The sequence below is a fragment of the Colius striatus genome, chromosome 17 (assembly GCF_028858725.1).
Source record: "Colius striatus isolate bColStr4 chromosome 17, bColStr4.1.hap1, whole genome shotgun sequence".
Lineage (NCBI taxonomy): Eukaryota > Metazoa > Chordata > Aves > Coliiformes > Coliidae > Colius > Colius striatus.
In genome coordinates this window covers 10,441,206-10,726,098 of record NC_084775.1, presented here as the reverse complement: position 1 = coordinate 10,726,098, position 284,893 = coordinate 10,441,206, and the positions used below count along the sequence as shown (strand labels likewise).

The following is a 284,893-nucleotide window of genomic DNA, read 5'->3' as shown; positions in this document are numbered from 1 at the left end:
ATGTATGTTTATGCAACAGCAAGAAGAAAGAGAAAAAAAAAAGGAAAGACCTTGATCTTTTGAGGCTAAGCTTTAGAAGCCTACTCATTATAATAATACAAGAGCAGGCAGAAGTACAGAACTGGCTTGGGTGGAATTTTTCTGCTTATCCTGATTTCTGTTTTGCTGTTTAGTCTGTTTATCCTCTCCTTGTTATCCTGAATGAGTTTGTCTTCTTGTAAATGCCAACCTACAACCCTTAAAAAGGAATCATCAGGAAGAAAACTCGCTGACTGAGGGGTTTTTTTGCTTGTGGCAGTTGAATAAGACCATCAGCTTATATAATATTAATATGTGTAAAAGCAAACTTACAGAGCTCATAAATCTTCCATAAAAGAGGGACAGTATCTACATCTATTTCAAAATGAAGCAGGTAAGTAGGTTCTAGGACAAAAGAGTGTTGATACAAAGGAAGTGGATAGATGAAAGAAATGAAATTGCCATTTTAATCTGAAAATTGGCTCTACAAAAGTGGTATCAGAGGCTTCACTGCTGCTGGAGCCAGTGTTTTGCTCTCAGTCATCACTTGGCTGTGGAAAGCCCCAGTCCCTGACTGCTGCCACAGCAGCATTGCTCCCTGATTCTCCATTCAAGTGGGTTAAGGAGTAAAAGGGGGAGAAAAGGATTTAATTAGCTTTTTTTCCTAACTTTGTGTCTTTTCCAGAAGCAACAAAAAATTAAGTGCAAAAAAAAAAACAGTTGTAGTTTTCCATTCAGTTTACCACTTTTTAAGGCAAGAAGCAGACTTTTCTCCATTACTCTGTGCCACAGCAATATGGCAACCCAGAGGAGAAAAACTAATAGAAAAAGGAATATTTTTAGCTGACTGAGTGAGCAATCAGGCTCTGAACACGAAGCAGCTCCATGGAGGAACTTAACACAGTCCCTTTTCAAAGGAAAACTGTTCTTTGAAGCAGTTGCTCTAGGACATCTCTGTCGGATACCACCCGTGTTGGGATGGGAGGGGTAGAATCGAACTGTTTAAAGACTGTAGGGGTACAAGGGAGGGAAAAGGTTCTCTCTTTTTTTCAGTTTCTCTTCATTTCTTGAGTTGTGTTGTCTGTGGATGGCTAGTCCCTTGAGACTACAGGGGATGGTCTATGGGCAGCATCCAGGGAGCCTCCATTCTTGGTGCCTTGGTCCTGAGAGGTGAACAGGCTGCAATGGGCTTTTCCCTGCTGCTGGGGACATGGGGTGAGTCCCTCCATCCCACGTGGGGCTGGGTGGGCTCTCCAGCCCCACACAGGTACATTGTTCTGGTAATAACCATCCTGGCTGTGGTTTGTGCTTCTGCTCAGTGCTGAGCAGCAAGAGGGTTCTTGCTGGCAGCTGTGTTTATCCAGTGCAGCAGAGGGGAGGTGCAGATGGGTGAATGTCTTTGGGAATTTGTACCAGGCATGCAGTTCTTCCTTTTTTATTTTCTTTCTTTCTATCCTTGCCCTGTGCACAATGAGAAGCCTTCAATTTGTATTGCTCAATGGTGGAGTTCATTGTGGACTTGGCTTGGTCCATTCAGCTTTCCTCAGCCTCATCTTTGCTAATTCCAGGTACTGGAGACAAAGTCCATCATGTGGGTCCACTGTTGACCATGGTGAGCTGGGTCTGGCCCAGCAGCCCCCCATGGCTGGGGTAAACAGTTCCCAGTGTGAGCAGACAGAACCAGTAGATGGGAGACCAGGAAATACCAATACAGGTGTTTTATAGATGAGGAACTAGGGAACAGAGATGTAAGTAATTGGTTGCCACAAAATCCAAGCAGGGATCTCGTGAGCCTCAGACCAAGATACATATCCCAAGTCATAGCCTGAGCTATGTAGTGCAGCCACACTTGTTCCCAGCTTACCTCAGAGCTGGAAGATGGTCAGACATTGCCTCAATCTGATCTTTTTTGTGAAGCAGGTCTTTTTTTCTTTTTGAAATAGAGAGTTGCTGAAGCTGAATCTTCTCCTGGGATTAGGTCAATTCATTTATAAGGAAAAGTTTTTATCGTGCCAACTCAGGCAAGAAATATGTTCCAAGACTTTTAGCATTCAGCTCAAATTGCTATTTCATTTAAACATTTTAAGCTAATAAGAGTTGGCAAAAAAAAAAGATTCTTTTTTTATTAGAAAAGAAAAAAAGTGGAAACAAGAAGGGAACTTGTTGAAGTTGTCTCAGTGGAAATCATTTTCATTCTCTTCATTTATGGAAGTTTATAAGTTTAGCTTTTGTCCTGATTAAGGACAAGAAAATCTCTCTAAAGCTTTTGCAGGGCACACAAATAACTAGCCAGGGAATTCCTGCTGGTCTTTCTCATCTCCAAGTCCAGCTGCTGTTTCCCTAATGAAATTTTCTGCCACTGCAAAAGTGGAATGTGAAAGTTCAGTATTATGGATCGGTTTTACTCACAAGGAGAGGGGCAACAGGCCAGAAGTCATACCATTCTCATGCATCTCCTTTCCAGTGTATCAGAGAGGTCTGGAAAATTGACAATCTGAGTAAGGTGTGATAAAAGCAGTGGTCTACATGAAAAACCACATGCAGGAAAATGAGTGCTTGCAAGGTGGATCAGGTGAAGGGCTTGTCATATCTGCCTGTTCCTTCCACCTTCTAGGGAGCTCCTCACTTGCTCTTGGATGTCCTTTTTTTGTACTTTCTCTGTCTCTTTGGGTTAAGAAAGAGAGAGCAGCTGGACTTACTGTGCCTTTGCTTTCCCCAGCCTTTTGCTGCCACCTTCACCTCCATGAGGGCCTGAGCAGAGCTGAGTTGCATACATCTCCAGCATAGCATTGGCTCTGCTGTCATTAGATAATAAATGACATAGCCTCCATGGCTGGGGAAGAAACTAAATTAAAATGCACCACTCTCAGCAACTGATGGGCTGGCTGCTGAGCTCTGTGTCACAGCCGATTTCTCATGAACCATCAACTGCGAATTTTCTCTCTAATTTCTGTCACAAATGTTTTTGCTGTGCAGAGGGACAAATAGGAGCAGGGAGAAGAGGAGACAGTGCTTGGCCTGGCCTTCAGCCTGGTACAAAGAAAGGCTGCAGCAATACTAACATGCTCAGAGCAAGGTGGTGGCTAATGGAGTTGCATTAAGCAACAAAAATGACCAGAGAAGCTGCTTTCTCTGGCTATAATAACACACCATCCCACTGGCTGAGATCCAAAGGATAGGATCCACCCAAGGGTACTGAGGGAGCTGACAGAAGTGCCCATCAAACCACATTCTATCATTTACCAGAGGTTCTGGCTGACAGGGGAAGATCCCAGTGGACTGAAGTTAGGGGATGTGACACCCATCTACAAGAAGGGCTGGAAGGAGGATCCTGGGAACTGCAGGCCTGTCAGTCTGACCTCAGTGCAGGGGAAGGATATGGAGCAGATCATCCTGAGCACCATCCCGAGGCACATACAGGACAAGCAAGGGTTCAGGCTCAGCTAACATGGCTTCATGGTCTGGCTTGACTAACCTGATCTCTTACAACAAGGTGACCCGCTTAGTGGATGAGGGAAAGGCTGTGGATGTGGTCTTCCTGGACTTTAGTAAGGCCTTTGACACTGTTTCCCACAGCATCCTCCTGGAGAAACTGGCTACCCACAGCTTGTGGATGGACCTACTCTGAGACTGGTTTAAAACTGTCTGGATGGCTGGGCCCAGAGAGTGGTGGGGAATGGAGTTAAATGCAGTTGTTGGCTGGTCACTGTTGCTGTTCCCCAGGGCTCAGTGCTGGAGCCTGTTGTGGTTAATTAACATCTTTATCAAGGATCTGGCTAAGGGGTTAGCATGCACTCTCAGTAAGTTTGCAGCTCATACAAATGGAGATTCACACCGAGGATGAGATCTGATGTAAAGTTCTGTGAGTTTGAAATCGTTTACTTGGTGTTCCTAGAGCAGGGCTGAGGATGCTGTGGCATTTGGGGTGGACACTGCAAGTGACACCAAGCTATGAGACATCAGTTGCAGTGATAAGCAGGTGCTGACTTTTGGCACTAATCAGGCAGCAATGAATTGGTGCTGTATTGACTGCAGTGGAAGTCCAGATCAATATCAGTCTTCAAGAGGCTCAATAGATCGATGCTTCTTTGATACAGATAAAGCAAATGGAGGGTAGGTATTTATGGCATTCCCTGCATGCAGCATTAATAATCTTTGCTGATCTTTCTGCTGAGGTAGGGGAGCCAAAAGGAAGTTAAGAAAGGATTTAGAAAGCTAGTTCACCAGACATTTAAAAGCAGTTGTAAGGAGATTTATGCCATTTTTTTTATTTCATCGGTTTTAGGCTGAAAAGAGAAAGATCTTCATAAAAACTTATTGTCCTTTGAGAGACAAATTCCTAGCAAATAGTGGTCTTACTTTTAATGAGATGCCCGTGGCAGCGGGATCGCTGGCACTTGGCTGTGCCTGATGAGGGTTTGGCACAGGGGATGTGCAGATGTTTCGCAGGTCACTGCTGCTTTCTGGTGGTAGAGATACCCACCCCTGGCTCTAAACGCTTCAAAGGCACTGGCGAGGAAATGTTAGATGAGGGCAATTGGAAATGATGGAGAAGGGGGCACAGTGGAAAAAAAGCCATTTATTTCTCTTCTTAAATACATCAGTTGGCCCTGTCAGGGCCTGTGGGCAATGTCTGAGAGGAGAATCAGAGGCACCTGTGTAGCCCTCAGGCTGGGGCTCTGCTCCTGTCAAAGATGCTGTGCAGCTGGGTGGGGAAATTAGATGTCACTCGTGGAATGCATGAAGGTGCTGTTACCGAAGTGATGTGTACAGATACATCCTGACACATCCATTTGTTAGCAGGGACCACACAGCTCGATGGGGAAGTCAGGTATAAACACAGAAACGGGAAGAGGATTTCCAGGTGGTACGGACGGGACCGTCAGAGCATGTTTCCCTGGGTATACATTTCCTTCCTTTCCTTTTCTCATCTCCCTCCTTCTTGTTTCACAGGACTGGCTGACAAAATTTGGGTATCTGCCTCCTCCGGATCCCATCACAGGACAGCTGCAGACACAGGAGGAGCTCACCAAGGCCATCACTGCCATGCAGCGGTTCGGGGGGCTGGAGGCGACGGGGGTCTTGGGTCAGTGGCTCATAATCCCTCTGGGGCAGAGGGATGCAGGGATGGCTCCTGGCAGGTCCAGGGAGGAGAAGTGATGACACTGACTTCTGGAGTAGCATCATCTCCAGGAAAAGCTCACGTGGGTGTAACATACGGCCCAGTTTGCAGCTGTAAGAGTAATTACATGGCTCAGGTGCTTTGTTGCCTTGTGCTTTGAAGAACCTGAGGCAAGCAATTATTTCACCAGACCCATACACCCTTGGGGTCCCTGTCATGCTTAAAATGTGGTGTGTTAAAAAAAATAAAAAGACAAGGAAAACAAAAAAAAAGACAGAGAAACTAAGGCTGATGGGTTGTCCTGATCAAAGCCTTAACTGCAACATCTCATTGATTGGAACAAAAATCCTGATTAAGCCTTCTAATTTGTCTGTGTAGATATTCCAGCTTCTGCAGAGCACAGGGGAGGGAGGAAGGTGGTGTGGTAGTGTGGCATCACACCAGTGCTGCTCACTCCTGCCCGTGGCATGCAGAGCCATGAGGTGCCTGTGGAGCTACTGGGGGTCTCCTTGGTTATCACTGAGCCACAGCAGCTCTGGCCACCCCACACTTGCCCCTGGCCAGCTGAGAGCCTGTCACCCTCGCCAATGGGACAGGGCAGTGGTGGCTTCTGCCTGATGTGGTGGCTACGTCTGGCTGTGAGAGAGCAGTCCAAGGCTGGGTTGAAGCAAAACAAGCTTCCCCAGCATGGCAAGGGTCATTCCTCTCAATGTCCTCATTGAGAAAAGGAGAAAGGCAGCATTATCCTGGCCCTGGGAAGGGTGTCTGTCTGCCCCCTTCCCTCTCTGACTCATGGCCACGACCTCCTGCTGCATGCCCATCTTCCTTCCGCTGCTCAGGGCAGGATTAATGAGAAGCTGTTAATAATTAGCAGGCTGGGCCCCATCCATCCCAGTGCCCCTGGCAGCCACTGGCCATGTCCCATCACTGGGACTTTCTCTTTCTTTTTTTCCCCTCTGCAGTTGGATCTCTTCCACCTCATCACAAGCCGTGGGAGGCCAGGAGCAAGGGTGGCCTTTCAAAGGCGTTTGCACTTTCATCTTTGGAGGAGGTGTTTGAAACAGGCCTGAGGGCTGCCCTGGGCAGATGATGGACATGGTGTCTGAGAGCAAGTGTTTTAAGTGAAGAGGTGAAGCTAGCATGGAAAACGAGAGAATGAACAGCTTGCCTGCCTTTCAGCAGATGAGAATGGGAGCTTTAAGCTTTCATTTAGTTTTAAAAATAAATAAGAAGGAATATGAATATTTTCCACACGAGCCCCTAGCTGAACAGATACAGCTTATTTACATGTGAATGTCTCTCTGCTTTGCCAGGAGAATCATGAGAAATTCAGGAAGAGAGACTAAACCAGAATCATTAAAGATTTATGGTTTAAAATATAATCAAAGCTGTCCACAGGTGATTTTCCACACTATAAAGTGTGACACAAGAGGTAACTTGCTGCCTTTTCCCCTGAAGTCAGAACTCTTCATTGACTCTGACCCCAGAGTGGGATGTCATCCCTGACTTTCTGGTAGCCCCAGCTGGGGGTGCTTTGAAGAAATGGGCTTTTGTCAGGAATTGCTGCCATTGATAGGTGGCACTGCAGCAGGGGAGGGCTTGATGCTCCATGGGTGATGCTGGACCATGGCCCAGTGGCACCCAGGCACTGCCTTTCAGTCTGCTGCTGCATGCTCAGCACTTCCCCTCCCTTCTCCTTGTCTCCCTGGGATGTCTTAACCCATCATTCCCACAATTCCTATTACTTTTCTCCAACCCCAGACGAAGCCACTCTGGAGCTGATGAAGACCCCTCGCTGCTCTCTGCCTGACCTGGCCACCACAGAGGCCAGGAGAAAGCGATTCGTGCAGGCTGTCACCAAATGGAGCAAAAGGAACTTGTCTTGGAGGTAGGAATTAATCTTCCTCTTCTGAAATGTTGCAACAAATGGCTGATCCTACACAGACCTAAGCTAAACATGGCTTTGTGATGAGTTTCAGGGTGACACGTTAAAATGTGTGCCTCTGCTCCCAGAAACCCACAGAGTATTTATTTAAACTCTTCTCTTGTCAACCCCAGCCTGGACTTCTTGGACCTGCTTGGCTAATGTCTGGGAATGGTGGGGAGTTGTTTGGTGGATTAGCTGGGAGCTCTTGGCTATTATGCAGTGGCTGGAGTATCATTTCTGTTGAGTTCATTGGGACTTGGCTCTTTCTCAAGGAGCTGCCACAGACTTGGCTCAGCACAGATGGGACTGCTTCTCTTGCCCCATCTGAGCCCCAAGCGCTGGGAGCATTTTCTGGGTAATAGAGTCACTTTTTTCTCCCAGTCCTTGTCGCAGGGGAGTATTTTCCCCTTGACATCAGGGACTGATGGGTGTGTGTCACTCTGAACCTGTGACATGCAGAAGTTCAGGTCCAACTTCCAGAGACACACTGCAGGTCAGGGGTGGCAAGCAACCAAAATCCTGTCCCACCAAGACCTGTGCTTTCTGGGACTCATTTTTTCTCCCTCAAAAAGGTCATGTGCTGCAATGATTGTTCCTCTAAGAAAGATGAACACTGCTCATACTGTCCTGAAAATACACCTGGATGCTATGTAGAGATCTCCTTATCAATAACAAGCTTCTCTTTGATCCTGATATATTCCCTAGAGTGAGTATAACTCTGCTGCAGTAACAAATCTTAACTTGGCTGTCACTGCTGATGTGTTGAAACCATGGCCTTACCAGGGATTTGAGCTGTGTTCATGCACATCCTTCCAAGACTTTATTTGCAGAAAAGAAAACCATAATTCAGCTTCAGTAGGAACCAATAGTGGCTTTTGGATGGCTGCTTCTAGTGAAGTGACCTACACTATAAAAGCTCAACCTGTAGCCATGTTGAAAAGCTTCATCTTGATGGGTAAGAGCAATAAATGTCATATTTCAGAGAGGACAAAAAGTCCCTTTGGGTGAAACAATAAAACCTGCCCTGATGTCCCATGAGTTTCCAGAGCCAGCACAGTGGGGATGGCTTGTGCATGGCCTGAGCCTCAGCAGCTCCTCTGATCAACGCTGGGCTCAACAAACCCGAGCTGCATCCCAGGTGGCACAGCCAGGAGCCCAGTGCTATGCCAGCAGTGCCCACACTCCCAGCCAGACTGTTTTGGTGGACACAGCCCTGGAATGCCTCCACCTCCCACTGCCTTGGAACCTGCAGTGCTGCAGCAAAGATTGCTATAAAAAGGAGTTTAGCTCCGAGACGATTTTATATGTACAACATTAAAAAAATCCATCTCCTGACAAACTCATTTCTGCTTTTTATTCTTTGATCCTTTCCGAGATCTTGGCTTTTGTTCAAGAAAGGGCTGTATTTTATAGCTGGAGGTTGTATAAGCCAACAGAAGGCTATAGTGTTATAGAAACTACTACATAGTGTTTACATCCAGCACTTGAGATTAAAATAGCTTTTTGGAAACAGCCATGAAAATCTGCCAATAGAGGCATAAAGTTTTACATGCTTACCTTTTATACATTGATTCAAGAGTTTAAAAGAAGAAAACAAAACCAAATTGTGTTATGACATGCATTTAAAAATCGAAGAAAAACCTGAACAATTGCCAGGCTGGAATAAACAGGCAAAGAAACCTGCATGAAGGGATGGTCTCAGGATAGGCACCTGCCCTGATGGAGAAGGCAGTGCCTGGCAAACAAGATTTTAAATACATGCTCAGATTTCTTCCTTTTATTCTTGAGTGTAGCCAGCCTGTGGGACTAGAGGGCTCAGGGGGCAAAAAAGTACAGACTGCATCCTGCAGAGCCCATAGTACAGCCTCAGAGCCTCCCAGTACAACATTAGATACAGAGTCCTTCTGTGCCTGATCTCCCAGGGAAGTTTCCTGACTATTACGAAGCATAAATCTTTTCAGAGGATTGTTTCTGCACTGTGATTTTGGTCCCATCACTACAAGAAAGATATTGAGGTGCTGGAGTGTATCCAGAGACAGGCCCCAGAGCGGGGGAAGGGGCTGGAGCACAAGTGTGATGAGTGACTGAGGGAGGTGGCGGTGTTCAGCCTGGCAGAAGAGAGATTGAGGGGAGACATGAGCACTCTGCCACTACCTGACAGGAGGTAGTAGTGAGGTGGGGACTGGTCTCTTGTCTGAAGTAATGAATGATAGGAGACGAGGAAATGGCTTCAAGCTGTACCAGGGGAGGTTTAGATTGGAGCTGAGGCAGAACTGTTTCCTTAAGAGGGTTGTCAGCCCCTGTGCCAGGCTGCCCAGGGAGGCGGGGGAATCTCCATCCCTGGAGCTAGTGCAAAGCCGTGCAGCTGAGGTGCTGAGGGCCGTGGGTTAGTGATGGGCTTGGCAGGGTGCGGGGTTGCTCTTGCTGGTGTTACAGGTCTCTCCGCACCGCAAGGACTGGCTGGCGGGCGTTCGGCAGCGGTGTGCTGCGAATGCCCTCTGCTGGCGCCGGCGCCGGGAGCTGCCCGCAGACGCTCCCCCCTCACATTTGCAGCCTGGTTTTAATTTTGCCAATTTGACTTTATTGCTTCTTTCCACAGAAGGGCAGTCCACAGCATCTCTGTCTCTTCGCAGGGGCCCGTGGTCTCCTGGCAGTCGTGGGAAGTGCAGCGCCGGGGCTGTGCCCCTCTCCGTGTGCTCTGACCCCCTGGGGCAGGGGGAAGCTGCTGAAGCCCAGCTTTTGTAATTTCTCAGTGGTTTTTAACTGCTGAAATGTCAGCCTGGTGCTGAACTGAGCTGCCTTTCATCCATCTCTAGTTAAAGATGAGCCCCTGGTGCCACTTCATCAAAGCTGTAGTCTTTGAAACACAGTGCTCAAGGGCATTTGATGCTGGAGCCGGAGTGAAAGCAGGCAGCAGGGGAGCAGTGATGCCTGTCAGTCACTTGCCCCCATTTCTGTGAGCATCCTGAGCCTATCCACAGTGGAGATGTGCCATGGCCTGAGCTGGGATGGGGAAGTACCAAAACATGGAAAGGTACCATGGGCTAAAGTGTGCAACCAGGGTAACCCCCAATACCACACTCCAACTCCCTTGATGGGACCTCATACTCCCTCTTTCTTTCTCTAACCAGTGGCATCCCATGGTGGGGACCTCCCAGCTCAAGCCCAGCTGCTCACCTGCAGCCATGTCTCCCATTGCCTGGGGGTGACAGATGCCTGAGCGAGGCAGGATCATGTCCCTCCGGTGCAGAGCTGATTTGGTGCTGCCATAACACGCCCATTGCAGACATGTGGGACCCTCACAGGAAAAGCCCTGAGCACTGGAGCACGGTGCAGGCAGCTGCCACGTTGGCATCTGCCACCAGCCCAGGGCACAGTGGCTGAGGCAGGCAGCAAAGGGCAGCAGCCCCACTCCAATGGCCCTGCTCTGGCAGCCCTCCCCACAGCAGCTGCTCCCTTCACAGGCCAAGAAATCAGCTGTGAAATTTGTTTTCACCCACCTCTCCTCCCCAGGATGGATTATTCTCATGCCAGTGCCTGTTGCTGGGCTGCAAGGAGCTGCCTGGAGATATGAGTGTATTAAAGGGCAGGAGAAAGCTTGTTACCCCAAAATGTTCAATAATTTTTGCAGTGTTAGGAGAGGTGCAGTGCAGGGTGAAAACAGCCCTACTGCTTTCCTATTATAGTACCAGGGTGTTGTGGCAGTGTCAGAGTAGCGCCAGACTGGGGCTGCTGTGCCATGGCATGTGCCATGGGTGGCTCTGGGTGCCTCGGAAGAGCCTTTGCCATGGCTGCAAGCATCCACCCTTTTAACTGTCCTCTCTTCCCCCCACCAGAAAAATCAATTTGGGTTTATCAGGCAATCCTTCCTCTGCTGTGCTTGGTAGTTATCAGCATTTATTTTATTTCTTTGTGGTTGCAGGGCTGCAGAAGGTGAAGGAGTGCTTTCATTAACTAGCAATTGATTTCTCATACATCACTAATGGTTCTGCACTTTTGGCTTTTGGAGGACAAAAGCAAACAAAAAAAAAGAACCCAGAAGTCCAAAAGACCATTGGTGCAGGTGCCCCTCAGCAGTGAACAGAGAGAACAGCCCTCTCTGGCCTCTGCTTATTAACCAGCTTGGACCCAAAAGCTGTTTTGGCTGTGGACAAGCAAAGGAGGGGGCTCAGACATGTGAAGGACTGGCAGCAGCTGAGTGGAAGTCTTTCATTTGTCTGCATGGTGAGTACCGCCACCCAGGTGGGTCCCAAAAGCAAAGCAGAGACATTCTCAGCATCCAGTTGTGCCACTTAGAAACATGGACTTCTCAAGCCACCTCTGCTTCAAGCAGCTGATGCTGCCTCATGCAGCCATCACAGAACAAGGGGTTGGAAGGGACCTCTGGAGATCATCCAATCCAACTCCCTGCTAAAGCAAGTCCCCCACAATCAGGAGGCACAGGAACGTGTCCAGGTAGGTTTGAAGACCTCCAGAGAAGGACACTCCACACCATCCCTGGGCAGCCTGTGCCAGGGCTCCCTCACCTGCACAGTGAAGAAGTTTCTCCTCATGTTCAAGTAGAACTTCCTATGTTTCAGCCTGTGCCCATTACCCTTTTTCCTCCGAGCAGCCAAGGTGCCAGGGCTCCTTGTGTAGATATTCCTCAAGGTGTCTCAGCATGCAGCTTTACAGAGGAATGTGACCAGCCCCACAGCTCAGGGCAGTGCTGGGTGGGGGGGTGGCAAATGGGGATTGAGTAGCCTCTGGTCCTCATCACCTCCTCAATGGCTTGTCAGAGACCATCTGGAGGAGAAAGCTTTCTTTCCAATTCCATCAGGCTTTGCCCTGAGATCCGATCTCTGTGTGGGGAGTCTCGGGAGGGATTAACATCCAAGAAGAAAGGAGCTCTGCTCTCCGATGGGTATCTAAGCACCATTGACTACAAATAACAATAATCAAGGTAGGAGGAAGCGTGTTGAGGCCTGTTGGCATGTGCATGACGTTCGCACTGTGCCTCCCTTTCAGTGGGGCTGGCTAAGGCAATGCCGACCGACATCCTGCCGGCACAATAGGCTTCTCCTAATCGCATTGGAAACAATTAGCAGAGCTCTGGCAATCAAATCAGATGCTCAATTGAAAAACCCTGATGGGATTCTCTTGAAAAAGAATGGTGGTAATGAATAAAGGATGGGGGACTTCTACTTGACACCTGCAGCATGCTAATAAAATGTGGGTCAGCTCAGAGGTGCAGAACCTTTTGTAAGAGGCAAAATAAGTATTGATACTGTTTCTGCCTTAATCTAATGCTTCTGGAGTCAGAGGTTAGGATGAACATTAATAACGTTTGTCTCTTTAGACAGGGCTTTTCATCCACCATCCTTTTACAAGGGAGATCAGATTTATTATCCTCATTCTGCAGCTGGAATGAAAGGAAAAGGAAAGCAGCTCATGCAGTCAAGCAGAGTTCGAGAAGGGAAGAGCACATAACAACCCTGAATCTGAGTCTGTGCCCTGGGCAACATGATCTTGGAGACAGGTCATAATTCATGCACTAAACATGGTGTGGTTTACGTGTTCAGTAGAGAGTAAAGTACCAAAGGGTTGGGCCAATTCCAGAGAAGTGCTGTGGAGGATGGAAACACCCAGCTAAAGAATATGTAGGTACTGTAGAGGCTTGAATCCAGCCACAGTCTCTTCTATACCTTAAAACTTGCATGAAAGTTGTCTTTTCTAATCTCTTCCTCACTATTTTTACTTCCATGCTGGTATCTTTACAGATGTGTTTTGTTTGAAGTGCTACGATTATCTGATGCAATGTGCATGCTAACCCATTCAGTCTAGTAAGGTCTTTCTTTACCTAGAATAGTTTAGAGATAGCAAAGGTGTAGATATGAGTAATTTTTGCTCATCTGGCTGTGTTTTGTCTGGTTCACTCATTACATTCCCTCCATCTCCAGGATGCGGTTCCCAAGCTCTTCAGAGAAACTGTTAGTGAGATTTCTGCTTGTTGTCCTGAGTCTCTTTTTATTCCATCTTGGATTTAAGCCTCCCTAGTTTTGCCCAGGCCAGGAGGTGTTACACCACCTTAGTGTGTCTCTGAGGGCATGGGAACAAATGTAGATATTTGAGAAAGCAAGAGCATCCAACCTCAGTCAGCAAGTTGCTTCTACTCCACTGATCCATGTCTCTCAGTACCCAAAGCACTAGTTGTAAGGAGAGCTTGAGTGATGTGACATCCCTTTCTGTCACCTGCAATTATCTCCAGAGGTTTTATTGGGTCATTACCTCACATTGGTGGTGTGGAGTGGTGTAATACTGAGCGATGCTCTCCCAGCTACATTATGCAGGAGAGCAAATGAGGTGATCACAATTGTTGCTTCAGCCTTTAAAAATCTGTCAAGCCATGAATATTTCATGAAGACTTTGGTTGGTGTGCTGGTACATAAGAAATAAAGTATCCATTATTACTGGGGTAGAGCTGGCCAGAAATTTTCCAGCAGAATTGCTTTTTGTCAATAATTACTCAGTCAACAGTACATTTTCCTGGAGTGTGTTTATTTTTCTCAAGACTGTCAATGAAAGATTATCTAAACATACTCTTTTAGAGGCCAAGGTGCCTTGTTGCATCTTTGTCTTTTCACCTCTATTAAATCAACAATCTTAGGCATTCTTTTCCAAGGTCTGGTTCTACAGGAAGCATCGGCTTTTTTTCCTTCCAGCTCAGACCAAAAGGGAAGTTTGAGTTGTGCAGCTGCAGGGCAAGCATTGGCAGGTGGCTCATCCCACCTGGGCAAGGCAGAACTGGGGACTGAGGAATACAGACACTGTCACAGCCCTGGGACGTGTGGAATAGCATCGTAAGCCCCTGCTCATCAATGCTTTCTTTACCAAGAAAAGGCAAGAACTTCTCAACTCCAGAGCTCCATCAGATAGCCTGTCTCCTACATGCGGTAGGCTGGAGGCATTTTGAATTTGATTTACATGGAATGCATTCTTTTCTCCTTCTCCTTGGTGTGGATTGCAGCCTCACAGATTGCTGGCAGTGTACTGGTATGAGAGTCAATTTTCTACCTCCCACAGACACGCTGGGAAATACATGGAGGCAGCAAATCTGTACTGGATTTCTCTGTGCATGTAATGAGAATGAGTAATGACCTGCTGCTTGTTGCAGGAAAAGCACTGGGCCTGTGTGTGGTGCAAAGGCTTCAGACATCAATTTTGTGTATTTGGGTTGCACTTGGAATGAATAGGTGGTGAGAAAACAATCATAAATAGGTCTGAAAGGGAGCTTGAAAAAATGCAAGCTCTGCAAAGTGGCCCATGGTGTGGACATTCCCAAGGCTGGGCAAGGGTAGTAGTCCTGGGCACTGAGAGAGTTTGTGCGTGAAGTGTGGCTCTGAGGCTGACTGCCCACCTGGTCCTGCAGGATCAGGAGGTGTCAGTATTGGTTGTTTCACATGTGTAAGGTGTTTCATGCTCTGCTGTGCAAGACTGGCTCAGTGTTTCCAGAGGACCCAAACTCAGACTCTGAAATGCTCAGAGCTCTGGAACTGCTGTGATTCAGAGACCTAAACACACAACTATAAATGATATTGTGGCACTCTGGAGGCCTCACTGAGGCTCTGTGATACACCAGGCACCTGCAGAACCTTTCCTCGTGATTCTCAGAGAAGATCTTTCATGCTACTGACCTGCCCTCTTTATTTCAGAGTTCGTACCTTCCCCAAAGAGTCCCACCTGGGCCACGACACCGTCCGAGCCCTGATGTACTACGCCCTGAAGGTCTGGAGCGACATCACCCCGCTGAATTTCCATGAAGTGGCAGGTAACAACGCTGACATCCAGATAGACTTCTCCAAGGCAGATCACAACGATGGCTATCCCTTTGATGGGCCTGGTGGGACAGTGGCACACGCTTTCTTCCCCGGAGACCATCACACAGCAGGAGACACTCATTTTGATGACGACGAGTATTGGACCTTCCGATCATCAGGTAGGTCAGAGTGGGAGAGGCTTTGCCTTCATTCCAGGCTTGGGCATCCAAGTATCTTCTTCTGAGTCCCCCCTCAGCCTTGTAAGTGAGATGATAAGAGCCAGCATTGAGGACCTTCTGTGTTCCTGGAAGCCTTGGTGGCATCTCTGTGTTTCTTCCCATTGTATTGGCAGTTTTTCTTCCCCATCGCCCACCCCAACTCCACATCTCTTCTGGGACCTGGAAGGCCACAGGTTGGGGGTGTAGCTGTTGTAACTCTTGAATAGGGTCTGTATTCTCTGACTTTGGCATCTTTTGGATGGTTTCACTGCTACATGTCTCAAATCCTATTTTTAAAGCATATTTATAAGCTGAGCTGGCTGGAAAGGACTCTGTGGTCTGCAGGGAAAAAGCTCGCATGCACACTTGTTTTTTTCCTACTATCTGATAGGATTCATTACCTGACAACAGAATGGTTAAAAGTTGTAGTTTTATTCTTTTTCTTTACTTGTATTTCATCTAGTCTGGCTGGAGCAGAGTTTTAATAAGCAGAGAGACTTTCAGAAGCAAGTGTTCCTCAGCTGCAAGAGTCATCTGTGGGGATGAGGTCCCCGACCTTTGGGTTTTGACAAAGTGCCTCCTGTGCAGTCACCAGCTGCGGATTTACTTGCCACACCAGCTCCTTCACCAGCCTCTCAATGGGCTTCTGCTACCTCAGCTTAATTATTTTGTTTAGATATAATTGTCTTCTCTGAAACCAGCTGACTCTTTCTCCCCAACCCCTCTCCTCCCTGCCCACCAGCTGACCTCCATCCATCCCCACTCAGTGTTCATAGGCAGAACAGTTCACTGGTGATTGGGAACACTTGTTGTGAAACAGGCTCACGTGGAAGAGCAAGCTCAGGACCAGCAGCCTCACAGGGAGGATTCCTCCCAGCACTACCAAGGGATGAGGGGATGAGCGGATGAGCCCAACACTGAGAAGCTGCCCTCTGTTTTGAAGGTCTTGGAACTATCTGAGCTTCATCTTTTATTTATTTTGTTCTCCCTAGTGATTCAAAAATAACAACTTGGTAGGTGATATAAAAATATCCCCAAGGTTGTCAGTTTGGCATTAAAATGTCAGAAAGCATATGTCTTGTTCCCTCCTAGTGCTGGGGAAAACAGCACAGGTTGTAAAAATCTTGTCTGCTTACAGACACTGTAAATAACAGTCGTCAAGGAAAAAGCAAAATTCAGCAAAAATATTCTCCCCAACACCCCAGGGCTGGTGGGGAGTGTAGGATCAGCCATGGCTGCTTCTGCACAACTCCTTCAGCTTCAACTATGGTTCAGGGAACATAGGGCTCCCCTGAGCTCCACAGGGACATGGAGCTCTGCAGGGCATGGCTTTGCAGCAACTGCAGGGGTGCTTGGTCCAGCTGGGCTTAGGAATGCACCAAGCAGAATCAGTCTCATGTGGCTCCAGGGAGCAGTTCCTTCTCTGCTTTGGCAGCGGTGCTGTAGGTTTGGATGCACACGTTAACCCCTATAGGGATCTACCCTGAGGCTCTGGAGAGTGTAGGATGGATCTGTGTGTGGGTGTGGTGTGAGGCACTAGAGGCTGGATTGCAAAAAAGGAAATTTGGGGCAAGAAAATAGAGATAGCCTAGATAGAGGAAAAAAAGTCATCAAAGAAGCTATCAATGTTCTATGGTCTCCCTGGTGCCCAGTGTGGTGTGTGAGGATTAAAGTGTTTGCCTAGGGGAGCAGACATTGAAGCTGTAGCTCCACCAGCATGAGGTGTGGCAGAGGAGAAGATGGGCAAGTCCTCTGGAAACAAGCTGGCTGTGGTCACTTGCCCCTTCTGCCATGTCCTGTCGGGACAGTAGTTGGGTGAGCAGGGCTGGTGGCTGCTGGGCAGGTGAGCAGCTCTGTATGTGTGCAGGAAGGTGTTTGCAGTGAGTTTGGCCAGGGCAGATGTGTGTGAGGCCAGCATTGTGCAGGCAAGGGAAGCCCAGCAGAGCACTGTGGGCAGGTGGACACTGCCAGGTGCTCACCAGTTCCTTGGCTCGTGGCTTTGCTCATTATCACAGGCTTTGACAAGCTTCTGGCCAGCAGCTGTAGAAATTTCATCATCTGGGCATCACAGACTGTGTTGGCAGCTGCTGCAGGGCAGGAGAGGGATACAGGAGATGAATGCTCTGGCCCAACTCTGCAGCACTGCTTAGCAGGGATGAGGGATGGTTATGCCAAGGTCACTGTCTCAGCCATTCATTCAGCTCTTTCTCAGGTGCCATTGGTGGCCTTGGGGTGATCCCCAGGCTTGTGTGGGGCTGAGGACTTGCACTATGGGCTGGTGTCTGGCTTGCTTTCCATTTTCATATTATACAATTCAATCTCCTTTTTCTTACTGGAGAAAAAAAGATGGGTTTTTTTTCAATCTTCAGTCTATTGCAAAGCTTTTCTTTCCATTTTATCCCACCTATACCCAAACTTTCCACCCAAAATACAGTCAGCATGGACTGACCTTTATTTCAATGTTGTCTTTATTTCCAGATGCCCATGGGATGGACCTATTTGCTGTAGCTGTCCATGAGTTTGGCCATGCCATTGGCCTGACCCACATCTCTGCCATAGAGTCTATCATGAGACCTTACTACCAAGGTCCAGTAGGGGATCCTCTGAAGTATGACCTCCCTTATGAGGACAAAGTCCGAATCTGGCAACTCTACGGTAAGTGTGCATCCCTCCCCTGCCTGCAGCCATGGGGCACTCTGGATAGCTGCTTGCTGGGCTGAGTGGAGCTGGTGGGGAGGATGGTGTACCCCTCTACTACTTCTTTGTCTTTATGCACAGGGGTCAGGGAATCTGTGTCCCCCACAGCCAAGCCTGAAGGAAGCAAAACTGATGACCATCCCATCCTGCCAGAGCTGCCAGAGAACCGCTCCACTGTCCCGTAAGTTGAGTTTTGTTTCCTTTCAGCTGTCGCAGATGTTCCTGCAAAGGACGTGTAGCAGTGAAACTCCACACAAGCATCAGTATCTTGCCTGATCACTCAGGCTTTGGTATTTCTCTCTGGACCTCTTATCTTCTGGAAAATACACACACAGAGAAAGTGCCCCCTTCTTCCTCCTGTCTCCTGATCATGCCCTGCAGACGCTTTGCTTTTTCAAGCACTATGTGTGGGGACTGGCAAGCCAGCCCACAAATGAACTGGTTAAGAGCAGGAGCATGTGGTAGGTGCTATCTACCCCTTAGCTAATTTTAATCATTCAAAGCACACCCAGAAGTTCTGTATCATCTTGGAATGCCTTGCATTTCCTTTACACTCAATTTTTTCATGTGTGTTAATGGAAATTCATTCCCATCACCCTTAGATTAACTCATCCTTGCTGAAATTTTAATCAGACTTCCTCTGCAACATCCTGATTTGTACAAGCATAACTTACCTAAATCTTTCCACAGTAAGCAGCTCCCTAATGTACCTGTGGGGGTGAATATTGGAACAAGTGGACCGATAGCCTGACTCCAACGCAGGTTTGAATCGGCAGTGGGCTGCTGACATCGAGTGTCAGCAAGCAGCCAGCATGCCCTCATTAAGGGAAGTTCTGGATCTAGCTCACTAGTAAACACTGGAGTTACCAAGTGATTTTACTACTAGGGCAGTAGGACAGTTGAAAGAGGAAGGGACACTGAAGAAAAAGGCAGGAGTTCATGGTCACACATATTTTTGCCAGCTGGCAAGTGAGAGCAGCGGAGATGGAGCAGGTCACCTTCCCCTCCTGGTCTGAGTTTGTGTGGGGTTTGACCTTGAGAAAGTTCCTTCATCCATCTGTGCCTCAATGCCCCATCTGCAAAGAGGAGATAACAGCACTGAAGCATAAACAACTGGATTATTCCTACAGACCAAGAAGACTATAATCTTGAACAAACCACCCCTGTGCTCTGGTTATTTTCCCACCCCAGCACCTTCCTTACACCACTTGGCCCTACTTGGTGTGATGCCCACAGTACAGAGGTGCTCAGCACCTGCCCTTGGTGGAGATGTCTCAGCTGACAGAGGCTGCAGAAGGGCTATGAGTGTCCTAAGGGGTCCTTTTCCCTCAGGAAATATGCTGAATGCCATGGCATTCTGATGGGGACTCACAGAATCATAGAGTCAATACGATTAGAAAAGATTTTTAAGATCATTGAGTCCAATCACTAACCTCACACTACCAAGCCCATCACTACACTAAACCACATCCCTCAGCACCTCATCTATGTGTCTTTTGAATATCTCTAGGGATGGTGACTCCCTCACCTCCCTGGGCAGGGGAGATGCAGGCAGAGGGACACTGGGGAGGACACAGGCCCTCGCTGCCCACTGGGGCTGTGCTCACCTGGGCATCTCTCCACAGGCTCAGGCGGGATGTGCCCAACAGATGCAACACTCACTTTGATGCAGTGGCTCAGATCAGGGGAGAGGCTTTCTTCTTCAAAGGTGAGTGCCCATGCCAACACTCTTGGCCTGCATTACCCTGCATGACGTGGGTCTGAGCGGGCAGTGCTGCAGCAGCAGTGTTGGACAGGCCAGGGTGGGTGATGAGGATGAGCTGCCTGGGATTTGTGATGCAAATCATTCCTCAAGTGCAGAAGGAAACCCCCTGGCTCATGCCTGGTCTGCCAGCTGCCAGCACAGTGGAAGAGGTGCCAGAGTGGCCAATGGCCAGGGGCCATGCAGTGGTGCTGCTGGGGGATGGGCAGAGACCTCAGCCAAATGGGGTTATGAAGGAGGAGAAGGGGGGTGTGCTGGAGAGATCTGCAGTAAATTGACCCAAAAAAAAAAAGAGAAAGGCAGCAAAAGTGAAATACATTTTATTTTAAAATGACCAAAATGAGTATTTCTAAAGCCAGCACATAACTGGGCTGTGAGACCTATAGTCAGGAGCAGGTGGACGGCACGGGCCAGGCTGGAGGGTGGCTGGGAAGGGGAGACAAGAGGGGCAGGCAGTAGTGGCAGCAGACCCTCCAGCCAGGCTGTCCCAGGCTCTGACACTTCCCTTGGAAGCAGCCAGGCTGCTGACAATCCACCACAGCACTTGGTACCCCACTCTGGCCCATCGCACCACACAGCCCAAGTGAAGAACCGAAAGCTGATATTCACACTATCAAAGCAGAAATCCGTGTCGAACTAAGGATGAGCAGAGCAACAACAGCTCTCCACTGCTTTATTCCTGGATGTCTCCAACTTTCCTTTCCTCCTCTGCTCCACCTTCCCTCATGCTGCTTGCTGTGCATTGCTCAAAGACAACGTGAGCACAACTGCAGGGCCAGCTGGTTCCATGTCAGCAAGCACTTGCTGGCAGGGTGTCCCCAGAGTGCCTGGCTGCCAGCAAGGAACCCATCGTTGCCTTCTCAGCTGTACCAAGCCTGTCTAGGCTGGACTCCATGGGCTTTCTTTTCTTCCAAGATGGAAAAACATCCACTGGGCACCTCTTTCCATCCATTTGGCCACTCCCGAAGCCGTCCCTTAGAGAAGCAGAAGCATCTCTCCCAGGGATCAGGAGCAGCTTCTGGGTACATAAAACCTGTTTGAGTATCACAGTGTGAGTCTTGGGGCACAGGCAAGAGTGGCCAAAGGGCTCCAGAGAATTCAATGCTGTCTGTGCCTTCAGAGAAGCACAATATGGAGGCTGTTCCCCTGCAGTATTTGCTCAGATGCCAGCTCCAAAAAGCCACAGTGAAGAAGGGAAAATAAGAGACAAGAACTGGTGTCCGGGATAAACGGCTGCCTGTCTTTCAGAGGGGGAAAAAAGAAAGATGAAAAGGAAAGAGAATTCCATGTTGGTGTCTATTTTTGGATACATTTACTGTGGGCCAGAATGGAAATGTAAAGAGCACAGTGTCAATGAGTGCCAGCTGCACAGCTGCCACCAGAGCCGGCACCTCCCTCAGAGCCCCCTTAGCTGCCACCAAACTGTCCTGGGCACCATGGAATGTCACCTCTGGGGCAGGATTTTAATGACCTCCAGTAATGAGTTCCTCCATTGATAGACATTTTGTTCTGAGCTGCTCTGGCTGGTTCCCTAGAGCAGCCTCTCCCACAGCAAAGGCACTGGGACCTGAGCTCCTCAGGGCTCCCGGGCTTCTCCTGTTGAAGGTAACGGTGGGTTAACGGCCCTTTGGAAGCAATACTTGCTTTGATTTAGGTGCCCTCAGAAGTTTTCAAACAACTTTAGCCTCTGATGTGTGTGGTGTGTGCAACAGTCTTGTCAATACCAGCCAAAGTACAGGGAGCGTGGTGCACAGCTGGGATCAAAATCACCTGGTATTAAAGACAGCAATTGCCTCAACCCATTACCCACAGGACAGCAGGACTTTACACTTGGCTTTCATCCTGCTCAGTTTGCCGGCTTGGAGGGTGGTTTTAAATCAAGCTTTTTAAACAAACATGGAGTTGGGATTGTTTTTTTTATTATTCTATTTCTGCATGCATAACTCCCCTGGGCCTGGCTTTGGCTGATGATCATCCAAGCAACAGCAGCACTTTGGCAAGCGGGCTTGGCCGTGACAAAACATGAGCACGGGCACACCAGGGCTGTCAAATTAACAATTCCTTGCTACTTGATTGCTTTTTGTTGTTGTTGTTTTTTCCTGATAGCTTATCAAAAAAGCACCAACCAAACTAACCAACAGCCTGGGCTGTGCCTGACTTTGAGGGTAGATGTAAAGCTTGCTGGCTGCAGTTGAACACCCGCTGAGCCCCTCGCTGACAAAGGGCTGAAATGTCAAAAGCACCGAGACTTCTCTCCTTGTCTCAGATGAGCCCAGGGCACTCTGATACTTAGACACTTAGGTACTTACCTACTAAAGCAGGAATTATGTTGAGCTGTGTTTCCCATTAAAAAGTGAAAATCTGTCTTTGTCTAGTGCCTCGCTAATTAGAGATGCAGAGATCATCTTTCTTTAATTACATGTGTTTCCATCGGTGTACAATGGTCACCAAATTTAAACCCTGGTTTTTTTAACATTCTTTAAAAGAATCTGTAATTATGGCAGTTCCAACCATGTCTGAATGTATTATTCATTTGTGGGTTGCAGTCAGATAGAGCAAATATGCAAAGTGGAGCAGAAGAACAAGAATATGGTATAAATCCTTATAATTAGAATAAAGCCCCCCCATCCCTGCAGATGTTGAAGTGTTAGAGTTTCGCCTCCTGCATTATTAGGCTAAGATCCAATCTCCATAACATTTTAAACGACGGTGTCACAATCTGCTGGCTCTGGAGAAAGGGCTGAGTGTCATGAATACAAATCTGAAGACAACGTTGTCGATTTCTGTCGCTTATGCCCCCTTAGGAATCCATGCAAGAGCAGATGTAAATAACATGCAATAATTTCTAACAGGCAATAACAAATACGAGACGAAGTTGAGAGCTGGCTCTCAGACACCTTGGAGAAAGGCGTCTCTCAGAGCTCCCTGGGGAATACATGGCACAAAGTGTGCTGCAAAAAGTCTGGCTGAGAATCCCAGAGACAGTGCAAGGTCAAGGTTTGAGTTGCCCCTAAAATCATTAAGAGTCCTTGGGAAAATCCCACGTAAGGCTCCTTCAGCAGGAGAAAGTTTGGCATCCTTCCCACAGAGGACAAACCTGTTTCCTTTCCCATCACACAAAATATTCCAGAAATAGCCCAAACCAAGTTCTTTACTGGCTGTGGCAGGGTTGCTGAAGGTGCTGGGAGAGTGGGTGCTCACACCACAGGTACATCCAGGCCCCAGAAGCATGGCACGGTCAGGGTCCCCTGCTTACCCCACACCTCTAGACAGTACCAAGCTCCTTAGTTTGCCTCCCTGTGCCCGCTTCAATGCCTTCCAGTTTTGTTAATATAGCTGCCTTCTCTGTTCTCTTAATCTTTTTTCTTCATTAAAAACCACCCTCTGATATTTCTGTGTTTAATCATAACATCCTACACATCTCTAACTATGAAAGCAGCTGAGCACCCTGTGTGCAGGAAGCTGCAGGTGCTCCAGCAGAGGAGAGACAGGGAAGTTTCTTTGGAGGCTCTCATTGAGGGCTGTTAGTGCCTGATGTAGCTTCAGCCTCTGTTACTTCCAGGAGGTCCCAGAGCAGGGAGGGAGGAAGATGAAGGCTCCTCTCACCTGCTACAGCTCAGCAATGCATCTTCACACCACAGCCAGGAGTGTAACAACTCCAGTGCAATGTCCAGAGGATTGTTTTTGTCTCAGAAAGGGGATTTCTTCTAATGGTTACCAGAAATAGAAAGCAGTAACAGCTGCTGCTGGAAGGCAGGATGCCTCTAACTCACAGCTCCCATCTCACACGCTTTGCTTGCCACTGCTGCCACATGCTTGGCGCTCATCTCCCCAGCGCAGGCAGGTTGCAGTGTGGTTCAGTAATGTCCAGTCTGTTCCTCCAGGCAAGTACTTCTGGAGACTGACTCGCAATAAGCACTTGGTCTCCCTCCAGCCGGCTCAGATCCACCGTTTCTGGAGGGGTTTGCCACTCAACCTGGACAGCCTGGATGCCGTCTACGAGAGAACCAGCGACCACAAGATCGTCTTCTTCAAAGGTGAGAGTGGGTGCAGTGCTGGAGGTAGCACGTGTGTGTCTCTGCTGTAGAGCCTGGTTCCAAGGCACCTTGGCAGCATTTTGACCTCTCCTACAGGCAGGGAACACTAGCATCAGTCATTGAGCATCTCCCAGGGCAGGTCTGAGACCTGTTGTCCATGAGCAAAGCTCATGTTTCTTGCAGTTGGATATCAGGCAGAAATCAAAGGGGTAGAAAATCAAATGCCACCACCAAATACATAAATAGCCTATTGTATCAGTGCTGTTGGCATGTTCCCATCCCGGGCCTGTTACACCTGCAGCCATTGAGGAGTGAAGCAGGGCTGTGCTCCATCAATAGCCTGACACAAAACCCAGAACTCCCCAAAGATCAAGGTGCCCCACCGGGCTGCTGCCTGCCCATCCCCATCTTTAAATGCCAAGAGCTCAGTCCTGAGGATTGGCACAGCAGCAGATAAGGAAACATCAGCTTGTCTGTGGGGAATGCTGGTTTCAGCTGTGAAGCAAATGTGATTTTGCTCTGTGCTTCTTTCCTTTCCTCAGGAGACAGATATTGGGTCTTCAAAGACAACAACGTGGAGGAAGGATACCCTCGGCCCATCTCAGACTTTGGTCTGCCACTGGGAGGAATTGATGCTGCTTTCTCCTGGGCCCACAATGACAAGACTTATTTCTTTAAGGACAATCTCTACTGGTGCTACGATGACCACGAGAGGAGGATGGATCCTGGGTACCCTTCAGAGACCATCCTGTGGAAGGGGATACCAAGCCCTTTAGATGATGCCATGAGGTGGTCAGATGGTGAGTCCATGTGCTGGTTCAAAAAAAAACCCCAAAATCACAAGAAAAGAAAGCAGTGCTTCATTTGCACTTGAGCTATAGCCCCTTCTCCTCTGCCTGCTGACAGAAACAGCTCAGCCCCACAGGCCAGTTCCCCGTGTCTGAAAGCTGAAGAGAGAGAGAGGAAGCTTCCAGCCAGAGCTCCTCACACAGCTCACTAAACACTTTGTCATTTCAAGCAGGCAACAAAGATATCCTGGGGGCCTAATAATTTGATTTTTTCTTAAAAGAGCACAGTCCATGTTGTTTTGCAGTGATTTTCATCCTAATACGTGCTGATTTGCTCCTCACTGACTTTGTTGTTGTTGGATTTTTAGCTAGATATATGAGGGTGTGGACAGAAAGTATTTTTAAAGGAGATGTTTTTCTCAGAGTTACAGCTGATTTTCCAGGGATGAGATTCCTTAGTAGTTTCTTCCCCCTGAAAAGGCCATAAAAACATTGTCACAGGAGATGTTTAAAAGGAGCCATTCATTCACAACAAACTGACACTTCCAGATTTTATTTACCAGTGACCTAATTATGTAACAGCAACCATTAAACCAGGCAGAAGGGAGGGACACTTCCAGAAGCTACCAAGCTGAATTTCCAAAGCTGTTGAGAGCAACTGGCCATTCATATGGGTAGGAATCCTCCACGAGTATGGGATCTGCTTAGAGAATTCATAACCTAGGCTCAGAGTAAAAGAAATGCACTGGAGAGCAGAAGCTTCTCAGGGCTCTGCCAGGCTCAGGTTATTTATCTGAACCCAGGGATGGCAGGTCATTGACAGGTAGGCGAGGTCTTCTTCAGCCTTACTATGCCCTGTTTCAAGACTGTCCACTCATGGCCCCTGGGAGATGTGCATGGTGCGTCCAGCTGTGGAGTTGCTAAGGGTTTTTACACCACACACCCTCAGCACCAGGGGGATGCATCAGCTCTAGGACCCACCACCCACATCCCATTGTCATTTCCAGCATCCCACCAGCAGCCACCATGTTTTTGCAGTGGGAGAGGGTGTTGCCAAGGAGCACTGGCATCACATGTGCTTCACCTCCCGTCCCACACTGCTCCAAACGCTCCTTTCTGCCGGGAGAGCACCCAGCATCGCTCACCTTGCCTTTGGGTTTTGATGTCTTCACAGGTGCGAGTTACTTCTTCAGGGGCAAAGAATACTGGAAAGTGCTGGACAGTGAGCTGGAGGCCCAGCCTGGTTACCCACAGTCCATCGCCAGGGACTGGCTGGTGTGCAGCGACATGCAGGCTGACGCACCGCAGGCAGCCGGCAGCAGCAGGACTGGGGCTCGCTCCAAACCAGGGCAGCACGACGAGAGCCGCGCCGAGAACGGCTACGAGGTGTGTTCCTGCACCTCGGCCTCGCCGGCACGGCCAGCACCAGGGCTGCCAGCCAGCCTCGTGCTGCTGACTGTGGGGACAGCAGTGCTGCTCTCTGCAGCCCTATGACACCTCGTCCTGCAGACACAGACTGAACGCCGTGGTGCTCCGGGCAGAGATGACCCCGTGATGCCAACTGTTGCAGACAAACATTCCCAGGAACGCGCCGGCAAAGGGTTTAAATTCTCCATGAGAAATGAACAGTGGGTTTGGGGTTTGTTTTGTTTTTTTTACTTTTAGTTTAAAGGTCTAATAACAGAGTTTTGAGTTCTGCACCTTCTTATTCCCCCATTCAGTTAAAGATGAGAGCAGCCTAACGTTGAATTTAGAGATGTTCCACAGGGAGGTGTTGCTCTGGATGTTTAAACGTGGCACACGAGGGAGGGGTGAGCTACTGGGATGGAATGGGAACGGGAGAGATGGTGAGATGGTGCCACCATCGCAGAGGAAGGGCAGTGAGGCTGTGGGTGAGAGGCAGTAGTCATACACAGACACAACGTGCACATCCTGTCAGATGTACTATAGGCAGAGAAAAACTTTGGCTCCACTCAGATTAACTGCAAGATGACCATTTTACTGTCAAACCCGCAGTGGTCACTGATGTCTCGGTAACCTGGATCAGTTTCTATGGGTCAGGAACACCTTTGCCTTTCAGAAGGCAGTGCAGCTTATCTTTGTATCCAAGTCATTTGAATTTAACAATTTCTCTAATAAACCTTGGCTGCCTACACACAGATCTCCCTCTCCTCTGCCAGACCAGCCCTGCCACCTGCAGTAAGGTCCCAACTGCTGAGGCTCAGGAGCAGCCTCGCTGCTGCCCAAGAAGCAACCTTGCCAAGTGTAGCCAACTGAGAAGCAGCTACATCCAGCACCCCAGTCCAATCCATGCACGTGAACTCCTTGTTTCAGGTTGGTTTACGTTTCAGGAGGGATCAAGATGTATCACATCCACTTGTGACTCCATCGTGCCTGGCAGAGGAGGGCTGGTGGGAGGAAGGATGCTGCACTCAGCCTCAAACTCTTGTTGTTGCCTCTACATGGAGTTTGGAGTGACAGACACAAGGCCAAGTGCTCCATTAGGATATATGTGGATTGAGGGGTTTTTTTTCTCGCTGCTAATCCATTTTCTGTGGTATAATGTAGGCAGCTGAATGTCCTTGAAAATGGTGAGTGAGAATCTGTGTTTGCAACTGCGATGGAGGAGTCAGGAAGGCCAGAGTCCTCCAGCCTGCTGTTGTCAAGCAGCGTTAGAGAATAGGCAGCAGCTGCTGAGACACTCTGTTCTCTGCTCTACTTCTGTCAAGCTCCTGCAGAAATGCCCTTTGCTGCTGCTGCTGCCAGGGCTAACTCCTGGGGAAGAACCAGCAGCAGGCAGGAAGCTGCAGGCAGCATCCTTGTGGGACCCAAGGCTGCTCCATGGGCTTTGGCCGTGGAGCTGGGGCAGAACACAGAGCCCTCTGTGGCACAGAGGGAAAGGTAGAAGTGCACAGTTGCCTCCTGACAGTAAAAAAGGGTCACCTTGAGTTTCCCTCTGTGCTGTTTGCATTTTTAAATAGTCCTAATCATTCATGGGATGGAGCTATTTTCAGGAGGATGTGCTACAGTGTGATTTCATGGGGCATTAGCCAATGGAAGCCTCCCATTAAGCCATTAAATATGCTTTTAACAAAAAATACATACAACAAAAAACCTCCCTCATGTGTAGCAGCTTCCTCTGCTGCATAAAGTTCCCACTAGTGTTACCAGTTGCTCTGCTCAAAGCAGATCCCCATCCCACCCCTGCCTGCCAGGCTGAGTGGAGCCTGCAGGGCTAGGGTGTTGTGGGTTGCCACTGTGGGAAATGTGGGGCTTTCCTTCCCCACATTCTTTCTTTCTTCCCTCTCGAGTTAAGAAGACATGGCTTTCAGTCCTTGCTGGGGTGACAGTGCATGTTGCAGGTTCCTCTTGGAGATGAGGCCAGGAAGGAGCACAGCATCTTGGGGAATACACTCTCTCTCTTTTTTTTTTCCCTTCCTCCACAAAATAACCATCCAGAAGCTGCACCTGAAGGATCAGAGAAGGCAGGGACATGGCTAGCATTGCTTATACACCTCCTCCAACCCAACCAAGGAGCTGCAGCTGTGCTGATGTACTTCAAATTCTGCATTTTGATGACCAGAAATGGAGCAGAAATCAAGGCTCCACTGCTGTGGGACAGCCCTCAGGGAGGATGGAGAAACACTGATATCTCCTCTGGGTGTGTGGGTCACTTGGCCATTCCCCAGGCACTGGCAAAGCCACCCTGCAGTTGCCATCGGCTCCAGATGCAGCCCAGGAGGCTCGAGCTCCCAGAGGATGGAAGTAGGAGGCAATTCCCCTTTGAGGTCATGGGTTCAGCACAGGTTGGCTGGGCTGGGGTGTTGGGAACAGACAGCTGTGACACAAAGACACGGTCACAGCGAGTGTTCTGGTGCTTAAGGTGCTGCATCCTGCTCCTGTGGGGACACAGCAGTGGTGTGGATCCATCAGTGATGAAAGGGGGTTGTGCTTTACAGACCCAAAGCAGAGCGAGTCGTGTGCCCAGCACGGTGTTGGAGCTCGGTGACACTGGGAGGGCTGCAAAGGCCCCGAGGCTCCCATGCAGACCCTCCACTGTCACCTCTCTGAGCACAGAGTATTCAGAAAGCCCTGGCCAGTGCCATCCACATTTGCAGATCGCCTGTAGGCAGAGGTCATAGGTGCAAATCACAGCATGAGAATGGTATCTAGGGAACATACTCTCCTGCTTTTGCCCCTAAAGCCAGCTCACCATGTGTTTTTCCACATCTGGGGAGGATGGGCACTGTGTGAGCGGGGCTGAGTGTGTGCACAGCCGGCTGAGGGCACACATCAGTGTGGGCTAGGGGCTGAGACCCCGCTCCAGGAGCCACGGGAAGCTGACAGGGATGGCTGCTGGCCCCGACAGCTCTGCAGGGGCACAGTTGGGCTTCCAAGCAGCATAAAACCAAGAAAAAAACCTAAACACAGTCTCTGTGCTGCCCAGCGTTGCCAGGGCTGTGCTGCTGGCCTTCCTCTCACCTTCCCCGAGCCAGGATCTCATCGGTCCTACCCACAGTCCCTGGGATGGCTCTTCTGCACAACATCATCTGTGGCCTTAGCTGGAAAAGCCACCTCTACCCTCTGAAAAAAATCACTTGACCATCATATTGCTATTGCACATCACCCAGTCTGGATATTTTCTGACTATTTAAGTTCTCAGAGGATTTTGTGCGGTCATTTCAGATACGAGATACCTCTGTGTAACAGGAGAGGTAGCAATTTAAAGTGGGGGGTTGCCACTGGCCATCTGAACTATTTAAAGCTGAAAAACCTGCATTTATGGCAGCTACACTTGCTGGGGCTGCCTCCAAGGTCTCAGTCAAGGTTTTTCCTGGCTCTCACTCCCACACATTCCCCAGGCTCAGCCATCCCTCAAGGACTTTTCTGTTTTGCTTCCATAAAGAAAAGCAGAAGAAAAAAACAACAACAAAAAGATAGGCAGGAACAGTTTTCAAATGCCAGAGCCATGGAAATGCCAGGATTTTTAAAAAACAGGTCATCTCAGACAACAGCTGAGATTTAACAGCTTGTGAAACACAATAAAGTTACTGAGGAGAGATTCATCTTCATTGTTGATTCAAATCACGATAGGCCTGTGTGCTCTAAAAGGTCCCATAGCCCCCTAATAGCTGAGGGGAACTCTCAGCCCTTACCCTAGAAGACTTTTCTAATGTGGGACTTTCTGCTTTATTAAGAATGGAATTTCTCTGCTCAACCCCTAATTTAGTCAGAAAATGCCTGTGCACAGCCATAGGCCAGGAGAGCAAGGGGTGAGGATCAGTCCCATAGCTCAGGTGGAGCTGTTCTGGATGATGCAGCTGGGTACATGCTCCTGAAACCACTTGCTGCAGCTCCTGGAGATGGAGCTCTTTTGCTTCTCAGATGGCAGTTTGGGAGAGGACAAATACCAGAGCTGCTTTTTCCATCCTTTCTGCCAGGTGAGTGTGGTGTAAGAGCCAGGGCTGAGTGTGGTGCTGCTGTAAGCAGTAGGAGCAAGGCCAAGGGATGTTGTCCTGGGGAAGGGAGTTTGTCCTGGCTCTCCATGTCCCAGCAGTTCCTGGTAAGTTTGGTGTTGTGGATCACTTGCTTTTCTCTGAAATTTCTAGACAGGGGCAGTTGGATGGCCCTGTGGGTCTGGAACAGGCCAGGGGAGGGATACAGAACAGCCAAAACCAGAGAGTACATAGCTGAATAACAGTCTATAAGAAGACTAGCTTGGGCTAAGAATAGGAGAGGGTATTAAAGCTGAATGGTACGTGGAGGATTTCTGTAGGCATGTGCTGGGGTTGTAAACAGGGAAGCAAAGGGGCTGACTCTGGACCTTCTGCAGTTCAAGTGATTACTGACCTCGTGGCACTAACAAAATTACTACAAGAGCTGCCAGAGCAGTTCCCTGTCCTCCACCCAAATTTCTGGTCCCTGATTCAAAAAAACAAATCCCAAACCTCTGGGATTTATGCTTCTGTCAGCAGTGAAACTCTCAGCACTAGGTTGCCAGCTCTGGTGGTCTCATTTCTCAATGAAAGGAGCTGGGTTGGATTCGTTTGATGGGCTTTGAGTCTGATCGCACACCCAAACCGGTAAAGTAAAATGAGACTCAGGATGGGATGGGGATCAGTCTGGTGTGAGCAGCTTTCAGCAAGCATGGTTTGGCAGGGGAAGGGCTTCACTGACACCAGGGCTGCTTTGTTGTGGTGAGGACAAGACTTTGCAAGCATCCCGAGGAACTGCATCAAAATGTTTGGGTTGTGCTGCTCGGGTTGTGGCAATTCATCTTTGGGCTTCATGTGAATCTGGAGAGAGACCTTTCCACCCCATTTGACAAGCAGAATGAAGCCAATGTGTTGTTCAGTTGAAAACCCTGTGAGCAAGAGGGTCCCTCGCACCAGATGAGACACCTGGTCTGTTCTCCTGTGTCAGAACAACAGGAGGGCTCTGAGGGGGAGCATGGGTGATGATTGTGGAAGCCTGTCTCTATGCAGGACCCATCCACTAAACTTCAAAGGGTGAAAATGCCCTGTTTTGCTTTCCACCTCATCTGTATTGAAGAAATAGCCAAGCCAGGAGCTTAGTGGTTACAGGGTAACTTGGTGATAATGTCTCCTTCCTCTCTCCAGATTGAGAAATTGATGATAATTCATGTTCTGAAGTGGGTTTGTTCAGGGAACAGAATGCTATGGTGTTTGATCTTAATATGATAGTTGTCCATCATCTGTCTTAAAGCACCATGGCCATCTCACATCCTGCAACTCCTCTGCTCCTGGGAACTCACCCTGCTACTCCATGTTCACCTAGATGACAGCTACACACCGCACACCTCAGCTCCTGCGTGCCAGTCAGGAGGCAGCGCTGTGGGATGGGTTTGCTTGTTTCCCAAGTTACTAGGTAATGGAATGACTGTGGCCAATTAGGGCTCGTGATGACTAAACTCAGGCCTTGAAACCCTGACTCTGAGCAGAGCTCACAGGGAGGAGTTTCAACTCAAGTGGTGGTAACTCTTTGCCCCAGAAAGTGGTAACTCTTTGCCCTACTTATTTGCATCACTGTGCTTGAGCCTATCTGAAATGTCACCACTAATGCTCATCCCAGGCTCTTAAGTCCTCCAACTCCTGAGTATGCAGAAGCAAAGGGCTCTCTGTTTCAGAGCAATTATCTGCTTTCACCTCCTTTTTTCTGCTGTTGTGTTCATTCTCCTTTTTTTCCTCATCCGCTGACATGAAGTTCTCCCTCCTCATTGCAAAAATGCCCAGATCAGGCTGGAGTTGGTGGTCTCTTAGGAAATAAGATCTCAGAGCTCTGAAGGCATCAGCAGTTAGAGAGCTGCTGGTATCTCTGTGTAATGGATGACCACCACCCATTAGAGGATAGCCCAGGTCAATGAGAATCAGAATTATCACACGGTATTTGTTGAACCTCCAATAGTCCAGCCTGGGAATGTCAAGCTGGGAGAAAGAAAAACTGGAGTCACCTGGGAACATCTGCATACAGGAGATTTGAGTGATGGGATTTGACAGATGTCTGTGGTGCTGCTTTAAAACCTCTGCCCAGATGTGCCTGCTGAGCAGCAGAAGAGTTCCCACATTGCAATGAATAGGTGTGTAAGGAGACCATGAAGAGCAGAGCAATTTGGCTGTGACTCATGATGCTCTTTCTTCTGAGGTACCCCTGCAAGCAGTGAATTCCTGCATTTGCCAGCCCTGTGCCTCAGAGGAGTGCAGATATTTGACTTCCCAGGAAGGAGGGAGCCTTTCGAGTACTTGGCAAGAGGCTCCAGAGTGTTCTTATGCCCACTGTCCCTCATATCCTTCCTTCTGTCATGAGGCATGTGAGAGAGACATTCTGAGGTGTCCTTGCCACATGACTGCAGCTTGCAGAAGATCTTGTCCAGAAATATGACATAGATCCTATTCTAGTCTCATAAAAAACAGTGCCTTGTGTAGGCTGCTGAGTTATCTACTGAAAGAGAGGGGGCTAACTTGGGAGGGAGGACCCTGGAAGTGCATTCCTGACTTCATCTTTGTTGGCTCTGGAAGGCTTTCATGATCATGTACAACCAAGATAAACAAATGAGATCAGAACCCCCTCTAAGCAAAAGCCAAACACTTGGCACCTTTTGCACTTGTAGGAATCAAGTCACGTCCCTACTGGCCTCCAACTCCTTCAGGGGTACCAATGGGCCCTACTTCTCAAAGCTTTTCTCCCTGCAAGCCTGTGAGGCACCAAGCTCCTGTCTGCCCTAGGAAGCCTGTCTCTAAATAGTTTCATTCTGACAGCATGAGGCAACAGTCTGACTGTTATTCTTAACCCTTGGGTCAAGCAAGGTAGCAGTGATGTAATGGAAGAACTTTGCTCTGCACGCTCTGTCACGGCAGCTCTGAAGCGTGGCTTGTCTGCCAACTGCCCGCTGGGATCTGCAGCAAAACGTGTGTCCTTCTGTTTGCTGCTGCAAAGGGAGATGGCCCCAGTGCTTCTCTCCACTGGCATGAGCCATCTCTCATTAGCAAATTGAAACATTCTTCTCTATGCTGCCAGAGGGGATCTGTTTATTTACTGTTTCCCACTCTGCTGGGAGCCAGCACAGGCTTCCTCGCCTCCTGTGTTACCGTAAGTGCAGGGCTTTGTGCTTTGCCCTGCTCTACCAGTCCCTTTGGTGTGGGCAGGATGAAGTGACTGCAGCTGAGGGGCACCTCTGCAGATGCTGGGCAAAGCCCTTTGGGGAGAAAGTCTCTCCTTCTATGAGTATCTGAAGACTGATAAAGATTGACTCAGCAAGCACTTGCTGAGAGAAGTTGATCCCTTAGTCATTCCTGTCTCCTTGGGTCACAACTGCAACTGGCCAAGAGAAATGGGCTTGACAAACATCTGAAGGCGCTGCTTGAGCAGATCCTGAGAAGTACCCTTCTCTACTGGGCTCTAGTGCTATCCTGAGCCTTGCAAACACAATTAAAGTGTCGAGTTTTTATTCCTACTTGCTTGTCTGTATCACTAAGGGTGAGCAAACAAATAGTTGCCAACAGACACCACCAAAAGGCATAGCTGTGCAACAGCCTGCCTGTCCTTGCAACACACATGGCTTTATGTACACGCTATCTCCAGCTTTGTTTGGACTGGGCAGGTGTGCCCAGCTGAGCTCCTGGGGGTGAAATTGGGCAGCAGATAGCAGAGAGAATGTGCAGTATTGTTCTCTGTCCTGTATCAAGACTCTCACCTCACTTCAACCCAGTTTCTGAAGCATATTGGCATAGATGGATGTGAAAAGCTCTGATAAATGTTAAGAAATAATTCAAGCATGTATCACTGAATATCCATCATACTATCAACATTTCAAGGCTGATATTTTGGGTTCCCAGTGCTGCAGATGAAGCTGAACTGCAGTAGAAAACCAGCTTGTCCAGCTGCTGTTTCTGGTTAAGCCCATCTTTATGGGCAGAGCAGCAAAGGCAATTGGAGTTTCTCTTTCACTTCTTTCACCTTGAAACCATTAATACAGAGCAAATAATAACATATATTTTTTTACTGTCAGAACACAAGCCTAAATGTAGCAACCCATGCTGAATTAGGGCAGGGTGAGCAGCAGGAGAAATAGTAGCAGTTGATTCTAATCTTGCCTTTTAAATCGATTATAAAGTATGTCATATTCTGAACTGGACACAAGCAACCCCTTCTGATGGCTGATGAAATCCAGCCAGTGTTTGACTCAGGGGCTGTCTTCTGAATCCTTTGCTCACTGCTCTCGAGCTTCCCTCCTCGGGATGTGTGCCAGGGAATCAGCCCTATCAGCCAACGGGCCATTTGTTTTTCCACAGGCTGTTTAAATTGCACCAGTGCTATCAGTGAAACCACCTCTGCTCATGGCCTCTTGGTCTGTAGGTGATAGAGGCCTCTGGTCTCCTGCTCCTGGTCTTTTTGAGGATGAGGAAACATCTTGGGTTAGTTTCCTCAGCATCAAATATGAGGTGACCACACTGTAACTGGTTATAAAGACAAACTAGCCCCATAACAGCAGTGCTGTGTATTTGGACTTACAGCAGATGTTTCCCCCTCCTGTTCTTCCAACTGTGGCCATGCAATTGGGATCATTGAGCTTTTCAGTGGTCCTGCCTTTGCTTTGAAATAAGGACAGGAAAAGGCCACTATTTTGAAGAGTGCTGTTTGCTCTGGTTAAGTGGGATGTGACGAGACTGGAGCTGTTCTGAGGAAGGTCCAGTTTTGGACCACTTGGACTTCTGCTCAATTTTGCTCATATCTCCAAGAGTGGAGGATTTACCTGCTGGAGTTTCTGCCCTGTGCTGCTCTTTGTGATCAACAACCATCCTTGATTTATACTCTGATAAGGCTCCAGGAAATAACGTGCCCTGCCTTGATAATGCTACTCATGCTGGTGCTCCAGCCCTGCGCACGTGGGCACAGCTCTGGGAACAGCATCTGCCTCTCCTGCACGCTGGATTCGGCTCATACCCAGCTCTGTCTCTCTTGCCTCTCCCATCCTAGCAAAAACAAATGCACTCTGCTGGTGTGTGTGCCGCATGAGCCCTGCCAGGAACAAAAAGAAGTTCAAATATTTGCATTGTGTTGTTAATCTTTCCATGGAGGCGATAAATGACAGGCTTCAGCAGAGCCTTTTGTTGCTGAGCACAGGATTTCCACCGTGCTGGCTCCAGCTTCACAGCTAAGATGAAACACCTACAATTAACAGTTGAGTCTTAGCTTGGGCAAAAATGCCTGAGGGTGATTGAAATATGGCCTTTCAAGAAAACCCCAAAACAAACCTGAGAAAAAGTCTTCCAACTTTCTCAGTGTTAGCTGAGAAGTGTCTGGTCTCTGAATGTAGTTTCACACTACAGCATTTTCACCATGAGCTCTGTTCCATGGTGCCTGGGATGCAAGCTGTCATCTGCACACAAATATTTCAGAGTTACCTTTCTTTGGACAGCCCCAAGCTCAAAGCCACGTGGAGGCCTGAGTTCCTCTGGGACTGGAGTTCTTGTTTTCATTTAGCTGAAATGATCAAGGAGCCAAAGATGTTTGCTGACATATTAATTCATAAACTTCAGATCTCAGCTTCTCAGTATCTGGGTAAACTGTTAACCCAGGAACAGAATGGTGAAATAGCCCCAAATATAAGCTAGCTCAGAAAATCAGGTGGTTTAATGTCACTGAGGGGAATAAAGAAAGGTATAATCCAGCCTTGTGAGAGATGCCAATATGCCAGATCAGTAGCAAAGTGGTGCAGGGAATGCAACCATCCAACACTGGCTACAGCAATACAGAATATTACATAGGTTAAGTTCTGCACTAACATAGAAGGACAAGGTATGCAGCCATTGGGGCAATGGCTGAGAGTTTTTTTTCCTGTGGTACTAAAATAGATGTTCCACATGTTACTCATGAGTTAAGCATCTGTAGTTAAACAAAACCCCAAGAAAGCCCACGCTGCTCTGTCTTGTGGGGTCTGTGTGGCTCTGTGCAACTTGGCACACTAGTTGAAGAGCAGAGCTTGGTGACAGAGGAAGGGACAGGGGATGTTTCTGTCCTGGGGCACTTCTCCACCTGGCTCAGTTCAGAGAGACAGGCGTGAGGTGCTGATGGCACTTTGGTTGCAAAATGAACTGGGAATGCCTCTGGCTTTTTTTGGTAGGATATGCAAGCAGTTCTTGCCAATTCTTGCAAAAAAAAAAAAAATGAAGTAATCCATGGCAAGGTTTGATCTGTAACCAGGTAGCATCCCTCATTAGCCCATGCCTGGAGATCTCCATGTACACTTCTCTGTGAATTCTACTTGTTTTCTTCCTTTCTTCCCCCATCCTTTTTGGTCTACCACCCCTTTGGTCTCTTTGTATTACTTTGATTCTGCCATCGTGCCCAGAAAGCCACAGTGCTGGCAGCCCTCCCTAGCATCATTCTGGATTGGATAACTACCTGTGCTTTACAAATTCTGATTGCCTTCTCAAGTTAATTTGATATTTTCCATTAGTCCCACCATGACTTTTCTGGCTCACAAAATTCTCATCAGGAATTCATTAGCCCTGAAACTTAAAAGAGTGAGTCGTCAGGCTTAAATACCATCTATAATTACCTTCTCTTTGTGCTGTGCTTTGGAAGGTATCTCCAGTGTTTCATTCTACACAGCAGGCAGTACTCCCCTAACACTACGATATGAAGTTAAATCATCTCTACTTCAGGTAGCTGAAAACCCATAAAAAATCTCAAAAGCTTCAGAAAATAGTGTTAGAGATGAAGCTTTTTCTGTTATCCTTTTTGTTCCATTCGTTATGAGCAACAGATACAAGAAGCACTGTTTGAGTCTGTTACAGCTACTGTCTGTATTTCCAGAAAGGCTCCATTTTGACAGGCTCTTTAAGCTCATTCCTTCTTACTTAGATTCACAGAACTGTTTTGGTTGGAAAGACCTTTAAGATCACAAAGTCCAACCACTCACCTCACACTGCCAAGCCCATCATCTATGCATCCCTCAGCACTCCATCTATGCATCTTTGCAGGATCTCCAGGGATGGGATTCCACCGTCTCCCTGGGCAGCCTGGACCAGTGTCTACAAGTCCTCTCAGTGAAAAAGTTCTTCCTGATCTTCAATCTAAACCTCCTCTGGTGCAACTTGAGGCCATTTCCTCTTGTAGAGAGTGCTCATGTCTCCTCTCAGCCTCTTCTCCAGGCTGAACACTCCCAGTTCCCTTGGCTGCTCCTCATCACATTTGTGCTCCAGACCCTTCCCCAGCTCTGGTGTCTTCCCCAGCACCTCAATGTCCGTTTTGTAGTGAGGGGCTTAAAACTGAATAAAGTATTTAAGGTGCAGAGTCAACAGTGCCACCAAGTACAAGGAGACAATAATTTCCCTGGTCCTGCTGGTCACACTATTTCTGATACAAGCCAGGATGCCACTGGCCTTCTTGGCCACCTGGGCACACTGCTGACTCATGTTCAGATGGCTGTTGTTTAACACCTCCAGGTACTTTTCCACAGGACAGCTTTCCAGCCATTCTGCCCCAAGCCTGTGGTGTTGCCTGGGGTTGTTGTGGCCCAAATGCAGGACCCAGCACTGGGCCTTGTTAAACTTCACACAATTGGCCTCGGTCCATGGCTCCAGCTGGTCCAGCTCCCTCTGAAGAGCTTTCCTGTCCTCAAGCTGATCTGTGCTCCCGCCCAGCTTTGTGTCATCCACAAACTCACTGAAGGTGCACTTAGGTGACTTCTGAGATCATGCAAGAGCTGAGGAATCTCCTCAGATTGCTTGTAGGCTCAGCCTGACAGTTGTGTCTATCAGGGTGGTAATAAAAGTCTGTACTGAAATGTAGCTATTCCAGGCAGAGAGTGGAAGGTGAGTAGACACTACACTGCCCACATTATAAATGCTTAAAGTCAATTTATTAGCATAGCCTGGCCCTAACATTCACTGACTGACAGCTTTGACGAGTGGGCTAAATCTTTTACTGCCTTTGGGTCTTTAGCACTGGCAGTAGGTGAAGGTCAAATTCACAAGGGCACAAGAAGATAACTTTGCCAAACATATTTCCTTTGTCAAGATAAATGAAACACAGGTTTAAATCAAACCCTTTGCAGAGGCTATGTATGCATCATTGTCTATTTAAAAACAGTTGATTGATAACAGTTCTTGTAATTAGCACAAGGAGTACCATTGGAAACTTCCTGGAAAGCATATGGACAGAGCAAACCTGTTACACTGAGCTGCATGATAAGAGGTATTGCACTTTAATGAAGCTAGTGGGTAAGAGCAAAGGTGTTATAAATGAGCACAATGGGCCATTTAAGCCAATTAAAACCAATTTATTAACACAGAAAAGAAAAAGCAAAGCACAGCGCTGGGCGACAGGGGGAGTCACCGCTCCACCAACTGCGCAACGAGAGTCGTTCTGTTCCTCCTTTTATACTCTCCTCCACGTCACCCCTCTAGCGTCCTTCCGCGCATGTCCACCCAGTTGCTAGGGGTCGTTTTCTGCCTCCGGCTGATCGTTGATGAAGGCCCCAGTAGTCTTCCTTGGTGTCCTTTGCTTAAGTCTGAAACTCGGAACAACTTGTAGTTGATTAGTTATCTTTTGCGGTTTCTCAACTTCGTAAACTATCACAAGGTTGCTAGCCCTTGGTTAACTATTTACAATATATTCTTTCCTGTTTCTAGTGAACAAAAAGTCATGTTCCCATCACAATCCCCCCTTTTTCTATTTCACTCTTTTTGTTCACTGAACCTGGTGAGCTCCTTTCTGCTGAGCTCCAAGTAGTCCTCTGCGTTTTCACTGTTTAGTGGTTCATATCTTGCTCTAACTAGCATAAGGTGAGCAGCCTCCAATCTTCCCTTCACTATGTTTATCAATTTGTTAAATATACAAGGCCCAAAGGTTAATATCAAGATAAATAATATTAGAGGTCCTGCTATAGTGGACAAAAGCGTTGTGAGCCAAGGAGAGTGGTTGAACCATGATTCATACCAACCCTGTTGTGCTTCCCTTTCCTTTTTACGTTTTTCCAATTGCTTCCTGAGCTCAGCCATGGTATCTATCACTATTCCAGTGTGATCTGCATATGTGCAACATTCCTCTCGTAAGGCTACACACAACCCTCCTTGTTGTAAAAACAATAAATCTAAACCCCTCCTATTCTGGAGCACTACTTCTGATAAGGACCTTACTGATTTGACTAGCCCATCTATCGCCTTTTCGATTCTACTCGAATCTTCATCTACTGAGGCTCTTAAGTTTATCATACCTTTTTGTTGGTTTATTAAGGCAGCTGCTCCTGTTCCTATTCCCAATATTCACAAAAAAAAATTCCCCAGGGTAGTTGCAATATGCCTTCCCTGGATTTGATGCTGGGCACATATAGAACCCTACCTTATTCTTACAGGGCTGAGTCTGGATAATGTCACACAGCTGACATCTAAAAGAGGGGGCCCCCGAAGTTGTAGTTTTTGCAATGACCCGTTGATCTTCCCATCTGATAAGTGACCATTTAAAGGGTTCATGGCTTGGTACATTGTCTCCTAGTGCTGTCCTGATCAATGACCATATCATCCACATCCACATTAAAGTTAAGTAAAATCCACTGCCAGTGTGGGTATGGTTAATTAGTCTGCCCAATTTTCCCATCCTTCTAACCCGAATCCTCTCGCCCCTTTGGTCATTGCCTGTAAGCTCCATGGGGTTCCGTCCTTTCACCAAGTATCCCTCTGCCTCGCTCGTCAACTAGTTTGCTGCTAGTTACGAGGGTTATTATCTTCTTGGCAGCAAGGATCCTTTTGGGGATGGAACTTACATTCCTCTCGCTCTTTGAGAGAGTTCACAGGGAGTTGCACCTGCAGCTGTTGGTTCGCCCACGGCTTGACCCTCGCGGGGGCCGAGAGGCTGGTTAGAACAGTATTGCCAAATTCAAATAAGAGGCCCCAATCCCGGCTTTGAGGCCTCGGATTGAGGTTATGCCCAAACTATCCCTCCCAGTACGGTTGGTAAGTATGGGCCCTCCCTTTTTCTGACAGTGGATTTATCACAACTTCTTACAAGTTTTAACTTGTACCAATTTTATAACAAAAGTTCAGCAAGCTAAATAATTAGCAAAAATGCAAAAGTTAGCTGTTAAAAATTCAAGCTCGGTAAATAGGGACACAAAGTCAATGATAGCTTTCGCTGGATTCTTTCCTGGTTTGCTGGTGACAGTCTTTCCCACTACTTAAGGGGCAGGGATTTATAATCGTACCGTCTTTCCTTCCTCCAAGTCTATGAGCTTTGTCCGGACGTCCCTGGTGTAACCTTAGTTAATACCAGCTTTAGGTCGTCTGTTGGTGTCTTTACTTTCCACTGAGGAGCCGGACACTCTGGGAAGTTGGAAGGGTCTACTGGCCCCTTTATTCGGCTTGCATGAGTCCACCCTTTCTCGGCTGTTCTTATGGCGGTGTCTGTGGTGAGCAGTGTTAAATAGGGCCCTTCCCACTTCGGTACTAGTGGGTTTTCCTTCCAACTTCTGACTAACACCCAATCTCCGGGCTGCACCTGATGTAATACAAGATCCAAAGGAGGTCTTTGGGTCCACATTCCTTTTTCCCATAAACTTCTCCTATACTTTGCCAAAATAATTAAATAACGATTCAAATTTTCGTCATTAATATTGGGGTTTGTTTGTACCTTTTCTAAATTATAAGGCATTCCATATAACATCTCAAAGGGAGATAACCCCGTATCTGCTCGTGGTTGTGTTCTAATGTTCAATAGGGCCAGTGGTATACACTTTACCCATGATAATTTAGTTTCTAACATCAGTTTAGTTAATTGTTTCTTTATTTCTCCATTCATCCTTTCTACCCGCCCTGAGCTCTGAGGATGATATGGGGTATGTCTTTCCCACTTTATTCCCAACGCATTAGCTAAATCCTGAGTTATTTTCGAGGTAAAGTGCGGGCCTTGATCTGAGTCTATGGTTTCGGGTACCCCATATCTCGGTATTACTTCTTCAAGCAAAATTTTTACTACAGTTTGGGCAGTCTCTCTCGTAGTTGGGAATGCTTCCACATAGTGTGTGAGATGATCCACCATCACCAAAAGGTATCTTATTCGCCCCACTTTAGGTAATTCTGTAAAGTCAATTTGTAGGCTTGAAAATGGTCTTTTAGCTAAGGGTCGACCTCCGGGAGGTAATTTCCTCAAGTTACTCCGATTAACTCGTAAACAGGTAGGACAACTTTTGGTGATGTGTTTGGCAATGTCGTGCAACCCAATAGTCATATATTTGGTTGCAAAATGATCTGCTAGTCCTTGAGCTCCCCAGTGTGTACCTTGGTGTAGTTTATACATAATTCTTTGGGCTACTGCTTTGGGCAATATTTCCCGCCCATCCTGGGTTATCCATTTTCCATTGTCCTTAGACAATTCCAATTTCTTTAACTTGTCCTCTTCTTCGGAGGTGAAGACTAATTCCGTGTCATCCGTTAATCTATCCTGCCTCTTCGGGTTTTCCCTTAAAAGCATTTCTCTAGCTGCTGCTCGCTTAGCTTCCCGATCTGCTGCATTATTCCCCCTAGTTTTGAGGTCCGTTCCTGTTTGATGGCCTTTTAGGTGTACTACTGCTATTCTTTTGGGTCCCCTCAGGGCTTGCAATACTTCAATTATCAATTGCTGGTGAACTAACCCCTTCCCTTGTGAGTTAATTAATCCTCGTTCTTCCCATAATTTTCCAAAGGTGTGTACTACCCCAAACCCATATTTGGAATCAGTATATATCGTTCCCTCCTTCCCCTTCAAAAGTTTTAAAGCTCGAAGGATGGCATACAGTTCACAGGCTTGTGCTGACCAGGACTTATCCAAAGCCCCTGATTCCACTACTTGTAAGTTTGTGCCCCTTATGATAGCGTAACCTGATTGACGTTTTCCTTCTACCACCCGGGAGGATCCATCTACAAATAACTTTTCTCCTTCATCTAATTCTTCTTCTTCTAAGTCAGGCCTAATTTTAGTTTGTTCTTCAATAGTTATCAAACAATTATGTGTCAAAGGTGTTTCTTCTACATTCCCAAACAAAAAGGTAGCTGGATTTTGAATAGCAGTTGTTTCTAAGGTAAAATTTGGTGCTTCTAATAAAATTCCCTCATATTTTAGGAGCCTAGTGTCTGATATCCATTTGTCTGCCTTTTGCTGCATAACGCTCCTGATATTATGGGGAGAATAAACCTTGAGATTGCTATTAAAGGTAATTTTCCTAGCCTCTTCGACTAATAACGCGCACCCAGCTAACATTTGCAGACACGCAGGCCATCCTCTGCTTACGGGGTCCAAAAGTTTCGATAGATACGCTACAGGTTTCCTCTTATCTGCCCATTCTTGGGCTAGTACTCCAAAAACTATTCCTTCCTCTATATTAACAAATAAGTAAAAAGGTCTTTTTAAATCAGGGAGGCTTAAAACTGGGGCATGCATCAGACTCTCCGTTAGTTCCCTCAGTTTTTCTGTGTCCTCCTGAGTCCATTTCATCCACCCATCCTGAGTCAGCTTTTGGTATAAGAACCTGGCCTTACTACTATAATTCTCAATCCATTGTCTACAATATCCTGTTAAACCCAAAATTTGTCTAATTTGTCTCTTGTTTTTAGGTATTGGCAATGATAGAATAGCCTGCACTCTTTCTGGGTCTATTCTTTTCTCACCTCGTTTTAAATAGTGCCCTAAATATTTTACTTCTTCTTCCACAAACTGTAGTTTGGCTCTTGAAACCTTTAATCCTTTAAGTCCCAAAAAATTTAAAAGTTTTATACTTTCTTTTCTTACTGCTTCTTCATCTTTTCCTGCTATTAATAAGTCATCTACATATTGTATCAAGGTTATCCCAGGTTCAGTTTGGTAATCCTCCAATATTTGTTCCAAAGCCTGCCCAAATAAATTAGGGGATTCTGTAAAACCTTGGGGTAACACCGTCCATCTAAGTTGTTGTTTCCTCCCTGTCTCTGGGTCTTCCCATTCAAAGGCAAAGTAATCTCTACTCACTTCATCTAAAGGACAAGCCCAAAAGGCATCCTTTAAGTCGATTACACTGTACCAGTGATTGTCCGGGCTCAGTTTACTCAATAACGTATAGGGATTAGCCACTACTGGGAACCTGGCTATTGTTCTCTTGTTTATTTCTCTTAAGTCATGTACTAAACGATAAGACCCGTTTGGTTTCTTTACCGGTAAAATTGGAGTATTATAAGGGGACATACAGGGTTCCAGTAGTCCCTGTTTGATTAGCCGGTCGATTTCTGGTTTCAGCCCTTTTCTCCCTTCCAAAGACATTGGGTATTGTTTTATTCTTACTGGCATCTCTGGATTTCTAATAGTGACCTTGAAGGGAGTAATTTCTAATCTTCCAGCGTTGTCAGGATTATACCATACTTCAGGGTTGATCCTTTCCTCATCTTCCAATCTCAAGGGGCACAACTTAATTTGGATTTCCTGTTCCACCACTGTGATTTGAATACCTAATTCTACAATCATATCCCTTCCTAATAGGTTATAATCTGATTCGGGTACTAATAAAAAGTCCCCAATGCCCATTTTGGAGTCTGATTCTACCATTACCTCTTTTATTATCTTAACTTCAAAAGGTTCTCCTTTTGCTCCCACTACTGTGGCAGTTTCTCTAGATAATTTACACCCTTTAGGTAATGACTGGAGTGTAGACCTTTCAGCTCCAGTGTCAACCAGGAAAGTAATATCCTGGCCCTGGGGACCCACCTTCAATTTTATCAAGGGCTCTCTTCGATGTTTCTGGGTCCCCAAAAGGTAGAGCCCCTGACCCCCCTAATCCTCCTTAAACTCCTTCTCATCCCTGATCCGCATCCGACATTCCTTCTTAAAGTGTCCCTTTTTCCCGCAATAAAAACACACCTTCAAGTTTTGTTTATCTTGTCCATTCCACCTGGATTCCCTTTTGTCTTGCTTGGGTTTCCTATCCATCTCCCGGCTTTCACGCATTGCAGCCACCATTATTCGGGCTTGTTTCTTATCTCGCTCTTCCTCCCTTCTCACATATACCTTTTGGGCCTCTCTTAGCAATTCATCTAGCTCCCTATCTTGCCAATCCTCTAATTTTTGTATTTTCTTTCTAATGTCTTCCCAGGATTTGGAAACAAAGTGTACTTTCAGTACTGCCTGTCCCATTTGTCCATCCGGATCCATTCCTGAATACAACTGAAAGTTCTTTCTTAGTCTCTCCAGCCATTCAGTGGGGGTCTCATCTTTTTTTTGTCTTTCGTTAAAAGCTTTGTTAATATTCTGTCCCCTTGGAACAGACTCCCTGATCCCTTGCACAATTATTGTTCTGAGATCTTGCATATGCACTCTATGGGCCGGATTCTGATGGTCCCAATTAGGGTTTTGTAACGGCCATTTTGTATCTGCTGCCGGCCCTTGCGCGTGCTGCGTATCCCAGATGCGCATTCCTTCCCTTCTGATCATATTTTTCTCTTCTGCTGTAAATAAGATGTTCAATATAGATTGCAGTTCTTCCCAAGTATACATGCTGGGTCCCAAAAATTGATCTACCCGCTCGGCTACTCCAAGTGGATCTTCCAAAAGGGATCCCATTTCTTTCTTAAAATCCCTAACATCCCCCGAACTTAGAGGCACCGATATAAACCCTATGCCAGGTTGGGGTCCCCCCATAGGCATCTCTCTTAAGGGATATAAACCCTTCCTGGTCCGGCTTCGGGTTACCGGTCCTGTATATTCGGGTTCATCCGAATCCGAGTCTGTCTCTGTTGGTGCGCTCGGAGGAGCCACTGCTGCCTGTACTTGGGGTGGGGGTACATAGGGTGGAGGTGCCACTAAAGCGTCATCTGGTTTACTTCCCTTTTTCTTACTCTTATTCCCTTTTGGTATTTCGGAGAGCTTAAACAGAAATACCTCCGGTCTCTCCACCCACACCCTAGCGTAATGACTCTCTTCTTGGGTACAGGGGGGGTATTTTGCTATTCACCCAAATATTTAAGGCTTGTCTTACCCAAAGTTCTGAGGAACCGAATATAGGCCAAAACACCCTTTTAGAAATTTCCTTCCCTCCCCATACTTCAACGCAATATTGAATCATTTTGGCCTTATCCTTGTCCTGCGTGCCTGGAAAATGTCGCCAGTTTTCTAACACAAACCCTAAAGGGCTTTCCCTAGGTACTGGAGGGAGTTTTACCTCGGCAGGGGGCTTACTCTTCCCCTGTCCCATTCTTCCGGAGTGCTTTCTTTCCGCGCTCCGGGATCCCACAGGGGCTTGCCCTTCCCCTGTCTTATTCTTCCGGAGTGCCTTCTTTCACACAATTCCTTTCGCTTCCCCTGGTTCGTGGCCCAAGCCCTCGCGGGTCTGTGGGAACCGCACTACTGAGGGTCCGCACTCACTTGGAGAGTCTGGCTGCCAGCTCTCCTCTCATGCACATCACACAGTCGCACTCCGGGATCCCAACCCCCGCCCGGACGGATCCCGTATTACTCACGCGCCCTGGACCGTCGTCCCGCGTCTTCGTCCGGACTTTGTGCACAAAACTTTTAAGGGGGTTCCCCGGGCCCTTAATTCTTCCGGAGTGCCTTAATTGCACTCCGGGATCCCCTTTGCTTTCTCTTTTCTTTTTTTTTTGGGTTCGTCGGTCGGGGTCGAGGGTGGATTTCAAGCACCGGGGCCACCAAATTGGTGGGGCGCCCCCCCTAGTGACTGAGAATCCTCCCCTACGGCCTCCGATCCGAGTCACAGCACCAAGCTGTTATAAATGAGCACAATGGGCCATTTAAGCCAATTAAAACCAATTTATTAACACAGAAAAGAAAAAGCAAAGCACAGCGCTGGGCGACAGGGGGAGTCACCGCTCCACCAACTGCGCAACGAGAGTCGTTCTGTTCCTCCTTTTATACTCTCCTCCACGTCACCCCTCCAGCGTCCTTCCGCGCATGTCCACCCAGTTGCTAGGGGTCGTTTTCTGCCTCCGGCTGATCGTTGATGAAGGCCCCAGTAGTCTTCCTTGGTGTCCTTTGCTTAAGTCTGAAACTCGGAACAACTTGTAGTTGATTAGTTATCTTTTGCGGTTTCTCAACTTCGTAAACTATCACAAGGTTGCTAGCCCTTGGTTAACTATTTACAATATATTCTTTCCTGTTTCTAGTGAACAAAAAGTCATGTTCCCATCACAAAAGGGGCCTTGGTTTCTTGGGTAACGGGAGAAGGAAAAAACATCTGCTTGTCCCATAGCTCATTGTAACAGGTTTGCAGGGTACATGGTTTAATGTTGGCTTTAATTATCACACACTGTGAAGTGTAATGTCTTCATTACTTATGTTCTCTTGAAAGTGTTCACCCCCTCTCCCCTGCCAGAAGTAATTGGGCAGCTATTCCCTAAGTCTTGTTAGTTTATCAGCCCAGTACTTCTCCGTTCCCACTTGCCACCTCTAGCACTTCAGAGAGGAGGTGTTTGTATTGAAATAGCCTAATGTTGGCAAGTCTGTTCCTAAAAGCCAAAGTTGGCAAAAACTTTGCTAAAGAAAAGGAAAGAAACCTAACCCCCAAATATGTCGTTCTCTTCAGGACTTGTCAGCAGGGACACTATATAACTTGCTGCTGTTGGGATGCAGTGATGCCTTTTCCTAGATGACACCATACTGATAGCCAGGGACAGGCAAGACGTTTCCTGTGTGATGCAGACAGCATGTGCCTCCTCTGTATCATGAGGGAACTGGATGAACGATTAAAAGGAGGACACTTGATTCCTTATGTAACAACAGATAGCCTATGATTCAGATAAGAGTGTACTTACGTTGTTAACATGGTATAAGTTGCTCCAGGGCCTATTTGTTCATGGTCTTTCTATCTGAATACAACTACAAAGAATTTCTCTGATTGAATGAGGCAGGTTGGTTTGACGTGGGCGAGTCTGTGGGTTGCAACTGTCATTCTCAGCGACAGTGCTGACTTGCAGCGCATGGTAATGTTTGTGGTTTGCTTGTCTGGTAGTTCTTCTTTTTATATATTTATTTAAATGCTATTGGTATATGCTATTCAGATACAGAGGACCCTTCCTCTGAATCTCACTGTAAGAAAAACTATAAAGACGTAATCCTCCCCACTCTTACTCACATGCATGATCAGAATGAATATGTACACATTAAATAAAATCCTAGATGGTGGGGGTTGAAGGGACCTCTCGAGCTCATCCAGCCCCAACCTCTACTAAAGCAGCCTCCCCTGAAACAAGAGGCAGGGGAACATATCCAGGCAGGTTTAGAAACCTCCCGAGAAGGAGCCCCACATCCTCCCTGGGCAGCCTGGGCCAGGGCTCCCTCACAGCAAAGAAATTTTCCCTTGTGTTCAAGTGGAACTTCCTGTGTTCCAGCTTCTGACATTTACCCTTTGTCCTGTCACTGGGCACGAGTATGCACCTTGCTATGGCTATTCTTCCTACTCAGGTACCATGGCTTTCTTGGTGTCAGAGTCACAGGGATAGCCCTCTGTGCCTTACATAACAGCCTAGACCCATACAGGTATCAGCAGATTTGTTTATGTTTTAATCACGGCCTTTATTTGCTGTCCTGTGACACTTTAAACTGATGCCACAGTGGTTACAGATGTCTTTCAAGTTGATTCTCATCCTAAGCGTGCTGTCTGGTGTCAGCCAGCTCCTCTGCTGACACAGGTCAATGTAATGAGAATCGTTTCACCTGGCTGGGGACATTTAGTGTGACACTAAATTGGGAATGGTTGAGCGTAGTCTTAAAACACAAGACCTGAGGACTACAAAATGCTTGGAGTTTTTAAGGAAAGATATTATATTAGTGAAAAGATTAAGGCTGTTGACAGAAAAATCTGATTCTCAATATAAACCCTGAGATCTGAAGGAAGTTTACCTGAGAAAATCCTAGTCTTACAAACTACAGGAGAATGTCATAAAAAATTAAACAAGTTATTTTAAAATGAAATAGTTCCAGTGTTTCTCTTTCCCTTAGATGCCATTTAAACTCCATTCTTCTGCCTCTTTTTTCTCTTCACACATTACACATTTCCTTCCTGAAGGAGAAAATCTCTTAACTTGTAATCAGTGTTGTTGCAATGATACAATATATGTTATCTAAATCAAAATGTCTGTGATGTTTTAAATGTAAAATGTATTGTACTGCTCCCTAGACTTAGGTCTTTATTATTGTGTCTATACCAGAGAAGTCGAGCAGTAGGATCCCAGATATATTAAAGGTCAAGCAGAGACTGAATGCTAAATTGCAAGTAATGGGGCACTTTCTGTGCCCTCTGATTCCCACGGTGGACAAGCTTTCCCCCCTGATCCCTTTGTGCTCCCCTGGAATTCACACTGGTTTGATCAGCAGCACCCCAGGTTCAGTGACCTCTGTCACTGTGATCGATCACTGGCCCTCATCATGCTTCATGTATTTCACCCTCTCTACTCTGCAATTCCACTCATAGAGGCATAGTAAGGTTAGAGAGGTTTGCCTACACTATTTAATTTAGCAGCTTGATTATCTTCTTGCAGTTGCAGAGGTGCCCAGAGCTTCCCAGGAAATTCACTGCAGAGCAGGCAGCATGAAAACACCCAGGACTCTGGATACATATGCTCCGAATCCCTTTCCATGCCCTGTCCATGGGGTCAGGCCTCTTACAGTGTCAGCAAGCATACAACAATTCAGCAGAAAGGGAAACAGTTAACCCTGCCCACTGTATTTTATTGTGTGGTTCATTTAAGACCACTTTTGGGTTTCTTTGTATTTGATATATTTTGTTTATTTGCAGTAGAATGGAAGGGAGTTGCAGTCAAATATAAGGTAGTATTAACAGCTCATTGCATGTGGTCATTTACTGTAACCAGATTATGCTTGTGTTGCTACTCAAGCCTTGAAGCTGCAAGAAGTGTCCCATCCTAATTGCATAACCTCAGCTGAGGTCCCCTTGGTAATAAGTGAGTGGATAAAACTCTTCCTTAACACATTGCTCAAGAGTCAGAAAAAGGATGTTGGTACCCTGCTTACTATCCCATGTTCATTTTAAAAGACACTCGTCAACCAACAACCCAATAGCTTTTCTTCCCTCTGGGTTTTGTTAGGTTAATCCATGAGTCATGGAATATTTGACTACAATTCCATGAGTCACGACAAAGCTCCACAGCCCTCATGGTTCTGGATGATCTTGCTGTCTGGTACTGCCAGGTCAGGTGTCTTCCCAATGCCTGGATCCACATCGTGACTGCATCCTGAAACATTTTATAGTGTCAGGAAAACAAAATCCTCAACTGGGAAATATCAGAGTTAACCTGGCTTATCATCAGAACAGCTCTCACAGCTTGTACCTAGTGCTGGGGAAAGCATTAGCTATGGACAGAGAATTCCCAAATCGGGGTCAGCCTTCTTCCCCTTGCTTTCATTCAGACATTTGCTTTTATTAGTGATTGTGTCTCGTTACACTTGACAAAAGGTAAATGACAAATGCTGAGGTGTGTACATTTCTGGTTTTTAATTGGACACAACCATTACTGCAGTACAGTCGCTACCAAAATCATAGCAGTACAAAATCAATTATGAGAAATTAGGTCTTCAAAGACCTTGCCATTTACACAGATGAGGAAAAAGAAGAGAGAGCGATCTAGGGGAGTTAAGTACCTAAATATATCTCAGAAATGCATCTCTAATTTTTCAGGCAAAAGTCAGCAGCTGGAGATCTTCAACCCCAACCAAGTAGTTCACCTAAACTGCATTTCTGGACAGTTGCCAAGTGAATTCATTGAGCAGAGAGCTCAGATGTGAAAAAAAAAGAAGGAAAGAAACAATAAGATCAGATAAAAATAACTCTAATTTCATTATGTCTTTGCCCTTCGGTCTTCGTCTTTGCTGTGGGGCAATAACTGCTGGGGTACAGATCTGGATGGGCCTGACATCTTAGCAGATCAGTGTTCTTTTTTACTATAAATTAGTTTGAAAGCACTAAGCACTACAGAAATTCTTCTGGTGCTCCACTGAAAACTTTGCTTTCACGTCAGTCATTGCTTCAGGCTTCTGTGTTGGAAAATTGTTCCTCTAGTTTCCTAGAAATGTCCAAGGACGAGAGATCATGGCTTTAGAGGATTGCAACATGAGTACAGATCCCAGCTGCTTGCTGCTACAAACAACAACATCCAGACTCACTGCAGGCTGCATCTGTGGTGGACCTGCTTCTGCAGGGGGGTTGGACTAGATGATGTCTAAAGGTCCCTTCCAACTCCTACCATTCTGTGATTCTATGAACTCTACATTTCTGTGAGACAGCCTGTCCTTGTCAGTTGAAAAAGCTGACTGAGAGCAGCTCCAGAAACAGACCCTGAAGTTTTTTCCTAAGTGATCTTTCTTTGTAGCCATAGGAGTGGCACTAGGATGATAACTTCCAAGGCCTGATATAGGAGTAGCTGCTCATCTCAGGCTTTTAAAGAGAGAGACTCAGCCTCTGCCCAAAACCAGAACACTGAAGGCAAATCACAAAGGAAGAGAGTTGGGCACACATCATGTAGCTTGCTAATCCAAGGCCACATCTTGACCTTGCCTGTGTTGTTCTTGGCAGATGTTTGCCCAACCTGTCTCTTTCTGGGGACAGTGACAATGCTCTGGAGCTGCCCTGGCAGCCCCCTCCTCTCCTGAACCATCCTGGGGAGGAAGAGAGCTACTTCATTGCTGCTGAAGCTCATTATGCCTTGTCCTATTTGCAATGGACATTCCTCACTGTTACAGTTGTCCTTTACCCATATCTGTAAATAATGGAAACTCATTTCTGCTCTGGCTTCACATGGGCTGAGTAAGACTTTGGCTGGAGCAACAATTACTTGAAATTGTCTGTGCTACTGGTCTACTTGAAAACACAGATACCTCCAAGCCAATTAGTCATAAAGAGAAAAGTTTCCTTAACAGTCCCTTCCCAAAGCAAAGCTGAAAGCTTGCTGGAAGCAGTCAGTCATCTTAAGTGAGCTGATGCCAGACACTGGGGGCTCTGGCAGTGCCTCTCTTTCCCTAAGAAAATGACCAAGATTCCTATTTTTAAGCAGATCTTACGCTTCCCAGATATCATGATAGAGAAGAAGAAGTGACTGTTTCTATAAGCTTGCATGTTTCTGCAGCTCTTTAATGTAATCCAGCAGGGAAAGAGTGTTAAACTTGCTCTGAGATAGGCAGGTTTTAGAGCAGGAAAAGCAATGAGGCCTCTGATTCATAACAGGATAGACACAGGTTCCTCTGTGAAGTCACTCCTGACTTCTAATATTTTAGTTTTCTTAGGTGATTTTTGTCTTGAGGCTGCTTTTGAAAAGCTCAAAGACACCTGAGATGACAAATGTGACTTCACTGTCCACCTGGACTGCTTTGGAAAGCAGTTTCTAGGGATAAGAGGTTCTTTCTGACCATGACTTTCACCTCTCTCCTGGAGCAGGAGATAGTCCTTAAACCTGGTGGTTTCCCACGTATGAGTCATGCCCCCTCCTCACCCAATGCTGGCCATGCCCCATCTGCAGAGAAGCTCAGGCTGAAGGCTGAGCAACCTTCTTCTGGCCTCCAAAATTTATGGCTCTATAGACGTGAGAGATAAGGAATATGACACTCCTACTACTCCTGCCGTGAGGTGTGCAGTTATTTTTAACACAGAGGTCACCAATCTAAGGGCTAGTGCTGAGGCATGTTGGAGCTGACACTCTTGACTTGAGTGGTCCCAGGGCACAGACTAAAGTGAGACCCATGTCCCCTCCTAACAAGGCTTGGCTTCACCAGAAGTGATGTGAAGGGCCCCACAGATGGCATGGACCAAAGTGTGTGAGTGTGTGTGTGGGTGTTTGTGTGGGTGTTTGTGTGGATGCAGATGGTGACTGGGGCTCTGTTCTCATCCAGGACAGAGATGACATCCTGTAAGGAACTGCATGATAATACCTGCTGATTTATGGACAAGCAGTGTTTGTTCTGGCAAGAAATAGCTTCCAATTAGCCTGAAAACACTGCTCTGGGTGGAGGATTTGCAAACTCTCTCTTACTTGTTGGCAAACCTCATTTTAATATAATCAGCCACTTGACAGGCAGGTTAGGTAATGGTCCTTGATGTGAGCACTAACAGATTTGAACACTGAGTACAGCCTTTAGTGCCCAGAGTCCTCTGCCAGCAGCAGATATTAAAATGCCAGGGGAACCTAGGGAGCCCCTTGCCAGAGCACCTTGCTGAGTACATTAAAATGCTGTCTTCAATAATTCATAAAATCTGTTCAGTGAGCTGGTGTGTATGTGTGGGGAGGGGGGTAATAAAATATCTCAGACCTGGCCTGCCAGGATAATTCAGTGGCTAGTTAAATCTCTCAACTGTATTAATCAATAAAGGGGCCCACAGCACAAATAAATCCAGAATGTAATATGACAGGGCTGTGGAAGTGCATGGAAAGCAATTCTCTCTCTCCTGTGCATGATGCTGGGTGCCACACTGCTCCAGCAACTGGTATGTGAACAGCCTTAAACACCCAGACTTTACAGTTGTGTTATCCCATGCAGACATGTCACCCAAACGTCTTCAATTCAGCTGTGCGTGCAACGGAGGGAGGAGTTGGCTGTGAAAGGTAAGGAGCAGGCTGTAAACTCCGTCACTTAACTGCTTGTCTCTAGTTTCACTGATCAAGAGCTGATGTCATGAGTGGAGGAGGATCACTCCCTAAGATAAAAGCATTTTACCTGAGTTGGAAAGCTGTTTCTGCAAATCCCTGGTGAAGTATGAACAAATATTCTTGACATAACTTACACCACTGCTGTAAATTTACAGATCTTTTCAGAGCTCCAAATTAATCTGCTCTTGCAGCCTCTCCAGGAGTGCAACACAACACGGCTGTGTTCAAAACTCATTTCTCCTGGTGTGACTTGTCATAATTCTGTAATCTGTGTCTTCCCCTTAATGTAACTGAGCCAGAATCTAACCTACTAACAGATATCTGAAAGAGGTACGATTAAAAGATGTACTTTTAACTTTCCACTAAATGCAGCCTGCAGCTTCCCTTTTGTTCATTAATGCCAGGCTAATATTTACTTTTACTATTTGCAGGTATTTGTAGACCTTACACATATTTCTCCCACCAAACCAATTTTCAGCCAAGCACTGCATATTCAGTTCCTCCACTTCCTCCTGATGAATTTGGCAACACTTCCAGCACTCAGGTTAGCGTTGGCTCTGCCCAGATACTGGCAGTTGTGCTCGCTTATTAGGATGTTTGTGGAAAGCGGATGTGTAACTGTCTTAACACGTCTGAGTTTTAATCAGATTTTGAATTCAAATTAATACAGTGTCTGGTGTTTATCCAGGTGTACTCTGAAACTAAGTCTTACCCAATCTTTCCTCTTGTGCTACTCTGTCCATCTTTTTTTAGCTAAGAAGTAGCTAGAATAATTTTCAGGCATCCATTTCTGTGAAGAAAATTACTCAGCAGCAGCACTACTTATGAGCACTGCAGGTCATGTTAAAACTCATCTTCAGGCTTAAGCATTCATCTAATGCAAAGAGGAGATGCGTGGCCAGTTACAAGGCTCATGTGCAGTAACTTGTTCAGTCACATCTTGCTCATGTGCCCAAGCCTCATAGTTTGGCATTTCCCTTCCACCAGGAACAGCAATTTGATTTCTTGGCCCTTAGTGCCCCTGTCTCTTTGGCAATTTCTGTAGTAAAAAGATTACACAAGATGATCTTGGAGTTTCCCTCACCATCAAGCAGAACTTTGATTTCAAAACAGAGATATAACAAGGGAAATAACTTGTTCCTTGAGATAGCATCTGGACAGGGATTCCCCAAGCCTTCCAGACACAGTGGTTCAACTTCACAGCTGTCCACTGTGAAGCTTCTGATCTCTCATCTAACAGTGTGCAGAACACTGGGATGGAGCTGCTGAACAAGAAAAACTAGAACATCAGGATCTTGGGAAAGACTGTTGCCTGGCACACAGAAGATGCTTGTAGTAAGTAACTAGAACTATCTAGAAAGGCATCATGAGATGTGTCACACATCTGACATGGGTTCTTTGGGATATGGGAACGCAGGTCTTTGCTAGATAGGAGCAAATGTAGAGTGTTTCTTGTCCCAGAAGACATGGTCAAATGGATACACCGTGCTCTTTGAGTATATCAGGATGGGACTGAAGTCTCATGTAACTGTTCACAGAAGCTCTGGTGCCTACAGCAGAGTATATGCAGCAGCAAGCAGTTAAGGATGCATTAGCCCTCCATAGCATACACCCAGCTTCCCAGTTAGATTTTTCAGTCCAAAATGAAGCCTACATTGCTTCAGGTTACTGGTAAAAGAATTAGCTTGCTTAAAACTCATGTAGTTGTACCCACATGAGCATCAGTCGCACCTTGAGCTGCTGGTTAGGTACACACATAATTTATTCCATAGATTGGACTATGATGAGAACAATCAATTATTCTATCTTTATCATAAATCTTTATTCTGAGTTTACTTGTTCTTGCTTAACTCCATCATACTTCTGTAGCTGTGACAAATTCCACGGCATACAGGTGTTGTCAGAGGTAATCATATCTTACCTCTGCAGCCCAGAGGTAAGGATGGCACTCCTGGATTCCAGTAGGTAGAAACAGATGTATTTATGACTACTGATTAAAACATGGTATTGGAAAAGAGTATCATTTGAGTTATCAGAATATCAGTTGTCTTGTTGCTTCCCCTCACATGTGAATCAGAAAAAAAAGAACAAAATTGACTAGAGTGAAAAAAAGACTTTAAAGAAAATACTCAAAGGTTTCCCACAGTTGGGTGTATGCTTATAGTTTTCTCCACCCACTCTAAATCTAAACAGTAGATCTTCCCCCACTCATGTTTTGCATTAGTAAATTGAACTATATAGCCTGTCCCCTCAAAGATTAATGCCTCCATCTGTACGTGCTGGTGGTAGTACTTTCATCATTAGCAAATGGGAGACTGTGGGAAGAGAACAGAATTTGCATGTGTTGGATGCTGGCCTAAACATACTCTCACTGAATTCTGGACATCAGGGAAGAATTGATAGAGCAGAAGCATTTAATCAACAAACCACAGAAAAAAAATTAAAGGAATCCCACTTCTAATTAAAAAGCTTTTCAGCTCTCTTTGTTCCAAAATGAACAAATGTTTTGCTAATACCAAGTGTCTGCAGAGCACACTCCAAATATGTCCAAACTGTATTTGTTGTCAAGTGGCATTACATTGTATTAGTTGTCCTTGGATAAGTTTTTAAATCTCTGTAAAAGTTTGACATCTTTTCACCAGCCTATTTTTGGAAGGCACATTTGAGAGACGTTTAATGTTTAACTGCTACAAATGCTAAGCTGTCAGTCCAAAGAAAGTGTCATGCCTCACGTGTGTGCATAGCATCCAGCACAACTTGCTTCTCATCCTTGTAAGAGACCTCTGAGTACCTTTGCAATTCTCACACTGCTTTGGAGTTCATGTACTCACCAGAAAGCAACCCAGTGAGCCTGACTAAAACAAATCCAGTTTGCTTAGAGTGAAAATAGAATGTCAACACAAAGGAAGCTGACTTTGCCACCTGGCTTTGTACATAGCTGCATGCAGAAAGCTACCTTAAAAACCCACATTTAATCAAAACCAATTTCTTCAATGTGGTTTTTTTCTTCACAACCAACAGCACATGCAGGAACAAATAAGCACACAGAGTACAGAACAAAGAACATTCATCACTGGGATATTTTGGCCTCTAATTGAACAGCAGTCATATCAACTTCCTCCTTCACCCAGCACTAGGACTGCGTGTCTTTGCTGTGCGAGGAGAGTAAAGGCAGAAACACCTGTGGCCACTGGAGATTTTAGCACAGTTCCTGCAAGAGTACACTTGCTAACCATACTGCCCTGGCTGTTTTCCAGTGAAGGGGGGTGGATACAAGACTTTGCCTGCCTAGAAATCATATAAGAACTTTCAAAACATTTTCTTCACTTCCTGCCTTAAACTTTTGCAACTCTTTATCTTCTGCATTAGAGACAGACATTTTAACATCTGGTAAAATAAATCCCCAAGTCTGTCATTTGCCAAGTAGCTTGATTATTTTTTCAAGTTTGATGGTGTTTGTCATTTTTAGTCCTTTGTGTGTTAATGTTTTAATTAATCCCTTGTGGTCACTGATAAAAGGCTGAAATTGTAGACCTTGTGGGTGGCATAGGTCTAGAAATGAGAAAGAAAACCAGTAACTAAGTATATAGTATTTTTTTTAAAAGCACCTTTTGTGTTCATTTCTGTTGAAATCACAAAGTTACTCTTGTTTAGGTTTAAAGGCTACTTCTGCAGATGTTGTTATCAATTTCTATTTAAGAATACCCTCACCACTTTTACAGTTCCCACCAAGCACTAAATAACTGCTGGAATCTGAGACACAAATTATTGCCAGTCAGGCACTGCTGCTTTTGTATTGGCATTTGGCATATGTTGTCATTTTTCCATCAAAATGGTACCCAAATACGAGTTATCTAGCAATCAAGGGCAACAGACCACAGGCCAGACATATCAGTCAGGCACTGCTTTTGTTTAGAAGATATGTCCTGATGCTGTGAGGTGCTGCTTGTTCCTAATTTTTGCTGAAAGCAGTGATAACTACAGAGACTCGGCGTCACAATACCAAGCACTCTCCGTGCCGGGTGTCTGCAGAGCTGCTGGCATTGCAAGAGCAGCCTGTTTGGTATTGCAGGGCTGATACAGATCGATATATAGGTCGATATCACGTAGTTGTGTAAAAAGCAAACTTCAGACTGGAGTGTGTGAGAGGGAGTGCTGTCCCTGAGCCACATTGTTTTCTCTGTAGCTGGAATACGATGTTCCGCTTTGGACGTTTGGATAAGAGCACAGATGAACTGAGGCAAGTATGTTAGTGGTGTAGATACCACCATGGGGGGGGGGGGGAAGTGTGTTTGGCAGCCTGGAGCAGGGGATGGGCCAAACGCCTGAGAGGCTTCTGCAATGGAGGGCATGGCCTGTGGGCCCACAGCCACAGGGTAAAGCTTGTGGGTTACTGCACAACTTGGCATTGATAGTGGCCAAAACTGAGTGGCAGGCTGAGGCTGGGAGAGATTTCTTATTGCAGCAGTGATGGCACGCCAGGCCCCAAAACAGGGTGTCTCAGAAGGGTTTTCTGAGGAGAGCTTGCTAGAGGCACCCTCCATCACTCCTGAGGGCAAGCTGCAGGCTTGGTTTGCTCCTCTGTGAGGAAGCAGGGATGGAGCAAGGGACGGAGCCCCTGCGGGCCCCAGCACAGGAGCATGTGGAGGAGACAGGCCATGCTGTGGGAGAAGGGGCTCTGTGGGCAGAGGGGCGAGGCCCCACTGCCCACATCCCTCAGGTCCCGCCTGTCACACTGCTCCTGTGGTGAACGAATTCACCCAGATGGACCCTTTTCTTTAGTGACTAGATACACTTCCTAAAGGCTTAGACGGGCAGGAACCGCCAGGAACCCTCCTGTTCTCTGTTATCGGCGGGGGGTGCGGGGCACACGAGACCGTGCCGCGCCGCTGACTCAGGGCTGCGGGCGGCGCCTTTAAATGTGTCGGGCTCGGCCCCTGCCGCTTCAGGTGGCTGCTGCGCCGCTGCCTGCGCGCTCGCCTCCCCCACTGCGCGCACCGCGCTTGCGCCGCCGGGACGGTCGTGGTCCTGGCTCGAGCTCTTTCCTCTCGTCCGCGCAGTGTTCCGCGGCGCTTTGTCTGGGCCCGGGCGGGCGGCGAGACTCCCGGGATAGCCGCGGCCCCGCTCTGTACAAACGGTCGAGGGGCTCAGGCGGCCTTTAAGGTGGACTCGCGCTTAAGGTGGACCGCTCCCGTAAAGTGGACTAGGCGTTAAGGTGGTTCGCGCTTAAGGTGGACTCTCCGCGAAGCCGCGCCTGCGAGGCGGGGAGGGCCGGGGCTTGGCATGGAGAGCCCCGCCTGAAGCCGCCGCCGCAGGAACCGCGGCGGTCCGTCCTGAGGAAGAGATGGGGAAGGCCCGCTGCTGAGGAGCCAGCTTCACCCCGGCCTCTAACAATGACCAGCTCTCGGCCGTTCTGCAGGAAGAGGCAACCCATGGACGAGGGCGAGGTGGGGGAGAGGAGCCCGGCGCTGAGCTGCCGGGGGGGTTGAAAGGAGAGAGGCTCGCCCCGCCGGTGGCTTTCCGGCTCTTGACAGCTCTTCGGGTGGGGGGGGAGTTGTTGTGCTCCGTTGTGTTTGGATTGGGAGAGGTTTAATTTTCTTTAAAGGGAGCTCCTTCATCACCGCCATCCTCCTCCTCCTCGTCCCTTTGCAGCTCTGAAGCCGTCCCGGCCGCAGTCTCCCCGCCGGCTCCGGGGTCCCCCCGGCGCAGCGCCATGGAGACAGTGGGAAAGTTTGAGTTCAGCAGGAAGGACTTGATCGGGCACGGAGCCTTCGCCGTCGTCTTCAAGGGCAGGCACAGAGAGGTGAATAAGCTCTTCTTTCGCTCTCCCCTCACCCCCTGCTTTTTATGTATGTATTGGGTTTGAGCTGAGCAGGGCACTCTGTCTCAGTCACTCCTGTCCCCGCTGGCCTGCAGTGGCTGTTTTTCACCTGGGCATCAGCCCCTGGCTCTCAGGCAACTCTGGTGATGGTAGACATATCTATTGTTATTTGTCACTGTTATCTCTGGAGTTTCTTTGGGAGGCAGGTGTGCTCCCCAGCAGGACCTAGGCAGGTGGCTTCACCTTGCAGCTGGGCAGAGCGGGGCTGGAGGCCAGCAGCCTGCTGCGGAGGTGGCTGCAGCGGTGTCTTGCTCCCCAAAACTGGTCCTTGTCCTGAAAACAGGGGAAAAAAGCCCCAAGCTCACACTGTCAAGTATGTAGAGGGCTCTTCCCTTAGGGTTTTTCTTTGTGTCTATGAAGTTTTGTATTCACATAATTTTTCCAAGAGGAGGAGAAATCGCTCACTGCTACATAAAAGGAAACCAATACAGTGGTGGATTTTCCATCATTAGGGCTTGGGATAAGCCAGAGCTCCCACGGTGCATTTGTTTCTAGTGATTAAATAAGAGGATAATCATCGTATAAACCCCAAACCTTGGGCTTTTCTGCTTGGGCTGACAGGCATAATTTGGGAAAGGACAAGTCTGAACAAGTGAGGGGTAGGCATTAGGATATGAAGTGAGAGGCCTTTGCCGGTACTGCAAGACACTTCTTTCAGTTATATTTGTAATCTGTTAAGAGGCTGCTTATCCTAATGTAAATGAATGGTGAAATTTACATTATTGAATTACATATGCACTCTTTCAGAAACCTGAGCTGGAAGTAGCTGTGAAATGCATTAACAAGAAAAACCTTGCAAAATCTCAAACGCTGCTGGGCAAGGAAATAAAAATACTTAAGGTAAAGGTAGCCTGGCTTGTTTTCTTCAGTCTTTGTTCTATATGCCCTTTGTTGCTCCTAGCTTATGGTCTTTGTTTTCCTTTTTCTAGGAACTGAAACATGAAAACATCGTTGCCTTGTATGACTTCCAGGTAAATACATTCAATTATAGCAAAGCATTCTGAATTTGGGAGAGGTTGAATGCAGTTTGTGAAATTGCAGTTTCTAACATGTTTTGCAGTCATATGTGTACTCTGAAGGGGAAAAAAGCGAAGTCTGCTGCTAAGTTAGGACCATGGCTGAGCAGATAATTGTTATCTGGACAACAGAACTCTTATGCAGTTGGGAGCTCCTGCTCCCCAAGATGTTATACAGTGAAATGCAGTGTGTGGTGAATTTGCCTGTGTTAAAGCTCAAAAGTTTTCAGAATGTTAGAAATAAAATTACAGTAGTTATTCTTGGCATGAGTACCTTTTATTTTCTTTCTTTGGTCTGGATACACTCCCTGAGAAAATTTCTTTTTCCTAGGCAATGTAAAAATAGCGTGAGCATGACTTTGTAGCATATGATTGTCTTGAGTCCCAGAGAATTTTCATTTGCATTTTTCTGTTGTCCTTGTGGCACTCACTAAGTGTTAAAAATTGCAGCAGATGTTTTTAGATTATTGTGGTTTCCCACAGTTGCCTTTTCCTTCAAAGTCAGCTCTGAAGATCTGATCTAAGGGTCTCAAACTGATCCACTCTGGAAACCAAGTTATCCAATGACTTCTTTTTTCCCCTTGAAATTTTAGTTCAGAAACCCTGCTGGGTTATGGGGGCAGGTTTTCTTTGTCATTTATGATGCTTTTTAAAGAAACAGCGCAGTATCCCAAAGCTTAAAATGGACCCCCTTGTGTGTAAGGGCAACGGGGCTGGTGCGCGGTGTGTTGGCACAGCCTGTGCCACCCTTTGGTCGCACATCTTCCAGTGACAGCTGCGTGACCGCCTCGTGCCCGCTGCCGGACCCCTGGGTGGCCATGAGGTAGCTTATCTGGAGCTGCCTGCCCTGTCCCTGATATCACATGTCCCACAGGCCGCAGTGTTTGTTGACATTCCTCCTGCTTCCATGGATTGGCTCCGGTGGCCTCCGCGTCACCCCAAACACGAGTCGCAGCTGGTCGGTACAGCCTGTTTGCAATGTATTCTGGGTGCTGTAGTCTGTCACTGTCACCCCAGCCCTGGGGCTGTGGTACCCACCGGGGGCCCTCTGTGCCTCAGCAGGGGGTTATTGCAATGTGCTGCAGGGGGGGCTAGGCCCTTGGAAAGGATGTAATGCCTGACATTGTCTTGGTGAGAGGTGGACGGGGGAATTTCAGGCTGCTCTGGGAGGGAGGTAAGGCTGCTCAGAATAGTATTGCTTCTTGGAAATGTCCTTTGGGTAAGAGACCAGCTGTACATTGTTCCTAAACCACCCTTGAGAGCTGGTCTGGCAAAGCAGTGACTGCCTTTGGCCTGAGCCATGCTGCAGAGGGGCTCAAGGAGCTGGTGAAGTTTCCTTTGGACATAGACCACGTGGTGCATTCAGTCTCTTGTTTTTGGTTCTCTGGACTGTCTAAGTTTACTGAATAACTTTCCAGTTGAGAGAGTGAGTGGCTGCTTCTGTGTTTCCTCTACAGTTTGTATTTGTATGAGGCATTGTACTGCTGGATTTGCTTATTGCATATCTTTCAAAACCTGTTTCAAATGACTGCTGGGGAGGAAACAGCTTAAAGACATTTCCTTCTAAAGGAGTGATTTCATTACTGTTACAACAGCAGCAATGCATTTTTTTCCTTATGTGATGGCACATGAATTTTAAATTCTATGTATAGCAGTGTATCTTAGTGAGATACTAGCAAGAAGCTGATCAAGATACCGCAAAACAGGAACATGAGTGTGGTCCTGGGCTCAAGGCATGCCCAAGTATATGTTTAGTTACCAGCTTTGTCAGAGAGTCTTTGTATGGCCTGGGTAATTTGATTTCTTGACAAAATGAGGTGACACTGGATGTTATATAGTGCTGCCTGGGTGTGGAATCTCCTCTGGTGTAATCAGTTATCAGACATGATCTGATGTGGTCCACCCGCACAGATTGTGTGTAATGTGTCTGAGTGTTTGGCCTTGCTCTGCATCTGCGTGGGACCTGTGTGAGGGAAAATTATCTGAGAAGGGAGAAGTGAAGTTCTGTGGATGGGTGGCGAATGTCCACTTTTCCTTAGTTTGTGTGAAAGACTGTTACTCACTTTTTCTCTGATACAAGACTTGTTTAATTCATAGCTGCATATATATTTACCCTTGAAAACATCATCGTTGCAGTTAGTTGAGGCCTTTTAGTCTTTCTGAAACTGCAGAGGTTTATTCTTCTCTTACAACCTGGTAGAGCAAAAAGGAAAAAATATTTCCCGTGAATCATAATGTTGCCCTGTAGCTTTGTCTGTTGTGGCATTTTGTGTCGTCCCTTGGTCTGTGTCTCCTTTCAACAGTGATTTTAGCTTTTACTTACATGTTCCCTACACACAAGGAAATGGTTGCCAAAACCACAGAGGCAGTAAGCGAGTGATTACACTCAGTGATGCTCTAGTTTGCATTTGCTTGGTTAAAAGCTCATGCTAACCAGGCCTTGCGAAACTCAAGGTTTGCGATGTGATGCCAGGTTTGACCCAAACAGACACTTGCAGTGCTGCTATTTAATACTTCCAGCAGCTCTCACTGTGTCTCACTTATCCATCAAATCCAGAATTGCTGTGTTCCCTCTTGTTTTGTAGATCTTTGTGATACTGGTTCATAAATAATCACAAAATAAGAAGCTTCTTATGAATAAATGGTACTGGTGAATGTTTAATGTATAAAAGTGCAGTATCTGAACTTTTATAGATGCCCTCACTACAATCCTAAGAGCAGAATGAGAATGGCTCACAAAATGAAATATGCATATTACCATTATTATATGCTCATGTATTAATGAGAGATGCTGTGAATAGTCTAGGAGCCTAATGTGAGAACCTCTGCTCAAAAAAAGGATAAATCATATTGTATCACATTTCTAAAAGTACTGTCTATTTAGTGTCTGTATGGAGTTGTGATGTGGATCCTTCCAAGGCACAGGAGGTGTTTCGCCATATTCCCTAACCATATTCCACTGTATATGGAGAGCATTAGTTGCTACTGAACAATCCCTGACTCCTCAGCTGGTTTACAGAGTTGGGTTCTCAAGACTGCAGCAGCTTGAGGGGAGTACAGAGTCTAGAGACCCATCTGGATACTAGAAGTGTTTTTATTCTATTTGAAAACAGTAAAATGAACCTTTGTTCCTTAAGGTGAATTACATATAAATGAGCTCTTTGGGGCAATGGGAGGTCCTAGGGATGTTTTCTTCCTTGTTCTATGGGAGCTGCCCCAGGGAACTTGATTGAATACATGTCAACTGAAGATGTTGCATGTGTGTGTATTGGTGCAAGGGCAGAAAATCTGCTATTCCTGGACATCCATTGTGCTTTGGGTATTAGAAAGCGTTTTTCTGCATGAAATAGGAGGAAGGATCATTTTACTGGCATGTTTTCTTTAGTTGTGTGCTGTGATCTGAGCTTGCTTCTTAAAGCAGCCTAGAGTGACTATGCTTATGTGGGTACTGGATGTTTTGTTGGGTTCTTTTTGTTCTAATTTTTGCACAGGTGGGATGGACTGGCTGTGGTAATGGAGCTGTTGATGTTACACAGGGCACTGCACTGCTAAGTTTCTGTTTCAGCACAGATTACCTGAGGGCCTGCTTTCCATAACTTTGTGTCAAGTTAGCTTCTTGTACTCATCAGCTCAGGATGAGCTGAGCCTAATGCTTAACTCCCTCATGCTGTACAGACTTACCAAAAATATTTCTGCTGAGGTGACTGTACCACCTGGAACTCCTGGAGACAAAAGAACACAGAGACCTTGAAGTGTAGTTTTTCCCATGCGCATGGATTAAGGCATGGGTGACAGAAGAAATGCTTCTGAGCTTAATGATCAGTCGCTCTGGGCTGGTCTTGAGAGCCAAGTAATAACAGGCTCATATTGTTGCTGTATAGAAAGTCCTTGTGATCAATAGAGCCATGGCTGTTCGGCTGTGATGCTCTGCTGTGCTGTCACCTTTTCCTGACACAGAGCCTTTAGCTGTCAGCCCACATCTCGCGTGCGTGCCTCCAGCTGTCCCCCGGGACGGCGGGAGTGCGGCAGCATCCTTCGGCGTGCCCTCCAGCACCACTCAGTGCCGCAGCACCTCGCTGCTGAGTGGGATGTGGGATGAATCAGTGTTGCTGCAGTCTCACCTCCTTGCCTCGCCACCTCTCGTGCCACCTAATGCAGGATCTTCTGGTCCTCAGGCACTGCAGTTTGGGTGCCCCATCTTGGGAGACGTGACTCCCTGCTGAATGACTTAGGAGTCACTATGTGTCTGGGAGATCCCACTCCAGAGGTCAGGCTGCCTGCCTGGTTAAATCCTGTTTTAATTCCATCCCTGAGCAAAGCTGGCAACTTGCCTGGTGAGTGGGTGTAAAGTGCAGACTTCTCTGAACTGCCGAGCAATCCTCTTTCTGTTTGTGCTGCGGACAAGAATGGGGTGTCTGCTATCGTACATCTGGTGAAGGAAATCACTCTGTTACTGAAGATTGGATCTGGCTTAGTTTAGAGCTAGAAAGGGAAAAGGACAAAAACCCAACCACCCTCTGTCAGGAGTTTTGTAGGATGAGGTTTGAGAGTTTGGTGGACCGAAATGTCTGTGTTTATGGAGAGCAGAGAATTTGAAGGCTTTGAGCTGCTATTTAATGTTGCCTTCACTAGCTGAGTACCCCACTGTGCAGGTCACAGAAACATCCAGCAAATGCTGACCACTAAATATAGATCTCAGAGGAGTCATGGGCTTTTTTTAAGAGGGAGTGGTCTTGTTGCATTTCTGAAATTATGATCACTGTTTTACTCATCCGATGTGTAAAGCACGTACCTGTGTTCCTCTCACATGATTAAGTTGTCATGGAAGAGCCAGCAACGTAGAAGTTAATAGCCTCTAAAGCTTCTCTGGAAGGTAGCATTACTCAGACTATAATGACAGATTAAGGAATGTTTCCCAGGAGTAATTGGAAACTGGTAGGTGGTTGTGTTCACAGTTCAACAGCAAAGCTCTGGTAACGGCTGAGGTGCTATTTGTGCTGTTCTTCCTCAAGCTCCATCAGTGTTTCCATTGTGAAAATTTTTTGCTGTTTAAATCTTTGTGATGTTTGAATGTGTTTGGCTGGAGTGAGCAAAGCAAGGAGGTGGAGATTTGGAAGACGAATGGGAAAAGGCATCTTCTTATCAGTGGCTGGGTGGGATTGAACCACTGTTTGAATTGCTTTCAGATATTTTTAGATGCAAACCAAAGACCCATTAAAAGATTTCATTTTGTGGGCAGACTGGACTTGACCCTAAACTTTGAAACTGCAGTGTGTTTCAAAAGCCCATATAAATGGTCAGGCATGTGTAGAGAATTGAGGACATAGTTCACTTTCATAAGTCTTCCTTTTTTTCTCTCCCTTTCCTGCACCCTCTGCCTTCCCACCTGTTAATACCACCTGAAAAGCTTTTGCACAACAAGGTGTTGGTGGTAGGAGTCTGGGCTGGATGGCTGTGATTTACTTGGGGGAAAGTCCTAGAGAAACTGTGATCCTCTGAAATGGTGGTGAGTCTTCCACGAGGCAGACTGCCTTCATCCTTTGGCACCCAGTAGGATACAGTGGGAAATGAGAAGTGAAGCACGGAGAAGTGGCCAGCAGAGGTGGTGGTCTTGCATCTGCAAAGTCAAGGAGAAGGGTTTAGTTTAGTTTTGTTTTCTAAATATGTACCTTTTTGCTTGTTGTTTTCTATAGGTTGGATGTTTTTTCTTTGAGTTGTGGGGTTGTTTGTTTGGTTTTGTTGTTTGTGTTCTTGGAAGGTGAATGAGTGACATAGTTTCTCTTAAACAAAGTATGTTTAGGTCTGTACCTGAGAAACATTGCCTTGGAAGACTATCTTAATTGTCTCCAGATGTTATGGTTCCACTCTGAGAAATTTAATAATAAATGTCCCCAGCAGAATCCACAAACAAATAGCTTTGTAATCTCTTTTGTGTTTACTGTATAGCAAGGAGGTGCTTTAACTGTGTGATGTCTCCTGCTTTATGATGTACAGGCCCTAAATACCACCATAAACAAAGAGATGCTCCCGAAATGCAAAGTGAGAATTTCACTGCTCTGTTTGTTTATTAAGCAAGGTTGCTTCAAAGGGAGGCTGATAGAAATGACTCAAATCCTGCATCACTGGTTGCTTAGGGCAGTAATATTCTGTCTGGCTGCAGGAGCACCTGGCTTGTCTCCTAGCATCAGAATAACAGGAGGAATTAGGTCAGCTGAGCTGGCATATTAGAGATCAACCAGACAGTGTGGTTCCGGTGGGGGAATGAAAGATGCAGAATTTTAAGTCGTTAAGAGATCCTATTTAGCAAAGCATCTTACATCCCCAGGAAGGGAAGGCCTCCCAGCCTGCTGGGGAAGCACTGATGGCCCTGAGGGAGAGCTGCTGGTGCGATGGGATGGCAGCAGGGTGAGGTAGTGGTGTGATGAGTGCTCCAAAGCCAGGCTCTGTGTGTGTGTGTGTACTCTGTTTAATGTCACTGCACACAACTGGGCAGTTGGGCTTCGTTCTCTCTGGAGGCTTCTTCATTTCCATTTGACTGATGTTTTTATTTAGTTGGCAACTGTAGCCAGCATGCTAAATATGTTGAAATATAGTCAGTTCTCCTTGGTTTTTAAATACTGCAGATTCAAGACCATGTTACTCTGGCTTCCAGTAACTGGATTTTTTTTTCCCCTCTTAAATTAAGTCTGTTTAAATTTGAAAGAGAAGATTCCTTGGGGGTCATTTTCTTTAAACTCTGTGTTAAATGTATGTGTGTGTGTGTGTGTGTGTATATATATACACACAAACATAAATATAAATATACCCACATTTGTGCTGTGTGTTTGTTTTCTTAAGCCTGGTAAATGAAGTATGTAAGTTACTTTGTTTATATTTGCACATATCTCAGTGAGGATGTCCCAGTGAGTGTGTGATTAAAATGCAAACATTCACTTGTGGCCTGCTTTATTGTCCACCTTGACCCACAGCACTCCTGCTACTCCTGCTCCCGTTCTTTGGGTCAGCTCATAAAAATCAGCTTTTTGGTATGTAAGGATTTCATTCCAATGCAGATGGCTGAGCATAAAGTACCATGGAATTCAACCTTAAAAGTTCATTTTGTAATATGATTGTGAATACAGAAAGCAGGTAAGGAATAAATACAGAAAAGCAAATCACATCTTCAATATTTCCATTGTCTTTAAAATTCTGACATTTCCTCTCAACAGCATTAACATCATGCAGTGTCAATAGCAAAAAGGAGCTTGCTTTTGTTTAAAGACACTTCTAGGAGGTCTTCTGCCTGTTGGCAAAGGAGGAACTACTTCTTTCACCTCCATGTCACAAAGTCCAAACTTTTCTGGATTCTGCTGCTCTTTTTCCTCCTCAGTCTCTCATCCTTGCTGGGCTGCTGCATAGATGTGACCTGTGCTGCATGCTCTCAGGCTGTGATACCTGCCTAAGAGCCAGCAGCACACACTGGCATAGATGGTGCAGCATTACCCCTGGACAAACATGACTGTGCTAAGAAGTGGTTGCTCTTCAGCGTCCCAGCAGTGTGAGCCTTCATTTTGCTCTGATGCCTGTTTTTCATCTCACCTTGAACCTCTGTGACTTGTGGAAGCTGCCACTTTGTCTCTATTCTTCATTATGACATTAGTCCTGTATTTGGTTTCTGTGGTTAGGTTCAGATGCAGCTCTCAGCTTTGACTTGCTGTAGTGTGTTGCTCTGCAGAGACTCAGTCTGCCTCTGAAGAGCAGTCATATTTTCCTGTTGGAGCTCTCTGCAAGTGCTCACTAATCATCCAGCAAGTGCATTGACTCTCAGGGCTTTGCTTGAGGCCTGCAGCAAACTCCTGTGAAGCCAACAGCAGACTACCCAGTCAGTGAAGCTCTAAGGTAAAGCTGGGGCTAGTTTGAAGGAAGCTGCAGAAAGCTTGTTTACAGTGGAAGAGATGGTGAAGTTTCTTCAGGTCACTCGAAGACTGAGCTGCTTTACCAGCTGTTGTGCTGTGTGTGTGTGGTGGCATTAGCTGCCTGGCAAACAGTAGCTCCATGGATGTGACATTTTCATGTTTATTTTTTCGTGTCTCACAGTCAGATTTTAGGACTCTTGCCAGGGGGATGGGAAGTACTTTCCCTCCCTTCCTGAAGCCAATGTAGAACTAGTGGATAACTTTCCTGCTGTTTTTAATCTGCCCTGAAGTACAACCTGTCCTGAAAGAGCTCCTATGTTTTATAAGCAGAGGATACCATAGTTCCTGGAATAGGGTAACACTTGCCCTTGGTGCCATTGTTCTTTTGGTTCTACCAGCTGCAAGGCTGGCCATATGCAGGGCCTCCCTTCTGCTCACCCTGTAGCTCCACTGGTGCTCCACATCCTGGAGGAGGCTGGCAGGTCTGTAGGAAGCAGAACACAGTCGAAAGCCAATGCAGAAGTCTGTGAGTGTCTCTGGGTCTTGCTTCTTGTGCTTATTCCCTGGGATCTACACAAAGGAATTAGGAGCCCTGGTTCTTTCAGGAAGTCAAAGATTTGCTGACTATGGTATTAATACTTTCCAGTCAGTAGCAATAGGTTTTATTGTCCAAATGGGCAAAAATATTGAGTATACTGTAGGATGATGGTATTTGTTCCTTTCCTGTCATCTCCTGGACCATGCTTACCTGTGACTGCCACCATAGCCCAAGGTTTATCACTTCCACTGTAGCCCACACACAGGAGGAAAGTGGTTACTGGTTCCTTATAATGTGTTGCCTGACCGTGCTGGCTGTATACCTTGAATCCCAAAAATCTACCCTAAAATTTACTTTTGTCTGGCTATGAAGCTGTGTCTGAGTTTGAGAAGCAATTTGTGGTATTGTATGTCTGTACAGAGAAGAGATTATACTGTGGTGAATGAGTACTTTGCTCTTCTTTCGTCTTCTTTGTCTGAGTTAATTGTTGTCTTCTGACTTGGAAACTTGCTTCCAAGTTCCGTATTGGTTAAGGTTCAGGAGTGGAGAGAATGACCAGGGCCAAAAAACAGAGAAACACAATAGGCTTTGAGAAGTGTTTTTCTTTCCTTGTGAGGTCAAAAGACATGTGAATACCTTCTAGCTGTTTGCTTTAGATGTGTTTTCCAAAGGGCGAGCATTGTAGGTGCTCACACAGTTCACATTGGTGTTGTTATGACTCCGTGAGATCATACTGGCAAAACAGGAGTATGAGGTGTGCTGGGGCTCTGCTGCAGCCAGTCAGGGAAGTGGCACTTACGCTTTTCCACTTTGGTTTGTTTGGTTGTTTTTTTAACTTTCAGTTGGTGTCAATTTTATCTTTCACTGTCAGATCCTCAGCTTTGTTTTATATTTCTGCTGTGTTGGTACAATTGATGAGTCCTAACCCCATTTAGAGAGATCTGTGTGCAGCAATTATCTTTGCTTGGCAGCTGCTCAGGGTACTGAGAGGCAGTGTTGAACAGCACACGGCAGATACCTTTTGAGAGGTACAAAACGGGAACCTTTGCCCTTCAGAGAGAGGCCAACAAACAGGAGATGGTACTCTGCTCTTCAGGAGTGACAAAACCAGTTTTTGAGCACTTGAGCATCTATGGCTCCTCTCCTGTAGGTAGCAGAAGCCTTGCCAGCCATTCAGTGTTCAACACATAGGCATAACAGCAGAACTATGTTCATCTTCAAAGTGTTTCTCCTGTTTCCTTCTGACTTCCTAGAAAAGAGGATTTATGTGAGATAGAAGCTGTTCTTTGCTGGTTTTACCCCAGTGTCTGTTACAGCACTGGTCCCACACAGATTGGTGAGAACAATGCACTGCTGAGAGAGTTTTGGAGTGATGTATAATTGAATGTCAACTTTTTTTCCCCTTCCTGAATGCCTTTCTAAACTTGGTGGCAGGCTAGTTGTTGGGATAGAATGCAGAGGAGGATTTCTCTGAGGAAGTTTCCTCTTGAAGACTTTTTAAGCTGTGGTAGAAGGATGACTAATTGTGGGTACACCCAGACATTTCCCTTTGGACACACCTAAGCACACACTTTTCAAGAAGAGGATCATGCCACCTTCCAGTATGGGTGGAGCGAAAATTTAAAGGGAGACAGGACTGCTGTGTCTTGACCCCTACCATTCTGTGATAACACCATCCCTCTTAGTGTCCCAGTGAGGGATTTCAACACAGCACTGTTCTGAGGTGATTTATGCTGTCCTGCTAAACGAAGTTTCTTCATCTTCTTGTCCTCTGTCAGTAGATGTGTGTTATTTGTAGACAGTAAAGGCTGTTGCCTATTTTTACACTCAATTGAATTGTAACTTCATCTCTGGGGCCTCTGCTGTGAGAACTACAAGTCAGGCAATGATGCAGACTGATTGATTATCAGCTTCATGTCTTTGACAGAGGCCTTTTGGTGCCGTTGCAGAGCATGGTCAGGGTACTGCTACACTTTGTGATGAGAGGAAAAGACTTGGGGTTCTCTTTGACGAGCTTGTTTAGTGACAGAGTTAGCCATGGCTGCATAGACTGGCACAAGCAAGTAAGAGGTCCAGAGTAAACCATCTATAGCACTTCTTGGACATAAGCCTCTGCAGAAATACAACAAACTGTAATATTATTCTTGTCTGTAATGTTATTCTTGAGTGGGCTGGCTGTTTAGTTTCTTTTCAGAGAGACTGGTAGCCTGCAAGATTTGGCTTGTAGTATTTTTTTCCTTGTTTTATTAATGAATAAAAATATTGTGGAAGGGTAAAAATGGAAAATAAATTGTTTCTGCTGCTGAATCAGCTTGAGAGAAGTTTGTCAGCTCATTTGAGAAACCAGAAGTCTCTGTAGACAGTCGTGTCTGTTGTAACCACAGTAAGCAACTGGCTGAAGGCCTTTTCCAAACAAGAGCTTGTTTCCGGGGCTCTTTCTGAAGTAAATGTTTAGTTTTGTTGGCAAAATTCCTACAAATCTCTTCTGGTAAGCAAGTCTTTAAATGCTGAAGTTGCAAATGTGGAACTTGTGTCATCCTTGCTACAGGCATCTGTGATCTGAAAATACACTTGCTAAATGTTCCTCTGCTGTGGTGGGTGTGCATGCAGCAGGGTAGAGAGTGCTTCCTAGTAAGGCTTGAATGTTCAGACAGTTCTGTTGCCAGAGAATGGTTAGGGGAGCCACCTACTTGTCTCCTAGAAGCTTTTCAGGCATTGCCATCTTATCTCTTCACCCTGTGTTGGTGAGATAAAACCGCCAACCACCAAGGTCACTGTTGCTGGGGAAGTCAAGCAGAGCATCTCCTTTGTGTAAGTCCTTATTTAACCCTAGCCACTGTACATGCTGGCTGCCAAAAATTAATGACTTGTTTGACAATGTTTGCAGAGTCTTTAAACAACATACAGTGGAAAAACAACCAAACTGTACACTGTACATTAGCTATTGGCTAATAATTTATTACAGATATCTTTTGGACTGAGTTTGTGTAAGCTAAACTTCCTTTTCATTTTCTAGATAGGTAATAATATATTAAGCTTCTCCAAACCCTACTGGGACTATTCATGTTAGTGTGTAGGGCTACTGAGCTGCCATGATCACAACATGTTTAGACAAGACATGTCAATGGAAAATGTGGCTGTGGCAGTGATGAACTCAGTGTGGGCTGTGAAAGCCATATGAGATAGTTCCTCCATGCCCAGCAATTGCCTTCCCTGGCTTTTGCCCTGCAGTCATTCCCTGAGCAGCTGCACCTCACTTCTGGTGTGTCCTCTCGTCTTCTGGAACATCTTGTGGCTGGGGAAGTGAAAGGCTTGAGTGTGTTTCATAAACCCTGACTTTGCATTGTTCCTGCTGAGAACAACAGGAGTTAGTGGGCTTTGAGCACTTCTGAAAATTTTCCCCCAGTGTTTTGTCCCGTGCAAAGCTTGTGACAATATCTGGGCTTTTCTTGTGCTGTTTCCCTGGGCAAGTGCTTTTAACCACACACTGGTTTCCCACTTCATCTAAAGCGCATGTGAAAGTGGATGACTTAATGTGTGCTGCTTTTAGATGCAGAGATTGGAAAACAAAGCTTGTTTAAAGCCATAATTGTAAAAGGAAATGTAACAAGCGCCTTTTTGAAGCGTCATGGAGAATTGATTTTTGGACAGACAAGGAGACTTTCAAAAAGCTCATCTGGGCTTGGCAGTGAGAGCAGCTGTAGGAGCTCCTCTGAGGAAAGGTGGCCTGTGCTGCATGCAGCTTTAGCTTGCGTCTCTCAAATCACAGGTAGTTCAACTGTTTCCCCTCTGTCTCCTTCCTTTGACCAGTCTTCCAGTAAGCATCTGGAAGCTCAGATTTCATGTTGTGGAGTTAAAAGAAGACTACAAGAGAAGTGATGGGAGGTACTGAGGACTCAAGGTGTTGACAAAGGCAGTCAATTTGGTACAGGCTTGGCAGGAGGTAGAGTCCTGTGGGCAGACCAAGATGAAAGGGACTGAGCGCAGACAATGAAGACTGCTTGGAAACTAAAAGGCTGGTAGCGTGGATGCTAGGGCTTTCTGAAATAGTAGTCAGGGAAGAGGAATCAGGCAAGCAGGTGTCTAAACAGCCTGTAAGTAAAGGCATGCTGCCCTGGAGCTATGGAAATGAAGTCTCTTGCTCTGCTGCTGTTTTCAGAGCTTCTCCACTCACCCAAGTAATTGCTGCCTGCACTTGTCCAGGACTGGACCTTAAGTTTACGACTGACATCTAGTATACAGGCTTCTATATAGTACGTCTGCTGTCTGATTTCTATTTCAACAACAGAATTTAGTCATTAACCCCTCTGGGTCTACCCAGGGTTGAAACATCTGGCTGTTTTCATGTTTGTTTTCTGCTAGAGGTTTGGCATTTGCTTACAAATGTCAGGTAGCCATTGGTGTCAGTGTGTGTTGTGCAGCCATCAAAGTTCCTAAGGTGAGTCCATGGTGCTGTATGTTTGTGGGGCACCTCTGTACAGTATCCTCTGCTTGTACCATGAATATGCTGCCTTGCATGTGCTTTTTAAGGCCATGGAACCAGTGGAGATCAACTAAGGCTGGAGGTAAACTCTCAACATTGTAAGAAGCATTACAGTGCAGGACCTGTAGCACACTTAGTAAGATGAGCCTGGACTTTGCTGATGTTGACCCTTGTGATAATCCAGAAGGCTTTAGCCACCTGATAATAGCACTCTGTTAATGCATGTGTAGGAATTGGTTGGCCAATGTTGTGTTTTTCACCACAGATCTTTCCTTTTTTCCTTCAAGTCGAAGGTGAATCTCTTAGGCACTTTTCATTTGTGGGGTTAAATTGCAGGTCCCAAAGTTGTGTTGCTCTTATCTTTCTGTTCAGACTAATGTTGTTCATGTGGGCAAAGCTTCTATAAAGGGCCAAGTTAAATGTGGAAATGATTAAGGCTCTAAGATAGTAGCGTGCCAGCATTGGCACACCACTGTTAATCCCAAGGGCTTGGAAAGGAACATGAAGACCAAGCCACAATACAGACTTCCTTCAATCTGAATCATAACACAAGTTTACCTGTTTAAAAGGGAATGGAGCAGTTGTAAAGTGTGTGAAATATTTCAGCACATAAACCTTTGATTTTTCCATTTTTTATTTCCCCAGGAACTGGCAAACTCTGTCTACTTGGTTATGGAGGTGAGTGTGTGTCTTTTCTTCTTTCCTTCCCTTTTTTCCTTTTTAGAAATATTTTTAAGCTTGCTACACAAGTAGTGCTCTCTGCTTACAGTCTCACCTGTCATGCTTTTGCTAATCTAATCTGCAGCTGCATGACTTTGAGAACTGGAGCAGTGTGGATGACAACAGCAGCCATGGGCATTTTTCATATTGCTGCTGTCAGAAGGTCATGCTGGCACAGGTTTAATCATTCAGACATCTTACCTCAAGGGTCAGATGGGTGTTACTGGGTAGTATCTGCTTCAAAGAGAATTTTCCCAATACAGCCTACTAGCAAAGCTTCTGAATGTTTTCTTTCCTCTGCAGCCTTCACTCTGAGCTCTTGGCTTTCCTTAATGATGTGCAACATGATGTTGGGAATTCCAGTTTCCACCTGTGGCTGCCCCTAAGGCTTTCCTTAGCCAAGTTTCTAGTGGTATCTCCAGTGATGACCCTTCTCCTTCGTTCTAGTTTTATCTTTCTGATGTGCATGTACATGGATGTACACAGGCACAAAAATTAGTTTCTACTGGTATATTGTAATGCAATGCAATGTTTAGGGGAAATGAGACCCAAAGAGGAATCTACAGGAAGGGAATTTTCCCTGTCAACTTCCAAATACACATTTTGATGTGTAATTATTTATGTTTACTTACTGTAAGCCTGCCATCCTAGTGAAGTTTACTGTTTACATCAGTGTAGTTTACTGGTTTTCTTTTTAATCCTTGATTTGCCTTGAATTAACTGAACTTTCTGTTCTATTTCTAGTACTGTAATGGTGGTGACCTGGCAGACTATCTTCACAGTAAGTAGAATGATATGCAGAATATTCTCTGTATTCAGAAGATAACAGACTGGTTTAGCACATTAAGGTTGCTGGGGTTTGTAGAAGATCTAAGTAAGCAAATGTATATCTCTGGTTTTTTCTTAAATCCTGCAAAATAAGCAGAGTATCATTGCTCAATAAAAGCTAGTCTTGTAGTCTTTCCTATGTAGGTCAATGGTTTCTATTGTCAGTAGTTACGTATTTTAGTTACAGTGGCCTTACAGATCAAACATATTTTAATGCTGCTAGGGATATAGTTTGTCTCTTTCTTGGCCATTGGTAAAAAGATACTTATACTGAAGCCTTGCAGTTCTCTAGGGTTGGATTAAACTAAGATTACAAGAGTATATTTCGCTTCCTTTAAGTTTATTCCTCAGGGTGCCACTACATCTAGGATAAAACATGTTTGTTTCTTCAGTGTATTGGGGGTGACAGTATTGTAGCCAGTGGTATTGTGAAGGTGTTGAAAACTACTCATTTCAAGGTCTTTTGGAGAATCTATGGTACCTGTGACTGTAGTACCTTGAAGAAACTTTCGGTGAAACTGAGGTGTTTCTTTGCTATCCAGACAAATGAAGCATGATTTGCATGTTTCTCAGTGGTATTGCTGGGACTCAGGCCTCTGTCTCCAAGCTGTTTTGCAGTGCCACTCACTGCACCAGAACAGAATCCTGGCCTATGTGAAAACCACATTGGCCCTGAGTACTTAAGTGGTAAGAGGATAACATGTTTAACAAGTTGCTTAGTTGCAGTCAGGCACAGCCCTTATTTTCTGTAGCCCTGACTGTTTTTTCTGTTTAAAGTAGCATTCTTGTTGTTTTGCATGTTAACTAAAAGATTGCTAAATGTGAAGAGACAACTGTAATCTCATTTCATGTGTGGTTCTGGGTCACGGTTAAAGTTTGTTCACATGGTTCTAATTAAAATCTAGTCATCTGGATAATACTTCAGGCTCCTTATTTGAGGTACACGATAAAAACTGAAAGACCAAATGCTAAATTTACATTTGCCCTACAGCCTAGAATGGTTATTTGGGGCTTGGTGCTGGTATATTGCACTCTATTCATACAGGGTAATGAATTACATTTGTGGACTTTAATTTTCAGAAAGGATTTAGTACTTGAAGGAAAATGAAGGAATATTCTGCCTTTCATGTGTTTTGTTTAAAAGGTGTGTGAGAGAAAAGTGACGGGTATTTATGTTATAAAATCCAGGTTTAGCGTGCTTTGTCTTAGATAAGTGATGGTGTTTTGCATCTGTTGGGTATTTCTGTGCTTTAGAAGTAGCATCTTTGCTGATGGTAGAATGCTGTTATGAATACAAGTAAAAATGATTTGTTTTTGGAACCTTCTTTTGATCCTTGAATGCATTTGCAAATGTTAATAATGAAATGCTTTCAGAAAATACTCACAATTCAGTTTCCCCATGCTAAAGTTTTTACCTTTCAGTCACATGAAATGAGCTTTGATGTTAAAGCACTGGGCTGTGCACTCTTAGTTGGCAAAGCTTTTGGCTGAATGATTTGTAGAAACATGGGTTTATAGAAAACCTTCCTATTCATACTGTTGCATCTATGTGTACGTTGTCATCTTTCCCTTCTGCCATCCCACAAACCAAAAAAGTGAAGCATACTGTGCAATTAGCTATGGCATTAATACAGCTCTTCTTGTTTATCAAATGAGATGAATCAGGAAATTGGTGACTAGTTTGAGAAGGCGTCAATGAATTGTATTTTCCCAATAGAATTCAAGCTTACCCCAGTTTGATTTGATTTGAGGGCTGCTGAGAGTATGGTTTGACCCTTCTTTACCTCAGTTAATATGAAAAAGTTACCTTTAGTTCTCTTTTTACCAATAAGATACTTTACCTTTACTACTGTGAAGAGCAATTTTCAGGGCAGAGACCTGGGTCTTCCAAGTCCCACAGCCTACATACAAGAGTCAACTTGTGCATCCTGTGGCTTTCTCCATGGCACCACACGGCCCTTTGGGGTGTCTCCTCTCCAGGTTTCTGCAGGCACTCACACTGCTTTTGACATTAATGATATTTTTGTGAAAGCTCATCTTGGGAAGTTCAGATTTCTTCCAGGGTATTTCACTGGTACACAGGAGGCCCATCTCTACTGAGTGGCTGTTGTGCTGCTTGAGTTATTTTGATAATTGTGTGATTGTATTTAATGGCAAGATCTACTTTCCCACTGACTCCTTGTAAGTTTTTGATGGTATTTCCTGTAACACTTAGGCAAGTTGCACATGCAAATCCCCTGTTTCCCATTGAACAAGATGCTTGTAAGCTTCCCAATCCATTCTGCCCTCTAATTACAAGCATTAGGCAACATGGTAATTCTATGTTGAACCCAAAGGGACTCTAGCTCTCTTTGTCTTCACAACTGGAGGACGTGTGGATGTGCACGTTTCAATGCAATATGCATTTTGGCTGAGTTATGCTGTTGGTCAGCTCCATCTCTTTGATACATCCCAAGGTTGTGTGTATGGTTTGCTAAGCACAGCTGTGGTGATGGTGTTTAATGGTACAGTGTGATTTCACTTCTGGTTAGATCTCTGTGGACATTGCTTTCATTTAAAGCCCACCACAGGGTCTGGTTTGAGCTGAGAGTGGCAGATTGCTGCTGTGTATGGTGAAGCTGTGGGAAGCATTACAGAAGTGACCATCCTCTGCATGGGAACAACTGGAATTCTGTGGCCTTGGGTACTTTGGAGGTCAGAGCAGGCTGATCTAAGATTTCTTAAGTTCAATGAGGTGGCATTGACACAGGTACCTGAAGTGTGTATTTGTGACCCTTCTTAAAGCTGCTTCTTGAGGAAGCAGCTCTCTGGAAAGAGACATATCTGAGCAGGGCATTTCTTGGTTTGACCACAACACATGCAAACAGCTGTTATCTTTCTAGCTCATCCCAAATGGTGTGGGGACCTTTTGGTAAACAAGAGGTGTGAGGCACTGCTAACTTTTCACCCTCTTTGGCCAAATAATTAAGAAATATCTATGATAAGACTAGACCTATCTGGAATAAATCTCCTGACTTGGACAGGAGACTTCAGAGGAGTCTCATTGGCCACACTTCATGGGTGGAGCTGGGGTATTTACAAGGCAGGCCCCAAATAAATCATCTTGGTCTCTCAGACTTCAGTGTGATTTGGATAGGGCCCATGTTAGAGTTACTTGTGGCATCTGTGGGTAAGAGGAGGAGTTCTTTTTCCTAATTGACTTTTCCAAAACAGTGTTGTCATGTAACATCAGTGGGTATATACCAATACATCTCCCCTTGGATCAGCTGACAAGGGCTGTTTATTACAGCTTACCTGATAGCCTCTTAGCAGCTTGAACATCTCAGCACAGGCTGCCCAAGGCACTTTTTAATTGGTTTCAACCTTTTCCTATACCAAGAGTTAAGAGGTATTCAGGTCCCACACTGACCCACAGTAAATATTTGCTCTGATCTACTGACCTGTATAGCTTTTGCTCCCAAGGCAGTAAGCAGAGTGCCTCGTCACTGAAGTGGAGCCCATGAAAATAAACGCAGGGGTATTATTACTTCTCAGTAAGAGCAGAGTAAGGCTTGTGAAACAGCATTCTCTGCAAGAACATGTTGCTCACTGCAGACATCCACAGAGATACCCAGGCTTCAGTGGAGGCTTAGTGTTTTGCCAGCAGTTTTCTGGTGAAGATGAGACTGTCCCACTTTTAAGAGGACAGAAGTAGAAGTTCCCTATTTGGGATGTAACAAAGAGAGAGGGTTTTTTGCTTTCCACACTTGATTTCTTTGTTTGTTGTTTTTTTTTTTAAATGGTACCTAAATTGAATGAGTCTTTTGTACCTCTCCCTCCCTCTGCTGATGGTAGCTGGTCTAGAAGGTAATTTGTGGACCGATATCCAGAGGTTGCTGAAAGTGTCAGTTGTATTTATGTCTCTGTCCTTCAGCTGGGGATCACTGCTGTCAGGCAGTAGACTGATTGACTGAGTAGGAGACAAGGACTTTTGTTTCCCTGTGTTACAACCCCAAACACAGGAGGGGAGGTAAAAGTGTATGCCCCTGCACTGCCCAAGTAACTCTTCCTTCTCTGAGTGTCTCAATATCACAGTCTTGCCTTGCTGCACTACCTGGATTTGAGAAATTTAATACTACCAGAGGATCCAACATATCTCTGCCTAATTTTGCTGTGCAGCAATGTGGGAGCTTTGCTGTGCCACAGCAGTTGCACTGGGGGAATCTTGTCTGCAGGCTCAAGACACTAGCTTAGATTCTGTGTGTGTCAGGAAAATGGTACCTGAGAAGTACAAGGCAAAGAGCTTTGTACAGATTCCTGTCAGGTGGAAAAGCTTAAATTCTGCTGAAATTAGTAGCTAAGAGGCCCTATTTTCTTTGGATGAGTGGGTTTTTGTGAACTTAGTGGCAGTGTTGTTTTCAGTACAGAGTTAGAATCCACATCAAGGAGGCTTAACTGGTTTGCTGAAGCATAGTGGCTAGTGCTGTGTTAGCCTTATAGCCACCAAATTACATAAAGGAGACAGTAACACCTTAAAGATCTGGCATGCTGTTGGGACTGCAGGTTAGAACAAGGCTCTCAACAAGACAGTTTCTCTGCTAGAGACAGAGTATATTTAGCCAGGGATTTGTAATTGCCTGCTAGCTTAATAATGTAAAGAACTGCCAAGTCTCAAGTCTTGCTTTGTGTTTGGGGGATGATGAGACAGCCTGTCCCTTTCTGGGCCTGAACTGCATTGGGAGAAAAACTTTAGAATTCTTGCAGTTTTGTTTGAAGATGATGTTTTAATCATTTCTAAATATACTCCCCTGAATAGGAATCACAGGAATTGTACAGAGACCTTTTGTTGGGGAGAAGATTGAGCACAGCTAAGATGCTGTACCTTTAATAGACAGAAAGTGGTACAGGACTGATTACACAGATTCCAGCAGGAGATTGGGGAAAGCCTTGTTAATGAGGCAGTTCTTTTTTCAGAAGATGCAAGTGGGTTTGGAAGACTTATCTGAGCTGCCTCTTATTAGCCTTAAAATCCCTTCACAGAATCTCCCCTTCCTGCAGAGGAATCTCTTGAATTCCAACTGAGTGCTAGTTCATGAGGAAAAAGGCCTCGAGAGGGGAGAGACTCTATATACATGTGCAGTGGTCTCACATGTATGAGTCCAGCTGATAGCCGTGGTGACATTTTAACTCTGCTTGTGCCTCAATCTAGAACAGTGAGGTTTGGTTGGGAGTGATGAGAGTTTGTTTTCTCTTTTAAGTGCTGTTTAATTCATCTATGTCCTTTACTGTTTCCCATGCATGTATTTTAGAAGTTAGAGTTTTAATTTCCTCTGTTATGTTAAAGCTGTGTGCAGCCTCATATGTTTTCATAAGGATTCCTCTCTTCTAGCTGACTAGGTAGAGTAGCATTTTGAAGCTCCTGCCAGCTTGTTTTAATATCTTGCTAGAGAACAGCTGGAATAACAGTAATGAAGTCCCAAGTAACTTATAGGAACATTTTACAAAAGAAATTCATTTATTGAAGTAGAATGGTGCTTGCTTTAAGCCTGACTTGCTCAGTGACTTGGCTGACAGGGAGGTGGGCTGGCACTACTGTCTATCCTGAGGTTTTTTCAGCAGGCTGCTCCCAGCTTTGGCAAGAGTTTCATATGTATAGCTCTTAAAATAACAGCAGCTAATGTCACTTCTCTCTGATTAGAAGAGCCAGTTGAAGATTATTTAATCCCTTCAGTGCTTATTTCCACACTTTTCATGGCTCTTGGGAAGCCTATACCTCAGGAGAGTGGAGTTCAGACCTTCCACACCTGCAGTTTTTGATTACTAATGTATTTTTTTAAACAAGATATGCTTCTGAAGGCATTCTGAGATGTTCTTGCTGCATCTATGGATACAAGATGGAGGGTGTCAGATGACAGTTTGCGGGGCCATTTGGTAGGGTTATGTTGTGAGGTACAGGACTGTGGTTCACTCTAACAGTGGCTTTGGGATTAGATTATGATTTGGTCTAGTGGGTGGTGATGTGCACTTGGGCTCATACCCTGAAGTTACAGATACATGCTGGCCATCTACCCCAACTGTCTGAATTTAACCTACCAACGCTTTCCCGGCCCAGCACAAGCTTTAATGATTATTGCAGGTATAAATTCTAATACTAACTGCTTTTCCTCTTAGCTCCACTCTTAGATATGGTCTTTGTGATAAAGCTCTGACCTTAGATACCCAACCAATATCCAATATAACTCGAAGCTAGTAGCTTTCCCACTCCCGGGGCCACAGGCCCTGCCTAGTGCTTGCTTAGATCTGGCTGGTAGCTCTTAAAACTGAGATAAGCCCTTAACCTCACCAAATGTCACTTTTGGGCTCAGCTGATAACTCAAATTCAGTACCTACTACTGGCTTGAATTCACCATGTGAGAGTCAGAGTTGAAAACAGCCCTGACCACAGAGTAAGTTGGGAATGCAAGTGCTCTCCCTTGTGTTGCCTGTAGGAGTCATTCAGAAATGGTGTGAGAAAAACACCATACATGGAAATAAAAATGACAAATTGTGGCTAATTGCTGTGGAGAATCTGCCCTCTGGGCTCTTCAGAGAACTGCCACTAATGTTTTTTCATCTGTGGTTATTTTTCCCTCCTTCCTAGCGATGCGAACGCTTAGTGAAGACACCATCAGGCTTTTTCTCCAGCAGATAGCGGGTGCCATGAAAATGCTGCACAGCAAGGGCATCATCCATCGGGACCTGAAACCACAGAATATCCTCCTTTCCTACTCTGGGGGCAGGAAATCCAATCCCAATAACATTCGCATAAAGATTGGTAAGACTCCGTTACAAACATCACCCTGAGCATGCTCAGGACAGTTTGGTGACAGATGAGTGACAAGCCCCAACGTTTCTTTGGGGAACTGTCTAGGAGAAGGAAGGAACTGCTGCACTTTTTAAAACACCCTAATGTTTTTCATCTTCCTCAGTTCCTCTGCTAGATGTAACATTTGGTTGTCTCCAAGCAGTAGGAGCAAGAGCTTTCTGCTCTGCTAGGACACAGACTAAAAAGAACTGGGCAGGCCTTGCTCCACTTCCAGCTGAAAGGTGCCTCCCTGCATAAAAACAAATACCAGCCTACCCTAATTGGCTTGTAATAGCCTTACCAAGAAGTGAGCAGACATTGTGACTTTTATCTTCAGTTTTTAATAGTATTGAGGTAAAAGTTGTCTCTTAAGGCCTGAAACTAATGTCCCGGCTGGCCTCAGAGAACACAATGGGAGTCAGGCACACTTAGAAGCAGGCATTTCCACAGCCCCATTTAGAGGCAGGCTTCTCAGCTGCATCTTGAAGAAATTCACTTTTTGCACATTAGGCAAGTGGCACAGATGGACCAGCACTTGGGACAGATGCTCCAGAAATCCAGTTACAGAGCACACATCTCCCCTGTGGTCCCTCAGAAATGAGTGCTGGATGATACTGCCCTCCACACAGTTATGTTACAGTTCACAAGCTGGAGCTGACATAAATTAGATAAAACAGTTCTTCACCTGAACCCTGTGCTGTGGAGAAAGTGTTACTGCTTTCATTCAGCTGAGAAATTGGGTCCAGTGGTAAAACTTGAAATGCTGCTACTTGTTTGGTTGAACGTTTTGGGTTTTTTTGTGAAGTGCAGAGTTACCTGGAAGGTGGAAGTGTCTGGGAGCTGTAGATGCAGGCAGGAGGGCTGCAGGCACAGCTGCTCTTGGGTGTGATGTACCCTGCAACTCCTCCCTCCTTCTCCCCTGAGAAGTACATGGTTGAGAGAATAGCTAGCTGTGCTAATTCATTACTGACAGATGACAGTGTAAACAGCTGTGTCAGTCTCCTGGCTTGAAATATCTGATAACCTTGAGAGAACCTCTGAGTATCATATGATCAGATGATGAGTAACCTGCAGAGGTAATTCATCTTGGTGTTCCCTGTCCCTGGCTTTTCTAGCTACCAGGTGAACTGTGTCTCAGCTTTCTGTCCTTGTGCTGGGGTTGGCACTATCGAAACTCTTCTAAAGGAAGAGAGCAAGACTGTTTTCAGTAGGGCTGGTCTAGAAATGTGGGTGGTGGTGAGTAGTGGTTTCTCTTTGATGTCTGTTACATTACAGCCTTTTCAATAGAGGGGAACTTTCAGTTCCCCAAATTAACAGTTGAAATAGCAGAGAATGAACTAGCTAATATGAACTGGCACACTCTCACTGAAGTCAAGAGAGCTTTACCAGCTTCCAGCAGCTGACACTTTGGAGTGCAGGCAAATGGGTACAGGAAGAAGTGACTGTTGATCTCTGAAAAAATGAATAGGAGTTTGTTCTTCTGAATGCATGTTTTGTGATTTGGTCTGCCCTTTTCTAATGTGCAATAATACCTAGCACAAAAATGTTGTTGCTCAAGAAGAAAGCTATCAAAGTCTAGCTAAGATGGAGTACTTGCTGTGAGGATTCATGAGTGGTGAATGGAAAGTAGTGGGCATCAAATGGAGAGGGTGCAGGCTCTCTACAACTGGTGTCATCCTGACCTACCTCTGTTTCTCTTTGTAGCTGACTTTGGGTTTGCCCGATATCTCCAGAATAACATGATGGCAGCAACGTTGTGTGGTTCACCAATGTACATGGTAAGTGTGTTTGGCCTACAGGTTTTTTTGTTGTTCTTGCTCTGTCCCCCACAGAAGCAAGGCTTTTGTTTTCCACTAGCCCTTCCCAAAAGGTGAAATTTTATTTTCTTGTTATAAACCACCTATTGCATGGGGAGACTTCATAAAGTTCTAGCTGCTGGTAATATTGGACAACAGGTGCCTGTGTTAACTAACTTTGTGAGCTGTGGATAAATAAAAGTGAACACAATAGAGTATTGATTGCTGTCAATCAGAAACTGCATCTTCAGAGGACTGGACTCTCTCCACTGAAGGCATTGGGAAATCTACTTCCTCTGCTGCAACGAAAGCAACCACAAGAGTGAGGGCTGGTGTGATACTTCACACATCTGGCTGTCTTTGAGGTGTTGCTTCCTTGGAGAAATCACTGCTTCAGCAGGCACTTTTGAGACAAAGTGGTTCCACAAGCCTGCTGTCATTTCAGGCTTTGCAGTCAGTTTTGCTAAGGCTTGCAGCATCAGGAGCAAGGTCTCTGTTTAACAGCAGTTTTGTAAAATCTCCAGCTGTTTTTTAGCTCTTTGGTCTTGCAAAATCTTCATATCTATGCACCCATGCAGGCAGTGATTTTACCTAAGTATGCTTTGCTGTACAACTTGGCAGATGGGTGTAAATGGAGCTCACCTGCTTCTGTTTGCAGCTCAGTTTATGCATCCCTACTCCCTAACTCTTCCCACCCCACCCCCCAAATTCTTTCACCAAGTCAGCTGCTTCCAGGGTGACTTCTTAGCTTGTGAAACAGATGTGGTTTTAAAAAAAACAAACGGATCCCTTTCACCTCCTTTGTACTTTCCACTGGGACCAGGCAGTGAGGAGGTGACCTTTTGTTTATGCTCATGGCAGCAGTCACTGTCTTGGTGTTGCATCGCGTAAGTGAGATTAAAAAATGATGAAACTGGCTCAGAAATAAGAATGTGCAAGCCAGCCATGTAATAGCTCCTGGGGACATGGGTGTTTGAACTCAAAGTAAAAGGCTGATGTGGATCAATTTAGGTTGAATTTTTTTTACAAGTGTCTTGGGGCAGTAGGCACCTGATTTTGAACGTGGTCTAATCCACTCTTAGAGGTTTTATTTGGTCTGTGCTCTTTGGGCACAATCAGGCTGCACTGTGCTGCACTGCACAGGGGTAGCAGTGTGTTTAGCAGTCTGTTCACAGTACTTACTCAAGCAGAACAGATCTCTCCCTCTAGTTTTTGAAGGCTGATGTTTATTTGAACTGTGCTATATGTGAAGATGATGTAATTTTTTTTCTCCTGTGAGAGTTTCCTGACTTGTCTATTTTTAGTGATACTTTTCTTTCAGAGTATCTTGTGAAAGTCAATGAAAACACCCATCTTATTTTTTTAAAGAACTGGAGGAACCTAGTGATGACCTTTTTCTATCTTTTTTTTTTATTGTAAACAACTGTGGACTACAGGGAATCTCAAAATGTTTCATATTGTGTATGTTACTGATGGATTTCAAGGAAGATGGAAAGGGACGGTTCAGCTGGAATTTAGGGGATGTTTGAAGTCTGTCTGCTGCTATTGTGGATCTTGTGGTAGTCCTGGGAACCCTTGCTGGCAAGTCAGGCCCTTAATTCCCTGCTTTAGTTCATAGCCCATTGCTGCTTTTTTCATTTTGTTCTTTAAAAAAAATCCAACCACATTTTACCCACACCAGAATGAGCTTTCTCTCTAAACTCATGTCATGTGAGGCTTGGAACCTCCTTGTGCAGTTCCTGTCCTGCTTTCTTGGCTTTGTTTGGTGTCACATCTGCTTCCCTCAGGGACAAACTGATCTCCTGTCTGCAACTTGTTTTCTGCCATTTTTTTTCCCACTATATGTGGCCCTTACTTCTAACAGACAGAAAATTGATCGTGTTCCATGCTGGCAGCACTGCAATGAAATCTGTTGTTAAAAACATGTGGGATTAGCAAGCCTGGCCTTCTGTCCCTCCTCTTCTGCTGCCACTCTGAAGGCATACTGCCTCCTGAGCCACAGGGCTTTGTGGACTTGCAGCTTCTGGAACAGGCCTGGGAGGGAGCAGCCGTAGGCATGGTGTGAGATTAGAAACCAGTCTGAGGCACAGCAGGGCTCAAGCTGTTGTGCTGAAATACACTGATCTGCCTTTGAACCCAAACTGTGACCTTGACAGAAGCTCTAGAGTGTAATTAACATGCTACCATCTTAGACTAAGTGAGAGAAGGGCATAAGTGATGTGACTGAGGATGGAGGCCGAAGCTTGCCTGTGCAGAGTGAGCCTTTGCTGCTCTTGATCGTTTACCTGTGACTTCAGAGCTGGCTGTCTGATTTCAGTGAGGCTTCTTATAAGCACAAATGAATTCAGAAAAAAAAATGGTACACTGAGAAGGGAAAGTCAAGTACTGAGTTTTCCCAACTCCCCAAATGGCATGGTGTTGGTTGGGTTTTTTTTGTCTGCCTCAGTGAAAGTCTTGGTTTCCTCCACTTAGGGAATTTGGCCCTTTCAAGGTAGTGTTACAGTCTTCTTGAGAGCAAATCTTTCATGGTTGTTGGAGAACCTAGCCCAAGAGTTTTTAAAGCATAATAGTGACTTCTGTTTGTTTCTTGCAGCCCCTACAAAAAAAATCAACATCTTTTCCAAAACAAACTTCTCTTTCTCTCCCCAAAAAGGCACCAGAAGTAATTATGTCTCAACACTACGATGCCAAAGCTGACCTCTGGAGTATAGGAACCATCATTTATCAGTGTCTAACAGGAAAGGCGCCTTTTCAGGTGAGTTGTTTACATGTAATCTTTCTGTCTCTCTTGCTTTTTTTCTCTTTTTCCTTTTAATCCATTTAAGGGTTCTGTCATCTATATTGACTCCCATAGATCCAGCCGCATGGAGATCTGTCTGTTCAACTCGTTGGCAATGTGGTGCATTATATGTTAGATATGTTAGTGGAAATTGACTCTCCTTCTCTGGGCTGTATGTTAGGGAAATATATTTCCTGGTAATAATCCATAGGAAGATAAAATTACCATGAATCAGATAAAGCAGTGGTTTGTTTTCTTTCCAGGCCCACACTTTCAGTTTCTGTTTGCATCTGTACTCAGTGTATAATTTATGGTTCTGTTGACTATGGAAGGGCAATAAGGAAGATTGTAGTTGCAAGGCAATGTTCAGAATGACTTGGTGGTAACTGATGTATTGTGGCTAAATGGACTTTGTTTTTAAAGCAGTTGAGTAGGATCTTATCAAAAGAATCTTATCTGTCATCTTACAGCAATTCCTCCCAGCCTGAAATGTTTATGTTCAAGCCCAAACCCTTCCAAATATAACACAGTCCAGTAAAACTCCACCCTGTAACTGATGCCATAAGTTCTGTATGAGCTAGAGCATATCTTTTATGAAAGACATTCTCTGATTTTAAGTTTTCAAATGATGGAGAATCCATCACAGCCTTAGGCAGGTTGCTTCAGGATTTCTTCACGTGTTTTGAATCATACATATCCGACTCAGTGTGTTTTTCTTGTTCCCACTCATTAGTGTGCCACGCTGTGTATTACTTTTCCTCTTTCATGCTGAATAAGTTCTGGAGACTCTCCTGCAACCACTATTTTGAAATGCTGTACTTGTCAGAATTTGATTTTCCTTGCTGTTTTACAGCATAGCAGAGAGATGCTGGAGTTGCTGATACTTTGCTTCTCCAGTGTTTGAGCTCTGTGGAATTCATCCCTAATCCATGGAAAAAGACAGACCAAACAGCAAATTTGCATGGCCAAGTGTTAGCTGGTGCCAACTCTTCAGGGATACCCTGCCTTGTCTTGTGGTGGGCAGTGAAGGGACATTTTGGTCCCTTCCCAGCAGGTCCTGATCCTTGTTTTGTGCTTGCCTGACTTCTCTCTTTCACATCTATATCCAGCATCTACTGGGCTGGGATCAAGGGTCTCTGTTTTAATTTTTCCTCAGACCCTTTCTTCTTTTGGGGTTTGTATTTTGAAGCAAAATACTAGGCCCTGCTTAGCAGCTGCACTAGCTGCTGTGGATTTGTTTGATTAGGGAGAGAGGAGCTCAGCCCAGATGGTCCTCTGTGCACCATCTATTTGTTTTGACCATGTGTATCACAAATTGCTTTCTCCTAGCTGGGAACTTGGGGGAAGAAGCCCATCCAGGGCAGATGTTGGACAGCTAGTTAAAGGTTAACCAGCTTTGTTTCTTTGTTGGCATGACTGTGTACTAAGAATTTGCTGATGGTCCCTGAGCAGTGAAGAAGCTATTGTGTATTGGCTTTTAGAGGAGAGAGTAGTAGTGGAGAGAGGTGATAGGGAAACCATGGAATAGGAATGAGTGCTTTTGGGAGGTACATCTGCAAGTGGATGGGGAGATCATAGGCTGATTCCATGTGGTGCTACTAGCAGACCCAGTTGTACAGGGCAGCCAGGAATTTGTTTTATGACGTTAACCCCCTCAGGCTAAATCCTCCCAGGCTGGCAAAGACAGCCCCATGCCTCTGTCTAGCTGACATTCTCTTGGGAATCTGGAGCACTGTGCTGTGGAACATGATGCATTTTGGTGTTCTGGCTGTTTGCTGAATGAGCCAAAGGGACGCCTTCACAGGGATGCAAACTAAAAGGACTCCAGTATTATCTGCAGTGAGGAGGAATGAGCTGTCTAAAAATAAAACAGAGCTTCAGAGGGCTGGGTTAGATGGAGAAAAGATTGAATGTGTGGAAAGTTTGAGGTGGCTGTCAATCCAGAAAGTGCCTGTAAATCAAGACAGAGATGTGTGTCTGCGTGAATGTAATTTCTAGCTGTATCAGAGTTAAAATTAACTATAGCTGGATCACCCAAGGCAACATCCCAGAGCCATTCCTGTCTCTTCCCTGCCTCACTGCACTCAGACAAGAAAGAAGCTGCTGATGCTCAGATGTGAACAGTTGGTAGGATGGCTGGTGAAGCTGTCTTAAGGAGCTTTTTGTATTAAACATCCCCATAAACAAAACAGTGAGACTGCCATAGGGATGAGATTAATAGGATTCATAATCCCTATAAACAGATTTGCTCAGCACTGTATTAATGTGGAATTGTTAATTTGCCTTGCCTAATAAGTGGTCCTCACTTCCATCTCTTTGTTTCTGTCACTGGAGACAGGACTTGAACAGTGTGTTTCCTGGTCTTGCTGACAGGTCCTGGCCAGTGTCTTGAGACTGTAGCAGTTTTCTCTTGTCCTTACCTGAGCTGAAAATATTAGGACCCAGTGTCTACCATGAGGTGATGTAGTCTCTATAGACAAGTGAAAAGCAGATGCAAAACTAGAGGCAGAGAAGAAATAGATTTACACAGGGTCTAAAATAATCTTCCAAAACCAATCTAGTTCTCATTAAATGGTGTTTTAAATATGACTACAGAGTTACATGAGAATCATGCTGATGTTCCTGATGATTTGTGTTTCCTGTTGTGTGACCTCTTCAAAAAGCAGACAGTTTGTGGTAAGCAGACACACTGTCAGGCATAAGCCCTTTGTGTTGGAGGTGTCTCTGGCAGAGGGATAGGTCCACTTGGACATCAGATCCTGCTAAGGACTATGAGACTTGGTTGTCTGTATGTGAGCCTTTGCCTGAATCTCCTCCTAGCTGCTTTGCAGACAGGAGAGTGAGGAAGTGATATAAGAGAGGAAATGCAAGTTTTGCTGCCTGGTCTGACAGCTCTGAAAGAGTTAACCTTCCTTCATGTGTTCTTAACCCAACTGGCTGCTAGGTGAAAAATTAATTTCTAAGCCTGGTGTACCAAGCCCACTGCTCTATTTCTGGGTTAATTCTGCCTGATAAGTATTAGGATTATGTATCACTCACAAAAACTGCTATGTTGTGAAATAGGCCTTGAGGAAGACTAGGGAAGGGAGGATTTTATACCCAGAATTTGGGCTCCTGGTTTATTTGTTAAGCAGGTTGCTCTGGTGTTCCCAAAGCTGTTCCTCTGAAATGTCAGTGAGGACGAGTATTCCTGGCAGTGGTAGGTGGTTCTGCTGAGACAGGGTGCAGTGATTGACTTGTTGCTGTAGTCAGTGAGTCATTGGCTTTTGGACCAGTTTTTGTGGGTCTGATCCTACTGTTGTTGGGAGTAGAGAGAAAACATCTATGGACAGCTAAAAAGAGAAAGTTTAGGGTCTTGTTTGTTTCTGGGCCTTTGCTTTCAGGTTCCCCCAACCTCTAGCCACTTAGTTGTGGGAGTCTTAAAATATCAGCTATTATGACTGCACAAGCAGAAGGCATTTGTGGCAGATTTTCAAGCTTTTCCGTAGAACGTCTGAGCTAGAAACATCATTGCTTTTCTTCCTTCTTTCTGATGTATCTGGACTACCTTCTCTGCACCTCCAAATCTAAAAGGCAGGACTCAAAGAACAGAGTAGTACATACCCTGCTATGAGGTGTTGACTAGACAGTGCTGTTCACTGAGGGTGTGAATGTCTCTGGCCCTTTTCTGACTGAGCCCTGGCCTTTTGCATCCAGCCTTTGCCTGAGCACGACAAATCCAGCGCTGAGTGCTTTTGGAAGCACCACCCTGCGTGCTTTTCTCCTGTGATTCCCCTGCAGGCAGCCAGCACCGAATGGGATTTGGCAGGGTTACAATGAATGCCTCTGTTGGCTCAACATATTTCCACTGCTACTTAGGACAAAGTAATAGAGTGGCAGGGTTGAATTTGTCCAATTGTCTTTATATATAGAAAGGAGAGACAAAACTAGAGCCAATTACACTAATGCAGCTGCTCCATAGTAACACGAGAGGAGGAACAAGGGCATGAATTGGCCTGCTGACATGTCTCCTGTTCTTGGGAAAACTGAGCTGTCCATTTTGCATCCTAGTTTCTGACAGATGGATGCTATCTTACAGGTAGCAGCTGGCTCTATGTACCTTGAATGGTCTTGTTGTTAGGTGCCTAAAATGTGCTTTCTCTGGTGTTCTTCTTGGGTAAGGTGTATCTGCCTGAAAGGCAGACTTCAAATTAAGTCCTTAGCTTCCTAGAAGAAGGAATTCAAATGGTGTTTTTAGTGTCTTACAAACATTTCTGCTGTTTTGTTGTGTGAGTTTTTTTTTTAAATGATGCTCAGAGAAACACTATTTATGGAAAGGAGAGGTGAGCAAAGTGACTGAAGGTGCCAGGGCTTTATGAAATGGATGCTAACAGCAAGAGAGCACTGGGCATGTTATTGCGAGCCTGGGAACCTGCTGCTAGGAGCAGAGCTGTGACTCAGTTGATCGATAATGAACTTATGTGAAGATGTAGTTGACTTTTACCAGATTAATGATGATCTGCACTTGTCTGTGCTGGGCACTCACAAAAATGACTCTATTCCCCATCAGGCAGCCGAGTCAGAGACCAGACTTGAATTGTGGGCTCTTGCGAAGGAAGCGTGGTCTGGGTAGGGAAGAGCCTGACACCCTGGATATGGTCCTTGCAGAACAAGTAGGAGTTGTACTGAGCCAGCAGAATGTGGAGAAACAACATCCCTACAGGGATATCTCTTTAATTAGTACAAAAAGAAGGGGAGCTTTACTGAGGATTTTGTTTCTATCCAAGCTACTGCTTGGAAACCCTCTGTGATGAAGTGGGCATTGCGTGTGTGCTGCCTTTAATATACTCTGTCTATTGCCAGGAAATATTCTGACAAAACACTGTTTGAAATAGATCAGAGCTTCATTGTATTTGTGAAACAATTGAGTTGTTGTGACAGGAAATGAACAGAGCAAACAGCCAAGACTTGTATCTTTCTGATGTGAACAAGCACTTTGCTTCCCTGCCGTGGAGTTCTGTTCCTCCTTGGATGTTATGTCTGTCAGGCATATTTTTCATCACACAAGCATTGTGGCCAAGCCACTTGGTGCAGTGAGTACACTCGGCTCATTAAAGTTTGCCAAATACGAGGAATCTAATTACAGGGGAAGATCTGCAAAGGGAAAGGTATAAAATGGATTTTTACTGAACCAAATCAAATTGAGTGGCAGCAGCTGGAAATTCTGATGCAGTTGGGCATCCACGTAACAAGGTGCTTTGCGAAATAACATTCATTTTAATGGCTTGTGAAGACAGTATTTGTATATGTCCTGTTTGAGTCCCTGCGCTGTCTGTGAACAGCAAAGGACACCTTGCAGGAAGAACAACAAAATCTTTTTGATTTCCTTCTTTTAGGAACCTGTATCTGTTACTGGTACAAAGTGATAGGAGAGCTGTGAAGCATGAGTCGCTATGAGTGTGTGAGATGCTGTCCTGGTAGCACTACACAAGTCTGTCTATTAACAACTTTTGAGACTCTCCCATTGGTTTCTCTTGAAGTTTTGTACTGAGCTTTCAGTTACTCTTAATTTTTGTCCTCAGCCAGAGGGAGTAGGTGATGTTGAAACAGCATCTTATGTGTCTGCTTTTCCAGCCATGCTGTGTTAGTGGTATTTTGATGGCTATCTGCAGATTGGCTTGTCTGATTTGCCATTTTAAGCATCTTAATTGACCTTAAATGCTTCTAATTTAGAAATGGAAGTAGGTGGAAAGCTAGAGGGTTTTTTGAGCCTGCCCTGAACATCAGGAGAAGCTGCCTCTTACCTCCTCATTCACACTTTCCTACACACTCTGCTGTGCCAATAATTGATTGCAGATAAACTTCTCTGATCTTCCTTCCGTGTTTATATGTGCCTTCATGTCTGTGTGGGGCCAGCCAGCTCTCCCTTTAACAAAGAGATTTTAACTAAGCAGAAAATCTTGAGACACAAGGGTTAATTTACTGGCCTCTTACTTTTTGCATGCAAACAAATGGAGGAATGACGTTAGGAGAATTTTATGTGTCTGCATTTCTATATTGATGACTTTATTTTTAACCTCAGCCATAAGCCACTTGTTATGCCTAGCTTTTTTTTCCATAATCCCATCACTCAGAATTTGGGATCTTGTCATCAGCATCCCCAGCAGTTGTGTGTGTTATTGCACACTCTGGCTTGAGACCTTCTGGCTTCCTGGAATTAAAGTAGAAAATCCTAATTCAGTTGCTGTTGCCTCATGTTCCTGGTCTCTTCACAGATCCCTTGTCCTTAACAGGCTCCCTGCCCCTTTTCTAAATGCCCTGTAGCACTAATCCTTGTTCTCAGCAGGATCTGCCATTCATCATTTCGGACTCCTCACGTCTACAATTATTTAGGCTGCTGGGTGAGGCTATTAGGCCAACTCAGACCTGAACATCAGAGCCCACTGCTAGGAAGCTCAGCCCTTGGAAGGGGGGAGCAGGACAGAACTAGGTTAGAGACAAAGAGGCAGCAAGCTACTGTATCTTTACTCTGGCACAGTGCTGGCTTTTCAGTCTAAAGTGAGCTGCAGGTTCTCATTATGCTGGTGCAGCAATTGCAAAAGTGTTCCTCTGCTCTTCAGAATAACTGAAATAGAAATGCTAATCCCTTTCCTTCATTGTAAACTGCTTCATGCATTGATTTTTCTTTCTCCTCTCCAGGCCAGCAGCCCACAGGATCTTCGCCTCTTCTATGAGAAAAACAAGATGCTGATGCCCAAGTAAGCACTTTTCCAGTGTCACCGTTTGCATGCACTTGTTTACTCTGTATTTATACCTGTCCTTGCATGCTCCTGGCATGTCACTCAGGGAGGTGACTAAAATATTTGGCCACCTGCCTTCCCTGTTCCTTAAACCAGCAGTGGTGTGGCCCAGAGAAAGCCAGACAGCAGCAGATTGCCAGAGTCAGTGTTCTGGCTTTCTGCAGATACTGCTTCTGGAATTCTGCAGTGTAGGAGAGGATTGTTAGCGATTTCAAGAGCCAGGTAGTGGTCCTGTCCCACATATGGCTTCCCTGAGGCTGGGAGCCTTGGGAAGAAACCATGGCAATTCTTGAACCCTGAGGGCAGCCACACTGCAGCCTCTCCTGTAACCTGCCATACCTGACCACAGATCACATTCCCAGTTCCCACGTGTCAGGACAGCAACTGCTTGTGTCCATCCTGCTAATGGGAGGAAATACTATAACCTCGATGGAAATGGACACTGCTGCAGTTTCCAAGGGGAAGAGAACTGCTTTCGTCCCATGGGGGTGTATGTTACCTAGCTGCTCAGGGCTGTGATTTGTCAGTATATTTTGGTTTTGTTGCTGTGGTCTTTCCTTTAGGTCTCTGAGCTCTTAAAGCAGAACCTCATGCCTACTGTGAAAATCTCAGCCTGGTATAAAGACAGGTTCCTGGTATAAAGAAGGTTCCGGATTATACATCCAAAAAACGGGAAGGTCTTTTTTAACCAGAACATTAGCTTCCATTTGGCAGAGCTATTAAGGCAGCCACAAACACAGGAAGTTCATTCAGTGGCTGTGTGTGGATTTTTTTTCCTTATCAGTTTAGACAGCTCCAAGAGATAGAAGAAGGAACTGCCAGGAAGTTAGAGCTCTTGTCAATGACTTGAGCGACGTGTTTCACTTCCCTTAAAGTACATCCTTCTTAGATTTGGGGAGAAGGGACAAATTTCTACCAGGATTAAGTCTGGGGCGTGGTCATACTCTCTTGGATTGGGCTAGAGTAAAACACCCAAACAGAACGATTCAGAGCAAAAACACCACTGCATAATTTGAGCCAGATAGTCTGTGTGAGCAGAAAGTAGAGCTTCTGTTTCCCCTTCACTACATAAAACATGGCTGCTCACCTTGAAGGTAGTCTCTCTTACTAAGAGAGAAATTAATCCCTACAGTTAATAAGCTTCCCTGTGTTGATCATACTGCCCTGCTGCTGCTTTGGCTTGTGGGGCATGCAATGTGAGGCAGGCAAGGGGAAGAAATGAGACTCGGCTGTAAGAGAAGAGCATGTCTGTTCTTGTAGGGATTAGTCCTTCTCCTTTGTTTTGAGTCCTTTATGCAGTCTGCATTTACCATTTTCACCTATCTCCACTTTTTAACTACCAAATTCCTCCAAATTTTTGATGCAAAGCCATGTTTGTTTTCACTGGAGAAGTCAGATCCAAAGTGGCCTTTGTGTACATGCTGATTCCCTGCTTTCCAAGCTCAGTTTGTCTCTTTAACATGAGCTGCAATCTGTGCTATTTCCTGAGTAAACATGAATAAACTGCCTCTACCAGCCTTGCCAACACGGAATGAAACATTAAACCACTCCAGAGACCTCCTTCCCAGCCAGCAGCAGTGCCAGGATTTGGTTTCATTCTCCTTAGGGCTAGGCAGGCTGGCACCCACCTCCCTCCCCATCACCATGGAAAGTGCTGTGTTTGGGCTTGGGAATGGGGTGGGGAAGAAAAGCTCCTTTGGTGTTCACCAGCAATCTCTGCCTGCCAGGCTGCTGTTGTTGCTGGTGGGTAAAATGCTGGGAACCCGTATCAGGAGGAGAAAGCCCAAATGCCTCAATTTTAGTAGCACTGAACATTCATGGTGCTGATTTGCATGGGAAAGTACATTCTATTTCATGGGAGGAAGGAGGTAGTTTTGTTGCTTACGTTTAAAAAGATGGCCTTGGAAAATAATACTTCAGCATAGCAAAGCTTGACATTTTAGACATGAGAGGTAAGAGGCAATGTGCTGTTGATTTGCACTGTCTTCAGTCTGTGTTGTGACGTTCAAGGTCTGCTATTTGACCTGTCTGTTTCTTGGCTTTAAAACTTTACAAAAGCTCAAGTCATTGTTGGGAAATGGACTTGTTTTGGATGAGAGCTTTGTGTGTCATGGATAAATAAATTATGATGATAATGCTGAAGCACTGCAGGTCTCCAGCACTAATGTATTTTTCAGGAGAGTCTGCTAGCTGTGGTGTCTTGGGTTATTCCATTAGCAGTGTGTTTCTAAGGCACACCTTTTTCAACAAAAGGCTGTTTTTTCTTGTCCCAATCTGAGTCTCAGTTTAGCTGCATTCCTTACAGAGTCCTGGTGGCCTTCTCCTTTGTTGCGTGAAGCTCTTCTAATGTCAGGCATGGAAAGCAACTCCTCTTGTACAAACAAGGATGAGGGATGCTTGCCATCATTCTCTGTTCTAGGAATTGCTAGGCTCAAATTCCTACACCAGTGAGGCCTAGGGCTTTACAGAAAAATAACTGAGTAGTATTGAAGCCTATAAATACATAGCTTGCCTCACATCTCTAGTTTCACTGAAGAGGAGGCAGTTAGTGCTAGGTAGCACCTCTCTCCCACCACCACTATTTTTTTTCCTTCTATACCCTGTCTGTGGCAGGGGTAGAGTTGGTGGAATTGTGTCAGAAGGGTTGTTTCTCCCAGCAGCAGTCTGGCTTGGCTTCAGGGCAGTGAGTGATGGCAGCCCAGCAAAGCAGAGATCTGGCTGAGCGAGCTATGTGCTCTGCTACTGAGCAGGCCTGGGCTCCAGGCAGTTAAAATTACTGCGCTGAGTGTGCCATCACCTCAGCTGACCCATGCTTGGAGAGGGGGGAAGGCCTGGCAGTGCACGGGGGCTGTGCTGGGCATAGCCACGATAAACAGAATTAATACTGAAGAGCTGCAGCCACCTACGCTTAATTTGGAGAGCTCTGCTTGGGCTGTGGGCAGGACCCAGCTGCTGCAGCCCCTAACTGTGCTTCTGGGGATAGAAGAAAGTCAGCAGAGATGAATCCACTTAGGCAAGAGCTGAACTCTGTTTTCCCTGCCTTAATCCCTTCATTTATTCCCTGCTTCTTGCAATCTACTGAGGTTGTGAGGAGCTGCCCAGGCCTCTCCCCATTCTGCTTGTGGGTTAAAGGATAGTGCAATGGTTTACTGGCTCTTCTGTGCTGTAGTGGCCACTGAAAAGCATGTTTTCTTACTAGCTATACTGGGAAATGAAGTTGTAGCTGCACTGATTTTATCTTGCTCAAGTGGCAGTTGCTCACATCTTAGTGGCCTTCAATTAATAAATCCTGTATATCAAGGGAGCAAGTAGTCAAAAGTTACTTAACTTAGTCTTACATAAGCTGAGTTTGAAAAAGAAAAGCCTTAATAAAATTGATGATCCATTTCACCACCAATGTTTTAATTGGAAGATTGCCTTTCATAACTGCCTCCTTTTAATGACCTCTTCATCCCCATTGGAGCAAGTAGAAGAGATTTTGTTTACCATGTGCAAGGTATTGCACATTGAATGGGCTTAGCTGAGAACTAGAGGGATAACACTGGCACCACTGTGGAAAGGAAGGAGATGGAGATGCTCATGGGAGAAGCCACTAAAGCTAGATCAGCTGTAGCCTTCACAGTACCGAACAGAGATGCAAATAGAGATGTCTCTATTCAGCCTCTTCCAAATGAGCTCCAATGCTGTTCCTAGCCCAGCAGGCACAAAGTGAGTTTGCATTTGCAGGTTGCCTTCCTGAATATGTAAAAACAGTTTAAGTACGGTGCAAGTCCCTCTTATTTTGCTTCTGTTTTCAATCCTAGCATCCCCAGGGAGACATCAAGCCACCTGAGGCAGCTGCTACTGGGACTTTTGCAGCGTAATCATAAGGACCGCATGGACTTTGGTAAGACCTCCTTCCACTTCTAGTTCTGCTGCCTGTCTGTGTTGTCTTCTGTGTCATGGCACTGCACAAGCCTCTGTCCTCTTGGCTGGTGCTAGGAGAAGCATCCAGACACCTGGATTTCACCTGTGCCTGGAAGACTGCATCATCTTGAGTTTTTTAGTGTATGTGCTGGAAGAGTCAGTGTTGATTCCAGTACAGTGTTGTTAACCCAGAGATTTGACACACTTAAAAAGCAACTGTTTCTTTCTTCCATTCTCTCTCCTGGTTTCTGCTTTTGTTATCTCTCTGAACTTCTGTTTTGTTAGGTATGCTACCAGGTAAAACATGGATCTTGTGCTTCTGTGTTCTTTCTGTGTCATAATTCCTTCCCAGTACTTCAAGCTACATCCATTAAATGAACAAGTCAAGCAATATTCTCCATTTCCCAGGGTCTACAGTGATAACCTGAGCCAGGGAACCATGGCTGCTTGCAGACTTTTCCCTCCTTCTCCAGGTTTCTGTGGAAGGATGCCTTGGTTCTCATCAGGCCTCAAACTGGCAGTTTCTTGACTTTCCCTGTAGATGTGTATCTCAGCCTTCTGACTTGACTGGCACAAAGATTTTTGGTTTTGTCTTGACTGTTCTCAGATTGAAAGGAATTACTATGTACCAGGTAGTTTTGGTTTTGACAGCTTTGTCCAGATGTGTCCAGCTGAGCCAAAAGGTCTAAAGAACCTCTAGTGAAGCCACACAGGCAGGGGTGGAACCCTTCCTAGAGCCCTTGAAAAGACTTGAAAAGCATTTCTGTGCTCTTTTATTCTTCCCCCTGCCTCTCGCTTCCTTAGGCTAAGGTAGTCTAGACCTGTCTCAGGTGAAAATCATGAGTGAATACTTTTCTCTCATCAAGGAAGCTGATCCCTAGTGGTGTGTCCCCTCTGAGTGCAGAGTGGAGCAGCTTTGGTTCCATGGGCCAGTGTTGCTGGTGGGAAGGGCAAGTTTGCCCCTCAGCCTCTGTATTTCAATAAGGTTTGGTGCTGGGCAAGCCTCTTCAAGTAGTTTTTCTGAAACAAGGCTGTGGGGCCAAATGCACAGACATTACACCTGAAAATAAAGTGTGCTGCTGTGTGTTTTCAGGGTATTGTTTTTTAGTCAGGCTTAGGGTAAAAAGGTTTGATTGTTCTGTCTTTAGGGGGTTGCTTTTCCTTCCTGTTTTGTTGCTTATCTGCTCCAGTGAATTGTTACCTGATGGGTAGCATGTGCCAGTTGATGAAGAGAAATTGTTTTGCAGCCTCTTATTCTTTTGGATTACAGAGTGGGACAGTGTAACAAAGGCTGATCATAACTGGTTACTAGAGTGCAGAAGTGAGAAATTAAGCCTTTTTGATAAAAGGGGTTGTTGAAGCCACTGACAGACTGACTTGGATATAAGCACCTCTCAGTATTATTCCTTGCAGATCTTCTCTCTGGGCTTTGGATCTCTACCTCTTCTATCATGCTGCTGTGCATTTCAAAAGGAAATATATTTGAGGCTCCTGTTTCCCTGCTGTCAGAAACTGATTCTGGTAAACCTTTTTAGCCCCCTGTAAGCTGTTTTTGTACCTCTTGGGAGTAGACTGCATGAGTCACTATCTAACACTTGGGAATTTGAGATAATAGACTTTGATTTCACTCAGGACATCAGTTATTGCACATCTTGCTGCATTGAGATTGCTTACCCTTAACTACATGTGGGATCTTTTTCTCTACAAATTGGCACATACTTGTAAGATGTATTTGTTTCTGAGGGAGAGATTATGAATATATTTTATCCAGAAGCCTATTTTTGAGATACACCTTGTGCTTTACAGAAAGCAGATCTGAATGGCTGTGTGGCATCCCGTGCTGTATTCTAATATCTCCTCTCAGTTGAGAGGAAAGCAAGTAGCAGAGCCATGACTTATTTAGACCAATACACTTCCTCAGCATCCAGTTGTGTTCTTGTCTCATCCACCTCTGCGTTCTTTCCTTCCACTCTGTACTGAAGCATCTGAGCTTCCTCTCTTTGTGCCACAACTCTTTTCCTTTCCCTGTTGGTGCTTGGTTTTCAGCTCCTCTATGTTCCCAAGGGCTCGGGGACTCTAGTCCACACCTACTGAATTGACCCCCTTTCATTTCCTTAAGCGTGTCAACTCAGGAAGCCTCCAGATGATGCAGTAGACAGGTTCCTTGTCCTTTTCCTGGAAAATTAACCATAGGCTGCTGTCTTCACTTAGAGTTTATGAAAGGCTTGTTCAGCTGATGGTTGGTACTTTTGTTTGCTGTTCATTTACCACCTTGTGCTCTGTAAGGTGAAGATTTGTCCATGCTGCTGGCTCAGGGATGGTTCCTGAGCCATCATCCCCAGAGGAGTGGGATGACCTGCTGCTCCCTTTTCCCTGAGGCCTGGAGATGTGCACAGTGCCCTCCATGGAGCCCCCCTGAGTTTGGTTGATTCACACAACAGCAACACATAAGCTTGAAATCTCCTTTCCTTGCGTGCCTCAGCTCCTCTTCAACCAATAGCTGTTGGTCTTTGCAGTCTTAAGATTATGTAGAGGAAAGCCAGGAAGGTTTAAAGTTGCAAGTTTCCTGCTGATGATTACAAACAGGGTTGTTACACTTTTGCTTTGCAAGCACAAGTTGATTTGGAGGGGGGAGGGGGAAAAGTTCCACCCCCTCAGTTGAATCAGCTCAGCTGAGGGATGGTATCTTCTAGAGGAGGAGACTAAACAGGAGGCAGGAAACTCCAGCAGCTCCTGGCTGGATAGGGATGTTCTCCATCCACAGCAGATCTAATCTGTGAGATTCCAGCTTTCTCTGCCAGAGACTTCCATCACTTCTGTTGTGCTGAGCTCCAGACCAGTGTGCTCTGACTGCAAGACATTGGCAGTGGCCAGGAGGGGCAGGGGAGAGAGAGATTGTTAAAGTTTAAAAGCAGACAAAGAAAATGCAGTTGCTACTTTCTGGAAAGCTTACTGGCCAAGAGGAGCTGTTTACAGAAAGCAGAAGTTTGTAAACCTTGGGTGATGCAACAGGAAATCAATGCTGGGAAAACAAGTTGAACTGCCTGCAGTTAGCCAAATAATCAGTGTTGATCCATGACTAAGGCTCCTGAAAGGCTGAGTTGCTGATTGTGATAGGAGAGGACTCTGTGTAGAGCTGCAGTGGATCAGATATGGAGGAGTCAGGAGGGGTGGCTACATATGAGAATGGGCAAACATGTCAAGGGTCTCCAGCAAGCCAGGAGAGAAGCTTTTCTTGGCCTGGATCTGTAGAATATCTTCCCATAACAAGTAAAGAACACAGCAGTTGTGTCTGGTGTGAAAGGAAGAAGTTCTGGACTGTCATTCTGTGGTTGCATTTTAGAAAAAGCATTTCTCCCTTCAGTGCATGATGGGTTTGGGTCGGTGTGTGATGGAGGATCACTCAGGGGAAGTCCTTCTGTCCATTATTCCTCTCCTTTGGAATGAGTGGCAGTGCAGTGTGATAAATACCGCTCCCCTGGATCCCTGCAGTGACAGTGACTTGCTGTCCTGGTCAGCCTGGGACTTTGTCTTTTAGTGCTACTTTGCATCTCTGGGATTTCTCTTTTCTTGCTGAGAGGAGCTTTTGATGCATGTGTACAGCTGTGGCCATGCCAGGTCTCAGCATAGTCACACTATCTGTCCCTCAGTAACCAATTCTCCTTCCTACAAGTGTAAGAGCTGTTGCAAGACAGAGGAGCACTAACAATTAATTTACAATTAACTCTGGCAGCTTAGGGTTGTAGCTTGCTGCAAAACCTTACAAAGTTCTTTAATGCCCTGTGGGGAAGGAAAATCCCTGAGTATTGGTGGCAAGTCCCAAGGTACAAACCCTGATGTGCTTTGGCCATGCTTTTGGCAAAGATGTGTCTTCCCTCCCTTTCTACCTTCATGTGTTTGCCCCAACTGGTTTCCCTTCTCCACCCTGCCCTCCCCAGCTGATTTTGCAGAGATGGCTGATAGTAGAGGATCCACTTATTCTTTTTTTTCCCATACCTACATAGCAATCCCTGGATCCAAACAATTTCCTATCCTATCTTTTATGAGTAGATCCTGGATCCAGTCCCCAGTCTGCCTTCTTGACCACCCCTACATGCAACCACAGTCAGTCAACTTCCATATTTCCATGGATTGCATGGAAAAATCACTGTGAAATACTGTAACTTGCTTTAACTGCTTTGTAAATTCCTTAGTCATTTCCTTTCACTGAGTCACTGTTCTTGATCTTGTTTTTTTTCAGATGAGTTTTTCCATCACCCATTCTTGGATGCAAGTGCCTCTATGAAAAAATGTAAGTGGTGCATTTTTGATTACAACTCTTTTTGAACCGTGACGTGACTTCCTTTACTGCTAGTTCAAAAGGAAGGGAAAAGACTGCTTTATGGGATGTTTTTAGTTATTTAGACAGGGATTCAGTGTTTGTTACTGTGTCATGTCCAGATTTTGCAATCAAAATGTATTTAATTTTGCAGTTATCTTCAAAGGGATGATTGAGGGGCTATTTAGAAACCTAAAGTAACTTTGAAATGTGTTCAGCTACTTTGTATGAAGTGCTTGGCCAGTGAGGATTCTTGTAGGTTAACAGGATTATGCAGCACAACAGTCTTGCTTTTCATCCACATCTGTAGGACAATTCAGGACAATGAATGGTGGAAACTGGCACTCTTGTACCTGCCTGCCAAGGAGTACCTCAGGTTGCCTGTGCTAAATGGCAAGCTCAGGTTACCAAATCTTATTTCAGCATTTACCTCCAAATTCCTGATAAATCTTGTTTTAGAAGAGTTTAAATTTGACTGCTCTGTGAGAACTAGTCAAAACAAAGACAGATTTCCATTGAAAGTTTGTTCTTTCTCTTGTGATTCAGAACTTCTGAAAATTTCCTGCCTCAGGTGTTAGGATTCAGATGTTTGTTTTCGTTGGAAAAGAGTTCAGAATTGCTTCTAGCGTATGAGATATGATAGTCCTCTGGCCAAGAGACTTGATTTAGTGGGACTGTGTGTGGTTGTCTCTTTCCAAAAAGATCCTGCTGGACTTTTAATCTCTTGAGTCAAGGACAGAGCCAAGAATTTTCATCAGTGAGTGATTTGGGGTGCCCAGTGTAAGTTTCAGAGGAGACACGTCCAATGCTTTCTAACACAGAGCTCCTCTTTGTTGGTTGTGAGTGGGCACTCCTTGTCCAATGCCTTTGTCACTCGTGACACACTCTTGCTTTCCTGGTTCCAGAGCAGGACTTCTCAGTTGTTCCTGATACAGATTTTAACTGTGTGCTTAGGTGACCTTCATGCGGGCAAGAAAAGACGCTTCTGGTTTAGGGGAGCTTGCAAACCAGCCAGGCCCCCATCCCCGACTGCACCAGCAAGATGTGGGGCGAGCCCTGTGCAGCAGCTCTCAGCACACACTGTGCCACTGCCATGTGGGAAAAGCCCTTCAAAGTCTGATCCCCCTGCGTGCAGAGGGCTCTCTCAGGACGTCCTTGCATGCCCACCAACTCATCTTTTGCCTCCGGCAGTTCCGCTGCTTCACTGGCCAGGGGAACAGAAGACTCCCTGCAAACTGCAGAGGGTTCTCCTGACTTGGCCTCAGTTTCCAACTCCTGCTCAGTTCCTATGCAGAAACCAGGGACACTATGATGAGCAGGGGGCTGTAGCTCAGCCTTTGCCCCCAGCTGCCCCAAAGTTAGTGGTGTGGGGTCAAGGCCCGATCAAAAGAAGACCTTTCCAGGCAGATAAGGACTATACAAACTCCAGACCTTCCTGCTGCCCTGCTGGTCCTCACCTCCGGGCATATGTCCACAGCCTGGAGTCCTCTCCAGGCAGAAGAGACCACTACTGGTTTTGAAAAGGTGAAGGTAGAAGTGTCTTCCAGTTGCTGGAGGTCTTCAGGTGGTTGTGCACAGAAGTGTGCTAGTGAGGAAGATGGTTCTTGTGGGCTGCTGTGGAGGTCTCTGCTGCTGTCAGGTGGCAGTAATGGATGAAGGCCCCTGGGAAGTGCCATGAAGAGCGTGGGTGAGAGAGGCTGCATGTGGGAGTGGTGGTCCTTTTGATTTCAGAATAGGTGAGAGAAGAGCCAGTGTATTAATAAAGGTCTCAGTCATGATCTCAATAAGAAAAGCTCAGCTGAGCTGAATGGAATGCTGCTTAACATGGCAGCATGCTCAACATTTGCACAGTTTTAGCCAAAGTAGATGACTGTGCAAGGTTGCAGTTGCTCAGGGCTTAGTTCCCCTGGTTTCATGTACAGAACTAAGATAAGTCCAAAAATGTATTGTGCTGTTGCATCTCAAGGTGTGGCTCAGCATCATGAGTGCAGGAGGTATCAAAGGAGGAGATACAGCTGCACCTGAATCACGTCAGGCTCAGACTGAGTTAGAGTCCTCAGGCCTGCAGTGGAGAACTAGGAGGAGGAACTCTGTGCCCTCATTTGTATTCTCCTTGGGAGTTGATAACTGGGCTACCACTGACTTTGGTGAAAGCAGGACTAAGTCATTCACATTTGAGTGTGCAAGTTTCTCTTAGGAGAATTTATTGGATGATTTGTAGCAGCATCTGTGTTTTGGAGTAGTAGCTGTTGAGTCATGAATACCCTGAGAGCTCAGCTGAGCTCAGGGCCTGTTTCAGAGGCACCTGCACAGCAAATGCAGGCAACCATGCAGCCATTTAGGTCCCAAACCAATCTGAAGTTGAGACAATTCCTTACCATATGGGAACACTTTGCAGTCTGAGCAGAGCCTGGTGGTCTCACCCCTTGCAGGTGAATCTGCCCTCAGATGGCAAGGACAGAACAGGAGAGCTGCCATTAACACGCAGAGCTGAGTGTAGCATCTAGGCTCCTGAACCCTGACAAGGCTGGTCCAGAGCCGGTTACACAATGATAAAAAACCAAGTGAGAGCCATTGGCTGCTCACTCTGTGGATATGTGTTAGTACACCATCTCAGGGAATGAGAAATAAAGGGTTTAAATAGAATTTTCGAATTGCAGGGAGTTGGGGAATCCTCCAATGTGGATGATTCTTTGAAGTGATTCATTTTGAAGTTGCTAAGGCAGGGGGATCCCCCTTGTTTAAATAAATCTGCATATTTTTCAAGACACTCCAGAAAAATCAACATTTCTGTCAAAAGTCTTTAACTAAACCACTTCTGACAAGATCATCCTCTCTGCTGTGGTTTCAGGGGATGGTTGTTCTCGTGTCCTTCCTCTCATCTCTCTCCTTTAGTGAAGCAAGGACCTGAGTCTGCTGCCATCCAGGGTGTACCACAAAGCTCTATTTGCCACAGGCTTTATCCTGGAGAGGTGGTTCAGGGCCTTGGGCTTTCACTCAAACATGTACTTAATTTTTTGTTTGTGTTTATTTAAATTTTCTTTTATACTGTGGGCTTTGTACCTGTGACTAAGCATGTACTTTACATGTGGAAAAAAAAGTGTTAATAAAGTCTTTAAAATACTGTGTCTAGTCAGAATGTCGTCTGTCTGTAGCCAGGTCTGATCAACATATGGTATGGGGCAGTGTGTTACAGTAATAATGCATGGGAAGGCATAATTAGATCCTTGTGCAAGTCTTCTCTCAGTACACACATTGTAATTGGTACCCATGCAGAATATTTTGGAGGGTTTTTTTGCTCCTGCCTTTAATGGATGGTAAGCTGGTACCTCCTTGAAGAGGAGTAATTTTTGTTAAGAGAGCTTGAAACGTGAGCAGTTACAGCTCAGAAGTGTTTGGAGTGTTTCAGTACCTGGAATGTCTGCCAGACTTAACTTGGCTTTTCCCGTCTTTATCATCTTATTGTATATAAAATACTTAGCTAAAAACTAGCAAAAAATCACCATGACTTCTGCATAGAAAAGATTTTAATGGTGCAACCTTTTAAACTCTAAAAAGCAGCTTATTCTTTGGTTGAGTCCTTTCAGCTTTTGCACTCAAACTGTTGCCTCGTCAGAGACTGCAATTAAATAACTTTTTGATGACTGGTTTATAATTGAATCCAGATAATCACAAAAATGCATCTCTTCAGTGTGTGTAAAATTCTGCTTCCAAATTAAGCTTTTATATAAAGCTTGAGACTGATATTTCTGTAGGACAGCCAAGCCCCTGGTAGAATGCTTTGTCAGGACTGATTTTTGCAAGTGTAGGACCAAGTATCAGGATGCACACAGGTGGAGCACAGGCTTGCCTTTCTGGCTTCTAGCTCTCCCATTTTAAAACCAGTTAGCAATGGTCAGGACAAGTACAGGTGACTTTTGTTGCTGGAACAAGTTGGGGAGGACAATTATAAAAACAGATTTATTTACATTACAATTACAATCCAGCAATTTCTGGATTTGGGTGGGGGCTGACAATCCATGTTAACATTCCCTACATGCAGGCTTGAGCCTGAAAACATGATGAGCCAAGTGTTTGCACGCTTGTTAATTTTAAACTGGGAGTGCCTGGGTGTGTGGAGGAGATGGAAGCAAGCGTCTTGCTTTCAAGCTGGCCTAGGTGGCTGACGCTGGAAAATGCACTGACAAGGGCTGTGGTGGTCAGAGCAGGTTTGTCAGAGCCGAGCCTTGTGGTTCTACATACATGAAAGTCCCTTCTTAGAGTCAGGACCTTCTCAGTTTGAGCCTCACAGTATTACAGTGTGAATTTGGGGAGTTTACAGGGTTTAAAATAAGAAGAGTGGGTAACAGAGGCTGTACCTAAAGGTCTGCTTCGTGCAGATGGAGTTTTACCTTGAGTTTCAGATGATAGGGGCAAGGACTACCTGCTTGTCTTCCTTCCTAGATTAATGGAAAGCTGTCCAAAGCAAATAGATAAAAATAGAGAAGTCTCAATTCCAGCCAGGTTTAGATCAATAATAAACACAGAACCAAAAATAGAGTGAAGGAGACCTTGACAGAGACTCTACTAATTCCAGGGAAAATGAGCAGTGATGCAAGTCTTGCAGCAGGCATGTATAGACACAGTTCAGAAATCACCTACCTTTCCTTAAAAGGGCCTTTGTATAATAGGAAGGTCTGGCTGTATAGGGGTGAATTGCTCTGTAACAGTTGGCAGGAAAAAAAAAAAAGGAGACTTTTCTTTTCTCCTTCCTCCTTGGATTTCTGGTGTTAAATATACAGAGAAGGCAGCAGGGATGGCTCTGGGAGAAGGTCATGGAGAGCAAAAGCAGTGTGCTGTAGGCAGGACAGAACTCTCCCAGACAAGTTCTCAGACCTCTGTGTGTGTTCCCTGTGCATGGTGAGTGGGAAGCAGCAGTACTGGGAGAGCATGTGTGCTGTGGGCAGCATGGCTCCCTGTGCCAAGCCCCTGACCAACCTCCCAGCACACCCAGTGTCAGGGTACGAAGCCCCAGTACTTGTACCAGAGCCAGGACAGTGTGTTTTAACAGCACAGTCCATCAAAGGCACAAAATCGGGTGCAGAGTAGATGTAGAGGCTAAAAAGTAGCTTCTGACAAGTCTTTGGAAAGGTTTCTTTCATTAGGGACCTAACCCTGAAAACAGTGGTAGAATAAGTAGTGCCAGTGGGGTCCGACACAAGAGGGAGTGACATCTGTGACTGTCCAGCCCACGCCACTGTCCCGCTACAGCTTCCCGTTGCACAACCCAGGAATCTCCCCCTGTTTGCAGTGTAACTTAACCTCTGCAGGAAAACATTCCCCTTTTGTTAACGTTAGCAAAGGGTGGAGGAGATCACTGTGACCCCAGTTAAACTGTTAAAAGTGGTTGATTACTTATGTTAAAATGTGTATTTTAAGTCTATGCTTCCTTGGCTCCCTTTTCCTTTTGTTGGATCTTGTTACATCTGTGTTAAGCTGAGGAACTGGGCATTGAAGCAGTTGCTTTCTGTGCTAGGAGACACTGCTTTAGTCATCCTGTAACCTTCTTGGATAGGCTACGTGGAAAGACTTCTAATAAAAAAAGCCTTTTAATAAAAAAGGTGTATTTTCTCATTCTTTCATGATTAGAACACTGTTTCAACAGTTAATTGCAGAGAGATGTACTTGTATTTTTCTAGCCAGTTGAATAAAATGCTCTGTAGTATCTCATGTGATTAATGACAGAGGTAGTTTTACTTCAAACAGGAACATTCTTCTTCTAGGTGTTAACTTTCCTTGTATTAAGTATAGGGTCATTAGGACAGATGCTGTACAGGCACAAATCTGATACAAGCTGCTAATTCTTTGCCAGTGCAATGGAGGAGAAACAAACCATTCCTTGGGGAATCTCAACCACTAAATACTTCCAAGTCCTTTAAAGAAACGGTTACCTTTGACTCGACCCTCACCTCCTGAGTTCTCCTAAGTTATTTACTGATCTCACACAAGTCAGTGAAGTTGAATATTCTCCTGTGATGTCTTAATCATCTTTTCTGCCTGAAGGCCAATGCTAACTAGTCCTTTCAGTGTGATCTTTATGCCTCTCTGAGAGTTACAGCAGCCAGTCCAACAATGAAGTGAATAAAATGGGCAGTTCTGATATTGAACAATAAAACATAAAAGGAAGGGATGCAAGAATAGCCTGAGCTGGGGAACAATTTCTGTACGAAGAGATTAAATAAGCAAAACCTCTTTAATTTGCAGAAGTGACCAAGGGTGAACATGTTGAGGTATAGGGAGCAATGAACTATTTCCTTGTGGAAGATATAAGTCTGTGGGATTGTTGTGATTGTTTATTATTGCACATAGCGTGGGATGCCCAAGTGGCTGTTTGGGCAGCAAGAACACAGGGCTTGAGCAGGCATGTGTTTAACTCAGCACAGACCTCCCAGTGTTTGATGTGTCTGTGCTGAGCCACAAGGCTGATGAATAGAAACTGTAAGGGCATGGTGTAGTTTCTCACCTCTGCCACTGACATGAGTAACTCAGTCTGCTTTTCTGTTCATCTTTGTATGCATTTGTAAAGATGTTTTGGAGATTTAGAGCAGAAATCATCTTGCTACCTGTGTAGGTCAGCTGTTTAGTGGAAATTTGACCTTGTTCAGAGATCCTCCACTCCAAGAGCTGAAGCTGTGGAATAGCACTCAGGGGAGTGGATGGATGGAATCATGTCACTCAACAGAATGATAACTTTTATTTTGTTCTCCTTTTATTGTCCACATTTGCTAAATGAGATATATGGTGGTACTTGAGAGAAACCTGACAGCAAAAGATGAAAAAGACCTTTTATTATTGATTGATGTTAGTTTGACAACTTCTTTTGGTTTTGTCTCTTGGTGGTTTTAGCTGCTTCCGTGCCAATGCCTTCCTATCCCAGTTCAGGCTCCGGTAGTTCCTCCAGCAGCTCTTCTACTTCCCACTTGGCATCACCTCCTGTAAGTACAGCTTTTGTCAATGGTCTCACTGCTTGTTTCTTTGAAACAAGATCGCTGATATTGCTGTCTCCTGGTGCAAGTCACTGAACACTGTAGTTCTGCCTGAGATTGATTGAGTGCCTTCTCCAATCTATTTAGAGTTTGGATCCTGAAGGTTGCATTTACTCTCCACCCGAAATATTTCAGCTTGCTATTACCTGTTATATTTAAAGCCTCTATGAAACAAGTTGGTATTAATGACACTAGTTTGTCTTGGCAGGATGGAAAGTTCCTTGGAACCAAAAAACAGTCCCCAGTTCAGGGTATAGCATTGCTTACTTGGCTGCAAGTTCTCTGTTTTCAAGCGTAGCCTCTGCAGCTTGACAGCATATCCACCCTTCTCTGTCCAGGGACCCTCCTTTCTGACCAGCTTTCCCAGGTGCCACACGGGGACATTCATTAAAGCTATTACCCCAGACCAGACCTGCCACAGTCTGATGGTCTTGTGAGAGAAGATCTGAATTGTTGGGTTTTCTGTCTGGTTACCTTAACTAATGAAAACTTTTCTAGAGGGAAAATATTAACTGACCAGTGAAGTGACATTCCTCCAGCTTGCTGAACTGAAAGCTTGTTTTTGGAGGCTCTTGGTGAAGCTGTCTTTTGACTTTGAACTGAGGAATGCTGGTGGTGTGATGGGTAGGGGAAGGGAGGAGGGTTAATTTTTTTCCTCCTTGGCATTTCTGCTTTTTTTCTTGTCAGTTTCCCTGGGCCAAGTCATCTCAGTCTGGTGAGGGACAGGCTGAGAGGCACCATCAGCAGTTGATGTAGGTGCTCACGATGTGGGTTGGACAGAGGAGAGATCTGCTCTTCTCTGAATGTCATGTGACTGTGTCCCAGAGAGCTTTTTTCTCCCTGTATGCTAAATAGACTGAGGCCCTCCTGACTATAAGACTCCAGGAATGGGTAGGTGGTGTGAAAAGCAAACTTCCTCCCCTGATGTTTCCTGATTTCTGAAGCTCAGGGATGGTACAGAATCTCTGCCAGACCAAGAGAGGTTCCCATGGTAGAAGTGTACTGCACTGCTCCCACTCTGCATCTTGAAGTTTTGCTGATGGAGGAGTGAAAAATCTGTGTGTGGGGCAGAGCTAGCAGAAGCAACAGGAAAAGTGGAAAAGAGACAACTTTGACAGATGGAAAATTCTTTCTGCATGTATGTACTGTATGTACAGTGAGAGAAGGTCACCACTGGTACAGCAGGAAAGTCTTTGGAGGGTTAATAAGGTCTTAGTAGGGCCTAAGTGAAAGCTGATTCAAGTCTTTCTGAGACTAAAAATGCATTAGATCACAACCTTTATCCTACTCTATGGGCAGTTCAGCTGTCTTAGAGGTTTTTTTAAACCATCTGGCCTCCTCTAGCTGCCTGCAAAACACAAGGATTTGGCTGAAGGAAGCAAAATAATGGAAGGTTTTAGAGTCTGTCCTGCCTGACTGTGAGGTGTTCATCTGCTGAATGCTCAACCTCTTTCAGACCCTTAACTCTTTATCAGTACTACAGCAAAACAGTGAAGTGTTCTTACCTGGGGATTATCAGCCATGTGGGTAGTATGTTTTATGTAACAAAAGATACATTGTTGTGACATGGACGTGAAGAGCTGTTCCTCTCAGTAAACTAAACAGCTGCTTCTGGAGAACTATCCGCCCTGGTCTATCAGCAAAGTGCTGTTTGCAGCCTTGCACAGGTCACTTCAAAAGCTCAAGCAGAATGATGAAGTAGCTGTGCTGAAGCCAGTGTTTGTTTTTTGTCTTGAATTAGCACACTCTTGGAGAGATGCAGCAGCAGCTGCAGGAGAAGGCACTGGCATCTCCTACCCAGGATTCCCCCGGCTTCCTACATGGATCTAAGGACTCTGCTGGAAGCAGCAGTAAGAATTCATCCTGCGACACAGATGACTTCGTTATGGTCCCAGCACAGTTCTCAAGTAAGGTGGTTTCTGGAAATGCAGATGTTCTAAGCAGAGGGGAGTGTGGATGTTAAGGGTTAAGTTACTAGAAGATTGAAAGAGTGATTAAACCTGTGTGCCTTGACTGAATAACAGTAATGTTTTTGTTCTCAAGCTGCCAGAGACACCTGTCTCACTGGCTAGTTTCATGGGATATTTTGTAATTACCTTCAAAGATAGGATTTGAGAGTGAAGATTATTCAGGGATCTTAATAAGAGATTGAACTTGGAAATCCAACTGGAAAAGAAGATCAGCAGGCTCACAGGGAAATGTCTTTCTCTCACAGAAGCTGTTCTCATGTCATCCTGTCTTCAGTTTCACTCAGCATCACAGTCCAGACAGGATTTCAGCTAGCAAGCTGGATTTTAACCTGAAAAAAGTCCCTGGGAAAGACTGAAAGATGTTGGGTTGTTCTTTAGACATTTTGAATTTCATTTTAGCACCTCTATGTATTTATACTTTGACTGGAATTGCTTGAAAATATAGATGTATGTAGAGGCCAGGGCCCCAGTTCTGCCATTGCCTGAGTATGTTTCTTGCACAAGTCCTTATGTAACCAGCAGAACGATGTTGTTCAACCTTGACCATGTGCATGGTGCTTTACTGAGTGGGAATTTGGTGATAAATGCTCTGATTCTTCCTTTCACAGTTGCACTACTTGTATTAAACCAGCAATTTGGAGAGGTAGAACTGGAATCTGTTGAAGTTCTCTTTTGTGCAATCCTTACGAAATGGAAGAGCTCAGTGTTGCTTGTATTTGTTTCTGGCAACAGTGATGAGGGCAGCAGACACTTATATTGTAGTAGTCACGTTCCCAGTGTTCAGATGTTTTGGCAAAGGCACAAACTCCCCTGTATTGTGTGTCCAGCTGCCAGCTCAATTGGCTACCTCAGATTTTTGCCACTTAGGACACAAATGTTTCAAAGCCCTACCAAAGTATACTGCTAGGTTTTTACACAGCAGCTCATTGCTTGTACCAAATAGGTATGTGCCTATGATTCTATTAGGTTTTGGCCCCCTTCCCAAAGGAATTCCTTTCAGCCTAAATGTTCCAAAATTTCAGGGTATTAAGGATTAGCAGCATCCACATCAGCTTCAGTCCACATGTATTTTGCAAAACACTGACTTCAGAAGCAATTCAGCAGGTCTTGGAGGAGCAAGAAATTCTACCCAAAATCTCAGTTGCTTTGAATATATAAATATTTTTAAGAAAATTAGCTGCAATGAATCTATTTCTTCACTTCCTTGTTCCTCAGGTGATTTAACTGCTGAGGCTGCAGGAGGGAAACCAATCCAGGACAGCCTGATGTACAGCGGGTAAGACCTTTGAGGCAGCTGAAAGTGTTTAGCCACTGGCACACACTCTGCTTTAGGAACTTCTGGATTCTGATGGATGGGAAGGAAGGTGTTGCTGGGTTAACTTTAGTTGCAGAAATAACTGGTTCTGAGCGTTTTCAGTTTGTTCATGTGACACCTGAATAGCAGAGTGTATGTGGGACAGCACAATAGTCTCCAGGGCTCGTGTACCAGACTCAGCTGCAGGTGCTGGGCAGACACAGCTCTGCTGCTGTGCTTTGTAGGAGGGGAGCAGTGTGAGTTCCCAGGCTCTAACAGATGGATTCTTTCTGCCATTCTGCAGGAGTTCTCTGGTAACTTCAGCAGGTTTGGAAAGCCAGGGAAGGACACCATCTCCATCACCACCGTACAGCAGTTCTCCTAGCCCGTCCAGGTAAGAATGGTTAAGTGATGACTATGCAACACCCTCTGACTTCCAGGAGGGGATTTTACAGATGTTGTTGTGCTCAGCAAGATCCACATCTCTCCTTTAATTAAAGGGTAACAAGAAACACTCAGGAGAAACTCCCCAGCCTTGGGCACTGATCAGTCCCAACTATAGAACCTGTCTCTCCCTGTTCTGGCCCTCAGGAGGGGCTGGGAGAGCATGCAGCAGAGCTGGAATTAGCTCTGTTCCCTGCGGGGCCAGGGATTATTCACAAGCGGAAAGTAAACGTACCCCACTGGCATGTATGTGCTACTCACCCCCTCTGTGCTCAGCCTGCAGAAGCAATGAGTATTCCACCTAAAGACCCTAGTTTCTAAATTTATGCAGTGAATTAGAACACACCACTTTAGTTAAGGGTGATATGATGGACTTGAATTACTGGAGGAGTGTTGCTCATCTGCCCTTGCTATTGAAGGACAGATATTGGGCCTACTTAATTGTTTGTAGCTTGCTTGAAGATCCCAAAAGCTCCTTGCACTATGTCTGTGTAAAATAATGGTGCTGCATGGTACTTGTGTACTGGCAGAGGATGCTGGAGTAGGAGTAACAAGTGCAAACAGGCGTGGTCGTGGGTTTAGTTCCAGCTAAACAAGTTGCTGCAAAATCAGCTTTGGCCTTTGGAAACGTGGTAGGTGAGAGCTGCCCACACACAGCAGCACCAGCTGCCCGGCCCTGCCAGCAGATCCGCACACATCTGTGTTCAGAGATATTAATGGTCTGTGGAAGGTGATCCCATTGACTCCAGAGCTTGAAGCTTTAGGGTATGTGCATAGCTTACAGGGAACTGGTGGTGTTGCTTCCCATCTCCTTCTTGCCTACTGGGAAAACAGGACAGCTTTCATCTTCTATTCTGTCAACATGGCATCGATTGAGGGAGGACAGTTGAAGGGGATTTCATACTGGAAGATGGATGACCCTAAAATCTTTCTGAAGAAGAAAATGTAGTCTCAGGCTATGTGTTGAACACACTCGTCACTTAAAGGCAGCCCAGAAAATGACAAAGCATAGCCTCAAAGCATACAAATTTAAAGGAGAAGAATGTAGCTCAAAGCCTTGCTGACGTGATCAGATTAATTGGCAAGCACGTACCCCAGTGTGGAGTTTAATTGCATGAGGCTTCTTATGCCATCGCCTGCTAAGCTTTTTAACAGCTTATTCCTTAACTGATTCCTTTGCATTCTGGGGATCAGTCTTCATTAAAGGATTTGGCCTTCTCTCTGGACACCAGTGAGCAAAAGTTCATGGAAGCTGACTACAAATGCTGACTACTTTTTACTGTTCACCACTGTCTTCAACAAACTGATTCTTTTGTATTCCATTGGATCACAAAGTGGCAAGTTCATGCTGGCAGCTATGATCTAAACATGTTTCTCCTACCTGCTCATTTCCAGCAGCTTCTGTGGAGCAGGTGCCAAACTCTCTAGTGCTACTTCCCACTTACCTGTCTGTTTTGAAGAACTGAAAAGTTACTTTCTACCCTGTCCAGTATGGAGAATAAGACATAAGTGATGAAAGATTGTTGCAGTCACTTTGAATTGAGAGTGTAAAGCAAGATCTTTGCTCTGTCCCCCGAGAGTGCTTTGAGCCTGTGCCACCCAGGTATGCCCTTACTGTTAACATGGGCTTCAGTGCCCTTCAGTGTAGATGTCCTGAGGCCCACTTGGCTTCACTGGCACAGAGCACTCCTCATTTTCTCTCCCTCTTTGCTCATTCAGCAGCAGCAGCAGCTCTCCCTTTTGTGCATGGCCATAGGCTAGCAAGCAGTGGTGGATGCAGTCCAACTAGGACAGAGAGCAAAGGCTATTTCAGAGTGACCAGCAGTGGGTTTTCCTCAGGATGTCATGACACACTCTAGAGCATCTCTCCTTGTTTTTAACTAAGAGCATGAGGACTAGACAGACTGAAAATATGCAGACACTTGACTTACTTTTCCTTGTTGAAGATGCTTAATAAGTCTTTACAAAAGATACTTCCTTGGATGTATCCCACAGCAATGGATTTAATACCATTTTCAATGATCTTATTAAACTCCTGTCCCAGCTTTATCTTGTGATCTTTGCAAGTCTATGGTCAATCAACCTTTAAGGCTTGAGGCCAGTTAACTGATTTAGTCTATGTCATCTCATTTGGAGATTTCCTTTTGCAACATTCACCCTGTGGAGAAACCTGTCTCCTATAAGAACTTGGTAGAACTCTTGGAGGGAGAGTGGATCATTTCACCAGAGAACTTCTTTTCCCTCAAAAGCTACTGGCCAGATTGAAGAGAGGATGTTTGAAGTTTATGTTAAAAGTCAGGATACATATGAAGTTTGATGTTGTCCTTCAGATTTCTTGATTCAAGCTCTTTGCTTTATGTCTATCTGACTCCATGTCTTACACTGATGGAAGGCAGAAATGCCAAAGCCTCACCTTTGCAATGAGCAGGCAGAAACCTTGAATGTCTTTCTTTTACTGGATGTCAATGAAGAATCAAGACTGCCTCTTAGAGACAAACATCAGTGTAAAAGTCTGCTCTCTTGGTGTAGGAAATAAGGAGGAATATACAGAACTTTAAAAATTGATGGGCATCTTGAGAGAGGAACGAAGAAATTGGGATCATGTTTTGACCTTTTAAGCCTTGATGAAAGATCTCCTTCAGTTATTTGGCTCAACTGTGGTGGAAGAGCATCTTGATTTGCCCAGTGTGGAGTTCTGCAGATACATTCCTGCACATCAGCTTTGTTCAACACTGTCACCATAAACCACAGAGTACTGCTGACCTTCTGGTAACGGGGTGCTTTGCCAAATAAGACACAGACTCTTCTCTCTTTGCCTGTGCACACATGTACATTCTTGCTGAGCTAAATACCTCCTTTCATCTTGTGTAAATCATTTCCACTCTGAGTGTTAGAGTTGAAAAAGTGATACTTCCTGCTCCTCAGGGGCAGACCTGGGCCTGCATCCTTGATTGACGGTAAGGACGACTGCAGAAGCCTTCATTACCAATAAGATCTTTCTGTAACTGTACAACATCCCTGCAAGTGGTGTTGGTAGTTGTAAATAGTATTGCCATGGCAATTAACCCCAGAATTCTGGAGCCTTCGGGAAAAGACTTGAGGTGGCTACTTAGTTAAACGTGGTGTTTGCATGGGTTTTGTCTGGCATGGTTTGTGCGTAGCGTGGTGTAGAGGCTAATAGCAACAGGGAAAACTGTCACCTGGGGGTATAGATACCAACCTCCTTGCATGGAGCTGGAAAGAAGTCTGATGTTTTCAGAATGGGCCTGTGCCATTTTGTGTGTGTAATGACCCAGCTGACCTTGATGGGTATATAGATACCAGCTTCTGCCTCTAAATTTATTCTCTCCCGAGTTGTCTTTTCCACCCTATGCTTAACTTGCAAATACTCTGATAAACACCACAAGTTTGTAATGCTCTTCATGGTGTGCTGAGACTCTAATGCAGCTGCCATTGCTGTGTATGTGCAGTATACCTCTGCATGAATCACAGGTAGCTCTTGGCAGCAAATCCTCTGCTGGTGTCCTTTGTGAGCCACAAATGGTTAGCCCCTGTTCAGTGCTGTGCTTTGGCTGTGGATCTAAGCTGCTGAAAAGTAGGCCAGTTGTGGTCTGAAATAACAGGGCTCCAATTTTCCTGGAGGGAGTGGTGTGCCTGGGTGTGTTGTAGCCTCAGTCAGTGGGTGGGAATCGTGCTGGAAGAAAGGTGCCTGTTGTCAGGAGATGTGTGGTGCCGCTCCCCTTTGATATGACTTTGAACTACCTCCCAGTATAAACCCACAAGCCCAGAGCAGCCAAGGATATGCTCCCTGTGCACGCTTGCTTTATGAAGATAAAACCTCCAGTTACCTGGCTGAAGGCCCACCCCTCAGAAGAGGTTTTCTTTGTGTGTCTCCTTTCCACAGCCGGCCAGGGCAGTTTTCTAGCAGCAAGTACGGCCCCTCGGTGCCCATCCCCGTGCCCACGCAGATCCACAACTACCGGCGCATCGAGCAGAACCTGCAGTCTCCCCATCAATACTCCTCTCCTCGGTGAGTGAATGCTGGGAGTGGGAGGAGGGAGCAGCTTTGCTGCTGGGCACCTGTCTGACAGCTCCAGGGCTCTAAAGCAAACTGCTTCACACTCTGTGCTCTCTGCCTCTCAGATTTCCCTGTGTGATGGGCTCTTCTCCTTGCTGTAGGGAGCCTGTGTGTTACGTGGTAACACAGCCCTGGGGTATTGTTGTAGTGATGTTAAGATTGATTTGTTACCCAGTACTGTAAATTTGACCTGTGACAGCTCCCATCAACTCTCAGTGCAGGCTGAGCCCTTTTGAGTTTAATAGCTTTCCTCACGGTTTGGGTGTCCAAGCAGAGAACCATCCATCTGGCAGATGCCTTTAGAAAAGGACAAAGTTGAGATAAACAACTAAAATGGATGGGGCTGCAAAAGTTACCTGACTTTACCTTAATGAGTTCCTGTAGCTAGTCACACCGTGGGTGATGTGTCCTACACAAGTCACATATTAATGTGATTATGCAGCCAGGAGTGATTAAATCATATGCAATTCATGCCTGTGAGGCAGAGCATGTTTTCTGAGGGCCGTCAGGGAGCTGCAGATGCCAGTCTTCAGCCCAACAGCTGACCTTCCATGGTAACACCTTGTACAGCCACGACATACAGGACTTCTGTCTCTTCTTACATCCAATCTCTGGTTCTTACAGGTTTGAACCTGGGGTTGACAGTGGCAGCCCAGCTTGTAGAATGCTTGGAAGGAGACTCTTGCAGGATCTTAAAAGAGTTTGTACAGCAGGGACATTCAAACAGAAATGTCTGTGAGGTGTCATGTCTTTTTTTGGATGAGTTGCTGTGGTATCTGGATTAGTTTAAGTTTAGATTTCAGAAGTAGGGTAATTCCTGCATCAGTCTAAGTTTGGGCTTCAGCCAGCCTAATTCAGGATAAACCTTCTTTAAAATAGACCCAGAGTAGAGACACGATACGTTGATCAAGAGTCATCAGAGATTGTTTTGTGCCAGTGCTGCTTTAATGCTATTTTATGTTCAGTTCTTTGAGTGTATGACAGGATTTGTTGTAACCTCCTTCCTGTTTCCTGCACACTTCACATTTTTTACAGCAAAACTTTTGGACCCTGTTAGTGTTGGAACTCACAAAAAAGTCCTGGCTATCAATGTAATGTATAAAGTGAGAGCTCTGGAGAAAATGCAAAGGATGCCCCTGGACACACTGTGCCTTCCCCAGGCCTGGTGATGGGCTACTGGGTTCTGGTTCCCAGCCTGCAGCTACCAACCAGGGTACCAGCCATGTTTTGCTCCCTTTAGTCACCGCTGTGTAATGATGAGATTGCCATGGTCCCTGCAGAGGAACCTGAGGAATGGACATAATCAGGATGATTCACGCTCTGCTTTTAGCATCTTCTTTAAACATCTGGCGTCATGTTCTTTTCTGCTCCAGGAAGCCATATTTATCTCTCACCATCACTTCCTCTAATCAGCAAATTCAGTAGACACCCTTTAGGAATGGAAGGAGAAATCTGCATCAGGCATTTACTATGCCATCCCCTTTTCCATGCAGTGTATCAAACAGGCCATTACAGTCAAGTGCCTCGTCATATTTGCCAAGTCATTTGACTACACACTTTGACTTCTTGTTTCTGAAAAAAATCCACCCTTGTCACCTGACTGGCAGGTGTACCTGTCTAATGGAGCTTGTTTGTGGGCAGATCTGTGCTTGTGGAGGTGGTAATTATGTGTGTGTGTGTGTGTGTGTGTGTGTGCTTCTGGCCACATCACCTGTCCTGCTCGTCTTCTTATTGCTTATCCCACAGCTTGCAGGGTGACATTTGACATCACACATCTTTCAGCAGCAGCAGTCAGCTGGTGGTTTTCTTGCAAGTACCTGATGGATAATATTCAACCTTCTGGATGGCTCATATTCTGGAGAGTTAAAAACACGGGGGAGCAATATTTTCTGCCACTGAACATCCAGCTGTCTTTTCATTTTGCCATTTCCTTGTTCTGTGTTCATTTTGCTTCAGGCATCTAATAAGCATTAGGCTTCTGAATCTGCAGCAACCTGAAGAGGAGTGATTTTTTGGTTAAAATCCTAGAGGATTTCCTTTTTATCAAGTGTGTGAACATAGCATGGATTCATTTGGCTCAGAAACGTAGTAACACATTGGAAAAGGGGAGTGGTAGAACCAAATTCTTACACCTCCATTATGGAAATGAATGGTTGAAAAAGTTACTATTCTTGATTTATTTTTTTGAAACAGGGCATAAAGTAAAATATTCACCTGAAGTGTTGTTGAGTAGATGCACTGACACTTCATGGTGACTTTGCTTTTCCTGGGTAACATAGATAACCCTACTCACACTGATGAAAGCCTCGTGTCTTGTTCCTTCTGCTCAGATAGGGATAGGTAGCTTCATGCAACATCTCAGGGAGAGGAGGCAGGACACCTTGGTGACAGTATCTTTCAGTGGCTTCAGCACAGCAGGGGTGTTTTCAGCATATTCATTGATTCCTGACCAGAAATTCACCTACTAGCAGAGACCAATGTTCTTTTAACAAGGGAAAAAAAGGTGTTTCCAAATTTGAGAGCAGAATGAATTGATGAAAAGGCTGTTTTCTCATCTAGAGGAGTGTAATGAGAGTCTTGGTGAAGGAGCCTGCAGAGGCAGAATGGCATTTCAATAAATAGAGTTTAGGTTGTGTGTTCTTAAGGAGTGGTGGATACACGAAAATATTGAGAAATGATTAATGTAACATAATCTCACTTCTCTCCAGAGTGGTGGTGTAGCTGTACTCATTTTCTCACCACTTGAATTTCCTTGTTTCGTTTTAGCAGCTGGATAATACTTGAGGTTCCTGCACATATGGGCTGTGCAAATTAATTTTAACTCCCTAAGGTGAGGCTTCACAAGGAGTTAAAGGAGTCTGGAGGCCAGGCAGTTCTGACTACTCAGCCCAAAGTCAAGTCCTGCTGGGTAGTACCCAGCTGTTTCAGATCTTAACAGCCACACACTGCTCTGGGTTGCTCTGGAGCTTCTGATTTGAGTGAAAGCTCTCTGACAGTGCAGTGCCATTGGCACAGGTTACCTCAGCACCATGTGCCTGTGCTCATGGGGCTTTCACCCAAACAACTGCTCTGACAGAATGAGTGGGCTCAGCACAGGAGGGATGCCTGAACAAAGCCCTCTCAGGGCACGCTGAAGACACTGCCTAAACTAAACACTTTGGATGTGGCAAGACATGAAACTCTGTCTTGTTTAGAAACAAAACAAGGCAGGAATGGCCTTGGTGCTCTGCAAGCACTGCTCAGCAATAACCAAAACATCCCTTTGTTGCCACCATTCTCTTCAGTGTAAACCTAAAATAGAGCCCTGTAGCAGCTACTAGGAAGGAAATTACCTATATCCCCAGGTGAGCCCAGAATGGCATCTAAAAGTGACTTGAAAACTTGGCAGGCTTTCCTGCTCACAGCTAAGCTCATCTCATTCCTTCTGTACATTACAAAATTGTACTTGGATTAAAAATCTTGAGAATGGGGATTATGATCTTAATCTGTACCTGTGTAGTCCTACAGCAGTGGAATTTTGATCTAGAATAAGCAGCCATGAAGCTGTGCTTCTGTGAAAATAGCTGTGTGTGGGGGTGGCTGGTGATGGTGATGCTGCTCTCCTTACTCTTCTTCACTGGCACCTGGAGTAACGTGTGTGCTGCTGTTGTTTCCTACAAGGTCTGCTACGGTCCGAAGGTCTAGCAGTACAAGTCCTCTTGGTTTTCCTAAAACTGGTGCTTCCCCTCCTTATCCTGGAGAGCATGGATCTGTGCCCAGCTCGAGAAAGCTCTGCTTTGGTGGTGCCAAGCCCTTCCTGCCATCACCACAAGGTAAGATGTCAGCTGGCATGTTGCTGCCCTAATAAAATCACACGCCTCTGTCCAGTGAAGAGGGAGGTTATGACCAACTGTAGCTGCCAGCTAACAGGGAATCCAGATTGCTGTGTTCTCCCCTGGCTCTTCTCTGTAGATGGTTTGACAAGTGTTTTGGCCTCAGTAAAATAGAAGAGAAAATACCTATTAGCCTCAGGAGAGGCCAGCTTTGTTTCGGTACCTGCGTCCAACACTTTGCTGCTCTCTGAAGAGGGCTTCTGTAAGTGCAAAGGAGCTTTTTACTGGCTCAGCCTGGGGTGAGAAAAAAATGTAAGCCAATTTTCAGTTTGAACAGTGAAGTTCAAGCCCTTCCAAACGTGGTCAGAAATTCTACTCTGACAGTTATAGCTGGCTGAATACCTGATAGCCTGATCCAGGTGCTAACAAGAAATTCAAGTTGAAAGGGATAAGAAGAACCCCGTTGTGCAACTGATGGAATATGCTGTTTTCTGTAAAGAAACAGACTGATGTAACTAGCTATTCTATATCCTTAATGTCTCCAGTCCTGTACTTATGAGTCTGTGTTGGTAGGGAAATGCAAAATGTTCGTATTCTATTCCTCTGAATTAATATCACTGCTAAATCAGACAAAAACTTGCTAAACTAATAGCAGTCAGAGGGGTTTTTTGCTCCTGTTACAGGAGTTCCTGGTCTTTTCCTTACCCAGCTGGGGCTGAGGACATGGAAGAGATAACTAGCATCTTCCTATAAAATAGGCAGTGCATTGTGTCTTTATTGCCTGTGGAAACTTCATACTAAATAAACTTCTTTTTGTTGTGTTCTCTCAAAGTTGGAACAATCCCAGAGCAGCCCAGCCAGACTGTTATCCCATCTTCTCTTGGAGCAGATGTGAGAGGCCGGATTCCCGTTGCTGGTGCGTTGGTCCTTACCTTCCTTCATTATTCCTATGGATAAAAAGCCAGAACAATAGTCTCAGGGCATTCAGGGCTGGATTGTTCCTTCAGAAGTTTCTCTGGATGTTTGGCTGGCCAGGATTTCTGTGTGCTGGTAGGAGTTGGGATTGCTCATTCACATCCTGTCAGACAACCTCTTCCAATGCTGACAGACCCCCTGTCACAAAAAATTGAGTTTGGAACTTAAGTCAATGGATTGAAGGAAGAAAAAGCATCTCAAAACCCCCAACACCCCCTCTGCTTGATGTGTAATTTCCTGCTGCTGAGCTCTGACAGTCAGGGTCCCTTCCTTTGGAGAGGATACAGGGAAGGGAAGAAGCTACACTTCTGTTTTCCTGTTGTTCACACCTCTTATTGCTGTAAAGTCAAAACCCGACCAAGCCTAGCTGTTTTGTGGCATTGATCAGAATGCTGTCTTTACCCATCCATGGAAGGTTTCCATCTGTAGATGTTTGAGCAGTGGATCCTGGGATCAGGTTGGCTTTTTGTGTTAGAACCAGAAAATGACATGGTTTGTCACTCTGGGCCCTCCAGGTTCCTCGGCGCCTGAACACTCTCCACGAGGGATGGGCTCCCGGCTCCACAGTGCTCCCAACCTGTCAGATTTGCATTCCTGCAGGCAGAAGATAACCAAGCAACACTCTGATCCTCTTGTTGCTCACTTTGGTCACACTCCAGTCAGCCAGCCTCTGCAGATTCATGGTTTGCAGCACTGCCGCCAGCTCAGATCCTCACCGAAGCTGTCCGAGTTCATGCAGAGAAGCCCTTTGCCAACTATAATGGGCTCCCCTACAAAGGTATGTCAAGGAGTGTGCTTTTGGGTTTCTCACAGCTCAGTCTTTTGGCTTCTTGGGGGGTGAATGGCTGCATGATCAGATAACTGACCTAGATTGGTCACCACTTGATCGGTTTTCTTCCTTCAAGGGCTGTTTAGCGATCTGTGAGAAATGGGGTAGTGTCCTAGTTCTTAGTGGGCAGATCTCACTTGGCAGCAGTGTTCACCATCTGAGCAGAGTCCAGGGTTTTTAACAGGGTATGAAAAAGACCTGCCCAGGTAAGGCAGAGGCACATTAGTGGGCTGTGGTGTCAGGGCTGGTTTGTCCACAGTGACTTGGCCTGTGTGCGGGAGGAGTCCTCACAAGGAACAGCCTGGTCTCCTGAGGAGCTGGCACCCTGGCAGCATTCTCTCTCCTTATATTAGCCTGCTACAGAGTTTCAGCAGGGTTTGTTGTCCTGTCATTTCAGTCTTTCTGGGATTGGGGACAAGTGACTGCTTGGGGTGGGATTTCTGCTTCTTCATTTCAGGCAGGTTGTCAAGTGTGTAAGTTAATTTTGGTAAAGAAATGAGGAGAGGGAAGGACAACCTTTGTCCTTTTTGAAGACAGGTCTCTATTTTTTTTGTCCCTAGGCTGTGTCACCGTTTGAGTTTCCCAAAACCCCAAGTTCCCAGAATCTCCTCACCCTCTTGGCCCATCAGGGAGTCATGATGACTCCGACAAGGAACAAGACCTTGCCAGATCTGAAGGAGATGGGTCATTTCCACTGCCAGCAAGCAGGCTTGGGGCTGAGACCTGTGGAAGAGGTCAAGGGCAGGTGAGCTATAGCCTATGCTTTATACAATGGTGCTTCATTTCCTAATACAGGATGGATGGGGCAAATTTGAAACCCCAGCTGACACTGAAGTTGTAATGTGCCATCTGTAAGCAGTCTGTATTTACCTGCTAGTACCCAGGGACTGCCAGCAGATGTGATGCAGGCTTTGAAAGTCTTCCCCCACAGGGGCAGACCATGGCTTAGATTTTATAAAATGATTGTCTGCAGCTTTACACCATGTTTAGTGCCCAGGGCTTCATCAAGTGGGGATGCAGGATTTTGTTGTCCTATAAGACTCCCTGCAGTCAGGCAGACAAGTGCCCTGCTCGTTGTGGAGCCTGTGCCTGTCATGGATGGGAGGCTCTTATGATGAGAGGTTCCTTGCCCATCTAACACTGGGCACAGACAGCTCTTCAGACCAGAGATCTGATTGAAAGCCAGGTGCTGACTGTCCCAAGCATTGCAGGATGCAAAGTCACGCAGGTGTTAGTGTGAAGCTTTTCTTACATGCCTCTCTGCAGACTGCAGCTTCCTCCAGTGATCTGGAGGAGCCCTCTGATATTAATTTCCATATCTTCCATCAAAGAAAGATTGTATAGTAGTAATGCTGTAGTCAGTACTGGCATTACTGCAGTTAGTCATGGCAGCTGCATGCTTTCTACAAGTAGCATGAGGTGCTTCAGGTGCTCTGTTGAAAGAGGAAGAGTGGTTATTTCAGCTCTGACTGTTTGTTGTGTAGTGTTAAGTGGTTGCAGATCAGGAATGGCACCAATTGGAGTGGAAGTTAGCTGCAACCTTACTCTTGTTGTTGCTTTTGTTGATTCCTTCATCGTGTCATATGTCCTCGTTTTAGATCTCTGAGCACAGGCAGACTCACTGACCTGCTGCTGAAGGCAGCCTTTGGGGCACAGATCTCAGAAGCTGGCAGCAACGACAGCCTGAACAATGAGAAGCCCATGGAAATTGCAGGTAGGTGGGGAGGGCAGGCAGATGCTGGGCTGGGGCTGAGTTTGCCTGTGTGCCTCCTCCGGATGGAGGGTTGCTTTTCTGTCGGCGTCTGGCAGAGGAAGTGGTGGCTGCTGTGTGTGAGGAGTGTGAGGACGTTTGCTTTCTTTTGTGGAGCGCTCGAAGGTCTGGGCTACGTGTGCTGTGTAATTGCTGGCTAGTGGTGTGATTTGTGTAGGCAGGGCTGTGTCTTTTGGCCTCATCTGAATCTGATAAGGTGTGGAAGTGGGGCCGTTCTGCCAGGCAGCTCGGACAGGAGTGGCTCTGCCAGGGTGGCACTTCCCGGGCCTGCAGGTCGGGAGCTCGCAGGAGCAAAGAGCTGCAGCATGGCCTGAGGCTGCCTGGGCTCCTGCCTGCAGTCCACGCCAGCCTGGCCCAGTCCTGTTCTGGGGAGATGCCTCCAAAGGGAGTGCTGGTAACTGCCGTCTCCCAGGAGAGTCTGCAGGAACGTAAACCCGCTGGGTGAGGCACACCGTGCTCTGAGTAACTCTCCTGTAATGCCAGTCTGCACCTTTCAACTGTCTCCCCAGCTCCCTCAGGTGCTTGTGGAGGGACCCTGCACTCCGGTGCCCGGGCTGGGGGCTCTGCCAGCCCATCCCCAGTGATTTTTACTGTCGGATCCCCTCCCAGTGGAACAACCCCCCCACAGACCATGAGGACCAGGATGTTTTCAGGTAAAGGGCTGATACCTACCTGCCTGTTCCAGTGGGAATGCCTGGGGGCAGAGCAATGTGTTGGATTCCTTGCTGCTGAACACTAGTAGTGGCTGAGGGCTGCTCAGAGCACAGTCCACAGAGCTCAGCTGCTCTCAGCACCTTGGAGGTTCTCGTGCTGGCTCCTGCCAACCCGTTATTACTGGAGCTAGGACTAATGCCAGGTAGTGGTTTTCCAGTACTGGAAGAGACAGGCAATTTCTTCTTTTGCTTCTTTGTGCTCTGCTCCAGGAATAATGCTGCAGCTGTTCATAGACCCACTGTTGCTGCTAGGTTAACAGAAAGGTCGTGTTGTGTTCTGATTGCTTTCCCCATGGTTTTTGGATGAACTATAAAAGCTGAACGTGAGCACCCATGGCCAGCAATGTCAGCACACGAGCACCATTAGGAAAGGGCAGGATGGCTCTCTATGCAAAATTATTAGTGGTGTTACTTACACTCTGAGCTGCTTAAGCAGGAAATAGGGAAACACACTCCTGCTTGACAGATGCTTCTTTTTAGATGTTAGCTCTCTGGTCTCCTCAGCCAGCAGCTGAGGCTGTAGTAAGTGGCCCTTCTGGGACAGTGTTTCTGGGAGCTGCAGTCTGTGTTCAGTTTCAGAAAATATTTGGACACTTTTATTTGCATTTTTTGCTTGTTTGGGTTCTCGTTTTGGCTCTTCCTCATCTGAATGTTGTTCCTAATTACTGCAGGGAAAGTTTGGATGTAGCCATGATTAAGCTGCCTGAGTGGGATAGGGGAACACATGGGCTCGGTTCCTGGGTGTGGCTTGGATTTCCATCGTAGCTAAAACCACTCAAGTCCTTGATTGTCTGGGAAGTTGGGGCCATAATCCTTTCTGTCCTGTCTATTTAGAGGGTGAGCTCTGTAGGGCAGAGATTCTTACAAAATGTCTGAGGAGTCTGCAGTACCATGGGGTTACTATCCTGGCTGCAGCCTCTTGCTAGGGCTGAAATGGCATGAATAGAGAATTCAGGCTTCCTGTACTGCTTTTGCAGGGATAATAGCAATTTGGAAGCAGATCCAAGCACCAATTTTTAGCAGGTTGATAGTTGGATGCTTTTACAGGGCTTCCAAACAGTCAGACCCCAGTGGGATGCCTGGCAGAGAAGGCTGTTGAACAGTGACCCTACAACACACACAGAGCCTTAGATCAAGGTGGTCAAAGCAGTTCTGCTTGACAAGCTCTGTTCAGTAGGTCTGTGCAATAAATTCCTTGTGCTGTAGTTGATGCACAAAGTTAATGGTGCAAAGGGGAGCTTTGCAAGCTGAAACTCTGCATCCCAAGTGCTTGGACAAGACATGAGTAAGATGACTTGATGGATACAAAGGCAGAAGCCTTTTCATGAGTCGTCATAACAATTTATATAAACAGCCTCTTGGAATTACAGGGTATCCAGAGTGTGATATTTTTGTTCCTTTCCTCTCTCTGAAAGATCTGGAAATACTCTGCCACTCTTTGGTGATTCACTTAGCTTTGAAGCATAGCTGCCAGTGAGGAGAAAGTTTTGGGAGGAAGCTATGCCTCTGCAGTTCAGTTGTGCATTAGTATCTTGCTGAACCTTTTGAAGGCAGGGTAGGGCAGCAAATGAAATTCGTGGGTAGAAGGGAAACATCTCCCTCCAAAGGATCAGTGACAGTGGAGAATACAGCCTTGGTTGAGTTAGCAGGGTATGGGAGCTGCTGTTAGCATTCCCCAGTCAGAATATATCAGTGTGTCAGGGGATATGAAGCCCTGTGGAAGTAGTGAATGTATTGTGAATACCCTGAGAGAGAAACCTCTGTTAAAGTGTCCCATCTTTTATATGCAGTGTGCTCTTAGGATGGATTCATGGATCAAGAAGGAGAAAGGATGATGGTGAGGGAATTTTGTGATGAACACTGTACTTACAGAGTCTCCTGATGCTTGAGGTTAGGGTCTTGATCTGCTGGAGTCACTCTCTGCCAAGCCTCCTGTTTGTAAAGAGGGGGAAGCAGAAGTGTGGCACACATAATGGAAAGCTCTCTTGATTTGCATGTAAATCGTTGGTGTTTTAAAACTATGGTGAAAACCTCACTTGTCAGAGGTGTTCATTCAGTGATGGGGAAGTCTGCTGGTGGCGTGTGATAGCAATTAGCCCAAGATACTGTGGTAGGATTCAGAAAGGATTTGGACAAAAAAGACAGAATGCTTCTGAATTGTCTGCACACAACAGACGTTCTGGAAGGTGTGTTAAATCTGCCTGGGCTTGTGTTGCTGAGGAGCTTCTGTTGGGGAGTGCTTATTCTGCATCCAGTCCTTGCATCTGCCTCCCAAGTACCTGTTGCTCCCTCCTATCAGATCCTGGCTCCCTCAGGATTGGCCCCTCTGCTTGGTGAGGGATAGCTGGCCTGCTGCTTACATCTTCAGTCATTCTTTTCCTTATTTTTCTTCTCTAGTGGGGTCTTCCAGCTCTCTGAGTTCTGGAGGCTCGTTCACCAGCAGGCACTTGGCAGTGGGCACTGGTGGGGAGGCTGTGGAAGGCCCCTCGAGTCTTCGCTACGCTTTTGCTGATCCCATCACCGCCAACCTGGAAGGTGCTGTGACATTTGAGGCACCAGAGCTGCCTGAAGAGACGCTCATGGAGGTGGGTATATCCTGGGGGCTTGCTGGGGGCAAAGCAAATCCAGAGGTCAGGTGTTTGCAGCCAAGAGAGTTCCTTCCAAAGATGGAGGAAGGTGGTTTCAAGAGAGCAAGGCCAGTGCAGTGCTGAGAGCCCAGGGCATGTTAGCAGAGTGACTTTTGAGCCTGCTCCCCAGCTGTTTGCTCCAGCAGACAGCCCATGACTGGGGTGAAAATTCATCATTTCCAATTGCTGAAGTCACTTACCTGACATGTTCTCTTATTAACAGTCTCTGAAGATACCTTGGGTATGTTGGGCCTTTTCCGCTTCCCAAAGGCTCCACGTGGGTAATAGGTGACCTGAGGGTGTGAGGGGCTCAGTGGTGTGTGCTGCCTGCCCTCGGGAGGCAGGTGGTGTGGGCTCTGCTCAGGCACCTCAAACACTCTGAGCCTCACCCTTCTGACATTGCTCACGCTGCGGGGGGACACTCTGTTCTGCACCAGAACAGCCAAAAACAGGTTGTGGAGCTGAAAGGCTGCCAGGCTTCCCTTCCCTGCAGGCTGAAGCAGAGCAAATGCTTCTGGAGCTGAGATATATTTGAAATGTAGGTCAGGCTGCCCGTTTGCAGTAGAGGTGGGAGGTGGATTCAGTCTCAGTTTCAGCTCTGTTGGTGATAGCTCTGTGGGCTGTGTGGGACTGAGGAAGGCTCTTTGCATCTGGGTTTTGCTGGTGTTGCTGAAAACCCCGAGATACCCACAGCGATCTTCATACATTGTTTTAAGGATGTGGCTTTGCTGTTCTAACTTCAGCTTTTATTTAGCTCATTTTTTTTGTCAATTATGCATTGCCTTGCCTTTGTTTGCATAATTACCTGCAGAGCCACAGGGCTAGAACTTCCAGCATTGACCTGATTGCAGCAGTAGTGAGTTTAACTGAGCATCCTACCTGTGTGAGGTCCCAGGTGTGTGGGGCCTTGCCAGCTGCCAACACTTTGGACACTGGTCTGAAGAGAAGTATCCTAAGGGAGCATCAATTTGATCATGTTAGTGGCACTCAGCTCAGCCTCTATGTCTGAAATAAATCATTTGTCTTCTCTCACTGTTTCTGCTGAGCACAATAATCCATTTGCATGTCACAAAACCTTTTTTTGAGACCTGAGGAGTTGGCCAGAAGGCAAAACTTGGCAGATTTTCTGATGTCTACTGCTACTTTCAGGGTACTGAAATCTTACTGTTTAAGCACCTTTGTTTCTCTGGAGCAAAGCCTTTGCATTCAGATGGGTGGTTCTTCCACATCATTTGTAAAAGTTTCTTTAGGTTCTGACAAGCCAAGGCTTTAGTTTCTTTATCAGTGCTTCAAAAACACACAGTACAGCAATGACTGTGGAAGGAAAGACTCTGGTGGTGCCAAACGAGACCATGAGTAGCACAGTAACTAATAGAAGGCGATAGCATAAGCTGAGAGGAAGAGCTGTGTGTTGGTTAGAGATACCAGCCTGAGATCGGCAAGATCTCAGCAGCTTCCTGCTCTGCCACAAACTTCTTGTATGACTTGGCGGTTACTTAATCTCCAGGTTCCTCCTCTGCTTTTAAAATAGAGGAAGATGGAGACAACACTTCCTTGCCTTACTGGACTGTCCAGGTAGCAAGCTAGTGGGAGGAGAGATCCATATTTCAGATAGTCAAAGCTGCCTTAGCAGCCAAGTGCCTGAGCCAGTGAATGAAAAACAAAAGCTGGCAGAACATGAGCATGGGGGCTTTTTTAAATAGATTCATGTAGGAAACATCCTTACCAACCCCTTTGAGAGAACTGAATATTTGAAGTTGAAGCAGGTCAGTCACTTCCTTGCAGAGAGCATAAGGACAACAGAGTTGTGTCTGATCCAGGCAGGAATTCACTTTGTAGGACCCACAGCATTCAATTTTTCCACAAATACTAACTTCCCAAAAATGTTTTCAGTGACTTAAGCAATGCAGCTTCCCAGAAATGGGATAATCCCTTTTGATCTGTAACAGCAGAGAAAAAAACTGCTCTGAAATGAACACAGCACTTGGTGTGTATGCCACGCACTCAGTGGCAAGGAGCTGCAAACAAAAGGTTGTCCTTGCTGTCTCTTCAGAGGACCTCACCCAGGACTCACTGCACTGAACTGGGAGGACAGAAGGAAAAGGGACCAAGTGAGGGCTGGGCTGTGGGGTGGGACACACCGTGTGTGCAGTTTTCTGTGCTGTAGGAGGTTGTCACTTGAGAAATCTGCACCTGGTTCCAGTTTTCTATCAGTTTTGTGGTGGGGACCAGTGCTGGGCCTGTGGTGTGGGTGGAATCTCTCCCGCTTCCTGACTGACTTCTGAAAGAGTCCCACAGATCTGAGATCCGCCTTGGGCAGGGGATGTGTAATTTTGGGGCAATTCTCACCAACCTTTCCATGGAGCTGCCTGGGAATTTCTTTCTGTCCTGGGGCTGTCACTCGCTGTGGTTACTGTGGGGGAGGAACGGGTGTGTGTTGGCTGGGGGCTGAGTGCCCCTGCCCAAAGCAGAGGTGATGGGGGGTTATTTCTGTGAGCTGTGAATGGCACAGCTCCCAGGGAGCAGCCCTCCATGGCCCAGCAGCTTCCCCTTGTAACCACTCCCCTGATCTCTGCCCCACAGCAAGAGCACACGGACATCCTGCGCAGCCTCCGCTTCACCTTGGCCTTCGTGCACTACGTGATGGAGATCGCGGCCCTCAAGGGCTCCAGCGAGATGAGCAGCTCGGTGACAGCCGAGTACCAGCTCCAGGAGAGCGTGGTGGCCGACCAGATCAGCCTCCTCAGCCGGGAGTGGAGGTAAGGGTCCCTTGCTCCCAAGGCTTCTCCCACCCTACATGCCCTCGGGGACACTGACCCGTCCCACTCATCAATGCTCTTGCTTTGCAGCTACGCGGAGCAGCTGGTGCTGTACCTGAAAGTGGCAGAGCTTCTGTCCTCGGGGCTGCAGATGGCAATAGAGCAGATCAAAGCTGGCAAGCTCTGCCTCTCCTCCACTGTCAAGCAAGGTAGGAGGCTGCTGGGCACGTGGCACCAGGGAGTGGGAGGGTTCAAAGTGTCCTCGAGGGTGTGGAGGGGGCTGAGCAAGTGTCATCCCCCGCCAGTGTGCCCAGGGGCTTGTGTCTTACTGTCCCCTGGCACCAACAGGACTTCTTTATTCACACTGAGGGAATTGTTCCTCTCTGCTTTGGTCTGGAAGCTCTTGCTCATGCCTCTGTGAGGCTCTTCAGCACTAATTACTGAGAGGGGAATGTGTCTTATCAGATTCCTTGTACATCTCTGTCTCAGGTGCTTATTTGTACCTGACGTAAGCGCAACTTAATTACACAGTGCTGTGTCCTGGGAAGTGCTTACTTGGCAAACAGAGACCTGCCTTGGCACTGATGATATTTCAAGTGAAACAAGAACACAGGAAGTCAGATACTGGTAATGCCAGAGGCACTCCTTTGCTGGTGCTACGGCCTTACATTTGCATCCAACCAGCAAGCCTGTGGTGTGAGCTGGCTCTGGTTCAGGGTTAGGAAAAATAACTTGAAAGCTACCAATGGAATATTACTGAGGGAGCTTTTTGAAGTGTTTGAAGTGCTTGACCCATCAGCTGCCTTCCCCAAGAGCTTAGTCTTTGAAAGTACTTGTGCTGCCTTGGGATGAGGTGTAAAAAAACACAGTGAACGCAAGCACTTTGTGACAGACAGGGTGGAGAAAAATGCACAGGTTCAGCTACACATCTTCTGTATGTTCAGGCTAACAGGAAAGTTGACATAACTCCCCAAAATTATTGCTTTTCAGGGCAGGTGGCAAGTTCTGGATTCACAGTGAGGACACAAGGGTGTCTTAGGTGTCCCATGTCTATGGAAAGAGCAGGGAAGCATGATAAGACACTGTCCTGGAGAGCCCCTGGGAAGTGTATGCCAGGCAGGGTCCCTACCCACAGCCATCCTCTTTTTGCTGATAATTTGGGCACAGCACAGAGCTCTGATTGAATTCCATGGAGAGGGATGTTGCTGTATTTGTGTGTTGTCTTGGTTTTTATGTAGTCTCTCTTGATACTCTCTTCTTGTAGAGTTTTTAGTTCTGCCCTCCTCATGTCACTTATGAGCTCTGAGATCCCCACTCCATCTCAAAGTCCTTCTGATCTGACAGTCTGATCCTGACAGGGTTAAGTTTTTGTGCCTTGGTCCTTTTCTCTGATGAAGAGTTAGAGCAGCCTTTCATCCTGGCATCAGTCTCTCCTCTGGCTCTCTGCTTTCTGGTTCAGCAGAGGAGGTGGCCTTTCATGGACATTGCTCTCATTTCTTTCTGGAATAGCAGAGTCCTGAGAGATTCCTTTGCTTAGTCAGTGCTGCTCATCCACACTCAGCTCCAGCAGCTACCACAGGCAGGTCATGTACTTCTCTGCAGCACGTCAGCACCCATCAAGCAGCAGAAGCTGGACCTGGCGCGTCCGTTGCTGCCGGGAGCGCGTGAGACATCTCGCGTGGTGCAAACTGCTCTGTGCCTCGTGGCTGCTGAAGGGAACAAAAATAGGCCTGGCCTCAGGTGAACCAGGCATTCGTGTAGGTGTTGCCACGTGCAGGCTTGTAACTGGTGAAGGTGACAGAGGAAGGAAAGGAAAAGCCCCTTGGTGCAGCAAGTACTGTCCTGACGGTCTTTTGGCTTTCACATAACCTCATTGTCTTGAAGTGACTTGTTTGGGATTGTGTTTGTAGATACAAGGAGGGAGGCACAAGGAGAACTGAAGTAACAGCTAAAGCATTTCTTTCCTTTAGTTGTGAAGAAGCTGAATGAGCTTTATAAATCCAGTGTATCATCCTGCCACTGCCTCAACATGAGACTCCAGAGGTTCTTCTTGGACAAGCAGAAGCTCATGGATCGGATCAACAGCATCACTGCAGAGAAGCTCATCTTCAGCTACGCTGTGCAAATGGTAATAACCATATGGTGCCTGGGAGCAGGGCCAGCACAGGGAAAGAGGCAGCATTCAGAGGTCCTTCTGTGGCCTTAGCAGGTGGCTTTATGCAGAGTCACATAGTGGTGGGAGTTAGAAGGGCCCTCCAGAGCTCATCCAGCTGAGCCCCTTGCTAAAGCACATTCCCCGTGATCAGGGGGCACAGGAACACATCCAGCTGGGTTTAGAAACCTCCTGCTAAGGACCCTCCACACCCTGCCTGAGCAGCCTGGGCCAGGACTCCTTCACCTCAACACCAAACAAGTTTCTGTGTTGAAATGGAACTTCCTGTATTCCAGCTTGTGCCTGTTACCCTTTGTCCTGTCACTGGGCACCACGGTAAAAAAGACTGGCCCCATCCTCTTGACACCTGCCCTTGGGGTACTTAAAAGTGTTGATGAGTTTCTTCCTCAGCCCTCTCTTCTCCAGACTGAACAGCCCCAGGTATCACAGCCTTTCCTCATAAGAACAAGCTCCCCATGGTGCTGTGTGCAGGCTCTGGAGGCTGAGTGAGGTGGTTGTGTATGTGATTGAGGGGCTGTGCTGGGAAGGTCTGGACTGGGAGTAACCTTTGGGCATGGGATTATTGCCTGCAGGTGCAGTCTGCAGCCCTGGATGAGATGTTCCACCACAGAGAGGACTGTGCACAGAGGTACCACAAGGCTCTACTGCTGATGGAGGGGCTCCTGAATATCATCACTGAGCAGGGGGACATAGAAAACATCAATAAATGTGAGTATTCAGTGACTTTTGGGTTTTTTTTTTCCTCCCACCAGGACTTGTGCTTTTCTAGCTGCATGGATCAGAAATTGCAGTACCCAGCATCCTTTTTTCCTTTGGCTACACCTTGGTGGACACAGCAGAGGTCTCCTGGCTTGTGGCAGCTCCTCGCAGCCAGACCTTCTGCTTCCCCAGCAGGGAGACTGTTAGAAGTGCAGGTCCCTGTTCTGAGCCATGTTTTGAGAGCTTCCCATGCAGAGCGATTGCCAGGGCTTTGTTGGAGCTTTTGATGTGTGAAGGAACTCACTGAAGGAAGTGGTTTGGCAACAGCAGGGGCCTGGGTTTGCTTTCCAGACAGAGCCATCCCTCAGATTGCTCAGAGCCCTTGGGACCATGCGAGTGCAGCGGCTGTCAGGCAGAGGTGACGGATAGCACCACGCAGGCTCCTTCCCGCAGGACTCCTGAGACAGGACTGCTCTCCTGTCTGCTTCCCCAGCCTCAGGCTGCCTGAGAAGGCAGCAGGCAAACACTTTCCTCCTCAGTAAGTGCTTGCTGAGGCAGTGAAAGCTGAATTCTGACCTACTTGCCATCGTTTTGCTTCCACTCCTGGGGCAGGTGGACCCCTCTGCGTGCTGCTCTCAGCTGTCCCCTCTCTCTGCACCTTGCAGTGCAGGCTCTCTGGCTCTGTAGCCAACACACATGGAGGGAAGAGACAGACCTCAGTCACTCTGAGTGCTTTCTCTGCCCTGATTAACCCCTGATGGCAGGGGTTAATCCCCTCTGTCCTTCCTGGGAAATGGGCAGGGGGCATGGGGAATAGCTATCTCTGTTAGAGCAGCTCAACTCAGCCTAGCTCTGCTCTGCCCCCGTTACACCAGCCCACCCTCAGTAGGCTGAGGGGATGGCTGCAGCTAGCAAACTGTGCTTCTCTCCAATGTGGGCTACCAAATGCCTGTGCTGGGCGTGCAGAGAGCTCTTGGGCTGCTCCAGCCGCCTGTGCAGGCAGAGCTCTTGCATAGATAATGAGAGAAGAGATTTCTGGCTCACAGGCAGTCAGTCAGTTAATTACCACCAACTTTCACAGTTGACATGAGGCTCACTGAAGGAGAGCAAAGGGAGCCTGGCAGGTAGTGTGTGGCACTGGAGGGCCAAGGGAACAGGGAATACTAAGTAGTTTCTATTGTACCATTTCTTACCAAACCTAAATCACATCTTTTGTCCAGAGATGCAGTTAATGCATCTAATAGATTTCTTTTCCCAGTTGGTATCCTGCTATTCCCTGGTTTGCCCTGTGTTCCAGCTTCCTGATTGAGCTGTTCTCTGGTAGTGGTTATGCATTTCATTTCAGATCTCAGGTATCTGATAACTTATTTCTGAAAATTGAAATGATGAACCTAGAAATACAGCAGGTCTCCCTGTGAGACCAATGAATTTCACCAAACACTTGGCTTTTGAGAGAGCCTTGGACTCAGACAATGAGGATCTGGCACCGACTCTGCTGGGCTGGGCCCAGACTCTCAGCTGTAAGCCGTGACAAATGGCACTGGAGGCCATGAGTCATCTTGCCTGCTGGCAACAGCCACTCCAGTGACAGAAAGGGAATGAATTGTTCCTAGCAGATGGTGGTTCTGCAGAGCACCATGGTACCTCCATCAGCGCTGCTGCCTCCCAGCTTTCAGTGTTGGAGCTCCAATTATTCAGCCCTTCAACCTGTCTCTTACCAAGATGGTGTTTGTGCTCAGATCCTCACTCAGTGTCAGTCTCCACCTGATGATAATTCTTGAAGGGCTGCTCAGATGTTCTGCCTTTTGGTGTTTGGGTTTTTTTTCCTATCTCTAGCATGTTTTGGTTGTCTTTGTATTGCCAGGAAAAGGAGAAGTTGATTTGTTTTGTTGGTTTCTTCCTCTGCCAGGTAAGCTGTGCATCGAGCGCAGGCTGTCAGCGCTGCTGTCGGGGTTCTGTGCCTGATGTCAGCGGTGTTCCTCACACACCTCGCCCCAGCTGGTCACTTTGTGTCCAACGGCCTACTGCTGTGGTGGGAAACGATTTTGGCAGTAGGAGCCCTGGAGGATGAGCTGCTCAACGTGTTGTGCTTTTGACGTTTTGGGAAGTTGGTTCCATGGACTCGGGTGCCTTCGTGGGGACGTGTGACTGCAGCAAGCACAAACGCTTCCCTGCACAAAGGCCTGGGCGACAACGGAGGCGCTGTGGAAAGATTTCCCTTGCTGGCAGAGGAGGTGAAGGATAGAAGTCTGCTTCTTCCCAGCACTTTGAAGGATGAGACTGCTGCCCATCTCTTGCTTATGAACAGGGTATTCCAGTGCTGTGTCCATTGCGGGCAATGGACGTGCTGAAACTGCCGGCTTCAGTTCCTGTTGGAGGGTGTCATTCAGAAACCAAGGCCAGTTTGTGTACTGTCTCCTGCCCAGCTGAGAGCCAGGCACCTTCAAGCTCCCTGGCACCCCTGGGCTCCCCTCCTTTCTCTCTGTGTCCCTCCTCCCTCGTGCCCACACCTTAGGGCGCTGGCCGAGCACGGCGCAGAGCCCATCCCCTCCTTCTTGCCTGAGCGTGGCCTGAGTACTCCCACCTCTGCACACTTCCCAGGGAAGGCCAAGGCCATGTCTGCCGTGGGAAAGGCCGTGGCTGCCACGTGGACTCTGCCTGGATGGGTCAGGAACGCAGAGGGAGAGACTCTGCACAGGAAGCGGGACGACAGAAAGCGTAACGCTCCTGTGTGTGGAAGCAGCCTAACAAATCCGCTCCTCCCTCAAGGCCCCGAGCTCAGCGGGGTTGAGGTGAGAGACTCCTGGCTGTTGGGCTTGGCTTGTCCTTACATATCTACCAGGGGAAGCATTAGCACTGTCCTGCTTTCAGCTGTTGGCTCATAACCCTCTTCCTGGAGCCCTCACCCCCCCCACACCCCCAACCCGAAAACACTAGCTTTGTGAATCAAAGGAGCACTTTACACACTATGGGAACTTTGAGGAGTTAACTTTGCATCACACAACAACCCAGGAACATCACGACTGTTAGGAATGCTGTTCTTTTTGTTCCTTTCCTTTCTTCCTGGTTGTTTTATTGCACTACGTGTGTGCGGATATGAATCTGTATTCCTAAGGGGGAGTATGTAGTGGTAGATCCATGGTTTGTGTGTAACTGTACGTATTTAACTGTACTGTATCTTGTGAGTGTGAGGCAAAAAGCACTGCAGAGCCTGTGCTGTTCCTCCTCCACACCAGGCAAAGCTGACTTGCAGTCTGGCAGTACCAAGATTTGTTTTGTTTTGGGTTTGTATGTTTTTTTGGGGGGGTAATTTAAATGTTCTTTTAAGGACAGTCAATACACAGCTCCAGTGCTTTGTGAGAGCTCAACAGCAGGCGTTAAGGCCCTACACACTTACACTTGGAAATGCATCTTGTTTTTTAAGAAGTTTTATTTGCTGCTTCATGTGTTGGTTTGTTTTGTTGGTTCATTTCGTTGAGGGTTTGTTTTTTTTATATATATGTATAAAGAGATCTGGTAGGGTTCATTTTTACATTCAGCATTTCTTTTAGAGGAGACTCTGTAGCCAAACGAGACTGCGGGGTGCGAGTGGCTGGAGCTTCAATGAGGCTCTGGGTGTGCTAAGTGTGTGTATGAGGGGCTGCAGCTGCCTGCCTGAGAGTGTGTGTGTGTGCCTGTGTGTGTGTGAGTGTGCGTGCCTGTGCGTGTGTCTCTTAATTTATCAGAGTCGTGGCAGTATTTTGTTAGCGCTGGGCAGAAAAGTACCTTTGAAAGCAACTTGAAACCTCAGGCGTTGGTTTGGGGGTTCTAAAACAGTTTTGCACACGGTGGTTAAGTCCTCATTGCTTTTTTTCCTCTTGACATTGGCACATTCTCAGTGTGATACTTCTACCAGGGTTTCAGGAGCAACTTAATTGGCTTTGGAGCTGGCGTCGCCTTTGGCAACGCGGGTGTTTCTGGTGACAGCAGAAATGCCAATAAAGAAGTTTTTAGTGTTTCCCATTGCCCCAGCTGGGGAAGTTAGTGTAGCTGGAGTGTAGCTTTCACAAACACTTCAGTCTTGGGCTGCTGTCACATCCTATGTCCACAGCCTGCTGCTGCTACTGCCGCTGCAGCTGTTTGTGCTTGTGCCTGGGGAAAAAAAAGACAGAAACAAACCAGAACCAACCAACCGACCCCTCAGCCTGTGAACAGAAATGCCGAGGAGACCCAGACTGCTTCTGCAAGGCTCTTGCCAGCTCTGCCAAGGGCTCGTGGTGCCGCAGGAGGCAGCGGGAAAGCGCTCAAGGCAGGACAAGACTCTGCGGCGCTGACCCCCACAGCCCCCTCCCCTGGCAGAGCATGGGATGGGAAAGCTCAGCACTAACCTTCCAGCTGTACTTCATTACTTGAATGTATGAAAACTGTCCACATTCGATGCATACAAGTATATATTGCTCCAAAAAAAACCCCCCACCCCACAGTGGTTTACAGACCTGCAACCAATCTGTATGTATGTGTTTGTGTATATACATCCAAGGATGCGTGGGTGTGTGTGTGGGGATGCACACACAAACACAAACGTGTGTATATATATACATGGGTTTTTTTTCTCTCAATACTTGAAACTTAGCCACTGTGCTTGAAATAAAAATGAAAACAAAAAAAAAATCACAAAAAAAAACACACAGAAAAAAAATACCCCAAAAAAGGGGTAAAAAAACCCACCCCACAACAAAGCACCAGAAAAACCAATCAGACAAGTGAGTTATTTTGCCATCACTTTGGTGACTTTCTTTTTTTTATCTAATTGCATGTAGTGTGAAACCAACTGGGTTTTTTTTTTGGTGAGAAAAAGAAACTATTTATTGCTTTGTAGACAATAAGGTATGCAGAAAAATATCCAAAAAAGAGGAGAAAAAAAAAAGACAGAAACCACCCCAAAAGCCACCCCCCTGCCCGTTGTTGAAGTTGCTAGTTGTAGTCCACCTGCGAGTGTCATGGCTTTGTTACTGTTGCAGCGTTTGTGTCTGGCGTCTTTAGTAGATTTCGAGCAACCTCAGCCTAAGAAACGCGTATCTGCAGGTTTGTGAGGGCGTGTGATGATGTTCTGTACAAGGTAATGCTTGAGACTTTGTCAGTGGTTTTTTTTAATTTGTGTTTTGTGTGACTTTTTCTCTTTTTTTGGCTTTAAATTGTACACCACCAATTTATGAAAATAAAATGGATTTGAAATTGTTAGTGTCCTGGTTCTGGTACCTCATAGCTCCAGTTAGGAATCAATGGGGTCTTTAATGCCTCTGCTTCTGTCAGTCTGTTTGGATGATAAAGTGCTGCTACACCCTTTTTTCACAGAGGGTGAAGCTTGGCACAAAACAAGCTACATTGCCTAAATCCACAAGTGAAGCCTTTGAGTTCCTGTGTGCCCTACTCTAGGTGGTCCTGCTCTGGCAGGGGGGGTTGGACTGGAAGATCTTTTGAGGTCCCTTCCAACCCTTAAGAGTCTGTGATTCTGTGAGTTGGGAAATGTTGAAGCCAGTTTGTGGGTGAGAGCTGTAGCCACGAGTTCATCTGTCCATATGACCAGGCTACACTCTTGCTGCAGTCTTGCCCCATCACAGGTTCTTTCAAACCCCAACTTTTATTAATCAATAGAGTTGGGAAGATGAAGGGTAAATACAGTGGTAAGATGTAGGTATTTTTGCTGAAGATTAAATACCTCCCTGCCATGGTTGTACTTGTGGCAGTTTGTTATTTGAACAGAACAGCACATGGCTGTTTCCTTTTGCCCACATAGCTGTGCAAAAAGTGACTGAATGAAAGTGGCAAAAAGTGCCAGGAGGATGCTGTGAGCAGCAGTCCTGACTTCAGGTGCAAGACAAGTAGTTGTAGTCCCTGCTCTGCCTGAATTGGACTATTCTGGGATGCAAAGCTAAACTCTGCAGCTGGGATGGGAGAGGGGTTCTGGTTTAATTATTCTGGTCCTTCCACTCCTACAGAAACTTCATCAGCAGAGGTGTAAACTTCCAGGAGCTTAATACCATCATTCCACCAAACACTTCCCCAAACTCTGCTTGCTGGGTCATGAGTGTCCCTGGGGCCAATCCTTCCCATCAGCCCCTGCTGACTCAGCACCACCTCAGACACTTCACTGAACATACTGTCTTTTTGTAAGAAAAGACCTTTCACAATCTGGATTTACCAGGATTTTGTTGCTCAGCCCTATTTGTATCTTCTCCTTCCTGCCCCTGCCTTTCCCACCCCAGGGAAGTGAGCAGCACACACATGCCCTGTGGGAGTGGTGACAGCTCTGAGGAGCTGCATGGGGAATGAGACCCCCCAGTAGCCCTGGGCAAACTGGGCAGAGCTCAGTAACTAGAAATGCTGATGCTGCTTCAAGTTTGGCAGTTCAGCACCTGGGGCTCTGGTTTGGGGAGTTTTAGTGGGGGTTTTGTAGTTTGGGGTTTCTTTTTAACATGTAAAGCCCCCTTTTGTGGAAAAACCTGATGTGTTTGTTTCCTGTAGCATGAGATAGTAACAAATATATATATATCTATATACACATATATACAGTGTGAGGGTGTTTTGGATTTTTGAAGCTGCCTGTGAAGAGGTTTCAAGGTTCAGGTGGAAAACCTGTAGGTAAGTGAAGGATGAATCACTGTGTGGCACAGGCCAGTGTGGACAGAGATGCTCTGCTGAATCCATGGGACTCTCACAGAGGCAGCAAAGCAGGAACATACTAGCTGGGAAGACTTCAAAGGAAATAAAGAGTCTCTGCTCAGGTTCCTGCTTTCAGAAATCTAAGAGCACCAGGGAAAGCTGCAGAAGGTTCTGGATGTGACCGTGCCGTTACGTTGCTGTTGGTTCCAGGAGAAGCAAACCCAAGCGATTCCTGCAGGGCATTTGGCTTCTGTCCCGCCTTTTATATTTAGTTGTTGGTAAGGACGTCAGCAGAAACATTCTCATTCAACTCTGAAAGATCAGAGGTGGCTTAGTGACATCAAGGAAGTAGAAATGGGCGGGTGTGTGTTGAACCCAGGCGATGCAAAGATCAAGTATTCCGCTTCCAGCCGCCAGCAATCTGAAAGCTGTGCTTCAGGAGGAGTTAACTCCTTCCCAGCGTGTTTCAGTCCTGTACCATCTAACCTCTGTGATGATTCTCCTGCTCCTGAGCAGGGTGAGTCCTCCTGAAGGCTGGAAGGGCTGGAGGGCCTTGGCTGAAGGAGAAGGGCTGTGTGGCAGAGAGGCAGTGCTGCCAGAGCTGATGCTCTCCAGACAAACCCCAGCAGCTGGATTTGCTTAAATTTATTATCATAAATGTGGCACTGGCGGTGGTGCCATTCCCAGGGTGGGGAGTGACACGTAGTACAAACTTCCTTGGGATGTTTCTGTTCTAAAAATGGCATTTTTAGGGACAATAGAGTCAGAACAATCCCCCCTTCTGGGAGCTGAAACCTAGCAGGGGATGTGGAGGCTTTCAGAAAACACGTTAAATAATGTATTTCTAAGAATGAGCTTAAGCAAGTGATGCTGGACACAGGTTTCTGCCCTGACTGTGGGCAGAGGGTAACTGAGCATCCAGATATTCACAGTTGTCCTTCCTGAGCCCTCACTGAGATTCCGATGCCCAGATGAGAGATCCCTGGGAGCTGGACCCAGCCACCACACATGGTGTCTGCAGCACGGCTCAGAGCCAGAGCCCTGGGGTGAGATGAGTCACCTCCCCAAAAAGTCATTCTCAAGGCTGCAGTGCACTGGGCAAAGCACCGCAGACCTATGGCACGTGGTGTTCGTGGCTTCAGCAGCTTCTCAGCATCTGTTCTCTGTGATTATTTGCTGACACTGGCAGTGGGAACACTAATACACTGTGGTGAGGAATTATGAGCTCTGGGGTTCCTGCTGCAGGTAATCTTGAGGCATTTAAAGTGTATTGTTGCTAAACTTCTCCCAATCCTGATTGTGTTTGAGGCAGATGAGTTGCTTCCAAGTGTGAAAGGGTTGGCCTGTGTTGCACCAGGAACACCTGGTAAAGGAAGAACTCTTGCTTTGGTCACAAAGAGGAACACTCTTCACAGCTGGAAGAGTTCAAGTGCTTTTCCCTTCTGTTCTTCTGTGGATGTGTTTCCAGCTTGTGCCCTGACACACAACTGCTGGGCAGATGTAGGCTGAGGTGACTCCAGGTCCCATGCAGCATGTCTCCAGTTCCCAGCATGGAGGAGGTAAAGAGCTTTTTAACTACAACATCTGTTATCTCCTGAAGTTCCAGCATCATGCAGCAAAGAATATTTGCACAAATGAGAATAATGTGTCCCCAAATCACCTTTGGATGGACTTTCCCAGCGCTGTGATGGCCTGTCTGCTGTGTCTCCCAGGGTGTGCAGTGTCCCTCAGCCCTGGCTGCGGCGGGTTGTCATCCTCTGCTGGAGCCTGATGCTGCAGCTGATAGCCAGGAACACTGTGGAGGCGGAGAAGGCGCTGGGTGCTGCCAGAGCCCCACCTGCAGGCAGCCGGGCTGCCGGGAGCGGGCTGGGTGTGGGACGGCTCCCGGTCCCGCTCAGCCCCCCGGCCCTGCCCCCGAGCCCGTGAGCAGCAGGACCCCGAGGGAAGGGATGCAGCTTGGCAAGACCCCGAGGGAAGGGATGCAGCTTGGCAAGACCTCGAGGGGAGGGATGCAGCTTGGCAAGACCCCGAGGGAAGGGATGCAGCTTGGCAAGACCTCGAGGGAAGGGATGCAGCTTGGCAAGACCTCGAGGGAAGGGATGCAGCTTGGCAGGACCCCCGTGAGCGCTCCATAAACCGGACCCCGCTGCCACACGGCAAACGCAGCTGCGGTGCCAGGGGCTCTGCGGGACAGAGCTGCCACCCCCTGCCAGCCCCACACATGCCGTGCCTGGGAAGTTCTCACAAGGCTGATTTCATTGCTGAGCAAACTTGATGGCAGCGCCCTCACTTAAGGCCAAGCAGATGTACCACCCGACATCCTTCAATTTCATCGGTGCTATTAAACACGCCTGAAGCGTTCTGCTCCTCACACAAACAGCAGGGGACTTGGACAACTGTTTGCACTGATTCCAATTTAATCCTGGGTATGCGTGTGAGTGGAATGAAATCCCTTGTTAATTTAATTCCTGAAGACATTAGGTGCTCGCCTTGCATGGCAAATCAAATCCAAGCCAGCAGGCTGCCTGCACCTTCTGCTCCAGGCCAGAGCCTGCAGCCCTGGCCCTGCTGCCCTTTTCCTGGAGACACACATCCCTGAGGGGCTGCCTTCCCAGCTCTCACTCCCACAGGAGTGACCCACAGCGGCAGCTTTAGCAAGTCACTGTAATTTCTCCTTGCCTTTGGTGGGTACCTGATTAAAGAGAAATGAAAAAGAGGTGGCACGTGCCACGGCAGGTTGGGAGCAGAGCTTGTGCTGCCTGTTTTGAAGCATCTCTGCTGCTTGTGGGATGAGTAAAGGGCCAGGGTATCAAAGCTTCTTCCCTTATGGGATACTTATGCAACTCTCCTGTGCCGTCACTGTTTCTCCATATCATCTGAGGCCTTCCTCCCACTCTCAAGTTTAGCTGAAATGAACCAAAATCATCAATCACAGCAGGGAGGGAGCAGGAAGCAGTGGTGGTGGACAGACAGGCAGTGTGATTGCATCAGCTTCACTTCCTAAGGAAACGAGGCAAAACAAAAAAGATTCAGACGCCCCGGCTGAAGCGACAGAGCAGTATTGCTGCTTCCCTCGGCAGCAGTGCTGCACCGTGACAGGACAGCTTTTGGCACTGCTCTAAACAAAGTGCAGCTGGTGCCATGTGGTAAATCTTCCCATGCCCCATCCCTACTACTGATATAACTCAGAAGTGTCAGTTCATAAAAGGACATACTGCATTTCTTCCTCATATTAGCTGAAATAACAAGTCTGTGTTTGATAATCTGGCCTGCTTAGGAACATCAGCTCTGCCATTTTCCATCTGAATGAACAAATGGAGCTTTCTTAGGCTAATCTTGCAGCGTGCCAGGGAGCCTGTGTCTTCTCTGGGTAGCTCCCTCCTAGGAAGCACTGAAGCTCGTAGCATAACAGAACAATTTCCAGGTGCACTGGCTCTTGAGAGGTACATGCTGTTGCCTGATAAGGGTGCCCATTGTACTTGGCTTTCCCGTGAAGTGCATCACTGCAAATAAAAGTTGTTGCAGAAAACACAAGCACAACTGCTTGAGAAAGGCAGCTGGAGGAAAAGCTGGCAGGAAACCAAAGCTGAAGGTGCTTGTATGGAAAGGGGAGAGGGAACAGGGACCAACCAAGGTCACATCCCTCTGGGAACCACCAACTTTTAATCACAGACCTGTGTGTTACACAGAGCATTTCCATCCCCTTGTCCCCATCCCACTGTGACTGCAGTGCTGGCATAGAATCATAGAATGGTAGGGTTGGAAGGGACCTTTTTCCCCGGGTGGGTGTTTAAGGGAAAAATGGACTGTTTTACTTACACACCTAATAATTACCACAAGAATGTGGTGGTTAGTTTTTTGGCCCTGCTCTTGCTTGATTTAATACATTTACAGGCTTTTTGCATGTGTTGTCTGCCACGAGCCTGTGTGCAGCGGGTGGGACTGAGCAAGGGGAATGTCCCTGCGGTGTGTTACTGCAGACACGGGCCAACGGCTCCAGCTCGGATCATCCTTTCAAAACCTCGGCAGGATCTGCTCTCGCTCCAGCTGCTCCAGGAACAACCCGGCTTGCTGCAAGGACGGAGCGAGCAGCGCCGGGCCGTGACGCTGATGGGCAGAGCTTTGCTCCTGCCATGATATGAACGCGCTGCCCCGCCTCTTCTAGCACCCCGAGGAGGGGCGGTCGCCCCGGCAGAGCGAGGCGGCGGAACCGCTGCAGCCGGGCCCTGCGGGGGAATCCAGGCTCGGCGCCGGTGGCCCGGCTCGGGTCAGCCCCGGGCCAGCCCCGGGCCGCGCCGCGTTGCCCCGCCCCCGCCCCTTGTCCCCGCCTCCTGACCCCGCCCCTGTTTCCACCCCCGCCCCGCCCCCGCCCCATGACCCCGCCCCCGCCCATTACCCCGCCCCGTCCCAGTCCCCGCCCCAGTCCCCGCCCCCGTCCCCGCCCCATGACCCCGCCCATTACCCCGCCCCGTCCCAGTCCCCGCCCCGTCCCCGCCCCAGTCCCCGCCCCATGACCCCGCCCCCTGTCCCCGCCCAATGACCCCGCCCCATCCCCGCCCCCTGTCCCCGCCCCCCGTCCCCGCCCCGTCCCCGCCCCGGCTCTCAGCCCCGCCTCCAGCACCCTCTCCCCGCCCCCAGCCCCGCCCATCAGCTCCGCGCTGTCCCCGCGCGGCCGCCGTAGCGCAGCACGTGTCTGTTCCGCGCCGCGGGGTGGGGTCGCGCCGCCGCGCCCGCGTAAGTGGTGGCGGGAGGCGGCGGGAGCCTGGGGCGTCTCCCAGCCCCAGCCGTCGGGACCTGAGCTCGGGGAGGATGCTGCGGCTGCGCTGGGGGTTGAGAATTGTGAGCCGCGGCCTCTCGGTCCCAGGGAGCGCGGCGTGCGGCGGGTCCTGGTGCCGGCTGCGCGCTGTGCGTACCCGCCGGGCTCAGCCGCTCGCGGTGGGCGGGGGAGAGGCCGGGCGGGCCGCGGCGGGAGCGGAGCCGGATCCCAGCCGTCTCTACTGACACGGCAGCAGGCTCCTGGGGCTGCCGTGCTGGCCGGGTGTGCAGGCCCAGCTTCTCTTCTCCTTCAGTGACTGGTGGGGACGTGGCCTGGGAGGAAGGGGGGGTGCGCGCCCTGGCTGCCTCCGGCGGCTGCTCCAGGACACACGGAGCTGTCACTTTTTGCCTCGGTTCTTGCTGAGCCCTGCCCTGTCCCTTGCAGGTTCTCACGATGACTGAAGATTTGAGAGCAGCGGTTGCCAGCCAGACGAAGAGGCTGAACAGCAGCAGTGAGGTGGTCAAACGGCCAGAAGAAAATGGCCATCAAAATAAAAGGTTGAAGAGAGATGCGGATGAAGAGGATACAGAGGATCAGAGTAAAAAGTCACCCAAACGGAAGATAGTGCTGCTGATGGCATATTCAGGGAAAGGCTACCATGGGATGCAAGTAAGTGGTTTGTCTAAACAATGTGGCCTGCTTCTTTTTTTGAGGTTTGTTTGTTTTGTACCTGTAGTCATCGTGACAGAGTAGGGAAGCGGTTGCAGCTTGAAAAGCTGGGACAGGAACAGTGTGTGCCTGGATTCAAAAGGCTTGTTAGTAACTTGAATTTAAAAACTCAGTGGTACATCTCTGATATTTGGTGATTCTAGTAACTCTGGCTTTAGTATAAAGCATCAGTAGAAGATCTTTAAAAAAGCTGCTGCAGATACTCTTGAGGAGACTTGAAAGCATGTGCACAGTTCTGTCAAAACCTGAAGCACTGTGTAGGGATCCCATTCTGACCAGTGCTCCAGCTTCTGCTGGAAGCCTGATGTTTCAAAGGTTTTGAAACACTCTATTGGAGTGGCTGGTAGCAGTGTAGAAACAGGAAAACTGTTGCAAGACTGCTGTCTTTGCATGTGGCAGAAGAGCAGTGTCTGCCACAGCAGCAGCATTCGGGCAGTCTCTCAGCACCAGACCTGTCAGGTCTTGTGGCACACAGTATGGCAGCAAGAGGATGATATTGCTCCATCTGCTGGTCCTCTTGCCGTATTGCAGGCTCTGTACACACTCTTGAGGTGTACTTTAAAAGTAACTCATAAGGCTGCACACAAGCAAGGAAGGGAGCCTTTCTTCCATGCTTAGGCAACAAAGTAGATTTGTTCAGCAGCAGTAAGCCTCCTAGTTGTGGGCACATCTGTGCCTTACACGCAAGTGGAGTTGGGCATTTCTGTTACCAGCTCATCTGTGAGTTGAAGGCAGAATTTGCTGGAGAAAACCACAGTCTGTGTTACATGGCAGGTCAGGTGAACTGAGCAAAAGAAGTCAGTCTCGTTTCTAGAAGCAGAGTTTGCAGAGGTGAGGTCTGGAGCTGCAGCTCTTAACTTGCAGGCACTGGAGCAGCATTTCAGTTGGTGCCGTTTCATGTAGTTGAAGGAATCGTTAAAGAAACTCGATTGCAAAAGTGTTGCAGAGTGAAAGTAGAAATGACCCCTTACTTGCCATAACTGTAAAAGGTAAATCAGAATGTAGGTGTTTTCTTAACACTCTCTGGTAAAGTGTTGTTTGTTCTGTTAGAGAATGGCCGTGCTTTTATGGCTATGAAGGAAACACTTTGAAAGAATTCCCCAACCATGTGTGATTAGCAAAATGTTTCCATTATTGTCTTCAGTTATCCAATTACTGCTATTTGTTCTATTTCTTATTTCTACTATGTATTCTCTTTTAGAGAAATGTGGGATCTTCACAGTTCAAGACCATTGAAGATGACTTGGTGTCTGCCCTTGTTCAGTCAGGCTGCATCCCAGAAAACCACGGTGAAGATATGAAGAAAATGTCTTTTCAGCGGTGTGCCCGAACAGATAAGGTACCTTGGTTGGAGCTTATGTTCTTCTAAACTCTGCTGTACCTCCACCAGTTCTACTGGGATCAACTGGTGAAGTGTCAAGTGATAGAGTGAGATCTAATAGCAAATACTCTTCACAGTGAATATTGCTTGAAACTTCTCCTTTTCATCCACTACTACACTTAAGTAAAAGCAACCATTTAGAAAGCATTGGGTGGTGTTTGTAAAGCTGGTGCTCTGTACCTAAGCTTTGTCTATCTTTTTGTCACATTCATCTGCTTCACCCTCCTAATCTGCAGCTGCTGGTCCTCATTGCTGTTGCCACCTGGTTGATGCAGTGCTTTAGAGTTTAGTGGCAGCTCAGTTCTTTTTAAACCTGCCACGGTGGGATTCTAAGGCTGAACTGGAGTTCATGGCTGATCTTAAGTATAAATAATTTCTTTTCAGTTGATGTTTTACTTAACAGCCAAATACAGTGAGATGCTATGAGAGGGAGTGCAGCACACTGCTGCCTAAGATCACTAAGGTGCTGTACGGCTACACAGCACCAGCAGGTCTTCCAGGAGTACTGACTTCGATTTCTGCCTGTGGCCTTGCCTTTGCCTCGCTTCAGACTGAAATGACCAGTGAGAAAAAGGAATAAACTTGTTCTTCTGCTATTTCAATTCTGCAAATGTTATCCCAGAGCTTCCCAGGTACATGACTATGTGTTGTTGTGTTCTATGGTTTTTATAGGGTGTGTCTGCAGCTGGACAGATTGTGTCGCTAAAGGTCAGGCTAATCAATGACATCTTGGAAAAGATCAATAACCATCTTCCTTCTCACATCAGAATTCTGGGTAAGGATGCTGGAACCATCAGAGAAAGCCTTTTCAAAGAGGAGCTTTCTCCCACAGAAAGTCTCTCCCGTACCTTTATAATTCTACTCCTGTTTTAGTTGTAATAGAATCTGGATGTTTCTGTTAGTTTGATATGAGGGTCATATAAAATCTATCTTTGCATTGTCTTTTATTTAAAGAATATTCCTGTTGGTAGGAGGGAGCTCACAATGGGGTGGTAACCTACTGATTCAAAAACCTAATGTCACTTTTACAACAAGGTCTGAAGAGAGTCACTGGGGGATTCAACTCCAAGAACAAATGTGATGCCAGAACCTACTCTTACATGCTGCCAACATTTGCCTTTGCCCATAAGGACCATGATGTGCAAGAAGAGGTGTACCGACTGGACAAAGAGACTCTTGAAAAGGTTAATAGACTGCTTGCATGCTATAAAGGAACACACAACTTCCACAACTTCACATCTCAGAAAGGACCCAGGGACCCAAGTGCCAAGAGGTACATAATGGAGATGTACTGTGGGGAGCCCTTTGTCAGGGAAAACGTAGAATTTGCAGTGATCAAAGTGAAAGGTCAGAGTTTCATGATGCACCAAATAAGGAAGATGATTGGGCTGGTGATAGCTATTGTGAAAGGATATGCTGCTGAGTCTATCCTAGAGTGCAGCTGGGGAGAGGAGAAAGTAGATGTCCCCAAAGCCCCAGGACTTGGGCTGGTCTTGGAAAGAGTACACTTTGAAAAGTACAACAGGCGTTTTGGAAATGACGGGCTGCACGAGCCGCTGGAGTGGACAGAGGAGGAGGAGAAGATTGCTGTTTTCAAAGAGCAGTTTATCTATCCTACCATTATCAACACAGAAAAGGAGGAGAAATCCATGGCCAACTGGCTGAACACCCTCTCCATTCATGACTTCAGCTCCTCTGCTGGTGGGCTGCAAGCTAACAACAAAAATTCAAAGGTAATGATTGTAGCCAATATTTTATGCAGTGGAAGCTGTCCCATTGAAGTGGCTCTTCCCTTAGTAATGTTTTTGTTTTCCAGGAACATGTCATGGAAGATGACAGTCACCTGGAGTATGAAATGTGTATTATCTTTTCTATGTTTCTGTGCTTGATGATAGTGGAATGAACTACACAAAGTGGTGTTTTTACAGGGTTTTACATGGAGCGCTCAAGGGAGGGAGGAAGGAATGCTTTAAAGCACAGGCCAATTTGCAGAATCATAAACCAGCAACAGAAATTGTGGACCTGTTACCAGCCCTTGCTGTTGTGAAGCTGTTTGAGAGACTAGTTTTCAGGTTGACAATTTCCCTTTAAGCAACTGCTGGCTCTTTGTATTCTCTGTGTCTGTTTAATGCCTTGTGCATTAGATTAGGTTTGGAATGAGGGGGAAATTTAGGAGCAGCTTTTTTCAAGTAAATCTGCCATGAGATGGGCCATCAAAATGAGTCATCAGAACAACTCCTACTGAGTAAAATGGGATACTGCAGAATCTGATTTCCTATAACAAGAGCTGCTGTCAGCTGTAAGTGGCACTAAAACAAAGGTGCAGAATACATTTTTAGCCAAAAGAAAAGTTAATGATTCTTTTTTTTTTCCTGGTTGAAATGTAGAACAGCCTCACAAGAAAAGAGTGGAAAGATATTTGAGGCACACTAGAAGTAGGTTGGAAACCACACGAGGAAGGTCAAGTCAAACACCAAGTATTTCTTTAAATTGACAACCACTGGAGTGACTTAAAATACAACACTGCTTGATTGGACAAGGCCCTGATCAACCTGATCTTCCTTTGAAATAAGCCCTGCTTGAGTGGGGGGTTGGACTTGATAACCTAAAGATATCTTGTGATTCTCTGTGCAATTTAGACTTGGTCAGAAGGCTGGAAAATCATTGAAGGACAAATGATGGGCAAGGCTAAAATTTCTGTGTACTGCAACTCAGAAGACTATGACTTTTTTTTTTTTTTAATTTAATGGAGTCCTTAAAATTAGCTTTATTGTGAGTAGATAAGGATCCTGCTCTGAAGAACATTAAGTTGAATCCTGTCTCTGCCATCTTTGTTTTGTTTGAGAGTTTCAACATAGAAAATATAATTTACAGCCTTGGTGAATAGTACAAGCCAATAGTACAATACCAGAAATTTCTCAGGGTTATTTCTGTACTTGTGGCAATTGGGTTTTTTTGAACTATAGTGCTGTATGAGGACATTTCTGATAGGAAATTATGAGAAATGCCACATTAGCTACGTGGTACCCAAAGAGACCATGTGGTACAGAGAGTCCTTACCTGGCTCAGAAGTCTTGGTGATAGTGATGAAGGACTTAGTGCTGACGGGTTCAAAATCACTGATGTATTGCTAGCAGGAGGCAGGTCTGCTTGCTTGAGATAAACTCAACCAAACACAGTTTTGGCAACATGGTTAGCACCAGGTTGTCTGGAGAAGGATAAATAAGGGCTGATATGACGGACTCCTTTGAGATTTTGCAGGCTGTTTGCACTTCAATGAGCTGTGCTTGCTGCTGTGAAGACAACTAAGTCTCTCAGAGTTTGTTTTGTCATAGGATGTTGAATTGTCAATGTTAAAGTAATGGGTTTTGGAGGCTTGTATGTCCTAAGCAAGTAGTCGTGAGGGGGGGAAAAATGAAATCATGTACATATTGTCATGTTAGCCTTTCTTTCTGAAATCCTTTGATGCAAATCATATCAGTCAAAACATTTGCTTTAAAAAAAGTGCATAAATCCCCCAAATGTATTGCACCATGTTAACTTACTCCTGCAGGAGTGGCTCCCAGTTAAGAGCTCAGACATCATTTTCCTTCTAAATTGCTAAAATTTGTAGTATTTCCCTAATACTGCTTTGGCAAGTATTAGTGAGCCCCCGCTGATAAAGTTTAGACATAAATTCACTGTAGCAGACAAAGAAAATGCAATTCACTGTAGCAGACAAAGAAAATGCTCAAATCTGGCGTAATAAACAGCTTTTGAGGGTCTTGCATGAAGAAAGCACTCGTTAACTTGTCTCACCTGCATTTATTAAACACTAGCATTTCATGTTCTCCCACCGAAGTTTTCCATGTGCTGCAGGTTGTGATCATGCAGTTGGGAGTTTGTTCTGCTGATGAATGTAATCCAGTGTATTTTATTTGCTACAAGAAGCATCGTTTACTATCACAAAAGTTTGTTACTGTAGCTGGGTCTAAGATGTGAAGTTGGGATCTAGCCTCGTTTTCTTAGGTTTTTGGAGAAGTTTAAAGTCAATGTCTTTGATTTAGGTCAATCTCGAGGTGTAAATGAAATACTGACAAACGTTTTCCCTTTCACTTTACAGAACAGCAGCGATCTCGAAGGCAGTGATGGTTGTGATGATGATTCTGACTGAGCCATTAAGTGGCGGCATATGAGACCCTTACTGCCTGCAGTTCCCTCTGTCTACAAAATAGTGGCCTTTTAAAATCCAAGAATCCAGTAAAGCAGGGGCTTGTGTGCTTGCAGAACAAGAACTGGGTGCCCAGAAGAAACTAGGTGAGGAAAACTGCAGTAGAAAAAGAGGATGTTTTTTTTTTATACCACTGACTGATTCACCTGACTGGTGAATACTTGAAAATAGTGTAACGAGAAAGCAGCTTTCTAAAAGAATCTTGTAAAGCAGGATATCTTAATTGAAAATTGAATAATGTTTTTATTATATGTTTACCTGGAAAATAGTATTTTAAATATGTATAATCACTACATAAAGGTGGTGCAAAACATTTTAATACACTCTTTAATTATTGTTCTGAAGTTATGGCTCCATGAACCTTTGGTTATGTTTTTAACTATTACTTGACCTTTACTTAACCTGATCTCTAAACACCATTTTGCTTTTATTTTCCATCCTTGACTTTCCTGGGGAATGGCATGCATGGGTCAGGGGCTCATCATCATGCTGATTGCTGTGAATTATTTTGGTGTTGAAACAAACTTTCTGTGTGTCTTAAGGCTTTGCAAGTCTGAAAGAAATGATTCCTTACTCAGAGGTCTTAATTTTGGAATGTGGATTGAATCCTGTATTTCAAAACAAGACTTCTTCATTGGGAGATGTCATCCTCCCATCATTGTCTGTGTGCTTGGACAGACTCGAGAATATAGATCCACAGCTACATCTGCAATTGGCCCTTTGCTGCCTCAGGTGTCATTTCACAGCCCTGTGGCTGAGATGTGAGGAGATGTAAATTAATTAAGACTTTAAGACTGCAGTTCAGAGTGTGCAGCCATGAATATTCTAACATTGCCTGTGGTGGATCACTAAGTGGGTTGCTGCTGGTTTAGTATTTCTGGTTTTAGTGGAAACTAGCCATCTGCTAGATTCAGGGTTGAATCAATTCAACATGTGTGAAAGGAATGGTGCTGACATCCTCTGGGCTTTAATCAAGTCTGCCTTCAGTGTGTGAACTCTGAATTCCTCTCAGGCTGCTCAGAATAGAGGAATGTGTGCAATGATAGGGGAAGCACATGTCTGGGGACTGTCTTCCTCTGGGAATTAGTCTGTGCTTTGGGGATCTGCAAGCCCTGGAGCTCTTGTTCTCCTTTCACCAACTGTAGTTTCACTTCTGATTCCTGATTCCAGCTCTGTGGAGGTGGTGGAAGAAAAAAATAAAGGCAGCAGGCATTCTGCCTATGTAGGACACTTTTGGAAGGGCTGGAACAAGACTCTACAAGCATTTGAGTATGAATGCTTGATACGCTTCCCTAACTGGGTCTCTATGGAGACTTGCTTTCTAATACAGTAGTTATTGAATATGAGGAGTCAGCTCTTTGGCCTTTCATTCAGTGGTTTCTGAGGCTTTTGAGTCTCTAATTTTATGGCTCCTGGAATTAGGTTTGGGGTGGGTTTTTTTTGTTTTGTTGTTTGTTTTTTGCCAGAGTACAGCTGTCCCTTAAAAAGGGGTCTGATTGTTTATTTTACCTGGTTTTTATTGTTTTGGGTTTTTTTAATCTTATTCTGACAGCCTTGCTTGATTTTTGTCAGAGCCAGAGTGTGAAAATGTTCTGGAGAGGGACTCTACTATGATTTTCATTTACATCCCTTACTGTTCATACTGTTGACCTAATGTGCGTTAGTTTTCTTTCCAAAACTCTATACCCCTTTCAAGCTGAGACAAACACCTTTATAGGCCCCAAACCTCACATGTATCTCGATTGAAATCTATGAGAATTTCTATTTAGAGCCTTTGGAGAAAAGTATTAATAAAAGCAGGGCCTTTCTCAGGTGCTGGTCTGTGTGCTGTGCTGTTTCAGGGGGACTCATTACTGTGCTTTCAGCTCCATGTGCAATACAGGAGAGGAGGAAAACACTGCTAACAAAAAAAGCAGAGGCAGTCTAGACTCTAAATTTGCCTGGAGGGGTTTGGTGAGGGGGAGGAAGGGGGAGAGGGGCAGCTGCTGAGCTGGGCGTGAGGCAGCCCCAGCCCGCGTGTGGCTCATCCCCTTCAGCCGCCCCTGCGTGGGCTCTGCGGTGCCGCGCCGCCAGAGGGGAAGGGCTGGCTTTTGGGGGAAACGCAGCTTCTCCGAAGCCGCCTCAGGAGAAAAACTCTATTTTGGGGTAAACAGAGGTTCTCTGCTGCCGCCCGAATTCGACTGGACGTCGCGGAGGATCCTGCGCACGCGCCCAACGCCGCTGCTCCCCCCTCTGCTCCCCGCGGGTGGGACGGGCGGGCGGGGGCGGCTCCCCCAGGTGAGCGGGAATGGTAGCGCTTAGCGCCCGGCGGGGCGGGGCCGGCTGAGGGGGCGGGGCGGCGGGCGGCCGCAGGCGCGCCGCGGCCTCGAGGGGGCGCTGCGGTGGCCGGGCAGGTCCGCGCGGCGCGGCGGGGCCCGTGTGTGCCCGGCGCGGGCAATGGGGCACCGAGGCCCGGCGGAGGTGGGCGCCCGGTGGGGCCCGGCCGCACAGGTGGGTGGCGGTGCGAGGGGAATGGGATGCCGAGCGGTGTCAGAGGTGGGCGAGGGCTGGGGGCGGGGGAGCGGTGGGTGTAGCGCGGGCGCCGTGCTGCGGCTGAGGGAGGGCTCTCCCGCACTGGTCTGCGCGCCGGAGGTCGTGACAGAGCTGCACAGCGGGGCGGTAGGATCTATTTTCCTCTCTCCTGGAAGATGGAGGGCGTGAAGAAGCCCGCCTCCATCGCCCCTCGGGTGCCGCAGCCCCGCCGGGAGGGCTCCGTGGGGCGCGGGTGAAAGTTGCTGGCGGGGAAGCTGCAGGTGACGCCGCCCGCGCCCGCCGGTGCTTCTGGGATCTCTCGCAGCAGGGGAGGTTTCGTGATGCGTTGCCCTTGTACGTTCCGATATCCTTATCTTTGCAGTAAAGCTTCTTCACAGCCTGGGCAGTAGTGCAGCAGGCGTTACCGCATTTTCACGGCAGTATCTAAACCCTCTTGGGTTTCTATTAATGGCACTTGTGGCTGGAACGTACTTAGAGGATAAGTCGTTCTGCCCATCAAACGGCAGCGCTTCATGATCTGGGAATTGCATGAGTGACGCCAGACATAGCACGATGTTGCAGCCTCTATCATCTCCATTGTGGCCCCTCTCAGTCTCCACGCTGACCACAGTGTTGGTCGTCACCAGTCCATGTGCTGGAGAAAGCCCAGAGTGCTTGTTTGCCATCCTGTGTCGTCTTTAAAGTACAAATGTACCCACTCAAAACTCAATATACGCTGCAGGAATCCTCTGTGTCTGAGTGCTGGAAATAATGTAACTGGATAAATCTGAAATGATAGTGAATTCAAGTGATAATGTTGAGTTGAAAGATCAGTGGCCACTGAGATCAACTCTTTTTATAAAGTTGTGCAGGAAGCAATTCTGTGTCCATAAAACTCATTTCATAGCAAAACAGATTGTAAAAGTGAAATCAAAGGTAAATGTGGACAGAGCTTTGGAAGTGGTAGAGCTATGCACTATTTCACTGATAATGATGTACTTTATTAGCTTAGCTTTCTTTCAGTTCCAAAATAATCATTCACATGAAGACTTGTAGTTAGTTTTGATAACAGTTTCAAAAGTGTATTATGACCTTTAAAATAATGCTGGTACATCTAGTATGTATAGTAATGATATATACTAAAGTATTTGTGATCAAATGTAAGTTTTAAGGTATGTAATTGAAGATAATTACTTTAAATAGATATTCTGTAATTATAACATTATGTCTAATACCAATTATTATATGATTTAAAAACCCTCTGGAGAAAATCACAGAACTCTCAGTGAGCACTGCACATCTCATTTTGCTTCCCTTGAGCTTAAATTTATACCCTCTGTGCCTCGTTTGTTATTTTAGGTATACAATTATACAGTGGTAAGATAGAAAGTTGATTTGGCCAGTTATGTAACAGCTTGTATTGCCAGTTTCTTTGGTGATTTTTTGATATTCTGCTACTTTAATTACCAAAATGGCAATTTAAAAAAGTTTCTCTGCAGGTGGAATGCTTCCTATTCCTCAGCTGGCTCAACAGATTAGCCAGGAGCAAAAACAACAGCAAAATGGACCAAACTTGTCAAGTTTGGATAGTTCCTTACCTGCTTCACACAGCAATAAACCAACTTTTCTTCAGCAGCTACAAAACGGTAAGAAGTGTGTGTTTTCAGTCCCTGCTCCAGTTCCTGTACAACAACAGGTATCAGATTTGCATATGGCTTTGAACAGCTGGTTTTTTATGTATTGTAATTGCTGTTGCCATCTATTCTGCACCATTAAATAGTCTGTCTGAACGCTGGGAAGAGAGTATCCTCAGGAACAGAGCAGTAACATCTGTCTCGTTAAGAAGGTCTAGACAAGATTAATTTTTGGCACTTCACCATTGCTTTCCTTTGAAATTTTACTTCTGTGAAGAACACATCTGCTCATTCATGTCTTTTGTGATAGCTACCCAACTCTCAGTTTAGATATTCTTGTGCTGGATTTTCAGTTTCACAGAGTAAATGTCAGACACGTGTAGCAGGTTGCAGGTAAGTAAATTACACGGTTCAGCAAGAGGGAAGAGTGTTCTCCCTGTATCATACTCCCTATGTCCTGGCAGAATAGTCCTTTGTAGTTTGTATTGAGCCTGTGGATGAAAGAATTTATTACTCCAAGGGGAGAAAGGAGCTGAAATCCAGTAGTTTTTGCAAAAGACTTTACCAAACAGTGATAATTTCTTTCAGATAGTCATTGTATAGCACAGCTGGGTATAAATCTTTCTTTACAATAAATCTTTGTTTTCGTTTCACTTCAGAGTGCTCTGTAGATAGCTGTATCGCTCTTTTGGTTTTAATTAGTGGTGCAGACGTGTCATACGATTTTTCTTGAAGAAAGAAAGAGAAGGAATCAGGCAGCTTCCCAAGGGAGGCAGAATTTGTTCTTGTAATGAAATCCTACAAGGAGATGTAATTAAACAGAATCCTCTTCTTAACTTTTTGTATGCAATATATTTAGAATCAGGGGGAGGAATCAGAATGAAAATCTACGCTGCTAGTGCTTACTTGCCAGCAGTTGCAGGATGTTTACATGTGTTAATAAAAAATGACATAATTGAAATGTATTTTTAAAGGAGCTTTTTAGATCATTCTGGCCATCTGGCAGAGCATTTCAGTTCTGTGAAAGTTCTCACTGAATCAGCCCTGTGCTTCTGGTGACATCTAGAGGTCCAGTATTTTAGGAGGAAAAAATACAGTTCTCAAGGCTGAGTAACACTACATCCCAAACTTCTCTGCTGACTTTACATAATACTGCTGCATCACAAAATCCTTCAGAAACTTTACATAAATCTGCACAAGATGTGTTACTCGTTGTCTTTTAATAAAGTGCAACTTCAAACAGTGTAGAATGGTTCTAAGGACTAAGATGATCAGGGGACTGAAACATCTGTCCTAAAGAGGAAAAGCTGAGAGGCCTGAGGCTGTTTAACCTGGAGAAGATTCAGAGGACCTTATCAATGCTTATAAATACCTAAAGGGTGGGTGTAAAGAGGATGGGAGTCTTTGTTTTCTGGAACAAGCTGAAACACAGGAAGTTCCATTTGAACATGAGGAAAAACGTTATGGTAAGGGTGAGGGAGCCCTGGCCCAGACTGCCTAGAGAGGGTGTAGAGGTGCCTTCTCTGGAGGTTTTCAAAACCTGCCTGGTTGTTTTCCTGTGTGACCTGATCAAGGTGAACCTGCTTTGGCAGTAGGATTGGACTAGATGATCTCTGGAGGTCCCTTCCAACCCCTACCATTCTGTGTCTGTGAGTAGAGACAGCTTCACATTACAGTTGCATGAATAATTTCAGGCCTTAGATGTCGCTAACATTTATCCTTGTCAGTGCAGTTGGCTCGCTGCAGACATTCTCATGTGAGTTATTCTTGGGTAGCTCTCACTCACTACGTGCATGATTTCTATTCATGGTCAGTTTGGAGCACACTTTTTTTTTCGTTGAGTACTCTGCATTGTAGCCATGTCTGTAGCCTGTGTTGCTGTTGAAGAAATGCTGAGTAATTCATAGCTGTATGCAATTCATAGCTAAGTGCGGTCATGTTCCTCATTTCCTTCTACCCGCAGTCCCTGCATTTTAGTTGGTAAACCTGCAAGTAGAGTTAGAAGAAGGAGGAAGAAAGCATTAAACTCACAGACCATCTCAAAAAAAAAGGTAAGAACCAAGGACTTTTTTTTTCTTTGCATGACCTTTTTTTTCCCCTTTTGCATACTAGTAGTAATAGCTTAAGGTTACCAAAATAAATATTCAGGAGATAGTATTTTGGTGTTAGTTTTGAGTCACAAATATCTCGTTTCTCTAGTTTGTCTTCTTGTCCTGTCCTGAGGAGTTGTAAGGGCATAGTTAAGCAGTTTACTGCTCTGAGAGGAGAAGCTATTCTACAGTTTTAACTATACTCTGGTTGTTAAAGTTACATTGCAAGGGATTTAATCCTTTTTTTTTTCCTGGTGATTTCAGCAATCCTAAAGGCTTATGAAAAACTGGACAAAGCTAAACCAGAAATTAAAATTGTTGCTCCTTTATACCTGTCAGAAAAATAATTTTGTGATGAGGATCGGGGAGAGTGTCAAAGGCTTTTGAAGGATGTAGGGTGGGAATGGATGAGTCTGGAATGCCAATTTACCAAAACAAATGTGTTAATTGCAAGCATTGAGTTAACCACAGGGCTTGTAATTTGAGGGTGCTGTCCTCGTTTTGACACTTTAGTAACATGAGCTTAATGTTCTGTCTTCATGGTGTAGGTTGCTGAAACCTTGTAAAGCAATGGCAGCTGGTCTCTGCAAAATTGCATGGCACTTGGCTGTTCCTTTTGGCTTAGTTCTGGTGTCAGCTGTGGTGTCAGCTGTGAGCTTTTGAATCATTCTCAGATAATGTGGTATCATTACTACTATTTTTTGTTTACTGCAACTGATTGGTAGTAGAATATTCCTTCAGGTTGGTGGGTTTTGGGTTTGGTTTTGTTTTTTATAACTTAAGCACACAGACTGGTCTCTCTTTGATGTGATTGGGATGGAAAACCAAATTACTTGCTATGAAGCACAAATACTGCCAAACTGAAGGTAAGTAGGAAGCTTATTGAAGAGATCTGCTCTTCTGCATCACCCAGACTTGAGCCAGGGAAGCTCAAACCAAATAGGTATGTAGTGTTCCAGTGATGGATTGATATAGTATCTGTCATTGTATCACAAATACTCTTGTAATTGTCCGCTTTTCTCCTGCTCCTTCTCCTTTCATAGACATTCACAGAACCCTGACATGAAGTTAATGATCCTTATTTTCCACTTTTTTGGCATAAATTTATTTTTTATGTAAGCTTTAGCTGGTAAAAATACCTTCAGAATGTAATTTTGACTTGAAAGGGTGTCATGGACGAAAAAAGACAACTGAAGGAACACTTGGACAAAATATGTTTTGGGAATGAATGTTGTCGTTCCAAAACTCCCTGTCTGGCAAAGACCTGTTGGAAATTTGCTCTTGCATCAGTGAAAGAAAAATCTCTCAGCATTGTTCTGCCAGGGTTAACAAATGGTGCTGGGCTGGCTTTGCAATTTGCCTTCCAGATTCAAGTACTCAGAGGTTCTAAAGGATCCAATGCAGAAACTATCTGACATTGGAGTAGCAACAGATCCCCCTGAAAGATGTTGTTACTGGGTAATGGAGACAAATCCATTTGCAGTCTTTGCACAAACTGGATGGATGGATACTACCATCCAGAATGGGGTATTTATGTAAAGCACAGTAAAATGCTAGAAGTGATGAGCTGTCTCATTTTATCCTTACTGCAGGCTCACTGCCTTTACGCAGAAACTATTTGCATCTCTGATTTTGAGATCATTTGGGTTTTAAAATCTTAATAGTTCCATGGCAATTGTTATTACTTATAGAGCAATTGTACTTTATTTTGACATATCTTGTATTTTCTGTGTGAATACTTATAAAAATGTGGGAGTTTTACCAAGATAAGTTGACTTAACTTTCCAGCCAGAGGCAATTTCCTCTTGTCTTCTGTTCTCGAGTGGTTTTTGCATTTACTTGATGTTAACATAAAACTTAATCTACTGATTTACTTTCAATTACTTTTAGTCAGATCCTTTATGTTTCCATGGAGGCATCTCCTTTATTACTGTTTTTGAGTAGTTAATAGCCCAAGCTGTTAAAAATTAGTATATTACAGCATAGGTTTGTTTTAGAGATCTGTGTGTATTGCCAGCTGTAGCTATTGCTCCTCCATACTTGTATGTAACAAGTCTTCCTTATACCTATACCCATGAAATTACAGTCTTGAAGTTTAAAGGAACAGATGCTTCCCTACTTCTGCTCAATGCAGCAGATAGCAGGGCTTGATTTTCTGTGGTTTACAAATCCCCAACTGGTGCAGCCTGGTTCAGGTATTAAAAACCCACCACCTGTAACAGCTGGGCTTTCTCTGATTGTTGAATGCCACCTGCAGAACCTTCACATCCTTATTTCACAAACAGGCAGGATGGAAGCTCTGGCTGTCTTGCTTTGGAAGCTGAAAACAAGAGGACATCGTGTGTTGGTTTTGATGCAGATGTTTCAGTACTGGAGCTTTTCTTGAACTTCCATTTTCTCATGTGTGTAAGAGTTGATGAGACTGGTGCTTGCAGTTGACATCTGGTAAGAGGGCTTCTTCCTCAAGCTAATAGTTAATAAATGCTCGTGTTGGGAAGGAAAATGCTAAAGGAAAGTCTAAGACATTTGCAAAATTCATTTGCATAATTCCATGAGTTATTTAAGCAAATAATGTATGTAGCTGTAGCACAAAAGATGTAATTATCTATGAAATGTGTCAGTCGTCTTACTGTTTGATGAGGCAGCCAGAGTGTTTCCAAGAGGTGCGCCACTAGCGGTCCTACATTTATAACTACTTTGTGCTTGAAGTACAAACGTTGTATTTCACAGTAGCGTTTTGATTCATTGCTTGTGATTTCATTATCTGTAACTATCTACATTTTTAGTATTTTAAGTGTAGTTAAGTGTTTTTATGTTGGCACTTCCTCAGCCTTACTCCAGGGGCTTTAGTTTATTGTAGAGTACCCTGGCATTGCCTGAGGATAAATTGAAAGTATGCTTGTTTCCCTCCCCAGTAAGATTCTCAGTATCCTCTGGGGCCTACAATTTGAGCAGACATTAACAACACAGTTAAGTTCCTATTTTCTTATTTTTTGTTTCAAATTACATCATTAGGCTTTTTGTCAGATGTAGTATAAAACATAAATACTTTGCTTTAAAGCAGCACAAAGCAGCAAGCTGGAAGAGCTTCAGTTTAGTCAACAGACAAGAAAAATGGTGAAGCACACAGAGAATGTAATAACCCAGTCAGATGTGCTTAGTCATAGGATGTAATTGGACTACTGTAATAGATTTTTAGATTTTTATCTGGTTGACTGCACCATAAATTAATAGTTTTAATGGGACATAAATTACTTTTGAATTGTGCACATCTGTAATGTGGTCAGTCAGATAACTTCAGTGCTCACTTAATGTGGGTTGGGGAAGCCATAGGAAAACATTTTTCATTTAATCTTCTGTGAAAAAGTTTGTTTAGAGATTTATGTCTTATTTATGTGAATTGGAAATTAAGTTGCTTTTCTCTTCATTTTAGGAGTGCTTAAAAACTTCACCCAAGACAAGCAATTGCTGTGTGCTGGTCTGTCTTCCCACACTCTTTCCATGGGTGTCGGCATACAGATGTGAATACTCTTGTCTTCTATGGCACTGATGGATGCAAAAGCTAAAGAGTGGTGTTTCCATAAGGTTCTTTGCTTTGAATATGGAAAAGAGGATTCCAGAAAGTTTACAGAAGAGCCACAGTCTGATATAAGAAATGACATAGGTTCAGAGTTGGATGATTGAAGAAATGGAGTTTCTTCACAGTTAGAAATACTGTTCCCTCACAGCTAGAACAGCTGGCTAGTGTTGTGGATCAGGTATGGCAAAGTCTCCTGTTTTATGTAAACTTTTAGGAATACTTGATATTTATTTTCCTGTGCAACAATCAAATGGCTTTCATAAAGTACTTGATTTCCACTCCATTTACATGAAACAGTTCTGTGCAAACTTAGATACTGAAACAATCCTGGGAGGTCATCTGAACTTGTTGATAAATGTTTCAGAATGTGAACAGATCTAAGTCAGCAAATGTTCTCTTGAGGATTGTGAAGTGCATTGAACTAAATTGTGTCTTGAGATACAAAACTGATTTCAAGTCCTGTGCTTTGCCAGGTTCTTGTGTTTTTCTTAAAGGCCTTGGATCTGTTTCTCTTAAATAATGAAATGACTGTTCTTAGCATTTCCTAAGTTCTGTCAGATTCTGGTAGTCTCCTTTTCCCTTTGGCTGCTTGTGCAGAACCCACGTAGCAGCCTGCTGACAACCAACCAGTCAACAGTCTGCATCATAACTTGGATGGGATTCTCAGGTTTCTTTTTTTCAGTTAGGAAAATGGAAGCCAATAGTTGGAGTCTTTTCTCTGTGATAATGGTGGGATGTGAGCAGATGAGCTTGGGCCCAGAATGTCTGTTTTCTTGGTCCTTAGATTTCTTTTCTACCTTAATTACAGTGCCATTATTTGCAACTGAAATAAATACATTAATTGGCTAGGGTGTTTTTCTGCTTATTTTTAAATCACTGGTTATTTATGTGTTTCTAATTAAAAAATAACTAGCAATGTGTCTAAATGGCTTAAGCCAACTGAAAAGTACACGTTGAATTCCTTGGAATTGTTTCATGCTTTGAATGATCAAGAGGGCCAGAAAGTCAAGAAGGTAAGTGACTGTATTTCATTTTCTGAGTAATTAAAAACAAACCAGAAAACCCTAACTGTCAGATAATAAAGAGTAGCACTAGGATACCTCTTTTCCCCTTGCATCACATGCGGATTTTATTGCCCGTGCTCCAGGTAAGCAGTGTGTAGTTTACACTGTACATAAGCAAGTCTTCTGTCTGGGATTTTGCACTGAATGTTCAAGAAAGGTGTCCCCACTGTTACCTGCCCTGGCAGAAATGCCGCTTTAGACGTTATTACACTCTGCTCTCCGCACTACAATAAAAGTTAATGTTCTGCCCGGTCCCCCCGTCTCGTTCCTGCGCCTGCTGTGTCCAAGCAGCCCTGGGGGCCACGCTCCGTCTCCCCGTGAGCCCGCGGCCCGGCCGCCTCCCCGCCTGGGCCGGAGCGCGCATGTGTGGGCGCGGCGCAGGCGCAGCGGCGGCTCCGGCGGGCGGGGCGGTTTGTCTCCTGCCGGCGCTGGTAGCGGCTGCCGCTCCGGCCGCCCCCCGCCCCCGCTTCCTGTGAGGAGCGAATGGAAAGTCTGGCCCCGGTGCCCGCGGTAAGTGGGGCCCGCGGGCTCCGAGGGCCCTGTTGGAGGGGGTGGGGGTGGCCGGGCCTCGCTCCTCCCCGCCCTCCCCGTACCGGAGCCCCGCAAGCCTCGGGCCCGAGGCCCGGCGCAGCGGTGTCGGCGGCAGAGGCGGCCGCGGAGGAACGGGCCTTTTCCCGCGCCGCCGCACGACGCCAGGGCGGGGGGCTGCGGCTCCTGGGGGCGGGCAGGGCCGGTCGCGTCCTGGGGAGGGGGCGAGGCAGCCGCGCTTCCCGAGGCGCTGCCCCTCCGGGCCTCGGCGGGGGGAAGCCGGGCGCGGGCGCGGGGCGCGGGCCTGCTGCGGAGTGCGCGGCCGCCTTGGGCCCGGCGCGCTGTCAGGACAACTGCAGCGTTCAGTTTCCGCACACAAAAGGCGATCCTTTCTCGTCGGGCAGCCGGCGCCCTGGCGACGCTTCCTTATCAGCGTGTAATTAATTGAGCGTTTTCACTTGGGCCGTAAATGTTAGCGAGGTGTAGGTAATTAAAATAATAAGACCTTGTTACTGGCGATAGGTGATATAATTGGAATGTTAATTATTTGATACCAGTGCTACGAAAGAGTCGCAGTACCACGAAGTATTGCAGGACTATTAAAGCTTTTGGAAAAGGTGCCTGTAAGGAGTAGACTCTTCCTTTCAGGCTCAGCTGAGGTTTCTTCCTCAGACTTGAGCTCAAAGAAGCGGGAGAGGAGCCCTGTCCAGAACAGTGTTACGGCCACGCTCTGTGGTACTTCGTTGTGTGTGAACCCCGGTCCTTTTCAGAAGCCCCTTTCCTCTTCTGCACCCTCCTGTCTCGAGCACACGTGTGACAGCAGTGCTCAGCGTCCTCACCGACCCTTTCCCAGGGCCAAGCAAAGGAAAGGGCATAAGCAAGTTGCTGCAAGTGGCCCAGGAGAGGGGAGCTGACTGTTGTTTCCCTGCCGGTGTAACGGAGTAGGAGCAGGGTAGCCAGCTGCTGCATCTCCTACCTGTCGGCAGTGTGCCCGTAGCGATCTGCTGCTGCCTGTTGCCACTTGTAACCAACTCGGAGTTAGGAGCAAAAGATGAGTGACAGCATATTTGTGTGTGTGTTTGGGCAGAAACGACAACAATGAAAACGTTATTTTCAAATTTGAGAGGAACTTTGGAAAAAACAAAGCAAACCCCAGATTTATTTCTTTTTTCCTGCTGCTGTGTGACACCCAGTATTGAATCTGCCTGTCAGGGCACGTCAGTGGAATTTTTGCCAATGATAGAAGTACAAAACTGGAATGCTTTTGGATTTCTGGATAGCTTGGCTCAATAACCAGAATTGTAAATAAAATGCAGATTTGGATTAATGCTGTTTAGGAGGTTGGTGTTCTGCAGGAAAGAGAAAGCAGAGTTAAGTACTTGTCAAGTACAATACTTTTTCAAACATCTGTATGATTTGACAGATTTTTCGTGATGCAGTTTTTCTTCAGTACCTACAACAATAAAGTTGAATAGTCTGTATCCATTTTCATCGTGTTTTTAGTTATTGTTGAAGAAATGTACTGCACATTTGAAGCAACTGTTATGTTTTGAGAAGATATATTAAGTATTAAAACCTCTGAAGTGTTTGGAATAATGAACAGACAAGAACAGATACTTTTGGTATTGGAGACTGTGGATTCTTGGAAGTTCCGCAGAAGTTTTGTTTTGCTAGTTAGAATGATGTCAAGTAATAAGGGGATCATATAATTTGTAAAACTGTTCAATAGCATTTTGTTAGCCAGAGAAATGTGTGGGGAATTTAAGTGAGCTTCTGTGGAGCTGAGGGTTTTGGATAATTTCAGGATATAAACCACTTTAGGTAACTGCAAAGAGAGGGTAAGCAAGTTCTTACTATAGGGTAGGCTTTTAAATCAGCATCTTGCTACAAAGTAGTCTTCGAAATAGTTTCAGTTATGGAAATATTTTTTACCTTCCCTGAATTTCTGTTTTTGTGTATTTCTTTAGAGTATACAGTAAAAACCCTAGAACAGGGAGAATGCACCATGGAAATGGTCCTCAGAATGCCCAGCGCCAGCTCCAGAGGTCCAGGTCCTTCACAGGCAGTGAGGGAGAAGACCAACAGGCAAATTTACCCCAGTCCCCTGCAGCTTCTTTTGCACCTTCTGCAAGTCCATCTGCGCCCCAGTCCCCCAGTTACCAAATACAGCAGTTTATAATGAGTCGAAGCCCAGTAGCTGGGCAGAATGTGAACATCACCCTGCAAAACGTTGGCCCGGTGGCTTCAGGAAACCAGCAGATAACGCTTACCCCATTGCCGATTCCAAACCCAACATCGCCGAGTTTTCAGTTCAGTCCTCAGCAGAGGCGCTTTGAACATGGCTCTCCATCCTACATCCAAGTTACTTCACCACTGCCTCAACAAGTTCAGTCTCAAAGCCCTACACAGCCTAACCCTGTGCCAGTGCAGACCTTACCAAATGTTCGGGCAGGCACTCCAGGCCCTGGCTTGGGGATGTGCAGCCAGAGCCCTACTAGAGGATTTGTCGATGCTAGTGTGCTTGTGAGACAGATCAGCTTGAGTCCTTCCAACGGTGGACACTTCATGTATCAAGAAGGACCGGGAATTGCACAAATAGCTCAAGGAGCTGCTGCACAAGTACAGCTTCCATCTTCGGGGACGCCTGCTACTGTGAGGGAGCGCAGGCTTTCACAGCCTCACTCCCAGTCTGGGGGCACCATTCATCATCTTGGTCCTCAAAGCCCTGTAGCTAGTGGAGCAAATATGCAGTCTTTGACTAGCCCCGGCCATATTACGACGACCAGCTTGCCACCTCAAATCAGCAATATTATCCAAGGGCAACTTATGCAGCAGCAGCAGCAAGTCCTTCAAGGGCAGCAGCTGGGTAGACCCATTGGATATGACAGGACTTCTGGTGGATTGATAGCAGGAGTTGGAGGACCTAGTGCATTTGGGATGACATCACCACCTCCTCCCACAAGTCCTTCCCGGGCCACTGTACCCCAGGGACTGTCGAGCCTTCCTCTTACTCCTACAGTTAGTACGGCAGTGAAAAAACAACCCAAAAAATTGGAGGAGATTCCTCCTGCCAACCAAGAGACTGCTCAAATGAGAAAACAATGTTTGGATCATCACCACAAGCAGATGGAAATTCTTAAGGAAACTTTCAAGGAATGTTTGATTGAACTGTTTTTCCTGCAACATCTTCAAGGGAATATGATGGACTTTTTAGCTTTTAAGAAGAAACATTGTGTTCCACTGCAAGCATACCTGAGACAAAATGACTTGGATCTGGAGGAGGAAGAGGAGGAAGAACAATCTGAGGTCATCAATGATGAGGTAAGAAATCTGTTGGTTAATGTTTTAGAATAATATTATAGATGAAGTTGTGGTACCTGGATGGTTAAGTATTAGAGAATGTGACAATACCTGAGAAATCATTTTTACTTGATGAAGTATGGCAGTTTAAATAGTTGGTCTGAGAGAATGCAGTTGTGCTTGGTGGTGCGATAAGACAGGCTGGTTTGAGCATGCCGTTAGATGTACGTATTTAAAAGAATAGAAGAGAGAGGGGAAAGAAGCTTTCACTGTCCTAGTTAGTAGGTAAGCCAGCACACAAGTGAAGATATCATTGCTGTGGAAGCTGTTTTCAGCAGAAAATGGATCTCAGAATGAATATGAATAGGGACCATAAAGAATGGGCAAAAAGTCTTACAAGAAATTAATCTTTATTTGACCTGTGTGACTGCTAACTGTAGATGTTACTAAAGTTCAACGTTGCCGTGGCCAACAAAAAGCCTGATTTAATCTAATTACTCAAAGGGAACATGTGAATCATAATGTATATGAATCTGTAGTAGTGAATCGGGTTACTTAGACTGTCTTACAGCTCTGTGCGTGTATTGCTGTCTAAATGATTAAAGAAATAGTACTTACAGCCTGGACATTAACAAGTTAACTTAAGTTCACTCTTTATTAATAGCAAAGAACTGGAAATAAGCTCACTAGACAGATGCTGTGCAACTTTTCCTGCACGTCTGTACCCATTCGTGCAACACTCCATGGGTGCTGGGGCAGTGCCTGTCTTATGCAGAGCCCACCTGCACGTCTACACAGCAAGTGGTTGCTGTGGGTAGATACAGCTGATGCCACTCCATCACTTGGCACTCAGAAATACCTTTTAAAATTTGGTGAAATATGTATGGCTATATAGTTGCCAGTTTGTAAAGGACTAACCCAAACCAGTTACGTAAAAAAAAAAATGTATTGTTTTGAAATATCTGTTAGATATGAGCGTCTTCAGTGAAAACAGATGACTCTCCTAGGTGTGAATCATTAGTGATCACATCTTCAGTTGGAAGTGGTGGGAAATAGCAGTGTAACAGCTGACGTTTAAGTTGGTCATTGCTTTGTGGCCTGAAATCCTTGACTAGGAAAAATAGAATTCTGCTTGTGATGGTTATTGATAATTTTGAATGAATCATTTTTTTCTACATATAGTGACATTCGATCTAGCCTGATATTGCAATTTATTGACAATGGATATCCAAGTTTTTTTGTTCACCTGGTTTGTATTTTGTCAAATTGTTTAGGTGTTCTTGTTGGGTTGCGTGTTTCTCGGCTGAAATACCAGGTATTTTTAACTTACAGTACGCGCATTTTGAGAGGTCTTTAGCGGGTGTAAATTGTATAAAGCTCATGGAAGTCAGTGGTGCTTCCACAATTTACATCAGCTGAGGCTCTACCCCTCTGTCTTTCGGGTTTGGAGTTTGCTGTACTTCACTGCCTTCTTGTGATGGACCGTCTTTTGTTTGTGGAAGCCGCTTGTCTGTTTAACCGCTGGAGAGTTTTGCCCAGTGCAACAGCAGAAGTCTTTTATGTGTTTTCAAATGATGAATCCTTTTGAAAAATTAAGACATCTTTTGAGTATGTTCTTTCTTTGTGGTTTTTTTTTTTGTCTTCTCTTTTATTTCCCCTTCCCTTATCTTTATCACTTTCTGCTAAAGCAACGCACTTCATCCTTTGCCTGGAAAGGTTGATCACTTTGGGAGTTCAAGGGGAGAGCGAATGGTGGCTGTGCTCATTGCTTAAATAAATGTTGGAGCTCTCTTAAGTTCAAACTGTCTGTCATGCTAATTTGTTGTCCGTTAGGAGAAGCAATCATTGAATTTAAAACACACTTTTATGTTAACTCAGTTTAAGAGAAAGTTTCCAACGATAAGAAGTTGCTATAAATAGCCAAGGCTGCACTCTGTTCTGCTATTAAAAGTGAGACAGAACTCTTCAAAAGCAGCCTGTGCGCAATCCAAGCTGCACTGGTGGTGGTTTAGTTATAATCCCCTCTTCAGCGAGGCACCATCGGTGCAAAATGAGTGTGTTGAACAGTTCAAAGAAAGAGAAAAAAAAAGAAGAAAATCTTTTAAAAAGAAAATGATTCTCCATTCTTTTTTTTTTTCCCAAAATATTTCTCTCAGGTAAAGGTTGTGACAGGAAAGGATGGGCAGACTGGTACTCCTGTCGCTATAGCAACCCAGCTTCCTCCAAATGTTTCTGCTGCTTTTTCATCCCAGCAGCAACCATTTCAGGTACTTTTCAATGGTTCTAAAATGTAGTTTCATCCCAGATTTTTTTTCTTCATTCAGATTTGATATTTCTTAGATGAATTAGAATTTTCCCAAGAGCCCATCCCTTATCATCTAGACAAAACAAAAAAAACTCTTTGCGATCTTCAAATGCATCAGTATTAATGAAGCCTTGAGGAAGTTACATCTTTGTCTCCAGGTTGCTGGCTTATTTCATTAACTTTCAGCTTGAATGTTTTCACTTTGGTTTGTTTGTCTTTTGTTCCCCTAATGCATTTGGTTCCTTTGTGCATTCTGCATAGTAATAATATGGATTCTTTTGTCTGTGGCATTTTAATTGTGGATTTCTTCTAAATTTCTTTTCTTTTTTTCCCCCTTATCTATTAAAGGTTGTGAGTGTGGCTACAGAAGGTTTTGGATTTGCCTTCCCTGAAATGTTTTAAAAAACAATAATAACCCTCTGATACGATTTTTTGCAATAACTAACTGCTTTCCATTAGCTCTACCATAAATGTTGGGAAGAAGAAACAGAAGTGCTCATTTGACTTATATAAGTCCTTTTTTACATTTTCCCCCTCCTTTTATTTTTTTCCATGAGGGAATACTGAACAAAGTAAAGAAATAAATGTGATAATCAGTTAAAATTTTTGTAGATCAATGATGATGCAACTTTGAAATACAGGCTAGTATAGGCTTATGCAGCTGCCTTCAATGCTGTGTTACCCATTATTGCTCATACAGCCTGAGAAGTAATATACCCTAATTCCTTTGCAATGAAAATGATTTACCTTTTAACTCAATTATTTATGCTTAGCAGGTATTTTTGGGTGAATTAGTCTGCTGCACTATAGAAGCTGTACAGTGTGTACTGCCTTCATCTAGGTTTTGGAAAATGAAGAGTGAAATGAAATGTAAAATGGATTATATTCCTGTGTAGAACAAATGAGATGATCACTGGGGTATTTTACAACTGAGTCGCATAGTGAAGGGGCTTGCACTGAGAGCTCTTTGTTAAGGCCAATACTGACATGACTTGGAAGTCTCCTTTGGTAATCAAGCTTCATCTAAGCTGTTTCAAATATGTAATATTGTATCAGGTGATTTATTATAGTGATTAGGGTTATAATCAAGCTATAGCTACAAGCAGTGATGAAGCACTTTGGAAAGTTACACTGTTTCAGCCCCATTTTGGATAAACTAGCAGATACCTGCTAAAAATGTACAAAAGTCTGAGTAATTGTCACAATACCTTTTAGCACAAACTGTTAACTGAAGTGTCATCTCTTTCCATCACTCTCTTTGTAACTGTTTACAGAGAAATAATATGTCCCAGTCAGCGTCATCATTCAAATTTGAGTGCCTAAGTGCAGCACTCAGAATGATTATTGTGGGTGTGCTGCATAATCATGACCTTTGGAGAGCTACATCATTTTAATTAAAGTTAGGGCAGCTTTAGTCTAATGTCAGTGGTATGTGACTGCAATTTATAAAGACCTAACATCTCTCTGCTCTTCGAAGCGTCTGGCCTAAATTATGTGATGATAATGCAAACAGCTGGGAGGCATGCTCTTAAGAACATACCAGTCAAAAATCCTAAAAGTAGAGATGCAGCCTGAAACTGTGAGTATGTGATCATCTGGAGTAGGGGTGTAGGTGTAATAAATGGCATTTGAAGCAGAGTTTGGAGAACATAGTTTCATAAACTGCTGTACCAGAAAGCATTTGATTTAAACGGGACATAAGCTGAACTTTTTAATTAATTCAGTAACATTGTACTAAATCTGTTTTTGTGACTCGTTTTGAAATTTCTGTAAGTGCCAAAGTGTATGATGCTCTGCCAGATACTGACTGTTGGATGTGAAGTATGCTTTATGTCTGCCTTGTGAGAAGACAAACATTTGAAAACTTACTCCATATTGAGTGTGAAATGGCAGTGAACCATGATCATTAGGGATGAGTACAAGTCAGAGATTCTTAAAACCAAAATTGACATCTTAAGATGGTAGCTGTAACACTATACTGGCCACAAATGCCCTCACAGCAGCAGAGATATTAAATGTTATTAATTTATAGCTGTTGATAGAATCTGAGTGGCATGAGACAAATTCAGCTCAAAAAGAACTGTTTGAAACCCAGTCATTTTAGGTGGTGTTGACTATGCCTATTAACACTGATTAAGCTTTGGAGGTGTAGGAGTGTAACTGCTGAGGTTTATTTCAGTATAGACTGGTGTTTACTTCCTTAGGCTTAATTTACATGGTTAAATTTTCTATTCAAAGTCAGAAAAACCTTGTCAATAAACTAGAAGATTATTTTGGGAAATTGCTATGAAGTCATAGTAAATTGAAACAGCATTTGGAAGCCCTTACTTTACATTGATATGGCAAAGGCTCTCACCATGAGAAAGTCACACTTAAAGAACGTGAGTCTAAATGACTTTATTTTCTAGGACATAGAGACTTTATGCCATACATAAAGTCCATGTATAGAATCTCCTAACACCTTTCTTGGGATAACCCTTGTTTTTCTCATCTTAAGTTTCGTGGTAGAATATTTGGTATGGTATGGCTACATATTGAGGAGAACTTAAAAAATATGACTTGGAAACTCAATGAGAGGCTTGCACAGTCACTGACAGACATTAATGAGGACTTGCCAGGAGTGCTGAGGGCCCGAAGAGCATGGAAAGGGTCATAAACCCAAAGTTGTCTGCTTCAGTAATCCTGTACATGAGTCTGCCATTGGAGCTTGATGCTGAAAAGATTCTGGGATATATTCTTTGCCTTTGTTGGCAATATTAAGTGTAGTAATTTAAAAACAAATTTTTAATGCCCTGTGTAATCTTACTGGAGCTAAACCCCAACTTGCTGAATCAATCCCTGATGATTTCTTTTCTATCTTGATATATCTCAATAGGCAAAATGTCTAGTAATTTCTGATGAGCTGTGATGTTACATTAGCCTTTGGCAGTATTGTGTTTCTCCTCATCAGATTTCTTCCTGGTACTCATTTTGCCAGCTGTGCAAACAATTACAAGTCTAGTATCTGGAAAACTAGAACTGGATCTCATGTAACTTGGCTGAGATTCTTTTACTCCATCCTCTGAGTCTGAGCAGTTTTTCCTGAAATATTTCAAGGCCAACTCTCATGGAGCTCTATCCTGAGAGTGACAGTGGTGGAGATTCAAGAAAGCTTAAATTGTCTTTATGACCAGAGTCAATTTGTGTGTTACTGCTGTTGCACACAGAGTGAAAAGGATTAGCTTTCACAAATAGATTGACTCCTGTTTCTTACTTTTGTGTCTTATTATGATACAGTTTATGCATAAATTCTCTTTCCCCATCTAATCTCCCTTCTAGTTAATCCTGTAATGAAGTCATAACGTTGAATTTTTGTCATGTCTTTTTATTGCAGCTATAAATGAATTGATATGCCATTTTGACTTTCTTGCAGCGTTATGCAAATGATGAAGGGTGATACACTAATGAAAATTTACATTTACTAAAAAAACACCAAACCCAAATTAATTTTTACATATCCCTTTTTCCAGGGTTTAATATCTCTTTAAAAAAATGTAGATATGTATTATGTAACCGAGTTCATCAATTTAGCAACTATTTTAAAATTAACAAAGAGAATTGTGCATTATGGGCATCTAAAACTTTATAGCAGGTATTGAATGAGTCTTGTTTTCTTCGTTGTACAACTGTTCTAGAGGATTTGTTTTGTGCTGGCCTCTTTAGATCTGTTTGTAAATTACCTCTTAGCTTTAGACTCTCTACAGATTGAACTTTGTGATTTGTTTTGTTTTTCCAATAGCCAACGCATACAGGGACTCCAGTAACGGGGACTGTGAACACCATAGAAATTGAAGCTTTTAAGAGGCAGCAGGCACTTGCACCAGCAGGTATGTGCCTCAGGTGGAACTTCACTGTGATTCTTTTTTTTTTCCCAAACAGTTAATGGAGCCCACTGTTCTGTAACTCTTGAAATACAATTTTGCCTCACCTTGGGAGCTGTCAGATCCATAGTACTATTTATTGTGAATGGTGCTGTGTGAGGAGTGCAGTCCACTCACAATATATAAGACTGGATTTGGCAGGCATGGAGACATTGTTAGGTTGATTGTTCTGGCTAAGAAGATTGGAGATGGCCAACTTGAAGTTAGAAGGGACTCTGCCCTTGGAGCATGTTCTTCATAAATGCTACACATGTATAGTAGTTGTAGCTTTCTGAGCTGATGTTGGAATCATGTGTAGTAGTTTTCTGTGTAAAACTGAACCCATTCCATTATACCATGCCATAAATGGAATTTGAATATCACAGATTCGTCTAAGAGACCACGAATTGAAGTGGGCCGTCATGGGATGGTTTTTCAGCACCCGGGTGTGGCTTCAGGAGTTCCTCTTCAACAGCTAATGCCAACGGCACAAGGTACTGTGTCACCACATGCCAATTGCACATTAATTTAACAAGGAGATGTTAGTGATGGGGCTAGAAACTTGGGCTTCTGGTCTTCAAAGATCCTAGTCCCACCACACACTTCTCCATGTAAATTAATACTTGGTATGCAATGCCTGTTTTGTTTAAGGAGCTTAGTGACGGGCTCCAAAGGTGCATGTGGGCATGGAAATACGTCACAGGTGCTGATGCAAAATGATTGATTCGAGAATTCTGGAACTAAGCCAAGAATTTATGAAAATGAAACCTCCTAATTTTCAACATCATCACAAATTTTTATTCATTAGTCATGCCAAGCTTTAAAGTATGTGTTAGAGTTGAGTACATTACAAACTAAGTATTACTTAGACCCTGCTGTTATTTTAGGTTGAGTTCCTTTAGCTCCCCAGGCCTTTTTTTCTTTTTGTTAAGTACATGAAATTCAGAAGACCTATAATGACATGGTTTTTTTTTCTAGTTGCTGTGCTCCAAATTTTAGTTTTGGTCCTGTGCATGAAATACTTGTTTATTGTAATGGTGATTTATTTTGTGATTGTGATGTGGTATTTCAAAGTGATGGTGTTTTGTGGCAAAGTAAGTAACAAATTAGTCTCTTTGCAGTTGATTTCCTCTGTATATCAGTAAAAGGCATTGGATGTCTTCATTTCATCTGTGCTATGTTTCCTCTTGCTTTGTAGGTGGAATGCCTCCCACTCCTCAAACTGTACAGCTGACTGGACAGAAACAGAGTCAACAACAGTATGACCCATCTAAAGGCCCTCCTGTGCAGAACGCAGCAAGCCTGCATACACCGCCACCGCAGCTGCCAGGGAGACTGCAACCTGCCAACATCCCCATGACATCTCTCCCAGCTGCACTGCAGCTTTCACAGCAGCAGCCACAGATAGTGGAATCTCCATCTCAGCCTCAGATTCAGGTGAAGATCCAGCCTCAAAGTGTGCCCCTGACTTCTGCTCCACTTCCAGCAGCACTTCAACAGCAGGTGCCATCAGCAATCCACGTGCAAGGACAAACATCGAACCAAGTGTCGCAGCCACCAGCTACAATACAGCAACAGGTATGTCAACTCTCTTGGGGGTGAAAATACATTTGTTTTGATGCATGGTAAAATCTAAGAACATTGTCTTCCTGAAAGTACAGGAAAAATGTTACATTTTTGAATTCCACTGGACACTGAAGTCTTCTTATAAAAATGCAGCTGGACATTTTTTATTACATTAGTCCACATTATGTTCTGCTGTAATGTAGACTGATACAGTATTGAATCCTAAACTCATCACTAACAAATGTGTTTCTTGGGCAGACTGTGGCTCTGACACGACCATCTGCAGATCCTGCTCAGACTTCTCAGCGCCTTGTGGCAAATACAGTACCACCTACCTCATCCGTGGTGCCAGCAACTGTCTCGGGCACGACACCGCCTTCTGCGTATCCTGTACAAACAAACAGAACCTCTCCAGCAACTAACAAGTTGCTGTCTCCTGTTGCATCAAAACCTCCAGGCTTAGCAGTAGCAGCAGCACCTAAAACACAAAGTCCAGCTCAGAATGCAGCAGCAGTACCACAGGACAACTCTCAAGACAAGCTTGCTGAGCAAGTAAAGCTGGTAAGATTTGGTGGATTTCCGTGAATACATAGATAAAAATTCACATGAGTGCTGAGTTAGGAAACGGGGCTGGGTTTTTTTTGGTGTGGGGGATGTTTTTTGTTTGGTTTTTCAGTCTGCTTTGAATAATGAGATTTGCTTTTATGGGCATTCAGAAAAATTGAGGACTTACTGGTCTTGGTATAGTTTCATTCTTTCCATTACGCTGATTCTATCTACTCATTTGAGCTTTGACTACAACTTAATTTCATTTTGTAGCTAACTGGAGGTGTTATTCTGCTTATTTAACAGCAACATCATAGAGAACTGATTTTTTCACTAAAGTAGTTTTAATATGAAGATATATTTATCTTCTGTGGATAAATACATCTGTAATTTCAGTTTATGAAAACAAAAAAGGGTTATTTGATTGCAGTTTGCACATATAACATGTTTTTTGTGCTGCCCAGTGAACCTCTTTGATACTTTTACTTAACAAAGTACCTCTTGTAATATAAGTTGAGGTACTGTGATTCTCATTATGTTTAAGTGGAATTAGTCTGGCAATTTTTTCATTGATGCAGTGTTCAGACCTGATTTTTGTAATGCATGTGTCGTGCTGTTACACCTTTGTTTGATGCCAATTATTTTGATGAAATGGGAGCTATTATTATTTTCTATTTGGCTATTATTTTAGGTGCATTCTGCAGCTTCACTGTAACTATATGTGCTTATTTTTAAGGAAAATCAAATCCATCAGCGAATAGCAGAACTGAGAAAGGAAGGTTTATGGTCCCTCAGGCGGCTGCCTAAACTCCAGGAGGCTCCAAGACCAAAATCTCACTGGGATTATTTGCTGGAGGAAATGCAGTGGATGGCAACTGATTTTGCCCAAGAGAGGAAGTGGAAGATGGCAACTGCTAAGAAGGTACTTGAAAAACAAATGATTAAGTCAGTGATGGAATGAAAATTTCAGTGGTGTGAGATGAAATATGTCAGGTCTCTTTGTTTACAGTAAGCAATAGTGTTATATGAATTCTAGCAATATTACATCTTCTTTTGATACGTTCATGACCAGTTTGAAGTAACAAACAGAGCAACTGAAGGTCATTAAACTGCTGTGTTGTTTTCCATTGTATATTCTGAAATGATATGCACTCAGAACTCTTCCCTGTACATAGAGTATTGAAATAGGTGTATTGTTTTGTCAAATGAAGATGTGAATATAATTTAAATCTGGATTTGAAACACTTATTCCATGTGTGGCCAACACATGGTTTCTAAGAACAGAAGAGACAGGAAGGGCAAACAGAATGTGATTCTCCTGGCAGCATGCTTTAAACTTCTGGAAGTCAATGTTTTAGGGAGCTCCTGAATTAAAGGTTGCAATCAAGTCAGTCTTTAGCAGCCATTGACTGATCTTTAAGTAATGTATGTACACTCTTTTTGAGCTCATCTTACCTTTGGTATCTGACATTTTGTGGTGTGATTTCTGTGACTTCTATGTGCTGTCTGGAAAACAGAAGCTTTCTTTTGTGTGTTTGCTGCTCATTTCAGTAGGTTTTTCTTCTTGATTTTTGTATTGAGAGAAGTGAATTAAGTTTCCTAGTTGGTTGCTTAGTTAGAATTCTTGTATTTCCTTTTTTTCTTTGAATTTTACGTCATTTTACTGACATGGTAAGAATTAGAAATACTGGAGGTAAGTGCTGTGTGTGTAAAGCTATAGTCAACATCCGGCTGCTACTAACCACTGTAATCTTAAGAAATGCAGTGATATGCATTTTGAGGTAACCTCATTGGGTATCTCTCATGGTATTTCAGATGATAAGAACTGTGGCTCGTTACCATGAAGAGAAGAAACTTAATGAAGAGCGAGCTAAAAGGGAAGAACAAAACAAACTAAGGCGAATTGCTGCATCTATTGCTAGAGAAATAGAGTATTTCTGGTCTAACATTGAACAGGTAAAATACCAACTTATTAATACCTGTGCAAATCATACTGTTTTTTTTTTTTCATTTTGAATAATTTATTTGTAAACTGTAAGTGCTTTAATAGACGTGATCTATGTTTTAGGTTGTTGAAATAAAACTGCAAATTGAATTTCAAGAGAAAAGGAGAAAAGCTTTGAATTTAAAGAGAATTTCAAGGAAAGGTAATTGGATTCCATTTCATAAGAAATCCAGTGTAAATTCTGATGCTATTGTTTTACATAATTTCACTTGGTGAAGTTTAATCTTGTTGGTGATAGAATTGTTAGATGATAATAATAGCTTGTGAACAAATCTGGACTATGAGTTAAAGGGTTTTTTTGTGCTTTTGAGATAGATTTTGTTAATATTTCTTGTGTTGAATGCATTTAAAAGTTCACATAAGAAACATAAATTCCAAGTGATTACTGAATACATCAAGTATAATAATTTTCCAGGTAAGGATACAAAATCTGCAGAAGACCTTTTATTGGAAAAAGAAAGTGAAATGGTAAGTCTTTCTGTTTCTTTAAAAAACCATTACATTACTTCAACTATGACTACCTATGTGAAAAGGTTTGGATAAAGATGAAATGTTTTCTTTAAATACACAGGATAAGCAGATTTCTGTTTAGCTACTGAAAATTGAACAGAAGCATAAACGGAAATTTTTCTGGTTATGAACCAAAACTTTTAACAGGGAAGTGGGTTGCAGTTGATACATCTCATCTAAAGGAGGATTTCATACTTACACAGTGGCTTTGGATCATTTATTCTAAGATTGCAAGACCAAAAATTGTACAGATTAATTGTCAGATTTCATCGTGGGCAGGAGTTTAACATACTGTAATTAGGGGTAAACTTTGTGGGGCATGAAAGCATGTGTTCAGCTGTTGAACAGTGATGTACCTACATGTCTCAGTAGATGTTACAGAATGGATCAAACTGAATGAAACTTAAATGTCTTTTGCATGATGAAATAAGTGCAAAGACTCCTTGGCTGCATCTGTGCAGTTGCAAAAAAAGGGTTTAGGGATTGTTCTGAAGGACCTGAGCCATCTGGTGTGGCACAGCTGAGGCTCACGTGCTGAAATGCGCCCCTTTCACCAGCAAGGTGTCTGCACCTGAATTTCCTGTTAGGAACAAGCTTTAGCATGTGTTATCAGCCAAACTGTGGCCTAGCAGGGTGTTCACTTGCCAGATTAAACCATGCCACAGAACAATTGTAGGCCTGTGCCATACCCCTTTTCTATTGACCAGTAAAAATTTAGCCCTTGATTCTAACCTGAGTCGAAGCTTTGTGCCTCAATAATGTTTTTAAGGGAAAGAGTGTACTGTGGCCTTATGCCACAACTGAACTTGAGTAATTTGAACCACAAACACTCAAAGTGGCTGATTGCGTGCCACCTTCAATACAGAAGCAGAGGACCTGATTTTGAATCACCAGGAGAGTGCTGATAGGTGTTAAGTGTCTATTAGCAAATGCTATTTGACTTGTGATTGCAAGGCACTTTGCTTTCTTTTAAAAAGTAAACAAAAAACCTCCCTAACTTAGTTTTCTGTGACTTCAAATATGTAATTGTTTAATGCTAGGGTTGTTCATCATCTGGAAGGAAAAGGAAGGCAAGCACATCGTTGACAGATGAGGAAGGTAAGTCACTTTTGGGAATTGTGTGCCTGTAGCACAGTACAGAAATAGTGTATTAAAATCCTAAACCCATGGATTTTCAGACTGTGGTTTTCACAAATCAAATACCAACCTTCATCTATTTTTTTGGAGGCTTTAGATAGTAAATTTTCCTTAGAGGAGTGTCAGTGAAAATGAGAAGATAAAATTTTCCATGAGAACACTGCCGTGACTGTTGGTGGATTTTAATTCTTTCTCTCCTTGTTCCTCTGTTTCTCAAACTTTACTAGTGGTTCTCAAACTTCTTTTGAGGATTTCAGACTGAATAACCCATCTGCTTCAGTTCCATTATTGTGATGACGTTTTATGTTTCTGACAAAAATCCCCAGTTTAAAGCTCCAGAGTAACCTGTCCCTGGTGACCATTGTCAGCCAACACTAACAGTTCAAGACTACCTTCTGTCCTAAGGCAGAAATGCCTCTCTCCTTTTCACTTACCTTTTAATTTCTGCATATAGTTGTTCTCAGATTTTTTGTTTTCCATACATGTCTCATTCTTTCTGAATCCTGCTAACTTATTCTATGCTAGTATCCTTCAGGGTTATATAATTACAGACTGCCTGAATTACTGTGTAATTTGAATGCTAAGATCAGCATTTGGTTTTATTTTAGTTGAAGATGAGGAAGATACAATTGAAGAACAAGAAGCTAAAGAGGGAAACATAAACCATCAAACCGAATTAGCCAATCTAGCCAAGGAAGGTAGGCATGTAGCTTGGTTCTTCTCTGTGATAGGCTGTGAAACAACAGGTGAAAATAGGCAGTAGGTATTGTATCTGTAAACTGGGTTATAGATGAGAAGTTCAGTGCATTCAGATGTTCAGGCATATGTAATCCTGTTCTATTTTTTTCTGTTTGGAAAGCTGTAGCAGTTAGTTTATGGGATGATGATGACATTTGTACTTTATGAAGTGGTCTGTATACTTAACAAGTTATCACACAGCGTGGCTTGAGAAAAAGTGTTAAAAGTGTTTCTCTGCTGAAGCATTGCATTTCTTTAAAACCTCACACCAAAAAGGCTCATAACTTAAGTTCTAGGAGTACATGATAAGTACCTAAAACCAGAAGTATATAATATCAAACCCAAACATTTTATCATCAACCATCTTGAGTATCTCAGAAGAGTTTTGTGACCCACCTGATAAATCTGAAAGAGCTCTGAAGTGCTGATCTTGGTGGTAAAGGGATAAGTACTTTAAGATAAGGAGCTTTTAGAGCCAGTGCTCTGGCTAGCAGCTCTCTTTGATTAACTGCAATGCTGTGCTTGATGTGTGCAAAGTGTCCCATAGGGATCACTTCACTTATCATGGTAAAAACCTAGCTGATTTTTAGAGGCAGACTTCCCATTAAGCTAAGTCCACCTGGCAATTAATATGCAGATTTCAAATCTGTTTGGTCTGTTTGGCAGCTTAGTGGCTGCAGCCAGCTGGCCAGTTTGGGGGATTATAACTCTTGGCCAGTCAGCCAGGTTCCTAATGAGGATGTTTCCTGACTGATTTGCTACTGCCAGCATGCACATTCGTGCTTCAACAGATCAGATGAGTGATTGTGGAGAAACTGTTTAATGGGGTTGAGATACATCTCAGTCTTAAAACTTTGAAGTTTTGAATTGTCTTCCAACGAAGGGCAGCTCCTACCTCCCCAACCAGTGGCTGGCTATCAGTTTGTATGGTGGGTTTGTAATATAGTAAAAACCAAGCTGGCTGAGCAAACTGCTTGGTGTAATGCCAAATGTTCTTTGTATTGGAAGTCATTAAATAAATATTGCTGTCCTCCACCTAGTAATTCAATTAACATTTGGTTAGAGAACTAGCTTTATATACTTGTGAAAAATGTAATGAGATGAAAACAATGGTATAGATTGTTACAAGTTTCAATATTTTTAATCTTAAATGCTTTAATGGCCTTCAGCTGAATTGCCGCTGGAAGATTTACTAAAGATGTATGAAGGTGCCTTTGCAGAAAACTTTCACTGGCCGCAGCCAAAGGCTGACAGTGAAGAGGATAGCAGTGAGGAAGGTAAATTACTTCGGATTTTCTTCTTTTTAGAAGAAGTTGTGCTGACTTATAAGGTGAAATAAGTATCTTGACTCTTCAGGTCTCTGTTAAAAGACATTTATAAATATTTCTGGAAAATGGTCTGTAAAGAGTTTCTATCTTTTTTTTTTCCATCTCTCAGTTTATGAAAAGAGAGTAGTGTTTGCCTGTCTTAAAGTCAAGATGTGCAAGATTCTCGGGAACAATAGTGAGCCATAGAAGAGCCTCTTTACACTGAACAAACCAACACACTTCATATCTATTATTACAGAGGTGCCATCTGTTCTGAACTAACGTGATTACAGAACTGTGTATCTGAGGATAGATTTTAAGTAGTGTGAGAGGACCTCCCTAAAACTTGAGAAAAGCATGGTCATGATAGCCTAGCTAATGTGAATGTCCAGAACGTGCTCATGACCATGAGCTTAAAGACTATTTCCTTTTTAGCTTGACTAGCCTGAAAACTATAGAGTTGTTTCTAAAAGCTAGCTGCCTCCTGTCTGAATTCTAGCCACCTCAGTGCCTTTGTATAACCACTAAGTTTTTTAAATGCCAGTGTAATTTTTCTCTCTCACAGAAATGGAAGATCATATGTCTGATAGGGAAAGTCCTCAGAAAGATGTTGTTCTCATAGACTCCCTTCTCAGCATTGACCAGTACAAAGGTATAGACAGATCAAGTCCTCCCAAGAAGCATATGCGAGACATAGCAGAAGTTGCTGCTGCAGCAGAAATGCTGTTACCTAAAGGCAGCTCTAGAATAACAACAGCGGTAAGACTGCCTGTTTCCTGCTACTTTGTGTGTTTGCTTTTACATAAAGAATGCTTGTTTCATGATTCCGCAGATTTTTAGTGACAAATGTCAATAACATTTTCTAGTTATTGAGCTATATAGAGTGGTTTATACGTTATGACATGCTCCATAAATTTAACTCAAAAAATGTGTCAAATCATTCACATTACAGATAAAATACAATACTCCATCACTGCTGTTTGGGCCTCTCAGAGAATATCAAAAGATTGGGCTGGATTGGCTGGCAAAACTGTACAGGAAGAATCTCAATGGCATTCTGGCAGATGAGGCTGGGCTTGGAAAAACAGTACAAATTATTGCCTTTTTTGCCCACTTGGCTTGTAATGAAGGTATGTTCATTTGCCTAATAATTGCAGACTGGGAGTCAGCCAGCATTACCTTTCTGAATTGTAGGCTAAGGTAATTTTTTTTTTTTTCTACTGAACTGTATCAGACCTTAGTTAATACACAGAGTAAGATTATGTCAGAAAAACTGTCTTAGATTGTGATATAGGGATGCCTTTTTGTCAAGTATACTGTTTGATCAATCTGCTGTTACATTCTAGGTTACAAAATTCTTCTAAAGCCTAGTTTTATTAGTATAAAAAGAAGTAATACAAATTGTTTAATGACCAGATGGCCACAGGTAGTTAAATTGAAGGAGTAAATAAAACCAATTGGACAAGTGCATCTTGTATGTCATCTCAGATATTAATAGTGATGGTGTAGTTTAAGAGTGTAGGTAAGCCAAAGCTTGTTGTGGAGCTAGCGTCTCTTATTCAAGAACTTGATGTAGTTGAGGAAAAAAATATATATTAAGTACACAAGTACTACTGGAGATCTGAAAAATAATAAAGAATAGTCATTAAAATGCCTCTGTTACTGTATCATTAAATTATCTCTGTTATTGTGTCTCATGTTTAATGATCAATTTAGTGCAACTGCACTTAAAATTAGGGGAGAATATAAGGCATATGAATTTTCAGGAGAATATTTCTGCTGTTAAATGCCATGTTTCCCCTTTTGTAGGTAATTGGGGCCCTCATCTCGTTGTTGTACGGAGCTGCAACATACTGAAATGGGAGCTGGAGTTGAAACGCTGGTGCCCGGGCTTGAAAATACTTCTCTACTTTGGCAGCCAAAGGGAACTTAGAGCAAAAAGACAGGTACTGTGTTTTGTAACTCATACACTGTTGTATTTAGATTTTTGATTGGAAGACCTTTAACCTGCATTTATCTTTGTGTTCCTTACGTACTGATGGGATATGAGAAGTTTTCCACACCTAGTAGTTCTAAGTTTTCTGGAACAACTTGGTATGGAGCAATATGTGCAACACTTAACCTGCTTTTAACCTGTTCTTGGTGAAGAAACAGCTGATTGTAAGATACTCAAGAGTTCTGCCTCAAGGTTTCTGTCTCATCCTCTCTTTTGCTGTAGGAATGGACAGAGCCCAACAGCTTCAATGTGTGTATCACTTCCTACAAACAGCTGTTCAAAGGCCACCCAGCATTTATGAAAATGAGATGGAAATACTTAATAGTAGACGAGATGCAACAAATAAAGAACATGACTGAGAAGCACTGGGAGGCACTTTTCAGTCTCCGCAGGTATGGAGCAGAGAATTCTTTTCCTGCTGACAGTGGGTTTTTCTCTCTTTGTGTCACACAGTTCTTAACTGATAAAAAACCTCTTGATTTGGTATGCCCAAATTCCCGTGCAACATACACATACAGAGGTGCTTTTAGTTGAAACAATCAGGATTCAGAGACATGCTCAGGCAATTTTTGTTGCCGCTATTGTAACACTGTAAGTCATCTTTGCTGATACTCTGTGTTCCCAAACAGATCTCCTTGTATACTCTGGTACTTTGCTGAGGAAGCTAATGGAGTGGTATATTCAAGATTAAAAAGATAATTTATCCTAGATTTAATTTTTAATTAACACTACTTATTTCTTCTGCGTATCTGACAAACTAAAACTATAATAAACAGTATTTGAATATTGGTGTTCTTATCATAATGATACTAGCTAAATGCTCTCAGTTAAAAATCATCTTCTGTTCTTCACAGCCAGCATCGTTTGCTTCTGATAGACACTCCTTTGCATAACACATTGATGGAGTTGTGGACCATGGTGCATTTTCTGATTCCGGGAATCTCCAGACCATATCTAGATTTCCCAGTAAAAGCACCTAATGAGGAGAACCAAGATTATTGCCATAAACTGGTCATCAGGTTACACAGAGTATGTTGTCTTTTTTTTCACCTGTCCTACTACAGTACTCAAGCTGTTGACATGGGGGAAGGAAGAAACGTGTTTCAGTTTGAAATTTCAGACCTTTCTCAGTACTTTGTTCAATTCAGCCAGAAAGCCCTGCTGAAAGCAGGAATTTGTGCTGCCAGAATAGTATGGAGATTTCTTTTGATAAACAATACAAAGTGCAGATTTTGAAACATGACATGCAGAAATTAAAGAATGAATGCCTACACAACTGTGTGCCTAGCAATATGATCATATTATGGCACAAGAGGTTTATCACATCAGATGTGTTAGGTGCAAATTGATTTAGCTTCATGTTGAAAAACTGCACCTTTGAAGTGAGAACTTTTTTCCCCTCGATTATGACATGTTACAGATGATTCAGCCATTTATCTTGCGAAGATCAAAGAGAGATGTGGAAAAGCAGCTGACAAAGAAATATGAACATGTGCTGAAGTGTCGTCTTTCTAGTCGACAAAAAGCTATGTATGAAGATGTCATATTACAGCCAGGGTAAGGTGTTAAACAGTAAACAAAAATGCTGTCATTTTTGCTACTTAAGCAAGATGATAAATGATTGTCGTAGTTAGTAGTGTTCTGGTGAATTTTTCCACTGTGATCAGTGGATTGAGTGTGAGTACATTGTAAACTAAAATTACAGGCAAGTGATGTTACGGGTCTACTGGAAGACATTGACTTACCTCTGGAACCTAAATACCAAGTCGTAATGGTCAGACTTCCTCCTATTTTGTTTTCAAACAAAATTGTCTCCAAGGAGTGATTCTTCGTTTCTTAAAGCACAATGTTGTCTCTCCTCACACCCACCCATTTACCTGTGTTGTGTTATCAAGTGGTTATTGATAGGTGCAGGGACGAAGCAGGTAGAGGATAGGGAGCTGGTTAGGTTGTATTTGAATGTAAGTTAGCACTGGTTCTTTAGTTTCATGTTTCCACATTTACTTTTGGTACAGTGCTACTTCAAGGGCCCTAGAAAGACCTAGGTAAAATGAAAGCTTCAGATTTCTGTATAACATACTGAATCGTACGTTCATTGTACGTGGTTTAGGGACATCGCCATAAAAGCTCTACTTAAATAAATGTATTTCTGTATTAACTATTTGGTAGAACCCAAGAAGCCCTCAAAAGTGGACACTTCATCAGTGTGCTGCATGTCCTGATGCAGCTGCAACGGATTTGTAATCACCCTGATCTGATAAACCCCAGGCTTTTAAGTACTTCTTATGTATCAGAAACGCTGGAATACAGGACTGCATCTCTGGTACTGAGTGCCCTAGAAAGGGATATTTGGAAGGTGAGTAGAGAAGTAAACTACTTTTTTCTTTCCTAGTGCCCTTGTAGAATTTCATTACTTAATATTGTTTTCTTATATGTCATAAGTCTACCTGAAGTTTATAAACAGAAGGAATTCACTGTTCCATAGCTGTGCCTATCAAGTTGCATCTCTTTTTGTAGTGGTAGTTTGAGCTTTTCAAGTGGTTTGTAATCGGTAATTTTTCATGAACTACTTTGTCAAAGAGAAATTAGCTTTGCTTTCATCATTCTCAGGTTTGCAGGAATTTTCTGATGCTAGAAACACTCAGGGTAGCACAATGCTTATTTATGGCATTCTATATTTTTCCTTCTGCTTTCAGTAGCTAAAGGAGAGAAAGACTCATTCTTTTTTATGTTAGAATAAATTAGTGCACATCTGTCAGTCCATTTAAAGCACCACTATTTGTGTTATTATTAAAGAAGGATTTCAGTTCTTTTCCTTCCAATGCTGATGCTTAAATGGGACTGACAGTTTCCTGATACTGATTGCTATCAGAAATTTCCAAGGTTTCCAGGCAATTTTGGTTAATAATTGATAGTTTAGTTTTTAAACATAAAGCATTTATTTCAACTTACAAAGTAAAATCTAGAATGTAAATTTGGTGTAGAACATAGAGAGGACTTAACTGTTTGGGTCATCACATAAAATAAGCTCTATTTTACTATATCCCTAGGAATCAGATCTGTCTCTTTTTGATCTCATTGGAATGGAAAACAAAATGACCCAGTATGAAGCACAAGTGCTGCCAAAACAAAAGGTTACTAGGAAGTTGATTGAAGAAATCTACAGCTCCCCTCCACCACCAGCTAGGCCCAACCCAGTGAAGCTCAAACCAAGCAGGTATGTACAACCACCCTCTTTTTAAGCTAGAATTATAGGAGGAAAACAGAGTTCTGTTGCTGTGTCTACGGAGGTCTGTCTGCATCTCAGGTAATGTGAATCACATAAAGCCTCAGACTTGACTTTGGATTTTATTATTCTGTTGCTTTCTTGCTTATTCTGTTTACACTTGAAAATAGAGATTCTGTTTTAAAGGGTTTTTTGATGCAAACAATTCAGTTTGAAGTTTGTTTATGGATTTCCCATAGTTTTGACTTCACCAGCAGTTTAATTTTATTATTGGGGTTGTTGTTTATGGCAAGTGAGTGTTGTTTGGCAAAGTTAGCATGGAAATAGTACTTCAAGACTAAACTGGGCCTACAGTGTTAGCTGTGCTTGCAGTGTTACAAGAGACATATGAAGTTTTATAGCAGTAAATTTTTAAGAAGTATTTCTCTCCTAGTGAAGTAGTGATATCAAAGTAACGTGGATCCGTTTTCCTGGTGCAAAGGAGCTGCCTGATGCCCTACTGGTGTGTTGGTGTCTCTCTGGAAATAATACGAGACCTGTATTCTTTTTCCAGATATCAGGCTGGACACTTTAAGCTGTTTGCTGTAGTTCTCATGCATCCTGCATTAAACTGGGTGCATGGCAGAGAAAGTTTTCTTCTTTCTTGGACTTTGTAGAATGTCCATGTGTGAAGTTTGTTGAAGTGATGGGCCTTGCCAGGCATTTCAGCCATCTGAAAGAGATTAGCATCCGATGGGATCAATTTATACTTTCCTTGGGTGACAGAGTTTATTTTTAAAAGGCCAAATGGTGATCTTCATGTGTAGTTTGACTTTTCACGTTCTTTTCAGGTTGTTTCAGCCTGTTCAGTATGGTCAGAAGCCTGAGGGAAGGACTGTAGTTTTCCCAAGCACTCAAGTACAACGCACAGTTACTACAGCTACAGTAACTCAACAGGGGCAAGTACGAGGAAGATCGCCCATAGCTACGGTGTCTTCAAATCAAGGTAAGAGAGTTAGTGCCAGGTTGGTTACTAGTGCTAGTACAAGTTAGTCTGTTAATAGAACTCATTTTGCCTCTAGCTTAATGGTCTAGAATACTAATAGCTTAAAAATACCAAGAGACTAATTGCCAGTAAAGTTCCCCACTAGTTTCTGCAGTATGATCTGCCAGTATAATGCAAAACTAAGCTTTGTGTAACCCTGTTAGCATATGGAGTAAATATGGCAGAGTTGGTATTAAAACCCTAATCACATACAATGTTTTGTCAAAGATGGGAATTTACAGTGCTTTTGTGTATTTGTTTAGCCTTTAAACAATGCTTTCCAAATATATAATGTTGCAAAAATAGGGCAGAGTAAAAGGTATGGCTAGAAATCCCAGTCTGTAAGGACAAGCCTTTCCTGTAGCCATTGTAATATCCTGTTGGAAGGTTTCTTTTTAATGCAGGATGTTTAAAAGAGTGGAGTTAAAACCTCTAACAGCTTGCACAAACAACCCTTATTGATTGCAGCCGCAGCAGCACAGTTTCAGACAACTCAGGCTTCCACCAGTGCTCCAAGACACCAGCCCGCAGCGACCTTCACCACAGCAACTAGCACAGCCAACCCTGTGAAACCGCGGGGCCAGACCTCTGCGCAGGCCTCTCCGCTAGGCCAGGCCCAGCCACAGGCCCCCTCGCACACCATCCAACAGAGTGTGCTGCCTCAGAGGCTGGTACTGACCTCTCAGGCCCAGGCACGGTTGCCTAGTAAGTGGCCTCCCCTTTCAAGGTTTCTCCCACCTTTGTACTACAATGAGGTTAAGTTACTAGGCACCCTAAAATGTGTACAGAATCGTTGTTTTTTTTTCACTCTTCTGATTAGCCTTGCTCAGTATGTTGCTTATGACCAAGGAAAATCGAAAATTGGATAAGAAACAATAGAATTGCTGTGGACATACATTAGTGGTGTCAACTTAATCTCCTATTTCTGCATGTTTCTTCTGCTGGCAAGACTTCCTTCAGACCACATGTTTTAGCTCTATCCTAATTATTCCTTTCATATTAAACACTAATCCATCTGCTAAAGGCCGCTCTCGCAGAGAGAAGCGTCGCAACTGTTAGGCAGAGAGAAGCGATGAGGCTTTGCTTTAAGGTTGTATGTGCGCTGCCTATTAGCATGTGTATAGAGTACTGAGCACTGATGTATTAATTTTATCTCTGGGGTAATGCACTGCCTTTACAAAAGCTAAATTTTCACACCAGTGTTTTCTCAATATCATAAAACTTAATGCTTAAATGCCTCTAACCTTTCTGCATTTAAATCACAAAAAGCTTGAGCCTTACCACTTAAAGCTTTTTGATTTCTCCCAAGTGCAGATCACTTAATATAAATCATATTTCATCAGCAAATTTCAGACCACTTCAAATGTGTATTTACAGTGCCACATGTTTTGTCTCTTCCTTAAACCTTCCTTCATGCTCTTGAAAAGGCAGTGAAAATCACTTTAATGTCTATACTCGTTCTGTAACAAAGTGTCACATGAGTTTTCAGGTAGCTCTTAACTTTTTTGCTAATGAAAGTGATAACTTCTAAAATGTTGATGTTCTTACCCTTTAAACAATCAGCTTTTTTCCAGTTTGTCCAACAAATACAGAAAGCAATACCTGCTTAACTTTTATATGACACTTTTGATGCACTCAGTATAATTATGCATGGAAGGCGCTTCAGCACCAGTTTACTAACCAAAACTTAGAAATGTGACTATTGAGCAACCTGCCTCCCACTTTGGTTTTCTTTTAATGCGTGTTTCCCTCCTTAACAGGTGGTGAGGTAGTAAAAATAGCCCAGCTGGCTTCTATAGCAGGAGCACAAGGCAGGATCGCTCAGCCAGAGACCCCTGTAACACTGCAGTTCCAAGGGAACAAGTTCACTTTATCACATAGTCAACTTCGCCAGCTGACTGCAGGGCAACCCTTGCAGTTACAAGGTATTGCTTTCAAAACAGGGAACTTGTACATTATTTAAAATGCTCATGATTTGGTATGGGCAGCATGTTCCCTCCTGCTGTATGTTAAGGAGGTATTTCCTTCCCCACTGCTTTTACTGTTCTCTACCTGTTTTCTGTCTGAGACAGGGATAATGAGATAGCTCTGCTTTTAAAAATAAACCTATGAATTGAAAGACTCAGTTACATTCTTTTTCTGTATTGTATTTCAAGTTTTATTATTGAACTTGTTGTCATGTGTGTGCAATACAACTGAAGTGAGGTATTATTTCAGATAAAGTCCCTGAGGAGCAGAAACAGGCAAAACTAAAGGCATTCTTTCTTTGTCCTGAATGATATAAATAATACTTCAGGATTAACGTGCCTCTGAATTTTGACCCAGCTCTTAACCTGACCTGGTTGCTTTACCTTACAATCTGTTTTGCCCTCCAGTGCCCCTTACTGGTGGTACATGTGTTGCCAAATTCAGGAGAACCTGGAAATCTTGATTCTGTGTAGCCAACAAAATAAAAAGGGGGAAATGCCAAGTGGGAATTTTTTGCTGAGTTGGATTTTGTCTGAATTCCATATACAATACCTAGATTTGGAAGGAATACACTTACAGTGTTGAAACTCCTCCTTAACTTTGATGAAGACTTAGGTTTTCCCCTCCTGTTGGGTATTACGGAACTTTAAATCAGATTGGTGTAATGAACGTGTCTAGGAAAATTTATCATAGTTTGATCAGTGTGTTAACAGTAGTATCTTTTGCTAGAGGACACTATTTATTCTTTTCCACTCTATCCAGCTTAGTTTTTTAAACCTTCTCAATTGCAGGAAGTGTTCTTCAGATTGTTTCAGCACCTGGGCAGCAGTATTTGAGACCACAGGGTCCGGTTGTAATGCAGACAGTTTCTCAAGCAGGAACTGTTCAGAATGCTCTGAATGCTTTAGGAAACCAACATCAAGCAGGTGTCCCAACTTCCACAGCAGTGACACAGCAAGGTAGGTTTTCAACCCTGAAGAAATGTCTCACTGTAAATATTCTGTTACTAAAATCACATTAAAACTCTAAGTCATTATAGTTTGTAATTCTGTAAGTTGAGTTCAGAAGCAGGTAAACTATGAGGCAAATTCTTCTGGCTTACGTATGAAGGAGAGTTTTAGATGATGTTTTTAGTAGAAACTTGAAAGAGATTGAAACTATATTAAATATATAGGCATTTTTTACCAGTTGTGTCTTAGGTCAGATTATTGTGGGAAGAAATGAATTTGAACTGCTTTGTTCCTTTTTTCAAAGAAAGATCAGGGTGATTTATTTGTGAGACTGACAACAATTCTTTCAATTTTTCCACACTAATTTTGCTTTTATCTAATTTTCTTTGCTTCTCTAGCTGATCAAGCTACCATTTTCCCTTTCCCTTTGCAAATGCTACTTAGGTGTTTGATGCTTTGCTGCAGTTGTGATCCATTCCTTGTTTAAGAGCACAATCAAGATGTTGATCAAAAAATGTTAGAGAAATTGCTGTCTAGGATGCATTTACAACAAAACAGCAGATTGTTAAATGATGATAAACGCAATGCTAGGAGTTTGTTCCCTGGAAATGGCCATCTGCCGTAATTTTCTCTGGATATAAGCTGTTCCCTCAAAACAGATTGTTTACTGCTCCTTTTTGATATATTAATGTGCCCTTGAAGTTCATATTTTGACTTTCTGAAGAGTAAACATCTCATAAAAAGGGGAAAAGAAAGCTTCAGCAGCCTCCCAGTTGCTGGGAGATAAAGGATTTCTGTCATAGTTTGGAAGATCTGTGGCTCAAATGTTTCACCTTCCAGCTCTTGATTATATTACAGGTACTCCTAATATGGCCACAGGTCAGAATGAAAATTGATGTAAGATTCCTACAGAAACTCACAGACCTTACTACTCTCATGATGGTAAAAAAGGAACCCTGTTAAAAGCAATAATCAGTAAAGCACTGTTCCACTTAATAAAAGAAAACAACATTATTTTTGCTATTCATCTTGGGAGGAAATACTTTCAGAAGTTCTGATAAAATGCCAAATAAATATCATTGCTTTTAGGTGTTTGGAAACTATAATTGCTGAGCTCATGTGTTTGCTATGTAGTAAAACTGAATTTATCCTGACTATCTAGATTAGCTTGTTTGTAATCAAAATGTGGGAAGACAAAACTTAAACCTCTCCATAATCCTTGGAGTCTATTATTCTTAATGTAAGGGCTAGCACCTGCGTGGTAACCTGAATGCAATTCTTTGTGGGTGTATTGACTCACCACTGAAGACGGTTTCACAGTGACTTGTGGTGGGTTGTGCTTCTTTTCTGGTATAAATAATCAATGTGGATGAGCAATGCTTTCTGGCTGAGATAGAAACCTTTAACTACTGATAGAAAATAGCTGCTGCATGATATCTGTAGTCTGCTAGTACATGAAGGGTATTAACATAGTTTTAATTAGTTTCCTTGTGTGTAGTGTTTTTACAGGTTAGTTAGGTGTCTGGGAAAATATCTGCTAGCAGTTGAATTCACAAGAATGAGCCTCTGAGTTTCCATCATGTAGCTTCATCAGTTTGTAGATATACTGAATTCATGTGTTTTCTGAAAAATCTTAGATGATTTTAGATCAATTAGAACAATCATTTCCTGATTTAAAGTATAACTTCTGCATGTTAATACCTATTGCACTGCATATGACATTTTGAATAAACTATGAGTGCAGCAGGGCTTTGTATAAAGCAAAGTAAAAGTCCATTGATCTGTCTTGGATTGGAAACAGTGCAAATCTCTGCCAGGTAGCTGATGTGGTAACAAAGTACAAATTTCCAACACCCAATGGACAGTTAGGCTGAAAATTTGGCTGCAGTTATGTGTCACAGCTATGAAATGTCTACTTATTGAAAATAATAAATGAAACCAATCTTTAGAAGAATAAATATATAAACAAAAGGTTTATCCTCAGTTTGTATTCCAGGTAGAACTGCAGTTACTGGTTTGTCATCTGGTGACATGGGAGCAGCGTTAAAACCAGCACTTACACATGGACAGTCACAGGTACTTTACTTTCTTATAGAAACCCAACTTTTCAGGACTGGTACTAATTCCATGTAGTAGTTGGAAGCTGTGATTTACAGAGCTGGAATTAATTAGAACTTCGATGATTACAGAGTAGGTAAAAACCCCAACTTTGTCAGTGTCCAAGGTGGACAGATCTGATGCATTTTCATCTCTAATCCATAGTTTAAAATAAATCCTAGTGTATAGAAGCAGCCATAAATAAAGGAATCATAAGATTTTCTGTGTGTTTTGGACACAAAGGCAGATGGGCAAATTTTTATACATTTCTAATCTTGACAAGTATTTTGGAAAAGATAAATAACCTATAAAGTATAGGGAAATATCAGGTATGTGTTAAACTGTGTGAGAACTGACATCGATATTAATGTATTAATTGAAATGTCTTGAATATAAATGATAAGTTTTGTTCTACTTCCGAAACTGTGAAAATATACTTTTAAAAAAGCAAGAAAATACTAAACTAAGGTAGAATTTACTTTTCGATGTGAATTGAATTTTATCCCAAATGTGCACCTTTTGTGATTTGTCAAAGTAATTGTGGAGTGTAGGATGTTCATGGTGTAAAGGGCACAGTACTGTGATCCTCACAGCTTCATTCTGAGGAGACTCAAATGCCTAACAGACTGTGATGAGCAGCAAATGTTTTTCTTTGTTTAAACTTTTCTTGGCAAAGGAAACATATGAAGAAAAGAACCGGCTTTTGAAGGAGCGTCTGGACAGAATATTTTCTGGCAATGAGCGCCGTTGTTCCCGGGCCCCAATGTATGGCAGAGACTTGCTGAGTGCTTGTTCTTTGACTGGTGAAAGAAAGCCCTCTCAACTGTCTTCCAGTGAAGACAACAGTTGGAGGTGGGCTGGCTTTGTGAACTGTTGCCTTTCTTCAAGTGCCTCTGGAGGCCCAAGTAACCCGCTGCAAGAAATGATCCTGACTTTGTTTCAGCAACAAGAATCTCTAAAGGACGTTGTTAACAGGTAATGTGGGACTCTGATTTGTAAGCCTTTCTCACATTTAGTTATTTCTAGTCACAGTGCAAATACCTTAACAGAGGCTATCAAAGCTAGCAAAATTAAGTATAAGGGGAGACAGAGGATATTAACACTTTAAAGGTAGGCAGCACTTTATAAGTCACTTTAGCAAAGTGGTTTGGTAATAGTGCAAGATTATGTGGATGGAGGGCTGAAAATTTTTGCTGCAGGTGATCATTCTGTATGTAGCTTTTAAAACTGATATTCTCTTTTTTTTTTCCACAGGGCTCTCTTTGTATTGCCAGCTGCAGTTGCTGCTCCCCCATCTTTATATGTAGCAAATCCTCCTCCTTTGTATAGTCACAGATTGAAACTCCTTAAGCACAGACTTAAGCAGCAGGCAGCTCCACACTTGCATCAGTTGCAACAGATTACAACTCCTCACTTGCTACAGTTCCCTGACCTCCGGCTGGTGCAGTATGACTCAGGTAAGGGATGGACATAATATTTTAGTAATTTCCTGTTTCATGGGAGTGGAATTTCTGTATAAACCCATTATTGGTTTTCTTGTTTGAAATACAGGAAAATTAGAAGCTCTTGCTGTCTTACTTCAAAAGTTGAAATCTGAAGGGCGCCGTGTGCTGATTTTGTCACAGATGATTCTGATGCTGGACATACTGGAATTGTTCCTGAATTTCCATTTCCTCACCTTTGTGAGGATTGATGAATATGCTAACCATGAACAACGGCAGGTCAGTTTGCCCTAACACTTGTCCACTGGTACAGCAACATGTGCTGCTCAGGCACAGAGAAGGGAACTTGCCTTGTTTCTTCTCATTTTGAAACATTTGAGTTGTTTTTGTCTCTTATTTATTAGGCTATAGTGAATTTGGTTTGGTGTTTCATTTTGGTGTATGTTTATTTACTCCTTGCCTTTGTTCTGTTTATATAGGAGCTGATGAAGATATTCAACAGAGACAAGCGCATTTTCTGTGCCATCCTCTCCTCTCACAGTCGTTCCACCGGAGTCAATCTTGTTGAGGCAGACACTGTTGTGTTCTATGACAATGACCTAAACCCAGTGATGGATGCAAAAGCTCAGGAATGGTGTGACAGAATTGGGAGATGTAAAGATATCCATATATACAGGTGATGGTTACAGACCAACAACTGTTCTTTAACATGCTTTAATGGAGGGTTAATTCAGGTAGTGCCACTCTGCATGATCTGAAATAAAGTGGAACCAGTGCTGAAAATTTCATCCCACTTCAATGAAAAAAGACACCAGGTTATCCTAAGAGTTTCTTAATGCTAAATGTAATGAGTGAATCATACCTGCAGGGATTTTGTCTGTCAGCTTACAGAGGGTTTTTGAAGTGAGATGTTTATTGAGTTTCTTTTCTTTTTTTGTTTTAAGATTTTTTAAGAAACACTAATTGGTGAAGCTTTAAAGCAGAGATTGATATATATGTGTTTTGTTCAGAGTATGTACCAGAACTAAAAAAAACTCCCACAAACCTGTACCAGAAGTACTCCCACAAGCCACGTCATTTTAAGAGTTCAGTGTTACTCTCTAAAAACTGTCTGTTGTTTCACTTCTGAAAGCTGTTTTGGAGATGACTTCTCAGACTTCTATTGTTTTCTTTTTCCTTTCTTTGTTTTTTAGGCTTGTCAGTGGTAATTCTGTAGAAGAGAAGCTTTTGAAAAACGGCACAAAAGACTTGATCAGAGAAGTAGCTGCTCAGGGAAATGACTACTCAATGGCCTTTTTAACACAGGTAAGTTACTGTTCAAAATACATCCAAACACCTGTGATACAGTCTTTAATAAATTGAAGCATCTGTGTGAGTGTTTAATAACAGATTAGTAGAAATCTATTTGGGCTAGAATTGATAGGCAAGTGGATTAGATTTCATGATTGCTTGAATTCCAGATGTTAGGGCCACATTTTCTCAAACACTGTCCATCTGCATTTGTCCTGTTACTTGTATAGTTGATGCACGGGCATCACCTGTGTGACTTAACATGTTCTGATTTCTTGCACTCTGCTGCAAAATCCTACAGAGCTTATAAGGATGAAGGTTTTAACAATTTTAAAATGGTGAAATTTGGGTATTTTGTGAGATATGCTCTTAATTGCTGCAGTTCGATCAGCTTCCTGGTGAAGCTAGTCCATCCCCTTCTGGCATTCCCAGTATGGTGTAAAGGATGAGTCTCCGTATGTCTGGCTTTGCTGTGAATGAACTGAATACTGTGAATACTTTATTCTACTCTGTAGTCCTACAGAAGGTTACAGAAGAGAAAACGGACAGTTTACCAGAAACAATAGATAAAGGCTTATTTTTATTTTAGTCCATAGTTTATAAAGTGATTTGAACCTGAGCTGATTCAAACTTATATAAAAAACCATAATGACCCTGAAAGCTGTATGCCTTTTGTTTTTTTTGTCTTATCAAGCAAACAATTCAGGAATTGTTTGAGGTTCATTCTCCTATGGAGGATTCTGGATTTAGAGTGAAAGCAGAAGAATTTGTAGTACTTTCTCAAGAGCCATCTCCAGCAGAAAATATTTCACCTAAAGTTGCAAGACCATTCATAGAGGTAATTATTAACATGTTAAAAATACAACTGTGCAGCATCAGTGTTAAACAGCTGCCTTTTTTAATCTAAATAAATTCTGAAACAGTTGAATTGTGTACTCTCTAGTGACTGCTTCTCTTGCCTCAGCAGAGACTTTACTCCAGAAATTTGTCCTTGATTTCAGTGAACTTCTTACGGCTTTCCTTTCCATTTTTTTGAAATCTTCATTATTTTTCAAATGTGTCTTTCTGAAAGGCCCTCAACAGTATTGAGCACGAGGATGAGGAGTGCCTTGAACGCATACAAGAGATAGGATCTGAGTCAAGCATTGAACCTTTAATCTCAGAGATCTGCGAGACAAAGTACAACGAAGAGCCCTCACAGCTACAGGAGTTAGTTGCTGTTGTGGATCAGGTACCAGAGTTTACTTGGTTAAAAAGATCTCCTGCTGACTTAAGATATTAAGCCATCAGAGAGAGAGATGAATTTTAAGGAGAGCTTTAATACACTCTCTTTCAGTTAACATTTCTTTTACTATCTTCATTACTAACTCTTTTTTGTCATTGATCCGTTCACTTCAGCTGACTCCAATTGAGAAGTATGCTTTGAATTATTTAGAGCTCTTCCACGTTTCAGTTGATGAGAATGAGCCACGGTTGAATGAGGTAAAACAACAAATTTTGCTTTTCCATGTTCTTCTGTCACAGTATGTACAAGCAGGGTTATATTTTTCAGTGGGAAGTGGAAGCTTCTCCAATAATGTGGACCATAGTGTAGACACTTCTGTGATCTTCTCTTGCTATACTTGATGTACACTGGTAATGCCTTACAGAGAGCTTATTGGTTTGGGATTCTCTTGCTTTAAGCAAGTGTCAGTTATTAATTTATGTTATTAAATGGGAATTACATTGTTCAGCAAATATTTGTTGTACTCACTTGACAACAGGGGGGAAAAATGTCATTAATTTCTGTGAGCCTGCTTTATTGAGTAGAGGAGCTGTGTTCTGCATGTCTTGTTTAACTGAAATTCTGAGTTTATTTTGAGGGTTTAAAGACCCTCAAAAAGAGGAAAAAAAAAAAAGGTGTTCTAAATGATTGGGAAAGTATCTGCTAAGAAAATGATACAAGGGTTCTGTGCCCGTAAATGTCAAAGTTCAAGGAGTTTGTCCATAAAAATACAAATTGGTAACTTTTAATCCAGTATCTCTTACTGCATAAAGTTTATAATGAGCCTGGCTTTCATCTAGATGGCTTTGAGAACTGCAAAGAAAGCATGGGAAATCCAGCATATGAGGGAGTTAAAGGAAAAAGAGCAAAAATTGCTTTGGGAGGATGAAGAGGAACTTCTAACCTACACTCGGGAGGATGCATACAACAAAGTAAGTCCTGATTAGTCTTGTTTTTCTTAGTGGTGTGTTTCTTAATAGTTACGCTGAGAAAACCTTTTCCCTTCAAGGTTCAGTTGAATCATTTGAATTCTCTTTTTTCCTCTGTAGGAATATATCTATGAAGGTCCAGATGGGCAAACTGAAATAATGCCAGTAAGTTAAATGTAACACCAGGCAGCCTAAACAGGCTTTTTACTTTAAAGATCAGTGGGGAGCTAGTATTACAGTACCTTACACATTTTGCTCTGTGCAGCTTTGGACTCCTCCCACTCCACCTCAGGATGACAATGATATCTACATAGATTCTGTTATGTGCCTGATGTATGACACCACTCCTATTCCTGAGTCGAAGCTGCCTCCAGTATATGTCAGGAAGGAACGTAAACGACATAAAACAGATCCATCTGGTAAGTGTTTCTTCAAAACTGTGCTCAGATTTCTTGCTGAAAGTTAGTAAAATCAGGGGATTTTTCATACCTTCTACATGTGTAGTTCAGTAAAGATCAAATTCTCAGGTTTGAAGAGATGGAAGTTCTTGTATCTTGAAGTAATAGTCACTGGAAGCCCCAGGTCTTCCAGTGTGTCTTTCTATTTAGACATGTGGGTGTTTTTAAAAGGACAATTTCAGAAAATGGGCATTTTACTTAGTGGGTTAGGCCAAGGCCTATCTTAGTCTATACCAGCCTCTGTTTAGTTACTGATATTATGTTTGAAGGGCTGTTAGGGAATGCTCTGGACACGTAAGAGAATTTTATGTCTCCTTAAGTAGCAGAGGAATTGAAGAATGATAAGAACTATTTGCCAAGAGTATTGGGTTCTTTTTTTGTCTTAGCTGCAGGTAGGAAGAAAAAGCAACGTCATGGAGAGACAGTTATTCCTCCTCGTTCACTTTTTGATCGAGCAACTCCAGGAATGTTGAAAATGCGCCGAGAGGGCAAAGAGCAAAAGAAAAACATCTTGTTGAAACAGCAAACACAGTTTGCAAAGCCTTTGCCGACTCTTGTCAAACCAGCTGCTGAGGCTGGACAGGATAATCCAGAGTGGTTGATCAGTGAAGACTGGGCGCTTCTACAGGTCAGATGATACCTGCACTTTCTGCCGTGATTATTGATTGGATTTTTGCTTCTGGTTTTAGAAATGGCTCTTTTCTGCATTTTATCTTCTCAAGGTTATTTCTCATTCTTAATGGCTAACTTGGCATTTTGCTGACATAACTCAAAACAGATTGCCTACCGTTTGTGTTCCTTTAAAGGTTAAACTACAAAATGTGTGATTAGGTCCTGTTTTTGTTGTAGAGACCACTTACTGTTATGTTCCAGATTTACTTGTGTTGACCTGACAGTGGAGAATGCAGCTCATGTTCTCCCACCTCTGAGAAGAGAGCAGCACTGGAATGGCAGCTCTCTGTTCTCTTACACCAATCTCCAAGTGTTTCCTTGCACATCAGTCTGCGTAGTAACGTTTTGTGCTTATTTATTCTCTGGGAGTGTAGGTGAGCCTGAGCGCTAAGCTCGTCACTGTAGTAATGGTGTGTGGACATATGCAGATAAGGATAGGTTTGGAAGATTGGAATGATTTGTCACCTGAAGCTTTTGTACCTTTATCTATTGTAGGCAGTGAAGCAGCTGCTGGAGCTTCCCTTAAATCTTGCTATCCTATCGCCAGCACACACTCCCAATTGGGACCTTGTTAGTGATGTTGTTAACTCATGCAGCAGAGTCTATCGCTCACCAAAACAATGCCGAAACAGATACGAGAATGTCATTATCCCGAGGGAGGAAGGAAAGGTGAGTTTATGTCAAATGATGCGTCTTTTTGTACCTTCAGTTTGTAGAGTTTTTTTTCCTTATCTCCATAAGCACTTGCTTTTTGTTAAATGTTTCAACAGTGTAAATAAATAACTTTTAAAAGATTTTTTTTTAAATTATCCTCATCAGGATTTCCACTTATTTTATGTGATTTCTTTGAAAAGAAAAAGCACCTGAACAAAATCTTCCACAAAAGATCATCTAACTTTCCTTCTTATTTTACAGCTAATGTACGAAGCTAATCCTAAAAAGAAGACAAAAAGTATTTATAAGGTGTGCATTGGTATTCTTTCAAAATCAAATCTAGACACTGTGGTATTTAGCAGCAATGGAGGTGGGCAGATAATTCATGTGAGATCCATGTTGAGTGTTAACTTGAGTTCTGAAACGTCAATTAAAAGACTAAGTTTATTTTTCCTTTCTTTGTTGATGCAGTGGATTGACACCAGACTTCAACTTTTGGATTTGATAGATAAATTTTAAGTCATGCAAGGAGTTTGTGATTTCACTTAAACTGTAGTGGCTATTTTTCCACATAACAAACACCACATAACTTATCCTGGTTATTATGATGGTATTTAATATCTGTAAGAATGTACTTCATGCTAGAGTCTAAGTGGATTACAAATATATAGTGAATTTAATGCTTGAAGCACCTTGTAGTAATTGAGGAGGATAGTATGCCACTGAAACAAAAATCAGCTCCATGATTATAAACAACGTCTTCCAAACCATACAGCAATTTAGTGACAGAACTGAGCAGAGAATCTGGAACTCCGACTGTAGTCCCATTCTCTGACTAATGAGCAGGTTTGTCCCTGACTGGCAGTTTCTACTTAGGAGAAGCCAAATGTTAGAGTGGCATGGTGTGCTGGATGTTAACCTAGCTTTGTTGGGAGAGCAGTGCAGTGATGGTTTGATTATAACGTATGTGCACTATGCATAACTGTAAACTAATGGGCTCTTGGTTTGGGATACTGAATTAAACTTGCAAAATCTAAACTAAAACAGAGATTCTTTCTCAAATTGGAGTTTGCCATTTTGTATGTCCCCAAGTGCTGATGCCAGTGTGACCGTGAGAACTGCTCCTTATTTTGCTCTTTCTTTATATATTTCCTGTAGAGTTTTCTGTAACAGTAAGTTATCAGTGACACGAGGCAGAAACCAGTCTGTGATAGATATGTTGGAGTATCTTTTAAATAATCTACAAGCGCACCATGTGTTTATACGTAGACAAAATGCCCCGTGGCTGTGCCTGCAATTAAAAGCTGCTTTGTTTTCGTTTTTTAGACTAAAAACAGTCGCCCGCTCCGTACCAATCAGATCTATGCTCAAGATGAGGGTGCAACCCACACACAACTTTATACTAACCATTTTGAGATGATGAAAATGATTGCAGGGAAAAGAAGTCCACTTATCAAACCTCTGTAAGTTCAGATGGGATCATTTGATCTCCTTGTCACCACAGGTCACCTGGAAACTGTGTTCTGAAGTGCTCTAGCAGCTGAGAGTTATTTTACACTGTGTTTCAAACTGCTGCTTTGTTTCTCTGGTTTTGATCTCTTTCCGTCTGTCCTGGCCTTATGTTATTGGAACACCGTCATCTTTCATGTGTTTGGGTTTGCTTTTAGTCGCTGCATGTGTTTGGTTTGTGTGATTAAGAACAGAAGAGCACCAGTTGTTTACTTTTTAAAATTTACTTTATAAACTACACTTTTCATTTGTTTGAATTGTAAACATTTTGATGTCTCTGTTATTTAGCAGTACCTGATTTTCTAGGTATATTCCTACAGTAGCTTTTTCTGTATTCATTTAATGTTTACTCTCTTCCTTAAAATGTCTGTCTGTATGCAAGCTCCAGTACTGGTGGGAATATCATGAAAACTTCACCAAAACTTTAGTATAATCTGCTAAAATGTGGGAAATTAAATATGATTTAAAATATGATTTTTTTATGTCTCCGGTAATACAATTTTGCTCAATTTCAGACTTGGCATGAATCCTTTCCAGAAGAATCCAAAGCATGCGTCAGTGCTTGCAGAAAGGTGGGCTCTCTCTGTCTTAAAGGAGTTATGAATTGCACAAAAGTGCTTTTTTCCCCTGTATTTTTAACTTTCAGTTATTTATTTTCCTGATTGTGTGCTTTGTCTTATTACCATTTCTAGTGGAATCAACTATGATAAACCACTTCCTCCAATACAAGTTGCATCTCTCCGAGCAGAACGTATTGCAAAAGAGAAAAAGGTATGGTTTCCATCTCAGCTGGATGTATGACTGCAGTAATTAAACAATTATACAACAAAGGAAGTGTGAGAAGTTCCCTCCTGGGAGAAGCTTAGCACTATGGTAGACCTTATGAGCAGCTGCAAATTGTCCATGTGCTAGAGTTTAGATATGCAAGGCCCAAAGTGGGACTTTTCCATGGGCGTGTGTGTCACACTTGCAATTGAGAGACATGCTTTTGGAAAGTCTATTAAAAACATGTAGAAATCTTGTTTTATTCTTGACCATTCTGTAGCCCCTTCCCTTACCATACTCAGAAAGAGATACTTGTTGATGGGTAAATGGCTTGTGGTGTGCTCTAAGCCATATGGCCCTGCATACAGCTTGCAGTTTGAAACTAGTCAGGAGTTGGAGTGAAGACAGGCTGGGTGCTGTCTCTGCGCACACATATGTAACACATGCTTAGGTTGAAAGGGGGGGTTCCTTTGTTGTTCTGCTTGTTACAAACCCACATCCTGATTGTTGCATGCACTGTTTGGAAGCTTGTGGAGCTCACCCTTTGATTCCCTAGGCTTTGGCTGAGCAGCAGAGGGCCCAGCAGCAGACGGGGCCGCAGGCACAGCAGCAGCAAGCTGGGCAGCAGCAGGCGCAGCAACCCGCCGTGCAGCAGGCGCAGGCCCAGCCGCAGCCGCAGGCACAGGTAGTTCAGCAGCCGCAGGCAGTAGTGCAGACTGCAGTAACTACTGTGGCCAACACAGCAGTATTGGTAAGAAAGGGAGGGCTTGGTGCCTCTGGTGTAGCAACTTTAGTTCTTCTGTGTGTACTGTATTTGTGTGGTTTGTTTTCTCTGGGAAGTGGAATTTTAGGTTAGTATAGTGAGTTAAAAGTTACTTCTCTTCCTGAATGTCCTGGTTATCTTCTGTTTTGCTCATTTATTAAGACAGTGTTTGTACCATTATAGCAATAGTTCTTGGCATTCTGAGGTGGAAAAACACCATATCCTTGGCAAAGATTTGTTTTACCCTTTTCAGTGCAGGTTTTAATTTAATTTCATCAAGTCAGAGCAAACACAGTCAGTAAACAGCGTTTATATAGAGAACTTGAAGAATAAAGAGAGTGTGGTTGTAAGAGGTACTCCATTAAAGTAGCTTAAAAACAAAAGCTTGTTTAACCTTTGCAAGGCAAATGGAAAGTTGCATCCTACAAGACCTACCATGGTTCTTTTATTGCAAATTTGTGCAAAGTTACCTTAAATCTAGAGTGTGTTTCAATGAATCTGATGACAGGTGTGAGGCTTTTGTTTTTAGAGCCAGTCCAGTTTGCATACTAACGGTGTGAAGGCAGTGATGATTTTTTTTTTTTTGATTGTCGAAGGACAGGAAATACTAAAACTTTCATGGAAAGAGACAGAGGATGGGTTCTGAGCCATAAATATTGTTCAGTGATGTTCACATATGAGTGGTTGGTTGTGATATGGCAGAGTAAGAGATTGTCCCCTTCTTCTGCTAACAAGGAAGTCAGATAGCCAGTATTTACCAAACATTGACTGGCTCCAGTTGGTTGTTAGTGTGGCAGAACCCTGATATATACATCAGTTGGTGAGATGTATAATGAATGAATAACTACAGAGCATCTGTGCATTTTATTGCATTTTTCTTCTGGAATACAGCATTGTCTTAGCTGTAGTAGGAGCTTTATTCAGTTTTCTTTTATTGTTTTTCTGAACTGTTGCCTCAATTGTCTTCTAAATAGGCGGGCACAATCAAAACAGCAGTTACGGGGACGAGTATACAGACTGGTAAGAAGACTTTATAATTGGGCGCTAGAGATGGTAGGACAGGAGATTTGCATTGTTAGAACCTGACATTTAATCCTGGCTTGCTTTCAGCTACAGTGAGTGGAAATGTCATAGTGAATACTGTTGCTGGAGTCCCTGCTGCTACCTTTCAGCCCATCAATAAACGTTTGGCCTCACCTGTTATACCTGGAACCTTGACTGTGAGTAGATGGCATCACTATGTTGCTGGATTGATCTTGGCTGCATGTGTATACTGTGTATCAGTGTATCTGTTTTCTTCTTTAGCTCTCCACTTTATCAAAAGCCCTGCTTCTCGTATGTTTCATGTGCATCTTGTGATCCTGTGTCAAACCCCTCTCCCTTACCAAAATACCAGAACACTAGAACAGTGTAGCAGAAAAGAAGTGCTGAATAGGTACTACTGTTAAAAATAGTTTGTAGATAAGTGCTATCATAGGAAATATATTGTCATTGCAATTTCCAACCTGTAACTCTTTTTTGCTTTGTTAATCATGATTTTTATTATTATTTTAATGGTTTAAGACTATGGAAGATAAAGCAAAAAATTGGAAGGCAATAAAATCAAATGCCTGTAACCCAGCTAAGGGTTTGGTGATCAGCCTGTTTGTCAAAGATTTAACCAGATGCTGATCATGAGACCCACTCAAACGGATCACTGTGTTAGACAGGTTTGGACCTTCTTTGCTTTTCCAGTGCTTTTGCATTTTTAATGTTTATTTCTGAAACTGTGGATTCCATGTCCAGAAGGTTCCATAGCTTTATATGGGATATAAAGAGACAGAACTAATGCCTCTGTAACTTTTCAGACTTCGGGCGGCACTGCGACTGCACAAGTGGTTCATACCCAGCAGCGAGCTGCGGCAGCGCCTACTGCTTCCACAGAGCTGGTGACCATAGCATCTACCCAGGGAGTTCGTGCAGTCACATCAGTGACAGCATCAGCAGTAGTAACTACAAACTTAACACCTGTGCAGACCCAGACAAGATCTTTGGTGACTCAAGTTACACCAGGTAATAATTGTGTGGTTAGGGTTGTTTTTTCTCTGAGGGTACACAAAGGGCCCCAGAATTTCCGTAGGTTGCTTGATCACAGTGTTGAAAGTCTGGATTTGTTGGTGGCACAATTAAACAGTGCTGTGGTTTTTAACTTGCTTTATTGTTGGTGCCCAGATTACATGTTTCTCCAGTATTTCTGGATGAAGTGTTGCAGTAGAGAGCTGCTTAGCCTGTAGGTGTTACAAATAAAACATTATTAATAGCCCAGCAGTAAAATATCAGAATTGATGTTCTCAGCTAAAAACTGTTGTAAGGAAAGGAGCATATATTTTATTATTTACTCTGCTTTTATGCTGATGTGTTGTTATTTGTTGTTAGTCCCCAAACTGCTGGAGCAGAAAAAATATGAATTTAACGGCTTGGCTCTTCAGGTGAAGTCAGTGAATTAAACCGAGTGTTGAAAATCTTTCTTCAGAGCATTTTGTTTTTTGTTTATTCACAGCTACACCAACAGTCCAGCTGTCTGGCAAAACCATCACCCCTGCTCACTTCCAGCTTCTGAGGCAACAGCAGCAACAGGCTGCTCAGGTGCAGGTTCCGCAGATTCAGGCTCAGGCACAAGCCCAGTCTCCAGCTCAAATTAAAACCGTAGGGAAATTGTCCCAGGTGAGGAAATGCTTCTGAAGTAATGTGGCACATTACTCTCCTTGTTCTTGTAATCATCGTTAGCAGTGTGTGTTGTGTCCCCTTTTCTTGGGCTAGTGAAATTCAGCTGCTTATTAAATATGATCCTACTAAAATTTTGGGAAGGCAGTGAGTCTGGTAGCTATTCCAAATAGTACTGCCATCACAGTAGGGGGTAAAGCACTTACTGTTACCCACTGGCAACCTGTTGCCTAAAGGAGTCACATTGTTAGCTCTTTGATCTTAACTAAAGTCTGGCTTAGAATGTTTCTCCTTTAAAGCTCCAGATTCATCCCTGGTTTGGACTGGAAATGATGAAAGTGTTTGTTTCTTGCAGGAGCAACTGATCAAGTTGCAGAAACAGAAACTACAGCTTCCCCAGCAGCAGGCAGCGCAGCAGACACAGCAAGGGGCCCAACAGCAAACGGCACAAGTGCAAGTGCAACAGCAGCAGCAAACTCAGCAGCTCACTGCTGTTACAGCACCTCGTCCTGGTGCAGTTCTCACAGGTGCTGCTGTAACAAACCTTCAAGTTGCTCGTCTTGTAAGTTATCTTTGACTTTGCTAAAACAGTCTTAAACACTTTATTCACTTTGATTTAAATGAACTGGATACTGGTCATTCACGAGCACAAGTGTCTTTTGCTTTCCTTAGTACAGAAGATACAGCTGTAACATAAATAACTTCAAGTTGCACTTCTACCCACTGATACCATCTGAACTGTATTACTGTAAAGGGGCAGTTATATGGAGAAACATTTACAATTGACACTTTATAATGAGCTGTTGTATATAATACAATATATGTGGCAAATACTTCTTGTGCCATTATAATAATCTTGATTCCTTACTGCTTAGACTCGTGTTCCTGCTTCCCAGCTTCAAGCACAAGGACAGATCCAGGCCCAAACTCCGCAAGCAGCACAAGTTGCTTTGGCAAAGCCTCCTGTGGTGTCTGTTCCAGCTGCCGTTGTGTCATCTGCAGGAGTCACTACGCTCCCTGTTACTGTTGCAGGCATTAGTGTTGCCATTGGGCAGCCACAGAAGGCAGCAGGTATATCGACAGACTTGCTAAAACATGATAGCATTTTAAATCCCACTTAGTTAAAGATAGAGGTGGAGTAATGTCTTCCATGGGGGACACTTGTTTGAAAAATAAGGCGTTAGAGGTTGCATTCCTATTTGTTTTGAAAATGAGATAAAGGAATGCCACTTTTTCCATTTAATCTGGAGGTTAGCATGATTCTTTAGCCAGATGTGATCGGTTTGTTGGGGTTTTTTTAAACCTGTGCATGAGAGTAGGTGAGCAGGGTATGGTTTAAAATGAAGACATAGTAATTTCATGGGGTATTTTTTAAATGCAAAAATGAAAACTTGTCTTTTCTCCTGTACAAAGATTATTGTTAGAACACAAACTTAGCTTAATCATGCCCTTAAATACCAGTGTCTTTTTTTTCTCCACTGTCAAAAATCATATGTCTTATTCCTATTAAAATCAGTGGGTTATTGGTGCTCAAAGCTATGCAGATGTGTAAGTCTATAAAGAGCACAATCTGTGTTTGCAAGCTGTGATTACTGGGACAAAGCAATAAAATGAAGACTTTTACAGTTCTGGTTATTTTTGTAATTTTCAGGAGGCCAGACGGTGGTTGCACAGCCACTGCACGTCCAGCAGCTTCTGAAACTCAAGCATCATCAAGCAGCACAGCAACAGAAAGCTATCCAGCCTCAAGTTGCACAGGGGCAAGCAACTGTGCAGCAAAAGGTACTTGGTGTGAGCTCTCCCATTGAGTTACGGGGTGTAAAGCTGCAGCTCTGAATTACGAGGATACTTCTGGAGAGTCAGTCAGTGTTTCTAAGGGTGACTCTCTGGTTATTTAGAGAGAATGGTTTCTCATGTGCCATGTCAGGTGCTTAATAATTTTTTTTCAGTAAGGTAGCTGTTTGATGTGATTTCTTATGCCCCAAGCTGGGCTTTCTCTTTAAAGTAACAAAGGCAAAGATTCTACTTAGTCACTTTTAATATCACCAAAGGGGAAAAAGTCCCAAAGGTTTTCACTCTTTACAGTTTGTGCAAAATACACTCTTTTTCCTGCAATGCCATGTTCACGTGGGCTTTGCTATCAGCCACCAGTGTGGTTCTTTGGAAGTGCATTATTATATGAAGTGTGCACATGTAAGAGAAAAGCTTCTCTGCTTCAAGTGATGCATTATTTGTGTAAGGCCATGAAAGCTTTCAAGTAGTGCTCATGTTGCTGTTACTTACCATGAGAGCATTTCATCTCAATAATTAAATGTAATGAATCTTCTCAGCTACATACCTATTCTTTACAATACACATACATTTTATAGTCATGGATGCCTTTTTTTCTCTTCTGCAGATAAATGCTCAACAGGTTACAGTCCAAGCCCAACAGCAGACTTCACAGCAGCAAAAAGTAACTTACACTACACAGCCTGCCATTAAAACACAGTTCTTAACAACTCCAATTTCCCAAACCCAGAAACCAGGTGGAACCCAGCAAGTGCAGGCCCAGATTCAGGTACAGGTAACACAGGTTTACACCTTTAAACTCCACTGTGACTGGAGAGTCATAAAGATGACAGGCAACGTAGCATTTTAGCACCCACTCATTCATTCTAGTCACACGTTTGTTTAAGGTGACTTCATAATAAAATTCATTGGTGCTGAGTATGTGGCCTTATAGCTGGTCAGAGGAACTATCTGAGCTTTAAGTTCACCTTTCCTTTTTGAAATAGTCACTCCGTTCTATTGACCAAAGGATTCCATGCTGTTTACTAAGGAAAATTCAGCCAGAGTTCTTATGATTTCTGGTGCTGCCTCCCAGCCTCATGTCTGACAGCTAAGAGTGACAGTTCAGTTCTCTTTTCTGCATAACTGCATCAGTCTAAGGAAAAAAGAAGTGTATCTGAGATAATGTCTATCCCATTAGAGCTTCTGTGCTTCCTTCAATTGTTTTCATAGTTAGGAGGAAATGATTATATTGCAGTTAAGATTTTCCTCTCTCAATACACTGATCTAAATCTGATTTACAGAAGTTCAGTATCACTAAGAATGCCAAGTTGCAACGTGCCACGAGCAGGGCTTTGGAAAGCTTTTCCCCTGGCAGCAGTTTTGATAAGTATGGTGTTTTTCTGCTAGTAACAATTCTTTATTTTGACAAAATCTTTATTTTGTGTCCCCACAGGTTGCAAAACTTCCACAAGTGGTCCAGCAACAGGCCACTGTTGCCAACATTCAACAGATGGTTTCAGTTTCCCAACAGGTAGGTTTTGTGCTTGTAAAATGATCCTACAGAAAGCTCATTCATTTGGAATATGTTTATTTTTACCTTATTGGCACAGGCAGCATTTTTGAAAGATAGAGCAAGTGCCCCTCTGTAAAAGTCAATGATGTGAATATCGAGGCTGCTGCTGTGTGTTCTCTGGTCCAAAACTCTGGTAGATGGAGCAATGTTTGTTCATCACTGTAGATAAGCTGAGAAAGAGATTAAAAGAATATTTTCTAGAGCTGAAAGAATTTTAAAACAAGTGTTTCTTGTGATATATTGTCAAGACAACAAGTAATTGAACTAATGAGCACCTGCTGAGTTCATTCTACAAAAATAAGGACAAATTGAGGCTTACAAGTTGTTTTGTTCCACTTCATAAAGCTGTGGCAAGTGCTTTGTAAGAGTCAGAATGATGTGGTTGTCTCTTCTAAATGTGGCATAATAACAGACAGGACTAGGGCAGGAGAAGGTCAAAGAGTTTGGTTTCCCCTCTCCTCATGACCAGGCAGTTTATTTAACGGTATTTAGAGCAATGTCATTCCAACCATTAGCAACAGGCATAAGCTATGCTGTTGATTGGCAGCAGTGATGTAACTTCGGATAGTGGATGAAATTATTGCCTTTGGTGTGCAAAAATGTGAGCCAATTGGCTCGTAATCTGTCACAGTTTATAGGGTGGTGTTTTAGAGGGGAATAAAATCTGACTGCTTATCTTAAAAGGATGATGAACTGGTGCAAGCTGATTGATAACCACCTGGGATGTGAATGCTTCAAGGGCAAGGTAGACAGCAGGGAGTAGAAACCTCATCAGTCTAAAGAAGTAGAGTTGTCCTCTGTAGTCAGTAAGAGCTCCGAGATGATTTCTCAAGGGATGTGAAAAGTCAGATTTTGAAGTCATTGATGGTGGCATAACTCTGGGCCTGTTGAAGGCCATGCTAAAGAGACTGTCCTCACACACACACCAGTGCCATCAGTGGCAGTAGGATTAGGCCACGCTAAGTACTTCTAAAACTGTGGTTAAGATGTGTCTGTGGCATTCTTTTCACTTGCACTTCTAGTGCTTCCCAGTGGATACTTCTTAGATCATGAGTTAACTTTCCCCTGGAGAAGCCCTTGCAGCTTCATGTGTCTGACAGAGGCAGCTGAAGCTGTTCACTTTCCGTTACCTTGACCTCTGAACAACGAGATGTTACATTTTTTTTTCCCTTGCTGTGGGTAGAGCTATGAAAATTAGACTTCTGGATGGAGTTCAAACAATTCTGCCCTAAATTGGCAATAGAGACTGGCAGCTGTGATCTGAAAGTGTAATGTCAGAGACTGGTAGGAAGCCTCAGTGTCTGTATATATTGTCACAATGTAGGTGTAGAGTTGGTGTTTAAACCTCTTTGCTTCTCTGTCTGTTCCTCTGTTGTGTTCACTGTTTCTTCACTTCTTCAGTAGTACAGGAAATTTCCTGTTTATCCAGTGGGGTTTCTGTACCTTCTATCTGCTGTGAAGGAGTTTGACTAGATCTTTTGAGGGATCTTTTGTGGTCCCTTCCAACCCTTATGATTCTGTGATCTGGGGGAATGTCCTCAGATTTGCACTGCAGAGATCTGAGGTACAGGTATCTTGGATCTTAGTTCTGATTTGTAAGGCTCTAGAAAACGTAACAGAAGGGTATTTCTCAGTGAAGCCACAGAGCTTATGTTCCCATGATGCCTCCCAACCTTCCTGCTTTGTTCAGGATGCTTGTCAGTCAAGAGAACAAAGGCCTATATAAGCCAGCTTATGTAGAGTAAGTGTAAGAAGTGTTCACTTTAATGCAAAACTACTTCTTTGTAATTGCCTTGTCATCCTCATTTCTAGGTACAAGCTCAACCCCAAACTGTGACACTCTCTCAGACGACAGCAGGTCAACAGCAGGTTCAGGTGATCCCTGCAACGACTGCTACTGCTCAGGTCGTCCAGCAGAAACTGATCCAACAGCAAGTTGTGACAACAGCATCTCCTCAGATTCAGGCTCCAGGTGTACAGAATCCAGCCCAGGCACCAGCAACACCTGAAGCCCAGAATCAGCAAGCAAAAGTACAAATGAGGACGCCGACCGTCAGATTAAAGGCACCTACTAAACCAAGCTGAACCAACGATTCCAATGCAATAACAGGGAAACGCAGCGTTTCGTGTTTGCTAAGCCCAGTGAGACTCTACTCCAAACATCCAGATGAAGGCAAACCACCTCTGTTTTTCTGCTAGCAGGACTTTTGCTGATGAACATTTAAACGTGGAAACTCTCACATAACCTCAGTGTATTAGCAACTGTTTAGCACTCAGAATCTGTAGGAGATGCATTCAGCCAGTGTTCTCTGTGCTCATTCAAAACAAAATGTTACTACGTTTAAATTCTGCCCAGCTTCACAAAACCACAGTGCTGATACCCCATCAATGTCAGTAACATTCATCTATGTTAGTGTAGCACAAACTGCCCCCGGGAAGGTGCAGTTCTTTGCCTGTAGTTCGGATGTGTGCTCAATACCCACGGTGAAGCCATTTGAAGAACCAAGTGTGGCTGACAGAGCAAAATGTTTTCCGTCTGTGTAACAGCTGCGTGTTGCTCTCACTTGAGGTAAACACCTCTGGAAGATATGACGTGTTAGAAGTGCTCCCTGCAAAGTTTAGCCAATAAATGTGAAAACCTGTAAGTATATGTAATTAAAAAGGGAAAAACAAAAAAAAAAAAGAGAAAGGTTTCATTCTGCATTTTTGTAAGTCTTTTAAAATGTTTGTTAGTAGTTTTGTGTACAGTTTCCTGAGTCACCCAACCTGTGCGCTCATTCTCATAGTTCACTTGAAGATAGTGGATATTTTAGGCATGAACTGAGTCAATGCTGTACTGATAGTAGATGTGTATTAACCTGTAGCCCATTTTTTTTTTTTTGGTAAAAGAAGTGTTAGATGTGGATCCAGCTAAACACATCCTCCATAGCTGTTTCTCATGGGACTTCCATCAAGGAAAATCTCCCAACGGATAAAATGAAATCTCTCAGTTTCATTCTGCTCTTGCAACATGTTTAAATGTCCAGTACTTTCTACTCAGCTTTCAGCTCGGGGGGGTGGGGGTGGGGGGCTGGGGAAGGGGAGACTTAGTGAAATGAAATCTAAGACTTAATTCTTCAACTGTGTAAAGAATAAGATCTAACTTTTGTACTATTCTTTTACTAAAGCTAATGATGAATGTATCTTCAGGTGGGAATTTTGGATGTGAATAGAGCGTGGCCTCTTCCTCCAAATCAGTTTGCCTTATTGTTATGGGAAAGAAACCCCAAACCACCACAAGCAAAAAGCTGCCTAGAACTATGGGAGTTGTCTTTACTTTTCTTGTCTAAAGTAAAAAAAACAGACTGTTTGCAATCAGCACTGAGTGAGGAATCAAAAAGTTCTTGGTGGCTTGAATGGATCTATTTTAGTTTGGCCATAAAACCGCATGACATGTAAAATTCAGACAGAATTCCAACATTCCTTTTCTGAGATGGATTTCATGTTATTTTTCCATTTTGTGATCTTTTTACCCTTTTAGGAGAGGAGCCTATTTAAAGGCCAGGAAAGTATTCTCTTTCGGTCTTCTCTCTGTATGTGCACACCTGTTTGGTACCTAAAAATCCAGATGGCTTAAACAAGAAAGAATTAAATACCCAGCCAGCTCCTGTGTTTGAGGCAGGATGGGCACAGCCCGTTCTGTTGAGATCACAAATGTAAACACAGGGTCAGGCACTGGTCCTGATTGTTTTGAATTTTCTTTTATACCTCTTTTTTTCCAGTGTCCTCTTTTTCTTGGACCCTCAGGTCTGCAAATCTTGGGGGCATTGTTGGGCTTCTTTAAGCTGTTTGTGCATGCAGTAGCATTCCTCTGCCCCTCCCCCCCGAACCACTGGTTTGTGCCATTACCTAAACTTCGTTACTGGTTGGTGTCGTTGGCAGCAGAGTAGTTTAAAATGCAAAGCACATGTGATGGTAACAGATAACTGACTCTGTGTACAGAATAGTATTGCTCATCCCAAAATATTGCTTAGTTAGCCCCACTTTTACTTTTAAATGTTTAGCTATGTGCATGAAAGTCGTTTTGGGGAGGGGGGAACACTTCCAGCAGTGGGAAAGCTGTTGACTGTTTGGTTGTGCTGGTCTGATTTGGTGTCTAAAGAGGCAATTGTTTCTTGTTTAGGTCAGTTAATGATGATTAAAAAAATACCTTTTCTTTTCCCGTCTTCCTTTTTTTCCCCCCCTTTTGATGTGTCTTTCTCCCAGGAGTGTGTTAGGAAGTCTACCTGTAAATACCTGATGAACATAAGCATTTGTACTTGATCCAGTAGGATGATAAGGAATAGTGATGTATCCTACCTGAAGGTGTAATAAAGTGTACATTTTTATAACACGGCCGTGCCCTGCTTTCTGTAACGCCGCAAGGGGGGGGCTGGGGCGGGTTCTCCGCGGATGGGGGCTGTGTGGGGAGGGCAGCGAGGCGCGGGGCGGGCCGGCCGCCGGCCCCTCCTCGTCCGCCGCAGCCGCCCGCCCTTCCGCCGGCAGCATGGCGCGGGCCGCCGAGCTCGCCGCCTGCCTGGAGGCCGTGCTGGGCAGCCGCGGCAACGCCAACCGCGTCCTCGACATCCTGGAGCTGCTGGTGGTACGGAGCGGGAGCGCGGGGCGGGCGGCCGAGGGCAGCGGGGCCGCGCCGGGCCGCCCGGCCTCCCGCCCTGCCCGCCCTCAGCCGCGCTGTCCCGCAGGGCCCGGAGGAGGAGGAGGAGGATGTGCTGTGCGCCGTCCGCACCTGCAGCCGGCTCTTCGGGGCGCTGCTGGAGCGCGGGGAGCTGTTCGTGGGCCGGCTGCCAGCCGAGGAGGCCGCTCTGGACGGTGAGGCGAGAGGCCGAGGGGGGTGCTGCGGCGGGGACCCGGGGGAGGAGCAGGGCCCCGGGCCTGGCTCTCACCTCCCCGGCACTGAGCCTTCGCGGCTTGTCTCTGTTGCCCCCTCAGATAACTACAGCGCAGAGGACAAATACAAGATGTGGATGAGGCACCGCTACAAGGAGTGCGTGGATAGCCTGGCAGAGCTGCTGGGCCACCGTGCCTTCCCGGTCAAGGTAGGGCCTGCGCCTGCTGCGAGTTCAGGCAGAGGGCCCGTGCGGTGCAGCAGCGATTCAGCCTTCAGTGAAGAACATCTTCATTCGTTCTCCTTTAGAAGTTGCCTGCTTTGGGTCTGATCCCTGCTGTCCTCATTGAGGTGGGATTTTTGAGCTATTTTTTCTTTACAGGAATCAGCACTGTGTACCCTCATGAAGTTTGTTGAGTTGGAGGCAAAATACCCTTTGATCAAAGCAGAGTGGAAGGGGAGTTTAACTTTTCCTCGTGAACTTCTTAAGGTAAGCTGCAGAACTGAAAGGTTTCTCCTGTCACTTGCCCCTTGGCACACATGACCTCATGTGCTCACCTTCTCCAGGACTCAAATTTCAAGCAAGGAGGTTTCCAGTGTGAAGGAAGGGTGGTGTTCTAGAGAGAGCACTGAGACCTAGAGCTTCTGTCCCTGGAGGGGTGGGAGCAATTGCTGTCTACAGGTTCGACCTGGACTGTATTTATGACCACTAGTTCTGGGGAGGTTTGTTTGAGTCCCAGTGAGTCACTTGCAGAGATTGGGAGAGAGAGGGAAGGTTGGTGCCAGAAGCATTCAGCTGTGCCAGCTGCATTTCAGAAAGACAGGAGGGTCACCGCAGCTCACTATCTGCTCTGTTATTGTAAGAGACTGACTTGTTTTCCTTTACAAACCTGTTGTTAGGTAGTTGTTGATGGCTTACTTCCCTTACATGATGATGCCTCACTCCTCATCTCCCGCTTTCAAGAGTACATGGAGTACGATGACATTCGGTACTTTGTCATAAAAGCAGTCACTGAGAGTATTGGACAAGTCATGCAGAAGACAAAAGAGGTAACAAGTTGTGGGGTCTGGATAAACTGCTCTGAACCACGTACCTTGTGTGTGAAGCAGGGAGGGACTAGTGGTACATGTGCTCACTTAAGTTTTGTTTCGTTTGCACACAGTGTGTGCTCATTATGCTGAGATTGTCCAGTAGACGCTGAAAGTAGTTCAAGACAACCTACTGTTGTTCTTGCAAAACCTGGGCTTCTGTTTTACCCAAACCTTGCAGCTCAGGTAGTACACAGGAACCTTTAAATTCTGTTTTCTCTAGTGCAGAACAGGAGTCAGTTTTCTTTAACTGGACCCACCAGTTTTGTTAAACCAGAATTAGCTCAGGGAGAGGTTTTGTGTTAGGCGAATAAGTAAGACCCCAGGATGAAGCAGCAATAGAGGATATACCAGTGTGTAGTTCAACTATCAGTATTTGTCCTTACCTTTTTTTCCCCTAAAGGTACTCAGTGGCTGGGAAGTAGGTGAATGTTGAAGTCCAGTATTTTACCATCTGTTGTGGAACCTGCTTCATGTTTGATTGTATCTCTTTTTTTCTTCAGAAGCCTCCACCATTTTACCAGCAGAATGTATTTTCCCTCATCTCACCCATCAACATGCCAAACAAAGAGAGTGACATGGTCAAATTTATGGTGAAGCAAGGTTAGTAATGCTGAACGTGTGATGAGCTCTGTGTGACAAGGGAGATGGGGTTTAAGATTTTTACTGTGTAGAGACTCTGTTATGCTTTGCAAATGAACAATGCCTGTCCTGTGACTGAGCACAGTGGTGCAAAATCCCCAGTCCACAGTCGGGGGTGGGGGGGAATCTGTCATGGGCTAGTTTCAAGTCAAGGGTTCAGCCCAAATTTGTAGGGTATTAAAGGGATAAGTAAAAAGGTCTGTCTTAATTTTGTAAACATGCATTTCAAGTTCAACACCTGTTATCCTTTTCTTCTTAGATAACTGGGAGGAACTCAAAGTGTCAAAGCTGCAGGTAACTGTTCATTTGATGCTTCAGAGATTGTATCTGCTTAAAATAGAGCTTTATCTTCACCATTGTGTTTATCTCACTGTTTGCAATTGTGTTTGAAGGCACACAAGCAGGCGTTTCAAAAGATGTGGCTCAGTTTTTTGAAGCACAAGGTGAGTGTTACTTCTGCCATCACCTGCCTTGCCTTCCAGATGCTAATCCATAGAGGCTGTGGCTGTCCTTGTCTGCAGCTCCCTGTAGAGCCCCCTGTGCTCTCAGAGTCAAATGAAACAGCCCAGTCCCTGTTGCTGATGGATCCTTCTCCTGCCAAGAAACGTGACCTCACGTATGGTCTGTTTCAGCCTTTTTCCCCCCACCTTGAACAAGTGAATGATCTGCAGCATAACCACCTCTGTTCACAAGCTGAAGGCTCACCAAGCCTTTTTGATGGTAGCTTTTCCCCTCTGAGCTGTGATGACACTTGTAGTTGTGAGCACCTCCTCCTTTGAATGAATTTGATTGTCAGGTGTCACTTGTAAACTCTCCCACTGGGAGCTGTTGCTCCTCTGAGCCCTTCTGCATTGTCCTGGCACATTCCTCTGTGCTTGTGCATTGCCTTCTTGAGCCCCAAGTTACTGTTCCTCTCTGAGTTCTCTCTGCAGTGATGATTTCACTGTATTGTTTTCTCCCTTCACAGCTCCCCACTGGCCTTTACAAAAAAGTTCTGATCATCCTGCATGACTGCATCCTTCCATACATGAATGAGCCCACTCTCATGATTGACTTCTTGACAGTGGCCTATGGCATAGGTGAGTGAAAACAGGCTTTTTGTCCTTGTGAGGCTCCACAGCATGGTACCTGTGGGCTTGGAAGGGCTGCTGGATGCAACCCAATGGCTTAGGAGATGAAATAGATGTATTTTTAGGTGGGAAGAAACCAAGGAACTAGTGTGAACTCTGTTGTCCTCAAAAGTAAGATGTTCTGACCTGCGTTTGTCAGCTTTGTTGCTCCTGATATATAAGGAAGATCATGTTGAAGGCTTTGGGAAGAGTAGAATATTGGAGTGATTTCTTTTAAATACAGAGTTCAGTCTGTGCTGCTGATACCTGGGCTGCTTCCTGACACAGGTTGTGCAGATTCCTGCAGAAATGGCCTTTCTGAGGAGACCTTTGCCTCCCCAGCGTGGCTTTCCTGGGGGGCTAGAGCAGCATGTTTCTATGTGTCAGTCCTTCAGAGCCTGTTCTTCTAAACTATAGCCTAATCTTTGTAGTTTTTGAGCTTCTGGATGGTTTTAGATGAAATTTTGTTACCTTACAGCCATTGTGCTGGCTCTAATTTCAGGTACTCCTACTCTTTGTTCCATATGGGAAGGTCTTATAATAGAAACAAGTTGAAGCAGATACTTGTTTTCTTACTGTGGTGACACCTGCCTGCTTTCTTACAGGAGGAGCAATCAGTCTTCTGGCCTTAAATGGATTATTTATTCTGATTCATCAGCATAATCTGTAAGTGACTTAAAAGACTATAGGTTTTTCAATTTATATCTTTCTATAAAGGGACTGAAATAGATTCTAACCCTGTCTTGGAGCTTTGAAATTTCTCCCTGAGAAAGCTCAACTCTGCACAAGAGGCTCAGCTGTTTGAATGCTGAGCTCCTTTGATAGTCTGACCTTTTTTTTCAGCTGAGCCTAAATATCCTCCAGACTGTGGTTGCTCAGCACTTAGAAATTGATTTCCATTGATCTGATCACATAGTGAAGCCTTTGGCGTGCCTTTGAGTGGATCCTGTACCATTTGCAGTCAGTGGGCATAGCTTCACATCCTGAAAGTGGCTGGGCACTGCAAGAGCCATAAATTCCCCTTCCAGCTTGTTTTCAAGTGGTGGCTGTGGAGAGAAGCCCAGGAAAGCCAAACAGAGCCAAGCAGTGATGTGGGGTAGTCTATAAGGAAAGCACATTTAGACACAGTGTAATCCCATTATACACCACTAATGGATGTTGTCTTTTTCCTTGTGTGACCAGGGAATATCCTGACTTTTACAAAAAGCTGTACAGTCTTTTAGACCCTTCTATATATCACGTGAAGTACCGAGCCCGCTTCTTCCATTTGGCTGATCTGTTCTTGTCGTCATCGTAAGTAGCACCTTTTGTTGTGGATGTTCAGGGATTTTCCTCCTGCTTTTCTTGTTGGACAGAGGCTGTTCTTCAGCAGTCCCCCATGTATCTGGATATGATGGATTCAGTGTGCCTGCAGGATTAGATTCATTTGTACAGAGCAGACTGAATCCATGAGTGTTATTGTAGTGTTGTGTAAGTTTCCACATGCTGTTTTTGAAGATTTTCCACATATCCATCTAGTTTCAGAAAGTAAATATGCAGTTAATATCTGAGTTCTGCAAGTGATTATGGATGTATTTTGATCTGTGTTCTGCTTTGGCTGGAAGTGATGATTTTTCTGTCTGTCTTTATGAATATGGAAAAGTAACATTTGCAGGCTTTTTATAGATCATAAGGCTGTTGATAAATTGATGACCTTTTGCAGAGATAGAACAGTGAAATATAAAGTGCTTGACAGTCTGTCTTGATGCTGTCAAATCATTGTACACAAGGAAGAAACTAGATAAGCAGCTGACCATATAGTTGCCATCATAAGTTATAAAATAAATCAAGAGTAACACTTTATTGTCCAGCAGTAAGTGCTTAACATCAACCCCCTTGTATTCACCAGATACTTTGGAGAGAGTAACAAGGTCTAGCAGATGGTGTCCTGTGGGGTGGCATTGCTGAGCCTTGCAGGTGTAGAGAGCCCTAGGGCTGAAGCCTGAGTGGCTGGAAATTGTCATCTTCCATCCTGTCTCTTCTGACCTAAACAAAGTGTCCAGATGAGCTGATAGCTGTTAGAAATTTGCATTTTCACCATTAAAGGAACAGTCCTGCACGTTTGCATTACAGGAGCTTTATGGTCCCATTAACAGCTGCACTGCTTGCTTTAGTCTTGGAAGTATTATGTGAATGTAACAACGTGGCCTGTGTATTAATTAAGCCCACAAAATGACATTGGGAGCATGTAATTAAGGTTGCTTGGCCAAGCACTCAGAGGCTTATAAAATGACTGAATAAAGACTGCCATGTGAATGACCATGTACAAGAGCTGTGCTTGGCCAGGGCGAGTGCCTGGAGTGGTGCCATGCATCTGGACTGGATCAGAGTGGTTTGAGACTATTCATGCACTGAGTGCAAGTGTCCCTGTGTTTGTTTCCAGAGAGCACACAAGACTCTCTGTTACTGCTTGAAACCAGGATTCTTGCAGCCTCTTTTTACCCTGTAGCCCAAAACCATCTGGAGAGCCTTACTGATCCTTAACCTGCAGTGCTGTGTGGATGGCTGAGGCTGCTGGCTCACTTGCCAGCACTTTCCCAGGCTGTTTCTTCTGTCCCCTTTCCAACAGCCACTTGCCCGCGTACCTGGTGGCTGCCTTCATTAAGCGTCTGTCCCGCCTGGCTCTGACAGCCCCTCCCCAGGCTCTGCTCATGGTCATTCCCTTCATCTGCAATCTCTTTCGGAGACACCCTGCCTGCAGAGTGCTGGTACACAGGCCCCATGGGCCAGCAGGTAAGAGGGGGAATCACAGAATCATTTTGGTTAGAGAAGACCTTTTAAGCCCATGGAGTCTTCACCCTGCCAAGCCCACCGCTAACCAATGGCCCTCAGCTTCATGGCTTTGCAATGGCTCCAGGGATGGGGACTCCACTACCTCTCTGGGCAACCTGTTCTAACAATCCTCTTAGGTGAAAAAGTTCTTCCTAATGTCCGATCTAAACCTCCCCTGGTGCAACTTGAGGCTGTTTTCTCTTGTCCTATCATTCATTATGTGGGAGAAGAGACCAACTCCTACCTTACTACAGCCTCTTTTCAGGTAGTTGTAGAGTCATCAGTGTCTCCTCTCAGCCTCTTCCAGGCTAAGTAACCCCAGCTCTTTCAACTGCTTCTCATAAAACTTGTTAAAGTTCTGTGGAGTTCTGTGTTATGCCTCTAGACAGTGTGAAGCACAGGATTCCTATGGAGGAGCAGGAGGGGAGATCTCAGCCCCAGTTCTGAGGTTTAGAAGTACCCCTTTGTCTCTTGAGTTTGTGGAAATCTAGCAGGCTGCTCCTGCAAGTTCTCCCTGTGAGAAGGCTCCTTTGAGCCTAGCACACTGACCTAGGCTACTTACAAATGAGAAAGAGCTGTGGGGGGAAACTGTGCCAGGCATGGAGCTTGTCTTGTTAACCTCAAGCAATGAGAAGGACATGAATGCCAAAACCAGAGACCTCAGTCTGTAGTGGGTTTGTGTAGGTGGCCCATCTGGGGCCTCAGCAATCTCCTCAGGTTTTATTCAGTTTGTCTCTCTGTGATTTAACTGACTAGTGTTAAACACAAGCAGTGACCATTCCATGTTGCCCAGAGATGCCCTTTTGCATCAGACTATCCCAGTTCTTTGTGCTCTACTTCCTGTGCTCTTTAAAAGCAGTGTGATTCTGGAGTTCTGTGAACAGTGGTCTTTGGGTCGTGCTGGGGTGTGTCTGTCCTGGACCGTAAATGTCTTTGGGAGGAGCAGCTCTGGCTGCAGCACTGCTCTGGGTCTCTGTTCCCATTGGGGTTACATACATCACACAGATGGTGTTAGCTCTGGATCTCTGTTTCCTTAGATATGTCAGAGGATCCATATATTATGGAAGAGGAGGAGCCATCTGCAAGCAGAGCCTTGGAGAGTTCTCTCTGGGAGATTCAGGTATGTTGGCTAAAGAGGAATATCTGCTTCTGGGATGGGTTTTTTTCCACCCTTGCTGCTTCCTTGACATGTGTTGCCAGTGGGCAGTCCACTTACAAAAACCTGCTGACACATGTCTTGCAGATGAGATGAGTTTCTGGCTCATCTTTTACTCTGCATTCTTTTCTAGCTTGGCATAGAGGCAAAGGATTCCATACACTGCAGAAATCCTACATGCTAATTAGTAGGTGACTTGTGAGCACTCATCTGACCCTGCAGCTGAAAAGTGTGCAGTTAGCAGCAGAAACAGACTAAATAGCTGCAAATATATGAGGCTTTTTACTTGCTTTGGAGGGGAGAGAGGAATTTGCTGAGCACTGATGGAAATTAACTGGGTCCAGCTAGGTCATCCTGTAGAAAAAGCTTTAAAAATGCTGGAGAAGATTTTAACTATCACCTTTCACCTGGGTCGTTTATAGGATGGTGTATGAAGGTTGGAATCAGTTAAATGACGGTTCTAAAACCTTAATAGCCAAGATTATCACTTCATACTGCAAGGATTTTGTGTAGGGGGCTGAAGCAGGGAGAAGAATGTTATGCAGGAGGAGGAGGCCCAGAGGCATCAGAGCTAGGGGAGGTGGTGAGGTTGGGTTGTACATTGTAGGCATGGCCTGTGGAAGAGTTAATCTGTCTTAAGCTCAGTATGAGCCAGGTGAGAGGGGCCTTTCACTTATTTGAAAGATGTCTGAGATGAGGATTTCCTGAAGCTCTGTAGTAGCACAGTTCAGCACTTGCCTCTGCCCAAATGTAATATTTGCTGAAGATGCCACCGGTGAAGGGGCAGATACTTGTGTGGGACTCCAGATGGGTGTGTGTTACCCTCTCCTTATTAGGTCATCTTCTGTTTGTCTTGTTTTTACAGACTCTACAAAACCATTATCACCCAGATGTGGCCAAGGCAGCTGCTGTCCTGAACCAGTCCCTGTCTGAAATGGAGGATGACATATCAGGGCTTCTGGAGCTCTCAGCTTATGAGGTAGCGTTGCTGTGCCTTTGTGAGTGATTTGAACCAAAGAAAGGAAACCTGGTTCCTGGGTGCAAATAGCTGTGTCCTGTTCATCAGCCTTGCTGCTGGGGAGGGAGCTAGGCTGACTTCAGGTCACTGAGAGCCAGGAAAATGTCTGTTAAGTAACAGAGCATGAGGCAGCAGAAGTAACACAGCAGGCATTTATATAAAAGGTGTATTTACTGGATCTTTTAAGAGGTTAGAGTGGGTGCTATCAGCCAGGATGAAAAGCTTGTTCTGAGTTTTGCCAATATCTTCTATTTTTCTCTTTATAGCTTTTTGATAAAGAAGTAAAGAAAAAGGCTACTGCTGTGCCCCTGGAGTTTGAGCAAGTACGAGGTTTGTTTGGGAAGAAGAATGATATTTTTGCAGAGCACTTCACTTTAGATTGAAGTGATCTCTTACAAACATCTGCACAGCTGACTGATCACAGGCACAAAGCTCACGGGTCTGCTGCCTTTGAAGTATCTCCATGTGATGAGAGCTGGGCTGCTTGAGGAAGGTGCAGCCTCCTTCAGTGAACTTTACCACTGCCCATGGATGGACTCTGTTGTCACCCACCATTGCAATCTGCCACCGGATACTTGAGAGGGATTTTTCCTCAGAACAAGGTTTCCTGGCCATGATCACTGCTGGGATTGCAGCCCTTTTCCCCAGAGCTGTGGTGGGTGACTACATCCACAGACTGTCTGGCTGCTGTTGGATGGGACTGAGGACAGCTGTGGTCTCTGACTGCTCCTCCTGTTTTTCTGATCTTTTACTTTTATACTAGAGCTAACAACTTGTTTTTAGCCAGTGACTTCAATATAAAGCTGTAAACACCTGGTGACAGTCTAATGCCATTTCTGTACATGCACTGTTAAACTGAGGTCTTCAGAGGGGTATTTAGTTTCCTGTGTACTCAACACTCCCACATTCAAGGCACTGAAAGCTCTTTGTCAAAACCGACTTGCAGATGATGCTCAGTAATTGCACCTATGCAGTGTTGCTGTTCTTCCTTCATGCACATCCATCTCCTGCTGTAAGGTTCCTTATATCCAGACGCTCCTGAGCTCTGGAAAGGAGCACAGTCCTGGTGACTGCTGCAGCTGCTCTGCAGTGGGAGGTTTGGCTAATCCTTGGTGTTTGCTTCAGAATGATAAGCAGCTTGGTGTAGTTTTGCTTGCAGGTGCTCTGGCCAGTGTGTATCCAGATGCTAATGAAGTTTGCACTACTCCACTGATAACTAGGTGGTTTTGTTCCAGGAGTCACACAGAAATTCATTCTGATAGGGAGTTGGGTTTTTTTCCCCTTCAAGGTTTTGAGAGAAACATCTTGTTAAGAATGCAGATAAACTCAGGACTTTTTTTTTGTAATCATTTGTAACAGCTTAATGTTATCTTCTTAGACCTTAACTCTGCTTGCATACTTTGAAATTGTATTTTGTAGAGGAGAAAGCGGAGGCCAAGAAGCCTGATTTCTAACAAACGAGACTGTTTAAGTCAAGGAGAACTGCAGCTGTCTTGGAAACACTTAAATTTCATGTTTTCTTCATGCTCTCCAAACAGTGGACATGTCTCAGAGTATACAGCTCTGCATCTTGTTTCTCTCTTTCCCCCAGACCATGGTGTTGAAAATGAGAGAGTTTGGTTGGGCTCTTGGGCATAGTGGTGTTGAAAGTGAGGGAGTTTGGATGTGGGTGGAGAGTAAGGGGTGTCTCAGCAGTGCATCTGCCCTGGAGCAGGGATGCAAATTGCAGTGTCCAGCTGGAGGTGCTGTTAGCACTTAAGTAGGTGCAGCTGACCTGGTATGACTTCATTATTTTGTGATGATGCCTAGCAGTCCCAGTCCCAGCCCTGCTGTGCTTGGTGCAGACAAATCAAGCAACCAGCAGCTTGGAGAATCTTAGAGCTTGAAGCCTGGGTGCACTTCACATGAGCCTTGAAGGTCTTCCAGAGACTTCACCTCCCATTCCTGACGCTGCATTTGCCTAAGCAGCATCCTTAAACCACCTCTGAGGTGGAGATTGCTTTAAGCCCCTTCCTGTCCTTGGAAAAACATTCCACTTGGTCTTTCATCAAGCTTTTATCTTTAAACTTTCACCCCCTTCCCCTCAAAAGGAGGCATCAGGGAAAAAAATCAGCAGTTATAAATATTAAAAGTTTCATCTGGAGTGAGTGAACAGCCGTTATCAGGCTGCACACCCGCTGCTGCTACTGCTCTCCAGGTCTCCACAGACTGCAGATTATAGATGCTTTAATCATGGTGTGTATTAACTGGAAGGCCAGATTGAAGCACCAGACAGAGAGAGCATAAGTCACTCCTGTTATTTGATTTTTATCAGATGTGGAGAGGGGGGAGAGGGCTGTTCTGGGGTTTGTTGTTGTTGTTGGGTTATTTCTGTGAGCATAAAAGATAGTTTTATGAAAACATTGACAGAGTCTCCCAGCCTCCCACCCGTCACTGCCTCATTCCCCCACCAGAGGATGGTGATAAGGTGTCTCTATTGCCTTACACTGCCCTTGGTTTATTTTCCTGAGCTTTCATTCATTTAAAGGCCATTCAAAGTCATCCCAGCCTGAAGGTAAAAGAGCTGCTCATCAAGAGCAGGACAAGATTCATCTTGTGAGCCAGAGGTCCAGGTGATTGTGGCATTTGTACTAATCAGCTCTGATTTTTACTTTAAAGATATTCATTGGAGGATAGAGGCAAGTGTAGATTTGCATCCAGAAATAGATGGAGAAGTGCAAATGCCAACTGGAGGCCCGGATCAGGCTCATCCCAAGATGAAAAAGATCCCTGCTGTGGGGCTGTTGGTGCTTGGCTTCTTGCAGCACAGGGGCATCCCTTGGTGCAGTTGGCAGTGGTCCTTCAAGAAATTAGGTTTTTGTGTGTGTGGGATAACTCACTCTTCACACCTACACCAAGGTATCTGGGGGAGTGTTAGGAGCTGCCTAACACACAGCCCCTGCCTGTGGATGTAACCACCTGGGAGTAGTCTTCCTCTGCTCCTTTGCACTGTGTGTACCCTCCTCACAGCGTGCAGGAGCTGGACACTGAGAGGGTTAAGAAACCTGTTTTTGGCTCCAAAGGGGCCAAATCCACAGGCTTCCAGTGCTTAAAAATCCCCAATTAAAAATGCTTATCCCTGCTGACCAGCTGCTCTTGGCATTAAGGTGGTTTGCCAGCCCTGAAAGGGTGAGAGCTGCTGTGCAGCCATAGCCCCTGTGTTTTCCTTTGCCTAGTTTTGAAAAACAAATTTGCTCCTGGGTAATTTACAGCCCTGCTCAGACAAAGGGCTACAGGATCTCATTTCGACTGACACCAGCCTTTGCCAGTGCCATCATAATCAATATTCATTAACTGAAGTCTATTGGACTTGGAGATTTACTGCTATTAATAAGCCAAGAGTCTATCTCAGTGTAGTTTATGAAGGAAATTTTAGGCCTGTTAATGAAAAACCCTGTCCCTGGGTCATCCTTGCATCTCTAGAGAGAACTCGAGTGTGCAGGTAGAGCCAGAAGAGATCAAACCAGAGGGAGACTTCTCTCCAGAGCTGGTAGAAGGCACCTGCAGCTGGATTAGTGCATGGCCAGAGAACTCTTGGGAGCTCCTGTAATTTTCTAAGCCACCATGCTATGTGCACATGAGGAGCAAAAGGTGAGTGTTGGGCAGTGAGCCTGAGCAGAGGGCTCCCAGAGCACTGGCAGTCAGGGGTAACCTCCCACTCAGACCAGAGACATCCCCCTGTGTTTCGTAGCTGAAATAACATCCGCCAGCACTGCCAACAGCTCCTGACGGGCTGTAGTGCCACCTGAGACACCAGCCCCACAACCAGGGTGCTCTGGCTGAGGATGTGAGTGTCAGCTCCATCCTAACAGAGCTAAAACCTGCAGCCTCCCTGGCCTGCTGTATCCCCATTTTGTTGATAAATGAACAGTGAACCTTATCAAAATGAGCAGGCTGCAGTCCTGCTAACGTAACTCTGCTTGTGCTAAAGATAATTGATGCTTTAATAAAGCTGCACGTTAGCCAGATTGTGGATGGAGTGCTTATGTGAGGAGAAGCATCAATCACAGGTGCCTGTATTTAACTTTTATCAAATATTTAGGTGGGTGGCAAGGTGCACTCTTGTGCTGCTCTTGGGGAAAGTGTTGGGCTCCAAGATATGAAGTGAATGAATCATCACATCCCTTCAGCCTCCATCAGTTTCCTGCAGATTGAGAGAGTGAGGATTGACATTTGTGTTATCTCAGCTGGAAACAGGAGATACCATATGCTGTGGTACAGGAAACAGAAGCTCAATGGCCAAAATCTGCAGTTCCCCAGTGGAAGGCATTCAGTCTTATCTGCTGGTGAAGGGATGGGTCTTTGCTGGGTGCTCTGCTTAGATAAGGTCCTCCTGCAACCTGGGCAACGGCTCCTCGAGCCAGGTAAGCCTTGAGAGAAGCTGTAGGTGAAAATATGCTGCTGTGTCACACAGGTGGGCTTGCAGGGTGAGGGATGGAGGCAGTAAGTGAAGTCCCACGGCCGTGGCAGCCCCAGGGCAGGCGAATAGGGGGTGGTGTCTGTACCCGTTGCTGCTGCTGGTGCTTCCCAGCACATGCCATGGGGCTCAGAGCAGCTTCAGTTAGCTGTGTGCTTGGCTGGCTCTTTGAGCTGATCCACACTTAGCTCTTTTGATAGGTGCCAGGAGGGTGTCTGACCACTCACCAGCCAAATGCACTCTGGGGATGGCTCCAAGCCTCTGGGGAGCCAAAGGGAGTTGGAACAGATCCACGTGTGCATCCTGTCCCAGAGCTTGGCTTCCTGTGCCCTGTGTGTCACATCCAAAGCTGTACTGTGTGGCTTCTTCCAGAGATACAGCCTTCTCCTGTAAAACTTTTCCTTACCAAGATGACTCCTGAAGCATCCTGCCTGACTGAAAAGTTTCCTCTGGACCATGTTTGCCTGAAAGGCTCAGGTATTTAGTAAAGAAACTCATGTTCTCTTTAAGGAGGTGAATATAAATATTGATGGGAACTTTTACTCTCTCTCAGCTTATCAGGAGATTTATGGACTGATTTACTTCAAACTTTATTTCATACTTAGCAGCAGAGATTGTTTTCCCAGCAAAAGTCCTCCTTGTTATCTCTGCCCAAGAGTGGGGGGCTGGGGCGTGTTGCCATCACTGCCAACTTTTGCCTGGGAGCTTTGTTCCTGGTAGTTTGAGCTGCTGAGGGAGAGCCTGCCAGGCTGATTTCAAACTAGAAGACAGGGATCAGAAAGCAAAGGGGAGTCTGTAACATCAGTTTAATGTCCCACTGTTTTGGTGCAAGACTGGTGAGGACATTTGGTGTCCGAGGACATCCGATGTGTGAAGGACAGGGGAACTGCCTCTGGAAATTTGCTGGTGTAGGACAACCTGCTGGGTTATGGAGCCGTGCTGAAGCCAGGAGGGGTGAGAGAGCTGCTGTGGGAAGTAACTTCAGATGTTGTCAGGTCAGCAGGTTGCAAGGCCCAGAGCAGCAGACCCTTCCCACCCAGGAGCAGCCCGTCACCCCTCAGCAGGGCTGCCTGCTGAGAGATCAGCCTTGGAAACAGAGGAGGATGTAGCAGCAATTGCTCTCTGTCTCTCTTCTTGGGGCAACTGGTGAAACCCCAGAGCCGTGCTGATGCTGAGCAGGATCTTCAGCAGTTGTTACTGGTGATGATGGTCTGTAGCGGTTGTTAGCGCAATGATGAGTCTCGGTCAACCGCATGGAGGAAGGCAGAGCAAAAAGGCGAGGGGGGGCTGGCGTGGCGAGGGCAGGGTACGGTGGAGAAGGGGCTGTGTGGAGCAGGGTCGGGGCAGCACCGGCAGATCTGAGCCAGCGCTGCCCGGGGCTTTGCCTGTTCCCCGCTTGCCCCGGGGGGCCGGAGCCGGGCCAGTGAATGGGGGCTCGTGGCCGCTAGAGGACGGTGCAGACCGGGCCCGGCGGCCGTGCCGGCCGTGCTGCCGAGACGCGGCTGCTGCCCGGCTCCAGCGCGGCGGGACGGCGCTACGAGCCCCGCTCGCTGCCGGGCTAATGCGAAGCCTCCGATTCCTGCAGCTGCGCCGGTGTCCGTGTGCCCGCCGCGCTGGAGTGACGAGCCGCCATGCCATGGCGGGACCCAGCGGCCCCAGAGCCGCCGTGCCGTGGCGGGGCCCAGCGGCCCCAGAGCCGCCGTGCCGTGGCGGGGCCCAGCGGCCCCAGAGCCGCCGTGCCGTGGCGGGGCCCAGCGGCCCCAGAGCCGCCGTGCCGTGGCGGGGCCCAGGGGCAGCGACACGAACCGCGGGTGCGAGGCGGCGCTCTGGCGCCGGGGCACGGCGCCGTGGCTCCCAGCCGGTGCCTCTCGCTCGGGCTGTCTCAGGGGTGTCTCGGCCGGTGTTGCGAGGCAGGGAAGGGAGATGACTGTCCTGAATGCTGGTGCTGGTGCTTCCTCCCAGCCCTGAGCTCGCCGGCTGCGGTAAGGCGGGCTGCAGCTGGCTCCGGTCGCCGGTTGCAGTGAACAGCCCTCTCCCGGGTCTTCCCCGACAGCCACACGTGGCATTTCACCCCTGTGTTTTTAAAGCAGGTTCTAACGGGTTTCGGTCCCAATTTAGGACAATATTTTGCTTCAAGATAGCATTTAAACGCATGCTTTAAATGTCTGGGCAGATGAGATTTAGGTTCTGCTTTAGAGCTGCAGGCTCCCTTGCTTTCCTTACTGAAGACAAGGGCTGGCAAAGTGGAGAACATCTGAGCAAAACATCAACAGGGCAAAGACCTCAGCCCCAAGTGCTGGGCTTGCTTTTAGAGCTCTCTTCAACCTCAGCAGTAATTCCATCTCCAATATTCTTAGGGCAGGACCACACGCTCGGTGCAATCGTGCAGGAGCCCTGTGAGAAAGGCTCTGCTCTCTGGCAGGGACAGTTAACCTGACCAGCTTCTCTGGCCCCAGAGCTGCCCCTGGGGCTGGGGCTGGATTTGGCATGCTGGGACCCTCCTGGACAGTCAGCTCTGAGCACAGGGCACAGTTTCTCGCTGTCAATGTGGTATCTTTTGTGAGGATCTCAGGAGCCCCAGCTTCACTCAGTATTATGAAAATGAGGGGAGAGGGGTCTTCTGGTGCAGGTTTGTCCTACATGAACAAGTATTTTACCTCAGCAAAACTTGCATAAGAGTATGTAAAAATCAAGTTAATGCCTGACACTCAGCTGTGGGCTCAGAGGAAATTGTGTCATACTCTCTTCTGGCTTTCAATCTGGTGAAAGGGATGCTCATGCACATAAGAAATGAGAAGAGGATAAATAATGGGGAGCATCCAATTAAACACTCATCCCAGCCACCCAGTAGGGACTACCCTTTTATCACTCCATAACGCCTCATAAATGCTCTCTTGATGGTATTCTACTGCATTTAGCAAAACAGAGATGGGTTCTGTTTCTGTTTTAGCTGTGTCTAACACTATTCATCATTGCTATATCTAAACATTATCTTACTTTGATAATGGGACTCCAAGCAGCAATAAAATAAAGTGAGATTAAAATAACTACGTAATAAAATTCCAGATTAAGCTGAAACTATGGTAAATCTTTCAGAGACGTACAAATGTAATAACTAAGCTGTATGGACTCAGTATTTCATTGAATGTCTGTGAGAAAATCATAGAAAGGGTTGGGAAGGCCCTTAGAGCTCATCTCATTCCAACCCCCCTGCCATGGGCAGCGACACCTTACACCAGACCAAATTGCTCAGAGCCCCATCCAACCTGCCCTTGAACATTTACAGCAATGGGGCAGCCCCAGCTTCTCAGGGCAATCTGCCTCAGGGCCTCACCACCCTCACAATCAAGAGCTTCTTCCTAATAGCTAATCTAAATCTCCCCTCTTTTAGTTTGACACCATTTCCTTTTGTCCTACCACCTTGTAAAAGGTCCCTCTATTTCTTGTTGGCCCTTTAGGTATTGGAAGTCTGCTCTGATGTCTCCCTGGAGCTTTCTCTTCTCCAGACTGAGCAACCCCAAATCTCTCACCCTGTTGTCATTGAAGTGGGTCTCCAACCCTCAACAGAAATGAATTGATCCACTTATAGCTTTATGTCTGTTTCTTGATAATAACCATAAGTACAGTTCAGCTGCACTTTGGCACTTGAAAAGATCTCCTTTGAATTTATAACCTCTTGTATGCCTTTGGCTTTTATAATCTCCAGATAATAGAAAGACTGTTCTTGTGTGATAATAGGTGATGGCTATTGACTCAGCACAGGGGCTGTTAAGGAAATGGGAAGGACAGATCACTTCTCTCCTGCTAGGAGTGTTTTGGTTTTCTTGGTTCAGTATGGCTCCCCTGCAAGCCCTGATTTAAGACTGTAGCTGTAAAGGAGAGAGAAGTGGGGAGTCATAGTACACTTTGTGAGAGGCTGGGACTGTGGAAGGCCAAGGTTGCTGGCCTCTCCTTTGCCTCATCTCCCACACGTGGAGCTGCCTATCCCAGGTTTTACAGCCCAGCAGCTGGTCACTCATCCCTTAATGGCAAGCTGCCTAACAACCCAGTCAGCCTCTGGGCCACCGGTTCCCACCTGCCAGCAATAACGATTTGACCCTTGGCTCTTGATTCAGGATTTCTCATGGCTCTAATGGCACTTGAGAACAGTGAATTGTCTCAGCTCTCTTTGCCAACTGCCAGAGAACTCTGCTGTCTGTCTGATGGCAAAGGCTGCTTCCTGAGGGAGGAAGCTGTGGAGCTGCTTTAGAGTGACCAGCTGGGTTATCAGCCTTGGGGTGCTGCTTGCATCCAGCACTTCTCATGTAAAATCATACATTTTTTTAGTTCATGAAGAGTAGATTCAGGCTAGGGAAAGTGAACACTGAGGCCTGAGCTGTGGCTGGGGTCACTCACAGCAGCACTCAAGGCTGTTCTTCCTCCTTGGACACAGCATGTCCCTCCACCTTCCATCACACCAAGCTCAGGGTATGGGCTGGCAGATCTGGGAACAATTGCTCACAGAACAAGTTACAGATCTTCTTGCTTTACAGACCTGATGGCACTTTTATATTCTTTTAGTATTTATTCTTTCAGTTCAGATCAGTGCTCTGGTACTTGACTCTGCTCACTGTATTGATTAGTCTCCAATCCCAGCTGCCACTTTGCTCCAAGATATTGTAAAACCATTGTGAGGCCCTCAAACGTTTCCAAAATAACACCAGAGCTCCTGCTCCTCTTGCCAATGAGCATCTATGGGAGCAGCTTTGAAGGAAGGCAGGGGAGGAGGATTCTTTGAGCAGACTTTTAAAAGGAAAATGAGATATTCTTTAGCAATGTGGTTCAGCCAGGGACCCCCTCAGCCTGGCTCCATGGCTACCTGCTGGCTGCTGAAGTTTTGGGACTCTCCCATCTGGAAGCAGGACTGACAGTGTATCCATTGTGCCAAGCCCATCTCTTTCCCCTCATGTGGCCGTGCATGCAGCAGCTCTACAGTGAGAAGACAGCAAGGACCTGTGTGTTCCTTGGGGTCCAGTGTGGAAACCTGAGCGTTGCCAAAAAGAGCTGGGACAGGAGGGAAGGAAGAAGAGACTGCAGTGCTGGGTTTTTCGCCACTCAGGAGGGTGTGGGAGCCATGAGAAAGTGCTCTGTAGACATGTCAGATGCACAGCTTTGAATTCCTTGAGTGACATTAATAGAACAGAGAGGTTTTTTTTTCCCCTGCTCTTTACTGCTACAGAATGCTGACCCTGATCATCTGAGATGGACCTGATGGGTGTTGGGGCTGCTCCTAGAAGTGATGGATGGATCCCAGCAGTGATGGATGTACAGACCGCCTGACAGAGCTGCCTGTCTGCCAGTCTCATGGGTCAGGTACGTGGGGGTGAGGCACAGTGGTCAAATGCTTCTCCCCAGCAGAACATCCCTTCCCAAGGTCCTTCCCCTCAGAGACAAATTTCAGCCCTTCTGAACGGGCTGATGTTAGAGAAGGAGACTTTGAATTTGGAACATGCAAGAAGTTGTCTCTGTAGGCTTGAATTACTTATATAGGGTGTAAATGATGCCTGAATGTTAATGCCCATTTCAGTACATACATTACAGAGCAGACAATAACTTCACTGTGTGCAGCAACCTTGTACCAAAGGTTAATTCTGCCTGGGATGTTTGCTGGCAAATTCACCACCATCATTCCCTGCTTATTCCCTCCCAGACCCTCAAGCTTCTGTTGCTTTGTGAGCCAGGAGGACCCCAGGAGAGAAGCAACTAGCAAGAAATAACAAAGATGCATCTGCATATTGGAATGGTAACTTGCTCCCTCGGGAAAAATGATGCCAAGGGTTAACAAGTCACCAGTACATACAGCAACAGACTGAAGATGAAGGAAGTCCCTGATAGATAAGAAGATCAAGCCTGGAAGTTTTCTGCCAGAGAAAGCAACAGGATTGACGTCTTCAGTGGTCTGGGACTAATTGTGACCCTGATTGTAACAGGCAAGAGCAGTAGTGGGTACGGTGTGGCTGGGAGGGAAAGGTTGATTTGCCTGGCAGAATGTGCAATTTAATTGCTCATTTTCTTTCTTTCTTTCTTTTTTTTTAATGTGATTTGATTGTGAATTATGTTTTCTGCATTTGTAATTAGAGGGTAGAGCAGATGGTGAGGTTTTGTCTGAAGTGATGTAGCCATTGAAATAACTCATGCTACTGTCTGACAGTTTCCTAGGAAAGGGTGTGTTGTGCCATGGAGATGCCCTGAGACTTGCTCTCACAGACACTCACTTTCTAAATATTCTGGGACAGATCTTGAAAGGAAAGAAATCAGCATTACCCCACTGAAATCAGCATCCAGGCTGATTTACACCACCTAGAGAATCTGTTCCCTGAGGAGAAGCTATTTTGCCCTTACCTCCAGGAATACCTGCTCTACCTTAGTGTTTGCAGTCAGCTCTGCTGTATGTATTTCTGTGTAACACAGTGTGCTGGCTGGGTTTGCCTCTGAGTCTGGAAGGGTTATGAGCTCTGTAGAGCCCATGAGCTGTGGATTTACCAGGAGGAAGAGGGTGGTGAGCTGGATCTTGGAGTGTTTGAAGCCTTTTCAGCTTCACCCTCTCAGGCTGGCACCTTGAGGCTGGACTTGATGATTTTAAGGGTCATTTGCAACCAAAACAATTCTGTGATTCTGTGGGTGACAGCTCTTCATGTCCTTGGCAGATGCCCAGCTCTGCCTTGTCCTTGTATCCTGCAGTAAGGAGCAGGATGATGTTGTTTAACACTTCCAGCAGAAGTTACAAAACTGGACTTAGAGAAGAGTGAAACCTTGGAAAGTTGCAATAGTTCAGTGAAGGGTGAAATCACTTTGCTTCTCTCTGTGTCAACCAGACACTTTCATTCATCAGCTTCCCACTTGGTTAGTGATTTGCAGTGAAAACGTTGGACTAGAGTCTTAAAACAGTAGTGAATCCTAATTGTATTTTTGGAAAAGAAAGTAAACCCTTTGTAGAAAGCTGCTTAGATGCATTTTAGACTTTCATTCATGTCTTCTTTTATCAGAGACAAACTTTTGGTGATATGCCAGTATGCAAAGCAGGGAGCTGAGCTAATGGCTCCTAAAATAAGCTGTTCTGCCACCTCTCAGCCTCCCACCTCAGAAAGAGGAGATGGTTCCCACCGCCTTCCTCTGTGCAGTTAGACCTTCTGCTTTCCTTTAGAAGTCCTTTATGCATCGTGAGTGTCTGGCTAAGGAGGCTCAGGAAACTCTGGCAGTTTAATTCCTTCCCAGGCTGGCTAGAGGACACTTGTTTCTGACATTCAGTTATGATAAGACATATGGATTGTGTAACCCCTGTCAGCTCTGTGGAGAGCGTGGCTGCCTCCACACTGAAAAGTGTGTGGATGAATGTTTTGCCTCTCCCACTTTCCAGGGAAACTGAGCTGAGGCAGAGTTCTGGCAGTGCTGTTAGAGCAGAGGCCCATCCTTATGTGGGAGGACACTGGGCAATGCAACTTCAGGTGAACTTTGGGCTGTGTCTGCTTAGACCCCTGAGGATGGTGGTTGCTCCCAGAGACAACAGAAGGCCATCATGCTGGGGCACCTGTTGGGATCATTATTTTTCCCTTTCATGCAGCAATGCTGTGAGCTCTCCCACTTGTAAAATCTATCTAAAAAGACAACTATTTACAAATGCACACACAGGCACATACATATCATTTAAGACAACAAATAACCATGGAAGACAAGACAGTAGTAAGTCACTCTCGTTTTTCCTCTGATGTTTTAAAATGCCTCAAGTTTTCCTCTCATGGTTTATGATGTTATCATGCTACTGTCTAAACTACTACCTTAAAATACATTCTACGGGGTTATTTTCTCCATAAACCCCTGACAATAATAATTTCTCCTGTAAAACCTTCACTTCCTACTTGCACTGTAATTTTGGATCTGCCAAGCCATCCACATCCATTTCCTGGCTAGCAAATTGCAGGCTTGCAGGTGGCTGCTGTCCCTGCTGAGGACTCACGGGTCACATCACAGCCGATGGCTGATTCCTTGAGCGGGCAGAGGTGGGCTTGGATCACCAGCATGGATGAGAGGACATCAAGAGCAGCTGAGAGAGGAGCAGCAAGGTGGTTCTATTTTGGCTATAAATCATGGGATCAAGCCTAAAGCTTTGTACAGTCTGTGGCAAAACCCCTCAGCAGAGCAGCGAGTGCCCATGCTGGCAGAGGTGTGAGACTACTGCAGGTGGGGGTGAGCCTGTCCAGTCCCACCTGCACCAGCTGCTCTGGGATCCAGCCCAGCACTCCACCCCCTGAGTAAAGTGGGAATTCAAATGCACCCCCCCCCCTCTCTTTCTAAAGCAATTTGTGTGTTTGCTAGATGAGGTTACAGTGGGGAAGGTGACCTCTGGGCTGAGGGAGTGTAAAGCGGCTCATAAATGCAGGGAGAAGGGGCAAGGGCATCCACTGTGAAGGATAATGGACTGTTCTGAGCATGACTTGGGGATCTATATGTTAAAGCCACTGCTTCACCTCTGATTAACTTGAATTGTGCTTGCAGAACTGAGCTGAATGGGACTTTCTGCCTCATTTTGCCCTTGAAACACTGAGTCAAGGAAATAACATGCCTGTTACACACTTTGGGCCAAACTCTGCTCTTGGTGACTCATTCCTCTTTTTCTTTCTGGGACAAACTACAAGGGGCCTTTCTTATGCTTCTGGTTTACTTTTTTCCCCCCCCTCTCTTTCCAATTGTTTTCACAAATAAATACACCAGTAGTAGCTAAATCACTCAGTTTATCATTTTAAAAGAGATGTTAGTAATATATTTGCTATGAAGTCAATGAGGGGAAGTAAATTAACAGAACAGCTCATGGATGATTGCCTGTATTTTTTTTCATTGCTGCCCAGTTAGCTTTTAAATGTCTCTAAAATAAAGCTGGCATTGAGCAGCAGAGACTAGTTTCTTAGTTCTTCCCTAGTTTCTTTCTTTTTCCCCTTTCCCTTAATTCTATGTATATAAATCACCAAAATATATAGAAAATATGATATAGTGTGTACTTATGATGGGTAAGTTTTAAGAGTAAGGCCAAAACTATTGCCTTCCTCTAATCACAGTGCACATTCTGCACTTTCATCCTAGAAATGTAATTCCAAAGACCAGAACAGTAGTGGTTACAGAAAAAAAATGACACAGTAGGTCAGGTTCTTTTGGTGTTTGGGTTTTTTTGTTTCCAGGGTGGCCATAGCATTTGCATTCCCCTTTTCTGCTCTGAACATTTGTACTTGTCACTATTTAACAAGCCTATTAGCAATGAAAAATGGGAGGAACAAAGAAATATGATGTGACCATGTTGCAATTAGCCCATTATATGTATAATGATATAGCTTGAGGAGTTCCTGATGTGGTGCTGGTTTCAAAACCTAATTATAGCAACTGCATTATAAACTGCACCAGTGGTATCTGCTGCCTTCACATCCGGCAGCTGGCTGGAATTGTAGGGCTCTGGAATTGATCTGAAAGGAAAAGTGCTGCATTAATGGGGGAAAGCAGAGCAGAACCGGGTGCTCTTGTGTCACGTGGAGGCAGGGAGGGTTTATCCTGTGGCAGATATTTTTCAAGAGCATTGTCATGACAACTGAGTCAAGGGATTCCATTTCCTGCCCTTGTTACAGCCATTGTTAGGTGAGAATTGAATCATGGCATTCAATTTGCTGGTTAACTTTTGTCTGTGCTGTGGTAGTGCTCCATTCCATGCCCTACACTTGATACAAGTGCTGTAAGCATGAATACTTGGCATCTTCTTGCAGCTATCCAGTTGTTTTACAGACAACTTGGGAGGGTGTGTGAGTTCCTATTGTTTTGCCTTCATTTGTTTGATTTTGTTGGGGTGTTTTTTTCCCCTCCCACTGAATTTGGTGGCATTGCCATGGTGGCAAAGTGAACAGTCAGGGAATGCAGGTGCTTTGTTTTGAGAATCATGAATGAGCTTTTAACGCACTAACTTACACCAGCAGCTGCCACAACAGCAGTGCACCTGACCTGTGTGTGGGTTTCATACAGCATCCTGAGCCTACTCTGTCTGTCCATCCATCCAGGGCTGAAGGGCACAGCTGGAGCCTGGGAGCACTGGGGAGGGTTACGTGTAGGATGTGCTGCTTCCCAAAAAGTGTGTGTCTCTGTGTGTGTGTTGTAGAGCTGCCAGCAGCCTCACCACACCACTGATTTATGGTTCATCCAGCAGAAAGCCTGTGAAGGGTTTTTACAAACTGCTCAGGCATTTACTTGTTTATTGGCAGCTTGTATTAATTTGGTTTAAAAACTCCAGCATGACTTTATTTTCTGTGTGTTACATGCAGGAGGCAGAGAGGAGGTATGAGGGGGTCGAGCTATCTCTTGTTACTGCAGCGCTGCAAAGTACCCTGTTGATGGACGAGCTCAGCACCATCTCATCTGCATCCACAGTCCTGCACCCCCAGTGCCTTTGGCTATGGAAAGGCAGATACAGGTGGGAGGTATCCCCTCTGGCATTCCCTGAGTCCAGGAGGCCATCCTGGGGGTTGTGATGCTGGAATGGGAGTGGGTCACACCACAAAAGGGTGTAGCCAGAAGTGTTGGTGTCTGTGCAGGAGACAGAAAAAAATCACACACACCATGCCTGTCAGCTGGGAGGGGGCTAAAGGGGTACCATGGTGCTGGTGCCATAACCCTGACCCCCTCTGGCACACATTTAGCCTGGGTAAAACATGCAGGCATTGCTGGCAGGGGGGCATGGCTGCAGCCCAAAGCCAAAATGACCTCACAGTGCTTTGCTCATAGGTTGGGAATGCTGTAACTCTGTTAACTAACCCTGCAGCTGGAAAACACAATCTGAATTGGCTTGGAATGGCAAAGACCTTTGATACATCCATGAGTCAGCACTAACACTGTAGCATCATCCTTGCCCACAGGCAACCTCTGCACTTGTCTCCTTTCTAAAAGAGTTTGCTTATTTATTTAAATTGTGTCTGAGGCTTCACTCTGAATAGCTGACAGGGCAGAGCCTTTTGCTTCCCTGCAGAGTTTGCTGATGAGCACTGGGGCTATTTTTGGCTGAGAAAAGTCCGAGTGACCATGACAGACATCAGATCATCTGCTGTACCAGCTGTGCTGCCAGCTCTGCACAGCACCTGGGCTGCTACTTGGCAAGGCTGGGCTGGGCTGTACAGTAACAATGGGTAAGTTAGAGAAACAGTGTTTGTCTCTGAAAAAGAAGAGTGGTGGAAGCAGTATTTTTTGTCAATCCACCCAAACTTGGAATTCACAAACCAGGAGCAGGATGTGTTTGCAGCTCACATTGCTTTGGTCACTGAGGAGCCCCTTCAGAGCTCTGCTCCTTGCTGCTGCATCCCCAGCTTTGCCATCAGGATGAGGCTCATGTCCTTAAGCACTTCCAGAACAAAACCATCAGTCACTAGCAATAAAATAGTACTGAAGGCAAGACAGTTCAGAACAAGTTGAGTCTCCTTCTGTGGAGACATTCCAAAGCCACCTGGATGAATTCCTGTGTGAGCTACTCTAGGGGGTCCTGCTCTGGTAGGGGGATTGCACTGGATGATCTTTCAAAGTCCCTTCCAACCCTTGAGATTCTGTGATTCTTTGTGATTCTGGGAAAAGACAGACAAGAGTTAATGGCCAGGGAAGTCCTGTCTGTCCTCACATGACCCAAAGCAGCAGCCTGGGGAAGGCGACTGCAGCTCTGGTGGAAGCAGGTCTAGTAACAATGTGATTTCTTCCCTGGGCTAGCCTGGATTTCTTTGTCATTATTGTGGTAGCTACAGCAACCAACTTGCATCCTATTATCTTTGGGAACAGCAGGACCTGCATATTAAAGTGGCATATTTATTTTTATTGGATTTGTACATTTAATTAGCTGCCTTTGTAGAGGGGCCACATCCTTGACCTATTTGCGGCACCTCAATAAACAAGCTTGGTGTGGCAGCTCCCAAGGGAACTTGCCTTTTGCAGGCATGCAGCCTTGGCAGGCTCACTCCTGTAGGGCTCTTTTGGAGCCAGGAAAGATTTCTGGCCAATAAGTCAGTCATTTGCCAGCTGGTGAGAACACCCAGCCTGACGTGGGTTGTGGAGCCAGCTTGGGATGGGCACTTGGAGCCCAAGAGGCACCAGCTCATTCAGAAGAGTTGGCACACAAAAATTCACACTTCCTCCTGGCTGCATGCTGCTGGAATCTCTGAGTTCATGAGATGTGCAAGGAGAACTGGAGGAAAGTCATAAGCCTCATAACCTCAGCCCAGACAGCAGCAGACCACAGGTAGCCTCCGTGGGGCTGTGTCACTGGTGACATTGGGGTTACTGGGCAGCATGGTGCCTTGCCTGGGGTCTGCTGGAGGGGGCTACAGTGCCCAGTTTGTCTTGTAGCTCATATGTGGATGTTTTAGTGACTTAAAATGTCAAATCTATGTGTTCTTATAGGCTCTCCTCCTGCTTCATACCATGTTATGTGGATGAACAGTAAGTTAAAGTCCAATGTGACCCAAACCCGTGATATCCTGTACCTGAAGAATAGTGTTTCAGTTCTCATGCCCAGTTTAAAGACATTTTTCAACTTAATTAAAATGAATTACTTTTTCCTAAAGATGAGCTATCTGTTAGAGCAAGGGAGAGGGAAGAGAGAGAGGCTTGTGTGGTACCAGCCCCTGGGTTTCTAGTAAAAGCTTTTTCCTCTTGTCTGTCAGCTGAGGCTTATTTATGGAAAACAATAATGTTTAGAATCAAACTCTTAAATCTTGAAAATGTGTGTAAAATAGCTAATGAAATCTCTTTCAGCTCCCTGCAGCTAAAGGCAATGCTTGTTATTGACAAGCAGCCTTTTCTGCTTCCCAGAACTGGAGAAGTTTGAATGTAAATTTCAAGCAGATGATAGAAGAACCATGGGCTTGTGGGTGGGTGATGGGTGCAAAGAAACTGGGCAGCACTTTAATCTTCCTTTTGGTTGGTGTTAAAATATAGAAATCCTTGGTCATAAATGAGGTAAGCAGATGGAAGAACTTGCTGGTCTGTGATCAGTCAGCCCAACATCCTCAACACCTGTACTCAAAATCTAAGTGCAGGAGGAGACCAGAAGACAGTGAGGGAGAAAGTGTGTAAGTCCCCAGGCAAAGCTCCAGTGGCATCAAGAATATTTTTTAAGAGTTGCATGGCTGAAAGAGTAAAAAAAAACCCAGCTATTTCCACAAACAGCCATTGGCTGATCATTATGTGACAGACAGCAGTGTGACAGGTCTGGAAATCCTGGCACCGGGTGCAATGCATTTCCAAACCCCTGACCACCAAACACCTACCTGCCCATCGAAGCAGAAAACTACTCTGTGCTCACACATCAATGCTTATGCTTTTAACAGGAGGCAACATCCAAGCTCTTCATTAGATGTACTGAAGCTTTCAAGAGTTTGTTTGCACTGAGCACTATTGCTGTGAACTGCAGAGGGATCAGGAGTTTTGTACATCTGCAGGTGTTGGCAATGCTCAGCACCTTATTGCATAAGGCCTTGGAAAGGCAAGGGAAAATGAGTCATAAAAGAGTTTTCATAGCCTGGGAAAAATGATTGGATTACTTAAAGTGGCGAGCATAAGCCTTAGACACAAAGCAGAGGTGTGACAGACATATAAACAGCAGCCGGTGAGGGTGGGTTTGTTGTCTGAAGTGACTGAGAGATGCCGTCCTGGGAGCACACTTGATCCAGCAGCCTTAAGCCAAGCAGCCCTGAAGGCACCACAGCATACTTAGTTTTGGAGAAGATTTGTCAAAAGCAGTGTGTAGAGCCAGATTAAAGGTAAATCCAAAGAAACAGGTGACAGAAGCAGAGCGTATTAGCTCTTGCACTCAGCGGCATGTGCTTCAGGGTGTGCTGCTTTCATCCTGCTGGAGCTGGTGTAAATAACCTCAAGCCTCTTTTCCAGGTTGCAGTTCACCTTTGGCAAAATCCTCCTGAGAACACTGGAATTACTGCAGCTCCTCTTTCCCTGAAATGTACCCATGCTCCCAGTCTCATGCACCATGGTTTCTCTGCTTTTAAAACTTATCTTTCTTCTTTGTTTTTAGAACAAAAATTAACTTGCTGTTCATCTTCTGTTTCCTTTCCATGCTCTGAGCAGTGAGTAATTAGAGCTGCATCACACTGGAGAAATTACACCAGTATAATATTTCTACAGTTAAATCTGCATAAGTATAGTATCTTAGAAAAAGAACTAGCTGCTCCAAGAGAAATTAATTATCCCATTGGGACAGTCATTATTCTGAAACGAAAGCTCTCAGTTTTCTTTGCCCACTTCCTTTCATTGTAAGTACTGGCCACACATTCCAGCCCTTTTCTCTGTGGCTGGAACATAAATAAAAATATGTTTAAAGCATTGTAAAGTCTGTCTCAGAACCTTTTACAGATATCTTGAGAATATTAAGTAGCTTTAAGTCAAAGTGCATTTTGCAGCTCTGGTTTAGTGGCTATATATCATTACTGCTCATCAAGCCAGTTCAGGCTGTCAGGTCTCATTTTCCTTGGCTAATTTTTTGTGAGTTGCTGCTGCTTCTTTGAGGAATATGACTCCATTTAAGATAATAAGCATTTATTGTCATCATATTCCCTACCCAGGCTCAAACCGTTGCATTTAAGATGAGATTTCTATTTTCAAAAGAGGATGGCACTGCTGTACATGATGTATTCCAATATTTAACATCTGCACACAAGCCTTGGAGGTCAGACTCTGGAGCGGATGGCAAGAGGCTTTGAATACAGAAATGCATAACATCTATGGCTTAAATCACCAGCTAACTTGTACAGTTAGTAGTACAGAAGAACAAGGAGTGACTGAGCTGGTGTAAGGAAAATCAATGTGTTGTGAGCACCAGGAATAGTAGATGGTCTCCTGAACAGCTTGGAGAGGGCTTCACAGCCCTGAATCCAGCCTGCACTCGTGCAAGCCAAATATTGTGCAGGATGCAGACTGGCTCATGTCAACTGCTTGAGGTTTTGCCATCTTAGAATCCAGTGGGAAGCCAGTCTCAAACTGAGCAAACTCCATGGCAACTGGCCTAAATAGTCACAGTTTTTAATGATGTTAAAAAGCTGCAGTGTCATATTTGTACTTGCTTGGGCAAGTCAGGAGATGTTTCTGTCAGGAGACATTTCTACTTCAACAGCAGCACCTCCTGAGCACCAAATTACTGCTGTTCTGCATCCCTGGCCAGGACTTCATTGCCACATTGTAAAGCAGGGTAAGGGCTTCTGTGCCATCTGATGTCTATCAGTCAGCTCTTTTTAACAGATTTTTTGGTCATTACTTAACTTTAGCAGAGGTGACCTGCTGGGTTTGTATTGTGAGAACAAACACTGAGTCCTTGAGCTCAGCAGTCAGCTCTCCATTGTGTGGCAGGGAGGGAATTGAAGTCTTCCTCTCCAGGTGACCCTGTGAGTTATGGGCATGGCTTGTGCAGCTTTTGCTTTGATGCATGGATGTTGGGCTGCCATTGTTTGTAGAAAGACACACTGGATTTTACAGATGGCAGATTTTGGGTGGGATATTAACATTTCTGTATTTCCTACAATGCACAAGAGAAAATCAAAAGAGCCTTTGTCACTGTGCAGGTAAATTTCCAGCAGTACACATGTAGAGAAACCTCTTCTCATTAACACCTAAAACCTATGGTCAAATCTCACGTGCATCTGTAAGAGCTTTTGCAGTCGAGGTGAATTACAAGGATTCTTGCTGAATCCCTGACAGATACAAATGCTCAGTTGTCCTTGGCCTTTCTGCTGAACCTCATCAAAGATGTTGTTTATTAAAATCCTGTTGTCTCTGCAGAGAGGAGCAAGGACAAGATTCTCTCTAGTGATTTAATACTTCCGACAGTTCAGTGTAAAGATATATTATGGCCAGTTGAAAGTGCAAACACACAATGCCCAAGTCATTACTTTTCATTTGCCACTTCTTCTTTAAAAAAATGTGTACACAAGGCTAAAACCTGAGTCCTTCTTTACAGTTCAGTGCGAGCTTGTCTCAGGGGAACAAAACAAAGCATAAACCCTCAGCCTTCATTTCAAACAGAAGGACGTGAAGATTTAGCCTTGCATTTAAAAGCAGATTGTCATTTTCCTGCTTTAGACTAGAAACTGGTCTGAAAACAATTTAATCTAAATGGTTTAAATTAAATTACCAGTTTAAATTATCTCATCATACCTGTGCTCCTCTCTCAGAGGATTTGTCAGAGAGGAAAAGATGGGTCTGCTTCACATAGAGGTGCTCAATCCTGCAGCCTCTGTGCACATAGACAGCTCTGAACCTCTGCACCACACCTGGGTTATAGCAAGAGTCCTCCATGCAGGGTCACACAAACTGAAATAAGTAAAAGAGTGATGTTAGGGGTTTATTTTGCCCATGAGCTTTTCTTTGTGAATCAATTTTATTGAGGCCTCGGGGACTGCATCATAACAAATAAAGCACAAAGCTGATTGAGTGAACACAATTAATAAATGCAATTATTCGTCTCTCTGAGATTTTAAACTGCTTATCATATGTAATCTTTATGCATAATGCTAGAACTCTTACATTACAGCAGTTGTCAGTCAGTTAGGAAAATGGCTTTAACAGTTTAAAAAAGATAAAGGCAATATGGTCTTTTCCAGACTGTATGAGTTGAGGTGAACAGGTCTGCTAAGGACCAACATCTAAGTCTCAAAGATGTAGAAAGGAAAGCTATTGCCTTGTCCTCCCTGGGATTTGTGACCCCAAATCTGAGACAGGTGAGAGATGGAAACACCATCACTGTGATGCCTCTATGACCAGTGAATTCTACCAACTCCCATGGCTATTTTTCCTGCAGCCTGTTAAATCACACCAGTCAGACACTCAAACCAAAATATTCTTATCCTTAATTATCCCCTGATTATAACAGCTTCTTACTATGCAAAAGGAGTTTTCTCTCTCTTTGGCACTTCTGAACAGTGTTTCCAGCTACTTTCATTCTCACTCCTAAAGCCACGAAATTTACAGTTTTGAAAAAACCAAAAGCCAGCTTCATAATCAAACATGTCTTGGCAGGTTTGGTTGTACACTCTGCTGAGGTGCAAAGGCAGGACAGCATTCATCTGAACAGAGAACCAAGGGCAGCCCTGAGCAGCAGCCCAGCCACGGGCTCTGGCTATGCAGAGGGAGGCCAGCCCTTCCTGACAATGGCCCTTGACTTTGAGCACAGAGCTCCCTCTCATCTCTACCATTTAATTTACAATTAACTCTTACAGTGAGATACTTCTAGTTTAGGTTTCATGTGTATACTTATTGGACTTAATAGAGTGTTTCCCCAACTAATTTCCACCGGCAAGCTGTATAGGGCTGACTTCTGCTTTATTCATTTCCAGTTGATAACCCCCTACTCCAGACCTCCCACATAAACAGTAAAAATGAAAGCAATAACCCCAAAGTCTGTGTTACCTCTGCCTCCCTGCTGCTGATTTTTCATTTAACCCACAAGTTTCTCTCAGCACACGCCCATTAATTTGCTGCAGACTTTCTGCTCCACGAGAGGCTCTGGCTTTGTATTGGAAAAAAGAGGTGTAAATTTTTGTGAAGGTCTCTGACACACATACAGGAAGAACTCTCTGAAGAACTTCATTGCAAAAAAAAGCATCTCCAAATATAACAAATGATACACTCACTCATTCTCCCCAGGTGCATCACTCTGACCTCACAGGTGAGGAGTCTGGAGCCACGTGGTGCCTGGGCTGTCACAGACAGCTGATGAGCTCTGCTTGGTCTCAGAGGCTGGGTCTCTCTCTCTCCATCCTTCTCAAGGCTGAAATTTTATATGGCCAGGTAAAATGATAAAACAATATTGTTGTCTTTGATTATGTTTTATCTTTTTGTCCCAGAAAGTTGCTTTGAAAGCAGCTCGTACAGCTGATCTATGGGTACCTTTCTCCTCTAATTCTGCTGTGACCTTTTCACCATCCTTCCAGAAGTAACTCTGAAAAAAAAGAGAAGAAAAACCCCCAACACAAAGCCAAACAACAACAACAAATAGAAATTTTCTCTCTTCTACCTTCAGAGGTTGTTTTTATACCTCCTGCAAAAGCAAATACCTGCTTTACAAGCTTCAAATCTGACTGCAGAAACAGAACAAAAATGGTCAAAGCCATTGGCAGCAGAGAGCTTTGGCCAGAGCATCAGGGAGACACAGTCTCAAAACAGTTTGCAGTAGTGAGCAGTAAATTTTTTATCCGTGGAAAAGGTCACACTTGAATTTCTATTTGGAGTTAATACATCCCTGGAGAAGTGACAGATATCTGCTGAGACAGGAATTGAAGGGAGAATATGAATATGAAGAGGAAAAATGAACAAAAAAAAAAAAACCCAAACCAACTCAACCCTGAAGATGAAGTGGAAGGTTTGGCCAAAGATGGAAGCATTAAAATCTTCAGTACTGATGGAATTTTGAGCACAAGCTTACAGTAAATTTAAGGACATTTTCCAGGTGCTGTTGTGCAATATACTGCTCTTTTTGGTCTGATCTGAAAACTTTGACATATCTTGGAATAGAAAATCTTTGGAATAGTATTTCATTCTCCTGAAAAAATGAAAAAGCTTTAGACTGAAACCTTCATCACAGCACCTGCCTTTATAACAGCACTTTTTTTTTTCTCACAGGCTGTATTTTCACATGCCATGTACAAGCATTCCAGTGCTGAGATTGTTCTCTGAACCCTTACCTTATTTTTTTAATTGCTATCTGAAACTCAGGGCCCGTTTCCATCTAATCCCAGATGAAGGTCTCACCTGGCTGCATTTTGGAGGACCCCACCACATCCCAGTACCTGGGAAGGAGCATCCCACCTTCAGAGGCCCACCTCAACAGAGGCCACTGAGGCTCACACAGCCACAGTCCCTTCCATTAACAGAGACACTGTCATAAACCCCTCTGAGCCATGAAATACAGTGAAACTACTACCTTGTGTCTGGCATTTAATGTGCCTTCAGCCTTTTAACACGTTGCTTTGGCTAAACTGCATGCCATCAAGTTTAAAGTGACACCAAAGTGAGTGACAGAGCTGCTGCCACTTACATACAAATTCCAGAGGGGGGGTGGGGTGGTTTATTTTTCCCCTCCTTTCCAGATTTTAAGCCAATTCTGGAGGTCATTGCAAAGACAGAGAAGCTGGTAGAAACACAAACTTGACCTCTAACTCTATGTTTTCTGAAAGTTCACTGTCCCAAATCTGCTGTGTGCCTCTGAGTCAGGCTCCAAGCTCGGGTGATGACACAGTCACTGGTATAGATAATTTCACTCCTAAATGTTTTCTTTGTGCTGCTCAAAAAAAACCATCTTTGAGCAGTTTCTTAAATGTCATTCCTTGCAGTATACAGAGCAGGCAATAAACAGTAAAATTATTCACCTTGAAGAAACCATCTGCTGTCTTTAAGGACATCACCAGGTTTTCAGTTGCTTTGAATGGTCCTTTGGGATGCTGTGTCATTAAACCACTCTTTCCCATTATCTTTGTGCCAGACTCATTCTGCCTTAGAAACAAAAATGATGATGGGTAAAACAAGAAGAAATTTTGTTCTCCATTGGTTTATATATTTCATTTGTTTTGTAAACATCTCCTACAAAGCTTGGTATTTGGAGTTGTTCTTTGAAGGCTACATCAGAATGATTTAGTCTTTGCGCGTGTGATGCTCTGGGTGCAACAGCCTGACTGCTCCCAGGCTCTGCTGCACCTTCCTGATTCCTCACTGGCATCTCAGCACCTCTCCACATGCATTTGCTCAGGGCTAGCAGCACTGACCCTGACGTGCTTTGCAGAGAAGCCACTGTGTGATAGTCTCTATCCATGCAGCAAAGCAAGGTGACAACCCAGGGACATCTGTCTCCATTTTTTGCCCATTTTTCTCATTTACTAAGTCATGGATGGAGACTATGTTCCCATTTCCAATCAAAGTTCTACTCCCTTCCTCCTCCTTCCATGCCTGCAATACATAGGCTGCCTGCTTCTCTTTGTAAGGATGCCTTGCCTGAGAACAGCAGTGTATGCCTGTGCATGGGGAGATCCATCACCACCTAAAGATGATTTGTCTCCTGCTCCCTAGGACAGCAGTACTGTCATTCTTAGGAAAAGGCAGGCAGAGCTGTTCCCACTCTCCTCTGCTACACCAGGCAATTACTGGCCTCTTTCCTGCCCACCTCCACTCTCCTCATAGACTCTCTTGTTTCATTCACTGAGTTAAAAATAAAAAACCCAGCAAACACCCCTAAAATTCCATCCCCACTTCATAGGAAGAACCTGAGGCTCAAGATAGAAATGACAGAAAATACAGCAGAAATGGTCTAGTGGTTGATAGGGGTGGGACAAAGGCTGAACTGGATCTCAGAGGTCTCTACCAGCCAAAATGATTCTATGATTATATAACATCCATCTCAAAACTCTCTCTCACTGTCCAGGACTTGAGTTTGCAGGTGATGAAAACCACATGCATCTTCCCCTAAAGCTCACTGCAGCAGAAGCCCTTCCTGGCACAGTCCTTGGCATAGGCAGGCTCTGAACATGGAGGTGCTGTTGGGCTGGGGGATGGAGCAGAGTTAAATGTCAAATAAGAGGCTGGTTTATCAAAAGAACAAAGGTTGAGAGCTGCATTCATAATGGGCTGGGAAAAGTCATGGGTTTAAAAAACAAAGCTCCATTGTTAAATGTTATATTGTTTGGGATGTGTCAGCTTCCTCCTAATGAAAGCCTGCAAGAGGAGACGATTGATGCTATAGTCTGTGCCTTGCAGGGTTCAACCTTAGTTTCAAGATTGTCAGGTTATTTCTGGAGGATAAATTTACTATAAAAAACTTTCCAAAACCCAGTCAATGTAATGAAAAGGAATTGGACATTAGGAAAGAGCCATTGCATCAGAGATAACCCACCATTACTGATCTAACTCAACTCAAAGGCTAAGGTCTGTCAGCCTAAAAAAATGAAATCAATTATTCTTTAGCTGTGCAGCCTTTAATTGTCTTCACCAACTGCTGAGTTATAAAAACATCAAGAAAAAATTCAGGCTAAACCAAAGGTCCTTTTTCAAATGAAGTGAAATAAAGGCAGAATAGAAGCATCTCAAGGTTCCAGTGACATCAGTTTTGCTGCTGTGGTTTCTGAAGTCAGAGCACCCTTTGATGGGATTATTTCCCGATGCCTCACGATCCATTCGTTATTGTACCCATATTGTAGATTTCATGTTACAGTCAACAATAAAAACATACCCTTGGCAACCTCCATTATATCCTGCAGTTAATTTGCCTTCTTGCAAAGTGCTTATATTTACTATGAGTGATAATCATACATATTCATGAGACCTTAAGTGAGGGAGAATGCGCTTAGGAGCTAGTACAGCAGGGGGTTTGCCTAGAAGAGATGTCAAAATCAGTTCGGTTTTGTTATATATGAGTAATTTAATTTTCTCTACAGTGTTATTAGGGCAAGAATGAAGTAACATTCTTTGGCATAATTGAAGCAAATCCCGGCAAGACAAGAGGATAACAAAGCCTTCCCATCTTGTCACGTCAAATTCTTACCGACTATTCAGTGCACACAGATGTGTTCTTTGAGTTGAATTAAATTACCCAGTTGAGTTTATTAACTTGTTATGTCCCATGACCTTCAGTATATTTACTAGTGTATCTTTAAACTTCTGTCTGTCTTTAATTTACTCCTTCACAACCGACCTTGTTTCTGTGTCAGACCAGACATACCAACAGCATCCAGATCTCTTTCAAGACTCAGTTTTCATCAGTGGCTTCTCTCATTAAACCCTGAAACATTCTCTCTTTTCTACAGAGACAGTCTGCTGGCCTCTCCCTGCCAAGCACAGCAATAGGTACCACTTATCCACGGGATACTGAACTGAGCCAGAGAGCTCACTCCACGTCTACCAAAGACAGTCCTGAGATGCCTGGAGCCACCTGGGCCCATCGATAACATCTTTGAAGCACACCACTTTACAAGTCAAAAGGAAATAAAAAGGAAAAGACAAATTCTACCCAATCTACTGTGCCCTCCATCAGTGCCAACACTGCTGTGTCCTTATGGGCTTCACACATCCAAACTCACAGCCCTCCCAAAATGAAGGGCACATGTTCACAGCAGAGCCAGATCTTCTTGGTGGACTTGATCAAGATGAGGAAAACATGGCTCTGTGCTTTTATTACTTGCAGTGAATTTAGGATTTTAAAGCTGGAATATAATCATCTAATCTGACTAGAGTAACATGAGATCACCCACAGGTAATGGATGCTGTCTGATGTTGAAGGAATGCAGCAAATCTATGACATTACCCTGTCGTAGGTCACTGTTGGTGGAACTGAAATGGAAACTCTTGAACTCTCTTCTCTCTGCTAGATATGGAATAGAAAATTGCTTTCTGGCTGGTCTAGGCAAAGCTGCATTAAGCTAAGCTGCAGATGAAATTATTATATTCATTGCAAGGGCTGCTATGACAACAGATGAATGCTGAAGGTAATTTAATTACATTTCTGTCAGCCCCTGTGCCTTTCAGGAGACAATGCTGAAGCCAACAGCGTTTTCTTTTAATCTTGCAGGTGGCACAAAAAATGTCAAGCTCTCCTCCAGAGGCCCTAACGAGAGCATTTCTCTTGAGTCATGAAACATTATTTATGGATCTTGAAGGATCACTCATGGGTTGTTTCCCAATATCTCCCATTCCATGCCTGTTCCCTCCCTCCTTTCAGTCCCTTGACTGTACAGCACACCGACAGGCAAAAACCTTCTGCACACCCTGGGAGAGAAGGAAAGATAAGGAATGTGTTGGAGTTGTTCATCTAACAGGTGAGAAAGCTGCAGTGTCTCCCTCCTGCTCTTGTCTGTATTGTGTGATTTGGAAACCAGTAGTCACTTGACTGCATTAGTGGGAAAAAGTGTTGTGGGATGGAGGTGAGAAAAGTTCTTTTTTCCTATGATCATGAACTGTGCAGCAGGGAGAAGAAACTGACTGCTTTAAGGATGAAGTATTGAGTGATATAATGGAGAGAAATTAATAGATAATGACTCCTACTTGTTTTACGTGGGCCACATGGCACAAGAATATGTTGCACATCCCTCTCTGAGGTATGGGGAGAGGCAACTCTTGCTACAATGAGAAAAAAACCTAGAAGTTGTTATATAAGTATCACTCCATATTAAATGCCTGGACTTCCACATGCAAAAGTCCTAATTTCTGTGCAGCTGGATGAAAGCCTGTTCTCATGGACAGTGCTGACATGAGTCAGCACTACTGGGAGCTGTGCAAACTTGAGTAAGGATCTATGCTTCACCAAGGTTGGACCCAAGATCATTCAAAAGAATCTTTTAATTTACATTAATTAAAGCAGGAACATGGCAATTATCTATTGTTTATCTGAGGAAACTGTCTGAGGAGCAATACTTCCATACCAGGGTATAAACTCAGTTACCATGTAATTAAACCATAGCTACATCATAAGCACTGAACAAATGTGCAACAAGATTCAGATAATGCATGAAGGCAATAAGAAACACCCAGGCATTCAGCTGGCATTGAGGAAATTAGCCACACCAAATTACATATCAATGAACACATTTACTACCATGTCAGTTATTATTCTGAGTACAAATTGAAATGTAATCAATTATTTCTACAGAGTTCTAACATACTGGGAATTAAAACAATACTGTTGTTTTATAATTTTAGGTCTGCTCTGTGTTTTATGATACTGATGAAGAAGATAAGATATCACTGTCTTTTGCCCAATACCTCCTCAGAATGAAGAGAGAAATGTGGAATAACAGCAAGGCAGAGATTAAGGTCAGCAGTGAAGATAGCTGACAAAGCACTGATGGGAAATCTTGGGAGACCTGGATGCTTTTTCAGAACTCCTGAATAGCTTTGTGCCTTGACTTCTCCTTTGATTTCTGAAGATAATGCTAATCCCTTCATGAGAAACTTTGAAATGCCTCTGATGAAGAGCTTTACGAAATGACATGTTATTACTCATGCTCATCCATCAGGTTTGGTGGAGTTGCCTGCAGCCTCTGTGGGAGCTTTGTACAGGGACCTCAGATGAGCTGCAAAAGGAACATTTCTGGATATTCTGCCTGAAAAAACCCCCAAGTTCTGATCTCTAGATCAAGACCAAACTGCAGAAAATAGCAAAATGCATGAAAACCTATGACATTCAGTCAGCACTGGAGACACTGATTGTACATACATTCAAATTCATACTGGATTCTTCTCCAAGGAGATCTAGTGATACACAGGTAACTCATCAAGAATTCTTGAGCACACTTGAATGATGGCTTGAATTTACAGAAGGAAAATCTTTCTCTTTGTATTTTTGACTTGGCATTAGAAACCCTAGTGTGGCATTTACTGTACTGTGAGTCCAGGGCTGAAGGTGTGTTGATAGAAACAAGGGAAAGCCTTGTAAGGCCAGAGATAGAGCCTGGCTCTGCAGTCTTTATCTGACATGGGGTTGGAGTCCTTGCACTCATTTTAAACATCTTCTCCTAGAGATAATTATTCACTCATTCATTTAAAACATTTCACAAAGACGTGTTTCCCCAAGGAAAGCACGGTCTGAAAAAGTCTTCTCCCACAATTTGCTTGTACCTGCTATCTACCAGCAACTTTGCTAATAACACATTGCTCATGCAAATTAATTCAGCTTAGAGAAACAGTCTTGATGATTATAAAATGCTGCAATCACAGTATTGCTTCCGGCCAGCTGAGAGTAGATTCATCAGGCATTTGATATTGCAAGCTACTGTGGTGATAAATGCTTGCCTTCATTTATGACTGTACACCAAGACAGAGAGAAAATAGAATACAGGAAAAAAAAAAAGACTGCATGATGGGAAGCCCAACAGAAACCACCAGAGACAAAGGCAGAGTTTTGAAATCTCTCTCCTAATCAACTGAATGTATCTGATCCACAGCAACTCGTCCTCTCATTTAATGAGAAGTTATTAGAACAAAACCAACAACAAATACCAGTTTTACTCAGACAGAAGCCTGGAGTGGTGTTCTTGTTGACTGTATCTGATAAAAGTCTTATTATGCCAAGGTCAAGGACAGCTGTACAGTAGTAGATGTCTCTTTTGCCCAGTAGTACACACACAGCCAGCTCTTATGATTATGGATGCTCACTCTGTATGTGCAGAGCATATAAAGGGGAGAATAAACTCCTCTGAGGTTTTGATAACAACCCTGCTGCTGCTGTGTACCTTTGCTCTGTATATGACATTACAGCAAAAACAAAAGGAACATTAATTCAACAACAAATACGCATGATTACACCACTCTAATTGTTTTCATGGTTTCACAATGGAATCAACATTTCAAGCTACGCTGTCCAATAGAGAGGAAATCATTAATTCTACTGGTATTCAGGGTACCAGCGTTAATTATCATGAACTCTTTTACTAATGACAGTGATAAGAATAGTGTGAAGGAGAGTTAGTTATAACTTTTCATTGAACTGGAGTTCTGCCCAGCTGCCTCGTGGCAAACAGCTGATGGGTCTTTAGATCATGGCAAGTCCCTGACTCACCCCAAGAGCATCTGAGCATTTGATGGTGGGGGGATTGATAACATCTCAAGAAGATGGACAGAACAAGGATACTGGACAGACTGGACTGGCTTTTTTCCCCCAGTTGCTCTCTCTTTGTCCTCATGGCAGTCACAGGGTATATTACTGGCACAATGCTGATAGCAACAGCAACCTGTGGCTGATTTGTTCTGCTAGAGTCTTTCTAATAGATGAGACAGTAAGCATGTCCTTCTCCACTGTATTGATGTACAGCACCCTGTAACAGATCCCCTGTGTAATGCTTTCTAAATACCATCTGCACCATCTGTGGACAGAGAGGAAGTGTTAGTCCAGACTTGGCTGGCACATCAGAAAGACCCAGTCCCAGATGGAGGAAAAAGAAAAAATCTAGGGACAGGAGGAAGCACAAGAACCTTGGACATAAACCCCTTGGCAATCCCTGTCTGCCAGACCTCTATTGTCATTTATCCTAGGATAACTTCTTAGAAAAAAGAAGATGAATTCCCATCTCCTGCTGTATAAAGAAATGATAAAGCAGCTATCTATTTGTTCATTAAAATTAAATAATTGAATCTGTCCGGACTCATGTACTTTTTCCCCATGAGATATCCAGGAGAATTAAATTTCAATTGACTTTCCAGACCTTGGTTATCATAGGAAGCTTTTCAAAAATTGGGACATTTGGCAATTTGAAATTCAAATAGGTTTCAGTCAATATGTTTACTATTGCCAGACAGGCGTCTTTGTCCCCTGGGTGTTTAATGCCTCAATAAGTAATTGGTCCTTTCATCTTTTATATGCACAGAGTGAAGAGTTTATGGCTCATACAGTGAATTGTCAATACAAAGCATCTTCGCATCAGTCTTAAATAACCCAGCTCCCAGCTCCATTAAATCCCATTACAAAGCCCCCCTCCCTCTACACATCCACAACTAGTCTCTAAGCTTTTTTTCCCCTCCCCTAATTTCCAATGTCATCCTGCTCTACTCACCAAGCCTCGATGCAGACAAAGACAGGGAGGTGAACATGAAGAGGAAGAATTTGTTCCCACAAACTGAAAACTCCGGGGATTTCCAGGAAAACATTTATTATGCCTTTATCCATCAGCTCTGAAATTCAAAGCAGTCGATGCAGAGATCCAGACCTGTAGAGATAAGAATGCACCATCAGTTGTGCATGAGGATTTTTCCTATTAAGATATTTTCTGAAGCTACAGATACACACACAGTAACCTCTGTAAAGCTGCAGATTTTCTGGTTTATATCGAACTGCCACTTTTTCATCTTCTTCTGCTCTAAAGGCTTTTAAAGAAATACGTTTGCCACTAGTTAAAATTTGAGGTTTATTTTCAGGCAACTGAAACATTGTTCTTCAATCAAGAAAAAAAATCTGTCATTGGAACTGTACAACTCTTTTGTACATTGTGCACTATATACACATAGATACTGCATCAATATAAGTATTAAAAAGAAATAAAGTGGCTTCTTTTCAAAGAAAAAGTTGTGTTACTTTCCAAGAAGCTCGGAATTGAAAGGTTTCACCCTGCTGCTTCAAAACTGAGGTAATTTCATAATGTGCTTTGCTTTCAATCAGTCAGAATTTTGCCAGAGGAACAGTTCTCTTGGCCAGCTTTCGACTAGCTCAACTGATGCACTAGAGCAGGCAGGACACCAAAAGAAGCTGGTTTGGTTTACTGAGCTATGTTTCTATATCATCACACTGTCAGTACACATCTGAAGCAGTTAGAGTTTGCACCAAGTTTATGTCAGCTCATGCAAGCGCAGGACAGATGTTACCTGCAGTGTGAGCAGAGTTGCACACATGCCTTTGCAAGAAAAACAGAGTTCACAAAAATCTTTGTCCAAGACTCTAAGAAGCACAGCTACCCTTCTACATTTGCCTTTTTGAATACAGCATTGCATGTCACTTTAGGATGTAGAGGAAGCCCAATATTGAAGTGCATCTGAGTTTTAGGTCATAAAGAACTACAAGATAATACAGTCTAACATTCTGTAATAATGGGAATAATTTCTCTTTTCTTGTTTGGTTTTATTTTGGGTGCTTTTTTTTAAACACAGAACATAGAATTATTACAGTTGGAAAAGACTTTTAAGATCAAGGCCAACATTAACCTCATATTACCTAACACTTATTTAATCCAGCCATTGGAAAATATATCTTTTCAGGCTAAGTTTCTGTTTCAGTTAGATCTGGAAAGGTTTGGAGTCTAATTTCTCCAACCTGAAGGGCTGCAATGTGACTCTGATCAGCCAAAGCAGCTTTTGAACCCCAGAGATTTTTCCCAGACTGAGTGCACAAGGAAATATTGACCCGTTTCACAGCAGATCTACCCCATTACTTTCATCCTAGTGTCACCAAAAGTGATGATGCAGCACAGAGAACCACAATATTGAAGAAGCATGTGTTTCCTCAGCTTTCCATCCCTCCAGCGCTATTTATCACTCACTCTGCAGCCTGCAATGTGCATCATGCTGTAAAGCTAGCTAGTCGCTGGAGCTTCTTTGTATAGATTAGCAAGTCTGTAAATATTCATTAGACTTGCATTGCAACTTTTTATATTTAGTAGGTGTGCTCTCTGTGTGAGACAAAGCATTTATCAGTATCTGGTGCTCTATAGGCAGAGGGGAAAGCGGTGTGTAATCAATGACAGGCACAGGCAAACTGAATTTACCCACTTGAAATATGAAAAAACATAGAGATTTTCCTTTCTAGATATGCCAAAGTTGAGATTACACAGTCTTTTGTTTTCTAACTATTCCATAGGGATGAAGAAAGCCTTCATAGATTCAGGTCAGAATCCTTCAGTGCTGCTAATTGTTCATTTTCATTGCATATGTCTTTATTGAATTTAATTAAACTTGGCTCATAAGCTTTGCATATGCAATGATGAACAATAATTAACAGTCCATTTCTCTTTACTTTTCAGTCAAAGGGTGCCCTAATGTTCTACAAAACATATTGCATATGTTTAGGATTTTTTACTCAGCGGTGAAGCAGCCATCTCTCGTGATGCCTTGTAGTAAATCTTCAGCTGTGCAAAGAATCCCCCCCACCCTCACATCAGACTAGATTGCATAGATCCCGACTGCAATTGAAATGGCCCTCAACTAGGGCTTAGTAAAGAGGCTAGATTGATTTATATCACAATCTGGAAATCTGCTTGCAAAACCATATTTGTGTTCTATGAATGCTGAAATAGCTTTCCCTTATCAGAATGGCAGATTGTCCTCTTGGCAATGGGAGATCAGATGTGTCTACAAGTAGCAAATATCTTATCCCTTAGTCTGTAAAGTCAGTAGAAATCACAGCCCAAGCTGATCAAGATGAAAAAGCCCTCTCTCCAGTCAGTCATGTTTTCAGCCCATATTCACTCATCTCTGAGAGGAAAAACATGAATACAAAACAATTTCTGAAGGAACAGTCCGTGTATCAGCTCAGATAATAAGACATTTAGAAACTTTGCTAAATATTTTGTTTAACCATGGGAAAATCCACATTTACACTGTGGCATGTGGCTTCCCCTGGGATCTCTCTATCAGGCTTCAACATTGCTGGGAGAGGTGGGCTTAGTCCCCAGATACATGCTGTTAATTTTTGACCCAGGTGCTGCTGGGACAGACATAGCTGTCTCTGTCCTCTCAAGGCTAAGCAAGCATCTACTATGTGGGTTTTTTTCACCACAACCTATGCCATAAAGTTTCAGAGGGAAACAATGCCTTGTCTTTCCTGCAGGACTGGAGGTGACAGTGAATTTGCTGGAGGATAATTGACATCACCTCTTATAATTTTGTTATTCAGCAGGGAAATCATGATATTAGAAGTCAGTGGCATGTCCTTATTTGAGAATGATCTATCCCTGATCAGGATGCCTGAGCTTCTCACTTTATACTGTTGTGTCTGTGGGAAGCAGTGAGTAGTAGTCACTGCTTATTGGCAGGTGTCCAGGTCCTCAGGGCCCACAGCTCACAGCAGTGGAGAAGTTGCAAGATTTTCATACAACAGAGACTTCTAATAGCAAGTTAACACTGACCTGGCCAAAGGACATCATGTGCAAATATAAGCCACAAACACTTACATCTCCCTCATGTGGGCACTGGGGATGAATTCCATACATAAAGAAAGAAGAAAAACTAACATGCTAACCCTCTGAGAGCCAGGAACAAACAGCACAGAGCCAGTCCAAGGGTTTGACAACCTTTGAAGATCCTGGACAGTTCATCGTTGTCAGGACTGAACCAGGTGAGTCACACAAAGGACAATGGTGAATTCAGGTCCTTGCAGAACAGACTAAGGTGTATCTTAGGCCTGTATCATCTCTGTGATCTCATGCATTGCAAAGGTCAAACAATTCTGCTTTCCAAAAGTCGGTTGCAGGGCAGAGATACAGCTACTCCTTTCATAAGATTAAACAGAATGAGGAGAAAGGGTAAACTCAGCTGAAGATGAGCTACTGCCTCAAGACATGAAAAGATGTGGAGAAGGTGCAGGGTTTCTGCCTGGAGCTGGTCACAAAGAACCCATTCACCTCAGACTTTTGACAGTGTTCCTAATAACATCTGCAATTCAGCATCAACTTCCTGTGGCTCAGCATGAGAATTCTCTTCTAGGAAAAGAAGAGGAAAAAGTAATTAATAGATAAGGGTCTTCCCAGTGGAAGCTGATTTGCTTCCTGATCCACAAAGGATTGCAGATTAAAAACGGAGCGAAACAATTCATAGAAAACTGAAGCTGCTGGAAAAGTGAGTGCTTGTTGTCATCACGGATTAGGGAGACCTTTACCCTCAGCTGCAATCAGAACTGCAAAACTCCCCAGTCCAGTATGCTTTCTAATCACTCCATTTGCTTCATTAAAAGGGAGGTGAAATGAGATTTCCTGCACTGATTAGAAACATGGAGAAGACAATCACTGCCATTTACATCCAATCTGATATTTGTTCCTCTTGATAGACCATCAGGATTATTTGAAAAGCACCAAACACATGCTATGCCATTTCACTAATAAATCCCACCTTCCTGCTCTAAAACTGATGAATAACAACGGAACTTGACTCATAATCCCTTTGTCTTCTATTATTTACTCTTTTTTAACAGTGATTTATAGCAAGGTAGTGCTTTCATTATTCTTGTTAATTACCCCTGTTCTCTACTTCAGCTTGTAAAATGTAATTGCCTAAACCATAAATCTAGTCTTGCCACCTATGTTCACACATCATTAATATTGTTCAGGCCATTCTTATGAAATCTTTATAAAAGATAATTATACATGTGCCATTAAGTGCCATGTTGTGTTGAAGATGCACTTAGCCTTTGCTGAGGACTAAGCTGCTCTGTACAGTAAAACTTCCTGTTTGTGTTAATGTGCTTATGTTCCCCTAAGGAGAAAAAAAACCAAAACCCAAACCAACCATTAATTGGTCAGTGAATAGTGTAGATGCAGACTAACACACCTCCTTGAGCATGCAAGCCCTGCTAAGTGGCTGCTAACACCTTTGCATGAGGGAAGTGGAGGCACTTTAATGAATCTCCTTCACTCCCTAGCCCTGGAAACATTAATTTCACTGAAGAGAACAATGATGAGCAGGCAAGAGGGTAGCAAAGGAAAAAATAAAATGCAGCAGCTACTCACTTCAGCATGTACATAATCCCCAACCAAATTATTTTCACCCTCTCTGCCCCTGATACTTCAAATCAAAAGAACTGCATATCACGAAGAATCGAAGCCTTCCAGTGGCTGATTTTTTTCCCATTGTAATTTTATAGTAATGCTTATGATCATATGTAAGGAAAAAATCTATTAGAATGAGAGGAGATGCATTATCCCCAGCTCATTGTTGACGTGATATTAGCTCAGTATTCGTCAGGTTTCTGGTAATGAACAAGTTTATGCACAGCACTTCATCTCTTCAACAAAACACTTGGCTATATGAGCAGCAGTAATATCCCAGCTGAGCCTGGCGAGAAACATGTTTATTATTTCTCAAAAAAAAATAATCTCATTCCTCCCTGATTCATTTACTACATTATTACCTAAGTATGCATTTAGAGGTACTAGATCAGCTAATGTAAGCCCTTCAGCCAACAAGTATTATCAAGTGTATTTCCATTAACTTCCATTCCCCACGATCGTAGGAGGGACAGCCTATAATATATTGCAATTGCAGTTACAATTGTTAATTACTGTAAATTCAGTGTTTGAGATAAGAGCATTTGCTTTCTCTAGGTCTTCTACCTGATGTATTGTGGCTATTATGGCTTTTAGTTGGATTTGCAGCAGTGGGATCCCATCTATGGGGTTTCTTCTGCTTTACACCAGCACACAAGATCCGAATGAGACCTTCCCAGCACTGCAGCCCCACCAGGGCCAGGACTTTAATGGCTCAAACTGCAGTGCAGGTCCAGGAGACGTGGGCCAGAAGACTGTAGTCTGGTAGATAAAATCAAGACTTCCTCTCCATCTTTTCTTATTCTTTACTGTAAGAAAAAAATGCTTCCTGCCTGACCCCATCAATGGTTTATTGGGTAATGGCATTCTCAATAATGCATTTTGCCTGGGGAAAGCATTGTAACTTGGTTACTTTGGGGAGGAGCATGGAAATGGGATGAGAAAGCTGAGTCTTTAAATCAATTTTGTAAATCTCCACCAGATTGGGGTGGGCAGCATGAAAGAGGCAGGTCAGAGGGCAAAGTCACCATCAAGGACTGTTCCCAGAACCAGACAGATTCTTTTTTGGTTTTTTCAAAGAAAGGTTTATTTCTTAAAATCAAATCTTTTTGACATAAAACATAGAGTTGAGCCAACTTCTGGGATGTAGTTTCCCTTCTTTCAAATACAGGAGTGCACATGCCTTTTGGATATTTCTTTCTCAAGAATGACTAGATAAATCCCAGGCTAGTCATAATTTAAACTGCTAAAATGACTCTTCAGCCTGAGCTAGTGATTCAATAGGGCCACCCATGAGGCAGTCCATCTCATTTTAAGCTGGTCACGTAGAAATAAGTTGGCTGACCTATTTTTCTCCATTTAGTTCAGACTTCTTCTAGACCACCGTCCCTTATGACTAGGGAACCTGCCATGTGTGTGGCTACATCCCCTCCTGCATGCTGCTGTGGGATGGGCACCAGCATTACTTGTGCATATGCTCACCATGGTCCAGTTCCATTTCTAAATGAATGTTTATGTCTGACATATCTACAGAGCTTAAAGACTGACTTGGTGATTGTAGCCCTGCATTTGGAGAGTGCTGCTCTGTGCATGCTGTCCTGGTGTCTCCTGCCTCCCAAACTCCTCACCAATGCCAATTTGAAATGGAAATGTTCAATGCAAATGGTCAGCAAGGAAAGCTCTGTCACCAGGGGCTTCTTACAGTCAGACACAGAGTATATTTTCATACCAAGTGAGTCTCTCTGAAAGTGATTTAATTAAAATTTATGAATTAATAAGAATATCCTTCCATTAGCAGCCAGAGTAATAAAAGCAGCATGAAACTTCTCTTTATTGAAACAAAATATACCTCAAAAGCAAAGAGGAACGTGAAAAAAACAGTTGTACTCCGAGAGCTGCTGCTGTTGCTGCATCATTATGATGACTATCAGGCAACTGATGTGTGTCTTCTAGTGAAGGAAGAAAGACTAAACAAAGGAGTGTGTATCAGGAACAAAGAAATCCACTTTGGAAGTTAAAAATACAAGTATAACAGGGAAAACTTGAGATCTAGTATAGCTTAGGTATTCTTATAGACCAGAACTCCTCATGCATTCAGAGATGATTACTGTAAGATGTCTAACCATTTATCAGGAGAGCAGTAGAACAGTTTATCTAAAACTTCTCCTGTGTTTACCTTTGAGACTGCAACGAAAAGTCCTCAACACAGAGATCCCTGAGCATGGCAGATACTGAGACCCAGATCACCAGGTCGTGCATCAGGCTCATCTGTAATTCTGGATGTATCACACACCACTAAGTGCCCTTTTTTTTTCTGAAAGTTTTCTGTTGCTTTGTAGTTTATCATAAGTTTTACAGTCTACTGTTACAAACCTAACACAATTGTATCTCCTGCACAGCTGGGGGCTCCTGAAGCTAGTTTTCTAAAGAAAATGTATTTTCCATCCACTGACTCCAAGAGTCTCCCTACTGAGAAGAGTTTATGCTTAGCTATATTCAGGACATAATAAACGTGAAAGAAAAGGAGGTAAAGTGAGGATTTAAAGGTCTGCCAATGAACACGATCCCATTTTCCTCTGTTTAGTGCATTTTGGAGTTCATTTTTTCCCCAGAAACCTCTGCATCAACCTAAGGGATATATATATATATTTTTGAAGTATCTAAATGGGTGAACTGGTCAGACTCTAATTGCATCTGAAAGGCTACAGTTGACACACACTGGAGACTTAATTATGTAGCATGTGGCTCCATCTGTCAGCTGCAATATCTTTTGTTACCAAGAATTAGACTTGCATAGAAGATGACGTGACACAGTCAGTTTGCTTTCACGAGGATAACTGTTATGTGGACATTTGAAGGATGCTGGGAATTAGAACAACATTTACATTCCTTGTGTAGACACCAAAATGCTATTTACAGCAAGGTCTGTTCAAAATATAAAACTAAGACTAAACGGGTGGCAGCCAATAAAAAGCTGAAATCCAGGAAACAATTAATTAAAATATCATTAAATGGAAGATAGTTTTACATAACACTGTCTGAGTAAAGTTGCATCCATGCATGTGTAGAAAAATTGTGAACAGTTTGGTTTTGTGTGAAGTTAATGGAAACAGCAGTTGTACTAAAATTCAAGTGCTTTTATGACAAATCTGATAGAAAAATGCAAAGACCATAAAACTCCACTTTGAGAGGGGATAAAGTTTTCTCCTAAACTAGAGATTTTCAACCTTTTCCAATTTGTTTACTATAAAGTTTTTTTGAGGCTGATGGAGATAGCTGTAAAACCACCTCAACATGATGACTATAAGCTTACCTTTACCTTTCCACCTTTGTAGATAGCTCACAAACCACATGTCTAGATTTGCTGTGAGGTAAACAATTATTCTGTGTGCCTGGGTAAATCCAGCTTATGGTTACTTTAGCCTTGCTGCTATCCAGCTACTCACTTAACTGAGATAATCTGACCACTTATGACTGGGGATCCAGAGCCTCCAAGGGATGCCTGTACCCATCTATCCCATGTTAATGTGAAAGAAGGAACAAATGATATTTTCAGAGATTACATGTGAATCACAAGTTTTCCTCCAAGTTTTTGCAATTGTATTCCTTCATTTTTTTAAATACATGTCTCAATTTGTGAAACACATACAGACTGCATAGGAAGTAGAAGCAAGATGCTGGTGTATTTACAAGAAGAAAAATCAGAAGAGGAAAAAAACCCACTATGAGGGATTTTGCTGTTTGCTCTAAAATGAAGAGTCTTGTTAATTACAAAAATGTGTTTCACGACTGATTTAATTTAAAATGTGGGGGGATCCCTTTCATTTGTTTACAGGCTGTGACATATTTCAATTGATGAGCAACAAAGTTATATTTAGCAAGGTATACATCATCATATAGTGATGCATCTGGAAACATAACCTGCCATTATGTCAGTGTGCAGCATACAGTTTTGGAAAATTCCCTATACTTATCAGCTTTTGAATTCAATAGTTGCCTAATTATCTCTAAAATCGTTGTAATCTTAGTTTTAGATGAGAAGCTTTTATTGAAAATCTACTAGTAATCTTCCATAAATGTTAGTCATAAACAACACTGCTAAATCATAAAAAGATAACTGTTTGTGATTAATCTGGAGAGAGACTTACATCAACATATTCAGTTCTAAATGGTCTCTCATCCCAGCATCCAGTAAGTACTGATAAATTGAATTAGCTTGCTTAGTGTGAGGTTTAGTGTGATGTGAGAGCTGGATTGTAAACCACTCCTGAATTTCTATTTTAGCACCCCAGCAAAAGTGAAAAATCCAACTCCAGTCCAGATTTTCTGAAAATACCACTAGTCTGTAAGGACCTAACAAAATGTGCCATATCTATGCTCTTCCATGCACCTCTAACACTCATTCAGTACCTATGCAGGTTTTACTTCCCAAAGTGCAAAGCAATCCGAGGCCAAGCAAACCATGATTTCTTCATAATTGGATCCCATTGCAACCTACAGGCTCTGCTCAAATTGAACCTCTTCCTGCCTGTTTGCTGCATTTACCCTACTCTGTGCTCTCCAGGCATTTGGATTTGCAATGTGATCTACAGCCATAAGACAAACAGGAGACACAAGCAGTGTACCAACACCAAAGCCTATGGAGGCCATCAACAGGGGCATGTAGAAACACACCCTGGTTGGGAGCACAAAGACATACTTATGGTCCCAAGCAATCCCATAGTACTTACAGCAGCTGTGTTCTCCATTTGGCATAGAAGAGCTACCAGAGAAAACCTATATGCTCATTAACCTGATGGGCTAAACAGTGTTTGGCTCCTCTGTACCACAGAACGGTGGGTATTGGAAAGGACCTTCGGAGCTCATCCAGCACAACACCCTTCTAAAGCAGGTTCCCCTCAATCAGGGGACACAGGAACACATCCAGGTATAGAAACCTCAGAGAAGGAGCCTCCACAACCTCCCTGGGTGGCCTGTGCCAGGGCTCCCTCACCTGAATAGCAAAGAAATTTCTCCTTGTGTTCAAATGGAACTTCCCGTGTTCCAGCTTGTGCCCATTACCCCTTGTCCTGTCACTGGACCCTACAGAACAAAGACTGGCCCCATCCTCCTAATACCTGCTTTTTAGGTATTTATAAGCATTGATAAGGTCTCCTCAGTGTTCTCCAGGCTAAACAAATGCAGGTCTCACAGCCTTTCCTCACAAGAGAGATACTTCAGTCCCCCGATCACCTTTGTAGCCCTGCACTGGACTCTTTCCAGAAGTTCTCTATCACTCTTGAGCTGGGGAACCCAGAACTCTACACAAATAGCAGAGCTGCAGCCAAAAGGCAGACTTATCCAAAGGATGGGAATGATATCAATATTATGGGCTGGAGACAGCTGCAGCTCTGATCAGAGCCAAGTGAAACCTGACCCTACAGACTCCACTAAGCACGTGCGGATGCATCTTCCATACTAATTTCTATACTCTGCAAATACATAGAATATATCTCTTCTTCTGCTACAATTCATTCACATCTACTTCCAGTGTGACAAATGATAATTGGAGTTGAAGCTGAGCAAGAACTAATACTGGTTAATGAGAATTCACAAAGCAGTGATTTGAATATCTCTCTTGTTTGCAGCCTAACTAGCACTCAAGAGCTGCTGAAGGGATGAAGCAAACACAATGAACATAAAACCAGGGCATCAGTGCTGCTCACTTAGAAAGGAATGACAGAGTTACACTGCTGAGGTGGCTGCAGAGATCTGTTCTCCCATGGCCCCTGACAGGAAGGTGCTCCCATGGCCAGGGCTCAGGGGGGCTATCTGTGGCACAGGGCTGCTCCCACCTCCTCCCAGCAGCTCTCAAAGCTGTGCCATGAGTGAGTCTTATTCCCTGCTGAGATCTGCCAGTTATCCTGTGAAATTCATACCTGCCCACTGACTGCAATGTGGGGATGAAGGCACCTCCCCATTTTTATCAAGCACCTCCTCTTTGCCTTGCCGGAGACAACCTCGGGGTGTTCCTCACCTTGTGGGGACACAAAGGTGGGAGCTGCCTGGGAATCACTACAGCAGCCAAGCACTGCCTGCTCAGCAGATGGTTTTGTTCAGCAGCCACATGAGCACCTTAATAGCTTTCACATATAGATAGTGTTTCTCGCTTCCCAAATGCACAAATCAAGCAGAAAAAACCCTCTAAATGGCTCAATTAAATCCCATCTAACTGACACCATGGGAGGCTTTTGACCAATGCAGAAAGCTAAGATATGTTTTACTTCAGTAAAATGAGTAAATAGCTTCTCCAGCACACCAGAAAAATGTAGAAAACATGCAAACTTTAAACCATCATTTGGTGTTAAATACTTGTAAAGCCCTTTTTTCCTTAGATTAATATCTCACGTTTATCTGCTCTATACATTCTGGAGACACGGTGAAAATTGCTTATTTCTAATAAAATGTAGCAACTGTACCCTGAGGAAAAATTACTGTGTTATGAAATATTTTTCCCCTCTACCACAGCCAATTTAGTTTTCATTTAAAATTCAATAACTGCATTACACTCAGACCCTTCCATGACTGTCATAATGACTTTGAACAAAAAGTGTGCTGTAAACAAGGAAGATTAGAAAGATGTTATTGAGGTAATTTCTCCCCAAGTTTCTTCCATACAGACATAGATGCAGCAAACAGATGCAACAGCATGAATATGATTTAGCAATGAACAGGAAAAAGGAAGCACTTTGTTCCACAGATATTTTGGCAATAAAAGCATTATTTTCCCCTATTTTACTTGAGATATCTTTCACTGCTTGGTGGAAGGAAGCACTTTGTTGTTTCCTCACTGAGATGATGTAAGTGAAGAAGACAGCCAATCTGATATCGCTAAGAAAATGCTGCCTACTCACTGTAACATTTCCTTTCCTTGCATCTCAGGAAGGAGCTGTGACAGCAGCACTGGCAGAGATCTGCTGTGCAGGAACAGCCAGGCCACTCTCCCCCAGTCCTGCACCTTGTTGCTTTGTTAGGAAGGAGAAGCCACTTCAGAAGCAAACACAGAAAGAGAAGCATCTTCCCCTTTTTTCTTTGCCTGGCTTCTGAAGAGAAATTTTTCTCCTGGCATGTCAAAGGGATAGGAATTTCCAGAAGTGCCTGTCTGACACACCTATGACTCTGCTCCTCACCCAGTGCATGACCAGGAACCTCCTCAGGCAAAGCCCAGAGCTTCTGTTTTGCAGAAGGCAGTTGAATTCCTGCAAACATATCCAACAAGCAGAGCTCTGCACACTCAACTGCATCCCTTGGTGCCACTCCCTATGTAAAGCATCCTCACACTAGCAAGAATCATTCCTATTGTTTTTATTATAACTCAGAACAATCCCAAGAGCTGGAAGAAAGCCAGTGCTTTGTGGTCTGACAGTAACTTGCCTTGCTTGGGAGCTGTGACTGATGGAAAGCAGAGAGAAATTAAACAACATTAAGGCTCATTTTAGAGAAAGAAAGAAACAAATACGAATGTTTTTCTTCTGAGAAATATTACAGAATATTCTCTTTACAAAGATTTCTGGTATTTTTTTCCATCTGACTATACTGTCATCCTTGCCTGGGTGCTAATTTCCACCTTCCCTGAGCTCATGGACTCCATAGCTGCAAGGAAGTTATCTTATTTTCCATGGAAACCAGACACTAAACTCACTTGAAACTTTTGCAAACCTTAATAATTCTCTGTAAAAATTTTAGCCTGAGTAAATTCCATTAATCTGTAGTTGAAAGGAAGGCAGAGGCCCTGACCTTGCAGTTGCTCCGGGTGCTCTGCCTCACAGGTCCCATGTCCCCAGGACCTTGTCATTTCTAGTTGCTAATAGCTGACCTTACAGTCCTGTAACACTGTTTGTTACCAGAAAGATGATTCTATCTACAGTTGTGGGGAAAAAACACGTTTCCTGTGAAAACTGCATTATTAACATCATAAACCAGAAAAGTTTACTTTCTAGTTCTCTGGTTTTTTCACCCCAACAAACAGAAAAAAATCTAGATCTATTTCCTAGGGAAAAACAATAGAATAAGAAGCTTTCCATGCTATTTCCCTTTTTACCTTCTGGAGTTAAAGATCATGTTAACACCATTGACTTCTACTCCATTTATATCAAATGAACATTTATATCCCAGGAATTGATGGGTCACCTGTAAGCAGAGGTAGCAGGGCATGCCCTTCTTACAAAGCTATGGCATAGGTGTTGTCAAGGAGTATGAGAATCTTTGGCAAAATGGACTATGAGTAGCAGACAGAACTTTCAAGAAGTAAATCAAATCCCTGTGAGTAAGAAAGTACTCATCTGTTCTCTGCCACCTACAAGGTAAGAATCAGTCTCTTGTTACACAGGACCGTCCTCAAGAAACCAACCTACTACATGGATTTTCTCTATCTGTGTGAAGGGATGGTGTCTATCATTCACAAAGAATTAGGAGTTCAGGTCCAGTATTTATTCAGTGTTGTGTCTAAATCATTGTTCAGTTCAGGCTTCACAAGGGTTTTAAACATCTTACCATATAAAAATCAACAACAAAAACATCCCTTGTATCCAAGGACTTTTAGATTTGATATTACCCAAGGTCCACACCTTATTCTATTTATTTTATGGTAGGTTACAGAGATGGCTTTTAATTGCATATTCCAAGAAATACAGCCTTGGTGGAGTGAATAATTTGAAAGGTTTACTAGATTTCATTCTCTTAAAGTACTGGTACATATGATAAAACAAAAAGGTACAATCTTCAATTTTCTGGTTACCTGAACCCCAATGTGGAATGAGGACATAAGGGCTGTGAAGTCTTGGTGATTCCATCCTGTATGTGTAAAGATTTGGCACTTGCTAGATTCATGCACTGGACTCTACTACTGTGTCAGCAGTGAGGAGCCAATCAAGAAAATCAAGAAAAATCTCTGCTGTCTCCTGGAGAACAGCAATGTGTCAACCACCAGTAAAAACCAGCTTCAAATTCATGACAGCCTTTTGCCACTGTCACACAGGATCTGCTCTTTGCTATAAGCACTTGCTCCTAGTCCTCAAGTTTTGGGAAAGGTAAGAAACAAAAGGATGAATTCTGCTTGGTCTTAATACCATACTTCTGTGTTAAACAAAAGTAATCTTGAAACTACTTTCTTGAAATCTGACCACACCATGCTGATTCGACAGGCAGTTGGTATTATGAGATAAAAGGATGCTGTTGAGTCAGATTAATCAAACCCCCTTATGCTTGCCAAAGCCTAATTATTCTTTGATCTACATTAATGACTTCAGAAAGCATATTACACCTGGTGGGAGTTCTCAGCATGGAGCATTTTAGACTAAAAGGAAAACTCCTCCCCGTGTCACAAAAACCTAATTTGCTTATATCAGTAGAATCAATTGTTTTATGTAGAACTGTGGTCTCCCACAGGTACTGTTGGTTGTAGCAAAAGATAATGTATAGGGTTTTTACCAGTATCAAAAACTTAGGACAAACAGCAAACTTCATCTCAGGGTACCTTTAAAAACCATCACTATTGCATACTACTGCTGTATGTAGCTTTTTATGGAGCACTCTGGCTGTAACTCACATGAGCACAGAGACACACATCTCGTCGTTTTCTGTGAGATGAATGAGCTGCTTGTATCCCAGTTTAAAACTCAGTAGAGATTAATTTACAATCCAGATTCAGAACCATTCACATGGAAAAGGATGACACAGCAGCACAAAAGAAAAAATAAATCTCTGGATAGAGAAATTCAGCTCAGTTTGACTTGACTAAAAAAATTCCTCCCATTAAAGCAAACTGTCAGAAGCATAAAGTCTCTGCTTGTGCAATGGGACCTCTTATCAGTAATTTACTACATCAAATGACACTTTATCATCTAATGATGGAGGGCCAACAAACACAGAGAAATAGAATAGAATTATTTCCAACAATTTACCCAGAATGGCATAAATTTATAATAGAAATGTTAAGACTGGTGTAACATATCAATGGAGGTGTGTGTGTAGAACAAAGGTGTAAAGAATGGTCTGCATTGGTAACAAGATCAAGCTATGGTAAACTAACAATGTCCACTGGGATCTTTTTTTGATGTCATCTGTGTGCTGTTGAGGATATTCTTGAGAAGATGACATTCTTTGGTTTACAGGTAACATTTGCTCAAATCTCAAAGTCAGGAAGACAACTTCGTGTGCATTCGTGGATGAGACCACATTGACAGCACTCTAAACTTTGAGAAGCTGATACTGTTTACTCAAGAATTTGACAAAACAAATGAGGAACAAATGTTTTATATAAGAAGGAGTTGCATAGCTGTTGTCTCTGGCAAACTCTGAAGAAGCAAAGAAACCAACATTCTGTTGTTTCCCTTGGGTACATGAAAATTTGAGAGCCCTGGAATAAATTAGTGTTGGAGTTTTGCAACAGAATGACAGACATGAGTTGAGTTTGCCAGAGAATCTTGGAATGCATTGGTTTCATAGCCATATGTGGAGTCAAGGAGAAAATCTGTATGGTACCAACTGTCATCCAAACTTTCAAGGTTCCCGGTGTCTATCTCCATTGTATTGGCTTCCCTTGGTGGTCATTAAGTTTAAATATCTACAGGAGTCACTGAGAGGAGACCTGACTAACGTTTTTTTCCCTAAAAACAAACATTTCTGATTTAAGAATAACTGAAAACATCTAGTGGTATCTATCTAGACAAAATAACCTAAATTTATCCTGACCACTGGTTGGGACCCAAAGAGCCCAGATGAGCTCCTGGGAAGGAATTCTCTCCATGGTTTCATTGACAGTACTGCACACTATCACATATAGCTCTGCTTAAACTACAAGTTTAAGCTAAAATTACAGAACAAAGAATGTCTTCACAGCTTAAGTCCCAGAAGAAGTACAATGATTGTTCAGGCAATCATATCTCATATACAAGAGCAAGTTCCCAGGGAGTGCTAAACAGTGGGAGTTGGTAGATGTTGTTGCAAGAAGCAGTAGTAAAAGACTTAGCAGAACGCAAGTGGAGAAAGTCTCCTGCTATTGACTGCTTCCAGAACTCAGATCATTGACCAAATCATGAGAAGACAAGTCTTAAATCAAGCACAAGACAACAATAATTAAGCAGCTTGATGGAAAGATCAATGATGACACCACTTTGCTTCTTTCTTCAGCTGAACACATAGTATTTTCTCTTGCAGAAGAATTCATTAGCTTAAGGTGAAAAGCTATGGGTGAGAAGAGATAGCAATCATAAAGTTATAAGAAAGATTACACATTTTTTTAGACCCATTGAATTTTAATGCCCTGAGCATAACCTGCTCAACATATCTATGGGCCAGACTCTATCTGTTTGGGACTATGTGGCCATGAGAAAATGCAGCATCTGGAAAACAGGTACAATCTTGCTGGCTATAAAACAACTTCCCACTCATAGCAGTGAGACATCTAAGCATCTACAGATACATACAGTGCATATAAGAGCCACAGATCTTGTCATCTAAACATCTACAGATACATACAGTGCATATAACAGCCACAGATCTTGTCTTGCCAGCCCACTGACAAGTCTGTTCAATTCAAGGGACCAAAGCTATAGCTGGTATCAATCAATGGGATTTCACTTATAGCAGCAGAGGTGCTTGCCCTGTTATGTTTGCTTTGTACTATCATTTATTTCTCATCAAGAAACAAACTCAATTATACTTTTCTCTGCTCCAGGTGTAACTCATCAGCAGGCAACTCCCTCAATAAGCTCAACCATTTCAAATACCTCCTCTCACATGCAGATACCTCAAATAAGAAATGTTACTTCTATACCCCTCAAGGAGTGCAGGCATGGTCATTAATCTTACTTTCATCTCACTGAATGCTAATAAAACAATCACCTCCCTATCCCTGCACTGGGTAGGTCCTAATTAACATGCTAATTGGGCAGATCTTCCCTAATGACTCCCAAATCTCATCAGTAATATGTTATTTAGATAGAAAAGAGTTAACTAAAGGATAGGTGAATTAAAAAACTGGCAACCCAGAGCACAGTTTGGGTAGGCAAAATACTGAAATGGAACTTTCTGCAAGAATTCAAGTTCTCCAGCTGCCTGTTCCACAGATCTTGTATTTACAGATTCAGCACCTTGCAAGGTTCAGAGCAAGAGACATTCTGAAGGTAATATACAGCTGTGATAAAAAAATATTACTCAAGCAGAGAGAAACAACATATGAGTAACAATGAAGTTTTTAAATATATTATTAAACCTGTTTACTTTAATATCTCCCTAAATAAATCTGGGTTTTATTACCTGACACCAAACCATACAAGTTGTTTTGCAAACCCAGCTATGCCAGCAGCTCTGGCAGTTTGTATTCATGAGCAGCTTCAAGATGGATAGTTCACATCTTAATGGAATTAGTCCACTGGGGCTAGTATTGTGTTTATGCAGTCAGAGGCTCAATATAATCAAATTTCTGTGCATTTGCTCTCTTCAGAAAATAAGACTCAATAATAATTTAAATCCCCCGTTAAGCTAAAATAAAAATATTGGCAGATGCCATAAAAGTCATTGTTCTAAAGGTTCCTTTCGTGCACACCTCAGATAAAAGCAGCTTTGTTAGTAAGAAATTAGAAGGCTTGAACCTTAGAAACCAAAAGCTTTGATGTGTCTCAAAACTTCTACTGCAGAAGTCTCTGAAAACATGTCCTCACTCTACTCTGCACATGATGAGCACATGAGAACACATTGGCTCTGAAAAGCAGCATTTCTGTAAATATGCAAGCAGCCAGTCAGTAAGTACTGCCTCCCACCCCAAGGCTGTGTTACGGAGGACAAATTCAGTGTGTCAGGACAACCCAGCAACAGCTTGTCTCAGTTTAAGCAACAGAGACAGACCCGAAGCATGTGCTTTGGTCCCAAACTGGGAAACCTCAGAGGAAAACCAGATGATTTTTTTTCCTGTGCTTTTGGAGCACACAGAAGAAGAAACACCAACACTGAAACGCCATGGTATTATTTTGTATATCTTTCTGGTCTTTATTTAAATCCATTTAAAAAGGAGTCAAAACATTTCACTGTGCTCTTTTGTTTTCTGATGCAGAACAATTTTTCATTATACATTTTTTCTTACAAGATGCCAAAAGATGAAAGTAAATGGCTTTGTCCTGATTTCTGTTATTCTTTTCAGTTTTATATTTTATGACTCTTGTTCACCAAAAACAACATTTTCCCCCTGCCATTATACAAAGCCTGCAGACAAAACCCCTCCTCCACTTTCTCATATGTTTTCCCAGCGTATTTAAGAGGGACAAAGGAGGCAACCATTTTTACTTAAGACTATGATAGACTGAGAAACGAATATGGCTGAGCTTTGTACAGTTTAGACCCTTTATTTTCATTACTGTATATCCATGCAAACCTCCTCTCACTTCTGAAGAGCCATTTGATAAAGAATCTGCTGGTTTTGTTTACTGACAACTGCAATACAAACACTGGCTCTAGATGCACTATCAAGAGCCCTGTAAGGAGGTCACACTCTACTCCACTAAAGTCAGTGGAGCATTGATTTAAGCAAAGCCTCTTCACTCCTTTGGTACCATGCTGCTGCACTTGTCTCCACATGAGGCAGTTTACAACATACATTTAGGTAACACATAGAACAAGAGGCATTGATCTGAACAGACAAGACAGTTCTGAATACTGAAGTTCATGGGATGACAAAGACAGATTACTTTCCATATACTCTCTTTTGAACTGCATCAGTTTTTTTCTTAGGAGTTGACAGAAAATAACATTACCATGAAATTACTGTAGCATGTATCAGGTTTACCTGTGTTTCTTGTTGGTGTGTTGTTATAGAGTATAATGAAGCTAGAAAGCCCTTGGGTCAAAACTGCTGCACTACAGACCAGGCTTTTATTGCATAGCAGGTTCTGATGGAGCATCCTCATCTCTGTCTGACAAATGGGTAATTACTTTTAAGCACACAGAACTTCTTTACAACATCATTAAAATCACCTGTTTATGGTGGTGTCATTCACCAGCAGATAAAGGATCTGTCAGTGAGAGGAATCCTGGCTGGCATTTGCAAAAAAAGGTCTCCTCTGTGGTTGGATTTCATCTGGACTTTGTTAAGTTAAACTCATGCCCCTCCATGTGTCAAATACTGAATGTTTTAGTATTCGACTGGCCAGGAATAAGGGATAGCAAAGCCACTTTTGTGCTACATGACATTTGCTCAGTAGAGCTCAAACTCAGCACAGCTCACACATAGCACTGGTCTGCTCATCCTCTCAGTGTCATAAGTCCTTTCCAGTCTTTTCTTCTATCTAAAATTAGAATGTGCAAAAGAACTGTGTGGAGCAGGCTTTGCTTCACCCCGCAGACACAGGTGAAAAACTCTTTCTAATCCCACAGTAGAGATGTAGCTTCTGGTCCAACATCCCTTTTGCATTACTCCTTACTCAGGGTGAGTAAAGTCAAGCTCTCGCACAATTTGATGGTTCAAGGTGATGTGCTGTATGTGTGAGAGTCCACACCAAAGGAACAGTACCATTTAAGATGCCTAACAGGGCTTCCAGGATCTTCAGCTCTTCAAATTATCCCTAGCAGAGTCAGGTAATCTGATTTTTGCTCTGGTGATCCTGGTAAATCTAGGCTACTATTTGCCCATCTAACTTTGCAAATATGATTTCATCATGAAGAAAAGCTTTAGAATTGAGTTTTGCAAGTAAAGTTGTATTTGAAATGAAGGAGCACATGTAAGCATTTTTGTGAGTGAGCCAACTGGTTAATGGGTAAGACTGCAAGCCAAATTGTGTGTAAAGGCTAAAAGAAAGCAAATAACCTTACAATTTGCTCCCTTCCTCCAATTTCCAGCGAACTTCAACTAGAAAAGCACTTACATAAGTGCAGGAGAAGCAACAATCAAAGATTTGAAGCTGCCAGCTTGAGAGAAGGCCCAGATCAATATTTTAGACACTAGTGTGATAAAACACATTTTAGGGGAGTTGAGACACCACTCAGTATCAGGATATACCTGCAAACATTCTGCTATATTTATTCACAAGCAGCATACAAATCTAATGTGGCAAACCTTACCTTCAGTAGGACAATGCTTACTGGTTGTTAAACTCTCAAGAGAAAGATGGAGGATGATCTGGTTTTAATCACTGCAGCTTATAAGATAAATAACAATGAAAACCAGAAAAGAAAATGCATTTACAATTTTCAGCTAGAAAGCCAAAAACCATCACACTAACCCATCTAGCCTGTTACAGCCTAAGTCAGGAGAGGTACAGTTCCTTCTAGGCACTTCAGGAGCTGGGAAGGACAGTACTGTTTTATTGCTTTAACTTGTAGATTTTAAAAAAGTAATACAGTTAAAAAGGGAACCAAAGGCAAAACCTATAAAAACAAACCTCAAAGCATAAATCCTCCAGAACGTGTGTAACCAATTCCTTTTCGTGCTACACAGACATAAGAAACTATCAGATGTGATTTTAACAAGAAGACATCTGGACCACTTCCAAGCACTGTCAGTCATTATGGACTTCCTCCAAATCTCCCAAAGTCAAGGGGTCAGTCCTTCTACTGATTTCAGATCAAGTTCAACTGACACAGACAGCTGGCATACAACTAAGCTGTCAAAACCAAAAATACAACCCCAAAAAAGCACTCTATGATGCTGCTCCATCATATTTACTATTGTATTAAATCAAAGAGATACAGTAGGAGTCTTGAATGAATGTGACTGTGCTCTTACTCCAGATTGAGTTTGATGGCAAGTCAGCTGAGGTCTTAAACACTGATCCATCATGTAGATTCTAACAAGCTTGGATGAGTGTTGGTAAAACACAGGTTATTCCTTAATATTGCCAGATTTAGGCTTATAAAGCATACCTTAACACTGTATAAGACAAAATAAAGACAATGGAGATTTTGCTTGTTAATGTAACTGCTACTCACCAAATAGGAACTTGCTGGAAGATCCCACCTATAATCAAGATCTGGGGCTTTTGCATACACACAGACAACAGACTTGACAAACAGCAAACTCTGTACTCCCCTCCTCTTCAGTATATGCAGAGAAACAAACAGAACCTGATCAAATGAACTTCAGAGTGGCCATCTCCTATGAAAGATGCAAGGATTCTGTCCTCAGGTGTCTGCAGCAGGAGGTAGCACCTCAAGAAAGGGCCATAGCACTCACCCAGATCCAGAGCAGCACAGTGCCTTTCTGTACTCCAGGTCATCCAACATCCCTGGGCAGAACAGACTTTGCACAGACAAATGACTCAGCTACTCTCCTCCTGGTAGCACCTCTGGAGTGTTACGATGTGTACGGACTCAGACAAGGCATGGGGAGGATGAGAAGGTTTTTTTCTGAGCTGAATACCTCAGTTCATTCTTGTACCTGCCAGGGACATCAGGAAAGAGAATATTGCCTTGGAAAGACAGCCAGGATAACACAGAAACTAGATGTTGCTGGCACCATGTGGGTTACTGTGAAAGAAACCAGTATAGTTCTTTTATACAGCTTTTCACCTGTATTTATCTACATAGATACACTGTTCTTTATTGCTAAATAACCTCTTTGTAGAGAGTGCTAATGTTTCTGTGTACCACACCACAGCACTGTGTTATGGAAGTTCAGCTTGAAGGAAAGGCAATCATGGATAGAAGCTCTCAGACACAGGCTTAAAAACAATGTATTCAGAGACAAACAGCTTCAGGGTGAGGTATTTTACAGGGTGTGTATTCCTGACAGAAATACAGTTCCCTCAGCTGTATTCACATCTTCTGCACACTCACATCACGGTTCAATGATATAATAAATACATCTTAGGTCAAACCTACTGCAGCTGTGAGACATAAAGCACTGATCCAGTATAAATTTGCTCTGCTGATTCAGATTTGTTAAATAAACAAATGTTGACAGGTTAACTTTTCACTGGCAGGCTTTATGCTGCATCACGTACCATCTGTCTGAAGCACTTTAACACTTTCTGAGATCACGTTCCTTCATCAAGTACCAGAGAACGAACATATGCTCTTTATCTTATATTTTAACTAATTCACTAGAGATGCAATTGCATGTCCATGCCCGAATGGGTTCAAATCTCTGTTGCTGGCTGGTCCTGTGAGTGCATGGTATGCGAGTGCTGTGGTATAAAGGCCAGAGAATAACATCTTCAGCCTTTGCTGGAACAGTTCTAGAATGTATTGCCTCAGGGCAGTCTCTGGTCTAAGCAATGGGGCAGGTGAATGACCACAGTGGCAGGAAAAATCACTGTATGTGGTCTGGAGCCAAAATCATGGTGTCTCCCTTAGGAATGGATCTGGCCTGAAACCCAAAGCTGCCGCTGGCTTTGCTAAGTTTGGACCAGTTACATAACTGTGCTTTAGGTAATACAGACTGTGAAATATTTAAAAGGCTTAAAAATAATCATCTCACTTTTCTGCTTGAAAACATACCCTTTTGCTTATTGTTTCAGGATGCTTTTCTCCCTTTTGTCATTTTTATGGTGTTTTTCAGAAACCAGTTGTAACAGAAAGACCTTTCAGCTACCCGCAAAGAACAAAGTAAAGAGAGGAAATTTTAGATTGGTAACCTTTTCTAAACATCAAAAGCATGTAGAATATTCCCTGATGAGACCTAGGTCATGATCCCCTACAAGCCACCTCTGCTCAACTGAAGGTGAAATGGTTATAGGTGAGCTCAAAAAGAGGTCAAAGAGAAAAGACCGTTGAGCCCAGCTGAGGGTCTAACCTTCGTCTTTTTGAGATGGCCTGTTTGTTCAAGTTGTTACATGGAGTGTAATAGATCAGTGGGTTTTGAAAATTCACAGAGGGATGTGTGGGCTGAAAGCATTATGGCTATGTAAATGGAAATTTTCCTTCTAAAGAGGGAAATATGCAGATTTTGCCCATTGCTTCCACATAAACGAGTGACCAAATGAAGAGAAAAGCGATCAAGAAAAATGTATGCATAATAAAAATGTGTACATGCTTCATCTAAAATTCATTGCCTTCAAAGGTTCATCTAATAATTACTTAATCTTGAACAACTACATGCACAATAAAATTTCCTTGCACAAGGTCTGAACAGAATTCCTTTTTCCTGAGAGTTGTAACATAACCAATATCCTCCAAATGTTCAGCTAGTGGCAACTCCAGCTGAAAATACCATTAAATAACTTCTATATAAAAAGATTAACCCAATTTAGGTGGATTCTGAGCTGACATTTCCTGGTTTTAATCATGTATTTCATTGTAGGGTAGCAAGAGCCTGAAGAAATTACAGAGCTACTGCATACAAAAATTTATTAATGAGTTGGATCCAACCCATTCATTGCTCTACCCAACAAACATGAGAAGTTATTTGTCACAGCTGAAATACTTCATGCCTACTGTGAACTGAGGAGAGGCAATTTGGGTCCTGTGCAGGATGTGTGCCTATTGCAATGTCTTAGTTCCCTTTGCTTCCCAAAACCTCTGCAGGTATGTCAAAGAGTTGAAGTCTCCAGTGGGGTTTGGGGGTGTCACTCCTCAGTGTGAGAGAAGAGCCTCAGAAATCTTTTTGGAGCAAAACTTTAAAAGCAAGAGTCATTCCACTGTGTTCTTTCAGTAAGACCACTTCTGTGCTGACAGCAGGATTTGTTACAAGATGCTTCATTTAAAAAAATATCCATTCACATGAAATTTCCTTGAATAATGTTTATTACTGTGTCACCTGTCTTGAAATGGGAGCTGCAGGCAATGTACCCAGCAGAATGAACTACTGTCCTAGGGCACTGCTGTCCTGTAACCTCTGTCCTCACTAGCCATCCCTGCAGTGCCACCACTGCAAGAATTCCCCAACTACCAGTAAATTATACTACATATCCCCCCACCACCCCCACAGCTTCCTGCTTGTACAAACCATTACAGCAGGAGACATTCTTTGTTGCACTCAAGTCAGCAGAAAGACTCCCACTGGCTTCAATTCAGTGACAATTGGATCAGATGCTGGGTAGGTGTATTGAAAATTCACAAAGCACCACTTGGGAAGCACTTAACAAATGTCACCATATACTCCAGGAAGACGAGCTGCTTGCCAAAGATTCAGCTCCTGTGGTGAACAAAGGGATGAAAGATGTTCTTGATTTACTATGGATAGTGATCTCTTGCAGTACCAGGCTGCCCCTTTCCATGTTCAGCTATGAAACAGAAGTTTTACAATAATCAAAGGAGCAAAGACTGCCTTTTCTCTCCCCAAAGCTAAATGAGTCAAGATGCTTGGGATGACAGATGATGACATCCATAGTCAGACAAGATGGGTAGTGGCTCATGTAGTTTTGTAATTAAGCTAGCTTTGCAAGGTTTTTATTTTGGAGAAAAAACCCCAACAGGATCTCTTATAATTGGAAACAAAACTAAATGAATACCACTGCCTCTATCCTGGCAGCTGAATTCCAGTAATGCTTAGCAATTGCCATGTTTGTAACTTAAATATGCTACTGTTGCTGTGCTGAAATAGATTTCTTCTTTTTCCCTACTCATCAAAGTAAAAAAATTACTCCAGCTGCTGCTGAGTTTGGAGAAAATTACCCAGACTATCAATATTCTGCACGCATTGCCAGGTGCACAAATAACTCAGTAGCATCTCTTTCTCCCTCAATCCAGTTAATTGAATCATGTCTTGATTGGGCTCAATAGAAAACAAAAATTACTTTCCCAGTTTGAAAAGTTTTGACATACCTCAGTAAGAGTGATAAAGGACATCTCTGCAAGAAAAATCAGGTTTGCTAGTCTCATCTGAATCTGAGGTCAATTTTGTGAATGCTCAGCTTTTCTTTTGCTTCCTTACTTACGTTTCTGTTAGTGCTGGAAGACAAATGAGCTACTAGATTTCACAAAAGGTCAAAAGACAGAGAGGAAATTTTATCATAACTAGATTTTCTCATCCATTGCATAGCCCTACAATGTGCAGGTGGAGTTTCTGCTCTAGTTGTGTTCTCAAACGGGACCACTACAGCTACATTTAACAGAGTTAGCATTGCTGCAGAGGAGATGAGCTGTGCTGCACCACGGGGCCATTCAGTGCTACCTCCCCCAGCAGCCATCATAGAGCATTTCTCTTCTGAAGGCTGTAGTGTTTTAGTCTAAAAAACAATGTTATGATTTAGACATCATCAGTTGAAGAACAGGAACTCTCAAAGGCAGGGAGAGTGATAGGTTTGCCCATTGAATCCAATTAGAAGGGAACTAAGTGTAAGGGAAACGAAGGCATTTTACAGCTGACAAAACCTTTTCTCCTGTGCACAGCTACCAAGTTTTGTGTGGGTTTTTTTTTTAGTGGAAACAGAACAACCTTGTGCTTCCTAACTGTCCAAAGGATTTCTGGATTTGGTAAAGGAGCCATGGCAATCAGCTACAATTGCTACTGTGCAAGACAAAGCCTCTCCTGCTGTGTCTTCAGCTTGTTTCTCCCTTTCCCCAGTTGATGTTTCCTAAAGTCCTTGCTTGCCAGACTGGGGTGACCTATGGCACTGCTTCCAGTCCAAATCTCATGAAGTAGTCCCGTCTCCAGAACAGCTAGAGCATGGAGAAGTGCAGAAGGCTGAGAGCCTGCAATCTTAGCAAAATCAAGCATTGCCTAGGAAAGAGCAGAACATACAAGGAGATGGAGCAGAAATGCATTGTCAGCATCTGCAGCACTAACAACTTTGCAGTTTCTCAGTGACCTTGCATGTAACAGCCAGGATGAAGGTACCTGGAGGCTGATGTGAAGGTTGGCTTTGGGCCAACACATGCATTTACTGCCTGGTTTCGTGATGAGATTCAAACCTCCAGTCCTACCATCATGATCTACTTTTCTGCCCATCAACCCTACCATTTCTGGGTTACAACAGGACAAGATTCACAGCTGATATAAATCAGCACACCTCCAATAAAGCTAGCAGTGCTCTGCACAATCCATCTCTCATCTAGAAGAGTCCAGAGACCTTAATATTTTGTAGCATGTTAGGTTCTACACAGCAGGGATGAATTTGATTAATTCTAACAGTGTTCAAGTCCTATTCATTAACATCTATGTAGTATTTCCAATTTCCTTGTTTATTGAAAACCAGTGTTTCCTAAATACTTTTTAAATAAACAGAACCCTCAAATAATTGGCAATCCACTAAAATTCCATTTAACAAGCTCTTGAGTAAAGCCTGCTCTTCCAAATTTGTCTTTTGTTTTAGGCAAGCTTCAGTAGAGAACAAGCCAGCTCTTAACATCTAGCTTTGCTGTGTCAACTGCCATGTGTTAAAAGAAAAAGCTAACCCTCCCAAATCCAAAATACAAATCAAGAACTAAGAGCTTTCAGCTGCATTCAGTTGTCAAATAGGCTCTAGAGTGTTAACAAATGCAAACAATATATATTTTGGTGCAATTAATACAGAGAAAGAAGACTGATGATGCTGAGTTCAACATCAGACTCTGAATTAAATCCTGGTTTTTAGTGCTTGACTGAGGTGTGCTTCATTATAGCCTGACATCCACCTGCACAGATAAAGCTCAGGGTCAGTCAGCATTTTCCAGTCTAAGTCAGGTCTGTTTTCCAGAGCTGAAGGAGGTCTGGGCTGTAACTCAGCTGTAGCCAACCTCTTGAGTCAGTAGTTTAGCAGACAAGGTCTCCTCTGAGGACGGTACTGTTTGTTCTGCTAATTAATGTTGCAACTGCTTTGACCTTTTTTAAAATTAAAGGAGAATTTGAAAGGAAAAGTATGTGCAGGTCAAGTTTTCTACAATTTCAGATAATTTCTTATGTCTTGAGAGACTGTATTTTATAACTGTGAGTGCAGAGTGTAGATGAGATGCTGACATATTGAAAATTATTAATATGTCCCTTCAGATATTCGATATTAAATCTTCCCAATAAAGATCTCACAAAAATAGAACTAGTTTAGATTCTTTCAAATCACAAAGATGTCAGTGTGTAACAATTTGGTTTGGGTTACTGTTGACTCAAAGTGATCCAATCCTTGTAAACAGCACATTTGTTTTCAGTGTTTTTTTTAGGTAAGGCTAGAAAGAATGCAGTAAATACCATGCTTCTATCAGTAACATTACTTCTGGAAATGAATATGGTAATTGGAAATTGTTAAAAATGGATAAACACATGTGAATGAAAAGGAACTGCTGTGAGGCAATTTAAATGGAGAAACCACGGAATAAAGGAAAAGAAGCAACAGCATTTTTTGGCACGTAAGCAAGTTTTTCCTTAAAAAGTGTATGCACATACAAAAATAGCATGTAGAGGAAAGAAAGGTGGGGAAAATTTGCAACAAGGCATATATAAGGGGTTTTCAGCCATCTTTTTGGGGTCAGAAAAGATGAGTATTAATTTAGCACTAGTTGGGAACTGGTTTTAACTGCAGCAGTTATGCTTATGCTGAACTTAGAAACTGTTTTGATGGAAGACTTCATCTGGAATTACCAGCATCCTCAGTATAGGAGGCCTGATCCTGACAACATCCAGGAGTTTGTCTGAGTGAAAGCTGTACAAAACCACCCAGAATAAGCTGCTCTACAGAGTCTTTATCAATTTGTCTTCACAAAGAGAAATTCCAGCAAAAAACTCTAGAGTATCTAAAGATAACAATAAAATTATAAGAGCATTGATACTTAAGATAATGAATCAAATATTTTTAATTCATGAGGTTAAATAAGATATCCAAATATCCAAAACTGCTGACTGCAGTGGATAGAGAACTTAATAAGCAAAGTCTGTTGTAATCATGGATTCACAATACGAGTGAGAAACTTGCAATAAGGTTGTGCCCCAAATTTGATGTGTACAAACAAAAGAAAGAAATAGAGAATTGTAACTAAAGGGAAAACTGAACCATCTCTGTCACTTGCAGTTATCAGGCCAGAATCTGATTTTCCTTCAGAAGCAAATACTTATGACAGGGTACTTGTGACACCTGGGACATGTCTTGGATGAGTCCGAATGAAACACATAATGAAACACTGCAGGGTCCTTCTCTAGACACTGGTGCTCTTTGGTTAGATCTATTTCACCATGACTCATCTGAGAGGACTGTGGTCTAAGGATCCCCAAATGTAGTCAGATAGATACGAATTCCTTCTTAAAAGTTGGAGGCTTACAAACAATTTGCATCCCCTCTGCGAAACTGTCTCTTTTAATCTCCTTTGGCTGTTATGGGGTCCTACAGTATTTATAGCAACTCTGCAATGTCTCAGTTATTTATCCAAGATTCAGCAAGGTTCTCCTACCACACTTAATGTATCCTTAAGGGGTCTGCTAAAGAAAAGACACTCTTTGAATGTCTATGCTTAAAACCACACTGACTTAAATACCAAACACCCTTCAGATAAGGCACTAATTGATGTCATACTTCCACTAATTAAACCACGAGGCTTAAAAGTAAAACTTTATCTTTTCCATCATTGGTTTTTTTTGTATGTGTGTGTGGTATTTTAAATTATTTTCACTTCAGGGAGGATGCTATTTGAAGAGGCACTTCACCTAGGGATTTTGGTGTGAACTGTAGCCTCCTTCTAGTCTCAAAGGAGACTAAGGGGAATCATACAGTGTTTTGTAAATAAATGTTAACACATCAAAGTAAGGAAAATGAGAGGTTCAGATGGTCAACTTAAGGCATAGCCTTATGCCTCATGTACTTCACCTCCAACGTGTGAGTGGAACTTACTGCCAAATTTCTGGCTTAATATAATTAAAGAAATACCTGTTTAGAGACCAAATCTGTAGTGACAAAACACCTGGTATTGTTGTTTTACTGGTTCAAAGTGGTGAAAAATCTTCTGGTTTTGTATTTTAAAAGTAAGCCCAAATTACTTCTGCTTAAAAAAATAATTTACATCAAGAGAAGAAAAATAGAAATATTTTAGTTAACCCAAATTTCCTCTTGCTTACCCTCTTAAATTTGCTCATTTGAAAAAATAAGAAAACTCAGGTTTTTTTTCATGACTATTTTAAGATCTGGAAAATTCTTAGAGAATGAGAAACACTACCCACATAAGCTCTTTTATGAGTAATCAAAACAATCCTAGGAGCTGACTTCTAACTTTGGGAATATGTGTACTAAATTAGACTTTGTGAAACATGAGAGAAACAAAACTGCTTGTTTACTCTTGAAAGGTCAATATTTATGACTGAAGTTACTTTGGACACTGACTCCTTGTGTGATGGAGCTCATTCTTTAACAAAATTTTCAAATATTTAATTGAATTTGCTGAATGCATTCAGAAGAGAGGTTTATTCAGAAAAAGGCACTTTTTGAGAACAAGAGCAACCACCCTGGAGACAATTATGACCAGTTAAGTGCTTGAGATTCAAGCTTTGTGTCTTATTCCACCTTGAAACCTTGGTTCACCTCTTTCTCCTTCCCTTCTAGCTATCCCTTATCCAAGGCCATTTGAGACAGATAATTCAATGAATGGTGAGATAACATTTGCCTGAATAAAGACACTACTTAGTCTGCTGCAGATGCACACGGAGAGCTTCCATCCCACCCCCTCTCCTACAAGCGTCCTATGCTGTCACAGCTCCTCCATGAGATGCTGTCACATTGCTAAGGCACAACAAGTTGGAGCCATCTGCTTGCTTCGATTAATTACAGCTTGCTTCTGAGATTTCTGCTGGGACTCTCTTCTCAGACATGCTGAAATGAGACCTGCAAGCATTAAGGGAATTGACCACACTGTGCCATCTTTTAAACAAGAGTAAAAAGAGATGCCCTTCCTAAATAAGAAAAACAGTATCATTTCAGCTGCCTCAGAATGGACCGTTGATGTCTTTCTCTGCAAATGATTGTTTACCACACACACAGATAAGGCTGGGAGAGGCTGAAGTGTCAAGAAAGGTTGAATTTTCAGTAAGTTGCTCTTTAATAAATAATGACAGGCTGCACTTGGAGTTCAGCAAAGAAACTCTATTACTTTTCTCCTGCCAGGACATCTTTATGTATTACAGGATTGGACATAAAGTTTCCTGATGCAGCAAGGTTGATGCAGTCATGCACTTGAAAATATGACCTAGTGATATTCAGGGTTGACAACTAATAAGCATTAAACCATTCAGGTGTTATGCTCTTGCTTTGCAAACTCCTTCCTTTGCTTCTTTACTGGACACACGTCTGATGGAGAAACAGGCAAACACAGCAACTTGTGGGTCTCATTGCAAATGAGGACTGTTCATTATTCTGATAATGGGGTTTTTTAAGTACTTAAAGTGAACACATAGTAATATAATTTTCCAATTAAAAACAAAACTGCTAGCTCAGTCTAAGAAATACCATGTTATAACTGATTTATCCTCTCCTAACTAACATGACTATGTAAGGCCATAAAGCAAAAAGCCTCCTCACCTTTATGTGAATGCTCACGTAAGTGCATGATGTTACACTTTGTCACAAAAAAGTATCGAGTCATCTGTCCAATTACTTCTAAATCATTGAAATCAAATTTATACCATCTTCTAGTTCCTCCACAGTTCATCTGAGCTCGGCCTGTAATTAGATTCTAGAGTATCATTAACTTGCCGCTAGCCTTATGACCTACTCCAAGCACAGCTTGATATTGCAGCTTAAAGAATGAACCTGAATTTTGCTGGATTATTCACAAATTCACTAAACCCTCCTTCTCATTGGGTGCAACATGATGCTAAACAGTAAAGAGTAGGCTAAATCTAACTATTTCAGTGTTGCTTAGAGTCAAGCCAGCCAACTGCTCGTCGGTATTGCTGACAAATAGATACACCCTTCCTTCCCAGGAGAGTTCAGTGCACTTGCTCATCCTTAGCTAGCATCTGCTAGCCTGTCCCAGATACAAAGATAAATATATAAAGGAAAATTAAGTTTGTAAAATATTTCATATTGGTGTCTCACTCTGCCTTCCAGCCCCTGCAGCCACAGATGCAATGAATTCCTATGGCCTTGCTCACAGTGAGCACTGAAGTTGCAAGGTGAAATGAGAGCAACTTCAGTAACAGCTCTACTGCTAGCAAGAAAAGCATCACTGTGTCTCTCCTTTTAGCACAAATACAGGTTCTAAACTCCTTTTAGATAGAGAATTTGGAGCCTGACAGTTCACAAGCCTGAAATCTGACTTCTCTCTTCCACTCCCATCAGAAAATGAAGATGATAGGTTACAGTGTTAGCAGATTAAAGTCTTTTTAATCTGTTCTTGACAAGAAGCTGATTTGGGGTGAATTTGCTGACAGCTCTGTAAACATCTGTAGATTAATTTCAGGTAGTGAATGACATCTACAAGGGTTAGATGGCTCAGATTACAACCTTTGGTTGGAAGTCCTTTAACGATTCTCAAATTCAATAATCTGGTACGAACAATTCAATTAGAGAATTATCACCAGTCAGTTTAACTGGAACATTCTTCACACCAAGCTCTTAAATTCCCTTTTCTTCAATATATCAAGACATTTATTCTCCCTGTCATCCATCTTCTACTTGTTATTTGCCTGGCTTAAATATTTTAGCAAGTTCTTTCAAAATGTTTGCTGTTTAATAATTTAAGTGGTGAATAAATATGCCAGTTTCCCATTTCTTAAGCCCCACTGATGCCAGAGACCAGATATTAATGGGAACACTTTTCTGCTGAGCTCTCACTGCAAGAATTATACATTCACATTGTTTTCAGAGGGCTTAGCAGTGGATTGAATCAGTTCAATGCTCTTAGCACATTGTTCCTTTAAACATCTGTAAATGAATAAAAGCACAATTGATAAGACTCTGTCTGCTCTAGCCATCTGCATGAACAGATTTTAAAACTTTCATGAGAATTCTGTTAGACTTTAATAATAAAAAACACAACCTTGCCTGCATGAAGCATACACAGGGAGTAAGGGATTATTTTCAGCAGAGAGGTAAAGGACATGTAAATGTATGAAACTACACAGTAGAGTTTACGTCAGTGATGGTGAAAAACATACATGGGCTACAAACTATTCACAAGATACAAAGAACATGAGGTTCAAGGAATAAGTAAAAAGTATGTACAGGAAAATATACTGGATTTGTTCAGATTGGAAAGAAATACTTTTTCTACAGGGAGACCAGCCCAGACTCCATTTAAAGTCCCATGAAAATCCCACATGCCTATAGCTGGCTACATCTAGACCTTTGGTTACTGATGGGTTCAGTCAAAAAAAAAGTGCAGCAAGGAATTCTCTGGCCTTAGAATTGGGCTTCTTGTATTCTTCCCTCAGTCTCTCTGGATTTCTTTCCTGAGAATTGTGGGTCCCTGAAAAATATCACTTGTTAGTCTGTAAAAGCTGAATGATCCTGATTTTGAGAAAAAAAAAAGAAACCCAATCCTCTAGAGATTGAATCAAGAGCATAAGGTGGATATCAGTGACTTCTGCCCTCTTTACACAATCACAAAATTATCCATGGACCCAAGCAATGAATGAAAACAGTACCATACACATCTTTTAAACAGTGGGATGTTTTTAATGTTTTGCTTTCCACTCAGATCAGTCAGAAAGACAAACAGCAGCCCACTATTACTAGACAGCAATCTGTGATGCAGCTATACGGTCTGCAGGAGTGTCTTTGCAAAGCACGTGTTGGCTGCCTTCTGAATTTGTGCTTCCACGTGTGAAAATCATACTGAGAGGTTTGCTTGGCTACAAAGCAGACAAAGAACAGTCATTTAAGAACCTGTCTGGTTAAACAAGAAATGAAAAATGACATTCCTGATACAAGGCAATTGCTACAGTTCCAGCCATCCAGTCAGGAGCAAGGGATAAGGAAATGCTTCCTGCATTTAATTTCCTACAAAATCCCAGGTATTAATTTACTTGCCTTCTCAAAAAGCTGCTGCCTTTGACATTTGAACACTTGCAGATTTTACAGAGGTTTTTAACCATCTGGTTTTGGTACACTCATTCTGGTCTTTGACCTGACTGAATAGCCATGCAGTGCAGCATTCAGCTGCTGAAAGATAGAATTACATTTTTTTTTCTTCCTTCATCCAAGATATATAACAGCTGTAGCAAGGCAAAAAAGCTCCCTGGTTCAGATAAGTCTGCTGACTTTTCAACAGCATTAACAATTTCTGTGAACATTAGCCAGGGGAAGTAAATAAGAAGCAGATTAAGAGCCCACAACCATGCTGATTTTCTGATTAGAAAGTAGAGGAGGTGGGATAGCTGACTAGATTTCAGTGAATCTTTGTTTGAATAATGAAACACCAGGAAAACTGTGACAAACTGCAAGATTGGGAAGCACTATGGACATTACCCACCTCTCCTCCAACATAACACTTCGTCCAAAATGAAAGTCTTTTCTAGAATGACAGCGAGGCCAGTAGGACTGGCTGAGGCTTCTGCCCTTAAGAGTATTTGAAAGAAAACATCTCTCTGCAAGCCTCAAGTTTCTTATAGTGAGAAAATAAAGTCTGCTATTTCTGTTTGTGTCCTAAGCCAAGTTTTCATCTAGTTATCATTACATAAAAGCAGCTTGATCCTTCTCCTCAGATCAGAACAGCAAGTCTACCACATCTCTATAGGCAACACATTCGCCCCTGCAACTCATCTCTGAATGTGAACACAACTTTGCTCATACTGGCACATAAAACCCTCCTCAGCTGCTGCATGTCTGCTTAAATCTTTTTCTTTTCTGTAAGTAGGAAACAGTCTCTATCAGTCCTGCACTGTGCATCCTTGGAGGAGGAGGCAAATTTAAAGCCTGTGCTGTGAGAGCTTCTTTAGTATATCACTGCCATGAGGCCTCCATAGGTACACCAGACGTGACACAGGGCTGTGGCTGCTGCCAGATGTTTGTATCAGCAGCCAGGTACCCAGACATTGAAAGTCATTGCTGTCTCTCATTAGTGTTCCTCACAATTCTCATTTATGATCTTTCTAATGTACTTACTAGGGCCTAACTGTTAATAAGCACTGTCACTCCAGTTATTACGTTTCAGATAAATACATTGAGGTAATTAATAGAGTAACAATCTGATTTAAAAGATAGTGGCTTGCCCCAGTATGAAAAATGACTTGGCTGTCACTGCAAGCTCAGCTAGTCCTCCATTAGCTTCTACGTGCAGTTCACATGGGGAATCAGACAGAAATCCCTCATCAGTAAAATTGTATTCATTACCCCTCAGTTTAGAAATGAAGCTGGTAAACCAACTTTATCTACTGTCTGTAGGGTGAAGAGACTTTTGATAATGGCTTTTTAATTATATGAGGCACTTCAGCATCAGCATGCAGATAAGTGAGACTGCATGAATTACCTATACTTTGCAGAAATAGATCCTTTGATATGGAATATAGCAACAATAACAAGATTTTAACACCAAATATATTGGGGACAAGACTGCTTACAAATAACAGCATCTGTCTGAATTATAGCTGAAACACCTGCAGCAGAGGTGAATGCCTGTAAAAATGACCCTACTAAAAGAAGATCATTCACATCAAACCCCAAGAGAAATCCAGTGCCAAGTGACTGTTAAAACTTCTAGCCAGTTCCCACTCAGATGGATAAGAGCTGCCTCACACTCACACTTGCTTATGGTACCTAGATTATACAACATTTATCACATTTTCATCCCTTGTTAAATGATTTCTTCCAGGGGAGTTCTTTATTGGCAAGCACATCTAGTGCTTCCATATGCCAAGCAAGCAGGAAAAACTGCAGGAGGATGGCAAGACTGAATATTTCATACAGTCACTGGCTGCACAGTTGTATGTTTCTGGGGCACTCTGCAAAATATATGACGTTTAAATAAAGCTGTTTCCAAGAAAATGGCTGCTAAGTTTCCCCTTTTGGACCTGCTAGTCACATAACTCCTCAGATGGAAAGTAACCAAGAACCTGAGCTCAGCTCTTCCCATAGGAGCACTGAAACTGGACCCCTGAGAAAACCCAGCTTCCTCACATCAAGTCTTATTCGTGCACTAGACTGGAGGCTTTCACAGGCTTCACAGATGCAGCACATTCTTTCTTTGTTTCACTTTCTGTAGAGAGTGGAGAAAAAGTAAGCTACAGGCCAACAAGATGACTGCACAAGCACCTATGGAAATAGGACAGGATCTTACTCTGAGTTTTGACAGAAAACTGCCTTTAATGTTGAGTTTGAACCTCCTGTTTGCTAACACACTGAGCATGGCAGAGTCTGAACAGCTGCTAAGAGAACCAGGAAATTGCTGCATTTGTCTAGGTCTTTGAAGATTTTGATAGGCAACCATCTTTTTCCAGAGAGTAAGTATAATCACACTGCACCATGAATCTGATGTATATTTTCCTTCAGCAGTTACTGTGTGCACCCTGAGCATCCCTGTGAACCCTCTCTCATCATCTCCAGGCTGTATGTGAGGAGCTACTGTGCTGCTGGTACTCAAGGTCAGAGCTCTCATTTCCATATGGAATGATCAAGGGCAGCATTTCCAGGTCACTCATCTGTCACTGTTGTTGTCTCTGTCAGACTCTTCTGGCTGGATGTAACCTTAACTATGTGTTACCTACCAGTGCTGGTGATGTGAAAACAAAATGTAATGCTTCTACTGCAAAGCTCAGAAACTATAACCTGACATAAACTCTGTGCCAACAGATTTAAATCTTCCTGGGTAAAGAGTCAACCACAAAGTCCCAAGGGCCCAGCTCTGAGGTCTTTTAGAGGGACAAGGGTTGCACAGCTGAAACATAACAAAAGCTAAGCCACATGCTCTATTGTCCTCCTATCCACATACCAAATGGCCTGCACCATCCAATCTAACCTGGAAAGCCATCCCCAGAGTCCTACACCAGACAATTGCACCAATTTCTCATCAGTTCTGTGTAAGAGAAAGATCAATACAGTCTGAGGAAAATGCAGAGCAAGATAGTTTCTAGAGGCTCCATGAACTGCAGGATTATAAGGTCCAGGCTAGGATGTGGCTCATTTTTAATGTTGGATGCTGGATAGGAAAATAACAGAGCTGTCTACAAGTCGTCTCCACTCCCATGAAGGAAGCTGATTTTAAGTAGGACACCTTAAATCTGATCCTTCACTTGCTGTTCCAGAGTTATACCATGGAGATATGCTGCAGGAAAAAACAAGTGTGCAGAATTTCCAGCAGCTCTTTGCCTTCTCCCAGCAGGCACACAGGGACTGGGACCCAGGGCCTGCCAACACTCCAGTGCAATATAGCCTGGCTTTGGCAGAGCTCTCTGCCTGCTGAGGTTCAGTTAACAGGCTTCATTAACATGCTTCCTCCATACGATGGCTCTCACAGAGCACAGCTTTAAGCTTCCTCCTGAGACAGGTAAAGCTGGCTGCCACGTAGCTCTTCACAGAGGCTGTTCATGTTGTTATCCAGTTCCTTTGAAAATTCTGTAACACTCCCTGAATTTTATGGGAAAATATCTTGCCTGAGCTTGAATTAATTGTGGAGAAAGAGGAGGTAACCATAGGAGCACACACTTTTCAGAACAAAGACATTATTTCACATACCACACAGCATCATTGTGATTTAAATGATGTCAAATGTAGCTCTTAGGATATCTCTGCTCCAAGCAATAAACTTCCAGACAGGTTTAATACCATTCAC

General features: G+C 44.1%; 5 protein-coding genes, 1 long non-coding RNA gene and 1 other non-coding gene across 29 annotated transcripts; all 7 read left to right on the top strand.

The window, feature by feature from the left end:
* The first annotated feature begins 5,049 nt into the window (after positions 1-5,049).
* On the top strand, positions 5,050-25,859 carry MMP17 (matrix metallopeptidase 17). The gene is made up of 9 exons (XM_010199031.2): positions 5,050-5,104; positions 6,902-7,028; positions 14,759-15,042; positions 17,560-17,736; positions 17,860-17,959; positions 19,404-19,486; positions 23,425-23,577; positions 24,120-24,377; positions 25,540-25,859. Exons 1-9 carry the CDS (start codon positions 5,065-5,067, stop codon positions 25,857-25,859), a joined length of 1,542 nt encoding a protein of 513 aa, XP_010197333.2. The 5' UTR covers positions 5,050-5,064.
* Positions 25,860-57,506: 31,647 nt separating this feature from the next.
* On the top strand, positions 57,507-136,640 carry ULK1 (unc-51 like autophagy activating kinase 1). 3 transcript variants are annotated; one of them, XM_062009632.1, is made up of 29 exons: positions 57,507-57,936; positions 58,142-58,292; positions 59,118-59,210; positions 59,300-59,341; positions 72,948-72,980; positions 73,767-73,803; positions 80,470-80,643; positions 82,378-82,451; positions 85,123-85,224; positions 91,927-91,985; positions 95,831-95,913; positions 100,174-100,224; positions 107,137-107,225; positions 109,018-109,183; positions 110,462-110,522; positions 110,845-110,934; positions 114,889-115,014; positions 118,723-118,874; positions 119,707-119,790; positions 120,365-120,627; positions 121,239-121,423; positions 122,277-122,392; positions 122,959-123,102; positions 125,560-125,747; positions 128,373-128,548; positions 128,639-128,757; positions 130,519-130,676; positions 131,294-131,429; positions 133,330-136,640. In XM_062009632.1, the coding sequence occupies exons 2-29, from the start codon at positions 58,203-58,205 to the stop codon at positions 133,383-133,385; spliced, it is 3,147 nt and encodes a 1,048-aa protein (XP_061865616.1). In that variant the 5' UTR covers positions 57,507-57,936; positions 58,142-58,202; the 3' UTR covers positions 133,386-136,640. The 3 variants fall into 3 exon arrangements, with proteins under 3 accessions (XP_061865616.1, XP_061865614.1, XP_061865615.1); XM_062009630.1 differs by having other exon boundaries at positions 58,095-58,292; XM_062009631.1 differs by lacking the exon at positions 122,959-123,102 and having other exon boundaries at positions 58,095-58,292.
* A 6,083-nt stretch (positions 136,641-142,723) lies between these two features.
* On the top strand, positions 142,724-151,360 carry PUS1 (pseudouridine synthase 1). 4 transcript variants are annotated; one of them, XR_009819902.1, is made up of 7 exons: positions 142,810-142,967; positions 143,263-143,487; positions 144,749-144,886; positions 145,601-145,703; positions 145,964-146,661; positions 149,031-149,224; positions 151,292-151,360. XR_009819902.1 is itself a non-coding variant. In XM_062009904.1 (6 exons), exons 2-6 carry the CDS (start codon positions 143,272-143,274, stop codon positions 149,079-149,081), a joined length of 1,206 nt encoding a protein of 401 aa, XP_061865888.1. In that variant the 5' UTR covers positions 142,724-142,796; positions 143,263-143,271; the 3' UTR covers positions 149,082-149,457. The 4 variants fall into 4 exon arrangements, 3 of the variants coding, with proteins under 3 accessions (XP_061865888.1, XP_061865887.1, XP_061865886.1); XM_062009904.1 differs by lacking the exons at positions 142,810-142,967; positions 151,292-151,360 and adding an exon at positions 142,724-142,796 and having other exon boundaries at positions 149,031-149,457; XM_062009903.1 differs by lacking the exon at positions 151,292-151,360 and having other exon boundaries at positions 142,810-142,901; positions 149,031-149,457.
* Positions 151,361-151,529: 169 nt separating this feature from the next.
* On the top strand, positions 151,530-160,234 carry LOC133627036 (uncharacterized). Of its 4 annotated transcripts, none has more exons than XR_009819904.1 (6): positions 151,530-151,628; positions 153,149-153,295; positions 155,247-155,334; positions 157,659-157,818; positions 158,289-158,342; positions 158,807-160,234. It is a non-coding gene; the product is annotated as an uncharacterized LOC133627036 (long non-coding RNA). The 4 variants fall into 4 exon arrangements; XR_009819905.1 differs by lacking the exon at positions 158,289-158,342 and adding an exon at positions 156,157-156,316; XR_009819903.1 differs by lacking the exon at positions 158,289-158,342.
* LOC133627140 (small nucleolar RNA SNORA49) lies at positions 158,195-158,333 on the top strand. Its single transcript, XR_009819960.1, has one exon. It is a non-coding gene; the product is annotated as a small nucleolar RNA SNORA49 (small nucleolar RNA).
* A 193-nt stretch (positions 160,235-160,427) lies between the features above and the next one.
* EP400 (E1A binding protein p400) lies at positions 160,428-207,965 on the top strand. 15 transcript variants are annotated; one of them, XM_062009514.1, is made up of 54 exons: positions 160,428-160,527; positions 162,513-163,866; positions 169,929-170,016; positions 170,436-170,543; positions 171,248-171,627; positions 171,874-172,176; positions 172,898-173,083; positions 173,977-174,117; positions 174,230-174,308; positions 174,582-174,634; positions 175,717-175,774; positions 176,422-176,511; positions 177,721-177,828; positions 178,424-178,617; positions 178,811-178,988; positions 179,668-179,804; positions 180,077-180,246; positions 180,709-180,883; positions 181,275-181,411; positions 182,024-182,210; positions 182,905-183,071; positions 183,911-184,065; positions 184,573-184,809; positions 185,865-186,029; positions 186,864-187,031; positions 189,007-189,098; positions 189,796-190,094; positions 190,374-190,576; positions 190,671-190,840; positions 191,041-191,237; positions 191,755-191,866; positions 192,546-192,689; positions 192,924-193,082; positions 193,250-193,333; positions 193,916-194,047; positions 194,165-194,209; positions 194,310-194,463; positions 194,889-195,130; positions 195,670-195,843; positions 196,090-196,137; positions 197,155-197,291; positions 197,853-197,909; positions 198,030-198,108; positions 198,659-198,787; positions 199,840-199,885; positions 199,976-200,085; positions 200,713-200,917; positions 201,405-201,568; positions 201,924-202,130; positions 202,444-202,639; positions 203,220-203,350; positions 203,967-204,134; positions 204,795-204,872; positions 206,727-207,965. In XM_062009514.1, exons 2-54 carry the CDS (start codon positions 162,544-162,546, stop codon positions 206,997-206,999), a joined length of 9,222 nt encoding a protein of 3,073 aa, XP_061865498.1. In that variant the 5' UTR covers positions 160,428-160,527; positions 162,513-162,543; the 3' UTR covers positions 207,000-207,965. The 15 variants fall into 15 exon arrangements, with proteins under 15 accessions (XP_061865498.1, XP_061865495.1, XP_061865494.1 ...); XM_062009511.1 differs by having other exon boundaries at positions 198,659-198,853; positions 203,967-204,128; XM_062009510.1 differs by having other exon boundaries at positions 198,659-198,853.
* Positions 207,966-209,425: 1,460 nt separating this feature from the next.
* On the top strand, positions 209,426-218,420 carry NOC4L (nucleolar complex associated 4 homolog). Its single transcript, XM_062009810.1, has 15 exons — positions 209,426-209,535; positions 209,636-209,762; positions 209,883-209,989; positions 210,161-210,268; positions 210,679-210,828; positions 211,371-211,470; positions 211,769-211,803; positions 211,902-211,952; positions 212,477-212,588; positions 213,224-213,284; positions 213,801-213,911; positions 215,227-215,390; positions 216,467-216,549; positions 217,451-217,564; positions 217,870-218,420. Exons 1-15 carry the CDS (start codon positions 209,440-209,442, stop codon positions 217,984-217,986), a joined length of 1,536 nt encoding a protein of 511 aa, XP_061865794.1. The 5' UTR covers positions 209,426-209,439; the 3' UTR covers positions 217,987-218,420.
* The last annotated feature ends 66,473 nt before the right edge of the window (positions 218,421-284,893 follow it).

Excerpts from the sequence above, each read along its gene's own strand:
- MMP17 (XM_010199031.2), top strand. The coding sequence starts at position 5,065 with ATGCAGCGGTTCGGGGGGCTGGAGGCGACGGGGGTCTTGG. Across the intron at positions 5,105-6,901 it reads GGAGGCGACGGGGGTCTTGG|ACGAAGCCACTCTGGAGCTG; the intron begins GTCAGTGGCTCA and ends CTCCAACCCCAG. Across the intron at positions 15,043-17,559 it reads TTGGACCTTCCGATCATCAG|ATGCCCATGGGATGGACCTA; the intron begins GTAGGTCAGAGT and ends CTTTATTTCCAG.
- PUS1 (XM_062009902.1), top strand. The coding sequence starts at position 142,872 with ATGCTGCGGCTGCGCTGGGGGTTGAGAATTGTGAGCCGCGGCCTCTCG. Across the intron at positions 144,887-145,600 it reads GGTGTGCCCGAACAGATAAG|GGTGTGTCTGCAGCTGGACA; the intron begins GTACCTTGGTTG and ends TGGTTTTTATAG. Across the intron at positions 146,662-149,030 it reads CTAACAACAAAAATTCAAAG|AACAGCAGCGATCTCGAAGG; the intron begins GTAATGATTGTA and ends TTCACTTTACAG.
- NOC4L (XM_062009810.1), top strand. The coding sequence starts at position 209,440 with ATGGCGCGGGCCGCCGAGCTCGCCGCCTGCCTGGAGGCCGTGCTGGGC. Across the intron at positions 209,536-209,635 it reads ACATCCTGGAGCTGCTGGTG|GGCCCGGAGGAGGAGGAGGA; the intron begins GTACGGAGCGGG and ends GCTGTCCCGCAG. Across the intron at positions 210,829-211,370 it reads TCATGCAGAAGACAAAAGAG|AAGCCTCCACCATTTTACCA; the intron begins GTAACAAGTTGT and ends TTTTTTCTTCAG.
- ULK1 (XM_062009630.1), top strand. The coding sequence starts at position 57,883 with ATGACCAGCTCTCGGCCGTTCTGCAGGAAGAGGCAACCCATGGACGAG. Across the intron at positions 110,935-114,888 it reads AGTTCTCCTAGCCCGTCCAG|CCGGCCAGGGCAGTTTTCTA; the intron begins GTAAGAATGGTT and ends TCCTTTCCACAG. Across the intron at positions 115,015-118,722 it reads CATCAATACTCCTCTCCTCG|GTCTGCTACGGTCCGAAGGT; the intron begins GTGAGTGAATGC and ends GTTTCCTACAAG.
- EP400 (XM_062009510.1), top strand. The coding sequence starts at position 162,544 with ATGCACCATGGAAATGGTCCTCAGAATGCCCAGCGCCAGCTCCAGAGG. Across the intron at positions 172,177-172,897 it reads TTGCTGAGCAAGTAAAGCTG|GAAAATCAAATCCATCAGCG; the intron begins GTAAGATTTGGT and ends CTTATTTTTAAG. Across the intron at positions 199,886-199,975 it reads GGGGACGAGTATACAGACTG|CTACAGTGAGTGGAAATGTC; the intron begins GTAAGAAGACTT and ends GCTTGCTTTCAG.